Here is a 288358-nt window from a genome sequence, read left to right on the forward strand (position 1 = left end):
CCCATGGATGAGCAGAATACCCCTCCCCCTACCACTACTACTCCTACTACCAACGAGGAGACCTCTGAAGCCCAAACTTCCGAAGACGTAGAAGCCGGGTCCCCAGAGGACATGGAAGCAGAAGAGAACAAAGAGACGATCAGCACCACCACCACCCCGGTAGCCCCGATCCGGACTGAACGAACACGGAAGAGGCCTTTCTTACCCGGGGAGAGGATATGCGAGGTGGATGTGAGCCAGGGACCGGTGGACCTCAGCGCAGGCCAGAAGAAGCACGTCCAAAAGCTGGAAAAGCTCACCGAAGTGGACGGGAAGGAAGTGGAGAGGCCAACCAACTTCAGTGAAGCACCGATGCTCATCACGTTCCTGAGAAAGGAGAAGGGGGCCAGAGTAAAAGCATTATGGAGGATGGTTGCCGAAGCGAAACTGGCTTTTCCGGGGCTGAAGATTGTGGATGAGGAGCACCCGTCCTTAATGCAAATAGCAGTCAAGTGCGAAGGGAGGGTCCCCATTTATGTTCACCCATCCCTTTATAGAGCCTTGAAAATAACCTTTCCCTTAGACGTGGGGGGACTGGTCCGAGGAGGTCAGTTCACAACAGAGTTGCTAACTGGCAGCATCGGTCAGTCTTTCGGCGTTCTAACACCCGAGGACTTTAGACCCTTTTTTGAGGGATACTTCTAGTTAAGGAAATTATGGCAAACTTGAACCTAGCTAGTTTAAATGCGAGGGGCATGAGATCTCGAAGCAAGGCTGCTCGCGTGCTGAGGGATCTCATAGCCCTGGAGGTAGATATAGCTACAATTCAGGAGACCCACTTTGTTGGGCCCGGGGATTGCAGTGTGCTGGTGAACGACTTTGACGTTTATTCAGCATACGGCAATTCCTTTAGCCGTGGGGTTTCTGTGTTAGTGAGTCGCACCCTAGGTGCGGCGGTTACTGTAGTTCACGCGTGCGCTCATGGAAGGCTGGTCGTGGTCGATGTTGCCGTTAAAAGCAGTAAGTTCCGGATTTTGGCAGTTTACGCGCCCAATATCGCTGGGGAGAGGGTTTCCTTTTTTCGGCAGGTGGAGGTGTTCCTTTCGGCGGGTCCGGAGCGAGTAGTTTTAATGGGGGACTGGAATGCCATCCTGGACCCCAAGATAGATAAGGTCGGGGGGAATAGAGGGTCGGATCGGTGTGAAAGCAGCCTGTCTGACCTGATGGCCTCGTGCGATCTTGTCGACAGGTTCCGTCTGGATCACCCAGGGAGGGAGATGTGGACGTGGCAAAGTAGCGTGGCCGCCTGTCCAAGTACCTACTTGGACAGGATGTTAATTAGAAGAGGCGACATAGATTTCTTATCGTGTCCCACGTTCCACTGGTTAGGTCATTCGGACCATAAATTAGTAATGGCCCGTTTGAGATTAGGTAATAGGCCTAGGTTGGCTGGCTACTGGAAGTTGAACGCCTCCTTGTTGGAGATGAACGACTTTCGGGAACAGCTGACAACACTAATTCAGCGGGAGTTAGTGGGGGCGGTTACCGGGAGTAGCTGGTGGGTTAGACTTAAGGCTACCATTAGGCTCTTTTGTGTCCAATACAGCCAACGCCTCGCGTTAACTAGGGCACGGACCAAAAGGCAGCTAGAAGATAGATTGACCCGGGCGGTGGTTGGTGGGGATCCCCTAGAGATAAACATAGTTAAGGGGGACCTTCAGCGCTTGGCTAGCGAGCGTTACGAAGGGCAAGTAGTTAGGGCTAGGTTAAAAAGAGTCTCTAACGAAGCCGTGAACGTTGACGCTGTTGAGCGTAAGGCTGCCTTAAGACGTGGTTCGGACGGGTACATTCGGAAGGTGAAAAACCTGGAAGGACATACCCTCGTATCGACTCGAGAGATTTGCAATGGGTTTCGTCAACATTTGAAGGAACGCTTTACCCAACTACCCAGACTCCGCGGCCAGGAGTTTGGCAGCTATTTAGCCGGCTCGCCCCGCCTTACTGCGGACCGAGCAGCTAGCTGTGATGGGGTGGTTACAGAGCGTGAAGTCATTACTGCGTTGAAGCAGGTTGGCCAGAACAGATCTCCAGGGCTCGATGGTCTGCCCTACGAATTGTATTTGAGGCTGTCGCCCATGTTTGTTCCTCTTCTGACGGGTGTGTTTAACCACTGGTTTTCCCAGGGATCCATCCCTGGGCAGGTAACCAAAGGAGTGGTCACACTACTGAAGAAGAAAGAGCGGCATGGTGGGGAGGACTTAGATGATTACAGGCCCATCACTCTGCTAAACACAGAGTTGAAGATTTTGGCCCGCGTTCTTGCAAACCGACTGCAGGTTGTCATCGGTGATTTGGTCGAACCGGATCAGACTTGTTCTGTGAAGGGGAGAACGATTAAAGACAACTTGCACTTGGTGCGCACGATCATAGAGGGGTCAGAAGACGACACAGGAGCCGCGCTGATCAATTTAGATCAGTCCAAAGCTTTCGATAGGGTCGACCATGGTTTCTTGGAGTCTGTTTTGGAGACCGCCGGTTTTGGTCCGGACTTCCGCAAGTGGATTTCCGTTTTGTATCGTGACCCCACGGTAGCGGTACAAGTAAATGGTAGGTTGTCGGAGTCCTTTGGGGTCTCTCGGTCGGTGCGCCAGGGGTGTCCGCTGTCGCCTCTGCTTTATGTCCTGGCGTTGGAGCCCTTCCTTCGCAAGTTAAGGGACGAGACGACGAGACCAGTCCTACGCGGGATAGCTCTACCTGGCGGCCGATTTGCCAGGGTTTCCGCGTACGCCGATGACGTCACCGTTTATGTAGGGCGAAGGATCGATATTAAAGCGGTGATAGAGGCGGTCGATGAGTATGAACGTGTTACAGGGGCCATAGTCAACCGCAGCAAGTCCGTTGGCCTGCGGTTGGGCACTTGGACCGGGGTAAACTCGCTTCCAGGTGAGTTCGGCTGGACAGATGGCCCGGTAAAGATTCTTGGAATCTGGTTCGGGCCTGGGCTCCAGCTGGACAAAAATTGGTCGGAGGTACAGACAAAGGTCGAATCGTCAGTGGGGACTTGGATTCGCAGGGGTTTGTCCCTGAAGGGTCGTGCGGAGGCGTGCCAAACTTACGTCTTTCCGTTGATCCTTTACCACTTGTCAGTACTTCCCCTGCCTGCGGACCGCTGTAAGGCTTTGGAGCAACTCCTTTTCAGACTCCTCTGGAAAGGGGGAAAGCCGTATGTCCGTAGACAGGTCTGTACACAGAAACTCAGCGATGGAGGCTTGGGAATGCCTGACTTGTTAAGTCATAAGCACGCCGAAAGATTGGCGTTCCTAAGTCGGACACTGCTTGAGGAATTGCACTGGGTACCAGTTGTGGAGCACGCTTTCCCACAGCTCATACCCTCCCCTGCCGCCGAAGGTCGCAGAAGACCGGCGGGGGAACGGCGGTTCCTCTCCGAATGCCGAGCCGCCCTTAGGGCATTGCCGGGGTCCAGTGACCTTGCACGGCCTAGGAGGAGACTGTATCGGGATTTAGTAGTGGGGACCGCAAAAGATCCGCTGGTTGAGCGGCTGCACATGTCGAGGGAGGAGGTCCTCTCTCAGTGGAATTGGGCGCCAGCCAGTAGCTTTCTAAATAATTCAGAGTTTTCAATCACATGGAGGCTAGTCCGGAATGCGCTGCCACTTTTCGGCGTACTAGCCAGAGACTGCAGAGAGGATGAATACGTTCCTTTCTGCCCCCGCTGCGAGGAAGACGAAGATGAAACGAGGGAGCATGCCTTTTTTCTTTGCAGCGGAGTTCGGAGGCTCTGGGAGTACGTCGGAAGGGTAACGGCTCGCATCGACCCCGAGCGGTTGGTGCCACTTGATTTGGCGTACGTCGTCGACAACATGGATCCGCCGTTTACTGGGGAGAGACGATTGGTGTTTCTAGCGATCCTAGCAGTAGCTAGATTAGTAACGTGGATTTCACGTCTTGAAATTGTCCATGAGGAGCAATCTGTTTCGGATCGGGATCTGGTTGGTCGCTTTAAACATCAACTTAAAGTAAAGATCAGATGCGATTGGAAAAGATTGCACCGCATGGACTTTGATAGGAGATGGGTGCACAACACTAGTTTGTGCATCCGACGAGGCGCTAGGTTTAAGTTTGTTTTCCCACCCTAGTGGTATCTGTCAGGCGGTGCTAAGGTTCTACGGAACCCAGCCCCAAACAAAGTAACAGAGTAGGGATAGTTAGGTCCTAACCACCACGAGTGGAAAATTCTTTATTAGATACTAGACTAGGGCAAGTATGAAAGTTGATCCCGTCCCTGAATTTATTTTTATCGGCAATAGGAGAGCTTCCAAAAGATGCCCAGTCCACCCTTTGTTTTGTCCCCGGTCTGTTTGCCCCTATACGTACATTTATCTTGGAAGACGCCGTCCAGTCCTGATGTTACCCATCCCTATCTAATTTATTTTCAAATATCGTCCCTAGGTCCCCCACTCCCCACTAGGGAACGACCTGCTTGCTTTCGACCTTCGGGACCGAAAGACAGTAGGCGCTCCATATTTAGAAATAGGTTGGGGGGATCCATTACTAACCCGACCCCATAGGCATTTTGTTAATTTGTTTTTTCTTTTCTTTTTGGGTGTATCTTAGTTTGCCCCCCTCCCCATCATCTCATCCCTCATTTTTAGAAAAAATTTTATTTCCAAAATCATTTTTTCCTTTTGTTTGTACATATGATTTTGTTTTGTTGAATAAAAACATTTATTTCTTTCAGTTAAAAACGCCAAAGCCATACGCTGGGGAGATTTTAAGTAGATAAACTCCATGGTAAGAATGATAATATAAAAAATAGTGTCTTAGCATAGGGATTTTTAATAAAGTCTTCAAAGACCTAGCATAGTTTAGAATGACCCTCGACCCCCCTTTCCCCCCTACTGGCTTCATGCCTAAGTGTCTCTGGACCCCAAATGAGGGCCTGGCAGTAGATAATGCCAGGTCCGGGGCAGAACACTAAATAAATGGCTTGGTTCTCATGCGAAGCTCCTTTAACTGTTCACGTTTTCTATTCTTTTTTCAGATTGTTCAGTGTCTGGAACCGACTTAAGCAGCCGGCAGGACTAGAGGTTACCCACGTACCCTTTTGTGGTGAAGGCCCTCTAGCTTCCAAATCGGCGGGTCGGGGAAGGGCACTGGGCCAACAAATCAAGAGGCAGGCCTCTGCCTCTAACACCATGGGGGACGCCCCTGGTGTTGCGCCGAGAAGGGGGGGTGTCACATCCGGTGACACCCCAGTGCCGAGAAGGGGGGGTGTCACATCCGGTGACACCCCAGTGCCGAGAAGGGGGGGTGTCACACCCGGTGACACCCCAGTGCCGAGAAGGGGGGGTGTCACACCCGGTGACACCCCAGTGCCGAGAAGGGGGGGTGTCACATCCGGTGACACCCCAGTGCCGAGAAGGGGGGGTGTCACACCCGGTGACACCCCAGTGCCGAGAAGGGGGGGTGTCACACCCGGTGACACCCCAGTGCCGAGAAGGGGGAGCGTCACATTCGGTGACGTTCCAGTGCCGTTGACGGGTAACGTCACAATGCCGTCGAGTGACGTTACAGTGCCGCTGTCGGGGGAGACCACGCCCAGTGGAATCCCAGTGCCGTCGTCGTTGTCAGGGGATGCCACACCCAGTGAAATCCCACTATCACCTGCAGCGTTCATGGTAGAAATAGAGTCTCTAGCCGCGGGGTATTCACCATCACCTCCTGTATACCTAGTAGAGGGAAAAGACTCTAGGCCCGGGGGCGCTGAACCAAGGGAAGACAGCGACACAGATTTTCTCAACCCATGGGCAGTTGTCGGGGGAAAACCACGGACACGGGAAGAGAAAAGAGCAATCAAGACAGGCTGGGCCATACCTCAAAGGCCCATCAGGAAGTCGCGCCCTTCCGCAGAAGGAACAAACAGAGCGGTCAGGTCGGCGGACAACAGCCCGAAGAAGAGGGAACCAGCATTGAGGAGATGGAACTCTCTTGAGTTAGAGAAACCAACTACATGGCAACCTATGACTCACGAGAAGAAGCAGAATCCGGGGAAAAGCCCAGAAGCAAGACCGGAGAAGACGGGTCACGAGGGATCACAGCAGCAGAGCCCAGGAAAAAGTCCAGAAGCTGGAAGCAGCTGGGGACCAAATCAAACAAGTCCAGAGAAGACCTGGGGCCCGAAGGAGCAAAAGAGCCCGGAAGCATACCGAAGACTCTTCCAGGAAAAGTACCGGCACCTCACGGACGGAAATGAAATCAAGCCAGTCCCAGGGAAGCTCGAAAGCCTCAGAAGAAGAATTGTGTCCCTAGTGACTTTCGATGAAAAACAAAAGGGGCTCACCGGATTGAGCAAGGAGAAAATGATAAGCTTGTTGGTGGAAACAAACATCCCAGCAACTTACATAGTGCGTAGAAGTTACGCAATGTGGGATGTCCTGCTACCCACAGAAGAAGACGCCATCAGAACATCAAAAAGCGACACAATATGGAAGGGGATCCGGTGTAAGCCAGAATACCTGGAAAAAAGACGAACAACGGTGACCATTCTGGGAGTCCCATGGTGTTTCGAAGAGGAGCAGGTCGGAGCCATCTTATCACAATATGGGGACGTGGAGGCAGTGACGGCAGCGCGAGGCCCCAAAAATATAATGACCGGAGATTATAAGCTCAAGATGAGGGTCAACAGAGCTGGCTTCAACACAATCCCCGCCCAACTGACATGGGAGAAATGGACAATGTCCATAATCGTCGAAGGCAGAAGGCCACACTGTTGGAGCTGTAGGATGCCGGGCCACATGGCGAAGTTCTGCCCGAAGAGGGATCCAGTGCCCCCACCGACAGCGGTGCCCCCGGTGAAAGTGACGGAGAAAGCAGTCACACCAACAGCGGAGACACCAAGGAGCTGGAGTACTGTGGCCAAGAAGGGAAAGCAGAAGACAGTGGCCCCGGAAAAGCCAAAAGACCAGAAACAAAAGGAAGAGAAGTCGGGAGTGAAACGAAAGTTGGCCCCCGAATCAGAAGAGGAAGAAGAAGAAAAGAAGACGGAAAAAAGAAGCCTGGCAGCCACAAACAAGAAGGTTAAGGAAGACCAGGAAGACGACGACGAAGAAGACCAAGAAAACCCTGCCCAACCGTCAGACCCCATGGATGAGCAGAATACCCCTCCCCCTACCACTACTACTCCTACTACCAACGAGGAGACCTCTGAAGCCCAAACTTCCGAAGACGTAGAAGCCGGGTCCCCAGAGGACATGGAAGCAGAAGAGAACAAAGAGACGATCAGCACCACCACCACCACCCCGGTAGCCCCGATCCGGACTGAACGAACACGGAAGAGGCCTTTCTTACCCGGGGAGAGGATATGCGAGGTGGACGTGAGCCAGGGACCGGTGGACCTCAGCGCAGGCCAGAAGAAGCACGTCCAAAAGCTGGAAAAGCTCACCGAAGTGGACGGGAAGGAAGTGGAGAGGCCAACCAACTTCAGTGAAGCACCGATGCTCATCACGTTCCTAAGAAAGGAGAAGGGGGCCAGAGTAAAAGCATTATGGAGGATGGTTGCCGAAGCGAAACTGGCTTTTCCGGGGCTGAAGATTGTGGATGAGGAGCACCCGTCCTTAATGCAAATAGCAGTCAAGTGCGAAGGGAGGGTCCCCATTTATGTTCACCCATCCCTTTATAGAGCCTTGAAAATAACCTTTCCCTTAGACGTGGGGGGACTGGTCCGAGGAGGTCAGTTCACAACAGAGTTGCTAACTGGCAGCATCGGTCAGTCTTTCGGCGTTCTAACACCCGAGGACTTTAGACCCGTTTTTGAGGGATACTTCTAGTTAAGGAAATTATGGCAAACTTGAACCTAGCTAGTTTAAATGCGAGGGGCATGAGATCTCGAAGCAAGGCTGCTCGCGTGCTGAGGGATCTCATAGCCCTGGAGGTAGATATAGCTACAATTCAGGAGACCCACTTTGTTGGGCCCGGGGATTGCAGTGTGCTGGTGAACGACTTTGACGTTTATTCAGCATACGGCAATTCCTTTAGCCGTGGGGTTTCTGTGTTAGTGAGTCGCACCCTAGGTGCGGCGGTTACTGTAGTTCACGCGTGCGCTCATGGAAGGCTGGTCGTGGTCGATGTTGCCGTTAAAAGCAGTAAGTTCCGGATTTTGGCAGTTTACGCGCCCAATATCGCTGGGGAGAGGGTTTCCTTTTTTCGGCAGGTGGAGGTGTTCCTTTCGGCGGGTCCGGAGCGAGTAGTTTTAATGGGGGACTGGAATGCCATCCTGGACCCCAAGATAGATAAGGTCGGGGGGAATAGAGGGTCGGATCGGTGTGAAAGCAGCCTGTCTGACCTGATGGCCTCGTGCGATCTTGTCGACAGGTTCCGTCTGGATCACCCAGGGAGGGAGATGTGGACGTGGCAAAGTAGCGTGGCCGCCTGTCCAAGTACCTATTTGGACAGGATGTTAATTAGAAGAGGCGACATAGATTTCTTATCGTGTCCCACGTTCCACTGGTTAGGTCATTCGGACCATAAATTAGTAATGGCCCGTTTGAGATTAGGTAATAGGCCTAGGTTGGCTGGCTACTGGAAGTTGAACGCCTCCTTGTTGGAGATGAACGACTTTCGGGAACAGCTGACAACACTAATTCAGCGGGAGTTAGTGGGGGCGGTTACCGGGAGTAGCTGGTGGGTTAGACTTAAGGCTACCATTAGGCTCTTTTGTGTCCAATACAGCCAACGCCTCGCGTTAACTAGGGCACGGACCAAAAGGCAGCTAGAAGATAGATTGACCCGGGCGGTGGCTGGTGGGGATCCCCTAGAGATAAACATAGTTAAGGGGGACCTTCAGCGCTTGGCTAGCGAGCGTTACGAAGGGCAAGTAGTTAGGGCTAGGTTAAAAAGAGTCTCTAACGAAGCCGTGAACGTTGACGCTGTTGAGCGTAAGGCTGCCTTAAGACGTGGTTCGGACGGGTACATTCGGAAGGTGAAAAACCTGGAAGGACATACCCTCGTATCGACTCGAGAGATTTGCAATGGGTTTCGTCAACATTTGAAGGAACGCTTTACCCAACTACCCAGACTCCGCGGCCAGGAGTTTGGCAGCTATTTAGCCGGCTCGCCCCGCCTTACTGCGGACCGAGCAGCTAGCTGTGATGGGGTGGTTACAGAGCGTGAAGTCATTACTGCGTTGAAGCAGGTTGGCCAGAACAGATCTCCAGGGCTCGATGGTCTGCCCTACGAATTGTATTTGAGGCTGTCGCCCATGTTTGTTCCTCTTCTGACGGGTGTGTTTAACCACTGGTTTTCCCAGGGATCCATCCCTGGGCAGGTAACCAAAGGAGTGGTCACACTACTGAAGAAGAAAGAGCGGCATGGTGGGGAGGACTTAGATGATTACAGGCCCATCACTCTGCTAAACACAGAGTTGAAGATTTTGGCCCGCGTTCTTGCAAACCGACTGCAGGTTGTCATCGGTGATTTGGTCGAACCGGATCAGACTTGTTCTGTGAAGGGGAGAACGATTAAAGACAACTTGCACTTGGTGCGCACGATCATAGAGGGGTTAGAAGACGACACAGGAGCCGCGCTGATCAATTTAGATCAGTCCAAAGCTTTCGATAGGGTCGACCATGGTTTCTTGGAGTCTGTTTTGGAGACCGCCGGTTTTGGTCCGGACTTCCGCAAGTGGATTTCCGTTTTGTATCGTGACCCCACGGTAGCGGTACAAGTAAATGGTAGGTTGTCGGAGTCCTTTGGGGTCTCTCGGTCGGTGCGCCAGGGGTGTCCGCTGTCGCCTCTGCTTTATGTCCTGGCGTTGGAGCCCTTCCTTCGCAAGTTAAGGGACGAGACGACGAGACCAGTCCTACGCGGGATAGCTCTACCTGGCGGCCGATTTGCCAGGGTTTCCGCGTACGCCGATGACGTCACCGTTTATGTAGGGCGAAGGATCGATATTAAAGCGGTGATAGAGGCGGTCGATGAGTATGAACGTGTTACAGGGGCCATAGTCAACCGCAGCAAGTCCGTTGGCCTGCGGTTGGGCACTTGGACCGGGGTAAACTCGCTTCCAGGTGAGTTCGGCTGGACAGATGGCCCGGTAAAGATTCTTGGAATCTGGTTCGGGCCTGGGCTCCAGCTGGACAAAAATTGGTCGGAGGTACAGACAAAGGTCGAATCGTCAGTGGGGACTTGGATTCGCAGGGGTTTGTCCCTGAAGGGTCGTGCGGAGGCGTGCCAAACTTACGTCTTTCCGTTGATCCTTTACCACTTGTCAGTACTTCCTCTGCCTGCGGACCGCTGTAAGGCTTTGGAGCGACTCCTTTTCAGACTCCTCTGGAAAGGGGGAAAGCCGTATGTCCGTAGACAGGTCTGTACACAGAAACTCAGCGATGGAGGCTTGGGAATGCCTGACTTGTTAAGTCATAAGCACGCCGAAAGATTGGCGTTCCTAAGTCGGACACTGCTTGAGGAATTGCACTGGGTACCAGTTGTGGAGCACGCTTTCCCACAGCTCATACCCTCCCCTGCCGCCGAAGGTCGCAGAAGACCGGCGGGGGAACGGCGGTTCCTCTCCGAATGCCGAGCCGCCCTTAGGGCATTGCCGGGGTCCAGTGACCTTGCACGGCCTAGGAGGAGACTGTATCGGGATTTAGTAGTGGGGACCGCAAAAGATCCGCTGGTTGAGCGGCTGCACATGTCGAGGGAGGAGGTCCTCTCTCAGTGGAATTGGGCGCCAGCCAGTAGCTTTCTAAATAATTCAGAGTTTTCAATCACATGGAGGCTAGTCCGGAATGCGCTGCCACTTTTCGGCGTACTAGCCAGAGACTGCAGAGAGGATGAATACGTTCCTTTCTGCCCCCGCTGCGAGGAAGACGAAGATGAAACGAGGGAGCATGCCTTTTTTCTTTGCAGCGGAGTTCGGAGGCTCTGGGAGTACGTCGGAAGGGTAACGGCTCGCATCGACCCCGAGCGGTTGGTGCCACTTGATTTGGCGTACGTCGTCGACAACATGGATCCGCCGTTTACTGGGGAGAGACGATTGGTGTTTCTAGCGATCCTAGCAGTAGCTAGATTAGTAACGTGGATTTCACGTCTTGAAATTGTCCATGAGGAGCAATCTGTTTCGGATCGGGATCTGGTTGGTCGCTTTAAACATCAACTTAAAGTAAAGATCAGATGCGATTGGAAAAGATTGCACCGCATGGACTTTGATAGGAGATGGGTGCACAACACTAGTTTGTGCATCCGACGAGGCGCTAGGTTTAAGTTTGTTTTCCCACCCTAGTGGTATCTGTCAGGCGGTGCTAAGGTTCTACGGAACCCAGCCCCAAACAAAGTAACAGAGTAGGGATAGTTAGGTCCTAACCACCACGAGTGGAAAAATTCTTTATTAGATACTAGACTAGGGCAAGTATGAAAGTTGATCCCGTCCCTGAATTTATTTTTATCGGCAATAGGAGAGCTTCCAAAAGATGCCCAGTCCACCCTTTGTTTTGTCCCCGGTCTGTTGCCCCTATACGTACATTTATCTTGGAAGACGCCGTCCAGTCCTTATGTTACCCATCCCTATCTAATTTATTTTCAAATATCGTCCCTAGGTCCCCCACTCCCCACTAGGGAACGACCTGCTTGCTTTCGACCCTCGGGACCGAAAGACAGTAGGCGCTCCATATTTAGAAATAGGTTGGGGGGATCCATTACTAACCCGACCCCATAGGCATTTTGTTAATTTGTTTTTGCTTTTCTTTTTGGGTGTATCTTAGTTTGCCCCCCTCCCCATCATCTCATCCCTCATTTTTAGAAAAAATTTTATTTCCAAAATCATCTTTTCTTTTTGTTTGTACATATGATTTTGTTTTGTTGAATAAAAACATTTATTTCTTTCAGTTAAAAACGCCAACGCCATACGCTGGGGAGATTTTAAGTAGATAAACTCCATGGTAAGAATGATAATATAAAAAATAGTGTCTTAGCATAGGAATTTTAATAAAGTCTTCAAAGACCTAGCATAGTTTAGAATGACCCTCGACCCCCCCTTTCCCCCTACTGGCTTCATGCCTAAGTGTCTCTGGACCCCAAATGAGGGCCTGGCAGTAGATAATGCCAGGTCCGGGGCAGAACACTAAATAAATGGCTTGGTTCTCATGCGAAGCTCCTTTAACTGTTCACGTTTTCTATTCTTTTTTCAGATTGTTCAGTGTCTGGAACCGACTTAAGCAGCCGGCAGGACTAGAGGTTACCCACGTACCCTTTTGTGGTGAAGGCCCTCTAGCTTCCAAATCGGCGGGTCGGGGAAGGGCACTGGGCCAACAAATCAAGAGGCAGGCCTCTGCCTCTAACACCATGGGGGACGCCCCTGGTGTTGTGCCGAGAAGGGGGGGTGTCACATCCGGTGACACCCCAGTGCCGAGAAGGGGGGGTGTCACATCCGGTGACACCCCAGCGCCGAGAAGGGGGGGTGTCACACCCGGTGACACCCCAGTGCCGAGAAGGGGGGGTGTCACACCCGGTGACACCCCAGTGCCGAGAAGGGGGGGTGTCACACCCGGTGACACCCCAGTGCCGAGAAGGGGGGGTGTCACACCCGATGACACCCCAGTGCCGAGAAGGGGGAGCGTCACATTCGGTGACGTTCCAGTGCCGTTGACGGGTAACGTCACAATGCCGTCGAGTGACGTTACAGTGCCGCTGTCGGGGGAGACCACGCCCAATGGAATCCCAGTGCCGTCGAGAGATACCACACCCGGTGGAGTCTCAGTGCCGTCGTCGTTGTCAGGGGATGCCACACCCAGTGAAATCCCACTATCACCTGCAGCGTTCATGGTAGAAATAGAGTCTCTAGCCGCGGGGTATTCACCATCACCTCCTGTATACCTAGTAGAGGGAAAAGACTCTAGGCCCGGGGGCGCTGAACCAAGGGAGGACAGCGACACAGATTTTCTCAACCCATGGGCAGTTGTCGGGGGAAAACCACGGACACGGGAAGAGAAAAGAGCAATCAAGACAGGCTGGGCCATACCTCAAAGGCCCATCAGGAAATCACACCCTTCCGCAGAAGGAACGAACAGAGCGGTCAGGTCGGCGGACAACAGCCCGAAGAAGAGGGAACCAGCATTGAGGAGATGGAACTCTCTTGAGTTGGAGAAACCTACTACATGGCAACCTATGACTCACGAGAAGAAGCAGAATCCGGGGAAAAGCCCAGAAGCAAGACCGGAGAAGACGGGTCACGAGGGATCACAGCAGCAGAGCCCAGGAAAGAGTCCAGAAGCTGGAAGCAGCTGGGGACCAAATCAAACAAGTCCAGAGAAGACCTGGGGCCCGAAGGAGCAAAAGAGCCCGGAAGCATACCGAAGACTCTTCCAGGAAAAGTACCGGCACCTCACGGACGGAAATGAAATCAAGCCAGTCCCCGGGAAGCTCGAAAGCCTCAGAAGAAGAATTGTGTCCCTAGTGACTTTCGATGAAAAACAGAAGGGGCTCACCGGATTGAGCAAGGAGAAAATGATAAGCTTGTTGGTGGAAACAAACATCCCAGCAACTTACATAGTGCGTAGAAGTTACGCAATGTGGGATGTCCTGCTACCCACAGAAGAAGACGCCATCAGAACATCAAAAAGCGACACAATATGGAAGGGGATCCGGTGTAAGCCAGAATACCTGGAAAAAAGACGAACAACGGTGACCATTCTGGGAGTCCCATGGTGTTTCGAAGAGGAGCAGGTCGGAGCCATCTTATCACAATATGGGGACGTGGAGGCAGTGACGGCAGCGCGAGGCCCCAAAAATATAATGACCGGAGATTATAAGCTCAAGATGAGGGTCAACAGAGCTGGCTTCAACACAATCCCCGCCCAACTGACATGGGAGAAATGGACAATGTCCATAATCGTCGAAGGCAGAAGGCCACACTGTTGGAGCTGTAGGATGCCGGGCCACATGGCGAAGTTCTGCCCGAAGAGGGATCCAGTGCCCCCACCGACAGCGGTGCCCCCGGTGAAAGTGACGGAGAAAGCAGTCACACCAACAGCGGAGACACCAAGGAGCTGGAGTACTGTGGCCAAGAAGGGAAAGCAGAAGACAGTGGCCCCGGAAAAGCCAAAAGACCAGAAACAAAAGGAAGAGAAGTCGGGAGTGAAACGAAAGTTGGCCCCCGAATCAGAAGAGGAAGAAGAAGAAAAGAAGACGGAAAAAAGAAGCCTGGCAGCCACAAACAAGAAGGTTAAGGAAGACCAGGAAGACGACGACGAAGAAGACCAAGAAAACCCTGCCCAACCGTCAGACCCCATGGATGAGCAGAATACCCCTCCCCCTACCACTACTACTCCTACTACCAACGAGGAGACCTCTGAAGCCCAAACTTCCGAAGACGTAGAAGCCGGGTCCCCAGAGGACATGGAAGCAGAAGAGAACAAAGAGACGATCAGCACCACCACCACCCCGGTAGCCCCGATCCGGACTGAACGAACACGGAAGAGGCCTTTCTTACCCGGGGAGAGGATATGCGAGGTGGACGTGAGCCAGGGACCGGTGGACCTCAGCGCAGGCCAGAAGAAACACGTCCAAAAGCTGGAAAAGCTCACCGAAGTGGACGGGAAGGAAGTGGAGAGGCCAACCAACTTCAGTGAAGCACCGATGCTCATCACGTTCCTAAGAAAGGAGAAGGGGGCCAGAGTAAAAGCATTATGGAGGATGGTTGCCGAAGCGAAACTGGCTTTTCCGGGGCTGAAGATTGTGGATGAGGAGCACCCGTCCTTAATGCAAATAGCAGTCAAGTGCGAAGGGAGGGTCCCCATTTATGTTCACCCATCCCTTTATAGAGCCTTGAAAATAACCTTTCCCTTAGACGTGGGGGGACTGGTCCGAGGAGGTCAGTTCACAACAGAGTTGCTAACTGGCAGCATCGGTCAGTCTTTCGGCGTTCTAACACCCGAGGACTTTAGACCCGTTTTTGAGGGATACTTCTAGTTAGGGAAATTATGGCAAACTTGAACCTAGCTAGTTTAAATGCGAGGGGCATGAGATCTCGAAGCAAGGCTGCTCGAGTGCTGAGGGATCTCATAGCCCTGGAGGTAGATATAGCTACAATTCAGGAGACCCACTTTGTTGGGCCCGGGGATTGCAGTGTGCTGGTGAACGACTTTGACGTTTATTCAGCATACGGCAATTCCTTTAGCCGTGGGGTTTCTGTGTTAGTGAGTCGCACCCTAGGTGCGGCGGTTACTGTAGTTCACGCGTGCGCTCATGGAAGGCTGGTCGTGGTCGATGTTGCCGTTAAAAGCAGTAAGTTCCGGATTTTGGCAGTTTACGCGCCCAATATCGCTGGGGAGAGGGTTTCCTTTTTTCGGCAGGTGGAGGTGTTCCTTTCGGCGGGTCCGGAGCGAGTATTTTTAATGGGGGACTGGAATGCCATCCTGGACCCCAAGATAGATAAGGTCGGGGGGAATAGAGGGTCGGATCGGTGTGAAAGCAGCCTGTCTGACCTGATGGCCTCGTGCGATCTTGTCGACAGGTTCCGTCTGGATCACCCAGGGAGGGAGATGTGGACGTGGCAAAGTAGCGTGGCCGCCTGTCCAAGTACCTACTTGGACAGGATGTTAATTAGAAGAGGCGACATAGATTTCTTATCGTGTCCCACGTTCCACTGGTTAGGTCATTCGGACCATAAATTAGTAATGGCCCGTTTGAGATTAGGTAATAGGCCTAGGTTGGCTGGCTACTGGAAGTTGAACGCCTCCTTGTTGGAGATGAACGACTTTCGGGAACAGCTGACAACACTAATTCAGCGGGAGTTAGTGGGGGCGGTTACCGGGAGTAGCTGGTGGGTTAGACTTAAGGCTACCATTAGGCTCTTTTGTGTCCAATACAGCCAACGCCTCGCGTTAACTAGGGCACGGACCAAAAGGCAGCTAGAAGATAGATTGACCCGGGCGGTGGCTGGTGGGGATCCCCTAGAGATAAACATAGTTAAGGGGGACCTTCAGCGCTTGGCTAGCGAGCGTTACGAAGGGCAAGTAGTTAGGGCTAGGTTAAAAAGAGTCTCTAACGAAGCCGTGAACGTTGACGCTGTTGAGCGTAGGGCTGCCTTAAGACGTGGTTCGGACGGGTACATTCGGAAGGTGAAAAACCTGGAAGGACATACCCTCGTATCGACTCGAGAGATTTGCAATGGGTTTCGTCAACATTTGAGGGAGCGCTTTACCCAACTACCCGGACTCCGCGGCCAGGAGTTTGGCAGCTATTTAGCCGGCTCGCCCCGCCTTACTGCGGACCGAGCAGCTAGCTGTGATGGGGTGGTTACAGAGCGTGAAGTCATTACTGCGTTGAAGCAGGTTGGCCAGAACAGATCTCCAGGGCTCGATGGTCTGCCCTACGAATTGTATTTGAGGCTGTCGCCCATGTTTGTTCCTCTTCTGACGGGTGTGTTTAACCACTGGTTTTCCCAGGGATCCATCCCTGGGCAGGTAACCAAAGGAGTGGTCACACTACTGAAGAAGAAAGAGCGGCATGGTGGGGAGGACTTAGATGATTACAGGCCCATCACTCTGCTAAACACAGAGTTGAAGATTTTGGCCCGCGTTCTTGCAAACCGACTGCAGGTTGTCATCGGTGATTTGGTCGAACCGGATCAGACTTGTTCTGTGAAGGGGAGAACGATTAAAGACAACTTGCACTTGGTGCGCACGATCATAGAGGGGTTAGAAGACGACACAGGAGCCGCGCTGATCAATTTAGATCAGTCCAAAGCTTTCGATAGGGTCGACCATGGTTTCTTGGAGTCTGTTTTGGAGACCGCCGGTTTTGGTCCGGACTTCCGCAAGTGGATTTCCGTTTTGTATCGTGACCCCACGGTAGCGGTACAAGTAAATGGTAGGTTGTCGGAGTCCTTTGGGGTCTCTCGGTCGGTGCGCCAGGGGTGTCCGCTGTCGCCTCTGCTTTATGTCCTGGCGTTGGAGCCCTTCCTTCGCAAGTTAAGGGACGAGACGACGAGACCAGTCCTACGCGGGATAGCTCTACCTGGCGGCCGATTTGCCAGGGTTTCCGCGTACGCCGATGACGTCACCGTTTATGTAGGGCGAAGGATCGATATTAAAGCGGTGATAGAGGCGGTCGATGAGTATGAACGTGTTACAGGGGCCATAGTCAACCGCAGCAAGTCAGTTGGCCTGCGGTTGGGCACTTGGACCGGGGTAAACTCGCTTCCAGGTGAGTTCGGCTGGACAGATGGCCCGGTAAAGATTCTTGGAATCTGGTTCGGGCCTGGGCTCCAGCTGGACAAAAATTGGTCGGAGGTACAGACAAAGGTCGAATCGTCAGTGGGGACTTGGATTCGCAGGGGTTTGTCCCTGAAGGGTCGTGCGGAGGCGTGCCAAACTTACGTCTTTCCGTTGATCCTTTACCACTTGTCAGTACTTCCTCTGCCTGCGGACCGCTGTAAGGCTTTGGAGCGACTCCTTTTCAGACTCCTCTGGAAAGGGGGAAAGCCGTATGTCCGTAGACAGGTCTGTACACAGAAACTCAACGATGGAGGCTTGGGAATGCCTGACTTGTTAAGTCATAAGCACGCCGAAAGATTGGCGTTCCTAAGTCGGACACTGCTTGAGGAATTGCACTGGGTACCAGTTGTGGAGCACGTTTTCCCACAGCTCGTGCCCTCCCCTGCCGCCGAAGGTCGCAGAAGACCGGCGGGGGAACGGCGGTTCCTCTCCGAATGCCGAGCCGCCCTTAGGGCATTGCCGGGGTCCAGTGACCTTGCACGGCCTAGGAGGAGACTGTATCGGGATTTAGTAGTGGGGACCGCAAAAGATCCGCTGGTTGAGCGGCTGCACATGTCGAGGGAGGAGGTCCTCTCTCAGTGGAATTGGGCGCCAGCCAGTAGCTTTCTAAATAATTCAGAGTTTTCAATCACATGGAGGCTAGTCCGGAATGCGCTGCCACTTTTCGGCGTACTAGCCGGATTCTGCAGAGAGGATGAATACGTTCCTTTCTGCCCCCGCTGCGAGGAAGACGAAGATGAAACGAGGGAGCATGCCTTTTTTCTTTGCAGCGGAGTTCGGAGGCTCTGGGAGTACGTCGGAAGGGTAACGGCTCGCATCGACCCCGAGCGGTTGGTGCCACTTGATTTGGCGTACGTCGTCGACAACATGGATCCGCCGTTTACTGGGGAGAGACGATTGGTGTTTCTAGCGATCCTAGCAGTAGCTAGATTAGTAACGTGGATTTCACGTCTTGAGATTGTCCATGAGGAGCAATCTGTTTCGGATCGGGATCTGGTTGGTCGCTTTAAACATCAACTTAAAGTAAAGATCAGATGCGATTGGAAAAGATTGCACCGCATGGACTTTGATAGGAGATGGGTGCACAACACTAGTTTGTGCATCCGACGAGGCGCTAGGTTTAAGTTTGTTTTCCCACCCTAGTGGTATCTGTCAGGCGGTGCTAAGGTTCTACGGAACCCAGCCCCAAACAAAGTAACAGAGTAGGGATAGTTAGGTCCTAACCACCACGAGTGGAAAATTCTTTATTAGATACTAGACTAGGGCAAGTATGAAAGTTGATCCCGTCCCTGAATTTATTTTTATCGGCAATAGGAGAGCTTCCAAAAGATGCCCAGTCCACCCTTTGTTTGGTCCCCGGTCTGTTTGCCCCTATACGTACATTTATCTTGGAAGACGCCGTCCAGTCCTGATGTTACCCATCCCTATCTAATTTATTTTCAAATATCGTCCCTAGGTCCCCCACTCCCCACTAGGGAACGACCTGCTTGCTTTCGACCTTCGGGACCGAAAGACAGTAGGCGCTCCATATTTAGAAATAGGTTGGGGGGATCCATTACTAACCCGACCCCATAGGCATTTTGTTAATTTGTTTTTTCTTTTCTTTTTGGGTGTATCTTAGTTTGCCCCCCTCCCCATCATCTCATCCCTCATTTTTAGAAAAAATTTTATTTCCAAAATCATCTTTTCTTTTTGTTTGTACATATGATTTTGTTTTGTTGAATAAAAACATTTATTTCTTTCAGTTAAAAACGCCAAAGCCATACGCTGGGGAGATTTTAAGTAGATAAACTCCATGGTAAGAATGATAATATAAAAAATAGTGTCTTAGCATAGGGATTTTAATAAAGTCTTCAAAGACCTAGCATAGTTTAGAATGACCCTCGACCCCCCTTTCCCCCTACTGGCTTCATGCCTAAGTGTCTCTGGACCCCAAATGAGGGCCTGGCAGTAGATAATGCCAGGTCCGGGGCAGAACACTAAATAAATGGCTTGGTTCTCATGCGAAGCTCCTTTAACTGTTCACGTTTTCTATTCTTTTTGCAGATTGTTCAGTGTCTGGAACCGACTTAAGCAGCCGGCAGGACTAGAGGTTACCCACGTACCCTTTTGTGGTGAAGGCCCTCTAGCTTCCAAATCGGCGGGTCGGGGAAGGGCACTGGGCCAACAAATCAAGAGGCAGGCCTCTGCCTCTAACACCATGGGGGACGCCCCTGGTGTTGTGCCGAGAAGGGGGGGTGTCACATCCGGTGACACCCCAGTGCCGAGAAGGGGGGGTGTCACATCCGGTGACACCCCAGCGCCGAGAAGGGGGGGTGTCACACCCGGTGACACCCCAGTGCCGAGAAGGGGGGGTGTCACACCCGGTGACACCCCAGTGCCGAGAAGGGGGGGTGTCACACCCGGTGACACCCCAGTGCCGAGAAGGGGGGGTGTCACACCCGGTGACACCCCAGTGCCGAGAAGGGGGAGCGTCACATTCGGTGACGTTCCAGTGCCGTTGACGGGTAACGTCACAATGCCGTCGAGTGACGTTACAGTGCCGCTGTCGGGGGAGACCACGCCCAATGGAATCCCAGTGCCGTCGAGAGATACCACACCCGGTGGAGTCTCAGTGCCGTCGTCGTTGTCAGGGGATGCCACACCCAGTGAAATCCCACTATCACCTGCAGCGTTCATGGTAGAAATAGAGTCTCTAGCCGCGGGGTATTCACCATCACCTCCTGTATACCTAGTAGAGGGAAAAGACTCTAGGCCCGGGGGCGCTGAACCAAGGGAGGACAGCGACACAGATTTTCTCAACCCATGGGCAGTTGTCGGGGGAAAACCACGGACACGGGAAGAGAAAAGAGCAATCAAGACAGGCTGGGCCATACCTCAAAGGCCCATCAGGAAACCACACCCTTCCGCAGAAGGAACGAACAGAGCGGTCAGGTCGGCGGACAACAGCCCGAAGAAGAGGGAACCAGCATTGAGGAGATGGAACTCTCTTGAGTTGGAGAAACCTACTACATGGCAACCTAGGACTCACGAGAAGAAGCAGAATCCGGGAAAAAGCCCAGAAGCAAGACCGGAGAAGACGGGTCACGAGGGATCACAGCAGCAGAGCCCAGGAAAGAGTCCAGAAGCTGGAAGCAGCTGGGGACCAAATCAAACAAGTCCAGAGAAGACCTGGGGCCCGAAGGAGCAAAAGAGCCCGGAAGCATACCGAAGACTCTTCCAGGAAAAGTACCGGCACCTCACGGACGGAAATGAAATCAAGCCAGTCCCAGGGAAGCTCGAAAGCCTCAGAAGAAGAATTGTGTCCCTAGTGACTTTCGATGAAAAACAAAAGGGGCTCACCGGATTGAGCAAGGAGAAAATGATAAGCTTGTTGGTGGAAACAAACATCCCAGCAACTTACATAGTGCGTAGAAGTTACGCAATGTGGGATGTCCTGCTACCCACAGAAGAAGACGCCATCAGAACATCGAAAAGCGACACAATATGGAAGGGGATCCGGTGTAAGCCTGAATACCTGGAAAAAAGACGAACAACGGTGACCATTCTGGGAGTCCCATGGTGTTTCGAAGAGGAGCAGGTCGGAGCCATCTTATCACAATATGGGGACGTGGAGGCAGTGACGGCAGCGCGAGGCCCCAAAAATATAATGACCGGAGATTATAAGCTCAAGATGAGGGTCAACAGAGCTGGCTTCAACACAATCCCCGCCCAACTGACATGGGAGAAATGGACAATGTCCATAATCGTCGAAGGCAGAAGGCCACACTGTTGGAGCTGTAGGATGCCGGGCCACATGGCGAAGTTCTGCCCGAAGAGGGATCCAGTGCCCCCACCGACAGCGGTGCCCCCGGTGAAAGTGACGGAGAAAGCAGTCACACCAACAGCGGAGACACCAAGGAGCTGGAGTACTGTGGCCAAGAAGGGAAAGCAGAAGACAGTGGCCCCGGAAAAGCCAAAAGACCAGAAACAAAAGGAAGAGAAGTCGGGAGTGAAACGAAAGTTGGCCCCCGAATCAGAAGAGGAAGAAGAAGAAAAGAAGACGGAAAAAAGAAGCCTGGCAGCCACAAACAAGAAGGTTAAGGAAGACCAGGAAGACGACGACGAAGAAGACCAAGAAAACCCTGCCCAACCGTCAGACCCCATGGATGAGCAGAATACCCCTCCCCCTACCACTACTACTCCTACTACCAACGAGGAGACCTCTGAAGCCCAAACTTCCGAAGACGTAGAAGCCGGGTCCCCAGAGGACATGGAAGCAGAAGAGAACAAAGAGACGATCAGCACCACCACCACCCCGGTAGCCCCGATCCGGACTGAACGAACACGGAAGAGGCCTTTCTTACCCGGGGAGAGGATATGCGAGGTGGATGTGAGCCAGGGACCGGTGGACCTCAGCGCAGGCCAGAAGAAGCACGTCCAAAAGCTGGAAAAGCTCACCGAAGTGGACGGGAAGGAAGTGGAGAGGCCAACCAACTTCAGTGAAGCACCGATGCTCATCACGTTCCTGAGAAAGGAGAAGGGGGCCAGAGTAAAAGCATTATGGAGGATGGTTGCCGAAGCGAAACTGGCTTTTCCGGTGCTGAAGATTGTGGATGAGGAGCACCCGTCCTTAATGCAAATAGCAGTCAAGTGCGAAGGGAGGGTCCCCATTTATGTTCACCCATCCCTTTATAGAGCCTTGAAAATAACCTTTCCCTTAGACGTGGGGGGACTGGTCCGAGGAGGTCAGTTCACAACAGAGTTGCTAACTGGCAGCATCGGTCAGTCTTTCGGCGTTCTAACACCCGAGGACTTTAGACCCGTTTTTGAGGGATACTTCTAGTTAAGGAAATTATGGCAAACTTGAACCTAGCTAGTTTAAATGCGAGGGGCATGAGATCTCGAAGCAAGGCTGCTCGCGTGCTGAGGGATCTCATAGCCCTGGAGGTAGATATAGCTACAATTCAGGAGACCCACTTTGTTGGGCCCGGGGATTGCAGTGTGCTGGTGAACGACTTTGACGTTTATTCAGCATACGGCAATTCCTTTAGCCGTGGGGTTTCTGTGTTAGTGAGTCGCACCCTAGGTGCGGCGGTTACTGTAGTTCACGCGTGCGCTCATGGAAGGCTGGTCGTGGTCGATGTTGCCGTTAAAAGCAGTAAGTTCCGGATTTTGGCAGTTTACGCGCCCAATATCGCTGGGGAGAGGGTTTCCTTTTTTCGGCAGGTGGAGGGGTTCCTTTCGGCGGGTCCGGAGCGAGTAGTTTTAATGGGGGACTGGAATGCCATCCTGGACCCCAAGATAGATAAGGTCGGGGGGAATAGAGGGTCGGATCGGTGTGAAAGCAGCCTGTCTGACCTGATGGCCTCGTGCGATCTTGTCGACAGGTTCCGCCTGGATCACCCAGGGAGGGAGATGTGGACGTGGCAAAGTAGCGTGGCCGCCTGTCCAAGTACCTACTTGGACAGGATGTTAATTAGAAGAGGCGACATAGATTTCTTATCGTGTCCCACGTTCCACTGGTTAGGTCATTCGGACCATAAATTAGTAATGGCCCGTTTGAGATTAGATAATAGGCCTAGGTTGGCTGGCTACTGGAAGTTGAACGCCTCCTTGTTGGAGATGAACGACTTTCGGGAACAGCTGACAACACTAATTCAGCGGGAGTTAGTGGGGGCGGTTACCGGGAGTAGCTGGTGGGTTAGACTTAAGGCTACCATTAGGCTCTTTTGTGTCCAATACAGCCAACGCCTCGCGTTAACTAGGGCACGGACCAAAAGGCAGCTAGAAGATAGATTGACCCGGGCGGTGGCTGGTGGGGATCCCCTAGAGATAAACATAGTTAAGGGGGACCTTCAGCGCTTGGCTAGCGAGCGTTACGAAGGGCAAGTAGTTAGGGCTAGGTTAAAAAGAGTCTCTAACGAAGCCGTGAACGTTGACGCTGTTGAGCGTAAGGCTGCCTTAAGACGTGGTTCGGACGGGTACATTCGGAAGGTGAAAAACCTGGAAGGACATACCCTCGTATCGACTCGAGAGATTTGCAATGGGTTTCGTCAACATTTGAAGGAACGCTTTACCCAACTACCCAGACTCCGCGGCCAGGAGTTTGGCAGCTATTTAGCCGGCTCGCCCCGCCTTACTGCGGACCGAGCAGCTAGCTGTGATGGGGTGGTTACAGAGCGTGAAGTCATTACTGCGTTGAAGCAGGTTGGCCAGAACAGATCTCCAGGGCTCGATGGTCTGCCCTACGAATTGTATTTGAGGCTGTCGCCCATGTTTGTTCCTCTTCTGACGGGTGTGTTTAACCACTGGTTTTCCCAGGGATCCATCCCTGGGCAGGTAACCAAGGGAGTGGTCACACTACTGAAGAAGAAAGAGCGGCATGGTGGGGAGGACTTAGATGATTACAGGCCCATCACTCTGCTAAACACAGAGTTGAAGATTTTGGCCCGCGTTCTTGCAAACCGACTGCAGGTTGTCATCGGTGATTTGGTCGAACCGGATCAGACTTGTTCTGTGAAGGGGAGAACGATTAAAGACAACTTGCACTTGGTGCGCACGATCATAGAGGGGTTAGAAGACGACACAGGAGCCGCGCTGATCAATTTAGATCAGTCCAAAGCTTTCGATAGGGTCGACCATGGTTTCTTGGAGTCTGTTTTGGAGACCGCCGGTTTTGGTCCGGACTTCCGCAAGTGGATTTCCGTTTTGTATCGTGACCCCACGGTAGCGGTACAAGTAAATGGTAGGTTGTCGGAGTCCTTTGGGGTCTCTCGGTCGGTGCGCCAGGGGTGTCCGCTGTCGCCTCTGCTTTATGTCCTGGCGTTGGAGCCCTTCCTTCGCAAGTTAAGGGACGAGACGACGAGACCAGTCCTACGCGGGATAGCTCTACCTGGCGGCCGATTTGCCAGGGTTTCCGCGTACGCCGATGACGTCACCGTTTATGTAGGGCGAAGGATCGATATTAAAGCGGTGATAGAGGCGGTCGATGAGTATGAACGTGTTACAGGGGCCATAGTCAACCGCAGCAAGTCCGTTGGCCTGCGGTTGGGCACTTGGACCGGGGTAAACTCGCTTCCAGGTGAGTTCGGCTGGACAGATGGCCCGGTAAAGATTCTTGGAATCTGGTTCGGGCCTGGGCTCCAGCTGGACAAAAATTGGTCGGAGGTACAGACAAAGGTCGAATCGTCAGTGGGGACTTGGATTCGCAGGGGTTTGTCCCTGAAGGGTCGTGCGGAGGCGTGCCAAACTTACGTCTTTCCGTTGATCCTTTACCACTTGTCAGTACTTCCTCTGCCTGCGGACCGCTGTAAGGCTTTGGAGCGACTCCTTTTCAGACTCCTCTGGAAAGGGGGAAAGCCGTATGTCCGTAGACAGGTCTGTACACAGAAACTCAACGATGGAGGCTTGGGAATGCCTGACTTGTTAAGTCATAAGCACGCCGAAAGATTGGCGTTCCTAAGTCGGACACTGCTTGAGGAATTGCACTGGGTACCAGTTGTGGAGCACGCTTTCCCACAGCTCGTGCCCTCCCCTGCCGCCGAAGGTCGCAGAAGACCGGCGGGGGAACGGCGGTTCCTCTCCGAATGCCGAGCCGCCCTTAGGGCATTGCCGGGGTCCAGTGACCTTGCACGGCCTAGGAGGAGACTGTATCGGGATTTAGTAGTGGGGACCGCAAAAGATCCGCTGGTTGAGCGGCTGCACATGTCGAGGGAGGAGGTCCTCTCTCAGTGGAATTGGGCGCCAGCCAGTAGCTTTCTAAATAATTCAGAGTTTTCAATCACATGGAGGCTAGTCCGGAATGCGCTGCCACTTTTCGGCGTACTAGCCGGATTCTGCAGAGAGGATGAATACGTTCCTTTCTGCCCCCGCTGCGAGGAAGACGAAGATGAAACGAGGGAGCATGCCTTTTTTCTTTGCAGCGGAGTTCGGAGGCTCTGGGAGTACGTCGGAAGGGTAACGGCTCGCATCGACCCCGAGCGGTTGGTGCCACTTGATTTGGCGTACGTCGTCGACAACATGGATCCGCCGTTTACTGGGGAGAGACGATTGGTGTTTCTAGCGATCCTAGCAGTAGCTAGATTAGTAACGTGGATTTCACGTCTTGAGATTGTCCATGAGGAGCAATCTGTTTCGGATCGGGATCTGGTTGGTCGCTTTAAACATCAACTTAAAGTAAAGATCAGATGCGATTGGAAAAGATTGCACCGCATGGACTTTGATAGGAGATGGGTGCACAACACTAGTTTGTGCATCCGACGAGGCGCTAGGTTTAAGTTTGTTTTCCCACCCTAGTGGTATCTGTCAGGCGGTGCTAAGGTTCTACGGAACCCAGCCCCAAACAAAGTAACAGAGTAGGGATAGTTAGGTCCTAACCACCACGAGTGGAAAATTCTTTATTAGATACTAGACTAGGGCAAGTATGAAAGTTGATCCCGTCCCTGAATTTATTTTTATCGGCAATAGGAGAGCTTCCAAAAGATGCCCAGTCCACCCTTTGTTTTGTCCCCGGTCTGTTTGCCCCTATACGTACATTTATCTTGGAAGACGCCGTCCAGTCCTGATGTTACCCATCCCTATCTAATTTATTTTCAAATATCGTCCCTAGGTCCCCCACTCCCCACTAGGGAACGACCTGCTTGCTTTCGACCTTCGGGACCGAAAGACAGTAGGCGCTCCATATTTAGAAATAGGTTGGGGGGATCCATTACTAACCCGACCCCATAGGCATTTTGTTAATTTGTTTTTTCTTTTCTTTTTGGGTGTATCTTAGTTTGCCCCCCTCCCCATCATCTCATCCCTCATTTTTAGAAAAAATTTTATTTCCAAAATCATATTTTCTTTTTTGTTTGTACATATGATTTTGTTTTGTTGAATAAAAACATTTATTTCTTTCAGTTAAAAACGCCAAAGCCATACGCTGGGGAGATTTTAAGTAGATAAACTCCATGGTAAGAATGATAATATAAAAAATAGTGTCTTAGCATAGGAATTTTAATAAAGTCTTCAAAGACCTAGCATAGTTTAGAATGACCCTCGACCCCCCTTTCCCCCTACTGGCTTCATGCCTAAGTGTCTCTGGACCCCAAATGAGGGCCTGGCAGTAGATAATGCCAGGTCCGGGGCAGAACACTAAATAAATGGCTTGGTTCTCATGCGAAGCTCCTTTAACTGTTCACGTTTTCTATTCTTTTTTCAGATTGTTCAGTGTCTGGAACCGACTTAAGCAGCCGGCAGGACTAGAGGTTACCCACGTACCCTTTTGTGGTGAAGGCCCTCTAGCTTCCAAATCGGCGGGTCGGGGAAGGGCACTGGGCCAACAAATCAAGAGGCAGGCCTCTGCCTCTAACACCATGGGGGACGCCCCTGGTGTTGTGCCGAGAAGGGGGGGTGTCACACCCGGTGACACCCCAGTGCCGAGAAGGGGGGGTGTCACATCCGGTGACACCCCAGCGCCGAGAAGGGGGGGTGTCACACCCGGTGACACCCCAGTGCCGAGAAGGGGGGGTGTCACACCCGGTGACACCCCAGTGCCGAGAAGGGGGGGTGTCACACCCGGTGACACCCCAGTGCCGAGAAGGGGGGGTGTCACACCCGGTGACACCCCAGTGCCGAGAAGGGGGAGCGTCACATTCGGTGACGTTCCAGTGCCGTTGACGGGTAACGTCACAATGCCGTCGAGTGACGTTACAGTGCCGCTGTCGGGGGAGACCACGCCCAATGGAATCCCAGTGCCGTCGAGAGATACCACACCCGGTGGAGTCTCAGTGCCGTCGTCGTTGTCAGGGGATGCCACACCCAGTGAAATCCCACTATCACCTGCAGCGTTCATGGTAGAAATAGAGTCTCTAGCCGCGGGGTATTCACCATCACCTCCTGTATACCTAGTAGAGGGAAAACACTCTAGGCCCGGGGGCGCTGAACCAAGGGAGGACAGCGACACAGATTTTCTCAACCCATGGGCAGTTGTCGGGGGAAAACCACGGACACGGGAAGAGAAAAGAGCAATCAAGACAGGCTGGGCCATACCTCAAAGGCCCATCAGGAAATCACACCCTTCCACAGAAGGAACGAACAGAGCGGTCAAGTCGGCAAACAACAGCCCGAAGAAGAGGGAACCAGCTTTGAGGAGATGGAACTCTCTTGAGTTTGAGAAACCTACTGCACGGCAACCCATGACTCACGAGAAGAAGCAGAATCCCGGAAAAAGCCCAGAAGCAAGACCGGAGAAGACGGGTCACGAGGGATCACAGCAGCAGAGCCCAGGAAAAAGTCCAGAAGCTGGAAGCAGCTGGGGACCAAATCAAACAAGTCCAGAGAAGACCTGGGGCCCGAAGGAGCAAAAGAGCCCGGAAGCATACCGAAGACTCTTCCAGGAAAAGTACCGGCACCTCACGGACGGAAACGAAATCAAGCCAGTCCCAGGGAAGCTCGAAAGCCTCAGAAGAAGAATTGTGTCCCTAGTGACTTTCGATGAAAAACAAAAGGGGCTCACCGGATTGAGCAAGGAGAAAATGATAAGCTTGTTGGTGGAAACAAACATCCCAGCAACTTACATAGTGCGTAGAAGTTACGCAATGTGGGATGTCCTGCTACCCACAGAAGAAGACGCCATCAGAACATCGAAAAGCGACACAATATGGAAGGGGATCCGGTGTAAGCCAGAATACCTGGAAAAAAGACGAACAACGGTGACCATTCTGGGAGTCCCATGGTGTTTCGAAGAGGAGCAGGTCGGAGCCATCTTATCACAATATGGGGACGTGGAGGCAGTGACGGCAGCGCGAGGCCCCAAAAATATAATGACCGGAGATTATAAGCTCAAGATGAGGGTCAACAGAGCTGGCTTCAACACAATCCCCGCCCAACTGACATGGGAGAAATGGACAATGTCCATAATCGTCGAAGGCAGAAGGCCACACTGTTGGAGCTGTAGGATGCCGGGCCACATGGCGAAGTTCTGCCCGAAGAGGGATCCAGTGCCCCCACCGACAGCGGTGCCCCCGGTGAAAGTGACGGAGAAAGCAGTCACACCAACAGCGGAGACACCAAGGAGCTGGAGTACTGTGGCCAAGAAGGGAAAGCAGAAGACAGTGGCCCCGGAAAAGCCAAAAGACCAGAAACAAAAGGAAGAGAAGTCGGGAGTGAAACGAAAGTTGGCCCCCGAATCAGAAGAGGAAGAAGAAGAAAAGAAGACGGAAAAAAGAAGCCTGGCAGCCACAAACAAGAAGGTTAAGGAAGACCAGGAAGACGACGACGAAGAAGACCAAGAAAACCCTGCCCAACCGTCAGACCCCATGGATGAGCAGAATACCCCTCCCCCTACCACTACTACTCCTACTACCAACGAGGAGACCTCTGAAGCCCAAACTTCCGAAGACGTAGAAGCCGGGTCCCCAGAGGACATGGAAGCAGAAGAGAACAAAGAGACGATCAGCACCACCACCACCCCGGTAGCCCCGATCCGGACTGAACGAACACGGAAGAGGCCTTTCTTACCCGGGGAGAGGATATGCGAGGTGGATGTGAGCCAGGGACCGGTGGACCTCAGCGCAGGCCAGAAGAAGCACGTCCAAAAGCTGGAAAAGCTCACCGAAGTGGACGGGAAGGAAGTGGAGAGGCCAACCAACTTCAGTGAAGCACCGATGCTCATCACGTTCCTGAGAAAGGAGAAGGGGGCCAGAGTAAAAGCATTATGGAGGATGGTTGCCGAAGCGAAACTGGCTTTTCCGGGGCTGAAGATTGTGGATGAGGAGCACCCGTCCTTAATGCAAATAGCAGTCAAGTGCGAAGGGAGGGTCCCCATTTATGTTCACCCATCCCTTTATAGAGCCTTGAAAATAACCTTTCCCTTAGACGTGGGGGGACTGGTCCGAGGAGGTCAGTTCACAACAGAGTTGCTAACTGGCAGCATCGGTCAGTCTTTCGGCGTTCTAACACCCGAGGACTTTAGACCCGTTTTTGAGGGATACTTCTAGTTAAGGAAATTATGGCAAACTTGAACCTAGCTAGTTTAAATGCGAGGGGCATGAGATCTCGAAGCAAGGCTGCTCGCGTGCTGAGGGATCTCATAGCCCTGGAGGTAGATATAGCTACAATTCAGGAGACCCACTTTGTTGGGCCCGGGGATTGCAGTGTGCTGGTGAACGACTTTGACGTTTATTCAGCATACGGCAATTCCTTTAGCCGTGGGGTTTCTGTGTTAGTGAGTCGCACCCTAGGTGCGGCGGTTACTGTAGTTCACGCGTGCGCTCATGGAAGGCTGGTCGTGGTCGATGTTGCCGTTAAAAGCAGTAAGTTCCGGATTTTGGCAGTTTACGCGCCCAATATCGCTGGGGAGAGGGTTTCCTTTTTTCGGCAGGTGGAGGTGTTCCTTTCGGCGGGTCCGGAGCGAGTAGTTTTAATGGGGGACTGGAATGCCATCCTGGACCCCAAGATAGATAAGGTCGGGGGGAATAGAGGGTCGGATCGGTGTGAAAGCAGCCTGTCTGACCTGATGGCCTCGTGCGATCTTGTCGACAGGTTCCGTCTGGATCACCCAGGGAGGGAGATGTGGACGTGGCAAAGTAGCGTGGCCGCCTGTCCAAGTACCTACTTGGACAGGATGTTAATTAGAAGAGGCGACATAGATTTCTTATCGTGTCCCACGTTCCACTGGTTAGGTCATTCGGACCATAAATTAGTAATGGCCCGTTTGAGATTAGGTAATAGGCCTAGGTTGGCTGGCTACTGGAAGTTGAACGCCTCCTTGTTGGAGATGAACGACTTTCGGGAACAGCTGACAACACTAATTCAGCGGGAGTTAGTGGGGGCGGTTACCGGGAGTAGCTGGTGGGTTAGACTTAAGGCTACCATTAGGCTCTTTTGTGTCCAATACAGCCAACGCCTCGCGTTAACTAGGGCACGGACCAAAAGGCAGCTAGAAGATAGATTGACCCGGGCGGTGGTTGGTGGGGATCCCCTAGAGATAAACATAGTTAAGGGGGACCTTCAGCGCTTGGCTAGCGAGCGTTACGAAGGGCAAGTAGTTAGGGCTAGGTTAAAAAGAGTCTCTAACGAAGCCGTGAACGTTGACGCTGTTGAGCGTAAGGCTGCCTTAAGACGTGGTTCGGACGGGTACATTCGGAAGGTGAAAAACCTGGAAGGACATACCCTCGTATCGACTCGAGAGATTTGCAATGGGTTTCGTCAACATTTGAAGGAACGCTTTACCCAACTACCCAGACTCCGCGGCCAGGAGTTTGGCAGCTATTTAGCCGGCTCGCCCCGCCTTACTGCGGACCGAGCAGCTAGCTGTGATGGGGTGGTTACAGAGCGTGAAGTCATTACTGCGTTGAAGCAGGTTGGCCAGAACAGATCTCCAGGGCTCGATGGTCTGCCCTACGAATTGTATTTGAGGCTGTCGCCCATGTTTGTTCCTCTTCTGACGGGTGTGTTTAACCACTGGTTTTCCCAGGGATCCATCCCTGGGCAGGTAACCAAAGGAGTGGTCACACTACTGAAGAAGAAAGAGCGGCATGGTGGGGAGGACTTAGATGATTACAGGCCCATCACTCTGCTAAACACAGAGTTGAAGATTTTGGCCCGCGTTCTTGCAAACCGACTGCAGGTTGTCATCGGTGATTTGGTCGAACCGGATCAGACTTGTTCTGTGAAGGGGAGAACGATTAAAGACAACTTGCACTTGGTGCGCACGATCATAGAGGGGTTAGAAGACGACACAGGAGCCGCGCTGATCAATTTAGATCAGTCCAAAGCTTTCGATAGGGTCGACCATGGTTTCTTGGAGTCTGTTTTGGAGACCGCCGGTTTTGGTCCGGACTTCCGCAAGTGGATTTCCGTTTTGTATCGTGACCCCACGGTAGCGGTACAAGTAAATGGTAGGTTGTCGGAGTCCTTTGGGGTCTCTCGGTCGGTGCGCCAGGGGTGTCCGCTGTCGCCTCTGCTTTATGTCCTGGCGTTGGAGCCCTTCCTTCGCAAGTTAAGGGACGAGACGACGAGACCAGTCCTACGCGGGATAGCTCTACCTGGCGGCCGATTTGCCAGGGTTTCCGCGTACGCCGATGACGTCACCGTTTATGTAGGGCGAAGGATCGATATTAAAGCGGTGATAGAGGCGGTCGATGAGTATGAACGTGTTACAGGGGCCATAGTCAACCGCAGCAAGTCCGTTGGCCTGCGGTTGGGCACTTGGACCGGGGTAAACTCGCTTCCAGGTGAGTTCGGCTGGACAGATGGCCCGGTAAAGATTCTTGGAATCTGGTTCGGGCCTGGGCTCCAGCTGGACAAAAATTGGTCGGAGGTACAGACAAAGGTCGAATCGTCAGTGGGGACTTGGATTCGCAGGGGTTTGTCCCTGAAGGGTCGTGCGGAGGCGTGCCAAACTTACGTCTTTCCGTTGATCCTTTACCACTTGTCAGTACTTCCTCTGCCTGCGGACCGCTGTAAGGCTTTGGAGCGACTCCTTTTCAGACTCCTCTGGAAAGGGGGAAAGCCGTATGTCCGTAGACAGGTCTGTACACAGAAACTCAGCGATGGAGGCTTGGGAATGCCTGACTTGTTAAGTCATAAGCACGCCGAAAGATTGGCGTTCCTAAGTCGGACACTGCTTGAGGAATTGCACTGGGTACCAGTTGTGGAGCACGCTTTCCCACAGCTCGTACCCTCCCCTGCCGCCGAAGGTCGCAGAAGACCGGCGGGGGAACGGCGGTTCCTCTCCGAATGCCGAGCCGCCCTTAGGGCATTGCCGGGGTCCAGTGACCTTGCACGGCCTAGGAGGAGACTGTATCGGGATTTAGTAGTGGGGACCGCAAAAGATCCGCTGGTTGAGCGGCTGCACATGTCGAGGGAGGAGGTCCTCTCTCAGTGGAATTGGGCGCCAGCCAGTAGCTTTCTAAATAATTCAGAGTTTTCAATCACATGGAGGCTAGTCCGGAATGCGCTGCCACTTTTCGGCGTACTAGCCAGAGACTGCAGAGAGGATGAATACGTTCCTTTCTGCCCCCGCTGCGAGGAAGACGAAGATGAAACGAGGGAGCATGCCTTTTTTCTTTGCAGCGGAGTTCGGAGGCTCTGGGAGTACGTCGGAAGGGTAACGGCTCGCATCGACCCCGAGCGGTTGGTGCCACTTGATTTGGCGTACGTCGTCGACAACATGGATCCGCCGTTTACTGGGGAGAGACGATTGGTGTTTCTAGCGATCCTAGCAGTAGCTAGATTAGTAACGTGGATTTCACGTCTTGAAATTGTCCATGAGGAGCAATCTGTTTCGGATCGGGATCTGGTTGGTCGCTTTAAACATCAACTTAAAGTAAAGATCAGATGCGATTGGAAAAGATTGCACCGCATGGACTTTGATAGGAGATGGGTGCACAACACTAGTTTGTGCATCCGACGAGGCGCTAGGTTTAAGTTTGTTTTCCCACCCTAGTGGTATCTGTCAGGCGGTGCTAAGGTTCTACGGAACCCAGCCCCAAACAAAGTAACAGAGTAGGGATAGTTAGGTCCTAACCACCACGAGTGGAAAAATTCTTTATTAGATACTAGACTAGGGCAAGTATGAAAGTTGATCCCGTCCCTGAATTTATTTTTATCGGCAATAGGAGAGCTTCCAAAAGATGCCCAGTCCACCCTTTGTTTTGTCCCCGGTCTGTTGCCCCTATACGTACATTTATCTTGGAAGACGCCGTCCAGTCCTTATGTTACCCATCCCTATCTAATTTATTTTCAAATATCGTCCCTAGGTCCCCCACTCCCCACTAGGGAACGACCTGCTTGCTTTCGACCCTCGGGACCGAAAGACAGTAGGCGCTCCATATTTAGAAATAGGTTGGGGGGATCCATTACTAACCCGACCCCATAGGCATTTTGTTAATTTGTTTTTGCTTTTCTTTTTGGGTGTATCTTAGTTTGCCCCCCTCCCCATCATCTCATCCCTCATTTTTAGAAAAAATTTTATTTCCAAAATCATCTTTTCTTTTTGTTTGTACATATGATTTTGTTTTGTTGAATAAAAACATTTATTTCTTTCAGTTAAAAACGCCAACGCCATACGCTGGGGAGATTTTAAGTAGATAAACTCCATGGTAAGAATGATAATATAAAAAAAAAAAAAAAAAAAAAAAAAAAAAAAAAAAAAAATAGTGTCTTAGCATAGGAATTTTAATAAAGTCTTCAAAGACCTAGCATAGTTTAGAATGACCCTCGACCCCCCCTTTCCCCCTACTGGCTTCATGCCTAAGTGTCTCTGGACCCCAAATGAGGGCCTGGCAGTAGATAATGCCAGGTCCGGGGCAGAACACTAAATAAATGGCTTGGTTCTCATGCGAAGCTCCTTTAACTGTTCACGTTTTCTATTCTTTTTGCAGATTGTTCAGTGTCTGGACCCGACTTAAGCAGCCGGCAGGACTAGAGGTTACCCACGTACCCTTTTGTGGTGAAGGCCCTCTAGCTTCCAAATCGGCGGGTCGGGGAAGGGCACTGGGCCAACAAATCAAGAGGCAGGCCTCTGCCTCTAACACCATGGGGGACGCCCCTGGTGTTGTGCCGAGAAGGGGGGGTGTCACATCCGGTGACACCCCAGTGCCGAGAAGGGGGGGTGTCACATCCGGTGACACCCCAGCGCCGAGAAGGGGGGGTGTCACACCCGGTGACACCCCAGTGCCGAGAAGGGGGGGTGTCACACCCGGTGACACCCCAGTGCCGAGAAGGGGGGGTGTCACACCCGGTGACACCCCAGTGCCGAGAAGGGGGGGTGTCACACCCGGTGACACCCCAGTGCCGAGAAGGGGGAGCGTCACATTCGGTGACGTTCCAGTGCCGTTGACGGGTAACGTCACAATGCCGTCGAGTGACGTTACAGTGCCGCTGTCGGGGGAGACCACGCCCAATGGAATCCCAGTGCCGTCGAGAGATACCACACCCGGTGGAGTCTCAGTGCCGTCGTCGTTGTCAGGGGATGCCACACCCAGTGAAATCCCACTATCACCTGCAGCGTTCATGGTAGAAATAGAGTCTCTAGCCGCGGGGTATTCACCATCACCTCCTGTATACCTAGTAGAGGGAAAACACTCTAGGCCCGGGGGCGCTGAACCAAGGGAGGACAGCGACACAGATTTTCTCAACCCATGGGCAGTTGTCGGGGGAAAACCACGGACACGGGAAGAGAAAAGAGCAATCAAGACAGGCTGGGCCATACCTCAAAGGCCCATCAGGAAATCACACCCTTCCGCAGAAGGAACGAACAGAGCGGTCAGGTCGGCGGACAACAGCCCGAAGAAGAGGGAACCAGCATTGAGGAGATGGAACTCTCTTAAGTTGGAGAAATCTACATGGCAACCTATGACTCACGAGAAGAAGCAGAATCCGGGAAAAAGCCCAGAAGCAAGACCGGAGAAGACGGGTCACGAGGGATCACAGCAGCAGAGCCCAGGAAAAAGTCCAGAAGCTGGAAGCAGCTGGGGACCAAATCAAACAAGTCCAGAGAAGACCTGGGGCCCGAAGGAGCAAAAGAGCCCGGAAGCATACCGAAGACTCTTCCAGGAAAAGTACCGGCACCTCACGGACGGAAATGAAATCAAGCCAGTCCCAGGGAAGCTCGAAAGCCTCAGAAGAAGAATTGTGTCCCTAGTGACTTTCGATGAAAAACAAAAGGGGCTCACCGGATTGAGCAAGGAGAAAATGATAAGCTTGTTGGTGGAAACAAACATCCCAGCAACTTACATAGTGCGTAGAAGTTACGCAATGTGGGATGTCCTGCTACCCACAGAAGAAGACGCCATCAGAACATCAAAAAGCGACACAATATGGAAGGGGATCCGGTGTAAGCCAGAATACCTGGAAAAAAGACGAACAACGGTGACCATTCTGGGAGTCCCATGGTGTTTCGAAGAGGAGCAGGTCGGAGCCATCTTATCACAATATGGGGACGTGGAGGCAGTGACGGCAGCGCGAGGCCCCAAAAATATAATGACCGGAGATTATAAGCTCAAGATGAGGGTCAACAGAGCTGGCTTCAACACAATCCCCGCCCAACTGACATGGGAGAAATGGACAATGTCCATAATCGTCGAAGGCAGAAGGCCACACTGTTGGAGCTGTAGGATGCCGGGCCACATGGCGAAGTTCTGCCCGAAGAGGGATCCAGTGCCCCCACCGACAGCGGTGCCCCCGGTGAAAGTGACGGAGAAAGCAGTCACACCAACAGCGGAGACACCAAGGAGCTGGAGTACTGTGGCCAAGAAGGGAAAGCAGAAGACAGTGGCCCCGGAAAAGCCAAAAGACCAGAAACAAAAGGAAGAGAAGTCGGGAGTGAAACGAAAGTTGGCCCCCGAATCAGAAGAGGAAGAAGAAGAAAAGAAGACGGAAAAAAGAAGCCTGGCAGCCACAAACAAGAAGGTTAAGGAAGACCAGGAAGACGACGACGAAGAAGACCAAGAAAACCCTGCCCAACCGTCAGACCCCATGGATGAGCAGAATACCCCTCCCCCTACCACTACTACTCCTACTACCAACGAGGAGACCTCTGAAGCCCAAACTTCCGAAGACGTAGAAGCCGGGTCCCCAGAGGACATGGAAGCAGAAGAGAACAAAGAGACGATCAGCACCACCACCACCCCGGTAGCCCCGATCCGGACTGAACGAACACGGAAGAGGCCTTTCTTACCCGGGGAGAGGATATGCGAGGTGGACGTGAGCCAGGGACCGGTGGACCTCAGCGCAGGCCAGAAGAAACACGTCCAAAAGCTGGAAAAGCTCACCGAAGTGGACGGGAAGGAAGTGGAGAGGCCAACCAACTTCAGTGAAGCACCGATGCTCATCACGTTCCTAAGAAAGGAGAAGGGGGCCAGAGTAAAAGCATTATGGAGGATGGTTGCCGAAGCGAAACTGGCTTTTCCGGGGCTGAAGATTGTGGATGAGGAGCACCCGTCCTTAATGCAAATAGCAGTCAAGTGCGAAGGGAGGGTCCCCATTTATGTTCACCCATCCCTTTATAGAGCCTTGAAAATAACCTTTCCCTTAGACGTGGGGGGACTGGTCCGAGGAGGTCAGTTCACAACAGAGTTGCTAACTGGCAGCATCGGTCAGTCTTTCGGCGTTCTAACACCCGAGGACTTTAGACCCGTTTTTGAGGGATACTTCTAGTTAGGGAAATTATGGCAAACTTGAACCTAGCTAGTTTAAATGCGAGGGGCATGAGATCTCGAAGCAAGGCTGCTCGCGTGCTGAGGGATCTCATAGCCCTGGAGGTAGATATAGCTACAATTCAGGAGACCCACTTTGTTGGGCCCGGGGATTGCAGTGTGCTGGTGAACGACTTTGACGTTTATTCAGCATACGGCAATTCCTTTAGCCGTGGGGTTTCTGTGTTAGTGAGTCGCACCCTAGGTGCGGCGGTTACTGTAGTTCACGCGTGCGCTCATGGAAGGCTGGTCGTGGTCGATGTTGCCGTTAAAAGCAGTAAGTTCCGGATTTTGGCAGTTTACGCGCCCAATATCGCTGGGGAGAGGGTTTCCTTTTTTCGGCAGGTGGAGGTGTTCCTTTCGGCGGGTCCGGAGCGAGTAGTTTTAATGGGGGACTGGAATGCCATCCTGGACCCCAAGATAGATAAGGTCGGGGGGAATAGAGGGTCGGATCGGTGTGAAAGCAGCCTGTCTGACCTGATGGCCTCGTGCGATCTTGTCGACAGGTTCCGTCTGGATCACCCAGGGAGGGAGATGTGGACGTGGCAAAGTAGCGTGGCCGCCTGTCCAAGTACCTACTTGGACAGGATGTTAATTAGAAGAGGCGACATAGATTTCTTATCGTGTCCCACGTTCCACTGGTTAGGTCATTCGGACCATAAATTAGTAATGGCCCGTTTGAGATTAGGTAATAGGCCTAGGTTGGCTGGCTACTGGAAGTTGAACGCCTCCTTGTTGGAGATGAACGACTTTCGGGAACAGCTGACAACACTAATTCAGCGGGAGTTAGTGGGGGCGGTTACCGGGAGTAGCTGGTGGGTTAGACTTAAGGCTACCATTAGGCTCTTTTGTGTCCAATACAGCCAACGCCTCGCGTTAACTAGGGCACGGACCAAAAGGCAGCTAGAAGATAGATTGACCCGGGCGGTGGTTGGTGGGGATCCCCTAGAGATAAACATAGTTAAGGGGGACCTTCAGCGCTTGGCTAGCGAGCGTTACGAAGGGCAAGTAGTTAGGGCTAGGTTAAAAAGAGTCTCTAACGAAGCCGTGAACGTTGACGCTGTTGAGCGTAAGGCTGCCTTAAGACGTGGTTCGGACGGGTACATTCGGAAGGTGAAAAACCTGGAAGGACATACCCTCGTATCGACTCGAGAGATTTGCAATGGGTTTCGTCAACATTTGAAGGAACGCTTTACCCAACTACCCAGACTCCGCGGCCAGGAGTTTGGCAGCTATTTAGCCGGCTCGCCCCGCCTTACTGCGGACCGAGCAGCTAGCTGTGATGGGGTGGTTACAGAGCGTGAAGTCATTACTGCGTTGAAGCAGGTTGGCCAGAACAGATCTCCAGGGCTCGATGGTCTGCCCTACGAATTGTATTTGAGGCTGTCGCCCATGTTTGTTCCTCTTCTGACGGGTGTGTTTAACCACTGGTTTTCCCAGGGATCCATCCCTGGGCAGGTAACCAAAGGAGTGGTCACACTACTGAAGAAGAAAGAGCGGCATGGTGGGGAGGACTTAGATGATTACAGGCCCATCACTCTGCTAAACACAGAGTTGAAGATTTTGGCCCGCGTTCTTGCAAACCGACTGCAGGTTGTCATCGGTGATTTGGTCGAACCGGATCAGACTTGTTCTGTGAAGGGGAGAACGATTAAAGACAACTTGCACTTGGTGCGCACGATCATAGAGGGGTTAGAAGACGACACAGGAGCCGCGCTGATCAATTTAGATCAGTCCAAAGCTTTCGATAGGGTCGACCATGGTTTCTTGGAGTCTGTTTTGGAGACCGCCGGTTTTGGTCCGGACTTCCGCAAGTGGATTTCCGTTTTGTATCGTGACCCCACGGTAGCGGTACAAGTAAATGGTAGGTTGTCGGAGTCCTTTGGGGTCTCTCGGTCGGTGCGCCAGGGGTGTCCGCTGTCGCCTCTGCTTTATGTCCTGGCGTTGGAGCCCTTCCTTCGCAAGTTAAGGGACGAGACGACGAGACCAGTCCTACGCGGGATAGCTCTACCTGGCGGCCGATTTGCCAGGGTTTCCGCGTACGCCGATGACGTCACCGTTTATGTAGGGCGAAGGATCGATATTAAAGCGGTGATAGAGGCGGTCGATGAGTATGAACGTGTTACAGGGGCCATAGTCAACCGCAGCAAGTCCGTTGGCCTGCGGTTGGGCACTTGGACCGGGGTAAACTCGCTTCCAGGTGAGTTCGGCTGGACAGATGGCCCGGTAAAGATTCTTGGAATCTGGTTCGGGCCTGGGCTCCAGCTGGACAAAAATTGGTCGGAGGTACAGACAAAGGTCGAATCGTCAGTGGGGACTTGGATTCGCAGGGGTTTGTCCCTGAAGGGTCGTGCGGAGGCGTGCCAAACTTACGTCTTTCCGTTGATCCTTTACCACTTGTCAGTACTTCCTCTGCCTGCGGACCGCTGTAAGGCTTTGGAGCGACTCCTTTTCAGACTCCTCTGGAAAGGGGGAAAGCCGTATGTCCGTAGACAGGTCTGTACACAGAAACTCAGCGATGGAGGCTTGGGAATGCCTGACTTGTTAAGTCATAAGCACGCCGAAAGATTGGCGTTCCTAAGTCGGACACTGCTTGAGGAATTGCACTGGGTACCAGTTGTGGAGCACGCTTTCCCACAGCTCATACCCTCCCCTGCCGCCGAAGGTCGCAGAAGACCGGCGGGGGAACGGCGGTTCCTCTCCGAATGCCGAGCCGCCCTTAGGGCATTGCCGGGGTCCAGTGACCTTGCACGGCCTAGGAGGAGACTGTATCGGGATTTAGTAGTGGGGACCGCAAAAGATCCGCTGGTTGAGCGGCTGCACATGTCGAGGGAGGAGGTCCTCTCTCAGTGGAATTGGGCGCCAGCCAGTAGCTTTCTAAATAATTCAGAGTTTTCAATCACATGGAGGCTAGTCCGGAATGCGCTGCCACTTTTCGGCGTACTAGCCGGATTCTGCAGAGAGGATGAATACGTTCCTTTCTGCCCCCGCTGCGAGGAAGACGAAGATGAAACGAGGGAGCATGCCTTTTTTCTTTGCAGCGGAGTTCGGAGGCTCTGGGAGTACGTCGGAAGGGTAACGGCTCGCATCGACCCCGAGCGGTTGGTGCCACTTGATTTGGCGTACGTCGTCGACAACATGGATCCGCCGTTTACTGGGGAGAGACGATTGGTGTTTCTAGCGATCCTAGCAGTAGCTAGATTAGTAACGTGGATTTCACGTCTTGAGATTGTCCATGAGGAGCAATCTGTTTCGGATCGGGATCTGGTTGGTCGCTTTAAACATCAACTTAAAGTAAAGATCAGATGCGATTGGAAAAGATTGCACCGCATGGACTTTGATAGGAGATGGGTGCACAACACTAGTTTGTGCATCCGACGAGGCGCTAGGTTTAAGTTTGTTTTCCCACCCTAGTGGTATCTGTCAGGCGGTGCTAAGGTTCTACGGAACCCAGCCCCAAACAAAGTAACAGAGTAGGGATAGTTAGGTCCTAACCACCACGAGTGGAAAATTCTTTATTAGATACTAGACTAGGGCAAGTATGAAAGTTGATCCCGTCCCTGAATTTATTTTTATCGGCAATAGGAGAGCTTCCAAAAGATGCCCAGTCCACCCTTTGTTTTGTCCCCGGTCTGTTTGCCCCTATACGTACATTTATCTTGGAAGACGCCGTCCAGTCCTTATGTTACCCATCCCTATCTAATTTATTTTCAAATATCGTCCCTAGGTCCCCCACTCCCCACTAGGGAACGACCTGCTTGCTTTCGACCTTCGGGACCGAAAGACAGTAGGCGCTCCATATTTAGAAATAGGTTGGGGGGATCCATTACTAACCCGACCCCATAGGCATTTTGTTAATTTGTTTTTTCTTTTCTTTTTGGGTGTATCTTAGTTTGCCCCCCTCCCCATCATCTCATCCCTCATTTTTAGAAAAAATTTTATTTCCAAAATCATATTTTCTTTTTTGTTTGTACATATGATTTTGTTTTGTTGAATAAAAACATTTATTTCTTTCAGTTAAAAACGCCAAAGCCATACGCTGGGGAGATTTTAAGTAGATAAACTCCATGGTAAGAATGATAATATAAAAAATAGTGTCTTAGCATAGGAATTTTAATAAAGTCTTCAAAGACCTAGCATAGTTTAGAATGACCCTCGACCCCCCCTTTCCCCCTACTGGCTTCATGCCTAAGTGTCTCTGGACCCCAAATGAGGGCCTGGCAGTAGATAATGCCAGGTCCGGGGCAGAACACTAAATAAATGGCTTGGTTCTCATGCGAAGCTCCTTTAACTGTTCACGTTTTCTATTCTTTTTGCAGATTGTTCAGTGTCTGGACCCGACTTAAGCAGCCGGCAGGACTAGAGGTTACCCACGTACCCTTTTGTGGTGAAGGCCCTCTAGCTTCCAAATCGGCGGGTCGGGGAAGGGCACTGGGCCAACAAATCAAGAGGCAGGCCTCTGCCTCTAACACCATGGGGGACGCCCCTGGTGTTGTGCCGAGAAGGGGGGGTGTCACATCCGGTGACACCCCAGTGCCGAGAAGGGGGGGTGTCACATCCGGTGACACCCCAGCGCCGAGAAGGGGGGGTGTCACACCCGGTGACACCCCAGTGCCGAGAAGGGGGGGTGTCACACCCGGTGACACCCCAGTGCCGAGAAGGGGGGGTGTCACACCCGGTGACACCCCAGTGCCGAGAAGGGGGGGTGTCACACCCGGTGACACCCCAGTGCCGAGAAGGGGGAGCGTCACATTCGGTGACGTTCCAGTGCCGTTGACGGGTAACGTCACAATGCCGTCGAGTGACGTTACAGTGCCGCTGTCGGGGGAGACCACGCCCAATGGAATCCCAGTGCCGTCGAGAGATACCACACCCGGTGGAGTCTCAGTGCCGTCGTCGTTGTCAGGGGATGCCACACCCAGTGAAATCCCACTATCACCTGCAGCGTTCATGGTAGAAATAGAGTCTCTAGCCGCGGGGTATTCACCATCACCTCCTGTATACCTAGTAGAGGGAAAAGACTCTAGGCCCGGGGGCGCTGAACCAAGGGAGGACAGCGACACAGATTTTCTCAACCCATGGGCAGTTGTCGGGGGAAAACCACGGACACGGGAAGAGAAAAGAGCAATCAAGACAGGCTGGGCCATACCTCAAAGGCCCATCAGGAAATCACACCCTTCCGCAGAAGGAACGAACAGAGCGGTCAGGTCGGCGGACAACAGCCCGAAGAAGAGGGAACCAGCATTGAGGAGATGGAACTCTCTTGAGTTGGAGAAACCTACTACATGGCAACCCATGACTCACGAGAAGAAGCAGAATCCGGGGAAAAGCCCAGAAGCAAGACCGGAGAAGACGGGTCACGAGGGATCACAGCAGCAGAGCCCAGGAAAAAGTCCAGAAGCTGGAAGCAGCTGGGGACCAAATCAAACAAGTCCAGAGAAGACCTGGGGCCCGAAGGAGCAAAAGAGCCCGGAAGCATACCGAAGACTCTTCCAGGAAAAGTACCGGCACCTCACGGACGGAAACGAAATCAAGCCAGTCCCAGGGAAGCTCGAAAGCCTCAGAAGAAGAATTGTGTCCCTAGTGACTTTCGATGAAAAACAAAAGGGGCTCACCGGATTGAGCAAGGAGAAAATGATAAGCTTGTTGGTGGAAACAAACATCCCAGCAACTTACATAGTGCGTAGAAGTTACGCAATGTGGGATGTCCTGCTACCCACAGAAGAAGACGCCATCAGAACATCGAAAAGCGACACAATATGGAAGGGGATCCGGTGTAAGCCAGAATACCTGGAAAAAAGACGAACAACGGTGACCATTCTGGGAGTCCCATGGTGTTTCGAAGAGGAGCAGGTCGGAGCCATCTTATCACAATATGGGGACGTGGAGGCAGTGACGGCAGCGCGAGGCCCCAAAAATATAATGACCGGAGATTATAAGCTCAAGATGAGGGTCAACAGAGCTGGCTTCAACACAATCCCCGCCCAACTGACATGGGAGAAATGGACAATGTCCATAATCGTCGAAGGCAGAAGGCCACACTGTTGGAGCTGTAGGATGCCGGGCCACATGGCGAAGTTCTGCCCGAAGAGGGATCCAGTGCCCCCACCGACAGCGGTGCCCCCGGTGAAAGTGACGGAGAAAGCAGTCACACCAACAGCGGAGACACCAAGGAGCTGGAGTACTGTGGCCAAGAAGGGAAAGCAGAAGACAGTGGCCCCGGAAAAGCCAAAAGACCAGAAACAAAAGGAAGAGAAGTCGGGAGTGAAACGAAAGTTGGCCCCCGAATCAGAAGAGGAAGAAGAAGAAAAGAAGACGGAAAAAAGAAGCCTGGCAGCCACAAACAAGAAGGTTAAGGAAGACCAGGAAGACGACGACGAAGAAGACCAAGAAAACCCTGCCCAACCGTCAGACCCCATGGATGAGCAGAATACCCCTCCCCCTACCACTACTACTCCTACTACCAACGAGGAGACCTCTGAAGCCCAAACTTCCGAAGACGTAGAAGCCGGGTCCCCAGAGGACATGGAAGCAGAAGAGAACAAAGAGACGATCAGCACCACCACCACCCCGGTAGCCCCGATCCGGACTGAACGAACACGGAAGAGGCCTTTCTTACCCGGGGAGAGGATATGCGAGGTGGATGTGAGCCAGGGACCGGTGGACCTCAGCGCAGGCCAGAAGAAACACGTCCAAAAGCTGGAAAAGCTCACCGAAGTGGACGGGAAGGAAGTGGAGAGGCCAACCAACTTCAGTGAAGCACCGATGCTCATCACGTTCCTGAGAAAGGAGAAGGGGGCCAGAGTAAAAGCATTATGGAGGATGGTTGCCGAAGCGAAACTGGCTTTTCCGGGGCTGAAGATTGTGGACGAGGAGCACCCGTCCTTGATGCAAATAGCAGTCAAATGCGAAGGGAGGGTCCCCATTTACGTTCACCCATCCCTTTATAGAGCCTTGAAAATAACCTTTCCCTTAGACGTGGGGGGACTGGTCCGAGGAGGTCAGTTCACAACAGAGTTGCTAACTGGCAGCATCGGTCAGTCTTTCGGCGTTCTAACACCCGAGGACTTTAGACCCGTTTTTGAGGGATACTTCTAGTTAGGGAAATTATGGCAAACTTGAACCTAGCTAGTTTAAATGCGAGGGGCATGAGATCTCGAAGCAAGGCTGCTCGCGTGCTGAGGGATCTCATAGCCCTGGAGGTAGATATAGCTACAATTCAGGAGACCCACTTTGTTGGGCCCGGGGATTGCAGTGTGCTGGTGAACGACTTTGACGTTTATTCAGCATACGGCAATTCCTTTAGCCGTGGGGTTTCTGTGTTAGTGAGTCGCACCCTAGGTGCGGCGGTTACTGTAGTTCACGCGTGCGCTCATGGAAGGCTGGTCGTGGTCGATGTTGCCGTTAAAAGCAGTAAGTTCCGGATTTTGGCAGTTTACGCGCCCAATATCGCTGGGGAGAGGGTTTCCTTTTTTCGGCAGGTGGAGGTGTTCCTTTCGGCGGGTCCGGAGCGAGTAGTTTTAATGGGGGACTGGAATGCCATCCTGGACCCCAAGATAGATAAGGTCGGGGGGAATAGAGGGTCGGATCGGTGTGAAAGCAGCCTGTCTGACCTGATGGCCTCGTGCGATCTTGTCGACAGGTTCCGTCTGGATCACCCAGGGAGGGAGATGTGGACGTGGCAAAGTAGCGTGGCCGCCTGTCCAAGTACCTACTTGGACAGGATGTTAATTAGAAGAGGCGACATAGATTTCTTATCGTGTCCCACGTTCCACTGGTTAGGTCATTCGGACCATAAATTAGTAATGGCCCGTTTGAGATTAGGTAATAGGCCTAGGTTGGCTGGCTACTGGAAGTTGAACGCCTCCTTGTTGGAGATGAACGACTTTCGGGAACAGCTGACAACACTAATTCAGCGGGAGTTAGTGGGGGCGGTTACCGGGAGTAGCTGGTGGGTTAGACTTAAGGCTACCATTAGGCTCTTTTGTGTCCAATACAGCCAACGCCTCGCGTTAACTAGGGCACGGACCAAAAGGCAGCTAGAAGATAGATTGACCCGGGCGGTGGCTGGTGGGGATCCCCTAGAGATAAACATAGTTAAGGGGGACCTTCAGCGCTTGGCTAGCGAGCGTTACGAAGGGCAAGTAGTTAGGGCTAGGTTAAAAAGAGTCTCTAACGAAGCCGTGAACGTTGACGCTGTTGAGCGTAAGGCTGCCTTAAGACGTGGTTCGGACGGGTACATTCGGAAGGTGAAAAACCTGGAAGGACATACCCTCGTATCGACTCGAGAGATTTGCAATGGGTTTCGTCAACATTTGAAGGAACGCTTTACCCAACTACCCAGACTCCGCGGCCAGGAGTTTGGCAGCTATTTAGCCGGCTCGCCCCGCCTTACTGCGGACCGAGCAGCTAGCTGTGATGGGGTGGTTACAGAGCGTGAAGTCATTACTGCGTTGAAGCAGGTTGGCCAGAACAGATCTCCAGGGCTCGATGGTCTGCCCTACGAATTGTATTTGAGGCTGTCGCCCATGTTTGTTCCTCTTCTGACGGGTGTGTTTAACCACTGGTTTTCCCAGGGATCCATCCCTGGGCAGGTAACCAAAGGAGTGGTCACACTACTGAAGAAGAAAGAGCGGCATGGTGGGGAGGACTTAGATGATTACAGGCCCATCACTCTGCTAAACACAGAGTTGAAGATTTTGGCCCGCGTTCTTGCAAACCGACTGCAGGTTGTCATCGGTGATTTGGTCGAACCGGATCAGACTTGTTCTGTGAAGGGGAGAACGATTAAAGACAACTTGCACTTGGTGCGCACGATCATAGAGGGGTTAGAAGACGACACAGGAGCCGCGCTGATCAATTTAGATCAGTCCAAAGCTTTCGATAGGGTCGACCATGGTTTCTTGGAGTCTGTTTTGGAGACCGCCGGTTTTGGTCCGGACTTCCGCAAGTGGATTTCCGTTTTGTATCGTGACCCCACGGTAGCGGTACAAGTAAATGGTAGGTTGTCGGAGTCCTTTGGGGTCTCTCGGTCGGTGCGCCAGGGGTGTCCGCTGTCGCCTCTGCTTTATGTCCTGGCGTTGGAGCCCTTCCTTCGCAAGTTAAGGGACGAGACGACGAGACCAGTCCTACGCGGGATAGCTCTACCTGGCGGCCGATTTGCCAGGGTTTCCGCGTACGCCGATGACGTCACCGTTTATGTAGGGCGAAGGATCGATATTAAAGCGGTGATAGAGGCGGTCGATGAGTATGAACGTGTTACAGGGGCCATAGTCAACCGCAGCAAGTCCGTTGGCCTGCGGTTGGGCACTTGGACCGGGGTAAACTCGCTTCCAGGTGAGTTCGGCTGGACAGATGGCCCGGTAAAGATTCTTGGAATCTGGTTCGGGCCTGGGCTCCAGCTGGACAAAAATTGGTCGGAGGTACAGACAAAGGTCGAATCGTCAGTGGGGACTTGGATTCGCAGGGGTTTGTCCCTGAAGGGTCGTGCGGAGGCGTGCCAAACTTACGTCTTTCCGTTGATCCTTTACCACTTGTCAGTACTTCCTCTGCCTGCGGACCGCTGTAAGGCTTTGGAGCGACTCCTTTTCAGACTCCTCTGGAAAGGGGGAAAGCCGTATGTCCGTAGACAGGTCTGTACACAGAAACTCAGCGATGGAGGCTTGGGAATGCCTGACTTGTTAAGTCATAAGCACGCCGAAAGATTGGCGTTCCTAAGTCGGACACTGCTTGAGGAATTGCACTGGGTACCAGTTGTGGAGCACGCTTTCCCACAGCTCGTGCCCTCCCCTGCCGCCGAAGGTCGCAGAAGACCGGCGGGGGAACGGCGGTTCCTCTCCGAATGCCGAGCCGCCCTTAGGGCATTGCCGGGGTCCAGTGACCTTGCACGGCCTAGGAGGAGACTGTATCGGGATTTAGTAGTGGGGACCGCAAAAGATCCGCTGGTTGAGCGGCTGCACATGTCGAGGGAGGAGGTCCTCTCTCAGTGGAATTGGGCGCCAGCCAGTAGCTTTCTAAATAATTCAGAGTTTTCAATCACATGGAGGCTAGTCCGGAATGCGCTGCCACTTTTCGGCGTACTAGCCGGATTCTGCAGAGAGGATGAATACGTTCCTTTCTGCCCCCGCTGCGAGGAAGACGAAGATGAAACGAGGGAGCATGCCTTTTTTCTTTGCAGCGGAGTTCGGAGGCTCTGGGAGTACGTCGGAAGGGTAACGGCTCGCATCGACCCCGAGCGGTTGGTGCCACTTGATTTGGCGTACGTCGTCGACAACATGGATCCGCCGTTTACTGGGGAGAGACGATTGGTGTTTCTAGCGATCCTAGCAGTAGCTAGATTAGTAACGTGGATTTCACGTCTTGAGATTGTCCATGAGGAGCAATCTGTTTCGGATCGGGATCTGGTTGGTCGCTTTAAACATCAACTTAAAGTAAAGATCAGATGCGATTGGAAAAGATTGCACCGCATGGACTTTGATAGGAGATGGGTGCACAACACTAGTTTGTGCATCCGACGAGGCGCTAGGTTTAAGTTTGTTTTCCCACCCTAGTGGTATCTGTCAGGCGGTGCTAAGGTTCTACGGAACCCAGCCCCAAACAAAGTAACAGAGTAGGGATAGTTAGGTCCTAACCACCACGAGTGGAAAATTCTTTATTAGATACTAGACTAGGGCAAGTATGAAAGTTGATCCCGTCCCTGAATTTATTTTTATCGGCAATAGGAGAGCTTCCAAAAGATGCCCAGTCCACCCTTTGTTTTGTCCCCGGTCTGTTTGCCCCTATACGTACATTTATCTTGGAAGACGCCGTCCAGTCCTGATGTTACCCATCCCTATCTAATTTATTTTCAAATATCGTCCCTAGGTCCCCCACTCCCCACTAGGGAACGACCTGCTTGCTTTCGACCTTCGGGACCGAAAGACAGTAGGCGCTCCATATTTAGAAATAGGTTGGGGGGATCCATTACTAACCCGACCCCATAGGCATTTTGTTAATTTGTTTTTTCTTTTCTTTTTGGGTGTATCTTAGTTTGCCCCCCTCCCCATCATCTCATCCCTCATTTTTAGAAAAAAATTTTATTTCCAAAATCATATTTTCTTTTTTGTTTGTACATATGATTTTGTTTTGTTGAATAAAAACATTTATTTCTTTCAGTTAAAAACGCCAAAGCCATACGCTGGGGAGATTTTAAGTAGATAAACTCCATGGTAAGAATGATAATATAAAAAAAATAGTGTCTTAGCATAGGAATTTTAATAAAGTCTTCAAAGACCTAGCATAGTTTAGAATGACCCTCGACCCCCCCTTTCCCCCTACTGGCTTCATGCCTAAGTGTCTCTGGACCCCAAATGAGGGCCTGGCAGTAGATAATGCCAGGTCCGGGGCAGAACACTAAATAAATGGCTTGGTTCTCATGCGAAGCTCCTTTAACTGTTCACGTTTTCTATTCTTTTTTCAGATTGTTCAGTGTCTGGAACCGACTTAAGCAGCCGGCAGGACTAGAGGTTACCCACGTACCCTTTTGTGGTGAAGGCCCTCTAGCTTCCAAATCGGCGGGTCGGGGAAGGGCACTGGGCCAACAAATCAAGAGGCAGGCCTCTGCCTCTAACACCATGGGGGACGCCCCTGGTGTTGTGCCGAGAAGGGGGGGTGTCACATCCGGTGACACCCCAGTGCCGAGAAGGGGGGGTGTCACATCCGGTGACACCCCAGCGCCGAGAAGGGGGGGTGTCACACCCGGTGACACCCCAGTGCCGAGAAGGGGGGGTGTCACACCCGGTGACACCCCAGTGCCGAGAAGGGGGGGTGTCACACCCGGTGACACCCCAGTGCCGAGAAGGGGGAGCGTCACATTCGGTGACGTTCCAGTGCCGTTGACGGGTAACGTCACAATGCCGTCGAGTGACGTTACAGTGCCGCTGTCGGGGGAGACCACGCCCAATGGAATCCCAGTGCCGTCGAGAGATACCACACCCGGTGGAGTCTCAGTGCCGTCGTCGTTGTCAGGGGATGCCACACCCAGTGAAATCCCACTATCACCTGCAGCGTTCATGGTAGAAATAGAGTCTCTAGCCGCGGGGTATTCACCATCACCTCCTGTATACCTAGTAGAGGGAAAACACTCTAGGCCCGGGGGCGCTGAACCAAGGGAGGACAGCGACACAGATTTTCTCAACCCATGGGCAGTTGTCGGGGGAAAACCACGGACACGGGAAGAGAAAAGAGCACTCAAGACAGGCTGGGCCATACCTCAAAGGCCCATCAGGAAATCACACCCTTCCACAGAAGGAACGAACAGAGCGGTCAAGTCGGCAAACAACAGCCCGAAGAAGAGGGAACCAGCTTTGAGGAGATGGAACTCTCTGGAGTTTGAGAAACCTACTGCACGGCAACCTATGACTCACGAGAAGAAGCAGAATCCGGGAAAAAGCCCAGAAGCAAGACCGGAGAAGACGGGTCACGAGGGATCACAGCAGCAGAGCCCAGGAAAAAGTCCAGAAGCTGGAAGCAGCTGGGGACCAAATCAAACAAGTCCAGAGAAGACCTGGGGCCCGAAGGAGCAAAAGAGCCCGGAAGCATACCGAAGACTCTTCCAGGAAAAGTACCGGCACCTCACGGACGGAAATGAAATCAAGCCAGTCCCAGGGAAGCTCGAAAGCCTCAGAAGAAGAATTGTGTCCCTAGTGACTTTCGATGAAAAACAAAAGGGGCTCACCGGATTGAGCAAGGAGAAAATGATAAGCTTGTTGGTGGAAACAAACATCCCAGCAACTTACATAGTGCGTAGAAGTTACGCAATGTGGGATGTCCTGCTACCCACAGAAGAAGACGCCATCAGAACATCGAAAAGCGACACAATATGGAAGGGGATCCGGTGTAAGCCAGAATACCTGGAAAAAAGACGAACAACGGTGACCATTCTGGGAGTCCCATGGTGTTTCGAAGAGGAGCAGGTCGGAGCCATCTTATCACAATATGGGGACGTGGAGGCAGTGACGGCAGCGCGGGGCCCCAAAAATATAATGACCGGAGATTATAAGCTCAAGATGAGGGTCAACAGAGCTGGCTTCAACACAATCCCCGCCCAACTGACATGGGAGAAATGGACAATGTCCATAATCGTCGAAGGCAGAAGGCCACACTGTTGGAGCTGTAGGATGCCGGGCCACATGGCGAAGTTCTGCCCGAAGAGGGATCCAGTGCCCCCACCGACAGCGGTGCCCCCGGTGAAAGTGACGGAGAAAGCAGTCACACCAACAGCGGAGACACCAAGGAGCTGGAGTACTGTGGCCAAGAAGGGAAAGCAGAAGACAGTGGCCCCGGAAAAGCCAAAAGACCAGAAACAAAAGGAAGAGAAGTCGGGAGTGAAACGAAAGTTGGCCCCCGAATCAGAAGAGGAAGAAGAAGAAAAGAAGACGGAAAAAAGAAGCCTGGCAGCCACAAACAAGAAGGTTAAGGAAGACCAGGAAGACGACGACGAAGAAGACCAAGAAAACCCTGCCCAACCGTCAGACCCCATGGATGAGCAGAATACCCCTCCCCCTACCACTACTACTCCTACTACCAACGAGGAGACCTCTGAAGCCCAAACTTCCGAAGACGTAGAAGCCGGGTCCCCAGAGGACATGGAAGCAGAAGAGAACAAAGAGACGATCAGCACCACCACCACCCCGGTAGCCCCGATCCGGACTGAACGAACACGGAAGAGGCCTTTCTTACCCGGGGAGAGGATATGCGAGGTGGATGTGAGCCAGGGACCGGTGGACCTCAGCGCAGGCCAGAAGAAGCACGTCCAAAAGCTGGAAAAGCTCACCGAAGTGGACGGGAAGGAAGTGGAGAGGCCAACCAACTTCAGTGAAGCACCGATGCTCATCACGTTCCTGAGAAAGGAGAAGGGGGCCAGAGTAAAAGCATTATGGAGGATGGTTGCCGAAGCGAAACTGGCTTTTCCGGGGCTGAAGATTGTGGATGAGGAGCACCCGTCCTTAATGCAAATAGCAGTCAAGTGCGAAGGGAGGGTCCCCATTTATGTTCACCCATCCCTTTATAGAGCCTTGAAAATAACCTTTCCCTTAGACGTGGGGGGACTGGTCCGAGGAGGTCAGTTCACAACAGAGTTGCTAACTGGCAGCATCGGTCAGTCTTTCGGCGTTCTAACACCCGAGGACTTTAGACCCGTTTTTGAGGGATACTTCTAGTTAAGGAAATTATGGCAAACTTGAACCTAGCTAGTTTAAATGCGAGGGGCATGAGATCTCGAAGCAAGGCTGCTCGCGTGCTGAGGGATCTCATAGCCCTGGAGGTAGATATAGCTACAATTCAGGAGACCCACTTTGTTGGGCCCGGGGATTGCAGTGTGCTGGTGAACGACTTTGACGTTTATTCAGCATACGGCAATTCCTTTAGCCGTGGGGTTTCTGTGTTAGTGAGTCGCACCCTAGGTGCGGCGGTTACTGTAGTTCACGCGTGCGCTCATGGAAGGCTGGTCGTGGTCGATGTTGCCGTTAAAAGCAGTAAGTTCCGGATTTTGGCAGTTTACGCGCCCAATATCGCTGGGGAGAGGGTTTCCTTTTTTCGGCAGGTGGAGGTGTTCCTTTCGGCGGGTCCGGAGCGAGTAGTTTTAATGGGGGACTGGAATGCCATCCTGGACCCCAAGATAGATAAGGTCGGGGGGAATAGAGGGTCGGATCGGTGTGAAAGCAGCCTGTCTGACCTGATGGCCTCGTGCGATCTTGTCGACAGGTTCCGTCTGGATCACCCAGGGAGGGAGATGTGGACGTGGCAAAGTAGCGTGGCCGCCTGTCCAAGTACCTACTTGGACAGGATGTTAATTAGAAGAGGCGACATAGATTTCTTATCGTGTCCCACGTTCCACTGGTTAGGTCATTCGGACCATAAATTAGTAATGGCCCGTTTGAGATTAGGTAATAGGCCTAGGTTGGCTGGCTACTGGAAGTTGAACGCCTCCTTGTTGGAGATGAACGACTTTCGGGAACAGCTGACAACACTAATTCAGCGGGAGTTAGTGGGGGCGGTTACCGGGAGTAGCTGGTGGGTTAGACTTAAGGCTACCATTAGGCTCTTTTGTGTCCAATACAGCCAACGCCTCGCGTTAACTAGGGCACGGACCAAAAGGCAGCTAGAAGATAGATTGACCCGGGCGGTGGTTGGTGGGGATCCCCTAGAGATAAACATAGTTAAGGGGGACCTTCAGCGCTTGGCTAGCGAGCGTTACGAAGGGCAAGTAGTTAGGGCTAGGTTAAAAAGAGTCTCTAACGAAGCCGTGAACGTTGACGCTGTTGAGCGTAAGGCTGCCTTAAGACGTGGTTCGGACGGGTACATTCGGAAGGTGAAAAACCTGGAAGGACATACCCTCGTATCGACTCGAGAGATTTGCAATGGGTTTCGTCAACATTTGAAGGAACGCTTTACCCAACTACCCAGACTCCGCGGCCAGGAGTTTGGCAGCTATTTAGCCGGCTCGCCCCGCCTTACTGCGGACCGAGCAGCTAGCTGTGATGGGGTGGTTACAGAGCGTGAAGTCATTACTGCGTTGAAGCAGGTTGGCCAGAACAGATCTCCAGGGCTCGATGGTCTGCCCTACGAATTGTATTTGAGGCTGTCGCCCATGTTTGTTCCTCTTCTGACGGGTGTGTTTAACCACTGGTTTTCCCAAGGATCCATCCCTGGGCAGGTAACCAAAGGAGTGGTCACACTACTGAAGAAGAAAGAGCGGCATGGTGGGGAGGACTTAGATGATTACAGGCCCATCACTCTGCTAAACACAGAGTTGAAGATTTTGGCCCGCGTTCTTGCAAACCGACTGCAGGTTGTCATCGGTGATTTGGTCGAACCGGATCAGACTTGTTCTGTGAAGGGGAGAACGATTAAAGACAACTTGCACTTGGTGCGCACGATCATAGAGGGGTTAGAAGACGACACAGGAGCCGCGCTGATCAATTTAGATCAGTCCAAAGCTTTCGATAGGGTCGACCATGGTTTCTTGGAGTCTGTTTTGGAGACCGCCGGTTTTGGTCCGGACTTCCGCAAGTGGATTTCCGTTTTGTATCGTGACCCCACGGTAGCGGTACAAGTAAATGGTAGGTTGTCGGAGTCCTTTGGGGTCTCTCGGTCGGTGCGCCAGGGGTGTCCGCTGTCGCCTCTGCTTTATGTCCTGGCGTTGGAGCCCTTCCTTCGCAAGTTAAGGGACGAGACGACGAGACCAGTCCTACGCGGGATAGCTCTACCTGGCGGCCGATTTGCCAGGGTTTCCGCGTACGCCGATGACGTCACCGTTTATGTAGGGCGAAGGATCGATATTAAAGCGGTGATAGAGGCGGTCGATGAGTATGAACGTGTTACAGGGGCCATAGTCAACCGCAGCAAGTCCGTTGGCCTGCGGTTGGGCACTTGGACCGGGGTAAACTCGCTTCCAGGTGAGTTCGGCTGGACAGATGGCCCGGTAAAGATTCTTGGAATCTGGTTCGGGCCTGGGCTCCAGCTGGACAAAAATTGGTCGGAGGTACAGACAAAGGTCGAATCGTCAGTGGGGACTTGGATTCGCAGGGGTTTGTCCCTGAAGGGTCGTGCGGAGGCGTGCCAAACTTACGTCTTTCCGTTGATCCTTTACCACTTGTCAGTACTTCCCCTGCCTGCGGACCGCTGTAAGGCTTTGGAGCGACTCCTTTTCAGACTCCTCTGGAAAGGGGGAAAGCCGTATGTCCGTAGACAGGTCTGTACACAGAAACTCAGCGATGGAGGCTTGGGAATGCCTGACTTGTTAAGTCATAAGCACGCCGAAAGATTGGCGTTCCTAAGTCGGACACTGCTTGAGGAATTGCACTGGGTACCAGTTGTGGAGCACGCTTTCCCACAGCTCATACCCTCCCCTGCCGCCGAAGGTCGCAGAAGACCGGCGGGGGAACGGCGGTTCCTCTCCGAATGCCGAGCCGCCCTTAGGGCATTGCCGGGGTCCAGTGACCTTGCACGGCCTAGGAGGAGACTGTATCGGGATTTAGTAGTGGGGACCGCAAAAGATCCGCTGGTTGAGCGGCTGCACATGTCGAGGGAGGAGGTCCTCTCTCAGTGGAATTGGGCGCCAGCCAGTAGCTTTCTAAATAATTCAGAGTTTTCAATCACATGGAGGCTAGTCCGGAATGCGCTGCCACTTTTCGGCGTACTAGCCAGAGACTGCAGAGAGGATGAATACGTTCCTTTCTGCCCCCGCTGCGAGGAAGACGAAGATGAAACGAGGGAGCATGCCTTTTTTCTTTGCAGCGGAGTTCGGAGGCTCTGGGAGTACGTCGGAAGGGTAACGGCTCGCATCGACCCCGAGCGGTTGGTGCCACTTGATTTGGCGTACGTCGTCGACAACATGGATCCGCCGTTTACTGGGGAGAGACGATTGGTGTTTCTAGCGATCCTAGCAGTAGCTAGATTAGTAACGTGGATTTCACGTCTTGAAATTGTCCATGAGGAGCAATCTGTTTCGGATCGGGATCTGGTTGGTCGCTTTAAACATCAACTTAAAGTAAAGATCAGATGCGATTGGAAAAGATTGCACCGCATGGACTTTGATAGGAGATGGGTGCACAACACTAGTTTGTGCATCCGACGAGGCGCTAGGTTTAAGTTTGTTTTCCCACCCTAGTGGTATCTGTCAGGCGGTGCTAAGGTTCTACGGAACCCAGCCCCAAACAAAGTAACAGAGTAGGGATAGTTAGGTCCTAACCACCACGAGTGGAAAAATTCTTTATTAGATACTAGACTAGGGCAAGTATGAAAGTTGATCCCGTCCCTGAATTTATTTTTATCGGCAATAGGAGAGCTTCCAAAAGATGCCCAGTCCACCCTTTGTTTTGTCCCCGGTCTGTTGCCCCTATACGTACATTTATCTTGGAAGACGCCGTCCAGTCCTTATGTTACCCATCCCTATCTAATTTATTTTCAAATATCGTCCCTAGGTCCCCCACTCCCCACTAGGGAACGACCTGCTTGCTTTCGACCCTCGGGACCGAAAGACAGTAGGCGCTCCATATTTAGAAATAGGTTGGGGGGATCCATTACTAACCCGACCCCATAGGCATTTTGTTAATTTGTTTTTGCTTTTCTTTTTGGGTGTATCTTAGTTTGCCCCCCTCCCCATCATCTCATCCCTCATTTTTAGAAAAAATTTTATTTCCAAAATCATATTTTCTTTTTGTTTGTACATATGATTTTGTTTTGTTGAATAAAAACATTTATTTCTTTCAGTTAAAAACGCCAACGCCATACGCTGGGGAGATTTTAAGTAGATAAACTCCATGGTAAGAATGATAATATAAAAAATAGTGTCTTAGCATAGGAATTTTAATAAAGTCTTCAAAGACCTAGCATAGTTTAGAATGACCCTCGACCCCCCCTTTCCCCCTACTGGCTTCATGCCTAAGTGTCTCTGGACCCCAAATGAGGGCCTGGCAGTAGATAATGCCAGGTCCGGGGCAGAACACTAAATAAATGGCTTGGTTCTCATGCGAAGCTCCTTTAACTGTTCACGTTTTCTATTCTTTTTTCAGATTGTTCAGTGTCTGGAACCGACTTAAGCAGCCGGCAGGACTAGAGGTTACCCACGTACCCTTTTGTGGTGAAGGCCCTCTAGCTTCCAAATCGGCGGGTCGGGGAAGGGCACTGGGCCAACAAATCAAGAGGCAGGCCTCTGCCTCTAACACCATGGGGGACGCCCCTGGTGTTGTGCCGAGAAGGGGGGGTGTCACATCCGGTGACACCCCAGTGCCGAGAAGGGGGGGTGTCACATCCGGTGACACCCCAGCGCCGAGAAGGGGGGGTGTCACATCCGGTGACACCCCAGCGCCGAGAAGGGGGGGTGTCACACCCGGTGACACCCCAGTGCCGAGAAGGGGGGGTGTCACACCCGGTGACACCCCAGTGCCGAGAAGGGGGGGTGTCACACCCGGTGACACCCCAGTGCCGAGAAGAGGGGGTGCCACACCCGGTGACACCCCAGTGCCGAGAAGGGGGAGCGTCACATTCGGTGACGTTCCAGTGCCGTTGACGGGTAACGTCACAATGCCGTCGAGTGACGTTACAGTGCCGCTGTCGGGGGAGACCACGCCCAGTGGAATCCCAGTGCCGTCGAGAGATACCACACCCGGTGGAGTCTCAGTGCCGTCGTCGTTGTCAGGGGATGCCACACCCAGTGAAATCCCACTATCACCTGCAGCGTTCATGGTAGAAATAGAGTCTCTAGCCGCGGGGTATTCACCATCACCTCCTGTATACATAGTAGAGGGAAAAGACTCTAGGCCCGGGGGCGCTGAACCAAGGGAGGACAGCGACACAGATTTTCTCAACCCATGGGCAGTTGTCGGGGGAAAACCACGGACACGGGAAGAGAAAAGAGCAATCAAGACAGGCTGGGCCATACCTCAAAGGCCCATCAGGAAATCACACCCTTCCGCAGAAGGAACGAACAGAGCGGTCAGGTCGGCGGACAACAGCCCGAAGAAGAGGGAACCAGCATTGAGGAGATGGAACTCTCTTGAGTTGGAGAAACCTACTACATGGCAACCCATGACTCACGAGAAGAAGCAGAATCCGGGGAAAAGCCCAGAAGCAAGACCGGAGAAGACGGGTCACGAGGGATCACAGCAGCAGAGCCCAGGAAAAAGTCCAGAAGCTGGAAGCAGCTGGGGACCAAATCAAACAAGTCCAGAGAAGATCTGGGGCCCGAAGGAGCAAAAGAGCCCGGAAGCATACCGAAGACTCTTCCAGGAAAAGTACCGGCACCTCACGAACGGAAACGAAATCAAGCCAGTCCCAGGGAAGCTCGAAAGCCTCAGAAGAAGAATTGTGTCCCTAGTGACTTTCGATGAAAAACAAAAGGGGCTCACCGGATTGAGCAAGGAGAAAATGATAAGCTTGTTGGTGGAAACAAACATCCCAGCAACTTACATAGTGCGTAGAAGTTACGCAATGTGGGATGTCCTGCTACCCACAGAAGAAGACGCCATCAGAACATCGAAAAGCGACACAATATGGAAGGGGATCCGGTGTAAGCCAGAATACCTGGAAAAAAGACGAACAACGGTGACCATTCTGGGAGTCCCATGGTGTTTCGAAGAGGAGCAGGTCGGAGCCATCTTATCACAATATGGGGACGTGGAGGCAGTGACGGCAGCGCGAGGCCCCAAAAATATAATGACCGGAGATTATAAGCTCAAGATGAGGGTCAACAGAGCTGGCTTCAACACAATCCCCGCCCAACTGACATGGGAGAAATGGACAATGTCCATAATCGTCGAAGGCAGAAGGCCACACTGTTGGAGCTGTAGGATGCCGGGCCACATGGCGAAGTTCTGCCCGAAGAGGGATCCAGTGCCCCCACCGACAGCGGTGCCCCCGGTGAAAGTGACGGAGAAAGCAGTCACACCAACAGCGGAGACACCAAGGAGCTGGAGTACTGTGGCCAAGAAGGGAAAGCAGAAGACAGTGGCCCCGGAAAAGCCAAAAGACCAGAAACAAAAGGAAGAGAAGTCGGGAGTGAAACGAAAGTTGGCCCCCGAATCAGAAGAGGAAGAAGAAGAAAAGAAGACGGAAAAAAGAAGCCTGGCAGCCACAAACAAGAAGGTTAAGGAAGACCAGGAAGACGACGACGAAGAAGACCAAGAAAACCCTGCCCAACCGTCAGACCCCATGGATGAGCAGAATACCCCTCCCCCTACCACTACTACTCCTACTACCAACGAGGAGACCTCTGAAGCCCAAACTTCCGAAGACGTAGAAGCCGGGTCCCCAGAGGACATGGAAGCAGAAGAGAACAAAGAGACGATCAGCACCACCACCACCCCGGTAGCCCCGATCCGGACTGAACGAACACGGAAGAGGCCTTTCTTACCCGGGGAGAGGATATGCGAGGTGGATGTGAGCCAGGGACCGGTGGACCTCAGCGCAGGCCAGAAGAAGCACGTCCAAAAGCTGGAAAAGCTCACCGAAGTGGACGGGAAGGAAGTGGAGAGGCCAACCAACTTCAGTGAAGCACCGATGCTCATCACGTTCCTGAGAAAGGAGAAGGGGGCCAGAGTAAAAGCATTATGGAGGATGGTTGCCGAAGCGAAACTGGCTTTTCCGGGGCTGAAGATTGTGGATGAGGAGCACCCGTCCTTAATGCAAATAGCAGTCAAGTGCGAAGGGAGGGTCCCCATTTATGTTCACCCATCCCTTTATAGAGCCTTGAAAATAACCTTTCCCTTAGACGTGGGGGGACTGGTCCGAGGAGGTCAGTTCACAACAGAGTTGCTAACTGGCAGCATCGGTCAGTCTTTCGGCGTTCTAACACCCGAGGACTTTAGACCCGTTTTTGAGGGATACTTCTAGTTAAGGAAATTATGGCAAACTTGAACCTAGCTAGTTTAAATGCGAGGGGCATGAGATCTCGAAGCAAGGCTGCTCGCGTGCTGAGGGATCTCATAGCCCTGGAGGTAGATATAGCTACAATTCAGGAGACCCACTTTGTTGGGCCCGGGGATTGCAGTGTGCTGGTGAACGACTTTGACGTTTATTCAGCATACGGCAATTCCTTTAGCCGTGGGGTTTCTGTGTTAGTGAGTCGCACCCTAGGTGCGGCGGTTACTGTAGTTCACGCGTGCGCTCATGGAAGGCTGGTCGTGGTCGATGTTGCCGTTAAAAGCAGTAAGTTCCGGATTTTGGCAGTTTACGCGCCCAATATCGCTGGGGAGAGGGTTTCCTTTTTTCGGCAGGTGGAGGTGTTCCTTTCGGCGGGTCCGGAGCGAGTAGTTTTAATGGGGGACTGGAATGCCATCCTGGACCCCAAGATAGATAAGGTCGGGGGGAATAGAGGGTCGGATCGGTGTGAAAGCAGCCTGTCTGACCTGATGGCCTCGTGCGATCTTGTCGACAGGTTCCGTCTGGATCACCCAGGGAGGGAGATGTGGACGTGGCAAAGTAGCGTGGCCGCCTGTCCAAGTACCTACTTGGACAGGATGTTAATTAGAAGAGGCGACATAGATTTCTTATCGTGTCCCACGTTCCACTGGTTAGGTCATTCGGACCATAAATTAGTAATGGCCCGTTTGAGATTAGGTAATAGGCCTAGGTTGGCTGGCTACTGGAAGTTGAACGCCTCCTTGTTGGAGATGAACGACTTTCGGGAACAGCTGACAACACTAATTCAGCGGGAGTTAGTGGGGGCGGTTACCGGGAGTAGCTGGTGGGTTAGACTTAAGGCTACCATTAGGCTCTTTTGTGTCCAATACAGCCAACGCCTCGCGTTAACTAGGGCACGGACCAAAAGGCAGCTAGAAGATAGATTGACCCGGGCGGTGGCTGGTGGGGATCCCCTAGAGATAAACATAGTTAAGGGGGACCTTCAGTGCTTGGCTAGCGAGCGTTACGAAGGGCAAGTAGTTAGGGCTAGGTTAAAAAGAGTCTCTAACGAAGCCGTGAACGTTGACGCTGTTGAGCGTAAGGCTGCCTTAAGACGTGGCTCGGACGGGTACATTCGGAAGGTGAAAAACCTGGAAGGACATACCCTCGTATCGACTCGAGAGATTTGCAGTGGGTTTCGTCAACATTTGAAGGAACGCTTTACCCAACTACCCAGACTCCGCGGCCAGGAGTTTGGCAGCTATTTAGCCGGCTCGCCCCGCCTTACTGCGGACCGAGCAGCTAGCTGTGATGGGGTGGTTACAGAGCGTGAAGTCATTACTGCGTTGAAGCAGGTTGGCCAGAACAGATCTCCAGGGCTCGATGGTCTGCCCTACGAATTGTATTTGAGGCTGTCGCCCATGTTTGTTCCTCTTCTGACGGGTGTGTTTAACCACTGGTTTTCCCAGGGATCCATCCCTGGGCAGGTAACCAAAGGAGTGGTCACACTACTGAAGAAGAAAGAGCGGCATGGTGGGGAGGACTTAGATGATTACAGGCCCATCACTCTGCTAAACACAGAGTTGAAGATTTTGGCCCGCGTTCTTGCAAACCGACTGCAGGTTGTCATCGGTGATTTGGTCGAACCGGATCAGACTTGTTCTGTGAAGGGGAGAACGATTAAAGACAACTTGCACTTGGTGCGCACGATCATAGAGGGGTTAGAAGACGACACAGGAGCCGCGCTGATCAATTTAGATCAGTCCAAAGCTTTCGATAGGGTCGACCATGGTTTCTTGGAGTCTGTTTTGGAGACCGCCGGTTTTGGTCCGGACTTCCGCAAGTGGATTTCCGTTTTGTATCGTGACCCCACGGTAGCGGTACAAGTAAATGGTAGGTTGTCGGAGTCCTTTGGGGTCTCTCGGTCGGTGCGCCAGGGGTGTCCGCTGTCGCCTCTGCTTTATGTCCTGGCGTTGGAGCCCTTCCTTCGCAAGTTAAGGGACGAGACGACGAGACCAGTCCTACGCGGGATAGCTCTACCTGGCGGCCGATTTGCCAGGGTTTCCGCGTACGCCGATGACGTCACCGTTTATGTAGGGCGAAGGATCGATATTAAAGCGGTGATAGAGGCGGTCGATGAGTATGAACGTGTTACAGGGGCCATAGTCAACCGCAGCAAGTCCGTTGGCCTGCGGTTGGGCACTTGGACCGGGGTAAACTCGCTTCCAGGTGAGTTCGGCTGGACAGATGGCCCGGTAAAGATTCTTGGAATCTGGTTCGGGCCTGGGCTCCAGCTGGACAAAAATTGGTCGGAGGTACAGACAAAGGTCGAATCGTCAGTGGGGACTTGGATTCGCAGGGGTTTGTCCCTGAAGGGTCGTGCGGAGGCGTGCCAAACTTACGTCTTTCCGTTGATCCTTTACCACTTGTCAGTACTTCCTCTGCCTGCGGACCGCTGTAAGGCTTTGGAGCGACTCCTTTTCAGACTCCTCTGGAAAGGGGGAAAGCCGTATGTCCGTAGACAGGTCTGTACACAGAAACTCAGCGATGGAGGCTTGGGAATGCCTGACTTGTTAAGTCATAAGCACGCCGAAAGATTGGCGTTCCTAAGTCGGACACTGCTTGAGGAATTGCACTGGGTACCAGTTGTGGAGCACGCTTTCCCACAGCTCATACCCTCCCCTGCCGCCGAAGGTCGCAGAAGACCGGCGGGGGAACGGCGGTTCCTCTCCGAATGCCGAGCCGCCCTTAGGGCATTGCCGGGGTCCAGTGACCTTGCACGGCCTAGGAGGAGACTGTATCGGGATTTAGTAGTGGGGACCGCAAAAGATCCGCTGGTTGAGCGGCTGCACATGTCGAGGGAGGAGGTCCTCTCTCAGTGGAATTGGGCGCCAGCCAGTAGCTTTCTAAATAATTCAGAGTTTTCAATCACATGGAGGCTAGTCCGGAATGCGCTGCCACTTTTCGGCGTACTAGCCAGAGACTGCAGAGAGGATGAATACGTTCCTTTCTGCCCCCGCTGCGAGGAAGACGAAGATGAAACGAGGGAGCATGCCTTTTTTCTTTGCAGCGGAGTTCGGAGGCTCTGGGAGTACGTCGGAAGGGTAACGGCTCGCATCGACCCCGAGCGGTTGGTGCCACTTGATTTGGCGTACGTCGTCGACAACATGGATCCGCCGTTTACTGGGGAGAGACGATTGGTGTTTCTAGCGATCCTAGCAGTAGCTAGATTAGTAACGTGGATTTCACGTCTTGAGATTGTCCATGAGGAGCAATCTGTTTCGGATCGGGATCTGGTTGGTCGCTTTAAACATCAACTTAAAGTAAAGATCAGATGCGATTGGAAAAGATTGCACCGCATGGACTTTGATAGGAGATGGGTGCACAACACTAGTTTGTGCATCCGACGAGGCGCTAGGTTTAAGTTTGTTTTCCCACCCTAGTGGTATCTGTCAGGCGGTGCTAAGGTTCTACGGAACCCAGCCCCAAACAAAGTAACAGAGTAGGGATAGTTAGGTCCTAACCACCACGAGTGGAAAAATTCTTTATTAGATACTAGACTAGGGCAAGTATGAAAGTTGATCCCGTCCCTGAATTTATTTTTATCGGCAATAGGAGAGCTTCCAAAAGATGCCCAGTCCACCCTTTGTTTTGTCCCCGGTCTGTTGCCCCTATACGTACATTTATCTTGGAAGACGCCGTCCAGTCCTTATGTTACCCATCCCTATCTAATTTATTTTCAAATATCGTCCCTAGGTCCCCCACTCCCCACTAGGGAACGACCTGCTTGCTCTCGACCCTCGGGACCGAAAGACAGTAGGCGCTCCATATTTAGAAATAGGTTGGGGGGATCCATTACTAACCCGACCCCATAGGCATTTTGTTAATTTGTTTTTGCTTTTCTTTTTGGGTGTATCTTAGTTTGCCCCCCTCCCCATCATCTCATCCCTCATTTTTAGAAAAAAAAAATTTTATTTCCAAAATCATCTTTTCTTTTTGTTTGTACATATGATTTTGTTTTGTTGAATAAAAACATTTATTTCTTTCAGTTAAAAACGCCAAAGCCATACGCTGGGGAGATTTTAAGTAGATAAACTCCATGGTAAGAATGATAATATAAAAAATAGTGTCTTAGCATAGGAATTTTAATAAAGTCTTCAAAGACCTAGCATAGTTTAGAATGACCCTCGACCCCCCTTTCCCCCTACTGGCTTCATGCCTAAGTGTCTCTGGACCCCAAATGAGGGCCTGGCAGTAGATAATGCCAGGTCCGGGGCAGAACACTAAATAAATGGCTTGGTTCTCATGCGAAGCTCCTTTAACTGTTCACGTTTTCTATTCTTTTTTCAGATTGTTCGGTGTCTGGAACCGACTTAAGCAGCCGGCAGGACTAGAGGTTACCCACGTACCCTTTTGTGGTGAAGGCCCTCTAGCTTCCAAATCGGCGGGTCGGGGAAGGGCACTGGGCCAACAAATCAAGAGGCAGGCCTCTGCCTCTAACACCATGGGGGACGCCCCTGGTGTTGTGCCGAGAAGGGGGGGTGTCACATCCGGTGACACCCCAGTGCCGAGAAGGGGGGGGTGTCACACCCGGTGACACCCCAGTGCCGAGAAGGGGGGGTGTCACACCCGGTGACACCCCAGTGCCGAGAAGGGGGGGTGTCACACCCGGTGACACCCCAGTGCCGAGAAGGGGGGGTGTCACACCCGGTGACACCCCAGTGCCGAGAAGGGGGAGCGTCACATTCGGTGACGTTCCAGTGCCGTTGACGGGTAACGTCACAATGCCGTCGAGTGACGTTACAGTGCCGCTGTCGGGGGAGACCACGCCCAGTGGAATCCCAGTGCCGTCGTTGTCGAGAGACACCACACCCGGTGGAGTCTCAGTGCCGTCGTCGTTGTCAGGGGATGCCACACCCAGTGAAATCCCACTATCACCTGCAGCGTTCATGGTAGAAATAGAGTCTCTAGCCGCGGGGTATTCACCATCACCTCCTGTATACCTAGTAGAGGGAAAAGACTCTAGGCCCGGGGGCGCTGAACCAAGGGACGACAGCGACACAGATTTTCTCAACCCATGGGCAGTTGTCGGGGGAAAACCACGGACACGGGAAGAGAAAAGAGCAATCAAGACAGGCTGGGCCATACCTCAAAGGCCCATCAGGAAATCACACCCTTCCACAGAAGGAACGAACAGAGCGGTCAAGTCGGCAAACAACAGCCCGAAGAAGAGGGAACCAGCTTTGAGGAGATGGAACTCTCTTGAGTTTGAGAAACCTACTGCACGGCAACCCATGACTCACGAGAAGAAGCAGAATCCGGGGAAAAGCCCAGAAGCAAGACCGGAGAAGACGGGTCACGAGGGATCACAGCAGCAGAGCCCAGGAAAGAGTCCAGAAGCTGGAAGCAGCTGGGGACCAAATCAAACAAGTCCAGAGAAGACCTGGGGCCCGAAGGAGCAAAAGAGCCCGGAAGCATACCGAAGACTCTTCCAGGAAAAGTACCGGCACCTCACGGACGGAAATGAAATCAAGCCAGTCCCCGGGAAGCTCGAAAGCCTCAGAAGAAGAATTGTGTCCCTAGTGACTTTCGATGAAAAACAGAAGGGGCTCACCGGATTGAGCAAGGAGAAAATGATAAGCTTGTTGGTGGAAACAAACATCCCAGCAACTTACATAGTGCGTAGAAGTTACGCAATGTGGGATGTCCTGCTACCCACAGAAGAAGACGCCATCAGAACATCAAAAAGCGACACAATATGGAAGGGGATCCGGTGTAAGCCAGAATACCTGGAAAAAAGACGAACAACGGTGACCATTCTGGGAGTCCCATGGTGTTTCGAAGAGGAGCAGGTCGGAGCCATCTTATCACAATATGGGGACGTGGAGGCAGTGACGGCAGCGCGAGGCCCCAAAAATATAATGACCGGAGATTATAAGCTCAAGATGAGGGTCAACAGAGCTGGCTTCAACACAATCCCCGCCCAACTGACATGGGAGAAATGGACAATGTCCATAATCGTCGAAGGCAGAAGGCCACACTGTTGGAGCTGTAGGATGCCGGGCCACATGGCGAAGTTCTGCCCGAAGAGGGATCCAGTGCCCCCACCGACAGCGGTGCCCCCGGTGAAAGTGACGGAGAAAGCAGTCACACCAACAGCGGAGACACCAAGGAGCTGGAGTACTGTGGCCAAGAAGGGAAAGCAGAAGACAGTGGCCCCGGAAAAGCCAAAAGACCAGAAACAAAAGGAAGAGAAGTCGGGAGTGAAACGAAAGTTGGCCCCCGAATCAGAAGAGGAAGAAGAAGAAAAGAAGACGGAAAAAAGAAGCCTGGCAGCCACAAACAAGAAGGTTAAGGAAGACCAGGAAGACGACGACGAAGAAGACCAAGAAAACCCTGCCCAACCGTCAGACCCCATGGATGAGCAGAATACCCCTCCCCCTACCACTACTACTCCTACTACCAACGAGGAGACCTCTGAAGCCCAAACTTCCGAAGACGTAGAAGCCGGGTCCCCAGAGGACATGGAAGCAGAAGAGAACAAAGAGACGATCAGCACCACCACCACCCCGGTAGCCCCGATCCGGACTGAACGAACACGGAAGAGGCCTTTCTTACCCGGGGAGAGGATATGCGAGGTGGACGTGAGCCAGGGACCGGTGGACCTCAGCGCAGGCCAGAAGAAACACGTCCAAAAGCTGGAAAAGCTCACCGAAGTGGACGGGAAGGAAGTGGAGAGGCCAACCAACTTCAGTGAAGCACCGATGCTCATCACGTTCCTAAGAAAGGAGAAGGGGGCCAGAGTAAAAGCATTATGGAGGATGGTTGCCGAAGCGAAACTGGCTTTTCCGGGGCTGAAGATTGTGGATGAGGAGCACCCGTCCTTAATGCAAATAGCAGTCAAGTGCGAAGGGAGGGTCCCCATTTATGTTCACCCATCCCTTTATAGAGCCTTGAAAATAACCTTTCCCTTAGACGTGGGGGGACTGGTCCGAGGAGGTCAGTTCACAACAGAGTTGCTAACTGGCAGCATCGGTCAGTCTTTCGGCGTTCTAACACCCGAGGACTTTAGACCCGTTTTTGAGGGATACTTCTAGTTAGGGAAATTATGGCAAACTTGAACCTAGCTAGTTTAAATGCGAGGGGCATGAGATCTCGAAGCAAGGCTGCTCGCGTGCTGAGGGATCTCATAGCCCTGGAGGTAGATATAGCTACAATTCAGGAGACCCACTTTGTTGGGCCCGGGGATTGCAGTGTGCTGGTGAACGACTTTGACGTTTATTCAGCATACGGCAATTCCTTTAGCCGTGGGGTTTCTGTGTTAGTGAGTCGCACCCTAGGTGCGGCGGTTACTGTAGTTCACGCGTGCGCTCATGGAAGGCTGGTCGTGGTCGATGTTGCCGTTAAAAGCAGTAAGTTCCGGATTTTGGCAGTTTACGCGCCCAATATCGCTGGGGAGAGGGTTTCCTTTTTTCGGCAGGTGGAGGTGTTCCTTTCGGCGGGTCCGGAGCGAGTAGTTTTAATGGGGGACTGGAATGCCATCCTGGACCCCAAGATAGATAAGGTCGGGGGGAATAGAGGGTCGGATCGGTGTGAAAGCAGCCTGTCTGACCTGATGGCCTCGTGCGATCTTGTCGACAGGTTCCGTCTGGATCACCCAGGGAGGGAGATGTGGACGTGGCAAAGTAGCGTGGCCGCCTGTCCAAGTACCTACTTGGACAAGATGTTAATTAGAAGAGGCGACATAGATTTCTTATCGTGTCCCACGTTCCACTGGTTAGGTCATTCGGACCATAAATTAGTAATGGCCCGTTTGAGATTAGGTAATAGGCCTAGGTTGGCTGGCTACTGGAAGTTGAACGCCTCCTTGTTGGAGATGAACGACTTTCGGGAACAGCTGACAACACTAATTCAGCGGGAGTTAGTGGGGGCGGTTACCGGGAGTAGCTGGTGGGTGAGACTTAAGGCTACCATTAGGCTCTTTTGTGTCCAATACAGCCAACGCCTCGCGTTAACTAGGGCACGGACCAAAAGGCAGCTAGAAGATAGATTGACCCGGGCGGTGGCTGGTGGGGATCCCCTAGAGATAAACATAGTTAAGGGGGACCTTCAGCGCTTGGCTAGCGAGCGTTACGAAGGGCAAGTAGTTAGGGCTAGGTTAAAAAGAGTCTCTAACGAAGCCGTGAACGTTGACGCTGTTGAGCGTAAGGCTGCCTTAAGACGTGGTTCGGACGGGTACATTCGGAAGATGAAAAACCTGGAAGGACATACCCTCGTATCGACTCGGGAGATTTGCAGTGGGTTTCGTCAACATTTGAAGGAACGCTTTACCCAACTACCCAGACTCCGCGGCCAGGAGTTTGGCAGCTATTTAGCCGGCTCGCCCCGCCTTACTGCGGACCGAGCAGCTAGCTGTGATGGGGTGGTTACAGAGCGTGAAGTCATTACTGCGTTGAAGCAGGTTGGCCAGAACAGATCTCCAGGGCTCGATGGTCTGCCCTACGAATTGTATTTGAGGCTGTCGCCCATGTTTGTTCCTCTTCTGACGGGTGTGTTTAACCACTGGTTTTCCCAGGGATCCATCCCTGGGCAGGTAACCAAAGGAGTGGTCACACTACTGAAGAAGAAAGAGCGGCATGGTGGGGAGGACTTAGATGATTACAGGCCCATCACTCTGCTAAACACAGAGTTGAAGATTTTGGCCCGCGTTCTTGCAAACCGACTGCAGGTTGTCATCGGTGATTTGGTCGAACCGGATCAGACTTGTTCTGTGAAGGGGAGAACGATTAAAGACAACTTGCACTTGGTGCGCACGATCATAGAGGGGTTAGAAGACGACACAGGAGCCGCGCTGATCAATTTAGATCAGTCCAAAGCTTTCGATAGGGTCGACCATGGTTTCTTGGAGTCTGTTTTGGAGACCGCCGGTTTTGGTCCGGACTTCCGCAAGTGGATTTCCGTTTTGTATCGTGACCCCACGGTAGCGGTACAAGTAAATGGTAGGTTGTCGGAGTCCTTTGGGGTCTCTCGGTCGGTGCGCCAGGGGTGTCCGCTGTCGCCTCTGCTTTATGTCCTGGCGTTGGAGCCCTTCCTTCGCAAGTTAAGGGACGAGACGACGAGACCAGTCCTACGCGGGATAGCTCTACCTGGCGGCCGATTTGCCAGGGTTTCCGCGTACGCCGATGACGTCACCGTTTATGTAGGGCGAAGGATCGATATTAAAGCGGTGATAGAGGCGGTCGATGAGTATGAACGTGTTACAGGGGCCATAGTCAACCGCAGCAAGTCCGTTGGCCTGCGGTTGGGCACTTGGACCGGGGTAAACTCGCTTCCAGGTGAGTTCGGCTGGACAGATGGCCCGGTAAAGATTCTTGGAATCTGGTTCGGGCCTGGGCTCCAGCTGGACAAAAATTGGTCGGAGGTACAGACAAAGGTCGAATCGTCAGTGGGGACTTGGATTCGCAGGGGTTTGTCCCTGAAGGGTCGTGCGGAGGCGTGCCAAACTTACGTCTTTCCGTTGATCCTTTACCACTTGTCAGTACTTCCTCTGCCTGCGGACCGCTGTAAGGCTTTGGAGCGACTCCTTTTCAGACTCCTCTGGAAAGGGGGAAAGCCGTATGTCCGTAGACAGGTCTGTACACAGAAACTCAACGATGGAGGCTTGGGAATGCCTGACTTGTTAAGTCATAAGCACGCCGAAAGATTGGCGTTCCTAAGTCGGACACTGCTTGAGGAATTGCACTGGGTACCAGTTGTGGAGCACGCTTTCCCACAGCTCGTGCCCTCCCCTGCCGCCGAAGGTCGCAGAAGACCGGCGGGGGAACGGCGGTTCCTCTCCGAATGCCGAGCCGCCCTTAGGGCATTGCCGGGGTCCAGTGACCTTGCACGGCCTAGGAGGAGACTGTATCGGGATTTAGTAGTGGGGACCGCAAAAGATCCGCTGGTTGAGCGGCTGCACATGTCGAGGGAGGAGGTCCTCTCTCAGTGGAATTGGGCGCCAGCCAGTAGCTTTCTAAATAATTCAGAGTTTTCAATCACATGGAGGCTAGTCTGGAATGCGCTGCCACTTTTCGGCGTACTAGCCGGATTCTGCAGAGAGGATGAATACGTTCCTTTCTGCCCCCGCTGCGAGGAAGACGAAGATGAAACGAGGGAGCATGCCTTTTTTCTTTGCAGCGGAGTTCGGAGGCTCTGGGAGTACGTCGGAAGGGTAACGGCTCGCATCGACCCCGAGCGGTTGGTGCCACTTGATTTGGCGTACGTCGTCGACAACATGGATCCACCGTTTACTGGGGAGAGACGATTGGTGTTTCTAGCGATCCTAGCAGTAGCTAGATTAGTAACGTGGATTTCACGTCTTGAGATTGTCCATGAGGAGCAATCTGTTTCGGATCGGGATCTGGTTGGTCGCTTTAAACATCAACTTAAAGTAAAGATCAGATGCGATTGGAAAAGATTGCACCGCATGGACTTTGATAGGAGATGGGTGCACAACACTAGTTTGTGCATCCGACGAGGCGCTAGGTTTAAGTTTGTTTTCCCACCCTAGTGGTATCTGTCAGGCGGTGCTAAGGTTCTACGGAACCCAGCCCCAAACAAAGTAACAGAGTAGGGATAGTTAGGTCCTAACCACCACGAGTGGAAAATTCTTTATTAGATACTAGACTAGGGCAAGTATGAAAGTTGATCCCGTCCCTGAATTTATTTTTATCGGCAATAGGAGAGCTTCCAAAAGATGCCCAGTCCATCTTTGTTTTGTCCCCGGTCTGTTTGCCCCTATACGTACATTTATCTTGGAAGACGCCGTCCAGTCCTGATGTTACCCATCCCTATCTAATTTATTTTCAAATATCGTCCCTAGGTCCCCCACTCCCCACTAGGGAACGACCTACTTGCTTTCGACCTTCGGGACCGAAAGACAGTAGGCGCTCCATATTTAGAAATAGGTTGGGGGGATCCATTACTAACCCGACCCCATAGGCATTTTGTTAATTTGTTTTTTCTTTTCTTTTTGGGTGTATCTTAGTTTGCCCCCCTCCCCATCATCTCATCCCTCATTTTTAGAAAAAATTTTATTTCCAAAATCATATTTTCTTTTTTGTTTGTACATATGATTTTGTTTTGTTGAATAAAAACATTTATTTCTTTCAGTTAAAAACGCCAAAGCCATACGCTGGGGAGATTTTAAGTAGATAAACTCCACGGTAAGAATGATAATATAAAAAATAGTGTCTTAGCATAGGAATTTTAATAAAGTCTTCAAAGACCTAGCATAGTTTAGAATGACCCTCGACCCCCCTTTCCCCCTACTGGCTTCATGCCTAAGTGTCTCTGGACCCCAAATGAGGGCCTGGCAGTAGATAATGCCAGGTCCGGGGCAGAACACTAAATAAATGGCTTGGTTCTCATGCGAAGCTCCTTTAACTGTTCACGTTTTCTATTCTTTTTGCAGATTGTTCAGTGTCTGGACCCGACTTAAGCAGCCGGCAGGACTAGAGGTTACCCACGTACCCTTTTGTGGTGAAGGCCCTCTAGCTTCCAAATCGGCGGGTCGGGGAAGGGCACTGGGCCAACAAATCAAGAGGCAGGCCTCTGCCTCTAACACCATGGGGGACGCCCCTGGTGTTGTGCCGAGAAGGGGGGGTGTCACATCCGGTGACACCCCAGTGCCGAGAAGGGGGGGTGTCACATCCGGTGACACCCCAGCGCCGAGAAGGGGGGGTGTCACACCCGGTGACACCCCAGTGCCGAGAAGGGGGGGTGTCACACCCGGTGACACCCCAGTGCTGAGAAGGGGGGGTGTCACACCCGGTGACACCCCAGTGCCGAGAAGGGGGGGTGTCACACCCGGTGACACCCCAGTGCCGAGAAGGGGGAGCGTCACATTCGGTGACGTTCCAGTGCCGTTGACGGGTAACGTCACAATGCCGTCGAGTGACGTTACAGTGCCGCTGTCGGGGGAGACCACGCCCAATGGAATCCCAGTGCCGTCGAGAGATACCACACCCGGTGGAGTCTCAGTGCCGTCGTCGTTGTCAGGGGATGCCACACCCAGTGAAATCCCACTATCACCTGCAGCGTTCATGGTAGAAATAGAGTCTCTAGCCGCGGGGTATTCACCATCACCTCCTGTATACCTAGTAGAGGGAAAAGACTCTAGGCCCGGGGGCGCTGAACCAAGGGAGGACAGCGACACAGATTTTCTCAACCCATGGGCAGTTGTCGGGGGAAAACCACGGACACGGGAAGAGAAAAGAGCACTCAAGACAGGCTGGGCCATACCTCAAAGGCCCATCAGGAAATCACACCCTTCCGCAGAAGGAACGAACAGAGCGGTCAGGTCGGCGGACAACAGCCCGAAGAAGAGGGAACCAGCATTGAGGAGATGGAACTCTCTTGAGTTGGAGAAACCTACTACATGGCAACCCATGACTCACGAGAAGAAGCAGAATCCGGGGAAAAGCCCAGAAGCAAGACCGGAGAAGACGGGTCACGAGGGATCACAGCAGCAGAGCCCAGGAAAAAGTCCAGAAGCTGGAAGCAGCTGGGGACCAAATCAAACAAGTCCAGAGAAGACCTGGGGCCCGAAGGAGCAAAAGAGCCCGGAAGCATACCGAAGACTCTTCCAGGAAAAGTACCGGCACCTCACGGACGGAAACGAAATCAAGCCAGTCCCAGGGAAGCTCGAAAGCCTCAGAAGAAGAATTGTGTCCCTAGTGACTTTCGATGAAAAACAAAAGGGGCTCACCGGATTGAGCAAGGAGAAAATGATAAGCTTGTTGGTGGAAACAAACATCCCAGCAACTTACATAGTGCGTAGAAGTTACGCAATGTGGGATGTCCTGCTACCCACAGAAGAAGACGCCATCAGAACATCGAAAAGCGACACAATATGGAAGGGGATCCGGTGTAAGCCAGAATACCTGGAAAAAAGACGAACAACGGTGACCATTCTGGGAGTCCCATGGTGTTTCGAAGAGGAGCAGGTCGGAGCCATCTTATCACAATATGGGGACGTGGAGGCAGTGACGGCAGCGCGAGGCCCCAAAAATATAATGACCGGAGATTATAAGCTCAAGATGAGGGTCAACAGAGCTGGCTTCAACACAATCCCCGCCCAACTGACATGGGAGAAATGGACAATGTCCATAATCGTCGAAGGCAGAAGGCCACACTGTTGGAGCTGTAGGATGCCGGGCCACATGGCGAAGTTCTGCCCGAAGAGGGATCCAGTGCCCCCACCGACAGCGGTGCCCCCGGTGAAAGTGACGGAGAAAGCAGTCACACCAACAGCGGAGACACCAAGGAGCTGGAGTACTGTGGCCAAGAAGGGAAAGCAGAAGACAGTGGCCCCGGAAAAGCCAAAAGACCAGAAACAAAAGGAAGAGAAGTCGGGAGTGAAACGAAAGTTGGCCCCCGAATCAGAAGAGGAAGAAGAAGAAAAGAAGACGGAAAAAAGAAGCCTGGCAGCCACAAACAAGAAGGTTAAGGAAGACCAGGAAGACGACGACGAAGAAGACCAAGAAAACCCTGCCCAACCGTCAGACCCCATGGATGAGCAGAATACCCCTCCCCCTACCACTACTACTCCTACTACCAACGAGGAGACCTCTGAAGCCCAAACTTCCGAAGACGTAGAAGCCGGGTCCCCAGAGGACATGGAAGCAGAAGAGAACAAAGAGACGATCAGCACCACCACCACCCCGGTAGCCCCGATCCGGACTGAACGAACACGGAAGAGGCCTTTCTTACCCGGGGAGAGGATATGCGAGGTGGATGTGAGCCAGGGACCGGTGGACCTCAGCGCAGGCCAGAAGAAGCACGTCCAAAAGCTGAAAAAGCTCACCGAAGTGGACGGGAAGGAAGTGGAGAGGCCAACCAACTTCAGTGAAGCACCGATGCTCATCACGTTCCTGAGAAAGGAGAAGGGGGCCAGAGTAAAAGCATTATGGAGGATGGTTGCCGAAGCGAAACTGGCTTTTCCGGGGCTGAAGATTGTGGATGAGGAGCACCCGTCCTTAATGCAAATAGCAGTCAAGTGCGAAGGGAGGGTCCCCATTTATGTTCACCCATCCCTTTATAGAGCCTTGAAAATAACCTTTCCCTTAGACGTGGGGGGACTGGTCCGAGGAGGTCAGTTCACAACAGAGTTGCTAACTGGCAGCATCGGTCAGTCTTTCGGCGTTCTAACACCCGAGGACTTTAGACCCGTTTTTGAGGGATACTTCTAGTTAAGGAAATTATGGCAAACTTGAACCTAGCTAGTTTAAATGCGAGGGGCATGAGATCTCGAAGCAAGGCTGCTCGCGTGCTGAGGGATCTCATAGCCCTGGAGGTAGATATAGCTACAATTCAGGAGACCCACTTTGTTGGGCCCGGGGATTGCAGTGTGCTGGTGAACGACTTTGACGTTTATTCAGCATACGGCAATTCCTTTAGCCGTGGGGTTTCTGTGTTAGTGAGTCGCACCCTAGGTGCGGCGGTTACTGTAGTTCACGCGTGCGCTCATGGAAGGCTGGTCGTGGTCGATGTTGCCGTTAAAAGCAGTAAGTTCCGGATTTTGGCAGTTTACGCGCCCAATATCGCTGGGGAGAGGGTTTCCTTTTTTCGGCAGGTGGGGGTGTTCCTTTCGGCGGGTCCGGAGCGAGTAGTTTTAATGGGGGACTGGAATGCCATCCTGGACCCCAAGATAGATAAGGTCGGGGGGAATAGAGGGTCGGATCGGTGTGAAAGCAGCCTGTCTGACCTGATGGCCTCGTGCGATCTTGTCGACAGGTTCCGTCTGGATCACCCAGGGAGGGAGATGTGGACGTGGCAAAGTAGCGTGGCCGCCTGTCCAAGTACCTACTTGGACAGGATGTTAATTAGAAGAGGCGACATAGATTTCTTATCGTGTCCCACGTTCCACTGGTTAGGTCATTCGGACCATAAATTAGTAATGGCCCGTTTGAGATTAGGTAATAGGCCTAGGTTGGCTGGCTACTGGAAGTTGAACGCCTCCTTGTTGGAGATGAACGACTTTCGGGAACAGCTGACAACACTAATTCAGCGGGAGTTAGTGGGGGCGGTTACCGGGAGTAGCTGGTGGGTTAGACTTAAGGCTACCATTAGGCTCTTTTGTGTCCAATACAGCCAACGCCTCGCGTTAACTAGGGCACGGACCAAAAGGCAGCTAGAAGATAGATTGACCCGGGCGGTGGTTGGTGGGGATCCCCTAGAGATAAACATAGTTAAGGGGGACCTTCAGCGCTTGGCTAGCGAGCGTTACGAAGGGCAAGTAGTTAGGGCTAGGTTAAAAAGAGTCTCTAACGAAGCCGTGAACGTTGACGCTGTTGAGCGTAAGGCTGCCTTAAGACGTGGTTCGGACGGGTACATTCGGAAGGTGAAAAACCTGGAAGGACATACCCTCGTATCGACTCGAGAGATTTGCAATGGGTTTCGTCAACATTTGAAGGAACGCTTTACCCAACTACCCAGACTCCGCGGCCAGGAGTTTGGCAGCTATTTAGCCGGCTCGCCCCGCCTTACTGCGGACCGAGCAGCTAGCTGTGATGGGGTGGTTACAGAGCGTGAAGTCATTACTGCGTTGAAGCAGGTTGACCAGAACAGATCTCCAGGGCTCGATGGTCTGCCCTACGAATTGTATTTGAGGCTGTCGCCCATGTTTGTTCCTCTTCTGACGGGTGTGTTTAACCACTGGTTTTCCCAGGGATCCATCCCTGGGCAGGTAACCAAAGGAGTGGTCACACTACTGAAGAAGAAAGAGCGGCATGGTGGGGAGGACCTAGATGATTACAGGCCCATCACTCTGCTAAACACAGAGTTGAAGATTTTGGCCCGCGTTCTTGCAAACCGACTGCAGGTTGTCATCGGTGATTTGGTCGAACCGGATCAGACTTGTTCTGTGAAGGGGAGAACGATTAAAGACAACTTGCACTTGGTGCGCACGATCATAGAGGGGTTAGAAGACGACACAGGAGCCGCGCTGATCAATTTAGATCAGTCCAAAGCTTTCGATAGGGTCGACCATGGTTTCTTGGAGTCTGTTTTGGAGACCGCCGGTTTTGGTCCGGACTTCCGCAAGTGGATTTCCGTTTTGTATCGTGACCCCACGGTAGCGGTACAAGTAAATGGTAGGTTGTCGGAGTCCTTTGGGGTCTCTCGGTCGGTGCGCCAGGGGTGTCCGCTGTCGCCTCTGCTTTATGTCCTGGCGTTGGAGCCCTTCCTTCGCAAGTTAAGGGACGGGACGACGAGACCAGTCCTACGCGGGATAGCTCTACCTGGCGGCCGATTTGCCAGGGTTTCCGCGTACGCCGATGACGTCACCGTTTATGTAGGGCGAAGGATCGATATTAAAGCGGTGATAGAGGCGGTCGATGAGTATGAACGTGTTACAGGGGCCATAGTCAACCGCAGCAAGTCCGTTGGCCTGCGGTTGGGCACTTGGACCGGGGTAAACTCGCTTCCAGGTGAGTTCGGCTGGACAGATGGCCCGGTAAAGATTCTTGGAATCTGGTTCGGGCCTGGGCTCCAGCTGGACAAAAATTGGTCGGAGGTACAGACAAAGGTCGAATCGTCAGTGGGGACTTGGATTCGCAGGGGTTTGTCCCTGAAGGGTCGTGCGGAGGCGTGCCAAACTTACGTCTTTCCGTTGATCCTTTACCACTTGTCAGTACTTCCTCTGCCTGCGGACCGCTGTAAGGCTTTGGAGCGACTCCTTTTCAGACTCCTCTGGAAAGGGGGAAAGCCGTATGTCCGTAGACAGGTCTGTACACAGAAACTCAGCGATGGAGGCTTGGGAATGCCTGACTTGTTAAGTCATAAGCACGCCGAAAGATTGGCGTTCCTAAGTCGGACACTGCTTGAGGAATTGCACTGGGTACCAGTTGTGGAGCACGCTTTCCCACAGCTCGTGCCCTCCCCTGCCGCCGAAGGTCGCAGAAGACCGGCGGGGGAACGGCGGTTCCTCTCCGAATGCCGAGCCGCCCTTAGGGCATTGCCGGGGTCCAGTGACCTTGCACGGCCTAGGAGGAGACTGTATCGGGATTTAGTAGTGGGGACCGCAAAAGATCCGCTGGTTGAGCGGCTGCACATGTCGAGGGAGGAGGTCCTCTCTCAGTGGAATTGGGCGCCAGCCAGTAGCTTTCTAAATAATTCAGAGTTTTCAATCACATGGAGGCTAGTCCGGAATGCGCTGCCACTTTTCGGCGTACTAGCCGGATTCTGCAGAGAGGATGAATACGTTCCTTTCTGCCCCCGCTGCGAGGAAGACGAAGATGAAACGAGGGAGCATGCCTTTTTTCTTTGCAGCGGAGTTCGGAGGCTCTGGGAGTACGTCGGAAGGGTAACGGCTCGCATCGACCCCGAGCGGTTGGTGCCACTTGATTTGGCGTACGTCGTCGACAACATGGATCCGCCGTTTACTGGGGAGAGACGATTGGTGTTTCTAGCGATCCTAGCAGTAGCTAGATTAGTAACGTGGATTTCACGTCTTGAGATTGTCCATGAGGAGCAATCTGTTTCGGATCGGGATCTGGTTGGTCGCTTTAAACATCAACTTAAAGTAAAGATCAGATGCGATTGGAAAAGATTGCACCGCATGGACTTTGATAGGAGATGGGTGCACAACACTAGTTTGTGCATCCGACGAGGCGCTAGGTTTAAGTTTGTTTTCCCACCCTAGTGGTATCTGTCAGGCGGTGCTAAGGTTCTACGGAACCCAGCCCCAAACAAAGTAACAGAGTAGGGATAGTTAGGTCCTAACCACCACGAGTGGAAAATTCTTTATTAGATACTAGACTAGGGCAAGTATGAAAGTTGATCCCGTCCCTGAATTTATTTTTATCGGCAATAGGAGAGCTTCCAAAAGATGCCCAGTCCACCCTTTGTTTTGTCCCCGGTCTGTTTGCCCCTATACGTACATTTATCTTGGAAGACGCCGTCCAGTCCTGATGTTACCCATCCCTATCTAATTTATTTTCAAATATCGTCCCTAGGTCCCCCACTCCCCACTAGGGAACGACCTGCTTGCTTTCGACCTTCGGGACCGAAAGACAGTAGGCGCTCCATATTTAGAAATAGGTTGGGGGGATCCATTACTAACCCGACCCCATAGGCATTTTGTTAATTTGTTTTTTCTTTTCTTTTTGGGTGTATCTTAGTTTGCCCCCCTCCCCATCATCTCATCCCTCATTTTTAGAAAAAAATTTATTTCCAAAATCATATTTTCTTTTTTGTTTGTACATATGATTTTGTTTTGTTGAATAAAAACATTTATTTCTTTCAGTTAAAAACGCCAAAGCCATACGCTGGGGAGATTTTAAGTAGATAAACTCCATGGTAAGAATGATAATATAAAAAATAGTGTCTTAGCATAGGAATTTTAATAAAGTCTTCAAAGACCTAGCATAGTTTAGAATGACCCTCGACCCCCCTTTCCCCCTACTGGCTTCATGCCTAAGTGTCTCTGGACCCCAAATGAGGGCCTGGCAGTAGATAATGCCAGGTCCGGGGCAGAACACTAAATAAATGGCTTGGTTCTCATGCGAAGCTCCTTTAACTGTTCACGTTTTCTATTCTTTTTTCAGATTGTTCAGTGTCTGGACCCGACTTAAGCAGCCGGCAGGACTAGAGGTTACCCACGTACCCTTTTGTGGTGAAGGCCCTCTAGCTTCCAAATCGGCGGGTCGGGGAAGGGCACTGGGCCAACAAATCAAGAGGCAGGCCTCTGCCTCTAACACCATGGGGGACGCCCCTGGTGTTGTGCCGAGAAGGGGGGGTGTCACATCCGGTGACACCCCAGTGCCGAGAAGGGGGGGTGTCACATCCGGTGACACCCCAGCGCCGAGAAGGGGGGGTGTCACACCCGGTGACACCCCAGTGCCGAGAAGGGGGGGGTGTCACACCCGGTGACACCCCAGTGCCGAGAAGGGGGGGTGTCACACCCGGTGACACCCCAGTGCCGAGAAGGGGGAGCGTCACATTCGGTGACGTTCCAGTGCCGTTGACGGGTAACGTCACAATGCCGTCGAGTGACGTTACAGTGCCGCTGTCGGGGGAGACCACGCCCAATGGAATCCCAGTGCCGTCGAGAGATACCACACCCGGTGGAGTCTCAGTGCCGTCGTCGTTGTCAGGGGATGCCACACCCAGTGAAATCCCACTATCACCTGCAGCGTTCATGGTAGAAATAGAGTCTCTAGCCGCGGGGTATTCACCATCACCTCCTGTGTACCTAGTAGAGGGAAAAGACTCTAGGCCCGGGGGCGCTGAACCAAGGGAGGACAGCGACACAGATTTTCTCAACCCATGGGCAGTTGTCGGGGGAAAACCACGGACACGGGAAGAGAAAAGAGCAATCAAGACAGGCTGGGCCATACCTCAAAGGCCCATCAGGAAATCACACCCTTCCGCAGAAGGAACGAACAGAGCGGTCAGGTCGGCGGACAACAGCCCGAAGAAGAGGGAACCAGCATTGAGGAGATGGAACTCTCTTGAGTTGGAGAAACCTACTACATGGCAACCTATGACTCACGAGAAGAAGCAGAATCCGGGGAAAAGCCCAGAAGCAAGACCGGAGAAGACGGGTCACGAGGGATCACAGCAGCAGAGCCCAGGAAAGAGTCCAGAAGCTGGAAGCAGCTGGGGACCAAATCAAACAAGTCCAGAGAAGACCTGGGGCCCGAAGGAGCAAAAGAGCCCGGAAGCATACCGAAGACTCTTCCAGGAAAAGTACCGGCACCTCACGGACGGAAATGAAATCAAGCCAGTCCCCGGGAAGCTCGAAAGCCTCAGAAGAAGAATTGTGTCCCTAGTGACTTTCGATGAAAAACAGAAGGGGCTCACCGGATTGAGCAAGGAGAAAATGATAAGCTTGTTGGTGGAAACAAACATCCCAGCAACTTACATAGTGCGTAGAAGTTACGCAATGTGGGATGTCCTGCTACCCACAGAAGAAGACGCCATCAGAACATCAAAAAGCGACACAATATGGAAGGGGATCCGGTGTAAGCCAGAATACCTGGAAAAAAGACGAACAACGGTGACCATTCTGGGAGTCCCATGGTGTTTCGAAGAGGAGCAGGTCGGAGCCATCTTATCACAATATGGGGACGTGGAGGCAGTGACGGCAGCGCGAGGCCCCAAAAATATAATGACCGGAGATTATAAGCTCAAGATGAGGGTCAACAGAGCTGGCTTCAACACAATCCCCGCCCAACTGACATGGGAGAAATGGACAATGTCCATAATCGTCGAAGGCAGAAGGCCACACTGTTGGAGCTGTAGGATGCCGGGCCACATGGCGAAGTTCTGCCCGAAGAGGGATCCAGTGCCCCCACCGACAGCGGTGCCCCCGGTGAAAGTGACGGAGAAAGCAGTCACACCAACAGCGGAGACACCAAGGAGCTGGAGTACTGTGGCCAAGAAGGGAAAGCAGAAGACAGTGGCCCCGGAAAAGCCAAAAGACCAGAAACAAAAGGAAGAGAAGTCGGGAGTGAAACGAAAGTTGGCCCCCGAATCAGAAGAGGAAGAAGAAGAAAAGAAGACGGAAAAAAGAAGCCTGGCAGCCACAAACAAGAAGGTTAAGGAAGACCAGGAAGACGACGACGAAGAAGACCAAGAAAACCCTGCCCAACCGTCAGACCCCATGGATGAGCAGAATACCCCTCCCCCTACCACTACTACTCCTACTACCAACGAGGAGACCTCTGAAGCCCAAACTTCCGAAGACGTAGAAGCCGGGTCCCCAGAGGACATGGAAGCAGAAGAGAACAAAGAGACGATCAGCACCACCACCACCCCGGTAGCCCCGATCCGGACTGAACGAACACGGAAGAGGCCTTTCTTACCCGGGGAGAGGATATGCGAGGTGGACGTGAGCCAGGGACCGGTGGACCTCAGCGCAGGCCAGAAGAAACACGTCCAAAAGCTGGAAAAGCTCACCGAAGTGGACGGGAAGGAAGTGGAGAGGCCAACCAACTTCAGTGAAGCACCGATGCTCATCACGTTCCTAAGAAAGGAGAAGGGGGCCAGAGTAAAAGCATTATGGAGGATGGTTGCCGAAGCGAAACTGGCTTTTCCGGGGCTGAAGATTGTGGATGAGGAGCACCCGTCCTTAATGCAAATAGCAGTCAAGTGCGAAGGGAGGGTCCCCATTTATGTTCACCCATCCCTTTATAGAGCCTTGAAAATAACCTTTCCCTTAGACGTGGGGGGACTGGTCCGAGGAGGTCAGTTCACAACAGAGTTGCTAACTGGCAGCATCGGTCAGTCTTTCGGCGTTCTAACACCCGAGGACTTTAGACCCGTTTTTGAGGGATACTTCTAGTTAGGGAAATTATGGCAAACTTGAACCTAGCTAGTTTAAATGCGAGGGGCATGAGATCTCGAAGCAAGGCTGCTCGCGTGCTGAGGGATCTCATAGCCCTGGAGGTAGATATAGCTACAATTCAGGAGACCCACTTTGTTGGGCCCGGGGATTGCAGTGTGCTGGTGAACGACTTTGACGTTTATTCAGCATACGGCAATTCCTTTAGCCGTGGGGTTTCTGTGTTAGTGAGTCGCACCCTAGGTGCGGCGGTTACTGTAGTTCACGCGTGCGCTCATGGAAGGCTGGTCGTGGTCGATGTTGCCGTTAAAAGCAGTAAGTTCCGGATTTTGGCAGTTTACGCGCCCAATATCGCTGGGGAGAGGGTTTCCTTTTTTCGGCAGGTGGAGGTGTTCCTTTCGGCGGGTCCGGAGCGAGTAGTTTTAATGGGGGACTGGAATGCCATCCTGGACCCCAAGATAGATAAGGTCGGGGGGAATAGAGGGTCGGATCGGTGTGAAAGCAGCCTGTCTGACCTGATGGCCTCGTGCGATCTTGTCGACAGGTTCCGTCTGGATCACCCAGGGAGGGAGATGTGGACGTGGCAAAGTAGCGTGGCCGCCTGTCCAAGTACCTACTTGGACAGGATGTTAATTAGAAGAGGCGACATAGATTTCTTATCGTGTCCCACGTTCCACTGGTTAGGTCATTCGGACCATAAATTAGTAATGGCCCGTTTGAGATTAGGTAATAGGCCTAGGTTGGCTGGCTACTGGAAGTTGAACGCCTCCTTGTTGGAGATGAACGACTTTCGGGAACAGCTGACAACACTAATTCAGCGGGAGTTAGTGGGGGCGGTTACCGGGAGTAGCTGGTGGGTTAGACTTAAGGCTACCATTAGGCTCTTTTGTGTCCAATACAGCCAACGCCTCGCGTTAACTAGGGCACGGACCAAAAGGCAGCTAGAAGATAGATTGACCCGGGCGGTGGTTGGTGGGGATCCCCTAGAGATAAACATAGTTAAGGGGGACCTTCAGCGCTTGGCTAGCGAGCGTTACGAAGGGCAAGTAGTTAGGGCTAGGTTAAAAAGAGTCTCTAACGAAGCCGTGAACGTTGACGCTGTTGAGCGTAAGGCTGCCTTAAGACGTGGTTCGGACGGGTACATTCGGAAGGTGAAAAACCTGGAAGGACATACCCTCGTATCGACTCGGGAGATTTGCAGTGGGTTTCGTCAACATTTGAAGGAACGCTTTACCCAACTACCCAGACTCCGCGGCCAGGAGTTTGGCAGCTATTTAGCCGGCTCGCCCCGCCTTACTGCGGACCGAGCAGCTAGCTGTGATGGGGTGGTTACAGAGCGTGAAGTCATTACTGCGTTGAAGCAGGTTGGCCAGAACAGATCTCCAGGGCTCGATGGTCTGCCCTACGAATTGTATTTGAGGCTGTCGCCCATGTTTGTTCCTCTTCTGACGGGTGTGTTTAACCACTGGTTTTCCCAGGGATCCATCCCTGGGCAGGTAACCAAAGGAGTGGTCACACTACTGAAGAAGAAAGAGCGGCATGGTGGGGAGGACTTAGATGATTACAAGCCCATCACTCTGCTAAACACAGAGTTGAAGATTTTGGCCCGCGTTCTTGCAAACCGACTGCAGGTTGTCATCGGTGATTTGGTCGAACCGGATCAGACTTGTTCTGTGAAGGGGAGAACGATTAAAGACAACTTGCACTTGGTGCGCACGATCATAGAGGGGTTAGAAGACGACACAGGAGCCGCGCTGATCAATTTAGATCAGTCCAAAGCTTTCGATAGGGTCGACCATGGTTTCTTGGAGTCTGTTTTGGAGACCGCCGGTTTTGGTCCGGACTTCCGCAAGTGGATTTCCGTTTTGTATCGTGACCCCACGGTAGCGGTACAAGTAAATGGTAGGTTGTCGGAGTCCTTTGGGGTCTCTCGGTCGGTGCGCCAGGGGTGTCCGCTGTCGCCTCTGCTTTATGTCCTGGCGTTGGAGCCCTTCCTTCGCAAGTTAAGGGACGAGACGACGAGACCAGTCCTACGCGGGATAGCTCTACCTGGCGGCCGATTTGCCAGGGTTTCCGCGTACGCCGATGACGTCACCGTTTATGTAGGGCGAAGGATCGATATTAAAGCGGTGATAGAGGCGGTCGATGAGTATGAACGTGTTACAGGGGCCATAGTCAACCGCAGCAAGTCCGTTGGCCTGCGGTTGGGCACTTGGACCGGGGTAAACTCGCTTCCAGGTGAGTTCGGCTGGACAGATGGCCCGGTAAAGATTCTTGGAATCTGGTTCGGGCCTGGGCTCCAGCTGGACAAAAATTGGTCGGAGGTACAGACAAAGGTCGAATCGTCAGTGGGGACTTGGATTCGCAGGGGTTTGTCCCTGAAGGGTCGTGCGGAGGCGTGCCAAACTTACGTCTTTCCGTTGATCCTTTACCACTTGTCAGTACTTCCTCTGCCTGCGGACCGCTGTAAGGCTTTGGAGCGACTCCTTTTCAGACTCCTCTGGAAAGGGGGAAAGCCGTATGTCCGTAGACAGGTCTGTACACAGAAACTCAGCGATGGAGGCTTGGGAATGCCTGACTTGTTAAGTCATAAGCACGCCGAAAGATTGGCGTTCCTAAGTCGGACACTGCTTGAGGAATTGCACTGGGTACCAGTTGTGGAGCACGCTTTCCCACAGCTCGTGCCCTCCCCTGCCGCCGAAGGTCGCAGAAGACCGGCGGGGGAACGGCGGTTCCTCTCCGAATGCCGAGCCGCCCTTAGGGCATTGCCGGGGTCCAGTGACCTTGCACGGCCTAGGAGGAGACTGTATCGGGATTTAGTAGTGGGGACCGCAAAAGATCCGCTGGTTGAGCGGCTGCACATGTCGAGGGAGGAGGTCCTCTCTCAGTGGAATTGGGCGCCAGCCAGTAGCTTTCTAAATAATTCAGAGTTTTCAATCACATGGAGGCTAGTCCGGAATGCGCTGCCACTTTTCGGCGTACTAGCCGGATTCTGCAGAGAGGATGAATACGTTCCTTTCTGCCCCCGCTGCGAGGAAGACGAAGATGAAACGAGGGAGCATGCCTTTTTTCTTTGCAGCGGAGTTCGGAGGCTCTGGGAGTACGTCGGAAGGGTAACGGCTCGCATCGACCCCGAGCGGTTGGTGCCACTTGATTTGGCGTACGTCGTCGACAACATGGATCCGCCGTTTACTGGGGAGAGACGATTGGTGTTTCTAGCGATCCTAGCAGTAGCTAGATTAGTAACGTGGATTTCACGTCTTGAGATTGTCCATGAGGAGCAATCTGTTTCGGATCGGGATCTGGTTGGTCGCTTTAAACATCAACTTAAAGTAAAGATCAGATGCGATTGGAAAAGATTGCACCGCATGGACTTTGATAGGAGATGGGTGCACAACACTAGTTTGTGCATCCGACGAGGCGCTAGGTTTAAGTTTGTTTTCCCACCCTAGTGGTATCTGTCAGGCGGTGCTAAGGTTCTACGGAACCCAGCCCCAAACAAAGTAACAGAGTAGAGATAGTTAGGTCCTAACCACCACGAGTGGAAAATTCTTTATTAGATACTAGACTAGGGCAAGTATGAAAGTTGATCCCGTCCCTGAATTTATTTTTATCGGCAATAGGAGAGCTTCCAAAAGATGCCCAGTCCACCCTTTGTTTTGTCCCCGGTCTGTTTGCCCCTATACGTACATTTATCTTGGAAGACGCCGTCCAGTCCTGATGTTACCCATCCCTATCTAATTTATTTTCAAATATCGTCCCTAGGTCCCCCACTCCCCACTAGGGAACGACCTGCTTGCTTTCGACCTTCGGGACCGAAAGACAGTAGGCGCTCCATATTTAGAAATAGGTTGGGGGGATCCATTACTAACCCGACCCCATAGGCATTTTGTTAATTTGTTTTTTCTTTTCTTTTTGGGTGTATCTTAGTTTGCCCCCCTCCCCATCATCTCATCCCTCATTTTTAGAAAAAATTTTATTTCCAAAATCATCTTTTCTTTTTGTTTGTACATATGATTTTGTTTTGTTGAATAAAAACATTTATTTCTTTCAGTTAAAAACGCCAAAGCCATACGCTGGGGAGATTTTAAGTAGATAAACTCCATGGTAAGAATGATAATATAAAAAATAGTGTCTTAGCATAGGGATTTTAATAAAGTCTTCAAAGACCTAGCATAGTTTAGAATGACCCTCGACCCCCCTTTCCCCCCTACTGGCTTCATGCCTAAGTGTCTCTGGACCCCAAATGAGGGCCTGGCAGTAGATAATGCCAGGTCCGGGGCAGAACACTAAATAAATGGCTTGGTTCTCATGCGAAGCTCCTTTAACTGTTCACGTTTTCTATTCTTTTTTCAGATTGTTCAGTGTCTGGACCCGACTTAAGCAGCCGGCAGGACTAGAGGTTACCCACGTACCCTTTTGTGGTGAAGGCCCTCTAGCTTCCAAATCGGCGGGTCGGGGAAGGGCACTGGGCCAACAAATCAAGAGGCAGGCCTCTGCCTCTAACACCATGGGGGACGCCCCTGGTGTTGTGCCGAGAAGGGGGGGTGTCACATCCGGTGACACCCCAGTGCCGAGAAGGGGGGGTGTCACATCCGGTGACACCCCAGTGCCGAGAAGGGGGGGTGTCACATCCGGTGACACCCCAGTGCCGAGAAGGGGGGGTGTCACACCCGGTGACACCCCAGTGCCGAGAAGGGGGGGTGTCACACCCGGTGACACCCCAGTGCCGAGAAGGGGGGGTGTCACACCCGGTGACACCCCAGTGCCGAGAAGGGGGAGCGTCACATTCGGTGACGTTCCAGTGCCGTTGACGGGTAACGTCACAATGCCGTCGAGTGACGTTACAGTGCCGCTGTCGGGGGAGACCACGCCCAATGGAATCCCAGTGCCGTCGAGAGATACCACACCCGGTGGAGTCTCAGTGCCGTCGTCGTTGTCAGGGGATGCCACACCCAGTGAAATCCCACTATCACCTGCAGCGTTCATGGTAGAAATAGAGTCTCTAGCCGCGGGGTATTCACCATCACCTCCTGTGTACCTAGTAGAGGGAAAAGACTCTAGGCCCGGGGGCGCTGAACCAAGGGAGGACAGCGACACAGATTTTCTCAACCCATGGGCAGTTGTCGGGGGAAAACCACGGACACGGGAAGAGAAAAGAGCAATCAAGACAGGCTGGGCCATACCTCAAAGGCCCATCAGGAAATCACACCCTTCCACAGAAGGAACGAACAGAGCGGTCAAGTCGGCAAACAACAGCCCGAAGAAGAGGGAACCAGCTTTGAGGAGATGGAACTCTCTGGAGTTTGAGAAACCTACTGCACGGCAACCTATGACTCACGAGAAGAAGCAGAATCCGGGAAAAAGCCCAGAAGCAAGACCGGAGAAGACGGGTCACGAGGGATCACAGCAGCAGAGCCCAGGAAAAAGTCCAGAAGCTGGAAGCAGCTGGGGACCAAATCAAACAAGTCCAGAGAAGACCTGGGGCCCGAAGGAGCAAAAGAGCCCGGAAGCATACCGAAGACTCTTCCAGGAAAAGTACCGGCACCTCACGGACGGAAATGAAATCAAGCCAGTCCCAGGGAAGCTCGAAAGCCTCAGAAGAAGAATTGTGTCCCTAGTGACTTTCGATGAAAAACAAAAGGGGCTCACCGGATTGAGCAAGGAGAAAATGATAAGCTTGTTGGTGGAAACAAACATCCCAGCAACTTACATAGTGCGTAGAAGTTACGCAATGTGGGATGTCCTGCTACCCACAGAAGAAGACGCCATCAGAACATCGAAAAGCGACACAATATGGAAGGGGATCCGGTGTAAGCCAGAATACCTGGAAAAAAGACGAACAACGGTGACCATTCTGGGAGTCCCATGGTGTTTCGAAGAGGAGCAGGTCGGAGCCATCTTATCACAATATGGGGACGTGGAGGCAGTGACGGCAGCGCGAGGCCCCAAAAATATAATGACCGGAGATTATAAGCTCAAGATGAGGGTCAACAGAGCTGGCTTCAACACAATCCCCGCCCAACTGACATGGGAGAAATGGACAATGTCCATAATCGTCGAAGGCAGAAGGCCACACTGTTGGAGCTGTAGGATGCCGGGCCACATGGCGAAGTTCTGCCCGAAGAGGGATCCAGTGCCCCCACCGACAGCGGTGCCCCCGGTGAAAGTGACGGAGAAAGCAGTCACACCAACAGCGGAGACACCAAGGAGCTGGAGTACTGTGGCCAAGAAGGGAAAGCAGAAGACAGTGGCCCCGGAAAAGCCAAAAGACCAGAAACAAAAGGAAGAGAAGTCGGGAGTGAAACGAAAGTTGGCCCCCGAATCAGAAGAGGAAGAAGAAGAAAAGAAGACGGAAAAAAGAAGCCTGGCAGCCACAAACAAGAAGGTTAAGGAAGACCAGGAAGACGACGACGAAGAAGACCAAGAAAACCCTGCCCAACCGTCAGACCCCATGGATGAGCAGAATACCCCTCCCCCTACCACTACTACTCCTACTACCAACGAGGAGACCTCTGAAGCCCAAACTTCCGAAGACGTAGAAGCCGGGTCCCCAGAGGACATGGAAGCAGAAGAGAACAAAGAGACGATCAGCACCACCACCACCCCGGTAGCCCCGATCCGGACTGAACGAACACGGAAGAGGCCTTTCTTACCCGGGGAGAGGATATGCGAGGTGGATGTGAGCCAGGGACCGGTAGACCTCAGCGCAGGCCAGAAGAAGCACGTCCAAAAGCTGGAAAAGCTCACCGAAGTGGACGGGAAGGAAGTGGAGAGGCCAACCAACTTCAGTGAAGCACCGATGCTCATCACGTTCCTGAGAAAGGAGAAGGGGGCCAGAGTAAAAGCATTATGGAGGATGGTTGCCGAAGCGAAACTGGCTTTTCCGGGGCTGAAGATTGTGGATGAGGAGCACCCGTCCTTAATGCAAATAGCAGTCAAGTGCGAAGGGAGGGTCCCCATTTATGTTCACCCATCCCTTTATAGAGCCTTGAAAATAACCTTTCCCTTAGACGTGGGGGGACTGGTCCGAGGAGGTCAGTTCACAACAGAGTTGCTAACTGGCAGCATCGGTCAGTCTTTCGGCGTTCTAACACCCGAGGACTTTAGACCCGTTTTTGAGGGATACTTCTAGTTAAGGAAATTATGGCAAACTTGAACCTAGCTAGTTTAAATGCGAGGGGCATGAGATCTCGAAGCAAGGCTGCTCGCGTGCTGAGGGATCTCATAGCCGTGGAGGTAGATATAGCTACAATTCAGGAGACCCACTTTGTTGGGCCCGGGGATTGCAGTGTGCTGGTGAACGACTTTGACGTTTATTCAGCATACGGCAATTCCTTTAGCCGTGGGGTTTCTGTGTTAGTGAGTCGCACCCTAGGTGCGGCGGTTACTGTAGTTCACGCGTGCGCTCATGGAAGGCTGGTCGTGGTCGATGTTGCCGTTAAAAGCAGTAAGTTCCGGATTTTGGCAGTTTACGCGCCCAATATCGCTGGGGAGAGGGTTTCCTTTTTTCGGCAGGTGGAGGTGTTCCTTTCGGCGGGTCCGGAGCGAGTAGTTTTAATGGGGGACTGGAATGCCATCCTGGACCCCAAGATAGATAAGGTCGGGGGAAATAGAGGGTCGGATCGGTGTGAAAGCAGCCTGTCTGACCTGATGGCCTCGTGCGATCTTGTCGACAGGTTCCGTCTGGATCACCCAGGGAGGGAGATGTGGACGTGGCAAAGTAGCGTGGCCGCCTGTCCAAGTACCTACTTGGACAGGATGTTAATTAGAAGAGGCGACATAGATTTCTTATCGTGTCCCACGTTCCACTGGTTAGGTCATTCGGACCATAAATTAGTAATGGCCCGTTTGAGATTAGGTAATAGGCCTAGGTTGGCTGGCTACTGGAAGTTGAACGCCTCCTTGTTGGAGATGAACGACTTTCGGGAACAGCTGACAACACTAATTCAGCGGGAGTTAGTGGGGGCGGTTACCGGGAGTAGCTGGTGGGTTAGACTTAAGGCTACCATTAGGCTCTTTTGTGTCCAATACAGCCAACGCCTCGCGTTAACTAGGGCAAGGACCAAAAGGCAGCTAGAAGATAGATTGACCCGGGCGGTGGCTGGTGGGGATCCCCTAGAGATAAACATAGTTAAGGGGGACCTTCAGCGCTTGGCTAGCGAGCGTTACGAAGGGCAAGTAGTTAGGGCTAGGTTAAAAAGAGTCTCTAACGAAGCCGTGAACGTTGACGCTGTTGAGCGTAAGGCTGCCTTAAGACGTGGTTCGGACGGGTACATTCGGAAGGTGAAAAACCTCAAGGACATACCCTCGTATCGACTCGGGAGATTTGCAGTGGGTTTCGTCAACATTTGAAGGAACGCTTTACCCAACTACCCAGACTCCGCGGCCAGGAGTTTGGCAGCTATTTAGCCGGCTCGCCCCGCCTTACTGCGGACCGAGCAGCTAGCTGTGATGGGGTGGTTACAGAGCGTGAAGTCATTACTGCGTTGAAGCAGGTTGGCCAGAACAGATCTCCAGGGCTCGATGGTCTGCCCTACGAATTGTATTTGAGGCTGTCGCCCATGTTTGTTCCTCTTCTGACGGGTGTGTTTAACCACTGGTTTTCCCAGGGATCCATCCCTGGGCAGGTAACCAAAGGAGTGGTCACACTACTGAAGAAGAAAGAGCGGCATGGTGGGGAGGACTTAGATGATTACAGGCCCATCACTCTGCTAAACACAGAGTTGAAGATTTTGGCCCGCGTTCTTGCAAACCGACTGCAGGTTGTCATCGGTGATTTGGTCGAACCGGATCAGACTTGTTCTGTGAAGGGGAGAACGATTAAAGACAACTTGCACTTGGTGCGCACGATCATAGAGGGGTTAGAAGACGACACAGGAGCCGCGCTGATCAATTTAGATCAGTCCAAAGCTTTCGATAGGGTCGACCATGGTTTCTTGGAGTCTGTTTTGGAGACCGCCGGTTTTGGTCCGGACTTCCGCAAGTGGATTTCCGTTTTGTATCGTGACCCCACGGTAGCGGTACAAGTAAATGGTAGGTTGTCGGAGTCCTTTGGGGTCTCTCGGTCGGTGCGCCAGGGGTGTCCGCTGTCGCCTCTGCTTTATGTCCTGGCGTTGGAGCCCTTCCTTCGCAAGTTAAGGGACGAGACGACGAGACCAGTCCTACGCGGGATAGCTCTACCTGGCGGCCGATTTGCCAGGGTTTCCGCGTACGCCGATGACGTCACCGTTTATGTAGGGCGAAGGATCGATATTAAAGCGGTGATAGAGGCGGTCGATGAGTATGAACGTGTTACAGGGGCCATAGTCAACCGCAGCAAGTCCGTTGGCCTGCGGTTGGGCACTTGGACCGGGGTAAACTCGCTTCCAGGTGAGTTCGGCTGGACAGATGGCCCGGTAAAGATTCTTGGAATCTGGTTCGGGCCTGGGCTCCAGCTGGACAAAAATTGGTCGGAGGTACAGACAAAGGTCGAATCGTCAGTGGGGACTTGGATTCGCAGGGGTTTGTCCCTGAAGGGTCGTGCGGAGGCGTGCCAAACTTACGTCTTTCCGTTGATCCTTTACCACTTGTCAGTACTTCCTCTGCCTGCGGACCGCTGTAAGGCTTTGGAGCGACTCCTTTTCAGACTCCTCTGGAAAGGGGGAAAGCCGTATGTCCGTAGACAGGTCTGTACACAGAAACTCAACGATGGAGGCTTGGGAATGCCTGACTTGTTAAGTCATAAGCACGCCGAAAGATTGGCGTTCCTAAGTCGGACACTGCTTGAGGAATTGCACTGGGTACCAGTTGTGGAGCACGCTTTCCCACAGCTCGTGCCCTCCCCTGCCGCCGAAGGTCGCAGAAGACCGGCGGGGGAACGGCGGTTCCTCTCCGAATGCCGAGCCGCCCTTAGGGCATTGCCGGGGTCCAGTGACCTTGCACGGCCTAGGAGGAGACTGTATCGGGATTTAGTAGTGGGGACCGCAAAAGATCCGCTGGTTGAGCGGCTGCACATGTCGAGGGAGGAGGTCCTCTCTCAGTGGAATTGGGCGCCAGCCAGTAGCTTTCTAAATAATTCAGAGTTTTCAATCACATGGAGGCTAGTCCGGAATGCGCTGCCACTTTTCGGCGTACTAGCCGGATTCTGCAGAGAGGATGAATACGTTCCTTTCTGCCCCCGCTGCGAGGAAGACGAAGATGAAACGAGGGAGCATGCCTTTTTTCTTTGCAGCGGAGTTCGGAGGCTCTGGGAGTACGTCGGAAGGGTAACGGCTCGCATCGACCCCGAGCGGTTGGTGCCACTTGATTTGGCGTACGTCGTCGACAACATGGATCCGCCGTTTACTGGGGAGAGACGATTGGTGTTTCTAGCGATCCTAGCAGTAGCTAGATTAGTAACGTGGATTTCACGTCTTGAGATTGTCCATGAGGAGCAATCTGTTTCGGATCGGGATCTGGTTGGTCGCTTTAAACATCAACTTAAAGTAAAGATCAGATGCGATTGGAAAAGATTGCACCGCATGGACTTTGATAGGAGATGGGTGCACAACACTAGTTTGTGCATCCGACGAGGCGCTAGGTTTAAGTTTGTTTTCCCACCCTAGTGGTATCTGTCAGGCGGTGCTAAGGTTCTACGGAACCCAGCCCCAAACAAAGTAACAGAGTAGGGATAGTTAGGTCCTAACCACCACGAGTGGAAAATTCTTTATTAGATACTAGACTAGGGCAAGTATGAAAGTTGATCCCGTCCCTGAATTTATTTTTATCGGCAATAGGAGAGCTTCCAAAAGATGCCCAGTCCACCCTTTGTTTTGTCCCCGGTCTGTTTGCCCCTATACGTACATTTATCTTGGAAGACGCCGTCCAGTCCTGATGTTACCCATCCCTATCTAATTTATTTTCAAATATCGTCCCTAGGTCCCCCACTCCCCACTAGGGAACGACCTGCTTGCTTTCGACCTTCGGGACCGAAAGACAGTAGGCGCTCCATATTTAGAAATAGGTTGGGGGGATCCATTACTAACCCGACCCCATAGGCATTTTGTTAATTTGTTTTTTCTTTTCTTTTTGGGTGTATCTTAGTTTGCCCCCCTCCCCATCATCTCATCCCTCATTTTTAGAAAAAATTTTATTTCCAAAATCATATTTTCTTTTTTGTTTGTACATATGATTTTGTTTTGTTGAATAAAAACATTTATTTCTTTCAGTTAAAAACGCCAAAGCCATACGCTGGGGAGATTTTAAGTAGATAAACTCCATGGTAAGAATGATAATATAAAAAATAGTGTCTTAGCATAGGAATTTTAATAAAGTCTTCAAAGACCTAGCATAGTTTAGAATGACCCTCGACCCCCCTTTCCCCCTACTGGCTTCATGCCTAAGTGTCTCTGGACCCCAAATGAGGGCCTGGCAGTAGATAATGCCAGGTCCGGGGCAGAACACTAAATAAATGGCTTGGTTCTCATGCGAAGCTCCTTTAACTGTTCACGTTTTCTATTCTTTTTTCAGATTGTTCAGTGTCTGGACCCGACTTAAGCAGCCGGCAGGACTAGAGGTTACCCACGTACCCTTTTGTGGTGAAGGCCCTCTAGCTTCCAAATCGGCGGGTCGGGGAAGGGCACTGGGCCAACAAATCAAGAGGCAGGCCTCTGCCTCTAACACCATGGGGGACGCCCCTGGTGTTGTGCCGAGAAGGGGGGGTGTCACATCCGGTGACACCCCAGTGCCGAGAAGGGGGGGTGTCACATCCGGTGACACCCCAGTGCCGAGAAGGGGGGGTGTCACATCCGGTGACACCCCAGTGCCGAGAAGGGGGGGTGTCACACCCGGTGACACCCCAGTGCCGAGAAGGGGGGGTGTCACACCCGGTGACACCCCAGTGCCGAGAAGGGGGGGTGTCACACCCGGTGACACCCCAGTGCCGAGAAGGGGGAGCGTCACATTCGGTGACGTTCCAGTGCCGTTGACGGGTAACGTCACAATGCCGTCGAGTGACGTTACAGTGCCGCTGTCGGGGGAGACCACGCCCAATGGAATCCCAGTGCCGTCGAGAGATACCACACCCGGTGGAGTCTCAGTGCCGTCGTCGTTGTCAGGGGATGCCACACCCAGTGAAATCCCACTATCACCTGCAGCGTTCATGGTAGAAATAGAGTCTCTAGCCGCGGGGTATTCACCATCACCTCCTGTGTACCTAGTAGAGGGAAAAGACTCTAGGCCCGGGGGCGCTGAACCAAGGGAGGACAGCGACACAGATTTTCTCAACCCATGGGCAGTTGTCGGGGGAAAACCACGGACACGGGAAGAGAAAAGAGCAATCAAGACAGGCTGGGCCATACCTCAAAGGCCCATCAGGAAATCACACCCTTCCACAGAAGGAACGAACAGAGCGGTCAAGTCGGCAAACAACAGCCCGAAGAAGAGGGAACCAGCTTTGAGGAGATGGAACTCTCTGGAGTTTGAGAAACCTACTGCACGGCAACCTATGACTCACGAGAAGAAGCAGAATCCGGGAAAAAGCCCAGAAGCAAGACCGGAGAAGACGGGTCACGAGGGATCACAGCAGCAGAGCCCAGGAAAAAGTCCAGAAGCTGGAAGCAGCTGGGGACCAAATCAAACAAGTCCAGAGAAGACCTGGGGCCCGAAGGAGCAAAAGAGCCCGGAAGCATACCGAAGACTCTTCCAGGAAAAGTACCGGCACCTCACGGACGGAAATGAAATCAAGCCAGTCCCAGGGAAGCTCGAAAGCCTCAGAAGAAGAATTGTGTCCCTAGTGACTTTCGATGAAAAACAAAAGGGGCTCACCGGATTGAGCAAGGAGAAAATGATAAGCTTGTTGGTGGAAACAAACATCCCAGCAACTTACATAGTGCGTAGAAGTTACGCAATGTGGGATGTCCTGCTACCCACAGAAGAAGACGCCATCAGAACATCGAAAAGCGACACAATATGGAAGGGGATCCGGTGTAAGCCAGAATACCTGGAAAAAAGACGAACAACGGTGACCATTCTGGGAGTCCCATGGTGTTTCGAAGAGGAGCAGGTCGGAGCCATCTTATCACAATATGGGGACGTGGAGGCAGTGACGGCAGCGCGAGGCCCCAAAAATATAATGACCGGAGATTATAAGCTCAAGATGAGGGTCAACAGAGCTGGCTTCAACACAATCCCCGCCCAACTGACATGGGAGAAATGGACAATGTCCATAATCGTCGAAGGCAGAAGGCCACACTGTTGGAGCTGTAGGATGCCGGGCCACATGGCGAAGTTCTGCCCGAAGAGGGATCCAGTGCCCCCACCGACAGCGGTGCCCCCGGTGAAAGTGACGGAGAAAGCAGTCACACCAACAGCGGAGACACCAAGGAGCTGGAGTACTGTGGCCAAGAAGGGAAAGCAGAAGACAGTGGCCCCGGAAAAGCCAAAAGACCAGAAACAAAAGGAAGAGAAGTCGGGAGTGAAACGAAAGTTGGCCCCCGAATCAGAAGAGGAAGAAGAAGAAAAGAAGACGGAAAAAAGAAGCCTGGCAGCCACAAACAAGAAGGTTAAGGAAGACCAGGAAGACGACGACGAAGAAGACCAAGAAAACCCTGCCCAACCGTCAGACCCCATGGATGAGCAGAATACCCCTCCCCCTACCACTACTACTCCTACTACCAACGAGGAGACCTCTGAAGCCCAAACTTCCGAAGACGTAGAAGCCGGGTCCCCAGAGGACATGGAAGCAGAAGAGAACAAAGAGACGATCAGCACCACCACCACCCCGGTAGCCCCGATCCGGACTGAACGAACACGGAAGAGGCCTTTCTTACCCGGGGAGAGGATATGCGAGGTGGATGTGAGCCAGGGACCGGTAGACCTCAGCGCAGGCCAGAAGAAGCACGTCCAAAAGCTGGAAAAGCTCACCGAAGTGGACGGGAAGGAAGTGGAGAGGCCAACCAACTTCAGTGAAGCACCGATGCTCATCACGTTCCTGAGAAAGGAGAAGGGGGCCAGAGTAAAAGCATTATGGAGGATGGTTGCCGAAGCGAAACTGGCTTTTCCGGGGCTGAAGATTGTGGATGAGGAGCACCCGTCCTTAATGCAAATAGCAGTCAAGTGCGAAGGGAGGGTCCCCATTTATGTTCACCCATCCCTTTATAGAGCCTTGAAAATAACCTTTCCCTTAGACGTGGGGGGACTGGTCCGAGGAGGTCAGTTCACAACAGAGTTGCTAACTGGCAGCATCGGTCAGTCTTTCGGCGTTCTAACACCCGAGGACTTTAGACCCGTTTTTGAGGGATACTTCTAGTTAAGGAAATTATGGCAAACTTGAACCTAGCTAGTTTAAATGCGAGGGGCATGAGATCTCGAAGCAAGGCTGCTCGCGTGCTGAGGGATCTCATAGCCGTGGAGGTAGATATAGCTACAATTCAGGAGACCCACTTTGTTGGGCCCGGGGATTGCAGTGTGCTGGTGAACGACTTTGACGTTTATTCAGCATACGGCAATTCCTTTAGCCGTGGGGTTTCTGTGTTAGTGAGTCGCACCCTAGGTGCGGCGGTTACTGTAGTTCACGCGTGCGCTCATGGAAGGCTGGTCGTGGTCGATGTTGCCGTTAAAAGCAGTAAGTTCCGGATTTTGGCAGTTTACGCGCCCAATATCGCTGGGGAGAGGGTTTCCTTTTTTCGGCAGGTGGAGGTGTTCCTTTCGGCGGGTCCGGAGCGAGTAGTTTTAATGGGGGACTGGAATGCCATCCTGGACCCCAAGATAGATAAGGTCAGGGGAAATAGAGGGTCGGATCGGTGTGAAAGCAGCCTGTCTGACCTGATGGCCTCGTGCGATCTTGTCGACAGGTTCCGTCTGGATCACCCAGGGAGGGAGATGTGGACGTGGCAAAGTAGCGTGGCCGCCTGTCCAAGTACCTACTTGGACAGGATGTTAATTAGAAGAGGCGACATAGATTTCTTATCGTGTCCCACGTTCCACTGGTTAGGTCATTCGGACCATAAATTAGTAATGGCCCGTTTGAGATTAGGTAATAGGCCTAGGTTGGCTGGCTACTGGAAGTTGAACGCCTCCTTGTTGGAGATGAACGACTTTCGGGAACAGCTGACAACACTAATTCAGCGGGAGTTAGTGGGGGCGGTTACCGGGAGTAGCTGGTGGGTTAGACTTAAGGCTACCATTAGGCTCTTTTGTGTCCAATACAGCCAACGCCTCGCGTTAACTAGGGCAAGGACCAAAAGGCAGCTAGAAGATAGATTGACCCGGGCGGTGGCTGGTGGGGATCCCCTAGAGATAAACATAGTTAAGGGGGACCTTCAGCGCTTGGCTAGCGAGCGTTACGAAGGGCAAGTAGTTAGGGCTAGGTTAAAAAGAGTCTCTAACGAAGCCGTGAACGTTGACGCTGTTGAGCGTAAGGCTGCCTTAAGACGTGGTTCGGACGGGTACATTCGGAAGGTGAAAAACCTCAAGGACATACCCTCGTATCGACTCGGGAGATTTGCAGTGGGTTTCGTCAACATTTGAAGGAACGCTTTACCCAACTACCCAGACTCCGCGGCCAGGAGTTTGGCAGCTATTTAGCCGGCTCGCCCCGCCTTACTGCGGACCGAGCAACTAGCTGTGATGGGGTGGTTACAGAGCGTGAAGTCATTACTGCGTTGAAGCAGGTTGGCCAGAACAGATCTCCAGGGCTCGATGGTCTGCCCTACGAATTGTATTTGAGGCTGTCGCCCATGTTTGTTCCTCTTCTGACGGGTGTGTTTAACCACTGGTTTTCCCAGGGATCCATCCCTGGGCAGGTAACCAAAGGAGTGGTCACACTACTGAAGAAGAAAGAGCGGCATGGTGGGGAGGACTTAGATGATTACAGGCCCATCACTCTGCTAAACACAGAGTTGAAGATTTTGGCCCGCGTTCTTGCAAACCGACTGCAGGTTGTCATCGGTGATTTGGTCGAACCGGATCAGACTTGTTCTGTGAAGGGGAGAACGATTAAAGACAACTTGCACTTGGTGCGCACGATCATAGAGGGGTTAGAAGACGACACAGGAGCCGCGCTGATCAATTTAGATCAGTCCAAAGCTTTCGATAGGGTCGACCATGGTTTCTTGGAGTCTGTTTTGGAGACCGCCGGTTTTGGTCCGGACTTCCGCAAGTGGATTTCCGTTTTGTATCGTGACCCCACGGTAGCGGTACAAGTAAATGGTAGGTTGTCGGAGTCCTTTGGGGTCTCTCGGTCGGTGCGCCAGGGGTGTCCGCTGTCGCCTCTGCTTTATGTCCTGGCGTTGGAGCCCTTCCTTCGCAAGTTAAGGGACGAGACGACGAGACCAGTCCTACGCGGGATAGCTCTACCTGGCGGCCGATTTGCCAGGGTTTCCGCGTACGCCGATGACGTCACCGTTTATGTAGGGCGAAGGATCGATATTAAAGCGGTGATAGAGGCGGTCGATGAGTATGAACGTGTTACAGGGGCCATAGTCAACCGCAGCAAGTCCGTTGGCCTGCGGTTGGGCACTTGGACCGGGGTAAACTCGCTTCCAGGTGAGTTCGGCTGGACAGATGGCCCGGTAAAGATTCTTGGAATCTGGTTCGGGCCTGGGCTCCAGCTGGACAAAAATTGGTCGGAGGTACAGACAAAGGTCGAATCGTCAGTGGGGACTTGGATTCGCAGGGGTTTGTCCCTGAAGGGTCGTGCGGAGGCGTGCCAAACTTACGTCTTTCCGTTGATCCTTTACCACTTGTCAGTACTTCCTCTGCCTGCGGACCGCTGTAAGGCTTTGGAGCGACTCCTTTTCAGACTCCTCTGGAAAGGGGGAAAGCCGTATGTCCGTAGACAGGTCTGTACACAGAAACTCAACGATGGAGGCTTGGGAATGCCTGACTTGTTAAGTCATAAGCACGCCGAAAGATTGGCGTTCCTAAGTCGGACACTGCTTGAGGAATTGCACTGGGTACCAGTTGTGGAGCACGCTTTCCCACAGCTCGTGCCCTCCCCTGCCGCCGAAGGTCGCAGAAGACCGGCGGGGGAACGGCGGTTCCTCTCCGAATGCCGAGCCGCCCTTAGGGCATTGCCGGGGTCCAGTGACCTTGCACGGCCTAGGAGGAGACTGTATCGGGATTTAGTAGTGGGGACCGCAAAAGATCCGCTGGTTGAGCGGCTGCACATGTCGAGGGAGGAGGTCCTCTCTCAGTGGAATTGGGCGCCAGCCAGTAGCTTTCTAAATAATTCAGAGTTTTCAATCACATGGAGGCTAGTCCGGAATGCGCTGCCACTTTTCGGCGTACTAGCCGGATTCTGCAGAGAGGATGAATACGTTCCTTTCTGCCCCCGCTGCGAGGAAGACGAAGATGAAACGAGGGAGCATGCCTTTTTTCTTTGCAGCGGAGTTCGGAGGCTCTGGGAGTACGTCGGAAGGGTAACGGCTCGCATCGACCCCGAGCGGTTGGTGCCACTTGATTTGGCGTACGTCGTCGACAACATGGATCCGCCGTTTACTGGGGAGAGACGATTGGTGTTTCTAGCGATCCTAGCAGTAGCTAGATTAGTAACGTGGATTTCACGTCTTGAGATTGTCCATGAGGAGCAATCTGTTTCGGATCGGGATCTGGTTGGTCGCTTTAAACATCAACTTAAAGTAAAGATCAGATGCGATTGGAAAAGATTGCACCGCATGGACTTTGATAGGAGATGGGTGCACAACACTAGTTTGTGCATCCGACGAGGCGCTAGGTTTAAGTTTGTTTTCCCACCCTAGTGGTATCTGTCAGGCGGTGCTAAGGTTCTACGGAACCCAGCCCCAAACAAAGTAACAGAGTAGGGATAGTTAGGTCCTAACCACCACGAGTGGAAAATTCTTTATTAGATACTAGACTAGGGCAAGTATGAAAGTTGATCCCGTCCCTGAATTTATTTTTATCGGCAATAGGAGAGCTTCCAAAAGATGCCCAGTCCACCCTTTGTTTTGTCCCCGGTCTGTTTGCCCCTATACGTACATTTATCTTGGAAGACGCCGTCCAGTCCTGATGTTACCCATCCCTATCTAATTTATTTTCAAATATCGTCCCTAGGTCCCCCACTCCCCACTAGGGAACGACCTGCTTGCTTTCGACCTTCGGGACCGAAAGACAGTAGGCGCTCCATATTTAGAAATAGGTTGGGGGGATCCATTACTAACCCGACCCCATAGGCATTTTGTTAATTTGTTTTTTCTTTTCTTTTTGGGTGTATCTTAGTTTGCCCCCCTCCCCATCATCTCATCCCTCATTTTTAGAAAAAATTTTATTTCCAAAATCATATTTTCTTTTTTGTTTGTACATATGATTTTGTTTTGTTGAATAAAAACATTTATTTCTTTCAGTTAAAAACGCCAAAGCCATACGCTGGGGAGATTTTAAGTAGATAAACTCCATGGTAAGAATGATAATATAAAAAATAGTGTCTTAGCATAGGAATTTTAATAAAGTCTTCAAAGACCTAGCATAGTTTAGAATGACCCTCGACCCCCCTTTCCCCCTACTGGCTTCATGCCTAAGTGTCTCTGGACCCCAAATGAGGGCCTGGCAGTAGATAATGCCAGGTCCGGGGCAGAACACTAAATAAATGGCTTGGTTCTCATGCGAAGCTCCTTTAACTGTTCACGTTTTCTATTCTTTTTTCAGATTGTTCAGTGTCTGGACCCGACTTAAGCAGCCGGCAGGACTAGAGGTTACCCACGTACCCTTTTGTGGTGAAGGCCCTCTAGCTTCCAAATCGGCGGGTCGGGGAAGGGCACTGGGCCAACAAATCAAGAGGCAGGCCTCTGCCTCTAACACCATGGGGGACGCCCCTGGTGTTGTGCCGAGAAGGGGGGGTGTCACATCCGGTGACACCCCAGTGCCGAGAAGGGGGGGTGTCACATCCGGTGACACCCCAGTGCCGAGAAGGGGGGGTGTCACATCCGGTGACACCCCAGTGCCGAGAAGGGGGGGTGTCACACCCGGTGACACCCCAGTGCCGAGAAGGGGGGGTGTCACACCCGGTGACACCCCAGTGCCGAGAAGGGGGGGTGTCACACCCGGTGACACCCCAGTGCCGAGAAGGGGGGGTGTCACACCCGGTGACACCCCAGTGCCGAGAAGGGGGAGCGTCACATTCGGTGACGTTCCAGTGCCGTTGACGGGTAACGTCACAATGCCGTCGAGTGACGTTACAGTGCCGCTGTCGGGGGAGACCACGCCCAATGGAATCCCAGTGCCGTCGAGAGATACCACACCCGGTGGAGTCTCAGTGCCGTCGTCGTTGTCAGGGGATGCCACACCCAGTGAAATCCCACTATCACCTGCAGCGTTCATGGTAGAAATAGAGTCTCTAGCCGCGGGGTATTCACCATCACCTCCTGTGTACCTAGTAGAGGGAAAAGACTCTAGGCCCGGGGGCGCTGAACCAAGGGAGGACAGCGACACAGATTTTCTCAACCCATGGGCAGTTGTCGGGGGAAAACCACGGACACGGGAAGAGAAAAGAGCAATCAAGACAGGCTGGGCCATACCTCAAAGGCCCATCAGGAAATCACACCCTTCCACAGAAGGAACGAACAGAGCGGTCAAGTCGGCAAACAACAGCCCGAAGAAGAGGGAACCAGCTTTGAGGAGATGGAACTCTCTGGAGTTTGAGAAACCTACTGCACGGCAACCTATGACTCACGAGAAGAAGCAGAATCCGGGAAAAAGCCCAGAAGCAAGACCGGAGAAGACGGGTCACGAGGGATCACAGCAGCAGAGCCCAGGAAAAAGTCCAGAAGCTGGAAGCAGCTGGGGACCAAATCAAACAAGTCCAGAGAAGACCTGGGGCCCGAAGGAGCAAAAGAGCCCGGAAGCATACCGAAGACTCTTCCAGGAAAAGTACCGGCACCTCACGGACGGAAATGAAATCAAGCCAGTCCCAGGGAAGCTCGAAAGCCTCAGAAGAAGAATTGTGTCCCTAGTGACTTTCGATGAAAAACAAAAGGGGCTCACCGGATTGAGCAAGGAGAAAATGATAAGCTTGTTGGTGGAAACAAACATCCCAGCAACTTACATAGTGCGTAGAAGTTACGCAATGTGGGATGTCCTGCTACCCACAGAAGAAGACGCCATCAGAACATCGAAAAGCGACACAATATGGAAGGGGATCCGGTGTAAGCCAGAATACCTGGAAAAAAGACGAACAACGGTGACCATTCTGGGAGTCCCATGGTGTTTCGAAGAGGAGCAGGTCGGAGCCATCTTATCACAATATGGGGACGTGGAGGCAGTGACGGCAGCGCGAGGCCCCAAAAATATAATGACCGGAGATTATAAGCTCAAGATGAGGGTCAACAGAGCTGGCTTCAACACAATCCCCGCCCAACTGACATGGGAGAAATGGACAATGTCCATAATCGTCGAAGGCAGAAGGCCACACTGTTGGAGCTGTAGGATGCCGGGCCACATGGCGAAGTTCTGCCCGAAGAGGGATCCAGTGCCCCCACCGACAGCGGTGCCCCCGGTGAAAGTGACGGAGAAAGCAGTCACACCAACAGCGGAGACACCAAGGAGCTGGAGTACTGTGGCCAAGAAGGGAAAGCAGAAGACAGTGGCCCCGGAAAAGCCAAAAGACCAAAAACAAAAGGAAGAGAAGTCGGGAGTGAAACGAAAGTTGGCCCCCGAATCAGAAGAGGAAGAAGAAGAAAAGAAGACGGAAAAAAGAAGCCTGGCAGCCACAAACAAGAAGGTTAAGGAAGACCAGGAAGACGACGACGAAGAAGACCAAGAAAACCCTGCCCAACCGTCAGACCCCATGGATGAGCAGAATACCCCTCCCCCTACCACTACTACTCCTACTACCAACGAGGAGACCTCTGAAGCCCAAACTTCCGAAGACGTAGAAGCCGGGTCCCCAGAGGACATGGAAGCAGAAGAGAACAAAGAGACGATCAGCACCACCACCACCCCGGTAGCCCCGATCCGGACTGAACGAACACGGAAGAGGCCTTTCTTACCCGGGGAGAGGATATGCGAGGTGGATGTGAGCCAGGGACCGGTAGACCTCAGCGCAGGCCAGAAGAAGCACGTCCAAAAGCTGGAAAAGCTCACCGAAGTGGACGGGAAGGAAGTGGAGAGGCCAACCAACTTCAGTGAAGCACCGATGCTCATCACGTTCCTGAGAAAGGAGAAGGGGGCCAGAGTAAAAGCATTATGGAGGATGGTTGCCGAAGCGAAACTGGCTTTTCCGGGGCTGAAGATTGTGGATGAGGAGCACCCGTCCTTAATGCAAATAGCAGTCAAGTGCGAAGGGAGGGTCCCCATTTATGTTCACCCATCCCTTTATAGAGCCTTGAAAATAACCTTTCCCTTAGACGTGGGGGGACTGGTCCGAGGAGGTCAGTTCACAACAGAGTTGCTAACTGGCAGCATCGGTCAGTCTTTCGGCGTTCTAACACCCGAGGACTTTAGACCCGTTTTTGAGGGATACTTCTAGTTAAGGAAATTATGGCAAACTTGAACCTAGCTAGTTTAAATGCGAGGGGCATGAGATCTCGAAGCAAGGCTGCTCGCGTGCTGAGGGATCTCATAGCCCTGGAGGTAGATATAGCTACAATTCAGGAGACCCACTTTGTTGGGCCCGGGGATTGCAGTGTGCTGGTGAACGACTTTGACGTTTATTCAGCATACGGCAATTCCTTTAGCCGTGGGGTTTCTGTGTTAGTGAGTCGCACCCTAGGTGCGGCGGTTACTGTAGTTCACGCGTGCGCTCATGGAAGGCTGGTCGTGGTCGATGTTGCCGTTAAAAGCAGTAAGTTCCGGATTTTGGCAGTTTACGCGCCCAATATCGCTGGGGAGAGGGTTTCCTTTTTTCGGCAGGTGGAGGTGTTCCTTTCGGCGGGTCCGGAGCGAGTAGTTTTAATGGGGGACTGGAATGCCATCCTGGACCCCAAGATAGATAAGGTCGGGGGAAATAGAGGGTCGGATCGGTGTGAAAGCAGCCTGTCTGACCTGATGGCCTCGTGCGATCTTGTCGACAGGTTCCGTCTGGATCACCCAGGGAGGGAGATGTGGACGTGGCAAAGTAGCGTGGCCGCCTGTCCAAGTACCTACTTGGACAGGATGTTAATTAGAAGAGGCGACATAGATTTCTTATCGTGTCCCACGTTCCACTGGTTAGGTCATTCGGACCATAAATTAGTAATGGCCCGTTTGAGATTAGGTAATAGGCCTAGGTTGGCTGGCTACTGGAAGTTGAACGCCTCCTTGTTGGAGATGAACGACTTTCGGGAACAGCTGACAACACTAATTCAGCGGGAGTTAGTGGGGGCGGTTACCGGGAGTAGCTGGTGGGTTAGACTTAAGGCTACCATTAGGCTCTTTTGTGTCCAATACAGCCAACGCCTCGCGTTAACTAGGGCACGGACCAAAAGGCAGCTAGAAGATAGATTGACCCGGGCGGTGGCTGGTGGGGATCCCCTAGAGATAAACATAGTTAAGGGGGACCTTCAGCGCTTGGCTAGCGAGCGTTACGAAGGGCAAGTAGTTAGGGCTAGGTTAAAAAGAGTCTCTAACGAAGCCGTGAACGTTGACGCTGTTGAGCGTAAGGCTGCCTTAAGACGTGGTTCGGACGGGTACATTCGGAAGGTGAAAAACCTGGAAGGACATACCCTCGTATCGACTCGGGAGATTTGCAGTGGGTTTCGTCAACATTTGAAGGAACGCTTTACCCAACTACCCAGACTCCGCGGCCAGGAGTTTGGCAGCTATTTAGCCGGCTCGCCCCGCCTTACTGCGGACCGAGCAGCTAGCTGTGATGGGGTGGTTACAGAGCGTGAAGTCATTACTGCGTTGAAGCAGGTTGGCCAGAACAGATCTCCAGGGCTCGATGGTCTGCCCTACGAATTGTATTTGAGGCTGTCGCCCATGTTTGTTCCTCTTCTGACGGGTGTGTTTAACCACTGGTTTTCCCAGGGATCCATCCCTGGGCAGGTAACCAAAGGAGTGGTCACACTACTGAAGAAGAAAGAGCGGCATGGTGGGGAGGACTTAGATGATTACAGGCCCATCACTCTGCTAAACACAGAGTTGAAGATTTTGGCCCGCGTTCTTGCAAACCGACTGCAGGTTGTCATCGGTGATTTGGTCGAACCGGATCAGACTTGTTCTGTGAAGGGGAGAACGATTAAAGACAACTTGCACTTGGTGCGCACGATCATAGAGGGGTTAGAAGACGACACAGGAGCCGCGCTGATCAATTTAGATCAGTCCAAAGCTTTCGATAGGGTCGACCATGGTTTCTTGGAGTCTGTTTTGGAGACCGCCGGTTTTGGTCCGGACTTCCGCAAGTGGATTTCCGTTTTGTATCGTGACCCCACGGTAGCGGTACAAGTAAATGGTAGGTTGTCGGAGTCCTTTGGGGTCTCTCGGTCGGTGCGCCAGGGGTGTCCGCTGTCGCCTCTGCTTTATGTCCTGGCGTTGGAGCCCTTCCTTCGCAAGTTAAGGGACGAGACGACGAGACCAGTCCTACGCGGGATAGCTCTACCTGGCGGCCGATTTGCCAGGGTTTCCGCGTACGCCGATGACGTCACCGTTTATGTAGGGCGAAGGATCGATATTAAAGCGGTGATAGAGGCGGTCGATGAGTATGAACGTGTTACAGGGGCCATAGTCAACCGCAGCAAGTCCGTTGGCCTGCGGTTGGGCACTTGGACCGGGGTAAACTCGCTTCCAGGTGAGTCCGGCTGGACAGATGGCCCGGTAAAGATTCTTGGAATCTGGTTCGGGCCTGGGCTCCAGCTGGACAAAAATTGGTCGGAGGTACAGACAAAGGTCGAATCGTCAGTGGGGACTTGGATTCGCAGGGGTTTGTCCCTGAAGGGTCGTGCGGAGGCGTGCCAAACTTACGTCTTTCCGTTGATCCTTTACCACTTGTCAGTACTTCCTCTGCCTGCGGACCGCTGTAAGGCTTTGGAGCGACTCCTTTTCAGACTCCTCTGGAAAGGGGGAAAGCCGTATGTCCGTAGACAGGTCTGTACACAGAAACTCAACGATGGAGGCTTGGGAATGCCTGACTTGTTAAGTCATAAGCACGCCGAAAGATTGGCGTTCCTAAGTCGGACACTGCTTGAGGAATTGCACTGGGTACCAGTTGTGGAGCACGCTTTCCCACAGCTCGTGCCCTCCCCTGCCGCCGAAGGTCGCAGAAGACCGGCGGGGGAACGGCGGTTCCTCTCCGAATGCCGAGCCGCCCTTAGGGCATTGCCGGGGTCCAGTGACCTTGCACGGCCTAGGAGGAGACTGTATCGGGATTTAGTAGTGGGGACCGCAAAAGATCCGCTGGTTGAGCGGCTGCACATGTCGAGGGAGGAGGTCCTCTCTCAGTGGAATTGGGCGCCAGCCAGTAGCTTTCTAAATAATTCAGAGTTTTCAATCACATGGAGGCTAGTCCGGAATGCGCTGCCACTTTTCGGCGTACTAGCCGGATTCTGCAGAGAGGATGAATACGTTCCTTTCTGCCCCCGCTGCGAGGAAGACGAAGATGAAACGAGGGAGCATGCCTTTTTTCTTTGCAGCGGAGTTCGGAGGCTCTGGGAGTACGTCGGAAGGGTAACGGCTCGCATCGACCCCGAGCGGTTGGTGCCACTTGATTTGGCGTACGTCGTCGACAACATGGATCCGCCGTTTACTGGGGAGAGACGATTGGTGTTTCTAGCGATCCTAGCAGTAGCTAGATTAGTAACGTGGATTTCACGTCTTGAGATTGTCCATGAGGAGCAATCTGTTTCGGATCGGGATCTGGTTGGTCGCTTTAAACATCAACTTAAAGTAAAGATCAGATGCGATTGGAAAAGATTGCACCGCATGGACTTTGATAGGAGATGGGTGCACAACACTAGTTTGTGCATCCGACGAGGCGCTAGGTTTAAGTTTGTTTTCCCACCCTAGTGGTATCTGTCAGGCGGTGCTAAGGTTCTACGGAACCCAGCCCCAAACAAAGTAACAGAGTAGGGATAGTTAGGTCCTAACCACCACGAGTGGAAAATTCTTTATTAGATACTAGACTAGGGCAAGTATGAAAGTTGATCCCGTCCCTGAATTTATTTTTATCGGCAATAGGAGAGCTTCCAAAAGATGCCCAGTCCACCCTTTGTTTTGTCCCCGGTCTGTTTGCCCCTATACGTACATTTATCTTGGAAGACGCCGTCCAGTCCTGATGTTACCCATCCCTATCTAATTTATTTTCAAATATCGTCCCTAGGTCCCCCACTCCCCACTAGGGAACGACCTGCTTGCTTTCGACCTTCGGGACCGAAAGACAGTAGGCGCTCCATATTTAGAAATAGGTTGGGGGGATCCATTACTAACCCGACCCCATAGGCATTTTGTTAATTTGTTTTTTCTTTTCTTTTTGGGTGTATCTTAGTTTGCCCCCCTCCCCATCATCTCATCCCTCATTTTTAGAAAAAATTTTATTTCCAAAATCATATTTTCTTTTTTGTTTGTACATATGATTTTGTTTTGTTGAATAAAAACATTTATTTCTTTCAGTTAAAAACGCCAAAGCCATACGCTGGGGAGATTTTAAGTAGATAAACTCCATGGTAAGAATGATAATATAAAAAATAGTGTCTTAGCATAGGAATTTTAATAAAGTCTTCAAAGACCTAGCATAGTTTAGAATGACCCTCGACCCCCCTTTCCCCCTACTGGCTTCATGCCTAAGTGTCTCTGGACCCCAAATGAGGGCCTGGCAGTAGATAATGCCAGGTCCGGGGCAGAACACTAAATAAATGGCTTGGTTCTCATGCGAAGCTCCTTTAACTGTTCACGTTTTCTATTCTTTTTTCAGATTGTTCAGTGTCTGGACCCGACTTAAGCAGCCGGCAGGACTAGAGGTTACCCACGTACCCTTTTGTGGTGAAGGCCCTCTAGCTTCCAAATCGGCGGGTCGGGGAAGGGCACTGGGCCAACAAATCAAGAGGCAGGCCTCTGCCTCTAACACCATGGGGGACGCCCCTGGTGTTGTGCCGAGAAGGGGGGGTGTCACATCCGGTGACACCCCAGTGCCGAGAAGGGGGGGTGTCACATCCGGTGACACCCCAGTGCCGAGAAGGGGGGGTGTCACATCCGGTGACACCCCAGTGCCGAGAAGGGGGGGTGTCACACCCGGTGACACCCCAGTGCCGAGAAGGGGGGGTGTCACACCCGGTGACACCCCAGTGCCGAGAAGGGGGGGTGTCACACCCGGTGACACCCCAGTGCCGAGAAGGGGGAGCGTCACATTCGGTGACGTTCCAGTGCCGTTGACGGGTAACGTCACAATGCCGTCGAGTGACGTTACAGTGCCGCTGTCGGGGGAGACCACGCCCAATGGAATCCCAGTGCCGTCGAGAGATACCACACCCGGTGGAGTCTCAGTGCCGTCGTCGTTGTCAGGGGATGCCACACCCAGTGAAATCCCACTATCACCTGCAGCGTTCATGGTAGAAATAGAGTCTCTAGCCGCGGGGTATTCACCATCACCTCCTGTATACCTAGTAGAGGGAAAAGACTCTAGGCCCGGGGGCGCTGAACCAAGGGAAGACAGCGACACAGATTTTCTCAACCCATGGGCAGTTGTCGGGGGAAAACCACGGACACGGGAAGAGAAAAGAGCAATCAAGACAGGCTGGGCCATACCTCAAAGGCCCATCAGGAAGTCGCGCCCTTCCGCAGAAGGAACGAACAGAGCGGTCAGGTCGGCGGACAACAGCCCGAAGAAGAGGGAACCAGCATTGAGGAGATGGAACTCTCTTGAGTTAGAGAAACCAACTACATGGCAACCTATGACTCACGAGAAGAAGCAGAATCCGGGGAAAAGCCCAGAAGCAAGACCGGAGAAGACGGGCCCAGGAAAAAGTCCGGAAGAAGGAAGCAGCTGGGGACCAAATCAAACAAGTCCAGAGAAGACCTGGGGCCCGAAGGAGCAAAAGAGCCCGGAAGCATACAGAAGACTCTTCCAGGAAAAGTACCGGCACCTCACGGACGGAAACGAAATCAAGCCAGTCCCAGGGAAGCTCGAAAGCCTCAGAAGAAGAATTGTGTCCCTGGTGACTTTCGATGAAAAACAGAAGGGGCTCACCGGATTGAGCAAGGAAAAAATGATAAGCTTGTTGGTGGAAACAAACATCCCAGCAACTTATATAGTGCGTAGAAGTTACGCAATGTGGGATGTCCTGCTACCCACAGAAGAAGACGCCATCAGAACATCGAAGAGCGACACAATATGGAAGGGGATCCGGTGTAAGCCAGAATACCTGGAAAAAAGACGAACAACGGTGACCATTCTGGGAGTCCCATGGTGTTTCGAAGAGGAGCAGGTCGGAGCCATCTTATCACAATATGGGGACGTGGAGGCAGTGACGGCAGCGCGAGGCCCCAAAAATATAATGACCGGAGATTATAAGCTCAAGATGAGGATCAACAGAGCTGGCTTCAACGCAATCCCCGCCCAACTGACATGGGAGAAATGGACAATGTCCATAATCGTCGAAGGCAGAAGGCCACACTGTTGGAGCTGTAGGATGCCGGGCCACATGGCAAAGTTCTGCCCGAAGAGGGATCCTGTGCCCCCACCGACAGCGGTGCCCCCGGTGAAAGTGACGGAAAAAGCAGTCACTCCAACAGCAGAGACACCAAGCAGCTGGAGTACTGTGGCCAAGAAGGGAAAGCAGAAGACAGTGGCCCCGGAAAAGCCAAAAGACCAGAAGCAGAAGGAAGAGAAGTCGGGAGTGAAACGAAAGTTGGCCCCCGAATCAGAAGAGGAAGAAGAAGAAAAGAAGACGGAAAATAGAAGCCTGGCAGCCACAAACAAGAAGGTTAAGGAAGACCAGGAAGACGACGACGAAGAAGACCAAGAAAACCCTGCCCAACCGTCAGACCCCATGGATGAGCAGAATACCCCTCCCCCTACCACTACTACTCCTACTACCAACGAGGAGACCTCTGAAGCCCAAACTTCCGAAGACGTAGAAGCCGGGTCCTCAGAGGACATGGAAGCAGAAGAGAACAAAGAGACGATCAGCACCACCACCACCCCGGTAGCCCCGATCCGGACTGAACGAACACGGAAGAGGCCCTTCCTACCCGGGGAGAGGATATGCGAGGTGGATGTGAGCCAGGGACCGGTGGACCTCAGCGCAGGCCAGAAGAAGCACGTCAAAAAGCTGGAAAAGCTCACCGAAGTGGACGGGAAGGAAGTGGAGAGGCCAACCAACTTCAGTGAAGCACCGATGCTCATCACGTTCCTGAGAAAGGAGAAGGGGGCCAGAGTAAAGGCATTATGGAGGATGGTTGCCGAAGCGAAACTGGCTTTTCCGGGGCTGAAGATTGTGGACGAGGAGCACCCGTCCTTGATGCAAATAGCAGTCAAGTGCGAAGGGAGGGTCCCCATTTATGTTCACCCATCCCTTTATAGAGCCTTGAAAATAACCTTTCCCTTAGACGTGGGGGGACTGGTCCGAGGAGGTCAGTTCACAACAGAGTTGCTAACTGGCAGCATCGGTCAGTCTTTCGGCGTTCTAACACCCGAGGACTTTAGACCCGCTTTTGAGGGATACTTCTAGTTAGGGAAATTATGGCAAACTTGAACCTAGCTAGTTTAAATGCGAGGGGCATGAGATCTCGAAGCAAGGCTGCTCGCGTGCTGAGGGATCTCATAGCCCTGGAGGTAGATATAGCTACAATTCAGGAGACCCACTTTGTTGGGCCCGGGGATTGCAGTGTGCTGGTGAACGACTTTGACGTTTATTCAGCATACGGCAATTCCTTTAGCCGTGGGGTTTCTGTGTTAGTGAGTCGCACCCTAGGTGCGGCGGTTACTGTAGTTCACGCGTGCGCTCATGGAAGGCTGGTCGTGGTCGATGTTGCCGTTAAAAGCAGTAAGTTCCGGATTTTGGCAGTTTACGCGCCCAATATCGCTGGGGAGAGGGTTTCCTTTTTTCGGCAGGTGGAGGTGTTCCTTTCGGCGGGTCCGGAGCGAGTAGTTTTAATGGGGGACTGGAATGCCATCCTGGACCCCAAGATAGATAAGGTCGGGGGGAATAGAGGGTCGGATCGGTGTGAAAGCAGCCTGTCTGACCTGATGGTCTCGTGCGATCTTGTCGACAGGTTCCGTCTGGATCACCCAGGGAGGGAGATGTGGACGTGGCAAAGTAGCGTGGCCGCCTGTCCAAGTACCTACTTGGACAGGATGTTAATTAGAAGAGGCGACATAGATTTCTTATCGTGTCCCACGTTCCACTGGCTAGGTCATTCGGACCATAAATTAGTAATGGCCCGTTTGAGATTAGGTAATAGGCCTAGGTTGGCTGGCTACTGGAAGTTGAACGCCTCCTTGTTGGAGATGAACGACTTTCGGGAACAGCTGACAATACTAATTCAGCGGGAGTTAGTGGGGGCGGTTACCGGGAGTAGCTGGTGGGTTAGACTTAAGGCTACCATTAGGCTCTTTTGTGTCCAATACAGCCAACGCCTCGCGTTAACTAGGGCACGGACCAAAAGGCAGCTAGAAGATAGATTGACCCGGGCGGTGGCTGGTGGGGATCCCCTAGAGATAAACATAGTTAAGGGGGACCTTCAGCGCTTGGCTAGCGAGCGTTACGAAGGGCAAGTAGTTAGGGCTAGGTTAAAAAGAGTCTCTAACGAAGCCGTGAACGTTGACGCTGTTGAGCGTAAGGCTGCCTTAAGACGTGGTTCAGACGGGTACATTCGGAAGGTGAAAAACCTGGAAGGACATACCCTCGTATCGACTCGAGAGATTTGCAATGGGTTTCGTCAACATTTGAAGGAACGCTTTACCCAACTACCCAGACTCCGCGGCCAGGAGTTTGGCAGCTATTTAGCCGGCTCGCCCCGCCTTACTGCGGACCGAGCAGCTAGCTGTGATGGGGTGGTTACAGAGCGTGAAGTCATTACTGCGTTGAAGCAGGTTGGCCAGAACAGATCTCCAGGGCTCGATGGTCTGCCCTACGAATTGTATTTGAGGCTGTCGCCCATGTTTGTTCCTCTTCTGACGGGTGTGTTTAACCACTGGTTTTCCCAGGGATCCATCCCTGGGCAGGTAACCAAAGGAATGGTCACACTACTGAAGAAGAAAGAGCGGCATGGTGGGGAGGACTTAGATGATTACAGGCCCATCACTCTGCTAAACACAGAGTTGAAGATTTTGGCCCGCGTTCTTGCAAACCGACTGCAGGTTGTCATCGGTGATTTGGTCGAACCGGATCAGACTTGTTCTGTGAAGGGGAGAACGATTAAAGACAACTTGCACTTGGTGCGCACGATCATAGAGGGGGTAGAAGACGACACAGGAGCCGCGCTGATCAATTTAGATCAGTCCAAAGCTTTCGATAGGGTCGACCATGGTTTCTTGGAGTCTGTTTTGGAGACCGCCGGTTTTGGTCCGGACTTCCGCAAGTGGATTTCCGTTTTGTATCGTGACCCCACGGTAGCGGTACAAGTAAATGGTAGGTTGTCGGAGTCCTTTGGGGTCTCTCGGTCGGTGCGCCAGGGGTGTCCGCTGTCGCCTCTGCTTTATGTCCTGGCGTTGGAGCCCTTCCTTCGCAAGTTAAGGGACGAGACGACGAGACCAGTCCTACGCGGGATAGCTCTACCTGGCGGCCGATTTGCCAGGGTTTCCGCGTACGCCGATGACGTCACCGTTTATGTAGGGCGAAGGATCGATATTAAAGCGGTGATAGAGGCGGTCGATGAGTATGAACGTGTTACAGGGGCCATAGTCAACCGCAGCAAGTCCGTTGGCCTGCGGTTGGGCACTTGGACCGGGGTAAACTCGCTTCCAGGTGAGTTCGGCTGGACAGATGGCCCGGTAAAGATTCTTGGAATCTGGTTCGGGCCTGGGCTCCAGCTGGACAAAAATTGGTCGGAGGTACAGACAAAGGTCGAATCGTCAGTGGGGACTTGGATTCGCAGGGGTTTGTCCCTGAAGGGTCGTGCGGAGGCGTGCCAAACTTACGTCTTTCCGTTGATCCTTTACCACTTGTCAGTACTTCCTCTGCCTGCGGACCGCTGTAAGGCTTTGGAGCGACTCCTTTTCAGACTCCTCTGGAAAGGGGGAAAGCCGTATGTCCGTAGACAGGTCTGTACACAGAAACTCAGCGATGGAGGCTTGGGAATGCCTGACTTGTTAAGTCATAAGCACGCCGAAAGATTGGCGTTCCTAAGTCGGACACTGCTTGAGGAATTGCACTGGGTACCAGTTGTGGAGCACGCTTTCCCACAGCTCGTGCCCTCCCCTGCCGCCGAAGGTCGCAGAAGACCGGCGGGGGAACGGCGGTTCCTCTCCGAATGCCGAGCCGCCCTTAGGGCATTGCCGGGGTCCAGTGACCTTGCACGGCCTAGGAGGAGACTGTATCGGGATTTAGTAGTGGGGACCGCAAAAGATCCGCTGGTTGAGCGGCTGCACATGTCGAGGGAGGAGGTCCTCTCTCAGTGGAATTGGGCGCCAGCCAGTAGCTTTCTAAATAATTCAGAGTTTTCAATCACATGGAGGCTAGTCCGGAATGCGCTGCCACTTTTCGGCGTACTAGCCGGATTCTGCAGAGAGGATGAATACGTTCCTTTCTGCCCCCGCTGCGAGGAAGACGAAGATGAAACGAGGGAGCATGCCTTTTTTCTTTGCAGCGGAGTTCGGAGGCTCTGGGAGTACGTCGGAAGGGTAACGGCTCGCATCGACCCCGAGCGGTTGGTGCCACTTGATTTGGCGTACGTCGTCGACAACATGGATCCGCCGTTTACTGGGGAGAGACGATTGGTGTTTCTAGCGATCCTAGCAGTAGCTAGATTAGTAACGTGGATTTCACGTCTTGAGATTGTCCATGAGGAGCAATCTGTTTCGGATCGGGATCTGGTTGGTCGCTTTAAACATCAACTTAAAGTAAAGATCAGATGCGATTGGAAAAGATTGCACCGCATGGACTTTGATAGGAGATGGGTGCACAACACTAGTTTGTGCATCCGACGAGGCGCTAGGTTTAAGTTTGTTTTCCCACCCTAGTGGTATCTGTCAGGCGGTGCTAAGGTTCTACGGAACCCAGCCCCAAACAAAGTAACAGAGTAGGGATAGTTAGGTCCTAACCACCACGAGTGGAAAATTCTTTATTAGATACTAGACTAGGGCAAGTATGAAAGTTGATCCCGTCCCTGAATTTATTTTTATCGGCAATAGGAGAGCTTCCAAAAGATGCCCAGTCCACCCTTTGTTTTGTCCCCGGTCTGTTTGCCCCTATACGTACATTTATCTTGGAAGACGCCGTCCAGTCCTGATGTTACCCATCCCTATCTAATTTATTTTCAAATATCGTCCCTAGGTCCCCCACTCCCCACTAGGGAACGACCTGCTTGCTTTCGACCTTCGGGACCGAAAGACAGTAGGCGCTCCATATTTAGAAATAGGTTGGGGGGATCCATTACTAACCCGACCCCATAGGCATTTTGTTAATTTGTTTTTTCTTTTCTTTTTGGGTGTATCTTAGTTTGCCCCCCTCCCCATCATCTCATCCCTCATTTTTAGAAAAAATTTTATTTCCAAAATCATCTTTTCTTTTTGTTTGTACATATGATTTTGTTTTGTTGAATAAAAACATTTATTTCTTTCAGTTAAAAACGCCAAAGCCATACGCTGGGGAGATTTTAAGTAGATAAACTCCATGGTAAGAATGATAATATAAAAAATAGTGTCTTAGCATAGGGATTTTAATAAAGTCTTCAAAGACCTAGCATAGTTTAGAATGACCCTCGACCCCCCTTTCCCCCTACTGGCTTCATGCCTAAGTGTCTCTGGACCCCAAATGAGGGCCTGGCAGTAGATAATGCCAGGTCCGGGGCAGAACACTAAATAAATGGCTTGGTTCTCATGCGAAGCTCCTTTAACTGTTCACGTTTTCTATTCTTTTTTCAGATTGTTCAGTGTCTGGAACCGACTTAAGCAGCCGGCAGGACTAGAGGTTACCCACGTACCCTTTTGTGGTGAAGGCCCTCTAGCTTCCAAATCGGCGGGTCGGGGAAGGGCACTGGGCCAACAAATCAAGAGGCAGGCCTCTGCCTCTAACACCATGGGGGACGCCCCTGGTGTTGTGCCGAGAAGGGGGGGTGTCACATCCGGTGACACCCCAGTGCCGAGAAGGGGGGGTGTCACACCCGGTGACACCCCAGTGCCGAGAAGGGGGGGTGTCACACCCGGTGACACCCCAGTGCCGAGAAGGGGGGGTGTCACACCCGGTGACACCCCAGTGCCGAGAAGGGGGGGTGTCACACCCGGTGACACCCCAGTGCCGAGAAGGGGGAGCGTCACATTCGGTGACGTTCCAGTGCCGTTGACGGGTAACGTCACAATGCCGTCGAGTGACGTTACAGTGCCGCTGTCGGGGGAGACCACGCCCAGTGGAATCCCAGTGCCGTCGAGAGATACCACACCCGGTGGAGTCTCAGTGCCGTCGTCGTTGTCAGGGGATGCCACACCCAGTGAAATCCCACTATCACCTGCAGCGTTCATGGTAGAAATAGAGTCTCTAGCCGCGGGGTATTCACCATCACCTCCTGTATACCTAGTAGAGGGAAAACACTCTAGGCCCGGGGGCGCTGAACCAAGGGACGACAGCGATACAGATTTTCTCAACCCATGGGCAGTTGTCGGGGGAAAACCACGGACACGGGAAGAGAAAAGAGCAATCAAGACAGGCTGGGCCATACCTCAAAGGCCCATCAGGAAATCACACCCTTCCACAGAAGGAACGAACAGAGCGGTCAAGTCGGCAAACAACAGCCCGAAGAAGAGGGAACCAGCTTTGAGGAGATGGAACTCTCTGGAGTTTGAGAAACCTACTGCACGGCAACCTATGACTCACGAGAAGAAGCAGAATCCGGGAAAAAGCCCAGAAGCAAGACCGGAGAAGACGGGCCCAGGAAAAAGTCCGGAAGAAGGAAGCAGCTGGGGACCAAATCAAACAAGTCCAGAGAAGACCTGGGGCCCGAAGGAGCAAAAGAGCCCGGAAGCATACAGAAGACTCTTCCAGGAAAAGTACCGGCACCTCACGGACGGAAACGAAATCAAGCCAGTCCCAGGGAAGCTCGAAAGCCTCAGAAGAAGAATTGTGTCCCTGGTGACTTTCGATGAAAAACAGAAGGGGCTCACCGGATTGAGCAAGGAAAAAATGATAAGCTTGTTGGTGGAAACAAACATCCCAGCAACTTATATAGTGCGTAGAAGTTACGCAATGTGGGATGTCCTGCTACCCACAGAAGAGGACGCCATCAGAACATCGAAGAGCGACACAATATGGAAGGGGATCCGGTGTAAGCCAGAATACCTGGAAAAAAGACGAACAACGGTGACCATTCTGGGAGTCCCATGGTGTTTCGAAGAGGAGCAGGTCGGAGCCATCTTATCACAATATGGGGACGTGGAGGCAGTGACGGCAGCGCGAGGCCCCAAAAATATAATGACCGGAGATTATAAGCTCAAGATGAGGATCAACAGAGCTGGCTTCAACGCAATCCCCGCCCAACTGACATGGGAGAAATGGACAATGTCCATAATCGTCGAAGGCAGAAGGCCACACTGTTGGAGCTGTAGGATGCCGGGCCACATGGCAAAGTTCTGCCCGAAGAGGGATCCTGTGCCCCCACCGACAGCGGTGCCCCCGGTGAAAGTGACGGAAAAAGCAGTCACTCCAACAGCAGAGACACCAAGCAGCTGGAGTACTGTGGCCAAGAAGGGAAAGCAGAAGACAGTGGCCCCGGAAAAGCCAAAAGACCAGAAGTAGAAGGAAGAGAAGTCGGGAGTGAAACGAAAGTTGGCCCCCGAATCAGAAGAGGAAGAAGAAGAAAAGAAGACGGAAAATAGAAGCCTGGCAGCCACAAACAAGAAGGTTAAGGAAGACCAGGAAGACGACGACGAAGAAGACCAAGAAAACCCTGCCCAACCGTCAGACCCCATGGATGAGCAGAATACCCCTCCCCCTACCACTACTACTCCTACTACCAACGAGGAGACCTCTGAAGCCCAAACTTCCGAAGACGTAGAAGCCGGGTCCTCAGAGGACATGGAAGCAGAAGAGAACAAAGAGACGATCAGCACCACCACCACCCCGGTAGCCCCGATCCGGACTGAACGAACACGGAAGAGGCCCTTCCTACCCGGGGAGAGGATATGCGAGGTGGATGTGAGCCAGGGACCGGTGGACCTCAGCGCAGGCCAGAAGAAGCACGTCAAAAAGCTGGAAAAGCTCACCGAAGTGGACGGGAAGGAAGTGGAGAGGCCAACCAACTTCAGTGAAGCACCGATGCTCATCACGTTCCTGAGAAAGGAGAAGGGGGCCAGAGTAAAGGCATTATGGAGGATGGTTGCCGAAGCGAAACTGGCTTTTCCGGGGCTGAAGATTGTGGACGAGGAGCACCCGTCCTTGATGCAAATAGCAGTCAAGTGCGAAGGGAGGGTCCCCATTTATGTTCACCCATCCCTTTATAGAGCCTTGAAAATAACCTTTCCCTTAGACGTGGGGGGACTGGTCCGAGGAGGTCAGTTCACAACAGAGTTGCTAACTGGCAGCATCGGTCAGTCTTTCGGCGTTCTAACACCCGAGGACTTTAGACCCGCTTTTGAGGGATACTTCTAGTTAGGGAAATTATGGCAAGCTTGAACCTAGCTAGTTTAAATGCGAGGGGCATGAGATCTCGAAGCAAGGCTGCTCGCGTGCTGAGGGATCTCATAGCCCTGGAGGTAGATATAGCTACAATTCAGGAGACCCACTTTGTTGGGCCCGGGGATTGCAGTGTGCTGGTGAACGACTTTGACGTTTATTCAGCATACGGCAATTCCTTTAGCCGTGGGGTTTCTGTGTTAGTGAGTCGCACCCTAGGTGCGGCGGTTACTGTAGTTCACGCGTGCGCTCATGGAAGGCTGGTCGTGGTCGATGTTGCCGTTAAAAGCAGTAAGTTCCGGATTTTGGCAGTTTACGCGCCCAATATCGCTGGGGAGAGGGTTTCCTTTTTTCGGCAGGTGGAGGTGTTCCTTTCGGCGGGTCCGGAGCGAGTAGTTTTAATGGGGGACTGGAATGCCATCCTGGACCCCAAGATAGATAAGGTCGGGGGGAATAGAGGGTCGGATCGGTGTGAAAGCAGCCTGTCTGACCTGATGGTCTCGTGCGATCTTGTCGACAGGTTCCGTCTGGATCACCCAGGGAGGGAGATGTGGACGTGGCAAAGTAGCGTGGCCGCCTGTCCAAGTACCTACTTGGACAGGATGTTAATTAGAAGAGGCGACATAGATTTCTTATCGTGTCCCACGTTCCACTGGCTAGGTCATTCGGACCATAAATTAGTAATGGCCCGTTTGAGATTAGGTAATAGGCCTAGGTTGGCTGGCTACTGGAAGTTGAACGCCTCCTTGTTGGAGATGAACGACTTTCGGGAACAGCTGACAATACTAATTCAGCGGGAGTTAGTGGGGGCGGTTACCGGGAGTAGCTGGTGGGTTAGACTTAAGGCTACCATTAGGCTCTTTTGTGTCCAATACAGCCAACGCCTCGCGTTAACTAGGGCACGGACCAAAAGGCAGCTAGAAGATAGATTGACCCGGGCGGTGGCTGGTGGGGATCCCCTAGAGATAAACATAGTTAAGGGGGACCTTCAGCGCTTGGCTAGCGAGCGTTACGAAGGGCAAGTAGTTAGGGCTAGGTTAAAAAGAGTCTCTAACGAAGCCGTGAACGTTGACGCTGTTGAGCGTAAGGCTGCCTTAAGACGTGGTTCAGACGGGTACATTCGGAAGGTGAAAAACCTGGAAGGACATACCCTCGTATCGACTCGAGAGATTTGCAATGGGTTTCGTCAACATTTGAAGGAACGCTTTACCCAACTACCCAGACTCCGCGGCCAGGAGTTTGGCAGCTATTTAGCCGGCTCGCCCCGCCTTACTGCGGACCGAGCAGCTAGCTGTGATGGGGTGGTTACAGAGCGTGAAGTCATTACTGCGTTGAAGCAGGTTGGCCAGAACAGATCTCCAGGGCTCGATGGTCTGCCCTACGAATTGTATTTGAGGCTGTCGCCCATGTTTGTTCCTCTTCTGACGGGTGTGTTTAACCACTGGTTTTCCCAGGGATCCATCCCTGGGCAGGTAACCAAAGGAGTGGTCGCACTACTGAAGAAGAAAGAGCGGCATGGTGGGGAGGACTTAGATGATTACAGGCCCATCACTCTGCTAAACACAGAGTTGAAGATTTTGGCCCGCGTTCTTGCAAACCGACTGCAGGTTGTCATCGGTGATTTGGTCGAACCGGATCAGACTTGTTCTGTGAAGGGGAGAACGATTAAAGACAACTTGCACTTGGTGCGCACGATCATAGAGGGGGTAGAAGACGACACAGGAGCCGCGCTGATCAATTTAGATCAGTCCAAAGCTTTCGATAGGGTCGACCATGGTTTCTTGGAGTCTGTTTTGGAGACCGCCGGTTTTGGTCCGGACTTCCGCAAGTGGATTTCCGTTTTGTATCGTGACCCCACGGTAGCGGTACAAGTAAATGGTAGGTTGTCGGAGTCCTTTGGGGTCTCTCGGTCGGTGCGCCAGGGGTGTCCGCTGTCGCCTCTGCTTTATGTCCTGGCGTTGGAGCCCTTCCTTCGCAAGTTAAGGGACGAGACGACGAGACCAGTCCTGCGCGGGATAGCTCTACCTGGCGGCCGATTTGCCAGGGTTTCCGCGTACGCCGATGACGTCACCGTTTATGTAGGGCGAAGGATCGATATTAAAGCGGTGATAGAGGCGGTCGATGAGTATGAACGTGTTACAGGGGCCATAGTCAACCGCAGCAAGTCCGTTGGCCTGCGGTTGGGCACTTGGACCGGGGTAAACTCGCTTCCAGGTGAGTTCGGCTGGACAGATGGCCCGGTAAAGATTCTTGGAATCTGGTTCGGGCCTGGGCTCCAGCTGGACAAAAATTGGTCGGAGGTGCAGACAAAGGTCGAATCGTCAGTGGGGACTTGGATTCGCAGGGGTTTGTCCCTGAAGGGTCGTGCGGAGGCGTGCCAAACTTACGTCTTTCCGTTGATCCTTTACCACTTGTCAGTACTTCCTCTGCCTGCGGACCGCTGTAAGGCTTTGGAGCGACTCCTTTTCAGACTCCTCTGGAAAGGGGGAAAGCCGTATGTCCGTAGACAGGTCTGTACACAGAAACTCAGCGATGGAGGCTTGGGAATGCCTGACTTGTTAAGTCATAAGCACGCCGAAAGATTGGCGTTCCTAAGTCGGACACTGCTTGAGGAATTGCACTGGGTACCAGTTGTGGAGCACGCTTTCCCACAGCTCATACCCTCCCCTGCCGCCGAAGGTCGCAGAAGACCGGCGGGGGAACGGCGGTTCCTCTCCGAATGCCGAGCCGCCCTTAGGGCATTGCCGGGGTCCAGTGACCTTGCACGGCCTAGGAGGAGACTGTATCGGGATTTAGTAGTGGGGACCGCAAAAGATCCGCTGGTTGAGCGGCTGCACATGTCGAGGGAGGAGGTCCTCTCTCAGTGGAATTGGGCGCCAGCCAGTAGCTTTCTAAATAATTCAGAGTTTTAAATCACATGGAGGCTAGTCCGGAATGCGCTGCCACTTTTTGGCGTACTAGCCAGAGACTGCAGAGAGGATGAATACGTTCCTTTCTGCCCCCGCTGCGAGGAAGACGAAGATGAAACGAGGGAGCATGCCTTTTTTCTTTGCAGCGGAGTTCGGAGGCTCTGGGAGTACGTCGGAAGGGTAACGGCTCGCATCGACCCCGAGCGGTTGGTGCCACTTGATTTGGCGTACGTCGTCGACAACATGGATCCGCCGTTTACTGGGGAGAGACGATTGGTGTTTCTAGCGATCCTAGCAGTAGCTAGATTAGTAACGTGGATTTCACGTCTTGAAATTGTCCATGAGGAGCAATCTGTTTCGGATCGGGATCTGGTTGGTCGCTTTAAACATCAACTTAAAGTAAAGATCAGATGCGATTGGAAAAGATTGCACCGCATGGACTTTGATAGGAGATGGGTGCACAACACTAGTTTGTGCATCCGACGAGGCGCTAGGTTTAAGTTTGTTTTCCCACCCTAGTGGTATCTGTCAGGCGGTGCTAAGGTTCTACGGAACCCAGCCCCAAACAAAGTAACAGAGTAGGGATAGTTAGGTCCTAACCACCACGAGTGGAAAATTCTTTATTAGATACTAGACTAGGGCAAGTATGAAAGTTGATCCCGTCCCTGAATTTATTTTTATCGGCAATAGGAGAGCTTCCAAAAGATGCCCAGTCCACCCTTTGTTTTGTCCCCGGTCTGTTTGCCCCTATACGTACATTTATCTTGGAAGACGCCGTCCAGTCCTGATGTTACCCATCCCTATCTAATTTATTTTCAAATATCGTCCCTAGGTCCCCCACTCCCCACTAGGGAACGACCTGCTTGCTTTCGACCTTCGGGACCGAAAGACAGTAGGCGCTCCATATTTAGAAATAGGTTGGGGGGATCCATTACTAACCCGACCCCATAGGCATTTTGTTAATTTGTTTTTTCTTTTCTTTTTGGGTGTATCTTAGTTTGCCCCCCTCCCCATCATCTCATCCCTCATTTTTAGAAAAAATTTTATTTCCAAAATCATCTTTTCCTTTTGTTTGTACATATGATTTTGTTTTGTTGAATAAAAACATTTATTTCTTTCAGTTAAAAACGCCAAAGCCATACGCTGGGGAGATTTTAAGTAGATAAACTCCATGGTAAGAATGATAATATAAAAAATAGTGTCTTAGCATAGGGATTTTAATAAAGTCTTCAAAGACCTAGCATAGTTTAGAATGACCCTCGACCCCCCTTTCCCCCTACTGGCTTCATGCCTAAGTGTCTCTGGACCCCAAATGAGGGCCTGGCAGTAGATAATGCCAGGTCCGGGGCAGAACACTAAATAAATGGCTTGGTTCTCATGCGAAGCTCCTTTAACTGTTCACGTTTTCTATTCTTTTTTCAGATTGTTCGGTGTCTGGAACCGACTTAAGCAGCCGGCAGGACTAGAGGTTACCCACGTACCCTTTTGTGGTGAAGGCCCTCTAGCTTCCAAATCGGCGGGTCGGGGAAGGGCACTGGGCCAACAAATCAAGAGGCAGGCCTCTGCCTCTAACACCATGGGGGACGCCCCTGGTGTTGTGCCGAGAAGGGGGGGTGTCACATCCGGTGACACCCCAGTGCCGAGAAGGGGGGGGTGTCACACCCGGTGACACCCCAGTGCCGAGAAGGGGGGGTGTCACACCCGGTGACACCCCAGTGCCGAGAAGGGGGGGTGTCACACCCGGTGACACCCCAGTGCCGAGAAGGGGGGGTGTCACACCCGGTGACACCCCAGTGCCGAGAAGGGGGAGCGTCACATTCGGTGACGTTCCAGTGCCGTTGACGGGTAACGTCACAATGCCGTCGAGTGACGTTACAGTGCCGCTGTCGGGGGAGACCACGCCCAGTGGAATCCCAGTGCCGTCGTTGTCGAGAGACACCACACCCGGTGGAGTCTCAGTGCCGTCGTCGTTGTCAGGGGATGCCACACCCAGTGAAATCCCACTATCACCTGCAGCGTTCATGGTAGAAATAGAGTCTCTAGCCGCGGGGTATTCACCATCACCTCCTGTATACCTAGTAGAGGGAAAAGACTCTAGGCCCGGGGGCGCTGAACCAAGGGACGACAGCGACACAGATTTTCTCAACCCATGGGCAGTTGTCGGGGGAAAACCACGGACACGGGAAGAGAAAAGAGCAATCAAGACAGGCTGGGCCATACCTCAAAGGCCCATCAGGAAATCACACCCTTCCACAGAAGGAACGAACAGAGCGGTCAAGTCGGCAAACAACAGCCCGAAGAAGAGGGAACCAGCTTTGAGGAGATGGAACTCTCTTGAGTTTGAGAAACCTACTGCACGGCAACCCATGACTCACGAGAAGAAGCAGAATCCGGGGAAAAGCCCAGAAGCAAGACCGGAGAAGACGGGTCACGAGGGATCACAGCAGCAGAGCCCAGGAAAGAGTCCAGAAGCTGGAAGCAGCTGGGGACCAAATCAAACAAGTCCAGAGAAGACCTGGGGCCCGAAGGAGCAAAAGAGCCCGGAAGCATACCGAAGACTCTTCCAGGAAAAGTACCGGCACCTCACGGACGGAAATGAAATCAAGCCAGTCCCCGGGAAGCTCGAAAGCCTCAGAAGAAGAATTGTGTCCCTAGTGACTTTCGATGAAAAACAGAAGGGGCTCACCGGATTGAGCAAGGAGAAAATGATAAGCTTGTTGGTGGAAACAAACATCCCAGCAACTTACATAGTGCGTAGAAGTTACGCAATGTGGGATGTCCTGCTACCCACAGAAGAAGACGCCATCAGAACATCAAAAAGCGACACAATATGGAAGGGGATCCGGTGTAAGCCAGAATACCTGGAAAAAAGACGAACAACGGTGACCATTCTGGGAGTCCCATGGTGTTTCGAAGAGGAGCAGGTCGGAGCCATCTTATCACAATATGGGGACGTGGAGGCAGTGACGGCAGCGCGAGGCCCCAAAAATATAATGACCGGAGATTATAAGCTCAAGATGAGGGTCAACAGAGCTGGCTTCAACACAATCCCCGCCCAACTGACATGGGAGAAATGGACAATGTCCATAATCGTCGAAGGCAGAAGGCCACACTGTTGGAGCTGTAGGATGCCGGGCCACATGGCGAAGTTCTGCCCGAAGAGGGATCCAGTGCCCCCACCGACAGCGGTGCCCCCGGTGAAAGTGACGGAGAAAGCAGTCACACCAACAGCGGAGACACCAAGGAGCTGGAGTACTGTGGCCAAGAAGGGAAAGCAGAAGACAGTGGCCCCGGAAAAGCCAAAAGACCAGAAACAAAAGGAAGAGAAGTCGGGAGTGAAACGAAAGTTGGCCCCCGAATCAGAAGAGGAAGAAGAAGAAAAGAAGACGGAAAAAAGAAGCCTGGCAGCCACAAACAAGAAGGTTAAGGAAGACCAGGAAGACGACGACGAAGAAGACCAAGAAAACCCTGCCCAACCGTCAGACCCCATGGATGAGCAGAATACCCCTCCCCCTACCACTACTACTCCTACTACCAACGAGGAGACCTCTGAAGCCCAAACTTCCGAAGACGTAGAAGCCGGGTCCCCAGAGGACATGGAAGCAGAAGAGAACAAAGAGACGATCAGCACCACCACCACCCCGGTAGCCCCGATCCGGACTGAACGAACACGGAAGAGGCCTTTCTTACCCGGGGAGAGGATATGCGAGGTGGACGTGAGCCAGGGACCGGTGGACCTCAGCGCAGGCCAGAAGAAACACGTCCAAAAGCTGGAAAAGCTCACCGAAGTGGACGGGAAGGAAGTGGAGAGGCCAACCAACTTCAGTGAAGCACCGATGCTCATCACGTTCCTAAGAAAGGAGAAGGGGGCCAGAGTAAAAGCATTATGGAGGATGGTTGCCGAAGCGAAACTGGCTTTTCCGGGGCTGAAGATTGTGGATGAGGAGCACCCGTCCTTAATGCAAATAGCAGTCAAGTGCGAAGGGAGGGTCCCCATTTATGTTCACCCATCCCTTTATAGAGCCTTGAAAATAACCTTTCCCTTAGACGTGGGGGGACTGGTCCGAGGAGGTCAGTTCACAACAGAGTTGCTAACTGGCAGCATCGGTCAGTCTTTCGGCGTTCTAACACCCGAGGACTTTAGACCCGTTTTTGAGGGATACTTCTAGTTAGGGAAATTATGGCAAACTTGAACCTAGCTAGTTTAAATGCGAGGGGCATGAGATCTCGAAGCAAGGCTGCTCGCGTGCTGAGGGATCTCATAGCCCTGGAGGTAGATATAGCTACAATTCAGGAGACCCACTTTGTTGGGCCCGGGGATTGCAGTGTGCTGGTGAACGACTTTGACGTTTATTCAGCATACGGCAATTCCTTTAGCCGTGGGGTTTCTGTGTTAGTGAGTCGCACCCTAGGTGCGGCGGTTACTGTAGTTCACGCGTGCGCTCATGGAAGGCTGGTCGTGGTCGATGTTGCCGTTAAAAGCAGTAAGTTCCGGATTTTGGCAGTTTACGCGCCCAATATCGCTGGGGAGAGGGTTTCCTTTTTTCGGCAGGTGGAGGTGTTCCTTTCGGCGGGTCCGGAGCGAGTAGTTTTAATGGGGGACTGGAATGCCATCCTGGACCCCAAGATAGATAAGGTCGGGGGGAATAGAGGGTCGGATCGGTGTGAAAGCAGCCTGTCTGACCTGATGGCCTCGTGCGATCTTGTCGACAGGTTCCGTCTGGATCACCCAGGGAGGGAGATGTGGACGTGGCAAAGTAGCGTGGCCGCCTGTCCAAGTACCTACTTGGACAAGATGTTAATTAGAAGAGGCGACATAGATTTCTTATCGTGTCCCACGTTCCACTGGTTAGGTCATTCGGACCATAAATTAGTAATGGCCCGTTTGAGATTAGGTAATAGGCCTAGGTTGGCTGGCTACTGGAAGTTGAACGCCTCCTTGTTGGAGATGAACGACTTTCGGGAACAGCTGACAACACTAATTCAGCGGGAGTTAGTGGGGGCGGTTACCGGGAGTAGCTGGTGGGTGAGACTTAAGGCTACCATTAGGCTCTTTTGTGTCCAATACAGCCAACGCCTCGCGTTAACTAGGGCACGGACCAAAAGGCAGCTAGAAGATAGATTGACCCGGGCGGTGGCTGGTGGGGATCCCCTAGAGATAAACATAGTTAAGGGGGACCTTCAGCGCTTGGCTAGCGAGCGTTACGAAGGGCAAGTAGTTAGGGCTAGGTTAAAAAGAGTCTCTAACGAAGCCGTGAACGTTGACGCTGTTGAGCGTAAGGCTGCCTTAAGACGTGGTTCGGACGGGTACATTCGGAAGATGAAAAACCTGGAAGGACATACCCTCGTATCGACTCGGGAGATTTGCAGTGGGTTTCGTCAACATTTGAAGGAACGCTTTACCCAACTACCCAGACTCCGCGGCCAGGAGTTTGGCAGCTATTTAGCCGGCTCGCCCCGCCTTACTGCGGACCGAGCAGCTAGCTGTGATGGGGTGGTTACAGAGCGTGAAGTCATTACTGCGTTGAAGCAGGTTGGCCAGAACAGATCTCCAGGGCTCGATGGTCTGCCCTACGAATTGTATTTGAGGCTGTCGCCCATGTTTGTTCCTCTTCTGACGGGTGTGTTTAACCACTGGTTTTCCCAGGGATCCATCCCTGGGCAGGTAACCAAAGGAGTGGTCACACTACTGAAGAAGAAAGAGCGGCATGGTGGGGAGGACTTAGATGATTACAGGCCCATCACTCTGCTAAACACAGAGTTGAAGATTTTGGCCCGCGTTCTTGCAAACCGACTGCAGGTTGTCATCGGTGATTTGGTCGAACCGGATCAGACTTGTTCTGTGAAGGGGAGAACGATTAAAGACAACTTGCACTTGGTGCGCACGATCATAGAGGGGTTAGAAGACGACACAGGAGCCGCGCTGATCAATTTAGATCAGTCCAAAGCTTTCGATAGGGTCGACCATGGTTTCTTGGAGTCTGTTTTGGAGACCGCCGGTTTTGGTCCGGACTTCCGCAAGTGGATTTCCGTTTTGTATCGTGACCCCACGGTAGCGGTACAAGTAAATGGTAGGTTGTCGGAGTCCTTTGGGGTCTCTCGGTCGGTGCGCCAGGGGTGTCCGCTGTCGCCTCTGCTTTATGTCCTGGCGTTGGAGCCCTTCCTTCGCAAGTTAAGGGACGAGACGACGAGACCAGTCCTACGCGGGATAGCTCTACCTGGCGGCCGATTTGCCAGGGTTTCCGCGTACGCCGATGACGTCACCGTTTATGTAGGGCGAAGGATCGATATTAAAGCGGTGATAGAGGCGGTCGATGAGTATGAACGTGTTACAGGGGCCATAGTCAACCGCAGCAAGTCCGTTGGCCTGCGGTTGGGCACTTGGACCGGGGTAAACTCGCTTCCAGGTGAGTTCGGCTGGACAGATGGCCCGGTAAAGATTCTTGGAATCTGGTTCGGGCCTGGGCTCCAGCTGGACAAAAATTGGTCGGAGGTACAGACAAAGGTCGAATCGTCAGTGGGGACTTGGATTCGCAGGGGTTTGTCCCTGAAGGGTCGTGCGGAGGCGTGCCAAACTTACGTCTTTCCGTTGATCCTTTACCACTTGTCAGTACTTCCTCTGCCTGCGGACCGCTGTAAGGCTTTGGAGCGACTCCTTTTCAGACTCCTCTGGAAAGGGGGAAAGCCGTATGTCCGTAGACAGGTCTGTACACAGAAACTCAACGATGGAGGCTTGGGAATGCCTGACTTGTTAAGTCATAAGCACGCCGAAAGATTGGCGTTCCTAAGTCGGACACTGCTTGAGGAATTGCACTGGGTACCAGTTGTGGAGCACGCTTTCCCACAGCTCGTGCCCTCCCCTGCCGCCGAAGGTCGCAGAAGACCGGCGGGGGAACGGCGGTTCCTCTCCGAATGCCGAGCCGCCCTTAGGGCATTGCCGGGGTCCAGTGACCTTGCACGGCCTAGGAGGAGACTGTATCGGGATTTAGTAGTGGGGACCGCAAAAGATCCGCTGGTTGAGCGGCTGCACATGTCGAGGGAGGAGGTCCTCTCTCAGTGGAATTGGGCGCCAGCCAGTAGCTTTCTAAATAATTCAGAGTTTTCAATCACATGGAGGCTAGTCTGGAATGCGCTGCCACTTTTCGGCGTACTAGCCGGATTCTGCAGAGAGGATGAATACGTTCCTTTCTGCCCCCGCTGCGAGGAAGACGAAGATGAAACGAGGGAGCATGCCTTTTTTCTTTGCAGCGGAGTTCGGAGGCTCTGGGAGTACGTCGGAAGGGTAACGGCTCGCATCGACCCCGAGCGGTTGGTGCCACTTGATTTGGCGTACGTCGTCGACAACATGGATCCACCGTTTACTGGGGAGAGACGATTGGTGTTTCTAGCGATCCTAGCAGTAGCTAGATTAGTAACGTGGATTTCACGTCTTGAGATTGTCCATGAGGAGCAATCTGTTTCGGATCGGGATCTGGTTGGTCGCTTTAAACATCAACTTAAAGTAAAGATCAGATGCGATTGGAAAAGATTGCACCGCATGGACTTTGATAGGAGATGGGTGCACAACACTAGTTTGTGCATCCGACGAGGCGCTAGGTTTAAGTTTGTTTTCCCACCCTAGTGGTATCTGTCAGGCGGTGCTAAGGTTCTACGGAACCCAGCCCCAAACAAAGTAACAGAGTAGGGATAGTTAGGTCCTAACCACCACGAGTGGAAAATTCTTTATTAGATACTAGACTAGGGCAAGTATGAAAGTTGATCCCGTCCCTGAATTTATTTTTATCGGCAATAGGAGAGCTTCCAAAAGATGCCCAGTCCATCTTTGTTTTGTCCCCGGTCTGTTTGCCCCTATACGTACATTTATCTTGGAAGACGCCGTCCAGTCCTGATGTTACCCATCCCTATCTAATTTATTTTCAAATATCGTCCCTAGGTCCCCCACTCCCCACTAGGGAACGACCTACTTGCTTTCGACCTTCGGGACCGAAAGACAGTAGGCGCTCCATATTTAGAAATAGGTTGGGGGGATCCATTACTAACCCGACCCCATAGGCATTTTGTTAATTTGTTTTTTCTTTTCTTTTTGGGTGTATCTTAGTTTGCCCCCCTCCCCATCATCTCATCCCTCATTTTTAGAAAAAATTTTATTTCCAAAATCATATTTTCTTTTTTGTTTGTACATATGATTTTGTTTTGTTGAATAAAAACATTTATTTCTTTCAGTTAAAAACGCCAAAGCCATACGCTGGGGAGATTTTAAGTAGATAAACTCCACGGTAAGAATGATAATATAAAAAATAGTGTCTTAGCATAGGAATTTTAATAAAGTCTTCAAAGACCTAGCATAGTTTAGAATGACCCTCGACCCCCCTTTCCCCCTACTGGCTTCATGCCTAAGTGTCTCTGGACCCCAAATGAGGGCCTGGCAGTAGATAATGCCAGGTCCGGGGCAGAACACTAAATAAATGGCTTGGTTCTCATGCGAAGCTCCTTTAACTGTTCACGTTTTCTATTCTTTTTGCAGATTGTTCAGTGTCTGGACCCGACTTAAGCAGCCGGCAGGACTAGAGGTTACCCACGTACCCTTTTGTGGTGAAGGCCCTCTAGCTTCCAAATCGGCGGGTCGGGGAAGGGCACTGGGCCAACAAATCAAGAGGCAGGCCTCTGCCTCTAACACCATGGGGGACGCCCCTGGTGTTGTGCCGAGAAGGGGGGGTGTCACATCCGGTGACACCCCAGTGCCGAGAAGGGGGGGTGTCACATCCGGTGACACCCCAGCGCCGAGAAGGGGGGGTGTCACACCCGGTGACACCCCAGTGCCGAGAAGGGGGGGTGTCACACCCGGTGACACCCCAGTGCTGAGAAGGGGGGGTGTCACACCCGGTGACACCCCAGTGCCGAGAAGGGGGGGTGTCACACCCGGTGACACCCCAGTGCCGAGAAGGGGGAGCGTCACATTCGGTGACGTTCCAGTGCCGTTGACGGGTAACGTCACAATGCCGTCGAGTGACGTTACAGTGCCGCTGTCGGGGGAGACCACGCCCAATGGAATCCCAGTGCCGTCGAGAGATACCACACCCGGTGGAGTCTCAGTGCCGTCGTCGTTGTCAGGGGATGCCACACCCAGTGAAATCCCACTATCACCTGCAGCGTTCATGGTAGAAATAGAGTCTCTAGCCGCGGGGTATTCACCATCACCTCCTGTATACCTAGTAGAGGGAAAAGACTCTAGGCCCGGGGGCGCTGAACCAAGGGAGGACAGCGACACAGATTTTCTCAACCCATGGGCAGTTGTCGGGGGAAAACCACGGACACGGGAAGAGAAAAGAGCACTCAAGACAGGCTGGGCCATACCTCAAAGGCCCATCAGGAAATCACACCCTTCCGCAGAAGGAACGAACAGAGCGGTCAGGTCGGCGGACAACAGCCCGAAGAAGAGGGAACCAGCATTGAGGAGATGGAACTCTCTTGAGTTGGAGAAACCTACTACATGGCAACCCATGACTCACGAGAAGAAGCAGAATCCGGGGAAAAGCCCAGAAGCAAGACCGGAGAAGACGGGTCACGAGGGATCACAGCAGCAGAGCCCAGGAAAAAGTCCAGAAGCTGGAAGCAGCTGGGGACCAAATCAAACAAGTCCAGAGAAGACCTGGGGCCCGAAGGAGCAAAAGAGCCCGGAAGCATACCGAAGACTCTTCCAGGAAAAGTACCGGCACCTCACGGACGGAAACGAAATCAAGCCAGTCCCAGGGAAGCTCGAAAGCCTCAGAAGAAGAATTGTGTCCCTAGTGACTTTCGATGAAAAACAAAAGGGGCTCACCGGATTGAGCAAGGAGAAAATGATAAGCTTGTTGGTGGAAACAAACATCCCAGCAACTTACATAGTGCGTAGAAGTTACGCAATGTGGGATGTCCTGCTACCCACAGAAGAAGACGCCATCAGAACATCGAAAAGCGACACAATATGGAAGGGGATCCGGTGTAAGCCAGAATACCTGGAAAAAAGACGAACAACGGTGACCATTCTGGGAGTCCCATGGTGTTTCGAAGAGGAGCAGGTCGGAGCCATCTTATCACAATATGGGGACGTGGAGGCAGTGACGGCAGCGCGAGGCCCCAAAAATATAATGACCGGAGATTATAAGCTCAAGATGAGGGTCAACAGAGCTGGCTTCAACACAATCCCCGCCCAACTGACATGGGAGAAATGGACAATGTCCATAATCGTCGAAGGCAGAAGGCCACACTGTTGGAGCTGTAGGATGCCGGGCCACATGGCGAAGTTCTGCCCGAAGAGGGATCCAGTGCCCCCACCGACAGCGGTGCCCCCGGTGAAAGTGACGGAGAAAGCAGTCACACCAACAGCGGAGACACCAAGGAGCTGGAGTACTGTGGCCAAGAAGGGAAAGCAGAAGACAGTGGCCCCGGAAAAGCCAAAAGACCAGAAACAAAAGGAAGAGAAGTCGGGAGTGAAACGAAAGTTGGCCCCCGAATCAGAAGAGGAAGAAGAAGAAAAGAAGACGGAAAAAAGAAGCCTGGCAGCCACAAACAAGAAGGTTAAGGAAGACCAGGAAGACGACGACGAAGAAGACCAAGAAAACCCTGCCCAACCGTCAGACCCCATGGATGAGCAGAATACCCCTCCCCCTACCACTACTACTCCTACTACCAACGAGGAGACCTCTGAAGCCCAAACTTCCGAAGACGTAGAAGCCGGGTCCCCAGAGGACATGGAAGCAGAAGAGAACAAAGAGACGATCAGCACCACCACCACCCCGGTAGCCCCGATCCGGACTGAACGAACACGGAAGAGGCCTTTCTTACCCGGGGAGAGGATATGCGAGGTGGATGTGAGCCAGGGACCGGTGGACCTCAGCGCAGGCCAGAAGAAGCACGTCCAAAAGCTGAAAAAGCTCACCGAAGTGGACGGGAAGGAAGTGGAGAGGCCAACCAACTTCAGTGAAGCACCGATGCTCATCACGTTCCTGAGAAAGGAGAAGGGGGCCAGAGTAAAAGCATTATGGAGGATGGTTGCCGAAGCGAAACTGGCTTTTCCGGGGCTGAAGATTGTGGATGAGGAGCACCCGTCCTTAATGCAAATAGCAGTCAAGTGCGAAGGGAGGGTCCCCATTTATGTTCACCCATCCCTTTATAGAGCCTTGAAAATAACCTTTCCCTTAGACGTGGGGGGACTGGTCCGAGGAGGTCAGTTCACAACAGAGTTGCTAACTGGCAGCATCGGTCAGTCTTTCGGCGTTCTAACACCCGAGGACTTTAGACCCGTTTTTGAGGGATACTTCTAGTTAAGGAAATTATGGCAAACTTGAACCTAGCTAGTTTAAATGCGAGGGGCATGAGATCTCGAAGCAAGGCTGCTCGCGTGCTGAGGGATCTCATAGCCCTGGAGGTAGATATAGCTACAATTCAGGAGACCCACTTTGTTGGGCCCGGGGATTGCAGTGTGCTGGTGAACGACTTTGACGTTTATTCAGCATACGGCAATTCCTTTAGCCGTGGGGTTTCTGTGTTAGTGAGTCGCACCCTAGGTGCGGCGGTTACTGTAGTTCACGCGTGCGCTCATGGAAGGCTGGTCGTGGTCGATGTTGCCGTTAAAAGCAGTAAGTTCCGGATTTTGGCAGTTTACGCGCCCAATATCGCTGGGGAGAGGGTTTCCTTTTTTCGGCAGGTGGGGGTGTTCCTTTCGGCGGGTCCGGAGCGAGTAGTTTTAATGGGGGACTGGAATGCCATCCTGGACCCCAAGATAGATAAGGTCGGGGGGAATAGAGGGTCGGATCGGTGTGAAAGCAGCCTGTCTGACCTGATGGCCTCGTGCGATCTTGTCGACAGGTTCCGTCTGGATCACCCAGGGAGGGAGATGTGGACGTGGCAAAGTAGCGTGGCCGCCTGTCCAAGTACCTACTTGGACAGGATGTTAATTAGAAGAGGCGACATAGATTTCTTATCGTGTCCCACGTTCCACTGGTTAGGTCATTCGGACCATAAATTAGTAATGGCCCGTTTGAGATTAGGTAATAGGCCTAGGTTGGCTGGCTACTGGAAGTTGAACGCCTCCTTGTTGGAGATGAACGACTTTCGGGAACAGCTGACAACACTAATTCAGCGGGAGTTAGTGGGGGCGGTTACCGGGAGTAGCTGGTGGGTTAGACTTAAGGCTACCATTAGGCTCTTTTGTGTCCAATACAGCCAACGCCTCGCGTTAACTAGGGCACGGACCAAAAGGCAGCTAGAAGATAGATTGACCCGGGCGGTGGTTGGTGGGGATCCCCTAGAGATAAACATAGTTAAGGGGGACCTTCAGCGCTTGGCTAGCGAGCGTTACGAAGGGCAAGTAGTTAGGGCTAGGTTAAAAAGAGTCTCTAACGAAGCCGTGAACGTTGACGCTGTTGAGCGTAAGGCTGCCTTAAGACGTGGTTCGGACGGGTACATTCGGAAGGTGAAAAACCTGGAAGGACATACCCTCGTATCGACTCGAGAGATTTGCAATGGGTTTCGTCAACATTTGAAGGAACGCTTTACCCAACTACCCAGACTCCGCGGCCAGGAGTTTGGCAGCTATTTAGCCGGCTCGCCCCGCCTTACTGCGGACCGAGCAGCTAGCTGTGATGGGGTGGTTACAGAGCGTGAAGTCATTACTGCGTTGAAGCAGGTTGACCAGAACAGATCTCCAGGGCTCGATGGTCTGCCCTACGAATTGTATTTGAGGCTGTCGCCCATGTTTGTTCCTCTTCTGACGGGTGTGTTTAACCACTGGTTTTCCCAGGGATCCATCCCTGGGCAGGTAACCAAAGGAGTGGTCACACTACTGAAGAAGAAAGAGCGGCATGGTGGGGAGGACCTAGATGATTACAGGCCCATCACTCTGCTAAACACAGAGTTGAAGATTTTGGCCCGCGTTCTTGCAAACCGACTGCAGGTTGTCATCGGTGATTTGGTCGAACCGGATCAGACTTGTTCTGTGAAGGGGAGAACGATTAAAGACAACTTGCACTTGGTGCGCACGATCATAGAGGGGTTAGAAGACGACACAGGAGCCGCGCTGATCAATTTAGATCAGTCCAAAGCTTTCGATAGGGTCGACCATGGTTTCTTGGAGTCTGTTTTGGAGACCGCCGGTTTTGGTCCGGACTTCCGCAAGTGGATTTCCGTTTTGTATCGTGACCCCACGGTAGCGGTACAAGTAAATGGTAGGTTGTCGGAGTCCTTTGGGGTCTCTCGGTCGGTGCGCCAGGGGTGTCCGCTGTCGCCTCTGCTTTATGTCCTGGCGTTGGAGCCCTTCCTTCGCAAGTTAAGGGACGGGACGACGAGACCAGTCCTACGCGGGATAGCTCTACCTGGCGGCCGATTTGCCAGGGTTTCCGCGTACGCCGATGACGTCACCGTTTATGTAGGGCGAAGGATCGATATTAAAGCGGTGATAGAGGCGGTCGATGAGTATGAACGTGTTACAGGGGCCATAGTCAACCGCAGCAAGTCCGTTGGCCTGCGGTTGGGCACTTGGACCGGGGTAAACTCGCTTCCAGGTGAGTTCGGCTGGACAGATGGCCCGGTAAAGATTCTTGGAATCTGGTTCGGGCCTGGGCTCCAGCTGGACAAAAATTGGTCGGAGGTACAGACAAAGGTCGAATCGTCAGTGGGGACTTGGATTCGCAGGGGTTTGTCCCTGAAGGGTCGTGCGGAGGCGTGCCAAACTTACGTCTTTCCGTTGATCCTTTACCACTTGTCAGTACTTCCTCTGCCTGCGGACCGCTGTAAGGCTTTGGAGCGACTCCTTTTCAGACTCCTCTGGAAAGGGGGAAAGCCGTATGTCCGTAGACAGGTCTGTACACAGAAACTCAGCGATGGAGGCTTGGGAATGCCTGACTTGTTAAGTCATAAGCACGCCGAAAGATTGGCGTTCCTAAGTCGGACACTGCTTGAGGAATTGCACTGGGTACCAGTTGTGGAGCACGCTTTCCCACAGCTCGTGCCCTCCCCTGCCGCCGAAGGTCGCAGAAGACCGGCGGGGGAACGGCGGTTCCTCTCCGAATGCCGAGCCGCCCTTAGGGCATTGCCGGGGTCCAGTGACCTTGCACGGCCTAGGAGGAGACTGTATCGGGATTTAGTAGTGGGGACCGCAAAAGATCCGCTGGTTGAGCGGCTGCACATGTCGAGGGAGGAGGTCCTCTCTCAGTGGAATTGGGCGCCAGCCAGTAGCTTTCTAAATAATTCAGAGTTTTCAATCACATGGAGGCTAGTCCGGAATGCGCTGCCACTTTTCGGCGTACTAGCCGGATTCTGCAGAGAGGATGAATACGTTCCTTTCTGCCCCCGCTGCGAGGAAGACGAAGATGAAACGAGGGAGCATGCCTTTTTTCTTTGCAGCGGAGTTCGGAGGCTCTGGGAGTACGTCGGAAGGGTAACGGCTCGCATCGACCCCGAGCGGTTGGTGCCACTTGATTTGGCGTACGTCGTCGACAACATGGATCCGCCGTTTACTGGGGAGAGACGATTGGTGTTTCTAGCGATCCTAGCAGTAGCTAGATTAGTAACGTGGATTTCACGTCTTGAGATTGTCCATGAGGAGCAATCTGTTTCGGATCGGGATCTGGTTGGTCGCTTTAAACATCAACTTAAAGTAAAGATCAGATGCGATTGGAAAAGATTGCACCGCATGGACTTTGATAGGAGATGGGTGCACAACACTAGTTTGTGCATCCGACGAGGCGCTAGGTTTAAGTTTGTTTTCCCACCCTAGTGGTATCTGTCAGGCGGTGCTAAGGTTCTACGGAACCCAGCCCCAAACAAAGTAACAGAGTAGGGATAGTTAGGTCCTAACCACCACGAGTGGAAAATTCTTTATTAGATACTAGACTAGGGCAAGTATGAAAGTTGATCCCGTCCCTGAATTTATTTTTATCGGCAATAGGAGAGCTTCCAAAAGATGCCCAGTCCACCCTTTGTTTTGTCCCCGGTCTGTTTGCCCCTATACGTACATTTATCTTGGAAGACGCCGTCCAGTCCTGATGTTACCCATCCCTATCTAATTTATTTTCAAATATCGTCCCTAGGTCCCCCACTCCCCACTAGGGAACGACCTGCTTGCTTTCGACCTTCGGGACCGAAAGACAGTAGGCGCTCCATATTTAGAAATAGGTTGGGGGGATCCATTACTAACCCGACCCCATAGGCATTTTGTTAATTTGTTTTTTCTTTTCTTTTTGGGTGTATCTTAGTTTGCCCCCCTCCCCATCATCTCATCCCTCATTTTTAGAAAAAAATTTATTTCCAAAATCATATTTTCTTTTTTGTTTGTACATATGATTTTGTTTTGTTGAATAAAAACATTTATTTCTTTCAGTTAAAAACGCCAAAGCCATACGCTGGGGAGATTTTAAGTAGATAAACTCCATGGTAAGAATGATAATATAAAAAATAGTGTCTTAGCATAGGAATTTTAATAAAGTCTTCAAAGACCTAGCATAGTTTAGAATGACCCTCGACCCCCCTTTCCCCCTACTGGCTTCATGCCTAAGTGTCTCTGGACCCCAAATGAGGGCCTGGCAGTAGATAATGCCAGGTCCGGGGCAGAACACTAAATAAATGGCTTGGTTCTCATGCGAAGCTCCTTTAACTGTTCACGTTTTCTATTCTTTTTTCAGATTGTTCAGTGTCTGGACCCGACTTAAGCAGCCGGCAGGACTAGAGGTTACCCACGTACCCTTTTGTGGTGAAGGCCCTCTAGCTTCCAAATCGGCGGGTCGGGGAAGGGCACTGGGCCAACAAATCAAGAGGCAGGCCTCTGCCTCTAACACCATGGGGGACGCCCCTGGTGTTGTGCCGAGAAGGGGGGGTGTCACATCCGGTGACACCCCAGTGCCGAGAAGGGGGGGTGTCACATCCGGTGACACCCCAGCGCCGAGAAGGGGGGGTGTCACACCCGGTGACACCCCAGTGCCGAGAAGGGGGGGGTGTCACACCCGGTGACACCCCAGTGCCGAGAAGGGGGGGTGTCACACCCGGTGACACCCCAGTGCCGAGAAGGGGGAGCGTCACATTCGGTGACGTTCCAGTGCCGTTGACGGGTAACGTCACAATGCCGTCGAGTGACGTTACAGTGCCGCTGTCGGGGGAGACCACGCCCAATGGAATCCCAGTGCCGTCGAGAGATACCACACCCGGTGGAGTCTCAGTGCCGTCGTCGTTGTCAGGGGATGCCACACCCAGTGAAATCCCACTATCACCTGCAGCGTTCATGGTAGAAATAGAGTCTCTAGCCGCGGGGTATTCACCATCACCTCCTGTGTACCTAGTAGAGGGAAAAGACTCTAGGCCCGGGGGCGCTGAACCAAGGGAGGACAGCGACACAGATTTTCTCAACCCATGGGCAGTTGTCGGGGGAAAACCACGGACACGGGAAGAGAAAAGAGCAATCAAGACAGGCTGGGCCATACCTCAAAGGCCCATCAGGAAATCACACCCTTCCGCAGAAGGAACGAACAGAGCGGTCAGGTCGGCGGACAACAGCCCGAAGAAGAGGGAACCAGCATTGAGGAGATGGAACTCTCTTGAGTTGGAGAAACCTACTACATGGCAACCTATGACTCACGAGAAGAAGCAGAATCCGGGGAAAAGCCCAGAAGCAAGACCGGAGAAGACGGGTCACGAGGGATCACAGCAGCAGAGCCCAGGAAAGAGTCCAGAAGCTGGAAGCAGCTGGGGACCAAATCAAACAAGTCCAGAGAAGACCTGGGGCCCGAAGGAGCAAAAGAGCCCGGAAGCATACCGAAGACTCTTCCAGGAAAAGTACCGGCACCTCACGGACGGAAATGAAATCAAGCCAGTCCCCGGGAAGCTCGAAAGCCTCAGAAGAAGAATTGTGTCCCTAGTGACTTTCGATGAAAAACAGAAGGGGCTCACCGGATTGAGCAAGGAGAAAATGATAAGCTTGTTGGTGGAAACAAACATCCCAGCAACTTACATAGTGCGTAGAAGTTACGCAATGTGGGATGTCCTGCTACCCACAGAAGAAGACGCCATCAGAACATCAAAAAGCGACACAATATGGAAGGGGATCCGGTGTAAGCCAGAATACCTGGAAAAAAGACGAACAACGGTGACCATTCTGGGAGTCCCATGGTGTTTCGAAGAGGAGCAGGTCGGAGCCATCTTATCACAATATGGGGACGTGGAGGCAGTGACGGCAGCGCGAGGCCCCAAAAATATAATGACCGGAGATTATAAGCTCAAGATGAGGGTCAACAGAGCTGGCTTCAACACAATCCCCGCCCAACTGACATGGGAGAAATGGACAATGTCCATAATCGTCGAAGGCAGAAGGCCACACTGTTGGAGCTGTAGGATGCCGGGCCACATGGCGAAGTTCTGCCCGAAGAGGGATCCAGTGCCCCCACCGACAGCGGTGCCCCCGGTGAAAGTGACGGAGAAAGCAGTCACACCAACAGCGGAGACACCAAGGAGCTGGAGTACTGTGGCCAAGAAGGGAAAGCAGAAGACAGTGGCCCCGGAAAAGCCAAAAGACCAGAAACAAAAGGAAGAGAAGTCGGGAGTGAAACGAAAGTTGGCCCCCGAATCAGAAGAGGAAGAAGAAGAAAAGAAGACGGAAAAAAGAAGCCTGGCAGCCACAAACAAGAAGGTTAAGGAAGACCAGGAAGACGACGACGAAGAAGACCAAGAAAACCCTGCCCAACCGTCAGACCCCATGGATGAGCAGAATACCCCTCCCCCTACCACTACTACTCCTACTACCAACGAGGAGACCTCTGAAGCCCAAACTTCCGAAGACGTAGAAGCCGGGTCCCCAGAGGACATGGAAGCAGAAGAGAACAAAGAGACGATCAGCACCACCACCACCCCGGTAGCCCCGATCCGGACTGAACGAACACGGAAGAGGCCTTTCTTACCCGGGGAGAGGATATGCGAGGTGGACGTGAGCCAGGGACCGGTGGACCTCAGCGCAGGCCAGAAGAAACACGTCCAAAAGCTGGAAAAGCTCACCGAAGTGGACGGGAAGGAAGTGGAGAGGCCAACCAACTTCAGTGAAGCACCGATGCTCATCACGTTCCTAAGAAAGGAGAAGGGGGCCAGAGTAAAAGCATTATGGAGGATGGTTGCCGAAGCGAAACTGGCTTTTCCGGGGCTGAAGATTGTGGATGAGGAGCACCCGTCCTTAATGCAAATAGCAGTCAAGTGCGAAGGGAGGGTCCCCATTTATGTTCACCCATCCCTTTATAGAGCCTTGAAAATAACCTTTCCCTTAGACGTGGGGGGACTGGTCCGAGGAGGTCAGTTCACAACAGAGTTGCTAACTGGCAGCATCGGTCAGTCTTTCGGCGTTCTAACACCCGAGGACTTTAGACCCGTTTTTGAGGGATACTTCTAGTTAGGGAAATTATGGCAAACTTGAACCTAGCTAGTTTAAATGCGAGGGGCATGAGATCTCGAAGCAAGGCTGCTCGCGTGCTGAGGGATCTCATAGCCCTGGAGGTAGATATAGCTACAATTCAGGAGACCCACTTTGTTGGGCCCGGGGATTGCAGTGTGCTGGTGAACGACTTTGACGTTTATTCAGCATACGGCAATTCCTTTAGCCGTGGGGTTTCTGTGTTAGTGAGTCGCACCCTAGGTGCGGCGGTTACTGTAGTTCACGCGTGCGCTCATGGAAGGCTGGTCGTGGTCGATGTTGCCGTTAAAAGCAGTAAGTTCCGGATTTTGGCAGTTTACGCGCCCAATATCGCTGGGGAGAGGGTTTCCTTTTTTCGGCAGGTGGAGGTGTTCCTTTCGGCGGGTCCGGAGCGAGTAGTTTTAATGGGGGACTGGAATGCCATCCTGGACCCCAAGATAGATAAGGTCGGGGGGAATAGAGGGTCGGATCGGTGTGAAAGCAGCCTGTCTGACCTGATGGCCTCGTGCGATCTTGTCGACAGGTTCCGTCTGGATCACCCAGGGAGGGAGATGTGGACGTGGCAAAGTAGCGTGGCCGCCTGTCCAAGTACCTACTTGGACAGGATGTTAATTAGAAGAGGCGACATAGATTTCTTATCGTGTCCCACGTTCCACTGGTTAGGTCATTCGGACCATAAATTAGTAATGGCCCGTTTGAGATTAGGTAATAGGCCTAGGTTGGCTGGCTACTGGAAGTTGAACGCCTCCTTGTTGGAGATGAACGACTTTCGGGAACAGCTGACAACACTAATTCAGCGGGAGTTAGTGGGGGCGGTTACCGGGAGTAGCTGGTGGGTTAGACTTAAGGCTACCATTAGGCTCTTTTGTGTCCAATACAGCCAACGCCTCGCGTTAACTAGGGCACGGACCAAAAGGCAGCTAGAAGATAGATTGACCCGGGCGGTGGTTGGTGGGGATCCCCTAGAGATAAACATAGTTAAGGGGGACCTTCAGCGCTTGGCTAGCGAGCGTTACGAAGGGCAAGTAGTTAGGGCTAGGTTAAAAAGAGTCTCTAACGAAGCCGTGAACGTTGACGCTGTTGAGCGTAAGGCTGCCTTAAGACGTGGTTCGGACGGGTACATTCGGAAGGTGAAAAACCTGGAAGGACATACCCTCGTATCGACTCGGGAGATTTGCAGTGGGTTTCGTCAACATTTGAAGGAACGCTTTACCCAACTACCCAGACTCCGCGGCCAGGAGTTTGGCAGCTATTTAGCCGGCTCGCCCCGCCTTACTGCGGACCGAGCAGCTAGCTGTGATGGGGTGGTTACAGAGCGTGAAGTCATTACTGCGTTGAAGCAGGTTGGCCAGAACAGATCTCCAGGGCTCGATGGTCTGCCCTACGAATTGTATTTGAGGCTGTCGCCCATGTTTGTTCCTCTTCTGACGGGTGTGTTTAACCACTGGTTTTCCCAGGGATCCATCCCTGGGCAGGTAACCAAAGGAGTGGTCACACTACTGAAGAAGAAAGAGCGGCATGGTGGGGAGGACTTAGATGATTACAAGCCCATCACTCTGCTAAACACAGAGTTGAAGATTTTGGCCCGCGTTCTTGCAAACCGACTGCAGGTTGTCATCGGTGATTTGGTCGAACCGGATCAGACTTGTTCTGTGAAGGGGAGAACGATTAAAGACAACTTGCACTTGGTGCGCACGATCATAGAGGGGTTAGAAGACGACACAGGAGCCGCGCTGATCAATTTAGATCAGTCCAAAGCTTTCGATAGGGTCGACCATGGTTTCTTGGAGTCTGTTTTGGAGACCGCCGGTTTTGGTCCGGACTTCCGCAAGTGGATTTCCGTTTTGTATCGTGACCCCACGGTAGCGGTACAAGTAAATGGTAGGTTGTCGGAGTCCTTTGGGGTCTCTCGGTCGGTGCGCCAGGGGTGTCCGCTGTCGCCTCTGCTTTATGTCCTGGCGTTGGAGCCCTTCCTTCGCAAGTTAAGGGACGAGACGACGAGACCAGTCCTACGCGGGATAGCTCTACCTGGCGGCCGATTTGCCAGGGTTTCCGCGTACGCCGATGACGTCACCGTTTATGTAGGGCGAAGGATCGATATTAAAGCGGTGATAGAGGCGGTCGATGAGTATGAACGTGTTACAGGGGCCATAGTCAACCGCAGCAAGTCCGTTGGCCTGCGGTTGGGCACTTGGACCGGGGTAAACTCGCTTCCAGGTGAGTTCGGCTGGACAGATGGCCCGGTAAAGATTCTTGGAATCTGGTTCGGGCCTGGGCTCCAGCTGGACAAAAATTGGTCGGAGGTACAGACAAAGGTCGAATCGTCAGTGGGGACTTGGATTCGCAGGGGTTTGTCCCTGAAGGGTCGTGCGGAGGCGTGCCAAACTTACGTCTTTCCGTTGATCCTTTACCACTTGTCAGTACTTCCTCTGCCTGCGGACCGCTGTAAGGCTTTGGAGCGACTCCTTTTCAGACTCCTCTGGAAAGGGGGAAAGCCGTATGTCCGTAGACAGGTCTGTACACAGAAACTCAGCGATGGAGGCTTGGGAATGCCTGACTTGTTAAGTCATAAGCACGCCGAAAGATTGGCGTTCCTAAGTCGGACACTGCTTGAGGAATTGCACTGGGTACCAGTTGTGGAGCACGCTTTCCCACAGCTCGTGCCCTCCCCTGCCGCCGAAGGTCGCAGAAGACCGGCGGGGGAACGGCGGTTCCTCTCCGAATGCCGAGCCGCCCTTAGGGCATTGCCGGGGTCCAGTGACCTTGCACGGCCTAGGAGGAGACTGTATCGGGATTTAGTAGTGGGGACCGCAAAAGATCCGCTGGTTGAGCGGCTGCACATGTCGAGGGAGGAGGTCCTCTCTCAGTGGAATTGGGCGCCAGCCAGTAGCTTTCTAAATAATTCAGAGTTTTCAATCACATGGAGGCTAGTCCGGAATGCGCTGCCACTTTTCGGCGTACTAGCCGGATTCTGCAGAGAGGATGAATACGTTCCTTTCTGCCCCCGCTGCGAGGAAGACGAAGATGAAACGAGGGAGCATGCCTTTTTTCTTTGCAGCGGAGTTCGGAGGCTCTGGGAGTACGTCGGAAGGGTAACGGCTCGCATCGACCCCGAGCGGTTGGTGCCACTTGATTTGGCGTACGTCGTCGACAACATGGATCCGCCGTTTACTGGGGAGAGACGATTGGTGTTTCTAGCGATCCTAGCAGTAGCTAGATTAGTAACGTGGATTTCACGTCTTGAGATTGTCCATGAGGAGCAATCTGTTTCGGATCGGGATCTGGTTGGTCGCTTTAAACATCAACTTAAAGTAAAGATCAGATGCGATTGGAAAAGATTGCACCGCATGGACTTTGATAGGAGATGGGTGCACAACACTAGTTTGTGCATCCGACGAGGCGCTAGGTTTAAGTTTGTTTTCCCACCCTAGTGGTATCTGTCAGGCGGTGCTAAGGTTCTACGGAACCCAGCCCCAAACAAAGTAACAGAGTAGAGATAGTTAGGTCCTAACCACCACGAGTGGAAAATTCTTTATTAGATACTAGACTAGGGCAAGTATGAAAGTTGATCCCGTCCCTGAATTTATTTTTATCGGCAATAGGAGAGCTTCCAAAAGATGCCCAGTCCACCCTTTGTTTTGTCCCCGGTCTGTTTGCCCCTATACGTACATTTATCTTGGAAGACGCCGTCCAGTCCTGATGTTACCCATCCCTATCTAATTTATTTTCAAATATCGTCCCTAGGTCCCCCACTCCCCACTAGGGAACGACCTGCTTGCTTTCGACCTTCGGGACCGAAAGACAGTAGGCGCTCCATATTTAGAAATAGGTTGGGGGGATCCATTACTAACCCGACCCCATAGGCATTTTGTTAATTTGTTTTTTCTTTTCTTTTTGGGTGTATCTTAGTTTGCCCCCCTCCCCATCATCTCATCCCTCATTTTTAGAAAAAATTTTATTTCCAAAATCATCTTTTCTTTTTGTTTGTACATATGATTTTGTTTTGTTGAATAAAAACATTTATTTCTTTCAGTTAAAAACGCCAAAGCCATACGCTGGGGAGATTTTAAGTAGATAAACTCCATGGTAAGAATGATAATATAAAAAATAGTGTCTTAGCATAGGGATTTTAATAAAGTCTTCAAAGACCTAGCATAGTTTAGAATGACCCTCGACCCCCCTTTCCCCCCTACTGGCTTCATGCCTAAGTGTCTCTGGACCCCAAATGAGGGCCTGGCAGTAGATAATGCCAGGTCCGGGGCAGAACACTAAATAAATGGCTTGGTTCTCATGCGAAGCTCCTTTAACTGTTCACGTTTTCTATTCTTTTTTCAGATTGTTCAGTGTCTGGACCCGACTTAAGCAGCCGGCAGGACTAGAGGTTACCCACGTACCCTTTTGTGGTGAAGGCCCTCTAGCTTCCAAATCGGCGGGTCGGGGAAGGGCACTGGGCCAACAAATCAAGAGGCAGGCCTCTGCCTCTAACACCATGGGGGACGCCCCTGGTGTTGTGCCGAGAAGGGGGGGTGTCACATCCGGTGACACCCCAGTGCCGAGAAGGGGGGGTGTCACATCCGGTGACACCCCAGTGCCGAGAAGGGGGGGTGTCACATCCGGTGACACCCCAGTGCCGAGAAGGGGGGGTGTCACACCCGGTGACACCCCAGTGCCGAGAAGGGGGGGTGTCACACCCGGTGACACCCCAGTGCCGAGAAGGGGGGGTGTCACACCCGGTGACACCCCAGTGCCGAGAAGGGGGAGCGTCACATTCGGTGACGTTCCAGTGCCGTTGACGGGTAACGTCACAATGCCGTCGAGTGACGTTACAGTGCCGCTGTCGGGGGAGACCACGCCCAATGGAATCCCAGTGCCGTCGAGAGATACCACACCCGGTGGAGTCTCAGTGCCGTCGTCGTTGTCAGGGGATGCCACACCCAGTGAAATCCCACTATCACCTGCAGCGTTCATGGTAGAAATAGAGTCTCTAGCCGCGGGGTATTCACCATCACCTCCTGTGTACCTAGTAGAGGGAAAAGACTCTAGGCCCGGGGGCGCTGAACCAAGGGAGGACAGCGACACAGATTTTCTCAACCCATGGGCAGTTGTCGGGGGAAAACCACGGACACGGGAAGAGAAAAGAGCAATCAAGACAGGCTGGGCCATACCTCAAAGGCCCATCAGGAAATCACACCCTTCCACAGAAGGAACGAACAGAGCGGTCAAGTCGGCAAACAACAGCCCGAAGAAGAGGGAACCAGCTTTGAGGAGATGGAACTCTCTGGAGTTTGAGAAACCTACTGCACGGCAACCTATGACTCACGAGAAGAAGCAGAATCCGGGAAAAAGCCCAGAAGCAAGACCGGAGAAGACGGGTCACGAGGGATCACAGCAGCAGAGCCCAGGAAAAAGTCCAGAAGCTGGAAGCAGCTGGGGACCAAATCAAACAAGTCCAGAGAAGACCTGGGGCCCGAAGGAGCAAAAGAGCCCGGAAGCATACCGAAGACTCTTCCAGGAAAAGTACCGGCACCTCACGGACGGAAATGAAATCAAGCCAGTCCCAGGGAAGCTCGAAAGCCTCAGAAGAAGAATTGTGTCCCTAGTGACTTTCGATGAAAAACAAAAGGGGCTCACCGGATTGAGCAAGGAGAAAATGATAAGCTTGTTGGTGGAAACAAACATCCCAGCAACTTACATAGTGCGTAGAAGTTACGCAATGTGGGATGTCCTGCTACCCACAGAAGAAGACGCCATCAGAACATCGAAAAGCGACACAATATGGAAGGGGATCCGGTGTAAGCCAGAATACCTGGAAAAAAGACGAACAACGGTGACCATTCTGGGAGTCCCATGGTGTTTCGAAGAGGAGCAGGTCGGAGCCATCTTATCACAATATGGGGACGTGGAGGCAGTGACGGCAGCGCGAGGCCCCAAAAATATAATGACCGGAGATTATAAGCTCAAGATGAGGGTCAACAGAGCTGGCTTCAACACAATCCCCGCCCAACTGACATGGGAGAAATGGACAATGTCCATAATCGTCGAAGGCAGAAGGCCACACTGTTGGAGCTGTAGGATGCCGGGCCACATGGCGAAGTTCTGCCCGAAGAGGGATCCAGTGCCCCCACCGACAGCGGTGCCCCCGGTGAAAGTGACGGAGAAAGCAGTCACACCAACAGCGGAGACACCAAGGAGCTGGAGTACTGTGGCCAAGAAGGGAAAGCAGAAGACAGTGGCCCCGGAAAAGCCAAAAGACCAGAAACAAAAGGAAGAGAAGTCGGGAGTGAAACGAAAGTTGGCCCCCGAATCAGAAGAGGAAGAAGAAGAAAAGAAGACGGAAAAAAGAAGCCTGGCAGCCACAAACAAGAAGGTTAAGGAAGACCAGGAAGACGACGACGAAGAAGACCAAGAAAACCCTGCCCAACCGTCAGACCCCATGGATGAGCAGAATACCCCTCCCCCTACCACTACTACTCCTACTACCAACGAGGAGACCTCTGAAGCCCAAACTTCCGAAGACGTAGAAGCCGGGTCCCCAGAGGACATGGAAGCAGAAGAGAACAAAGAGACGATCAGCACCACCACCACCCCGGTAGCCCCGATCCGGACTGAACGAACACGGAAGAGGCCTTTCTTACCCGGGGAGAGGATATGCGAGGTGGATGTGAGCCAGGGACCGGTAGACCTCAGCGCAGGCCAGAAGAAGCACGTCCAAAAGCTGGAAAAGCTCACCGAAGTGGACGGGAAGGAAGTGGAGAGGCCAACCAACTTCAGTGAAGCACCGATGCTCATCACGTTCCTGAGAAAGGAGAAGGGGGCCAGAGTAAAAGCATTATGGAGGATGGTTGCCGAAGCGAAACTGGCTTTTCCGGGGCTGAAGATTGTGGATGAGGAGCACCCGTCCTTAATGCAAATAGCAGTCAAGTGCGAAGGGAGGGTCCCCATTTATGTTCACCCATCCCTTTATAGAGCCTTGAAAATAACCTTTCCCTTAGACGTGGGGGGACTGGTCCGAGGAGGTCAGTTCACAACAGAGTTGCTAACTGGCAGCATCGGTCAGTCTTTCGGCGTTCTAACACCCGAGGACTTTAGACCCGTTTTTGAGGGATACTTCTAGTTAAGGAAATTATGGCAAACTTGAACCTAGCTAGTTTAAATGCGAGGGGCATGAGATCTCGAAGCAAGGCTGCTCGCGTGCTGAGGGATCTCATAGCCGTGGAGGTAGATATAGCTACAATTCAGGAGACCCACTTTGTTGGGCCCGGGGATTGCAGTGTGCTGGTGAACGACTTTGACGTTTATTCAGCATACGGCAATTCCTTTAGCCGTGGGGTTTCTGTGTTAGTGAGTCGCACCCTAGGTGCGGCGGTTACTGTAGTTCACGCGTGCGCTCATGGAAGGCTGGTCGTGGTCGATGTTGCCGTTAAAAGCAGTAAGTTCCGGATTTTGGCAGTTTACGCGCCCAATATCGCTGGGGAGAGGGTTTCCTTTTTTCGGCAGGTGGAGGTGTTCCTTTCGGCGGGTCCGGAGCGAGTAGTTTTAATGGGGGACTGGAATGCCATCCTGGACCCCAAGATAGATAAGGTCGGGGGAAATAGAGGGTCGGATCGGTGTGAAAGCAGCCTGTCTGACCTGATGGCCTCGTGCGATCTTGTCGACAGGTTCCGTCTGGATCACCCAGGGAGGGAGATGTGGACGTGGCAAAGTAGCGTGGCCGCCTGTCCAAGTACCTACTTGGACAGGATGTTAATTAGAAGAGGCGACATAGATTTCTTATCGTGTCCCACGTTCCACTGGTTAGGTCATTCGGACCATAAATTAGTAATGGCCCGTTTGAGATTAGGTAATAGGCCTAGGTTGGCTGGCTACTGGAAGTTGAACGCCTCCTTGTTGGAGATGAACGACTTTCGGGAACAGCTGACAACACTAATTCAGCGGGAGTTAGTGGGGGCGGTTACCGGGAGTAGCTGGTGGGTTAGACTTAAGGCTACCATTAGGCTCTTTTGTGTCCAATACAGCCAACGCCTCGCGTTAACTAGGGCAAGGACCAAAAGGCAGCTAGAAGATAGATTGACCCGGGCGGTGGCTGGTGGGGATCCCCTAGAGATAAACATAGTTAAGGGGGACCTTCAGCGCTTGGCTAGCGAGCGTTACGAAGGGCAAGTAGTTAGGGCTAGGTTAAAAAGAGTCTCTAACGAAGCCGTGAACGTTGACGCTGTTGAGCGTAAGGCTGCCTTAAGACGTGGTTCGGACGGGTACATTCGGAAGGTGAAAAACCTCAAGGACATACCCTCGTATCGACTCGGGAGATTTGCAGTGGGTTTCGTCAACATTTGAAGGAACGCTTTACCCAACTACCCAGACTCCGCGGCCAGGAGTTTGGCAGCTATTTAGCCGGCTCGCCCCGCCTTACTGCGGACCGAGCAGCTAGCTGTGATGGGGTGGTTACAGAGCGTGAAGTCATTACTGCGTTGAAGCAGGTTGGCCAGAACAGATCTCCAGGGCTCGATGGTCTGCCCTACGAATTGTATTTGAGGCTGTCGCCCATGTTTGTTCCTCTTCTGACGGGTGTGTTTAACCACTGGTTTTCCCAGGGATCCATCCCTGGGCAGGTAACCAAAGGAGTGGTCACACTACTGAAGAAGAAAGAGCGGCATGGTGGGGAGGACTTAGATGATTACAGGCCCATCACTCTGCTAAACACAGAGTTGAAGATTTTGGCCCGCGTTCTTGCAAACCGACTGCAGGTTGTCATCGGTGATTTGGTCGAACCGGATCAGACTTGTTCTGTGAAGGGGAGAACGATTAAAGACAACTTGCACTTGGTGCGCACGATCATAGAGGGGTTAGAAGACGACACAGGAGCCGCGCTGATCAATTTAGATCAGTCCAAAGCTTTCGATAGGGTCGACCATGGTTTCTTGGAGTCTGTTTTGGAGACCGCCGGTTTTGGTCCGGACTTCCGCAAGTGGATTTCCGTTTTGTATCGTGACCCCACGGTAGCGGTACAAGTAAATGGTAGGTTGTCGGAGTCCTTTGGGGTCTCTCGGTCGGTGCGCCAGGGGTGTCCGCTGTCGCCTCTGCTTTATGTCCTGGCGTTGGAGCCCTTCCTTCGCAAGTTAAGGGACGAGACGACGAGACCAGTCCTACGCGGGATAGCTCTACCTGGCGGCCGATTTGCCAGGGTTTCCGCGTACGCCGATGACGTCACCGTTTATGTAGGGCGAAGGATCGATATTAAAGCGGTGATAGAGGCGGTCGATGAGTATGAACGTGTTACAGGGGCCATAGTCAACCGCAGCAAGTCCGTTGGCCTGCGGTTGGGCACTTGGACCGGGGTAAACTCGCTTCCAGGTGAGTTCGGCTGGACAGATGGCCCGGTAAAGATTCTTGGAATCTGGTTCGGGCCTGGGCTCCAGCTGGACAAAAATTGGTCGGAGGTACAGACAAAGGTCGAATCGTCAGTGGGGACTTGGATTCGCAGGGGTTTGTCCCTGAAGGGTCGTGCGGAGGCGTGCCAAACTTACGTCTTTCCGTTGATCCTTTACCACTTGTCAGTACTTCCTCTGCCTGCGGACCGCTGTAAGGCTTTGGAGCGACTCCTTTTCAGACTCCTCTGGAAAGGGGGAAAGCCGTATGTCCGTAGACAGGTCTGTACACAGAAACTCAACGATGGAGGCTTGGGAATGCCTGACTTGTTAAGTCATAAGCACGCCGAAAGATTGGCGTTCCTAAGTCGGACACTGCTTGAGGAATTGCACTGGGTACCAGTTGTGGAGCACGCTTTCCCACAGCTCGTGCCCTCCCCTGCCGCCGAAGGTCGCAGAAGACCGGCGGGGGAACGGCGGTTCCTCTCCGAATGCCGAGCCGCCCTTAGGGCATTGCCGGGGTCCAGTGACCTTGCACGGCCTAGGAGGAGACTGTATCGGGATTTAGTAGTGGGGACCGCAAAAGATCCGCTGGTTGAGCGGCTGCACATGTCGAGGGAGGAGGTCCTCTCTCAGTGGAATTGGGCGCCAGCCAGTAGCTTTCTAAATAATTCAGAGTTTTCAATCACATGGAGGCTAGTCCGGAATGCGCTGCCACTTTTCGGCGTACTAGCCGGATTCTGCAGAGAGGATGAATACGTTCCTTTCTGCCCCCGCTGCGAGGAAGACGAAGATGAAACGAGGGAGCATGCCTTTTTTCTTTGCAGCGGAGTTCGGAGGCTCTGGGAGTACGTCGGAAGGGTAACGGCTCGCATCGACCCCGAGCGGTTGGTGCCACTTGATTTGGCGTACGTCGTCGACAACATGGATCCGCCGTTTACTGGGGAGAGACGATTGGTGTTTCTAGCGATCCTAGCAGTAGCTAGATTAGTAACGTGGATTTCACGTCTTGAGATTGTCCATGAGGAGCAATCTGTTTCGGATCGGGATCTGGTTGGTCGCTTTAAACATCAACTTAAAGTAAAGATCAGATGCGATTGGAAAAGATTGCACCGCATGGACTTTGATAGGAGATGGGTGCACAACACTAGTTTGTGCATCCGACGAGGCGCTAGGTTTAAGTTTGTTTTCCCACCCTAGTGGTATCTGTCAGGCGGTGCTAAGGTTCTACGGAACCCAGCCCCAAACAAAGTAACAGAGTAGGGATAGTTAGGTCCTAACCACCACGAGTGGAAAATTCTTTATTAGATACTAGACTAGGGCAAGTATGAAAGTTGATCCCGTCCCTGAATTTATTTTTATCGGCAATAGGAGAGCTTCCAAAAGATGCCCAGTCCACCCTTTGTTTTGTCCCCGGTCTGTTTGCCCCTATACGTACATTTATCTTGGAAGACGCCGTCCAGTCCTGATGTTACCCATCCCTATCTAATTTATTTTCAAATATCGTCCCTAGGTCCCCCACTCCCCACTAGGGAACGACCTGCTTGCTTTCGACCTTCGGGACCGAAAGACAGTAGGCGCTCCATATTTAGAAATAGGTTGGGGGGATCCATTACTAACCCGACCCCATAGGCATTTTGTTAATTTGTTTTTTCTTTTCTTTTTGGGTGTATCTTAGTTTGCCCCCCTCCCCATCATCTCATCCCTCATTTTTAGAAAAAATTTTATTTCCAAAATCATATTTTCTTTTTTGTTTGTACATATGATTTTGTTTTGTTGAATAAAAACATTTATTTCTTTCAGTTAAAAACGCCAAAGCCATACGCTGGGGAGATTTTAAGTAGATAAACTCCATGGTAAGAATGATAATATAAAAAATAGTGTCTTAGCATAGGAATTTTAATAAAGTCTTCAAAGACCTAGCATAGTTTAGAATGACCCTCGACCCCCCTTTCCCCCTACTGGCTTCATGCCTAAGTGTCTCTGGACCCCAAATGAGGGCCTGGCAGTAGATAATGCCAGGTCCGGGGCAGAACACTAAATAAATGGCTTGGTTCTCATGCGAAGCTCCTTTAACTGTTCACGTTTTCTATTCTTTTTTCAGATTGTTCAGTGTCTGGACCCGACTTAAGCAGCCGGCAGGACTAGAGGTTACCCACGTACCCTTTTGTGGTGAAGGCCCTCTAGCTTCCAAATCGGCGGGTCGGGGAAGGGCACTGGGCCAACAAATCAAGAGGCAGGCCTCTGCCTCTAACACCATGGGGGACGCCCCTGGTGTTGTGCCGAGAAGGGGGGGTGTCACATCCGGTGACACCCCAGTGCCGAGAAGGGGGGGTGTCACATCCGGTGACACCCCAGTGCCGAGAAGGGGGGGTGTCACATCCGGTGACACCCCAGTGCCGAGAAGGGGGGGTGTCACACCCGGTGACACCCCAGTGCCGAGAAGGGGGGGTGTCACACCCGGTGACACCCCAGTGCCGAGAAGGGGGGGTGTCACACCCGGTGACACCCCAGTGCCGAGAAGGGGGAGCGTCACATTCGGTGACGTTCCAGTGCCGTTGACGGGTAACGTCACAATGCCGTCGAGTGACGTTACAGTGCCGCTGTCGGGGGAGACCACGCCCAATGGAATCCCAGTGCCGTCGAGAGATACCACACCCGGTGGAGTCTCAGTGCCGTCGTCGTTGTCAGGGGATGCCACACCCAGTGAAATCCCACTATCACCTGCAGCGTTCATGGTAGAAATAGAGTCTCTAGCCGCGGGGTATTCACCATCACCTCCTGTGTACCTAGTAGAGGGAAAAGACTCTAGGCCCGGGGGCGCTGAACCAAGGGAGGACAGCGACACAGATTTTCTCAACCCATGGGCAGTTGTCGGGGGAAAACCACGGACACGGGAAGAGAAAAGAGCAATCAAGACAGGCTGGGCCATACCTCAAAGGCCCATCAGGAAATCACACCCTTCCACAGAAGGAACGAACAGAGCGGTCAAGTCGGCAAACAACAGCCCGAAGAAGAGGGAACCAGCTTTGAGGAGATGGAACTCTCTGGAGTTTGAGAAACCTACTGCACGGCAACCTATGACTCACGAGAAGAAGCAGAATCCGGGAAAAAGCCCAGAAGCAAGACCGGAGAAGACGGGTCACGAGGGATCACAGCAGCAGAGCCCAGGAAAAAGTCCAGAAGCTGGAAGCAGCTGGGGACCAAATCAAACAAGTCCAGAGAAGACCTGGGGCCCGAAGGAGCAAAAGAGCCCGGAAGCATACCGAAGACTCTTCCAGGAAAAGTACCGGCACCTCACGGACGGAAATGAAATCAAGCCAGTCCCAGGGAAGCTCGAAAGCCTCAGAAGAAGAATTGTGTCCCTAGTGACTTTCGATGAAAAACAAAAGGGGCTCACCGGATTGAGCAAGGAGAAAATGATAAGCTTGTTGGTGGAAACAAACATCCCAGCAACTTACATAGTGCGTAGAAGTTACGCAATGTGGGATGTCCTGCTACCCACAGAAGAAGACGCCATCAGAACATCGAAAAGCGACACAATATGGAAGGGGATCCGGTGTAAGCCAGAATACCTGGAAAAAAGACGAACAACGGTGACCATTCTGGGAGTCCCATGGTGTTTCGAAGAGGAGCAGGTCGGAGCCATCTTATCACAATATGGGGACGTGGAGGCAGTGACGGCAGCGCGAGGCCCCAAAAATATAATGACCGGAGATTATAAGCTCAAGATGAGGGTCAACAGAGCTGGCTTCAACACAATCCCCGCCCAACTGACATGGGAGAAATGGACAATGTCCATAATCGTCGAAGGCAGAAGGCCACACTGTTGGAGCTGTAGGATGCCGGGCCACATGGCGAAGTTCTGCCCGAAGAGGGATCCAGTGCCCCCACCGACAGCGGTGCCCCCGGTGAAAGTGACGGAGAAAGCAGTCACACCAACAGCGGAGACACCAAGGAGCTGGAGTACTGTGGCCAAGAAGGGAAAGCAGAAGACAGTGGCCCCGGAAAAGCCAAAAGACCAGAAACAAAAGGAAGAGAAGTCGGGAGTGAAACGAAAGTTGGCCCCCGAATCAGAAGAGGAAGAAGAAGAAAAGAAGACGGAAAAAAGAAGCCTGGCAGCCACAAACAAGAAGGTTAAGGAAGACCAGGAAGACGACGACGAAGAAGACCAAGAAAACCCTGCCCAACCGTCAGACCCCATGGATGAGCAGAATACCCCTCCCCCTACCACTACTACTCCTACTACCAACGAGGAGACCTCTGAAGCCCAAACTTCCGAAGACGTAGAAGCCGGGTCCCCAGAGGACATGGAAGCAGAAGAGAACAAAGAGACGATCAGCACCACCACCACCCCGGTAGCCCCGATCCGGACTGAACGAACACGGAAGAGGCCTTTCTTACCCGGGGAGAGGATATGCGAGGTGGATGTGAGCCAGGGACCGGTAGACCTCAGCGCAGGCCAGAAGAAGCACGTCCAAAAGCTGGAAAAGCTCACCGAAGTGGACGGGAAGGAAGTGGAGAGGCCAACCAACTTCAGTGAAGCACCGATGCTCATCACGTTCCTGAGAAAGGAGAAGGGGGCCAGAGTAAAAGCATTATGGAGGATGGTTGCCGAAGCGAAACTGGCTTTTCCGGGGCTGAAGATTGTGGATGAGGAGCACCCGTCCTTAATGCAAATAGCAGTCAAGTGCGAAGGGAGGGTCCCCATTTATGTTCACCCATCCCTTTATAGAGCCTTGAAAATAACCTTTCCCTTAGACGTGGGGGGACTGGTCCGAGGAGGTCAGTTCACAACAGAGTTGCTAACTGGCAGCATCGGTCAGTCTTTCGGCGTTCTAACACCCGAGGACTTTAGACCCGTTTTTGAGGGATACTTCTAGTTAAGGAAATTATGGCAAACTTGAACCTAGCTAGTTTAAATGCGAGGGGCATGAGATCTCGAAGCAAGGCTGCTCGCGTGCTGAGGGATCTCATAGCCGTGGAGGTAGATATAGCTACAATTCAGGAGACCCACTTTGTTGGGCCCGGGGATTGCAGTGTGCTGGTGAACGACTTTGACGTTTATTCAGCATACGGCAATTCCTTTAGCCGTGGGGTTTCTGTGTTAGTGAGTCGCACCCTAGGTGCGGCGGTTACTGTAGTTCACGCGTGCGCTCATGGAAGGCTGGTCGTGGTCGATGTTGCCGTTAAAAGCAGTAAGTTCCGGATTTTGGCAGTTTACGCGCCCAATATCGCTGGGGAGAGGGTTTCCTTTTTTCGGCAGGTGGAGGTGTTCCTTTCGGCGGGTCCGGAGCGAGTAGTTTTAATGGGGGACTGGAATGCCATCCTGGACCCCAAGATAGATAAGGTCAGGGGAAATAGAGGGTCGGATCGGTGTGAAAGCAGCCTGTCTGACCTGATGGCCTCGTGCGATCTTGTCGACAGGTTCCGTCTGGATCACCCAGGGAGGGAGATGTGGACGTGGCAAAGTAGCGTGGCCGCCTGTCCAAGTACCTACTTGGACAGGATGTTAATTAGAAGAGGCGACATAGATTTCTTATCGTGTCCCACGTTCCACTGGTTAGGTCATTCGGACCATAAATTAGTAATGGCCCGTTTGAGATTAGGTAATAGGCCTAGGTTGGCTGGCTACTGGAAGTTGAACGCCTCCTTGTTGGAGATGAACGACTTTCGGGAACAGCTGACAACACTAATTCAGCGGGAGTTAGTGGGGGCGGTTACCGGGAGTAGCTGGTGGGTTAGACTTAAGGCTACCATTAGGCTCTTTTGTGTCCAATACAGCCAACGCCTCGCGTTAACTAGGGCAAGGACCAAAAGGCAGCTAGAAGATAGATTGACCCGGGCGGTGGCTGGTGGGGATCCCCTAGAGATAAACATAGTTAAGGGGGACCTTCAGCGCTTGGCTAGCGAGCGTTACGAAGGGCAAGTAGTTAGGGCTAGGTTAAAAAGAGTCTCTAACGAAGCCGTGAACGTTGACGCTGTTGAGCGTAAGGCTGCCTTAAGACGTGGTTCGGACGGGTACATTCGGAAGGTGAAAAACCTCAAGGACATACCCTCGTATCGACTCGGGAGATTTGCAGTGGGTTTCGTCAACATTTGAAGGAACGCTTTACCCAACTACCCAGACTCCGCGGCCAGGAGTTTGGCAGCTATTTAGCCGGCTCGCCCCGCCTTACTGCGGACCGAGCAACTAGCTGTGATGGGGTGGTTACAGAGCGTGAAGTCATTACTGCGTTGAAGCAGGTTGGCCAGAACAGATCTCCAGGGCTCGATGGTCTGCCCTACGAATTGTATTTGAGGCTGTCGCCCATGTTTGTTCCTCTTCTGACGGGTGTGTTTAACCACTGGTTTTCCCAGGGATCCATCCCTGGGCAGGTAACCAAAGGAGTGGTCACACTACTGAAGAAGAAAGAGCGGCATGGTGGGGAGGACTTAGATGATTACAGGCCCATCACTCTGCTAAACACAGAGTTGAAGATTTTGGCCCGCGTTCTTGCAAACCGACTGCAGGTTGTCATCGGTGATTTGGTCGAACCGGATCAGACTTGTTCTGTGAAGGGGAGAACGATTAAAGACAACTTGCACTTGGTGCGCACGATCATAGAGGGGTTAGAAGACGACACAGGAGCCGCGCTGATCAATTTAGATCAGTCCAAAGCTTTCGATAGGGTCGACCATGGTTTCTTGGAGTCTGTTTTGGAGACCGCCGGTTTTGGTCCGGACTTCCGCAAGTGGATTTCCGTTTTGTATCGTGACCCCACGGTAGCGGTACAAGTAAATGGTAGGTTGTCGGAGTCCTTTGGGGTCTCTCGGTCGGTGCGCCAGGGGTGTCCGCTGTCGCCTCTGCTTTATGTCCTGGCGTTGGAGCCCTTCCTTCGCAAGTTAAGGGACGAGACGACGAGACCAGTCCTACGCGGGATAGCTCTACCTGGCGGCCGATTTGCCAGGGTTTCCGCGTACGCCGATGACGTCACCGTTTATGTAGGGCGAAGGATCGATATTAAAGCGGTGATAGAGGCGGTCGATGAGTATGAACGTGTTACAGGGGCCATAGTCAACCGCAGCAAGTCCGTTGGCCTGCGGTTGGGCACTTGGACCGGGGTAAACTCGCTTCCAGGTGAGTTCGGCTGGACAGATGGCCCGGTAAAGATTCTTGGAATCTGGTTCGGGCCTGGGCTCCAGCTGGACAAAAATTGGTCGGAGGTACAGACAAAGGTCGAATCGTCAGTGGGGACTTGGATTCGCAGGGGTTTGTCCCTGAAGGGTCGTGCGGAGGCGTGCCAAACTTACGTCTTTCCGTTGATCCTTTACCACTTGTCAGTACTTCCTCTGCCTGCGGACCGCTGTAAGGCTTTGGAGCGACTCCTTTTCAGACTCCTCTGGAAAGGGGGAAAGCCGTATGTCCGTAGACAGGTCTGTACACAGAAACTCAACGATGGAGGCTTGGGAATGCCTGACTTGTTAAGTCATAAGCACGCCGAAAGATTGGCGTTCCTAAGTCGGACACTGCTTGAGGAATTGCACTGGGTACCAGTTGTGGAGCACGCTTTCCCACAGCTCGTGCCCTCCCCTGCCGCCGAAGGTCGCAGAAGACCGGCGGGGGAACGGCGGTTCCTCTCCGAATGCCGAGCCGCCCTTAGGGCATTGCCGGGGTCCAGTGACCTTGCACGGCCTAGGAGGAGACTGTATCGGGATTTAGTAGTGGGGACCGCAAAAGATCCGCTGGTTGAGCGGCTGCACATGTCGAGGGAGGAGGTCCTCTCTCAGTGGAATTGGGCGCCAGCCAGTAGCTTTCTAAATAATTCAGAGTTTTCAATCACATGGAGGCTAGTCCGGAATGCGCTGCCACTTTTCGGCGTACTAGCCGGATTCTGCAGAGAGGATGAATACGTTCCTTTCTGCCCCCGCTGCGAGGAAGACGAAGATGAAACGAGGGAGCATGCCTTTTTTCTTTGCAGCGGAGTTCGGAGGCTCTGGGAGTACGTCGGAAGGGTAACGGCTCGCATCGACCCCGAGCGGTTGGTGCCACTTGATTTGGCGTACGTCGTCGACAACATGGATCCGCCGTTTACTGGGGAGAGACGATTGGTGTTTCTAGCGATCCTAGCAGTAGCTAGATTAGTAACGTGGATTTCACGTCTTGAGATTGTCCATGAGGAGCAATCTGTTTCGGATCGGGATCTGGTTGGTCGCTTTAAACATCAACTTAAAGTAAAGATCAGATGCGATTGGAAAAGATTGCACCGCATGGACTTTGATAGGAGATGGGTGCACAACACTAGTTTGTGCATCCGACGAGGCGCTAGGTTTAAGTTTGTTTTCCCACCCTAGTGGTATCTGTCAGGCGGTGCTAAGGTTCTACGGAACCCAGCCCCAAACAAAGTAACAGAGTAGGGATAGTTAGGTCCTAACCACCACGAGTGGAAAATTCTTTATTAGATACTAGACTAGGGCAAGTATGAAAGTTGATCCCGTCCCTGAATTTATTTTTATCGGCAATAGGAGAGCTTCCAAAAGATGCCCAGTCCACCCTTTGTTTTGTCCCCGGTCTGTTTGCCCCTATACGTACATTTATCTTGGAAGACGCCGTCCAGTCCTGATGTTACCCATCCCTATCTAATTTATTTTCAAATATCGTCCCTAGGTCCCCCACTCCCCACTAGGGAACGACCTGCTTGCTTTCGACCTTCGGGACCGAAAGACAGTAGGCGCTCCATATTTAGAAATAGGTTGGGGGGATCCATTACTAACCCGACCCCATAGGCATTTTGTTAATTTGTTTTTTCTTTTCTTTTTGGGTGTATCTTAGTTTGCCCCCCTCCCCATCATCTCATCCCTCATTTTTAGAAAAAATTTTATTTCCAAAATCATATTTTCTTTTTTGTTTGTACATATGATTTTGTTTTGTTGAATAAAAACATTTATTTCTTTCAGTTAAAAACGCCAAAGCCATACGCTGGGGAGATTTTAAGTAGATAAACTCCATGGTAAGAATGATAATATAAAAAATAGTGTCTTAGCATAGGAATTTTAATAAAGTCTTCAAAGACCTAGCATAGTTTAGAATGACCCTCGACCCCCCTTTCCCCCTACTGGCTTCATGCCTAAGTGTCTCTGGACCCCAAATGAGGGCCTGGCAGTAGATAATGCCAGGTCCGGGGCAGAACACTAAATAAATGGCTTGGTTCTCATGCGAAGCTCCTTTAACTGTTCACGTTTTCTATTCTTTTTTCAGATTGTTCAGTGTCTGGACCCGACTTAAGCAGCCGGCAGGACTAGAGGTTACCCACGTACCCTTTTGTGGTGAAGGCCCTCTAGCTTCCAAATCGGCGGGTCGGGGAAGGGCACTGGGCCAACAAATCAAGAGGCAGGCCTCTGCCTCTAACACCATGGGGGACGCCCCTGGTGTTGTGCCGAGAAGGGGGGGTGTCACATCCGGTGACACCCCAGTGCCGAGAAGGGGGGGTGTCACATCCGGTGACACCCCAGTGCCGAGAAGGGGGGGTGTCACATCCGGTGACACCCCAGTGCCGAGAAGGGGGGGTGTCACACCCGGTGACACCCCAGTGCCGAGAAGGGGGGGTGTCACACCCGGTGACACCCCAGTGCCGAGAAGGGGGGGTGTCACACCCGGTGACACCCCAGTGCCGAGAAGGGGGGGTGTCACACCCGGTGACACCCCAGTGCCGAGAAGGGGGAGCGTCACATTCGGTGACGTTCCAGTGCCGTTGACGGGTAACGTCACAATGCCGTCGAGTGACGTTACAGTGCCGCTGTCGGGGGAGACCACGCCCAATGGAATCCCAGTGCCGTCGAGAGATACCACACCCGGTGGAGTCTCAGTGCCGTCGTCGTTGTCAGGGGATGCCACACCCAGTGAAATCCCACTATCACCTGCAGCGTTCATGGTAGAAATAGAGTCTCTAGCCGCGGGGTATTCACCATCACCTCCTGTGTACCTAGTAGAGGGAAAAGACTCTAGGCCCGGGGGCGCTGAACCAAGGGAGGACAGCGACACAGATTTTCTCAACCCATGGGCAGTTGTCGGGGGAAAACCACGGACACGGGAAGAGAAAAGAGCAATCAAGACAGGCTGGGCCATACCTCAAAGGCCCATCAGGAAATCACACCCTTCCACAGAAGGAACGAACAGAGCGGTCAAGTCGGCAAACAACAGCCCGAAGAAGAGGGAACCAGCTTTGAGGAGATGGAACTCTCTGGAGTTTGAGAAACCTACTGCACGGCAACCTATGACTCACGAGAAGAAGCAGAATCCGGGAAAAAGCCCAGAAGCAAGACCGGAGAAGACGGGTCACGAGGGATCACAGCAGCAGAGCCCAGGAAAAAGTCCAGAAGCTGGAAGCAGCTGGGGACCAAATCAAACAAGTCCAGAGAAGACCTGGGGCCCGAAGGAGCAAAAGAGCCCGGAAGCATACCGAAGACTCTTCCAGGAAAAGTACCGGCACCTCACGGACGGAAATGAAATCAAGCCAGTCCCAGGGAAGCTCGAAAGCCTCAGAAGAAGAATTGTGTCCCTAGTGACTTTCGATGAAAAACAAAAGGGGCTCACCGGATTGAGCAAGGAGAAAATGATAAGCTTGTTGGTGGAAACAAACATCCCAGCAACTTACATAGTGCGTAGAAGTTACGCAATGTGGGATGTCCTGCTACCCACAGAAGAAGACGCCATCAGAACATCGAAAAGCGACACAATATGGAAGGGGATCCGGTGTAAGCCAGAATACCTGGAAAAAAGACGAACAACGGTGACCATTCTGGGAGTCCCATGGTGTTTCGAAGAGGAGCAGGTCGGAGCCATCTTATCACAATATGGGGACGTGGAGGCAGTGACGGCAGCGCGAGGCCCCAAAAATATAATGACCGGAGATTATAAGCTCAAGATGAGGGTCAACAGAGCTGGCTTCAACACAATCCCCGCCCAACTGACATGGGAGAAATGGACAATGTCCATAATCGTCGAAGGCAGAAGGCCACACTGTTGGAGCTGTAGGATGCCGGGCCACATGGCGAAGTTCTGCCCGAAGAGGGATCCAGTGCCCCCACCGACAGCGGTGCCCCCGGTGAAAGTGACGGAGAAAGCAGTCACACCAACAGCGGAGACACCAAGGAGCTGGAGTACTGTGGCCAAGAAGGGAAAGCAGAAGACAGTGGCCCCGGAAAAGCCAAAAGACCAAAAACAAAAGGAAGAGAAGTCGGGAGTGAAACGAAAGTTGGCCCCCGAATCAGAAGAGGAAGAAGAAGAAAAGAAGACGGAAAAAAGAAGCCTGGCAGCCACAAACAAGAAGGTTAAGGAAGACCAGGAAGACGACGACGAAGAAGACCAAGAAAACCCTGCCCAACCGTCAGACCCCATGGATGAGCAGAATACCCCTCCCCCTACCACTACTACTCCTACTACCAACGAGGAGACCTCTGAAGCCCAAACTTCCGAAGACGTAGAAGCCGGGTCCCCAGAGGACATGGAAGCAGAAGAGAACAAAGAGACGATCAGCACCACCACCACCCCGGTAGCCCCGATCCGGACTGAACGAACACGGAAGAGGCCTTTCTTACCCGGGGAGAGGATATGCGAGGTGGATGTGAGCCAGGGACCGGTAGACCTCAGCGCAGGCCAGAAGAAGCACGTCCAAAAGCTGGAAAAGCTCACCGAAGTGGACGGGAAGGAAGTGGAGAGGCCAACCAACTTCAGTGAAGCACCGATGCTCATCACGTTCCTGAGAAAGGAGAAGGGGGCCAGAGTAAAAGCATTATGGAGGATGGTTGCCGAAGCGAAACTGGCTTTTCCGGGGCTGAAGATTGTGGATGAGGAGCACCCGTCCTTAATGCAAATAGCAGTCAAGTGCGAAGGGAGGGTCCCCATTTATGTTCACCCATCCCTTTATAGAGCCTTGAAAATAACCTTTCCCTTAGACGTGGGGGGACTGGTCCGAGGAGGTCAGTTCACAACAGAGTTGCTAACTGGCAGCATCGGTCAGTCTTTCGGCGTTCTAACACCCGAGGACTTTAGACCCGTTTTTGAGGGATACTTCTAGTTAAGGAAATTATGGCAAACTTGAACCTAGCTAGTTTAAATGCGAGGGGCATGAGATCTCGAAGCAAGGCTGCTCGCGTGCTGAGGGATCTCATAGCCCTGGAGGTAGATATAGCTACAATTCAGGAGACCCACTTTGTTGGGCCCGGGGATTGCAGTGTGCTGGTGAACGACTTTGACGTTTATTCAGCATACGGCAATTCCTTTAGCCGTGGGGTTTCTGTGTTAGTGAGTCGCACCCTAGGTGCGGCGGTTACTGTAGTTCACGCGTGCGCTCATGGAAGGCTGGTCGTGGTCGATGTTGCCGTTAAAAGCAGTAAGTTCCGGATTTTGGCAGTTTACGCGCCCAATATCGCTGGGGAGAGGGTTTCCTTTTTTCGGCAGGTGGAGGTGTTCCTTTCGGCGGGTCCGGAGCGAGTAGTTTTAATGGGGGACTGGAATGCCATCCTGGACCCCAAGATAGATAAGGTCGGGGGAAATAGAGGGTCGGATCGGTGTGAAAGCAGCCTGTCTGACCTGATGGCCTCGTGCGATCTTGTCGACAGGTTCCGTCTGGATCACCCAGGGAGGGAGATGTGGACGTGGCAAAGTAGCGTGGCCGCCTGTCCAAGTACCTACTTGGACAGGATGTTAATTAGAAGAGGCGACATAGATTTCTTATCGTGTCCCACGTTCCACTGGTTAGGTCATTCGGACCATAAATTAGTAATGGCCCGTTTGAGATTAGGTAATAGGCCTAGGTTGGCTGGCTACTGGAAGTTGAACGCCTCCTTGTTGGAGATGAACGACTTTCGGGAACAGCTGACAACACTAATTCAGCGGGAGTTAGTGGGGGCGGTTACCGGGAGTAGCTGGTGGGTTAGACTTAAGGCTACCATTAGGCTCTTTTGTGTCCAATACAGCCAACGCCTCGCGTTAACTAGGGCACGGACCAAAAGGCAGCTAGAAGATAGATTGACCCGGGCGGTGGCTGGTGGGGATCCCCTAGAGATAAACATAGTTAAGGGGGACCTTCAGCGCTTGGCTAGCGAGCGTTACGAAGGGCAAGTAGTTAGGGCTAGGTTAAAAAGAGTCTCTAACGAAGCCGTGAACGTTGACGCTGTTGAGCGTAAGGCTGCCTTAAGACGTGGTTCGGACGGGTACATTCGGAAGGTGAAAAACCTGGAAGGACATACCCTCGTATCGACTCGGGAGATTTGCAGTGGGTTTCGTCAACATTTGAAGGAACGCTTTACCCAACTACCCAGACTCCGCGGCCAGGAGTTTGGCAGCTATTTAGCCGGCTCGCCCCGCCTTACTGCGGACCGAGCAGCTAGCTGTGATGGGGTGGTTACAGAGCGTGAAGTCATTACTGCGTTGAAGCAGGTTGGCCAGAACAGATCTCCAGGGCTCGATGGTCTGCCCTACGAATTGTATTTGAGGCTGTCGCCCATGTTTGTTCCTCTTCTGACGGGTGTGTTTAACCACTGGTTTTCCCAGGGATCCATCCCTGGGCAGGTAACCAAAGGAGTGGTCACACTACTGAAGAAGAAAGAGCGGCATGGTGGGGAGGACTTAGATGATTACAGGCCCATCACTCTGCTAAACACAGAGTTGAAGATTTTGGCCCGCGTTCTTGCAAACCGACTGCAGGTTGTCATCGGTGATTTGGTCGAACCGGATCAGACTTGTTCTGTGAAGGGGAGAACGATTAAAGACAACTTGCACTTGGTGCGCACGATCATAGAGGGGTTAGAAGACGACACAGGAGCCGCGCTGATCAATTTAGATCAGTCCAAAGCTTTCGATAGGGTCGACCATGGTTTCTTGGAGTCTGTTTTGGAGACCGCCGGTTTTGGTCCGGACTTCCGCAAGTGGATTTCCGTTTTGTATCGTGACCCCACGGTAGCGGTACAAGTAAATGGTAGGTTGTCGGAGTCCTTTGGGGTCTCTCGGTCGGTGCGCCAGGGGTGTCCGCTGTCGCCTCTGCTTTATGTCCTGGCGTTGGAGCCCTTCCTTCGCAAGTTAAGGGACGAGACGACGAGACCAGTCCTACGCGGGATAGCTCTACCTGGCGGCCGATTTGCCAGGGTTTCCGCGTACGCCGATGACGTCACCGTTTATGTAGGGCGAAGGATCGATATTAAAGCGGTGATAGAGGCGGTCGATGAGTATGAACGTGTTACAGGGGCCATAGTCAACCGCAGCAAGTCCGTTGGCCTGCGGTTGGGCACTTGGACCGGGGTAAACTCGCTTCCAGGTGAGTCCGGCTGGACAGATGGCCCGGTAAAGATTCTTGGAATCTGGTTCGGGCCTGGGCTCCAGCTGGACAAAAATTGGTCGGAGGTACAGACAAAGGTCGAATCGTCAGTGGGGACTTGGATTCGCAGGGGTTTGTCCCTGAAGGGTCGTGCGGAGGCGTGCCAAACTTACGTCTTTCCGTTGATCCTTTACCACTTGTCAGTACTTCCTCTGCCTGCGGACCGCTGTAAGGCTTTGGAGCGACTCCTTTTCAGACTCCTCTGGAAAGGGGGAAAGCCGTATGTCCGTAGACAGGTCTGTACACAGAAACTCAACGATGGAGGCTTGGGAATGCCTGACTTGTTAAGTCATAAGCACGCCGAAAGATTGGCGTTCCTAAGTCGGACACTGCTTGAGGAATTGCACTGGGTACCAGTTGTGGAGCACGCTTTCCCACAGCTCGTGCCCTCCCCTGCCGCCGAAGGTCGCAGAAGACCGGCGGGGGAACGGCGGTTCCTCTCCGAATGCCGAGCCGCCCTTAGGGCATTGCCGGGGTCCAGTGACCTTGCACGGCCTAGGAGGAGACTGTATCGGGATTTAGTAGTGGGGACCGCAAAAGATCCGCTGGTTGAGCGGCTGCACATGTCGAGGGAGGAGGTCCTCTCTCAGTGGAATTGGGCGCCAGCCAGTAGCTTTCTAAATAATTCAGAGTTTTCAATCACATGGAGGCTAGTCCGGAATGCGCTGCCACTTTTCGGCGTACTAGCCGGATTCTGCAGAGAGGATGAATACGTTCCTTTCTGCCCCCGCTGCGAGGAAGACGAAGATGAAACGAGGGAGCATGCCTTTTTTCTTTGCAGCGGAGTTCGGAGGCTCTGGGAGTACGTCGGAAGGGTAACGGCTCGCATCGACCCCGAGCGGTTGGTGCCACTTGATTTGGCGTACGTCGTCGACAACATGGATCCGCCGTTTACTGGGGAGAGACGATTGGTGTTTCTAGCGATCCTAGCAGTAGCTAGATTAGTAACGTGGATTTCACGTCTTGAGATTGTCCATGAGGAGCAATCTGTTTCGGATCGGGATCTGGTTGGTCGCTTTAAACATCAACTTAAAGTAAAGATCAGATGCGATTGGAAAAGATTGCACCGCATGGACTTTGATAGGAGATGGGTGCACAACACTAGTTTGTGCATCCGACGAGGCGCTAGGTTTAAGTTTGTTTTCCCACCCTAGTGGTATCTGTCAGGCGGTGCTAAGGTTCTACGGAACCCAGCCCCAAACAAAGTAACAGAGTAGGGATAGTTAGGTCCTAACCACCACGAGTGGAAAATTCTTTATTAGATACTAGACTAGGGCAAGTATGAAAGTTGATCCCGTCCCTGAATTTATTTTTATCGGCAATAGGAGAGCTTCCAAAAGATGCCCAGTCCACCCTTTGTTTTGTCCCCGGTCTGTTTGCCCCTATACGTACATTTATCTTGGAAGACGCCGTCCAGTCCTGATGTTACCCATCCCTATCTAATTTATTTTCAAATATCGTCCCTAGGTCCCCCACTCCCCACTAGGGAACGACCTGCTTGCTTTCGACCTTCGGGACCGAAAGACAGTAGGCGCTCCATATTTAGAAATAGGTTGGGGGGATCCATTACTAACCCGACCCCATAGGCATTTTGTTAATTTGTTTTTTCTTTTCTTTTTGGGTGTATCTTAGTTTGCCCCCCTCCCCATCATCTCATCCCTCATTTTTAGAAAAAATTTTATTTCCAAAATCATATTTTCTTTTTTGTTTGTACATATGATTTTGTTTTGTTGAATAAAAACATTTATTTCTTTCAGTTAAAAACGCCAAAGCCATACGCTGGGGAGATTTTAAGTAGATAAACTCCATGGTAAGAATGATAATATAAAAAATAGTGTCTTAGCATAGGAATTTTAATAAAGTCTTCAAAGACCTAGCATAGTTTAGAATGACCCTCGACCCCCCTTTCCCCCTACTGGCTTCATGCCTAAGTGTCTCTGGACCCCAAATGAGGGCCTGGCAGTAGATAATGCCAGGTCCGGGGCAGAACACTAAATAAATGGCTTGGTTCTCATGCGAAGCTCCTTTAACTGTTCACGTTTTCTATTCTTTTTTCAGATTGTTCAGTGTCTGGACCCGACTTAAGCAGCCGGCAGGACTAGAGGTTACCCACGTACCCTTTTGTGGTGAAGGCCCTCTAGCTTCCAAATCGGCGGGTCGGGGAAGGGCACTGGGCCAACAAATCAAGAGGCAGGCCTCTGCCTCTAACACCATGGGGGACGCCCCTGGTGTTGTGCCGAGAAGGGGGGGTGTCACATCCGGTGACACCCCAGTGCCGAGAAGGGGGGGTGTCACATCCGGTGACACCCCAGTGCCGAGAAGGGGGGGTGTCACATCCGGTGACACCCCAGTGCCGAGAAGGGGGGGTGTCACACCCGGTGACACCCCAGTGCCGAGAAGGGGGGGTGTCACACCCGGTGACACCCCAGTGCCGAGAAGGGGGGGTGTCACACCCGGTGACACCCCAGTGCCGAGAAGGGGGAGCGTCACATTCGGTGACGTTCCAGTGCCGTTGACGGGTAACGTCACAATGCCGTCGAGTGACGTTACAGTGCCGCTGTCGGGGGAGACCACGCCCAATGGAATCCCAGTGCCGTCGAGAGATACCACACCCGGTGGAGTCTCAGTGCCGTCGTCGTTGTCAGGGGATGCCACACCCAGTGAAATCCCACTATCACCTGCAGCGTTCATGGTAGAAATAGAGTCTCTAGCCGCGGGGTATTCACCATCACCTCCTGTATACCTAGTAGAGGGAAAAGACTCTAGGCCCGGGGGCGCTGAACCAAGGGAAGACAGCGACACAGATTTTCTCAACCCATGGGCAGTTGTCGGGGGAAAACCACGGACACGGGAAGAGAAAAGAGCAATCAAGACAGGCTGGGCCATACCTCAAAGGCCCATCAGGAAGTCGCGCCCTTCCGCAGAAGGAACGAACAGAGCGGTCAGGTCGGCGGACAACAGCCCGAAGAAGAGGGAACCAGCATTGAGGAGATGGAACTCTCTTGAGTTAGAGAAACCAACTACATGGCAACCTATGACTCACGAGAAGAAGCAGAATCCGGGGAAAAGCCCAGAAGCAAGACCGGAGAAGACGGGCCCAGGAAAAAGTCCGGAAGAAGGAAGCAGCTGGGGACCAAATCAAACAAGTCCAGAGAAGACCTGGGGCCCGAAGGAGCAAAAGAGCCCGGAAGCATACAGAAGACTCTTCCAGGAAAAGTACCGGCACCTCACGGACGGAAACGAAATCAAGCCAGTCCCAGGGAAGCTCGAAAGCCTCAGAAGAAGAATTGTGTCCCTGGTGACTTTCGATGAAAAACAGAAGGGGCTCACCGGATTGAGCAAGGAAAAAATGATAAGCTTGTTGGTGGAAACAAACATCCCAGCAACTTATATAGTGCGTAGAAGTTACGCAATGTGGGATGTCCTGCTACCCACAGAAGAAGACGCCATCAGAACATCGAAGAGCGACACAATATGGAAGGGGATCCGGTGTAAGCCAGAATACCTGGAAAAAAGACGAACAACGGTGACCATTCTGGGAGTCCCATGGTGTTTCGAAGAGGAGCAGGTCGGAGCCATCTTATCACAATATGGGGACGTGGAGGCAGTGACGGCAGCGCGAGGCCCCAAAAATATAATGACCGGAGATTATAAGCTCAAGATGAGGATCAACAGAGCTGGCTTCAACGCAATCCCCGCCCAACTGACATGGGAGAAATGGACAATGTCCATAATCGTCGAAGGCAGAAGGCCACACTGTTGGAGCTGTAGGATGCCGGGCCACATGGCAAAGTTCTGCCCGAAGAGGGATCCTGTGCCCCCACCGACAGCGGTGCCCCCGGTGAAAGTGACGGAAAAAGCAGTCACTCCAACAGCAGAGACACCAAGCAGCTGGAGTACTGTGGCCAAGAAGGGAAAGCAGAAGACAGTGGCCCCGGAAAAGCCAAAAGACCAGAAGCAGAAGGAAGAGAAGTCGGGAGTGAAACGAAAGTTGGCCCCCGAATCAGAAGAGGAAGAAGAAGAAAAGAAGACGGAAAATAGAAGCCTGGCAGCCACAAACAAGAAGGTTAAGGAAGACCAGGAAGACGACGACGAAGAAGACCAAGAAAACCCTGCCCAACCGTCAGACCCCATGGATGAGCAGAATACCCCTCCCCCTACCACTACTACTCCTACTACCAACGAGGAGACCTCTGAAGCCCAAACTTCCGAAGACGTAGAAGCCGGGTCCTCAGAGGACATGGAAGCAGAAGAGAACAAAGAGACGATCAGCACCACCACCACCCCGGTAGCCCCGATCCGGACTGAACGAACACGGAAGAGGCCCTTCCTACCCGGGGAGAGGATATGCGAGGTGGATGTGAGCCAGGGACCGGTGGACCTCAGCGCAGGCCAGAAGAAGCACGTCAAAAAGCTGGAAAAGCTCACCGAAGTGGACGGGAAGGAAGTGGAGAGGCCAACCAACTTCAGTGAAGCACCGATGCTCATCACGTTCCTGAGAAAGGAGAAGGGGGCCAGAGTAAAGGCATTATGGAGGATGGTTGCCGAAGCGAAACTGGCTTTTCCGGGGCTGAAGATTGTGGACGAGGAGCACCCGTCCTTGATGCAAATAGCAGTCAAGTGCGAAGGGAGGGTCCCCATTTATGTTCACCCATCCCTTTATAGAGCCTTGAAAATAACCTTTCCCTTAGACGTGGGGGGACTGGTCCGAGGAGGTCAGTTCACAACAGAGTTGCTAACTGGCAGCATCGGTCAGTCTTTCGGCGTTCTAACACCCGAGGACTTTAGACCCGCTTTTGAGGGATACTTCTAGTTAGGGAAATTATGGCAAACTTGAACCTAGCTAGTTTAAATGCGAGGGGCATGAGATCTCGAAGCAAGGCTGCTCGCGTGCTGAGGGATCTCATAGCCCTGGAGGTAGATATAGCTACAATTCAGGAGACCCACTTTGTTGGGCCCGGGGATTGCAGTGTGCTGGTGAACGACTTTGACGTTTATTCAGCATACGGCAATTCCTTTAGCCGTGGGGTTTCTGTGTTAGTGAGTCGCACCCTAGGTGCGGCGGTTACTGTAGTTCACGCGTGCGCTCATGGAAGGCTGGTCGTGGTCGATGTTGCCGTTAAAAGCAGTAAGTTCCGGATTTTGGCAGTTTACGCGCCCAATATCGCTGGGGAGAGGGTTTCCTTTTTTCGGCAGGTGGAGGTGTTCCTTTCGGCGGGTCCGGAGCGAGTAGTTTTAATGGGGGACTGGAATGCCATCCTGGACCCCAAGATAGATAAGGTCGGGGGGAATAGAGGGTCGGATCGGTGTGAAAGCAGCCTGTCTGACCTGATGGTCTCGTGCGATCTTGTCGACAGGTTCCGTCTGGATCACCCAGGGAGGGAGATGTGGACGTGGCAAAGTAGCGTGGCCGCCTGTCCAAGTACCTACTTGGACAGGATGTTAATTAGAAGAGGCGACATAGATTTCTTATCGTGTCCCACGTTCCACTGGCTAGGTCATTCGGACCATAAATTAGTAATGGCCCGTTTGAGATTAGGTAATAGGCCTAGGTTGGCTGGCTACTGGAAGTTGAACGCCTCCTTGTTGGAGATGAACGACTTTCGGGAACAGCTGACAATACTAATTCAGCGGGAGTTAGTGGGGGCGGTTACCGGGAGTAGCTGGTGGGTTAGACTTAAGGCTACCATTAGGCTCTTTTGTGTCCAATACAGCCAACGCCTCGCGTTAACTAGGGCACGGACCAAAAGGCAGCTAGAAGATAGATTGACCCGGGCGGTGGCTGGTGGGGATCCCCTAGAGATAAACATAGTTAAGGGGGACCTTCAGCGCTTGGCTAGCGAGCGTTACGAAGGGCAAGTAGTTAGGGCTAGGTTAAAAAGAGTCTCTAACGAAGCCGTGAACGTTGACGCTGTTGAGCGTAAGGCTGCCTTAAGACGTGGTTCAGACGGGTACATTCGGAAGGTGAAAAACCTGGAAGGACATACCCTCGTATCGACTCGAGAGATTTGCAATGGGTTTCGTCAACATTTGAAGGAACGCTTTACCCAACTACCCAGACTCCGCGGCCAGGAGTTTGGCAGCTATTTAGCCGGCTCGCCCCGCCTTACTGCGGACCGAGCAGCTAGCTGTGATGGGGTGGTTACAGAGCGTGAAGTCATTACTGCGTTGAAGCAGGTTGGCCAGAACAGATCTCCAGGGCTCGATGGTCTGCCCTACGAATTGTATTTGAGGCTGTCGCCCATGTTTGTTCCTCTTCTGACGGGTGTGTTTAACCACTGGTTTTCCCAGGGATCCATCCCTGGGCAGGTAACCAAAGGAATGGTCACACTACTGAAGAAGAAAGAGCGGCATGGTGGGGAGGACTTAGATGATTACAGGCCCATCACTCTGCTAAACACAGAGTTGAAGATTTTGGCCCGCGTTCTTGCAAACCGACTGCAGGTTGTCATCGGTGATTTGGTCGAACCGGATCAGACTTGTTCTGTGAAGGGGAGAACGATTAAAGACAACTTGCACTTGGTGCGCACGATCATAGAGGGGGTAGAAGACGACACAGGAGCCGCGCTGATCAATTTAGATCAGTCCAAAGCTTTCGATAGGGTCGACCATGGTTTCTTGGAGTCTGTTTTGGAGACCGCCGGTTTTGGTCCGGACTTCCGCAAGTGGATTTCCGTTTTGTATCGTGACCCCACGGTAGCGGTACAAGTAAATGGTAGGTTGTCGGAGTCCTTTGGGGTCTCTCGGTCGGTGCGCCAGGGGTGTCCGCTGTCGCCTCTGCTTTATGTCCTGGCGTTGGAGCCCTTCCTTCGCAAGTTAAGGGACGAGACGACGAGACCAGTCCTACGCGGGATAGCTCTACCTGGCGGCCGATTTGCCAGGGTTTCCGCGTACGCCGATGACGTCACCGTTTATGTAGGGCGAAGGATCGATATTAAAGCGGTGATAGAGGCGGTCGATGAGTATGAACGTGTTACAGGGGCCATAGTCAACCGCAGCAAGTCCGTTGGCCTGCGGTTGGGCACTTGGACCGGGGTAAACTCGCTTCCAGGTGAGTTCGGCTGGACAGATGGCCCGGTAAAGATTCTTGGAATCTGGTTCGGGCCTGGGCTCCAGCTGGACAAAAATTGGTCGGAGGTACAGACAAAGGTCGAATCGTCAGTGGGGACTTGGATTCGCAGGGGTTTGTCCCTGAAGGGTCGTGCGGAGGCGTGCCAAACTTACGTCTTTCCGTTGATCCTTTACCACTTGTCAGTACTTCCTCTGCCTGCGGACCGCTGTAAGGCTTTGGAGCGACTCCTTTTCAGACTCCTCTGGAAAGGGGGAAAGCCGTATGTCCGTAGACAGGTCTGTACACAGAAACTCAGCGATGGAGGCTTGGGAATGCCTGACTTGTTAAGTCATAAGCACGCCGAAAGATTGGCGTTCCTAAGTCGGACACTGCTTGAGGAATTGCACTGGGTACCAGTTGTGGAGCACGCTTTCCCACAGCTCGTGCCCTCCCCTGCCGCCGAAGGTCGCAGAAGACCGGCGGGGGAACGGCGGTTCCTCTCCGAATGCCGAGCCGCCCTTAGGGCATTGCCGGGGTCCAGTGACCTTGCACGGCCTAGGAGGAGACTGTATCGGGATTTAGTAGTGGGGACCGCAAAAGATCCGCTGGTTGAGCGGCTGCACATGTCGAGGGAGGAGGTCCTCTCTCAGTGGAATTGGGCGCCAGCCAGTAGCTTTCTAAATAATTCAGAGTTTTCAATCACATGGAGGCTAGTCCGGAATGCGCTGCCACTTTTCGGCGTACTAGCCGGATTCTGCAGAGAGGATGAATACGTTCCTTTCTGCCCCCGCTGCGAGGAAGACGAAGATGAAACGAGGGAGCATGCCTTTTTTCTTTGCAGCGGAGTTCGGAGGCTCTGGGAGTACGTCGGAAGGGTAACGGCTCGCATCGACCCCGAGCGGTTGGTGCCACTTGATTTGGCGTACGTCGTCGACAACATGGATCCGCCGTTTACTGGGGAGAGACGATTGGTGTTTCTAGCGATCCTAGCAGTAGCTAGATTAGTAACGTGGATTTCACGTCTTGAGATTGTCCATGAGGAGCAATCTGTTTCGGATCGGGATCTGGTTGGTCGCTTTAAACATCAACTTAAAGTAAAGATCAGATGCGATTGGAAAAGATTGCACCGCATGGACTTTGATAGGAGATGGGTGCACAACACTAGTTTGTGCATCCGACGAGGCGCTAGGTTTAAGTTTGTTTTCCCACCCTAGTGGTATCTGTCAGGCGGTGCTAAGGTTCTACGGAACCCAGCCCCAAACAAAGTAACAGAGTAGGGATAGTTAGGTCCTAACCACCACGAGTGGAAAATTCTTTATTAGATACTAGACTAGGGCAAGTATGAAAGTTGATCCCGTCCCTGAATTTATTTTTATCGGCAATAGGAGAGCTTCCAAAAGATGCCCAGTCCACCCTTTGTTTTGTCCCCGGTCTGTTTGCCCCTATACGTACATTTATCTTGGAAGACGCCGTCCAGTCCTGATGTTACCCATCCCTATCTAATTTATTTTCAAATATCGTCCCTAGGTCCCCCACTCCCCACTAGGGAACGACCTGCTTGCTTTCGACCTTCGGGACCGAAAGACAGTAGGCGCTCCATATTTAGAAATAGGTTGGGGGGATCCATTACTAACCCGACCCCATAGGCATTTTGTTAATTTGTTTTTTCTTTTCTTTTTGGGTGTATCTTAGTTTGCCCCCCTCCCCATCATCTCATCCCTCATTTTTAGAAAAAATTTTATTTCCAAAATCATCTTTTCTTTTTGTTTGTACATATGATTTTGTTTTGTTGAATAAAAACATTTATTTCTTTCAGTTAAAAACGCCAAAGCCATACGCTGGGGAGATTTTAAGTAGATAAACTCCATGGTAAGAATGATAATATAAAAAATAGTGTCTTAGCATAGGGATTTTAATAAAGTCTTCAAAGACCTAGCATAGTTTAGAATGACCCTCGACCCCCCTTTCCCCCTACTGGCTTCATGCCTAAGTGTCTCTGGACCCCAAATGAGGGCCTGGCAGTAGATAATGCCAGGTCCGGGGCAGAACACTAAATAAATGGCTTGGTTCTCATGCGAAGCTCCTTTAACTGTTCACGTTTTCTATTCTTTTTTCAGATTGTTCAGTGTCTGGAACCGACTTAAGCAGCCGGCAGGACTAGAGGTTACCCACGTACCCTTTTGTGGTGAAGGCCCTCTAGCTTCCAAATCGGCGGGTCGGGGAAGGGCACTGGGCCAACAAATCAAGAGGCAGGCCTCTGCCTCTAACACCATGGGGGACGCCCCTGGTGTTGTGCCGAGAAGGGGGGGTGTCACATCCGGTGACACCCCAGTGCCGAGAAGGGGGGGTGTCACACCCGGTGACACCCCAGTGCCGAGAAGGGGGGGTGTCACACCCGGTGACACCCCAGTGCCGAGAAGGGGGGGTGTCACACCCGGTGACACCCCAGTGCCGAGAAGGGGGGGTGTCACACCCGGTGACACCCCAGTGCCGAGAAGGGGGAGCGTCACATTCGGTGACGTTCCAGTGCCGTTGACGGGTAACGTCACAATGCCGTCGAGTGACGTTACAGTGCCGCTGTCGGGGGAGACCACGCCCAGTGGAATCCCAGTGCCGTCGAGAGATACCACACCCGGTGGAGTCTCAGTGCCGTCGTCGTTGTCAGGGGATGCCACACCCAGTGAAATCCCACTATCACCTGCAGCGTTCATGGTAGAAATAGAGTCTCTAGCCGCGGGGTATTCACCATCACCTCCTGTATACCTAGTAGAGGGAAAACACTCTAGGCCCGGGGGCGCTGAACCAAGGGACGACAGCGATACAGATTTTCTCAACCCATGGGCAGTTGTCGGGGGAAAACCACGGACACGGGAAGAGAAAAGAGCAATCAAGACAGGCTGGGCCATACCTCAAAGGCCCATCAGGAAATCACACCCTTCCACAGAAGGAACGAACAGAGCGGTCAAGTCGGCAAACAACAGCCCGAAGAAGAGGGAACCAGCTTTGAGGAGATGGAACTCTCTGGAGTTTGAGAAACCTACTGCACGGCAACCTATGACTCACGAGAAGAAGCAGAATCCGGGAAAAAGCCCAGAAGCAAGACCGGAGAAGACGGGCCCAGGAAAAAGTCCGGAAGAAGGAAGCAGCTGGGGACCAAATCAAACAAGTCCAGAGAAGACCTGGGGCCCGAAGGAGCAAAAGAGCCCGGAAGCATACAGAAGACTCTTCCAGGAAAAGTACCGGCACCTCACGGACGGAAACGAAATCAAGCCAGTCCCAGGGAAGCTCGAAAGCCTCAGAAGAAGAATTGTGTCCCTGGTGACTTTCGATGAAAAACAGAAGGGGCTCACCGGATTGAGCAAGGAAAAAATGATAAGCTTGTTGGTGGAAACAAACATCCCAGCAACTTATATAGTGCGTAGAAGTTACGCAATGTGGGATGTCCTGCTACCCACAGAAGAGGACGCCATCAGAACATCGAAGAGCGACACAATATGGAAGGGGATCCGGTGTAAGCCAGAATACCTGGAAAAAAGACGAACAACGGTGACCATTCTGGGAGTCCCATGGTGTTTCGAAGAGGAGCAGGTCGGAGCCATCTTATCACAATATGGGGACGTGGAGGCAGTGACGGCAGCGCGAGGCCCCAAAAATATAATGACCGGAGATTATAAGCTCAAGATGAGGATCAACAGAGCTGGCTTCAACGCAATCCCCGCCCAACTGACATGGGAGAAATGGACAATGTCCATAATCGTCGAAGGCAGAAGGCCACACTGTTGGAGCTGTAGGATGCCGGGCCACATGGCAAAGTTCTGCCCGAAGAGGGATCCTGTGCCCCCACCGACAGCGGTGCCCCCGGTGAAAGTGACGGAAAAAGCAGTCACTCCAACAGCAGAGACACCAAGCAGCTGGAGTACTGTGGCCAAGAAGGGAAAGCAGAAGACAGTGGCCCCGGAAAAGCCAAAAGACCAGAAGTAGAAGGAAGAGAAGTCGGGAGTGAAACGAAAGTTGGCCCCCGAATCAGAAGAGGAAGAAGAAGAAAAGAAGACGGAAAATAGAAGCCTGGCAGCCACAAACAAGAAGGTTAAGGAAGACCAGGAAGACGACGACGAAGAAGACCAAGAAAACCCTGCCCAACCGTCAGACCCCATGGATGAGCAGAATACCCCTCCCCCTACCACTACTACTCCTACTACCAACGAGGAGACCTCTGAAGCCCAAACTTCCGAAGACGTAGAAGCCGGGTCCTCAGAGGACATGGAAGCAGAAGAGAACAAAGAGACGATCAGCACCACCACCACCCCGGTAGCCCCGATCCGGACTGAACGAACACGGAAGAGGCCCTTCCTACCCGGGGAGAGGATATGCGAGGTGGATGTGAGCCAGGGACCGGTGGACCTCAGCGCAGGCCAGAAGAAGCACGTCAAAAAGCTGGAAAAGCTCACCGAAGTGGACGGGAAGGAAGTGGAGAGGCCAACCAACTTCAGTGAAGCACCGATGCTCATCACGTTCCTGAGAAAGGAGAAGGGGGCCAGAGTAAAGGCATTATGGAGGATGGTTGCCGAAGCGAAACTGGCTTTTCCGGGGCTGAAGATTGTGGACGAGGAGCACCCGTCCTTGATGCAAATAGCAGTCAAGTGCGAAGGGAGGGTCCCCATTTATGTTCACCCATCCCTTTATAGAGCCTTGAAAATAACCTTTCCCTTAGACGTGGGGGGACTGGTCCGAGGAGGTCAGTTCACAACAGAGTTGCTAACTGGCAGCATCGGTCAGTCTTTCGGCGTTCTAACACCCGAGGACTTTAGACCCGCTTTTGAGGGATACTTCTAGTTAGGGAAATTATGGCAAGCTTGAACCTAGCTAGTTTAAATGCGAGGGGCATGAGATCTCGAAGCAAGGCTGCTCGCGTGCTGAGGGATCTCATAGCCCTGGAGGTAGATATAGCTACAATTCAGGAGACCCACTTTGTTGGGCCCGGGGATTGCAGTGTGCTGGTGAACGACTTTGACGTTTATTCAGCATACGGCAATTCCTTTAGCCGTGGGGTTTCTGTGTTAGTGAGTCGCACCCTAGGTGCGGCGGTTACTGTAGTTCACGCGTGCGCTCATGGAAGGCTGGTCGTGGTCGATGTTGCCGTTAAAAGCAGTAAGTTCCGGATTTTGGCAGTTTACGCGCCCAATATCGCTGGGGAGAGGGTTTCCTTTTTTCGGCAGGTGGAGGTGTTCCTTTCGGCGGGTCCGGAGCGAGTAGTTTTAATGGGGGACTGGAATGCCATCCTGGACCCCAAGATAGATAAGGTCGGGGGGAATAGAGGGTCGGATCGGTGTGAAAGCAGCCTGTCTGACCTGATGGTCTCGTGCGATCTTGTCGACAGGTTCCGTCTGGATCACCCAGGGAGGGAGATGTGGACGTGGCAAAGTAGCGTGGCCGCCTGTCCAAGTACCTACTTGGACAGGATGTTAATTAGAAGAGGCGACATAGATTTCTTATCGTGTCCCACGTTCCACTGGCTAGGTCATTCGGACCATAAATTAGTAATGGCCCGTTTGAGATTAGGTAATAGGCCTAGGTTGGCTGGCTACTGGAAGTTGAACGCCTCCTTGTTGGAGATGAACGACTTTCGGGAACAGCTGACAATACTAATTCAGCGGGAGTTAGTGGGGGCGGTTACCGGGAGTAGCTGGTGGGTTAGACTTAAGGCTACCATTAGGCTCTTTTGTGTCCAATACAGCCAACGCCTCGCGTTAACTAGGGCACGGACCAAAAGGCAGCTAGAAGATAGATTGACCCGGGCGGTGGCTGGTGGGGATCCCCTAGAGATAAACATAGTTAAGGGGGACCTTCAGCGCTTGGCTAGCGAGCGTTACGAAGGGCAAGTAGTTAGGGCTAGGTTAAAAAGAGTCTCTAACGAAGCCGTGAACGTTGACGCTGTTGAGCGTAAGGCTGCCTTAAGACGTGGTTCAGACGGGTACATTCGGAAGGTGAAAAACCTGGAAGGACATACCCTCGTATCGACTCGAGAGATTTGCAATGGGTTTCGTCAACATTTGAAGGAACGCTTTACCCAACTACCCAGACTCCGCGGCCAGGAGTTTGGCAGCTATTTAGCCGGCTCGCCCCGCCTTACTGCGGACCGAGCAGCTAGCTGTGATGGGGTGGTTACAGAGCGTGAAGTCATTACTGCGTTGAAGCAGGTTGGCCAGAACAGATCTCCAGGGCTCGATGGTCTGCCCTACGAATTGTATTTGAGGCTGTCGCCCATGTTTGTTCCTCTTCTGACGGGTGTGTTTAACCACTGGTTTTCCCAGGGATCCATCCCTGGGCAGGTAACCAAAGGAGTGGTCGCACTACTGAAGAAGAAAGAGCGGCATGGTGGGGAGGACTTAGATGATTACAGGCCCATCACTCTGCTAAACACAGAGTTGAAGATTTTGGCCCGCGTTCTTGCAAACCGACTGCAGGTTGTCATCGGTGATTTGGTCGAACCGGATCAGACTTGTTCTGTGAAGGGGAGAACGATTAAAGACAACTTGCACTTGGTGCGCACGATCATAGAGGGGGTAGAAGACGACACAGGAGCCGCGCTGATCAATTTAGATCAGTCCAAAGCTTTCGATAGGGTCGACCATGGTTTCTTGGAGTCTGTTTTGGAGACCGCCGGTTTTGGTCCGGACTTCCGCAAGTGGATTTCCGTTTTGTATCGTGACCCCACGGTAGCGGTACAAGTAAATGGTAGGTTGTCGGAGTCCTTTGGGGTCTCTCGGTCGGTGCGCCAGGGGTGTCCGCTGTCGCCTCTGCTTTATGTCCTGGCGTTGGAGCCCTTCCTTCGCAAGTTAAGGGACGAGACGACGAGACCAGTCCTGCGCGGGATAGCTCTACCTGGCGGCCGATTTGCCAGGGTTTCCGCGTACGCCGATGACGTCACCGTTTATGTAGGGCGAAGGATCGATATTAAAGCGGTGATAGAGGCGGTCGATGAGTATGAACGTGTTACAGGGGCCATAGTCAACCGCAGCAAGTCCGTTGGCCTGCGGTTGGGCACTTGGACCGGGGTAAACTCGCTTCCAGGTGAGTTCGGCTGGACAGATGGCCCGGTAAAGATTCTTGGAATCTGGTTCGGGCCTGGGCTCCAGCTGGACAAAAATTGGTCGGAGGTGCAGACAAAGGTCGAATCGTCAGTGGGGACTTGGATTCGCAGGGGTTTGTCCCTGAAGGGTCGTGCGGAGGCGTGCCAAACTTACGTCTTTCCGTTGATCCTTTACCACTTGTCAGTACTTCCTCTGCCTGCGGACCGCTGTAAGGCTTTGGAGCGACTCCTTTTCAGACTCCTCTGGAAAGGGGGAAAGCCGTATGTCCGTAGACAGGTCTGTACACAGAAACTCAGCGATGGAGGCTTGGGAATGCCTGACTTGTTAAGTCATAAGCACGCCGAAAGATTGGCGTTCCTAAGTCGGACACTGCTTGAGGAATTGCACTGGGTACCAGTTGTGGAGCACGCTTTCCCACAGCTCATACCCTCCCCTGCCGCCGAAGGTCGCAGAAGACCGGCGGGGGAACGGCGGTTCCTCTCCGAATGCCGAGCCGCCCTTAGGGCATTGCCGGGGTCCAGTGACCTTGCACGGCCTAGGAGGAGACTGTATCGGGATTTAGTAGTGGGGACCGCAAAAGATCCGCTGGTTGAGCGGCTGCACATGTCGAGGGAGGAGGTCCTCTCTCAGTGGAATTGGGCGCCAGCCAGTAGCTTTCTAAATAATTCAGAGTTTTAAATCACATGGAGGCTAGTCCGGAATGCGCTGCCACTTTTTGGCGTACTAGCCAGAGACTGCAGAGAGGATGAATACGTTCCTTTCTGCCCCCGCTGCGAGGAAGACGAAGATGAAACGAGGGAGCATGCCTTTTTTCTTTGCAGCGGAGTTCGGAGGCTCTGGGAGTACGTCGGAAGGGTAACGGCTCGCATCGACCCCGAGCGGTTGGTGCCACTTGATTTGGCGTACGTCGTCGACAACATGGATCCGCCGTTTACTGGGGAGAGACGATTGGTGTTTCTAGCGATCCTAGCAGTAGCTAGATTAGTAACGTGGATTTCACGTCTTGAAATTGTCCATGAGGAGCAATCTGTTTCGGATCGGGATCTGGTTGGTCGCTTTAAACATCAACTTAAAGTAAAGATCAGATGCGATTGGAAAAGATTGCACCGCATGGACTTTGATAGGAGATGGGTGCACAACACTAGTTTGTGCATCCGACGAGGCGCTAGGTTTAAGTTTGTTTTCCCACCCTAGTGGTATCTGTCAGGCGGTGCTAAGGTTCTACGGAACCCAGCCCCAAACAAAGTAACAGAGTAGGGATAGTTAGGTCCTAACCACCACGAGTGGAAAATTCTTTATTAGATACTAGACTAGGGCAAGTATGAAAGTTGATCCCGTCCCTGAATTTATTTTTATCGGCAATAGGAGAGCTTCCAAAAGATGCCCAGTCCACCCTTTGTTTTGTCCCCGGTCTGTTTGCCCCTATACGTACATTTATCTTGGAAGACGCCGTCCAGTCCTGATGTTACCCATCCCTATCTAATTTATTTTCAAATATCGTCCCTAGGTCCCCCACTCCCCACTAGGGAACGACCTGCTTGCTTTCGACCTTCGGGACCGAAAGACAGTAGGCGCTCCATATTTAGAAATAGGTTGGGGGGATCCATTACTAACCCGACCCCATAGGCATTTTGTTAATTTGTTTTTTCTTTTCTTTTTGGGTGTATCTTAGTTTGCCCCCCTCCCCATCATCTCATCCCTCATTTTTAGAAAAAATTTTATTTCCAAAATCATCTTTTCCTTTTGTTTGTACATATGATTTTGTTTTGTTGAATAAAAACATTTATTTCTTTCAGTTAAAAACGCCAAAGCCATACGCTGGGGAGATTTTAAGTAGATAAACTCCATGGTAAGAATGATAATATAAAAAATAGTGTCTTAGCATAGGGATTTTAATAAAGTCTTCAAAGACCTAGCATAGTTTAGAATGACCCTCGACCCCCCTTTCCCCCTACTGGCTTCATGCCTAAGTGTCTCTGGACCCCAAATGAGGGCCTGGCAGTAGATAATGCCAGGTCCGGGGCAGAACACTAAATAAATGGCTTGGTTCTCATGCGAAGCTCCTTTAACTGTTCACGTTTTCTATTCTTTTTGCAGATTGTTCAGTGTCTGGAACCGACTTAAGCAGCCGGCAGGACTAGAGGTTACCCACGTACCCTTTTGTGGTGAAGGCCCTCTAGCTTCCAAATCGGCGGGTCGGGGAAGGGCACTGGGCCAACAAATCAAGAGGCAGGCCTCTGCCTCTAACACCATGGGGGACGCCCCTGGTGTTGTGCCGAGAAGGGGGGGTGTCACATCCGGTGACACCCCAGTGCCGAGAAGGGGGGGTGTCACATCCGGTGACACCCCAGCGCCGAGAAGAGGGGGTTTCACACCCGGTGACACCCCAGTGCCGAGAAGGGGGGGTGTCACACCCGGTGACACCCCAGTGCCGAGAAGGGGGGGTGTCACACCCGGTGACACCCCAGTGCCGAGAAGGGGGAGCGTCACATTCGGTGACGTTCCAGTGCCGTTGACGGGTAACGTCACAATGCCGTCGAGTGACGTTACAGTGCCGCTGTCGGGGGAGACCACGCCCAGTGGAATCCCAGTGCTGTCGAGAGATACCACACCCGGTGGAGTCTCAGTGCCGTCGTCGTTGTCAGGGGATGCCACACCCAGTGAAATCCCACTATCACCTGCAGCGTTCATGGTAGAAATAGAGTCTCTAGCCGCGGGGTATTCACCATCACCTCCTGTATACCTAGTAGAGGGAAAAGACTCTAGGCCCGGGGGCGCTGAACCAAGGGAGGACAGCGACACAGATTTTCTCAACCCATGGGCAGTTGTCGGGGGAAAACCACGGACACGGGAAGAGAAAAGAGCAATCAAGACAGGCTGGGCCATACCTCAAAGGCCCATCAGGAAATCACACCCTTCCACAGAAGGAACGAACAGAGCGGTCAAGTCGGCAAACAGCAGCCCGAAGAAGAGGGAACCAGCTTTGAGGAGATGGAACTCTCTTGAGTTTGAGAAACCTACTGCACGGCAACCCATGACTCACGAGAAGAAGCAGAATCCGGGAAAAAGCCCAGAAGCAAGACCGGAGAAGACGGGTCACGAGGGATCACAGCAGCAGAGCCCAGGAAAAAGTCCAGAAGCTGGAAGCAGCTGGGGACCAAATCAAACAAGTCCAGAGAAGACCTGGGGCCCGAAGGAGCAAAAGAGCCCGGAAGCATACCGAAGACTCTTCCAGGAAAAGTACCGGCACCTCACGGACGGAAATGAAATCAAGCCAGTCCCAGGGAAGCTCGAAAGCCTCAGAAGAAGAATTGTGTCCCTAGTGACTTTCGATGAAAAACAAAAGGGGCTCACCGGATTGAGCAAGGAGAAAATGATAAGCTTGTTGGTGGAAACAAACATCCCAGCAACTTACATAGTGCGTAGAAGTTACGCAATGTGGGATGTCCTGCTACCCACAGAAGAAGACGCCATCAGAACATCGAAAAGCGACACAATATGGAAGGGGATCCGGTGTAAGCCAGAATACCTGGAAAAAAGACGAACAACGGTGACCATTCTGGGAGTCCCATGGTGTTTCGAAGAGGAGCAGGTCGGAGCCATCTTATCACAATATGGGGACGTGGAGGCAGTGACGGCAGCGCGAGGCCCCAAAAATATAATGACCGGAGATTATAAGCTCAAGATGAGGGTCAACAGAGCTGGCTTCAACACAATCCCCGCCCAACTGACATGGGAGAAATGGACAATGTCCATAATCGTCGAAGGCAGAAGGCCACACTGTTGGAGCTGTAGGATGCCGGGCCACATGGCGAAGTTCTGCCCGAAGAGGGATCCAGTGCCCCCACCGACAGCGGTGCCCCCGGTGAAAGTGACGGAGAAAGCAGTCACACCAACAGCGGAGACACCAAGGAGCTGGAGTACTGTGGCCAAGAAGGGAAAGCAGAAGACAGTGGCCCCGGAAAAGCCAAAAGACCAGAAACAAAAGGAAGAGAAGTCGGGAGTGAAACGAAAGTTGGCCCCCGAATCAGAAGAGGAAGAAGAAGAAAAGAAGACGGAAAAAAGAAGCCTGGCAGCCACAAACAAGAAGGTTAAGGAAGACCAGGAAGACGACGACGAAGAAGACCAAGAAAACCCTGCCCAACCGTCAGACCCCATGGATGAGCAGAATACCCCTCCCCCTACCACTACTACTCCTACTACCAACGAGGAGACCTCTGAAGCCCAAACTTCCGAAGACGTAGAAGCCGGGTCCCCAGAGGACATGGAAGCAGAAGAGAACAAAGAGACGATCAGCACCACCACCACCCCGGTAGCCCCGATCCGGACTGAACGAACACGGAAGAGGCCTTTCTTACCCGGGGAGAGGATATGCGAGGTGGACGTGAGCCAGGGACCGATGGACCTCAGCGCAGGCCAGAAGAAACACGTCCAAAAGCTGGAAAAGCTCACCGAAGTGGACGGGAAGGAAGTGGAGAGGCCAACCAACTTCAGTGAAGCACCGATGCTCATCACGTTCCTGAGAAAGGAGAAGGGGGCCAGAGTAAAAGCATTATGGAGGATGGTTGCCGAAGCGAAACTGGCTTTTCCGGGGCTGAAGATTGTGGATGAGGAGCACCCGTCCTTAATGCAAATAGCAGTCAAGTGCGAAGGGAGGGTCCCCATTTATGTTCACCCATCCCTTTATAGAGCCTTGAAAATAACCTTTCCCTTAGACGTGGGGGGACTGGTCCGAGGAGGTCAGTTCACAACAGAGTTGCTAACTGGCAGCATCGGTCAGTCTTTCGGCGTTCTAACACCCGAGGACTTTAGACCCGTTTTTGAGGGATACTTCTAGTTAGGGAAATTATGGCAAACTTGAACCTAGCTAGTTTAAATGCGAGGGGCATGAGATCTCGAAGCAAGGCTGCTCGCGTGCTGAGGGATCTCATAGCCCTGGAGGTAGATATAGCTACAATTCAGGAGACCCACTTTGTTGGGCCCGGGGATTGCAGTGTGCTGGTGAACGACTTTGACGTTTATTCAGCATACGGCAATTCCTTTAGCCGTGGGGTTTCTGTGTTAGTGAGTCGCACCCTAGGTGCGGCGGTTACTGTAGTTCACGCGTGCGCTCATGGAAGGCTGGTCGTGGTCGATGTTGCCGTTAAAAGCAGTAAGTTCCGGATTTTGGCAGTTTACGCGCCCAATATCGCTGGGGAGAGGGTTTCCTTTTTTCGGCAGGTGGAGGTGTTCCTTTCGGCGGGTCCGGAGCGAGTAGTTTTAATGGGGGACTGGAATGCCATCCTGGACCCCAAGATAGATAAGGTCGGGGGGAATAGAGGGTCGGATCGGTGTGAAAGCAGCCTGTCTGACCTGATGGCCTCGTGCGATCTTGTCGACAGGTTCCGTCTGGATCACCCAGGGAGGGAGATGTGGACGTGGCAAAGTAGCGTGGCCGCCTGTCCAAGTACCTACTTGGACAGGATGTTAATTAGAAGAGGCGACATAGATTTCTTATCGTGTCCCACGTTCCACTGGTTAGGTCATTCGGACCATAAATTAGTAATGGCCCGTTTGAGATTAGGTAATAGGCCTAGGTTGGCTGGCTACTGGAAGTTGAACGCCTCCTTGTTGGAGATGAACGACTTTCGGGAACAGCTGACAACACTAATTCAGCGGGAGTTAGTGGGGGCGGTTACCGGGAGTAGCTGGTGGGTTAGACTTAAGGCTACCATTAGGCTCTTTTGTGTCCAATACAGCCAACGCCTCGCGTTAACTAGGGCACGGACCAAAAGGCAGCTAGAAGATAGATTGACCCGGGCGGTGGCTGGTGGGGATCCCCTAGAGATAAACATAGTTAAGGGGGACCTTCAGCGCTTGGCTAGCGAGCGTTACGAAGGGCAAGTAGTTAGGGCTAGGTTAAAAAGAGTCTCTAACGAAGCCGTGAACGTTGACGCTGTTGAGCGTAAGGCTGCCTTAAGACGTGGTTCGGACGGGTACATTCGGAAGGTGAAAAACCTGGAAGGACATACCCTCGTATCGACTCGAGAGATTTGCAATGGGTTTCGTCAACATTTGAAGGAACGCTTTACCCAACTACCCAGACTCCGCGGCCAGGAGTTTGGCAGCTATTTAGCCGGCTCGCCCCGCCTTACTGCGGACCGAGCAGCTAGCTGTGATGGGGTGGTTACAGAGCGTGAAGTCATTACTGCGTTGAAGCAGGTTGGCCAGAACAGATCTCCAGGGCTCGATGGTCTGCCCTACGAATTGTATTTGAGGCTGTCGCCCATGTTTGTTCCTCTTCTGACGGGTGTGTTTAACCACTGGTTTTCCCAGGGATCCATCCCTGGGCAGGTAACCAAAGGAGTGGTCACACTACTGAAGAAGAAAGAGCGGCATGGTGGGGAGGACTTAGATGATTACAGGCCCATCACTCTGCTAAACACAGAGTTGAAGATTTTGGCCCGCGTTCTTGCAAACCGACTGCAGGTTGTCATCGGTGATTTGGTCGAACCGGATCAGACTTGTTCTGTGAAGGGGAGAACGATTAAAGACAACTTGCACTTGGTGCGCACGATCATAGAGGGGTTAGAAGACGACACAGGAGCCGCGCTGATCAATTTAGATCAGTCCAAAGCTTTCGATAGGGTCGACCATGGTTTCTTGGAGTCTGTTTTGGAGACCGCCGGTTTTGGTCCGGACTTCCGCAAGTGGATTTCCGTTTTGTATCGTGACCCCACGGTAGCGGTACAAGTAAATGGTAGGTTGTCGGAGTCCTTTGGGGTCTCTCGGTCGGTGCGCCAGGGGTGTCCGCTGTCGCCTCTGCTTTATGTCCTGGCGTTGGAGCCCTTCCTTCGCAAGTTAAGGGACGAGACGACGAGACCAGTCCTACGCGGGATAGCTCTACCTGGCGGCCGATTTGCCAGGGTTTCCGCGTACGCCGATGACGTCACCGTTTATGTAGGGCGAAGGATCGATATTAAAGCGGTGATAGAGGCGGTCGATGAGTATGAACGTGTTACAGGGGCCATAGTCAACCGCAGCAAGTCCGTTGGCCTGCGGTTGGGCACTTGGACCGGGGTAAACTCGCTTCCAGGTGAGTTCGGCTGGACAGATGGCCCGGTAAAGATTCTTGGAATCTGGTTCGGGCCTGGGCTCCAGCTGGACAAAAATTGGTCGGAGGTACAGACAAAGGTCGAATCGTCAGTGGGGACTTGGATTCGCAGGGGTTTGTCCCTGAAGGGTCGTGCGGAGGCGTGCCAAACTTACGTCTTTCCGTTGATCCTTTACCACTTGTCAGTACTTCCTCTGCCTGCGGACCGCTGTAAGGCTTTGGAGCGACTCCTTTTCAGACTCCTCTGGAAAGGGGGAAAGCCGTATGTCCGTAGACAGGTCTGTACACAGAAACTCAGCGATGGAGGCTTGGGAATGCCTGACTTGTTAAGTCATAAGCACGCCGAAAGATTGGCGTTCCTAAGTCGGACACTGCTTGAGGAATTGCACTGGGTACCAGTTGTGGAGCACGCTTTCCCACAGCTCGTGCCCTCCCCTGCCGCCGAAGGTCGCAGAAGACCGGCGGGGGAACGGCGGTTCCTCTCCGAATGCCGAGCCGCCCTTGGGGCATTGCCGGGGTCCAGTGACCTTGCACGGCCTAGGAGGAGACTGTATCGGGATTTAGTAGTGGGGACCGCAAAAGATCCGCTGGTTGAGCGGCTGCACATGTCGAGGGAGGAGGTCCTCTCTCAGTGGAATTGGGCGCCAGCCAGTAGCTTTCTAAATAATTCAGAGTTTTCAATCACATGGAGGCTAGTCCGGAATGCGCTGCCACTTTTCGGCGTACTAGCCGGATTCTGCAGAGAGGATGAATACGTTCCTTTCTGCCCCCGCTGCGAGGAAGACGAAGATGAAACGAGGGAGCATGCCTTTTTTCTTTGCAGCGGAGTTCGGAGGCTCTGGGAGTACGTCGGAAGGGTAACGGCTCGCATCGACCCCGAGCGGTTGGTGCCACTTGATTTGGCGTACGTCGTCGACAACATGGATCCGCCGTTTACTGGGGAGAGACGATTGGTGTTTCTAGCGATCCTAGCAGTAGCTAGATTAGTAACGTGGATTTCACGTCTTGAGATTGTCCATGAGGAGCAATCTGTTTCGGATCGGGATCTGGTTGGTCGCTTTAAACATCAACTTAAAGTAAAGATCAGATGCGATTGGAAAAGATTGCACCGCATGGACTTTGATAGGAGATGGGTGCACAACACTAGTTTGTGCATCCGACGAGGCGCTAGGTTTAAGTTTGTTTTCCCACCCTAGTGGTATCTGTCAGGCGGTGCTAAGGTTCTACGGAACCCAGCCCCAAACAAAGTAACAGAGTAGGGATAGTTAGGTCCTAACCACCACGAGTGGAAAATTCTTTATTAGATACTAGACTAGGGCAAGTATGAAAGTTGATCCCGTCCCTGAATTTATTTTTATCGGCAATAGGAGAGCTTCCAAAAGATGCCCAGTCCACCCTTTGTTTTGTCCCCGGTCTGTTTGCCCCTATACGTACATTTATCTTGGAAGACGCCGTCCAGTCCTGATGTTACCCATCCCTATCTAATTTATTTTCAAATATCGTCCCTAGGTCCCCCACTCCCCACTAGGGAACGACCTGCTTGCTTTCGACCTTCGGGACCGAAAGACAGTAGGCGCTCCATATTTAGAAATAGGTTGGGGGGATCCATTACTAACCCGACCCCATAGGCATTTTGTTAATTTGTTTTTTCTTTTCTTTTTGGGTGTATCTTAGTTTGCCCCCCTCCCCATCATCTCATCCCTCATTTTTAGAAAAAATTTTATTTCCAAAATCATATTTTCTTTTTTGTTTGTACATATGATTTTGTTTTGTTGAATAAAAACATTTATTTCTTTCAGTTAAAAACGCCAAAGCCATACGCTGGGGAGATTTTAAGTAGATAAACTCCATGGTAAGAATGATAATATCAAAAAAATAGTGTCTTAGCATAGGAATTTTAATAAAGTCTTCAAAGACCTAGCATAGTTTAGAATGACCCTCGACCCCCCTTTCCCCCTACTGGCTTCATGCCTAAGTGTCTCTGGACCCCAAATGAGGGCCTGGCAGTAGATAATGCCAGGTCCGGGGCAGAACACTAAATAAATGGCTTGGTTCTCATGCGAAGCTCCTTTAACTGTTCACGTTTTCTATTCTTTTTGCAGATTGTTCAGTGTCTGGAACCGACTTAAGCAGCCGGCAGGACTAGAGGTTACCCACGTACCCTTTTGTGGTGAAGGCCCTCTAGCTTCCAAATCGGCGGGTCGGGGAAGGGCACTGGGCCAACAAATCAAGAGGCAGGCCTCTGCCTCTAACACCATGGGGGACGCCCCTGGTGTTGTGCCGAGAAGGGGGGGGGGTGTCACATCCGGTGACACCCCAGTGCCGAGAAGGGGGGGTGTCACATCCGGTGACACCCCAGCGCCGAGAAGGGGGGGTGTCACACCCGGTGACACCCCAGTGCCGAGAAGGGGGGGTGTCACACCCGGTGACACCCCAGTGCCGAGAAGGGGGGGTGTCACACCCGGTGACACCCCAGTGCCGAGAAGGGGGGGTGTCACACCCGGTGACACCCCAGTGCCGAGAAGGGGGAGCGTCACATTCGGTGACGTTCCAGTGCCGTTGACGGGTAACGTCACAATGCCGTCGAGTGACGTTACAGTGCCGCTGTCGGGGGAGACCACGCCCAGTGGAATCCCAGTGCTGTCGAGAGATACCACACCCGGTGGAGTCTCAGTGCCGTCGTCGTTGTCAGGGGATGCCACACCCAGTGAAATCCCACTATCACCTGCAGCGTTCATGGTAGAAATAGAGTCTCTAGCCGCGGGGTATTCACCATCACCTCCTGTATACCTAGTAGAGGGAAAAGACTCTAGGCCCGGGGGCGCTGAACCAAGGGAGGACAGCGACACAGATTTTCTCAACCCATGGGCAGTTGTCGGGGGAAAACCACGGACACGGGAAGAGAAAAGAGCAATCAAGACAGGCTGGGCCATACCTCAAAGGCCCATCAGGAAATCACACCCTTCCACAGAAGGAACGAACAGAGCGGTCAAGTCGGCAAACAACAGCCCGAAGAAGAGGGAACCAGCTTTGAGGAGATGGAACTCTCTTGAGTTTGAGAAACCTACTGCACGGCAACCCATGACTCACGAGAAGAAGCAGAATCCGGGAAAAAGCCCAGAAGCAAGACCGGAGAAGACGGGTCACGAGGGATCACAGCAGCAGAGCCCAGGAAAAAGTCCAGAAGCTGGAAGCAGCTGGGGACCAAATCAAACAAGTCCAGAGAAGACCTGGGGCCCGAAGGAGCAAAAGAGCCCGGAAGCATACCGAAGACTCTTCCAGGAAAAGTACCGGCACCTCACGGACGGAAATGAAATCAAGCCAGTCCCAGGGAAGCTCGAAAGCCTCAGAAGAAGAATTGTGTCCCTAGTGACTTTCGATGAAAAACAAAAGGGGCTCACCGGATTGAGCAAGGAGAAAATGATAAGCTTGTTGGTGGAAACAAACATCCCAGCAACTTACATAGTGCGTAGAAGTTACGCAATGTGGGATGTCCTGCTACCCACAGAAGAAGACGCCATCAGAACATCGAAAAGCGACACAATATGGAAGGGGATCCGGTGTAAGCCAGAATACCTGGAAAAAAGACGAACAACGGTGACCATTCTGGGAGTCCCATGGTGTTTCGAAGAGGAGCAGGTCGGAGCCATCTTATCACAATATGGGGACGTGGAGGCAGTGACGGCAGCGCGAGGCCCCAAAAATATAATGACCGGAGATTATAAGCTCAAGATGAGGGTCAACAGAGCTGGCTTCAACACAATCCCCGCCCAACTGAAATGGGAGAAATGGACAATGTCCATAATCGTCGAAGGCAGAAGGCCACACTGTTGGAGCTGTAGGATGCCGGGCCACATGGCGAAGTTCTGCCCGAAGAGGGATCCAGTGCCCCCACCGACAGCGGTGCCCCCGGTGAAAGTGACGGAGAAAGCAGTCACACCAACAGCGGAGACACCAAGGAGCTGGAGTACTGTGGCCAAGAAGGGAAAGCAGAAGACAGTGGCCCCAGAAAAGCCAAAAGACCAGAAACAAAAGGAAGAGAAGTCGGGAGTGAAACGAAAGTTGGCCCCCGAATCAGAAGAGGAAGAAGAAGAAAAGAAGACGGAAAAAAGAAGCCTGGCAGCCACAAACAAGAAGGTTAAGGAAGACCAGGAAGACGACGACGAAGAAGACCAAGAAAACCCTGCCCAACCGTCAGACCCCATGGATGAGCAGAATACCCCTCCCCCTACCACTACTACTCCTACTACCAACGAGGAGACCTCTGAAGCCCAAACTTCCGAAGACGTAGAAGCCGGGTCCCCAGAGGACATGGAAGCAGAAGAGAACAAAGAGACGATCAGCACCACCACCACCCCGGTAGCCCCGATCCGGACTGAACGAACACGGAAGAGGCCTTTCTTACCCGGGGAGAGGATATGCGAGGTGGACGTGAGCCAGGGACCGATGGACCTCAGCGCAGGCCAGAAGAAACACGTCCAAAAGCTGGAAAAGCTCACCGAAGTGGACGGGAAGGAAGTGGAGAGGCCAACCAACTTCAGTGAAGCACCGATGCTCATCACGTTCCTGAGAAAGGAGAAGGGGGCCAGAGTAAAAGCATTATGGAGGATGGTTGCCGAAGCGAAACTGGCTTTTCCGGGGCTGAAGATTGTGGATGAGGAGCACCCGTCCTTAATGCAAATAGCAGTCAAGTGCGAAGGGAGGGTCCCCATTTATGTTCACCCATCCCTTTATAGAGCCTTGAAAATAACCTTTCCCTTAGACGTGGGGGGACTGGTCCGAGGAGGTCAGTTCACAACAGAGTTGCTAACTGGCAGCATCGGTCAGTCTTTCGGCGTTCTAACACCCGAGGACTTTAGACCCGTTTTTGAGGGATACTTCTAGTTAGGGAAATTATGGCAAACTTGAACCTAGCTAGTTTAAATGCGAGGGGCATGAGATCTCGAAGCAAGGCTGCTCGCGTGCTGAGGGATCTCATAGCCCTGGAGGTAGATATAGCTACAATTCAGGAGACCCACTTTGTTGGGCCCGGGGATTGCAGTGTGCTGGTGAACGACTTTGACGTTTATTCAGCATACGGCAATTCCTTTAGCCGTGGGGTTTCTGTGTTAGTGAGTCGCACCCTAGGTGCGGCGGTTACTGTAGTTCACGCGTGCGCTCATGGAAGGCTGGTCGTGGTCGATGTTGCCGTTAAAAGCAGTAAGTTCCGGATTTTGGCAGTTTACGCGCCCAATATCGCTGGGGAGAGGGTTTCCTTTTTTCGGCAGGTGGAGGTGTTCCTTTCGGCGGGTCCGGAGCGAGTAGTTTTAATGGGGGACTGGAATGCCATCCTGGACCCCAAGATAGATAAGGTCGGGGGGAATAGAGGGTCGGATCGGTGTGAAAGCAGCCTGTCTGACCTGATGGCCTCGTGCGATCTTGTCGACAGGTTCCGTCTGGATCACCCAGGGAGGGAGATGTGGACGTGGCAAAGTAGCGTGGCCGCCTGTCCAAGTACCTACTTGGACAGGATGTTAATTAGAAGAGGCGACATAGATTTCTTATCGTGTCCCACGTTCCACTGGTTAGGTCATTCGGACCATAAATTAGTAATGGCCCGTTTGAGATTAGGTAATAGGCCTAGGTTGGCTGGCTACTGGAAGTTGAACGCCTCCTTGTTGGAGATGAACGACTTTCGGGAACAGCTGACAACACTAATTCAGCGGGAGTTAGTGGGGGCGGTTACCGGGAGTAGCTGGTGGGTTAGACTTAAGGCTACCATTAGGCTCTTTTGTGTCCAATACAGCCAACGCCTCGCGTTAACTAGGGCACGGACCAAAAGGCAGCTAGAAGATAGATTGACCCGGGCGGTGGCTGGTGGGGATCCCCTAGAGATAAACATAGTTAAGGGGGACCTTCAGCGCTTGGCTAGCGAGCGTTACGAAGGGCAAGTAGTTAGGGCTAGGTTAAAAAGAGTCTCTAACGAAGCCGTGAACGTTGACGCTGTTGAGCGTAAGGCTGCCTTAAGACGTGGTTCGGACGGGTACATTCGGAAGGTGAAAAACCTGGAAGGACATACCCTCGTATCGACTCGAGAGATTTGCAATGGGTTTCGTCAACATTTGAAGGAACGCTTTACCCAACTACCCAGACTCCGCGGCCAGGAGTTTGGCAGCTATTTAGCCGGCTCGCCCCGCCTTACTGCGGACCGAGCAGCTAGCTGTGATGGGGTGGTTACAGAGCGTGAAGTCATTACTGCGTTGAAGCAGGTTGGCCAGAACAGATCTCCAGGGCTCGATGGTCTGCCCTACGAATTGTATTTGAGGCTGTCGCCCATGTTTGTTCCTCTTCTGACGGGTGTGTTTAACCACTGGTTTTCCCAGGGATCCATCCCTGGGCAGGTAACCAAAGGAGTGGTCACACTACTGAAGAAGAAAGAGCGGCATGGTGGGGAGGACTTAGATGATTACAGGCCCATCACTCTGCTAAACACAGAGTTGAAGATTTTGGCCCGCGTTCTTGCAAACCGACTGCAGGTTGTCATCGGTGATTTGGTCGAACCGGATCAGACTTGTTCTGTGAAGGGGAGAACGATTAAAGACAACTTGCACTTGGTGCGCACGATCATAGAGGGGTTAGAAGACGACACAGGAGCCGCGCTGATCAATTTAGATCAGTCCAAAGCTTTCGATAGGGTCGACCATGGTTTCTTGGAGTCTGTTTTGGAGACCGCCGGTTTTGGTCCGGACTTCCGCAAGTGGATTTCCGTTTTGTATCGTGACCCCACGGTAGCGGTACAAGTAAATGGTAGGTTGTCGGAGTCCTTTGGGGTCTCTCGGTCGGTGCGCCAGGGGTGTCCGCTGTCGCCTCTGCTTTATGTCCTGGCGTTGGAGCCCTTCCTTCGCAAGTTAAGGGACGAGACGACGAGACCAGTCCTACGCGGGATAGCTCTACCTGGCGGCCGATTTGCCAGGGTTTCCGCGTACGCCGATGACGTCACCGTTTATGTAGGGCGAAGGATCGATATTAAAGCGGTGATAGAGGCGGTCGATGAGTATGAACGTGTTACAGGGGCCATAGTCAACCGCAGCAAGTCCGTTGGCCTGCGGTTGGGCACTTGGACCGGGGTAAACTCGCTTCCAGGTGAGTTCGGCTGGACAGATGGCCCGGTAAAGATTCTTGGAATCTGGTTCGGGCCTGGGCTCCAGCTGGACAAAAATTGGTCGGAGGTACAGACAAAGGTCGAATCGTCAGTGGGGACTTGGATTCGCAGGGGTTTGTCCCTGAAGGGTCGTGCGGAGGCGTGCCAAACTTACGTCTTTCCGTTGATCCTTTACCACTTGTCAGTACTTCCTCTGCCTGCGGACCGCTGTAAGGCTTTGGAGCGACTCCTTTTCAGACTCCTCTGGAAAGGGGGAAAGCCGTATGTCCGTAGACAGGTCTGTACACAGAAACTCAACGATGGAGGCTTGGGAATGCCTGACTTGTTAAGTCATAAGCACGCCGAAAGATTGGCGTTCCTAAGTCGGACACTGCTTGAGGAATTGCACTGGGTACCAGTTGTGGAGCACGCTTTCCCACAGCTCGTGCCCTCCCCTGCCGCCGAAGGTCGCAGAAGACCGGCGGGGGAACGGCGGTTCCTCTCCGAATGCCGAGCCGCCCTTGGGGCATTGCCGGGGTCCAGTGACCTTGCACGGCCTAGGAGGAGACTGTATCGGGATTTAGTAGTGGGGACCGCAAAAGATCCGCTGGTTGAGCGGCTGCACATGTCGAGGGAGGAGGTCCTCTCTCAGTGGAATTGGGCGCCAGCCAGTAGCTTTCTAAATAATTCAGAGTTTTCAATCACATGGAGGCTAGTCCGGAATGCGCTGCCACTTTTCGGCGTACTAGCCGGATTCTGCAGAGAGGATGAATACGTTCCTTTCTGCCCCCGCTGCGAGGAAGACGAAGATGAAACGAGGGAGCATGCCTTTTTTCTTTGCAGCGGAGTTCGGAGGCTCTGGGAGTACGTCGGAAGGGTAACGGCTCGCATCGACCCCGAGCGGTTGGTGCCACTTGATTTGGCGTACGTCGTCGACAACATGGATCCGCCGTTTACTGGGGAGAGACGATTGGTGTTTCTAGCGATCCTAGCAGTAGCTAGATTAGTAACGTGGATTTCACGTCTTGAGATTGTCCATGAGGAGCAATCTGTTTCGGATCGGGATCTGGTTGGTCGCTTTAAACATCAACTTAAAGTAAAGATCAGATGCGATTGGAAAAGATTGCACCGCATGGACTTTGATAGGAGATGGGTGCACAACACTAGTTTGTGCATCCGACGAGGCGCTAGGTTTAAGTTTGTTTTCCCACCCTAGTGGTATCTGTCAGGCGGTGCTAAGGTTCTACGGAACCCAGCCCCAAACAAAGTAACAGAGTAGGGATAGTTAGGTCCTAACCACCACGAGTGGAAAATTCTTTATTAGATACTAGACTAGGGCAAGTATGAAAGTTGATCCCGTCCCTGAATTTATTTTTATCGGCAATAGGAGAGCTTCCAAAAGATGCCCAGTCCACCCTTTGTTTTGTCCCCGGTCTGTTTGCCCCTATACGTACATTTATCTTGGAAGACGCCGTCCAGTCCTGATGTTACCCATCCCTATCTAATTTATTTTCAAATATCGTCCCTAGGTCCCCCACTCCCCACTAGGGAACGACCTGCTTGCTTTCGACCTTCGGGACCGAAAGACAGTAGGCGCTCCATATTTAGAAATAGGTTGGGGGGATCCATTACTAACCCGACCCCATAGGCATTTTGTTAATTTGTTTTTTCTTTTCTTTTTGGGTGTATCTTAGTTTGCCCCCCTCCCCATCATCTCATCCCTCATTTTTAGAAAAAATTTTATTTCCAAAATCATATTTTCTTTTTTGTTTGTACATATGATTTTGTTTTGTTGAATAAAAACATTTATTTCTTTCAGTTAAAAACGCCAAAGCCATACGCTGGGGAGATTTTAAGTAGATAAACTCCATGGTAAGAATGATAATATCAAAAAAATAGTGTCTTAGCATAGGAATTTTAATAAAGTCTTCAAAGACCTAGCATAGTTTAGAATGACCCTCGACCCCCCTTTCCCCCTACTGGCTTCATGCCTAAGTGTCTCTGGACCCCAAATGAGGGCCTGGCAGTAGATAATGCCAGGTCCGGGGCAGAACACTAAATAAATGGCTTGGTTCTCATGCGAAGCTCCTTTAACTGTTCACGTTTTCTATTCTTTTTTCAGATTGTTCAGTGTCTGGAACCGACTTAAGCAGCCGGCAGGACTAGAGGTTACCCACGTACCCTTTTGTGGTGAAGGCCCTCTAGCTTCCAAATCGGCGGGTCGGGGAAGGGCACTGGGCCAACAAATCAAGAGGCAGGCCTCTGCCTCTAACACCATGGGGGACGCCCCTGGTGTTGTGCCGAGAAGGGGGGGTGTCACATCCGGTGACACCCCAGTGCCGAGAAGGGGGGGTGTCACATCCGGTGACACCCCAGCGCCGAGAAGGGGGGGTGTCACACCCGGTGACACCCCAGTGCCGAGAAGGGGGGTGTCACACCCGGTGACACCCCAGTGCCGAGAAGGGGGGGTGTCACACCCGGTGACACCCCAGTGCCGAGAAGGGGGGGTGTCACACCCGGTGACACCCCAGTGCCGAGAAGGGGGAGCGTCACATTCGGTGACGTTCCAGTGCCGTTGACGGGTAACGTCACAATGCCGTCGAGTGACGTTACAGTGCCGCTGTCGGGGGAGACCACGCCCAGTGGAATCCCAGTGCTGTCGAGAGATACCACACCCGGTGGAGTCTCAGTGCCGTCGTCGTTGTCAGGGGATGCCACACCCAGTGAAATCCCACTATCACCTGCAGCGTTCATGGTAGAAATAGAGTCTCTAGCCGCGGGGTATTCACCATCACCTCCTGTATACCTAGTAGAGGGAAAAGACTCTAGGCCCGGGGGCGCTGAACCAAGGGAGGACAGCGACACAGATTTTCTCAACCCATGGGCAGTTGTCGGGGGAAAACCACGGACACGGGAAGAGAAAAGAGCAATCAAGACAGGCTGGGCCATACCTCAAAGGCCCATCAGGAAATCACACCCTTCCACAGAAGGAACGAACAGAGCGGTCAAGTCGGCAAACAACAGCCCGAAGAAGAGGGAACCAGCTTTGAGGAGATGTAACTCTCTTGAGTTTGAGAAACCTACTGCACGGCAACCCATGACTCACGAGAAGAAGCAGAATCCGGGAAAAAGCCCAGAAGCAAGACCGGAGAAGACGGGTCACGAGGGATCACAGCAGCAGAGCCCAGGAAAAAGTCCAGAAGCTGGAAGCAGCTGGGGACCAAATCAAACAAGTCCAGAGAAGACCTGGGGCCCGAAGGAGCAAAAGAGCCCGGAAGCATACCGAAGACTCTTCCAGGAAAAGTACCGGCACCTCACGGACGGAAATGAAATCAAGCCAGTCCCAGGGAAGCTCGAAAGCCTCAGAAGAAGAATTGTGTCCCTAGTGACTTTCGATGAAAAACAAAAGGGGCTCACCGGATTGAGCAAGGAGAAAATGATAAGCTTGTTGGTGGAAACAAACATCCCAGCAACTTACATAGTGCGTAGAAGTTACGCAATGTGGGATGTCCTGCTACCCACAGAAGAAGACGCCATCAGAACATCGAAAAGCGACACAATATGGAAGGGGATCCGGTGTAAGCCAGAATACCTGGAAAAAAGACGAACAACGGTGACCATTCTGGGAGTCCCATGGTGTTTCGAAGAGGAGCAGGTCGGAGCCATCTTATCACAATATGGGGACGTGGAGGCAGTGACGGCAGCGCGAGGCCCCAAAAATATAATGACCGGAGATTATAAGCTCAAGATGAGGGTCAACAGAGCTGGCTTCAACACAATCCCCGCCCAACTGACATGGGAGAAATGGACAATGTCCATAATCGTCGAAGGCAGAAGGCCACACTGTTGGAGCTGTAGGATGCCGGGCCACATGGCGAAGTTCTGCCCGAAGAGGGATCCAGTGCCCCCACCGACAGCGGTGCCCCCGGTGAAAGTGACGGAGAAAGCAGTCACACCAACAGCGGAGACACCAAGGAGCTGGAGTACTGTGGCCAAGAAGGGAAAGCAGAAGACAGTGGCCCCGGAAAAGCCAAAAGACCAGAAACAAAAGGAAGAGAAGTCGGGAGTGAAACGAAAGTTGGCCCCCGAATCAGAAGAGGAAGAAGAAGAAAAGAAGACGGAAAAAAGAAGCCTGGCAGCCACAAACAAGAAGGTTAAGGAAGACCAGGAAGACGACGACGAAGAAGACCAAGAAAACCCTGCCCAACCGTCAGACCCCATGGATGAGCAGAATACCCCTCCCCCTACCACTACTACTCCTACTACCAACGAGGAGACCTCTGAAGCCCAAACTTCCGAAGACGTAGAAGCCGGGTCCCCAGAGGACATGGAAGCAGAAGAGAACAAAGAGACGATCAGCACCACCACCACCCCGGTAGCCCCGATCCGGACTGAACGAACACGGAAGAGGCCTTTCTTACCCGGGGAGAGGATATGCGAGGTGGACGTGAGCCAGGGACCGATGGACCTCAGCGCAGGCCAGAAGAAACACGTCCAAAAGCTGGAAAAGCTCACCGAAGTGGACGGGAAGGAAGTGGAGAGGCCAACCAACTTCAGTGAAGCACCGATGCTCATCACGTTCCTGAGAAAGGAGAAGGGGGCCAGAGTAAAAGCATTATGGAGGATGGTTGCCGAAGCGAAACTGGCTTTTCCGGGGCTGAAGATTGTGGATGAGGAGCACCCGTCCTTAATGCAAATAGCAGTCAAGTGCGAAGGGAGGGTCCCCATTTATGTTCACCCATCCCTTTATAGAGCCTTGAAAATAACCTTTCCCTTAGACGTGGGGGGACTGGTCCGAGGAGGTCAGTTCACAACAGAGTTGCTAACTGGCAGCATCGGTCAGTCTTTCGGCGTTCTAACACCCGAGGACTTTAGACCCGTTTTTGAGGGATACTTCTAGTTAGGGAAATTATGGCAAACTTGAACCTAGCTAGTTTAAATGCGAGGGGCATGAGATCTCGAAGCAAGGCTGCTCGCGTGCTGAGGGATCTCATAGCCCTGGAGGTAGATATAGCTACAATTCAGGAGACCCACTTTGTTGGGCCCGGGGATTGCAGTGTGCTGGTGAACGACTTTGACGTTTATTCAGCATACGGCAATTCCTTTAGCCGTGGGGTTTCTGTGTTAGTGAGTCGCACCCTAGGTGCGGCGGTTACTGTAGTTCACGCGTGCGCTCATGGAAGGCTGGTCGTGGTCGATGTTGCCGTTAAAAGCAGTAAGTTCCGGATTTTGGCAGTTTACGCGCCCAATATCGCTGGGGAGAGGGTTTCCTTTTTTCGGCAGGTGGAGGTGTTCCTTTCGGCGGGTCCGGAGCGAGTAGTTTTAATGGGGGACTGGAATGCCATCCTGGACCCCAAGATAGATAAGGTCGGGGGGAATAGAGGGTCGGATCGGTGTGAAAGCAGCCTGTCTGACCTGATGGCCTCGTGCGATCTTGTCGACAGGTTCCGTCTGGATCACCCAGGGAGGGAGATGTGGACGTGGCAAAGTAGCGTGGCCGCCTGTCCAAGTACCTACTTGGACAGGATGTTAATTAGAAGAGGCGACATAGATTTCTTATCGTGTCCCACGTTCCACTGGTTAGGTCATTCGGACCATAAATTAGTAATGGCCCGTTTGAGATTAGGTAATAGGCCTAGGTTGGCTGGCTACTGGAAGTTGAACGCCTCCTTGTTGGAGATGAACGACTTTCGGGAACAGCTGACAACACTAATTCAGCGGGAGTTAGTGGGGGCGGTTACCGGGAGTAGCTGGTGGGTTAGACTTAAGGCTACCATTAGGCTCTTTTGTGTCCAATACAGCCAACGCCTCGCGTTAACTAGGGCACGGACCAAAAGGCAGCTAGAAGATAGATTGACCCGGGCGGTGGCTGGTGGGGATCCCCTAGAGATAAACATAGTTAAGGGGGACCTTCAGCGCTTGGCTAGCGAGCGTTACGAAGGGCAAGTAGTTAGGGCTAGGTTAAAAAGAGTCTCTAACGAAGCCGTGAACGTTGACGCTGTTGAGCGTAAGGCTGCCTTAAGACGTGGTTCGGACGGGTACATTCGGAAGGTGAAAAACCTGGAAGGACATACCCTCGTATCGACTCGAGAGATTTGCAATGGGTTTCGTCAACATTTGAAGGAACGCTTTACCCAACTACCCAGACTCCGCGGCCAGGAGTTTGGCAGCTATTTAGCCGGCTCGCCCCGCCTTACTGCGGACCGAGCAGCTAGCTGTGATGGGGTGGTTACAGAGCGTGAAGTCATTACTGCGTTGAAGCAGGTTGGCCAGAACAGATCTCCAGGGCTCGATGGTCTGCCCTACGAATTGTATTTGAGGCTGTCGCCCATGTTTGTTCCTCTTCTGACGGGTGTGTTTAACCACTGGTTTTCCCAGGGATCCATCCCTGGGCAGGTAACCAAAGGAGTGGTCACACTACTGAAGAAGAAAGAGCGGCATGGTGGGGAGGACTTAGATGATTACAGGCCCATCACTCTGCTAAACACAGAGTTGAAGATTTTGGCCCGCGTTCTTGCAAACCGACTGCAGGTTGTCATCGGTGATTTGGTCGAACCGGATCAGACTTGTTCTGTGAAGGGGAGAACGATTAAAGACAACTTGCACTTGGTGCGCACGATCATAGAGGGGTTAGAAGACGACACAGGAGCCGCGCTGATCAATTTAGATCAGTCCAAAGCTTTCGATAGGGTCGACCATGGTTTCTTGGAGTCTGTTTTGGAGACCGCCGGTTTTGGTCCGGACTTCCGCAAGTGGATTTCCGTTTTGTATCGTGACCCCACGGTAGCGGTACAAGTAAATGGTAGGTTGTCGGAGTCCTTTGGGGTCTCTCGGTCGGTGCGCCAGGGGTGTCCGCTGTCGCCTCTGCTTTATGTCCTGGCGTTGGAGCCCTTCCTTCGCAAGTTAAGGGACGAGACGACGAGACCAGTCCTACGCGGGATAGCTCTACCTGGCGGCCGATTTGCCAGGGTTTCCGCGTACGCCGATGACGTCACCGTTTATGTAGGGCGAAGGATCGATATTAAAGCGGTGATAGAGGCGGTCGATGAGTATGAACGTGTTACAGGGGCCATAGTCAACCGCAGCAAGTCCGTTGGCCTGCGGTTGGGCACTTGGACCGAGGTAAACTCGCTTCCAGGTGAGTTCGGCTGGACAGATGGCCCGGTAAAGATTCTTGGAATCTGGTTCGGGCCTGGGCTCCAGCTGGACAAAAATTGGTCGGAGGTACAGACAAAGGTCGAATCGTCAGTGGGGACTTGGATTCGCAGGGGTTTGTCCCTGAAGGGTCGTGCGGAGGCGTGCCAAACTTACGTCTTTCCGTTGATCCTTTACCACTTGTCAGTACTTCCTCTGCCTGCGGACCGCTGTAAGGCTTTGGAGCGACTCCTTTTCAGACTCCTCTGGAAAGGGGGAAAGCCGTATGTCCGTAGACAGGTCTGTACACAGAAACTCAGCGATGGAGGCTTGGGAATGCCTGACTTGTTAAGTCATAAGCACGCCGAAAGATTGGCGTTCCTAAGTCGGACACTGCTTGAGGAATTGCACTGGGTGCCAGTTGTGGAGCACGCTTTCCCACAGCTCGTACCCTCCCCTGCCGCCGAAGGTCGCAGAAGACCGGCGGGGGAACGGCGGTTCCTCTCCGAATGCCGAGCCGCCCTTAGGGCATTGCCGGGGTCCAGTGACCTTGCACGGCCTAGGAGGAGACTGTATCGGGATTTAGTAGTGGGGACCGCAAAAGATCCGCTGGTTGAGCGGCTGCACATGTCGAGGGAGGAGGTCCTCTCTCAGTGGAATTGGGCGCCAGCCAGTAGCTTTCTAAATAATTCAGAGTTTTCAATCACATGGAGGCTAGTCCGGAATGCGCTGCCACTTTTCGGCGTACTAGCCGGATTCTGCAGAGAGGATGAATACGTTCCTTTCTGCCCCCGCTGCGAGGAAGACGAAGATGAAACGAGGGAGCATGCCTTTTTTCTTTGCAGCGGAGTTCGGAGGCTCTGGGAGTACGTCGGAAGGGTAACGGCTCGCATCGACCCCGAGCGGTTGGTGCCACTTGATTTGGCGTACGTCGTCGACAACATGGATCCGCCGTTTACTGGGGAGAGACGATTGGTGTTTCTAGCGATCCTAGCAGTAGCTAGATTAGTAACGTGGATTTCACGTCTTGAGATTGTCCATGAGGAGCAATCTGTTTCGGATCGGGATCTGGTTGGTCGCTTTAAACATCAACTTAAAGTAAAGATCAGATGCGATTGGAAAAGATTGCACCGCATGGACTTTGATAGGAGATGGGTGCACAACACTAGTTTGTGCATCCGACGAGGCGCTAGGTTTAAGTTTGTTTTCCCACCCTAGTGGTATCTGTCAGGCGGTGCTAAGGTTCTACGGAACCCAGCCCCAAACAAAGTAACAGAGTAGGGATAGTTAGGTCCTAACCACCACGAGTGGAAAATTCTTTATTAGATACTAGACTAGGGCAAGTATGAAAGTTGATCCCGTCCCTGAATTTATTTTTATCGGCAATAGGAGAGCTTCCAAAAGATGCCCAGTCCACCCTTTGTTTTGTCCCCGGTCTGTTTGCCCCTATACGTACATTTATCTTGGAAGACGCCGTCCAGTCCTGATGTTACCCATCCCTATCTAATTTATTTTCAAATATCGTCCCTAGGTCCCCCACTCCCCACTAGGGAACGACCTGCTTGCTTTCGACCTTCGGGACCGAAAGACAGTAGGCGCTCCATATTTAGAAATAGGTTGGGGGGATCCATTACTAACCCGACCCCATAGGCATTTTGTTAATTTGTTTTTTCTTTTCTTTTTGGGTGTATCTTAGTTTGCCCCCCTCCCCATCATCTCATCCCTCATTTTTAGAAAAAATTTTATTTCCAAAATCATCTTTTCTTTTTGTTTGTACATATGATTTTGTTTTGTTGAATAAAAACATTTATTTATTTCAGTTAAAAACGCCAAAGCCATACGCTGGGGAGATTTTAAGTAGATAAACTCCATGGTAAGAATGATAATATAAAAAATAGTGTCTTAGCATAGGGATTTTAATAAAGTCTTCAAAGACCTAGCATAGTTTAGAATGACCCTCGACCCCCCCCTTTCCCCTTACTGGCTTCATGCCTAAGTGTCTCTGGACCCCAAATGAGGGCCTGGCAGTAGATAATGCCAGGTCCGGGGCAGAACACTAAATAAATGGCTTGGTTCTCATGCAAAGCTCGTACTAATTTTGACGTTTTCTATTCTTTTCAGATTGTTCAGTGTCTGGAACCGACTTAAGCAGCCGGCAGGACTAGAGGTTACCCACGTACCCTTTTGTGGTGAAGGCCCTCTAGCTTCCAAATCGGCGGGTCGGGGAAGGGCACTGGGCCAACAAAGTAGATGGAGCAGGCCTCTGCTCCTGCCACCTTGGGGGACGCCCCAGGTGTAGGTGCCGTGAAGGGTTTGGGGGGTGCCGTCCCGAAAGGCACCCCCTTGTCGAGGTCGAGAAGGGTCTCGGGGGTCGCCACCCCCAGTTCGTAAGGGTCGAGTGCCGGTGCGGTTCCGGGGGTCGCCACCCCCAACTCAGAAGGGTCGTTTTCGGGTGCGTCGCGGTCGCTTTCCACCCCAATAGCGTCTGGCAGGGTTGCAGACGCCGTGCAGGGCACCCCCAGTGCAGGTGCGCCCGGTTGGGTGTCGGGCACGGGGATGACCTCCCAGGAGGACATCCCTAGATCAGTAAATTCAGGATGGCCGTGGATCATGCCTGATACGGAAACAGCAACGTCCAGGGAGGAGGAGATCGAGGCCTGGAAAAGATTTGTTGAAACCCGAGGTGCATCGTGGAAAGGAAAGAGAAGGAGGCGTCCCGCAAGGCGTTGGGGCAAGGAAACGCCAATGGTTTCGCAGTCGGCTAGGAGTAGCCCCAGAAAGTCGTCAGAAGATAGCCTGAGGAGAACGAGGTCCATGGACGTGTTTGTAGTGGATGGGTGCTCCCCGGGTGTGGGGGGATCGAGGATGGTGGAGTCGGAAAAGAAAGAGGAGTGGCCAGCTCTCTCATTTACGGATTCCCCGATACCAGCAGCACAGAAAACCCCAGCACAGAGGACCCCAGCAGCAGCGGTAACAGTGGAGGCAACAGCCAGTGAGACCAAAGAGAGTTGGGGGCCGAAGCAATCAGCACCAGCGAAGTCCCCAGAGTACTATAGAAGGCTTTTTGAGGACAAATATAAGAACCTGACAAAAGGGAACCAGATAGAGGTGGTTCCAGAGACACTGATGAAGATAAGGGAGAGATCAGTGTCCCTGCTGACTCTGAATGCCACCGGAAAGGGCCTTCTGGGAGTACCGAAAGACCGCATGATGGAGCTGCTGGGGGAACTGAGGATCCCCGCTCAGTACGCCGTTAGACGCTTTAACGCCATGTGGGAGGTCCTCTTGCCAACAAAGGACGATGCAGAGAAGCTGGCAAGAGGGGATCTCACATGGAAAAACATCAAGGTACGGCCAGAGTACCTTTCAAAGAGGAGGACGCTGGTCACAATTACAGGGGTGCCGTGCTTTCTGGAGGAGGAGCAGCTGGGGGCAATCATGTCCCAATATGGAGAAGTCGAAGGCATCGAGGCGGTAAAGGGCCCCCGGAATATAATGTCGGGAGACTATAAGATCAAAATGAGGCTGTCCCGCAAGGAATTCCACGGGATCCCGGCCCAATTCACCTGCGAAGGCTGGTCACTCGCCGTCATTGTGGAGGGCAGAAGACCCCAGTGTTGGCAATGCCAAAAAACAGGCCACGTAGCGAGGTTCTGTCCTCAAAGACAAGCCGGAATAGCCGAGACGGGCAAATCGGCGGAGAAAAACCCCCCAACAGAGTCAAGGAAGGAGGAAGCAGCCCCAGCAAAAGAAAAGTGGAGCACAGTGGCGGCCAAAAAGGGGACAAAGAAACAAGAGCCGGCTCCACAAACTACAAGAACAGTGGCAACAGCTACAAAAAGAAAGGCGAGAGGAAGCTCCTCGGGCTCAGACAGCGAAGGGGCCGAGGACAAACAGAGGGAGAAGAGAGAGAAGAAAGACGACAAGCAAGACCAGATTACTGAGCTTCAGCCGCAAAGCCCCCAGGAAGAAGATCAGCAAACCCCTCCCCTATTCACCACTCCTAACGAGGAAACGGAGCAAATGGAAGCTCCAGTAGAAGAAGTTGTCCTAGAAGCCCAAGAGAAAGAAGCAAAGGAGAAAAGGCTGGAACAAAAGTCGGCAGCCCCGAGGGAGGGGAAAACCAGGAAGCACCCTTTCCTTCCCGGGGAACAATTATGCAACGCCGACTTAAGTAACGCGGTCTCGGATTTAAATGGGAGACAGAGGCGATACTTAACGGAACTGGAAAGTCTCCGGAAAGTGGACGGAAAAGAGGTGACAGACCCTAGGAACTTCCAGGATGCTCCGTCTATTATCACTTTCGTCCGGGTGAATAGGGGAGGAAGAGCGAAGGCGCTATGGCGCATGATAGAAGCAGCCAAGTCGGCCTTCGGGGGCCTCAAAATCGTGGACGGGGAGCACCCATCACTTGGAAAAATAACAACACAATGTGAAGGGAGGGTCCCGCTTTATGTTCACCCCTCCCTTTATAGGGCTCTGAAAATGACGTTCCCCTTGGACGTGGGGGGCCTGGCTCGAGACGGACGGCTTACGTCCGACCTGCTCACGGGCAGTCTTGGTCAGGCCTTCGACGTCCTCACTCCCGAGGACTTTAGACCCTTAGTTGAGGAATACTTCTAGTTAGGGAATCATGGCCTTGAACCTGGCTAGCTTAAATGCGAGGGGCATGAGGTCTCGAAGCAAGGCTGCTCGCGTGCTGAGGGACCTCATGGCCCTTGAGGTAGACATAGCTGCAATACAGGAGACCCACTTTGTTGGGGCTGGGGACTGCGATGTGCTGGTGAACGATTTTGATGTTTACTCAGCATATGGCAGTTTCCATAGCCGGGGGGTTTCTGTGTTAGTAAGTCGCACCCTATCTGCGACGGTTACACTTGTTCATGCGGACGCTCATGGGAGGCTGGTCGTGGTTGATGTTGCCGTTAGCAGCAGCGCATTCCGGATCATGGCAGTTTATGCGCCCAACATCCAAAGTGAGAGGGTTTCCTTTTTTCGGCGGGTGGAGGGGTTTCTCTCTTCGGGTCCGGAGCGAGTAGTTTTAATGGGGGACTGGAATGCCATCCTGGACCCCAAGTTAGATAAGGTCGGGGGGCCTAGTGGGACGGGTAGGTGTGAAAGCAGCCTGTCTGACCTGATGGCCTCGTGCGATCTGGTCGACAGGTTCCGTCTGGATCACCCCGGGAGGGAGATGTGGACGTGGCATACTAGTGCGGCCGCCAGTCCAAGTACATACTTGGACAGGATGTTAATTAGAAGGGGCGACGTAGATTTTCTATCTTGTCCCACGTTCCACTGGTTAGGTCATTCGGACCACAAACTTGTGTTGGCCCGTTTGAAGTTAGGTAATAGGCCTAGGTTGGCTGGCTACTGGAAGATGAACGCCTCCTTGTTGGAGTCGGTCGACTTCCGGGAGCAGCTGACGACACTAATTCAGAGGGAGTTAGTGGGGGCGGTTACCGGGAGTAGGTGGTGGGTTAATCTTAAGGTCACCATTAGGCATTTTTGTGTCCAATATAGCCAAAGCCTCGCTTTAACTAGGGCTCGGACCAAAAAGCACCTAGAGGATAGATTGACCCGGGCGGTGGCAGGGGGGGATTCCCTAGATCTAGCACTAATTAAGGGGGACCTCAGTCGCTTGGCTAGCGAGCGATATGAAGGTCAAGTAGTTAGGGCTAGGTTAAATAGAGTCTCCAACGAAGCCGTGAACGTTGACGCTGTTGAGCGTGGGGCCGCTTTAAGACGCGGCTCGGATGGGTACATTCGGGAGGTGAAAAACCTGGAAGGACGTTCTCTCGTGTCGACGCGGGAGATCTGCAATGGGTTTCGGCAACATTTGGAGGAGCGCTTCACCAAACTACCCAGACTCCGCGGCCAGGAGTTTGGCAGCTATTTAGCTGGCTCGCCCCGCCTTAATGCGGCCCGAGCGGCTAGTTGCGAGGGGGTGGTTACGGAGCGTGAGGTCATTACTGCGTTGAAGCAGGTTGGCCACAACAAATCTCCGGGGCTCGATGGTTTGCCCTACGAATTGTACTTGAGGCTGTCGCCCATGTTTGTGCCCCTTTTGACGGGCGTGTTTAACCACTGGTTTGCCCAGGACTCGATCCCGAGGCAGGTAACCAAAGGAGTGGTCACGCTTCTGAAGAAGGGAAACCAACATGGAGGGGGGAACTTAGAAGACTATAGGCCCATAACTCTGCTTAACGCAGATTTTAAGATTTTGGCCCGTATTCTTGCCAACCGACTGCAGGTTGTTATCGACGAGTTGGTCGAACCGGATCAGAATTACGCTGTGAAGGGTCGAACAATTCAAAACAATCTGCACTTGGTGCGCACGATAATAGAGGGTTTAGAAGACGACACAGAAGCCGCGCTGATCAATTTAGATCAGTCCAAGGCGTTCGATAGGGTGGACCATGGGTTCCTGAGGGCTGTTGTGGAGGCCGCCGGCTTTGGTCCGGACTTCCGCAAGTGGATCTCCGCCCTGTATCGTGACCCCGCGGTGGTGGTGCAAGTCAATGGTAGGTTGTCGGAGTCCTTTGGGGTCTCCCGGTCGGTGCGGCAGGGCTGTCCGCTGTCGCCTCTGCTCTATGTCCTGGCGTTGGAGCCCTTCCTTCGCAAATTAAGGGACGAGGCGGCGAGACCAGTCCTACGCGGCATTGCTCTACCTGGCCGCCGATTTGCCAGGGTGTCCGCGTACGCCGATGACGTCACCGTTTTCGCAGCCAGTCGTAACGACATCGAAGCGGTGATAGAGGCGATCGCTGAGTACGAAGTTGTCACAGGGGCCGTGATCAATCGCAGCAAGTCCGTCGGCCTGCGGTTGAGCGCCTGGACCGGGGTAAACTCGCTTCCAGGTGCGTTCGGCTGGACTGATGGCCCGGTTATGATCCTCGGTGTGTGGTTCGGGCCGGATCTCCAGCTGGACAAGAATTGGTCGGAGGTACAGACTAAGGTCGAATCGTCTGTCGTGACTTGGATTCGGAGGAGATTGTCCTTGAAGGGTCGTGCGGAGGCATGCGCCACTTACGTGTTTTCGTTGATCCTTTACCGTTTATCTGTTCTTCCCCTGCCTGCGGACCGCTGTAAGGCTTTAGAGCGACTCCTTTTCAAACTGCTCTGGAAGGGAGGAAAGCCGTATGTCCGTAGACAGGTCTGTACGCAGAAGCTTAGCGAGGGAGGCTTGGGGATGCCTGATCTGCGCAGCCATCAACACGCAGAAAGACTGGCGTTCCTGAGTCGGACACTGATAGAGGAGGCACCCTGGGTTCCGGCCGTGCAGCGCGCTTTCCCACGGCTATTAACCAACCCCGCCGCCGAAGGTCGCCGTCGACCAGCGGGGGAAGGGCGCTTCCTGACCGAATGCCGAGCCGCCCTTAGGGCATTGCCGGGGTCCAATGACCTTGCACGGCCTAGGTGGAGGCTATATGAGGAGTTAGTGGAGGGTACCGCGAACGACCCGCTGGTGGAGCGGCTACATCTGTCGAGGGGGGAGGTTCTCTCGCTTTGGAGTTGGGCGCCCGCCAGTAGCTACATTAATAATTCAGAATTTTCGGTAACGTGGAGGCTAGTCCGGGATGCGTTGCCTCTCTTCGACCGACTTGCCAGGGATTTCCGGGATCCCGATTATTATTTTCCCCCGTGCCCACGCTGCAACGATGAGAACGAGGACGAAACGCGTGAACACGCGTTCTTTCTTTGCAGCGGGGTGCGGAGTCTCTGGAGGTATGTCGAAGGGGTAACGGCTCGCATCGACCCCGAGCGGTCGGTGCCACTTGATTTGGCGTACGTGGTTGACAATGTGGACCCGCCGTTTATCAGGGAGAAACGGGTGGTGTTTCTGGCGATACTGGCTGTAGCTAGGTTAGTGACGTGGGTTACACGTCTGAGCATTGTCTATGAGGGGCAATCTGCTTCCGATCAGGATCTGGTCCTTTATTTTAAGCATCAACTTAAAATAAAAATCAGATGTGATTGGAAAGGATTGCCCCGCATCGACTTTGATAGGAGATGGGTGCACAACACTAGTTTGTGCATCCGACGAGGAGCCAGGTTCGAGTTCGTGTTTCCACCCTAGTGGTATTGTTCCTAAGGTGCTGAGGTTTGGTTTTCTCGGAACCCAGCCCCTTATGTAAAGTAATATAAGGTCAACCTTATACGATGGGTAGGAGTAGGCTAGGTAGGTGTTTAACCACCAAGAGTGGATAGCTTATGCTTTATTAGGGCCTAGACTAGGGTAGTATGCATGTTATCCTGTTCCCGTAGTCTTTTTATTTTTTCGTTAGATTGGCACTAAGAGAGCTTCCAAAGATGCCCAGTCCACTTGTTTATTTTGTCCCCGGCCTATTTTTGCCCATTACGCACTTTTATCTTGGAAGACGCCATCCACCCCGGTTTACCCCAACCCCAAGTTATTTTTCACACATACCCTTAGGTCCTCCACTCCCCTCTAGGGAACGACCTGCTTGCTTTCACCTCTTCCCCCCGGGGGAGAGGAGCGGAAGACAGTGGGCGTTTCACACGACAGACCAGCTATTAGGTAGGGAGGGTCCCTTACTAACCTGCCCCCATAGGCATTTTGTTTATTTGCTTTCTTTTTTCTTTCTTTTTGGGTGTTTTCTAGTTTGCCCCCCTCCCCATCATTTCACCCCCATTTTTATATATATATAAAAAAAAAAAAAAAAAAAAAAAAAAAAAAAATATACTTTATTTTGTATATAAACAAGTTTTGTTTTGTTCCTGTACATAATTGTTTTAACATTTTTCAGCGTGAATGTCGCCCGCCATCCGTGTAAGCTGGGGAGCTGTTATTTTAAGTAGGTCCTGGTAAGAATGTAAGGCGGTTATGCAAATAGTGCGTGAGAGAAACTCTAGTATAGGTTTTTACTTAATAAAGTACTTGCTATCAAACGCAAGTCTAGCCTAGGACTAGCAAAGACCCCTATTTTTTCCCACTTCCCCCCCCCCTACTGGCCCTGGTGCCTAAGTTGTTACGGACCCCAAATAAGGCCTTGGCAGTAGATAATGCCAAGGTCGGGGCCGTAACGACTAAATAATGGCTTGGTTCTCATGCAAAGCTCCGCACTTGCTCACGGTTCCCTAACCGTTCGACGCTCGCGCAATCACTGTGACTCCAGTCTCACCACTGTAGCAGTCCAGTCCACTACCACTACAGTGGCTCCGGTCTCCACACCGTAGAAGTCCACTACCACTACAGTGGCTCCGGTCTCCACGCCGTAGAAGTCCACTACCACTACAGTGGCTCCGGTCTCCACGCCGTAGAAGTCCACTACCACTACAGTGGCTCCGGTCTCCACGCCGTAGAAGTCCACATCATCACCACGACTCTGGCCTCCATGTCGTCTGTACCTTTCATACACTGACTTCTTCCTTCAGTGTCAGTCCGATCCGAGCGTCTGTCCGTACTTGATGAACACTGAACCCTCAGTGTTGCCAATTCGCCGTCCGTACCTCTCATACACTGACACCGTACTCAGTGTCCGTCCGATCTGAGCGCCTGTCCGTACCTGAATGAACACTGAACCCTCAGTGTTGCCAATTCGCCGTCCGTACCTCTCATACACTGACTTCTTCCTTCAGTGTCAGTCCGATCCGAGCGTCCGTCCGTACTTGATGAACACTGAACCCTCAGTGTTGCTAATTCGTTCGTCTGTACCTCTCATACACTGACTTCTTCCTTCAGTGTCAGTCCGATCCGAGCGTCCGTCCGTACTTGATGAACACTGAACCCTCAGTGTTTGCTAATTCGTTCGTCTGTACCTCTCATACACTGACTTCTTCCTTCAGTGTCAGTCCGATCCGAGCGCCCGTCCGTACCTAGTGGATGCTGAAAACTCAGTGTTGCCAATTGTCCGTCCGTTCCTCTCATAGCCTGAGGCTAACGTATCAGTAATATCTCAGTCGGACCCAAGTCAAACAATCACCCGCATCAGTTACCACGCCGATTCCTCCGACGTCATTCCAGCTTACGGCGAACCGACAAGCATCCCCCTTACCGAATACACCGGCGACGGATCCCGGACCAGCATCGCCCAGTGAACAAATTTGCATTTGCCACCCTTTCGTTTGTTTAAATAAAAGGCGAATCTTCGTCTTTAAACTAAACCACCAGAGTTTGTCATTTCTTCTTTGTCCTGTTGTTTCATTCCTTGTCCTTGTGTCTGATATATATTTAGTTGCACGGTCAGTTGGCTAACCACCTTCAGGCCTCCCCGCAACAAGTGGTGACCCCGACGTGATACTACAGACACAGGCTTGGAAAAATAGACAGGCAGAGAAGATGGCAGAAAGCACAGAGCCGGAGATTAACTTTTCTGCCCCGCTGGTCCAGTTACCGCCTTACAATCCAGTGAACCCCAGGAGTTGGTTCATCCAGCTCGAAGCAATTTTTGCAGCCCGGAGGGTCGTTCGCCAGGACTCGAAATACGCCTCAGTGGTGCAGGCACTACCTCCATCTATGGTAGAAGAAGTAGAGGACATCCTCCTCAACACTCCAGAGCAACTCCCATATACCTGCCTTAAGGAAGCAATCCTCAAGCGAACCGGCCGTTCAGACGAGGATCTCATCAGAGACCTATTTTCGAATGTGACTCTCGGGGACAGAACCCCATCCCAGCTCCTGCGACTGATGAAGAGCCGACTCGGCAACAACAGCATGGCAGAGCCCATTCTCCGCGGTCTTTGGTTGGATCGGCTTCCGCAAAACATTACCCAGGTCCTGGCACTAGTACCCGTAGAGACGCCCCTGGAAATAGTGGCAGACTCGGCCGACAAAGTATACTCACAGGCACACCAACGGATACATCATGTCGAGAGTGACCCCGGGCACCGCTCACGACGATTGGAAGACGAACTTACTCGACTGCGAGCAGAGCTGAGAGAGCTCAAACTCTCCCTACGCCAGAGACAACGTAGCCCAATACCCCACACCCGGAACCGAAGCCGTACCCGCTCCCCAAGCCGAGGACAAAGGAACCTCCCAGGCACATGTTGGTACCACCAATCCTTCGGTGACCGGGCCCAAAAATGCCAACCTCCTTGCAATTACAATAAGGCCCAGGGAAACGAATAAACCGACAGACAGCGACGACTACTCCTGTCGGGACACATCCACACAGTCGTCTTTTCTATGTGTGGGACCGTAATAACAGTCTCAAATTCTTAGTGGACACCGGCGCCGCTATCAGTGTTATACCACCCACCAACAGACCCACCCTGAAACCCACCTCCTTTCAACTTCGAGCGGCAAATGGATCAACCATATAAACCTTCGGCAACAAGGAACTAACCCTCAACCTCAACCTCAGGCGGGATTTCAAATGGTCATTTACATTGGCCGATGTGAAAACACCATTACTCGGTGCCGATTTCCTGGCCTATTACAACCTGTCCGTCCACATGAGGACAAGGACCCTGTCTGACGGCGTGACCTCGATAAAAATCATAGGAACCCCTTCAAGCCTCAACACGACGGGAATCAGCGTGGCAACACAACACGATCCACGGTACGCAACCATCCTGCACCGGTACAAGGACCTAACTCAGCCCATTAAATCTACCGATGCAGGGGAACACCAGACGCAACACCACATTAAGACGACCGGACAACCAGCATTTTCCCGACCCAGAAGACTACCTCCACACAAACTAGCTTACGCCAAGAAAGCATTTGAAGAGATGTTGGCGGACAACACCATCCGCCCATCGGACAGCCCATATGCTTCACCACTGCACCTGGTACCCAAACCGAACGGCGAGTTCCGTATATGCGTGGACTATCGGAAACTAAATTCATCCACGGTCCCCGACCGGTACCCCGTTCCTCACATCCATGACTTCGCCGCCGGCCTACAGGGAGCCAGAATTTTTTCGAAAATAGACCTGACTAAGGCCTACTATCAGGTCCCAGTGGCCTCAGAGGACATCCCAAAGACAGCAGTGACAACTCCCTTTGGACTCTTTGAGTTTACCAAAATGCCTTTCGGATTACGCAACGCAGCCCAAACATTTCAGAGACTCATAGACGAAGTCTTGCGTGGACTACCTTACGTCTATGCTTACATTGACGACATCCTGGTGGCTAGCAGAGATGCTGACCTACACGAGAAACATCTGGATGAAGTGTTCCGCCGCCTAGCACATTACGACCTCCGGATCAACCCAGACAAATGCGAATTCGGAGCACAACACATTGACTTTTTAGGCCATCACACCGACGCTCGTGGAATCACCCCTCTGCCAGAGAAAGTAGAAGCTATCCAGAATTTTCCGGTACCCACATCAATCAAGCAGCTGCGACGTTTCCTGGGAATGATAAATTTTTACCGAAGATTCATCCCAGGATGCTCAAGTCTCCTCACCCCTCTGACGAATATCATACAGAGAAAAAACAAACCCATCTCTCTGGAAGGCGACCAGCTGAAGTCCTTCCACACAGCAAAAGCATCACTGGCTAACTTCACGAAATTAGCACACCTTGACCAGGACGTCCGAACGCGGATATTCCTCACGACAGACGCTTCAGACACTGGAGTCGGGGCCGTGGTAGAACAAGAAATCGATAATCAGCGAAGTCCAATCGCATTCTTCTCAGCTAAATTATCGTCGGCACAGTCGAGGTACAGCACCTTCTCAAAAGAACTCCTGGCAATATACCTTGCCATCAAGCACTTCCGGCACCTATTGGAAGGAAGACATTTCACGGTTCTTACAGATCACAAACCGTTAACAACCTCCCTGTCAAACAACTCTGACAAGTATTCGACACGCGAAATCAGGCATTTGGACTACATTTCGCAGTTCACGTCCGACATCCAATACGTGAAAGGAAGAGACAATGCTGTTGCCGACGCCCTGTCCCGCTCTGACGTCAACTCTATTGAAGACGGCCCACTCAGCCAAGAGATGATAGCGACAGCTCAGGAATCCGACACAACCCTCCCTGAGGCCTTAGAAAACACATCTCTGCAACTAAAGGAATTTCCGGCACCGTTCAGCAGTAAGACCTTGTACTGCGACACAAAGTTGAGCAATCCCAGGCCCTACGTACCACCGGCACTAAGGAAACAAATCTTCAACCACTTTCATGGATTATCACACCCCAGCAAACGGGCAACCGTTAAACTTATCGCTGACCGTTTCGTCTGGCCTAACATGAACTTCGATGTCCGGAACTGGGTAGCGACTTGCCTTGAGTGTCAGAAATGCAAAGTCCAACGACACACGAAATCTCCACCAGGCACATTCAACAACCCTGACGCACGATTTAGCCATATTCATGTCGACATCGTCGGACCCCTCCCGATGTGCCAGGACTTTCAATACCTCCTCACCATAGTCGACCGATTCTCCAGGTGGCCAGTAGCAGTACCCATCAGTGACACCTCTGCTAACACTGTAGCAAAGACAGTACTGCGAGAATGGATAGCCATCTTCGGCGTACCCGGTATCATTACCACAGACCGAGGTGCGCAGTTCCAATCCTCACTTTTCCAAGGATTTACGCAGATGCTCGGCGTTAAACATATAAAAACCACCGCCTATCACCCATGCGCCAACGGTCTCGTCGAACGATTTCATCGAACACTCAAAGTTTCTCTATCTACGAAACACCCCACTAACAACTGGGTGGATGAACTCCCCCTAATACTCCTATCTATCCGGAACTCTCTCAAAGAGGTTTTGGAATGTTCACCAGCGGAAATAGTACTTGGCACACCACTCTCCTTGCCCGGTCAATTTTTCGATGATACGAAGCTTGACCTCACTGCTACAAACTCTTTCACCCAAGAACTACGCCATAAAATGGCCCAGTTAAAGTACTCACAGCCAAGGCAACCCACACCAAACACCCACGTTCCACAACAGCTCCGGGATTGCGAATTTATTTTCATCCGTAATGACGCGGTCAAGAAGCCCCTGACACCGACATACCAGGGTCCCTTTAGAGTCCAGAAACGCTCGGACAAGCACCTCACCATCGAGCGAGGAAATCGAACAGACACCGTCTCGATCGATAGAGTAAAACCTGCTCGACTAGAGAAATCCATACACGAGCCTGAACGCAGCTCAATCGATAGAGATCCCCCATCTGCACCAGAAAGCATCCGGGTACAACCTGCTCCACCAGAGCCAGCAGCGGATCATGAAGCACACACCATCCCACCAAGAAAAACCCGTGTAGGAAGGAAAGTCACCTTCCCAGAAAAATACAAATCGTACATTTACTTTAATTGATAACGATCAATTATCCAGGGAGGGGGCCTTGTCGCGGCTTGGCCGCTAACAAACAACAACAACAACAACGACGGCATTACAAACGACCAGCAATTAATAGACTCTACCAAAAATCAGCAGTAGCAAGTAAACAACAACAACAACAACAACGGCATTACAAACGACCAGCAATTAATAGACTCTACCAAAATCAGCAGTAGCAAGTAAACAACAACAACAACAACGACGGCATTACAAACGACCAGCAATTAATAGACTCTACCAAAATCAGCAGTAGCAAGTAAACAACAACAACAACAACGACAGCATTACAAACGAACAGCAATTAATAGACTCTACCAAAATCATCAGCAGCAGCAATGTCGGTGGCTGTCACGTGATTTCAGGGCCCCGTTGTAGAAAAGAAATTTAAAAAAAACATCTTTTCTACAACAATAACAAAAACAACAAACTTTAATTTCCTGGAAAAAACTTTGAAATACAAACAACGAAATCCTTCAGCATCGACTGCTCGTAAAGAACACATCCGGGAATTAATATTAACTGTTGTTTATAAATAGAAACAATTTCCTGCCCGTCCCCGGTATCTAGCAGCCCTCTGAATATTTTCGGCGATATTTTCGCCGCTCGTTGGCTTGGTTCTCATGCGAAGCTCCTTTAACTGTTCACGTTTTCTATTCTTTTTGCAGATTGTTCAGTGTCTGGAACCGACTTAAGCAGCCGGCAGGACTAGAGGTTACCCACGTACCCTTTTGTGGTGAAGGCCCTCTAGCTTCCAAATCGGCGGGTCGGGGAAGGGCACTGGGCCAACAAATCAAGAGGCAGGCCTCTGCCTCTAACACCATGGGGGACGCCCCTGGTGTTGTGCCGAGAAGGGGGGGTGTCACATCCGGTGACACCCCAGTGCCGAGAAGGGGGGGTGTCACACCCGGTGACACCCCAGTGCCGAGAAGGGGGGGTGTCACACCCGGTGACACCCCAGTGCCGAGAAGGGGGGGTGTCACACCCGGTGACACCCCAGTGCCGAGAAGGGGGAGCGTCACATTCGGTGACGTTCCAGTGCCGTTGACGGGTAACGTCACAATGCCGTCGAGTGACGTTACAGTGCCGCTGTCGGGGGAGACCACGCCCAATGGAATCCCAGTGCCGTCGAGAGATACCACACCCGGTGGAGTCTCAGTGCCGTCGTCGTTGTCAGGGGATGCCACACCCAGTGAAATCCCACTATCACCTGCAGCGTTCATGGTAGAAATAGAGTCTCTAGCCGCGGGGTATTCACCATCACCTCCTGTATACCTAGCAGAGGGAAAAGACTCTAGGCCCGGGGGCGCTGAACCAAGGGACGACAGCGACACAGATTTTCTCAACCCATGGGCAGTTGTCGGGGGAAAACCACGGACACGGGAAGAGAAAAGAGCAATCAAGACAGGCTGGGCCATACCTCAAAGGCCCATCAGGAAATCACACCCTTCCGCAGAAGGAACGAACAGAGCGGTCAGGTCGGCGGACAACAGCCCGAAGAAGAGGGAACCAGCATTGAGGAGATGGAACTCTCTTGAGTTGGAGAAACCTACTACATGGCAACCCATGACTCACGAGAAGAAGCAGAATCCGGGGAAAAGCCCAGAAGCAAGACCGGAGAAGACGGGTCACGAGGGATCACAGCAGCAGAGCCCAGGAAAAAGTCCAGAAGCTGGAAGCAGCTGGGGACCAAATCAAACAAGTCCAGAGAAGACCTGGGGCCCGAAGGAGCAAAAGAGCCCGGAAGCATACCGAAGACTCTTCCAGGAAAAGTACCGGCACCTCACGGACGGAAACGAAATCAAGCCAGTCCCAGGGAAGCTCGAAAGCCTCAGAAGAAGAATTGTGTCCCTAGTGACTTTCGATGAAAAACAAAAGGGGCTCACCGGATTGAGCAAGGAGAAAATGATAAGCTTGTTGGTGGAAACAAACATCCCAGCAACTTACATAGTGCGTAGAAGTTACGCAATGTGGGATGTCCTGCTACCCACAGAAGAAGACGCCATCAGAACATCGAAAAGCGACACAATATGGAAGGGGATCCGGTGTAAGCCAGAATACCTGGAAAAAAGACGAACAACGGTGACCATTCTGGGAGTCCCATGGTGTTTCGAAGAGGAGCAGGTCGGAGCCATCTTATCACAATATGGGGACGTGGAGGCAGTGACGGCAGCGCGAGGCCCCAAAAATATAATGACCGGAGATTATAAGCTCAAGATGAGGGTCAACAGAGCTGGCTTCAACACAATCCCCGCCCAACTGACATGGGAGAAATGGACAATGTCCATAATCGTCGAAGGCAGAAGGCCACACTGTTGGAGCTGTAGGATGCCGGGCCACATGGCGAAGTTCTGCCCGAAGAGGGATCCAGTGCCCCCACCGACAGCGGTGCCCCCGGTGAAAGTGACGGAGAAAGCAGTCACACCAACAGCGGAGACACCAAGGAGCTGGAGTACTGTGGCCAAGAAGGGAAAGCAGAAGACAGTGGCCCCGGAAAAGCCAAAAGACCAGAAACAAAAGGAAGAGAAGTCGGGAGTGAAACGAAAGTTGGCCCCCGAATCAGAAGAGGAAGAAGAAGAAAAGAAGACGGAAAAAAGAAGCCTGGCAGCCACAAACAAGAAGGTTAAGGAAGACCAGGAAGACGACGACGAAGAAGACCAAGAAAACCCTGCCCAACCGTCAGACCCCATGGATGAGCAGAATACCCCTCCCCCTACCACTACTACTCCTACTACCAACGAGGAGACCTCTGAAGCCCAAACTTCCGAAGACGTAGAAGCCGGGTCCCCAGAGGACATGGAAGCAGAAGAGAACAAAGAGACGATCAGCACCACCACCACCCCGGTAGCCCCGATCCGGACTGAACGAACACGGAAGAGGCCTTTCTTACCCGGGGAGAGGATATGCGAGGTGGATGTGAGCCAGGGACCGGTGGACCTCAGCGCAGGCCAGAAGAAGCACGTCCAAAAGCTGGAAAAGCTCACCGAAGTGGACGGGAAGGAAGTGGAGAGGCCAACCAACTTCAGTGAAGCACCGATGCTCATCACGTTCCTGAGAAAGGAGAAGGGGGCCAGAGTAAAAGCATTATGGAGGATGGTTGCCGAAGCGAAACTGGCTTTTCCGGGGCTGAAGATTGTGGATGAGGAGCACCCGTCCTTAATGCAAATAGCAGTCAAGTGCGAAGGGAGGGTCCCCATTTATGTTCACCCATCCCTTTATAGAGCCTTGAAAATAACCTTTCCCTTAGACGTGGGGGGACTGGTCCGAGGAGGTCAGTTCACAACAGAGTTGCTAACTGGCAGCATCGGTCAGTCTTTCGGCGTTCTAACACCCGAGGACTTTAGACCCGTTTTTGAGGGATACTTCTAGTTAAGGAAATTATGGCAAACTTGAACCTAGCTAGTTTAAATGCGAGGGGCATGAGATCTCGAAGCAAGGCTGCTCGCGTGCTGAGGGATCTCATAGCCCTGGAGGTAGATATAGCTACAATTCAGGAGACCCACTTTGTTGGGCCCGGGGATTGCAGTGTGCTGGTGAACGACTTTGACGTTTATTCAGCATACGGCAATTCCTTTAGCCGTGGGGTTTCTGTGTTAGTGAGTCGCACCCTAGGTGCGGCGGTTACTGTAGTTCACGCGTGCGCTCATGGAAGGCTGGTCGTGGTCGATGTTGCCGTTAAAAGCAGTAAGTTCCGGATTTTGGCAGTTTACGCGCCCAATATCGCTGGGGAGAGGGTTTCCTTTTTTCGGCAGGTGGAGGTGTTCCTTTCGGCGGGTCCGGAGCGAGTAGTTTTAATGGGGGACTGGAATGCCATCCTGGACCCCAAGATAGATAAGGTCGGGGGGAATAGAGGGTCGGATCGGTGTGAAAGCAGCCTGTCTGACCTGATGGCCTCGTGCGATCTTGTCGACAGGTTCCGTCTGGATCACCCAGGGAGGGAGATGTGGACGTGGCAAAGTAGCGTGGCCGCCTGTCCAAGTACCTACTTGGACAGGATGTTAATTAGAAGAGGCGACATAGATTTCTTATCGTGTCCCACGTTCCACTGGTTAGGTCATTCGGACCATAAATTAGTAATGGCCCGTTTGAGATTAGGTAATAGGCCTAGGTTGGCTGGCTACTGGAAGTTGAACGCCTCCTTGTTGGAGATGAACGACTTTCGGGAACAGCTGACAACACTAATTCAGCGGGAGTTAGTGGGGGCGGTTACCGGGAGTAGCTGGTGGGTTAGACTTAAGGCTACCATTAGGCTCTTTTGTGTCCAATACAGCCAACGCCTCGCGTTAACTAGGGCACGGACCAAAAGGCAGCTAGAAGATAGATTGACCCGGGCGGTGGCTGGTGGGGATCCCCTAGAGATAAACATAGTTAAGGGGGACCTTCAGCGCTTGGCTAGCGAGCGTTACGAAGGGCAAGTAGTTAGGGCTAGGTTAAAAAGAGTCTCTAACGAAGCCGTGAACGTTGACGCTGTTGAGCGTAAGGCTGCCTTAAGACGTGGTTCGGACGGGTACATTCGGAAGGTGAAAAACCTGGAAGGACATACCCTCGTATCGACTCGAGAGATTTGCAATGGGTTTCGTCAACATTTGAAGGAACGCTTTACCCAACTACCCAGACTCCGCGGCCAGGAGTTTGGCAGCTATTTAGCCGGCTCGCCCCGCCTTACTGCGGACCGAGCGGCTAGCTGTGATGGGGTGGTTACAGAGCGTGAAGTCATTACTGCGTTGAAGCAGGTTGGCCAGAACAGATCTCCAGGGCTCGATGGTCTGCCCTACGAATTGTATTTGAGGCTGTCGCCCATGTTTGTTCCTCTTCTGACGGGTGTGTTTAACCACTGGTTTTCCCAGGGATCCATCCCTGGGCAGGTAACCAAAGGAGTGGTCACACTACTGAAGAAGAAAGAGCGACATGGTGGGGAGGACTTAGATGATTACAGGCCCATCACTCTGCTAAACACAGAGTTGAAGATTTTGGCCCGCGTTCTTGCAAACCGACTGCAGGTTGTCATCGGTGATTTGGTCGAACCGGATCAGACTTGTTCTGTGAAGGGGAGAACGATTAAAGACAACTTGCACTTGGTGCGCACGATCATAGAGGGGTTAGAAGACGACACAGGAGCCGCGCTGATCAATTTAGATCAGTCCAAAGCTTTCGATAGGGTCGACCATGGTTTCTTGGAGTCTGTTTTGGAGACCGCCGGTTTTGGTCCGGACTTCCGCAAGTGGATTTCCGTTTTGTATCGTGACCCCACGGTAGCGGTACAAGTAAATGGTAGGTTGTCGGAGTCCTTTGGGGTCTCTCGGTCGGTGCGCCAGGGGTGTCCGCTGTCGCCTCTGCTTTATGTCCTGGCGTTGGAGCCCTTCCTTCGCAAGTTAAGGGACGAGACGACGAGACCAGTCCTACGCGGGATAGCTCTACCTGGCGGCCGATTTGCCAGGGTTTCCGCGTACGCCGATGACGTCACCGTTTATGTAGGGCGAAGGATCGATATTAAAGCGGTGATAGAGGCGGTCGATGAGTATGAACGTGTTACAGGGGCCATAGTCAACCGCAGCAAGTCCGTTGGCCTGCGGTTGGGCACTTGGACCGGGGTAAACTCGCTTCCAGGTGAGTTCGGCTGGACAGATGGCCCGGTAAAGATTCTTGGAATCTGGTTCGGGCCTGGGCTCCAGCTGGACAAAAATTGGTCGGAGGTACAGACAAAGGTCGAATCGTCAGTGGGGACTTGGATTCGCAGGGGTTTGTCCCTGAAGGGTCGTGCGGAGGCGTGCCAAACTTACGTCTTTCCGTTGATCCTTTACCACTTGTCAGTACTTCCTCTGCCTGCGGACCGCTGTAAGGCTTTGGAGCGACTCCTTTTCAGACTCCTCTGGAAAGGGGGAAAGCCGTATGTCCGTAGACAGGTCTGTACACAGAAACTCAACGATGGAGGCTTGGGAATGCCTGACTTGTTAAGTCATAAGCACGCCGAAAGATTGGCGTTCCTAAGTCGGACACTGCTTGAGGAATTGCACTGGGTACCAGTTGTGGAGCACGCTTTCCCACAGCTCGTGCCCTCCCCTGCCGCCGAAGGTCGCAGAAGACCGGCGGGGGAACGGCGGTTCCTCTCCGAATGCCGAGCCGCCCTTAGGGCATTGCCGGGGTCCAGTGACCTTGCACGGCCTAGGAGGAGACTGTATCGGGATTTAGTAGTGGGGACCGCAAAAGATCCGCTGGTTGAGCGGCTGCACATGTCGAGGGAGGAGGTCCTCTCTCAGTGGAATTGGGCGCCAGCCAGTAGCTTTCTAAATAATTCAGAGTTTTCAATCACATGGAGGCTAGTCCGGAATGCGCTGCCACTTTTCGGCGTACTAGCCGGATTCTGCAGAGAGGATGAATACGTTCCTTTCTGCCCCCGCTGCGAGGAAGACGAAGATGAAACGAGGGAGCATGCCTTTTTTCTTTGCAGCGGAGTTCGGAGGCTCTGGGAGTACGTCGGAAGGGTAACGGCTCGCATCGACCCCGAGCGGTTGGTGCCACTTGATTTGGCGTACGTCGTCGACAACATGGATCCGCCGTTTACTGGGGAGAGACGATTGGTGTTTCTAGCGATCCTAGCAGTAGCTAGATTAGTAACGTGGATTTCACGTCTTGAGATTGTCCATGAGGAGCAATCTGTTTCGGATCGGGATCTGGTTGGTCGCTTTAAACATCAACTTAAAGTAAAGATCAGATGCGATTGGAAAAGATTGCACCGCATGGACTTTGATAGGAGATGGGTGCACAACACTAGTTTGTGCATCCGACGAGGCGCTAGGTTTAAGTTTGTTTTCCCACCCTAGTGGTATCTGTCAGGCGGTGCTAAGGTTCTACGGAACCCAGCCCCAAACAAAGTAACAGAGTAGGGATAGTTAGGTCCTAACCACCACGAGTGGAAAATTCTTTATTAGATACTAGACTAGGGCAAGTATGAAAGTTGATCCCGTCCCTGAATTTATTTTTATCGGCAATAGGAGAGCTTCCAAAAGATGCCCAGTCCACCCTTTGTTTTGTCCCCGGTCTGTTTGCCCCTATACGTACATTTATCTTGGAAGACGCCGTCCAGTCCTGATGTTACCCATCCCTATCTAATTTATTTTCAAATATCGTCCCTAGGTCCCCCACTCCCCACTAGGGAACGACCTGCTTGCTTTCGACCTTCGGGACCGAAAGACAGTAGGCGCTCCATATTTAGAAATAGGTTGGGGGGATCCATTACTAACCCGACCCCATAGGCATTTTGTTAATTTGTTTTTTTCTTTTCTTTTTGGGTGTATCTTAGTTTGCCCCCCTCCCCATCATCTCATCCCTCATTTTTAGAAAAAATTTTATTTCCAAAATCATATTTTCTTTTTTGTTTGTACATATGATTTTGTTTTGTTGAATAAAAACATTTATTTCTTTCAGTTAAAAACGCCAAAGCCATACGCTGGGGAGATTTTAAGTAGATAAACTCCATGGTAAGAATGATAATATAAAAAATAGTGTCTTAGCATAGGAATTTTAATAAAGTCTTCAAAGACCTAGCATAGTTTAGAATGACCCTCGACCCCCCTTTCCCCCTACTGGCTTCATGCCTAAGTGTCTCTGGACCCCAAATGAGGGCCTGGCAGTAGATAATGCCAGGTCCGGGGCAGAACACTAAATAAATGGCTTGGTTCTCATGCGAAGCTCCTTTAACTGTTCACGTTTTCTATTCTTTTTGCAGATTGTTCAGTGTCTGGAACCGACTTAAGCAGCCGGCAGGACTAGAGGTTACCCACGTACCCTTTTGTGGTGAAGGCCCTCTAGCTTCCAAATCGGCGGGTCGGGGAAGGGCACTGGGCCAACAAATCAAGAGGCAGGCCTCTGCCTCTAACACCATGGGGGACGCCCCTGGTGTTGTGCCGAGAAGGGGGGGTGTCACACCCGGTGACACCCCAGTGCCGAGAAGGGGGGGTGTCACATCCGGTGACACCCCAGCGCCGAGAAGGGGGGGTGTCACATCCGGTGACACCCCAGCGCCGAGAAGGGGGGGTGTCACACCCGGTGACACCCCAGTGCCGAGAAGGGGGGGTGTCACATCCGGTGACACCCCAGTGCCGAGAAGGGGGGGTGTCACACCCGGTGACACCCCAGTGCCGAGAAGGGGGAGCGTCACATTCGGTGACGTTCCAGTGCCGTTGACGGGTAACGTCACAATGCCGTCGAGTGACGTTACAGTGCCGCTGTCGGGGGAGACCACGCCCAATGGAATCCCAGTGCCGTCGAGAGATACCACACCCGGTGGAGTCTCAGTGCCGTCGTCGTTGTCAGGGGATGCCACACCCAGTGAAATCCCACTATCACCTGCAGCGTTCATGGTAGAAATAGAGTCTCTAGCCGCGGGGTATTCACCATCACCTCCTGTATACCTAGTAGAGGGAAAACACTCTAGGCCCGGGGGCGCTGAACCAAGGGACGACAGCGACACAGATTTTCTCAACCCATGGGCGTTTGTCGGGGGAAAACCACGGACACGGGAAGAGAAAAGAGCAATCAAGACAGGCTGGGCCATACCTCAAAGGCCCATCAGGAAATCACACCCTTCCACAGAAGGAACGAACAGAGCGGTCAAGTCGGCAAACAACAGCCCGAAGAAGAGGGAACCAGCTTTGAGGAGATGGAACTCTCTTGAGTTTGAGAAACCTACTGCACGGCAACCCATGACTCACGAGAAGAAGCAGAATCCGGGAAAAAGCCCAGAAGCAAGACCGGAGAAGACGGGTCACGAGGGATCACAGCAGCAGAGCCCAGGAAAAAGTCCAGAAGCTGGAAGCAGCTGGGGACCAAATCAAACAAGTCCAGAGAAGACCTGGGGCCCGAAGGAGCAAAAGAGCCCGGAAGCATACCGAAGACTCTTCCAGGAAAAGTACCGGCACCTCACGGACGGAAACGAAATCAAGCCAGTCCCAGGGAAGCTCGAAAGCCTCAGAAGAAGAATTGTGTCCCTAGTGACTTTCGATGAAAAACAAAAGGGGCTCACCGGATTGAGCAAGGAGAAAATGATAAGCTTGTTGGTGGAAACAAACATCCCAGCAACTTACATAGTGCGTAGAAGTTACGCAATGTGGGATGTCCTGCTACCCACAGAAGAAGACGCCATCAGAACATCGAAAAGCGACACAATATGGAAGGGGATCCGGTGTAAGCCAGAATACCTGGAAAAAAGACGAACAACGGTGACCATTCTGGGAGTCCCATGGTGTTTCGAAGAGGAGCAGGTCGGAGCCATCTTATCACAATATGGGGACGTGGAGGCAGTGACGGCAGCGCGAGGCCCCAAAAATATAATGACCGGAGATTATAAGCTCAAGATGAGGGTCAACAGAGCTGGCTTCAACACAATCCCCGCCCAACTGACATGGGAGAAATGGACAATGTCCATAATCGTCGAAGGCAGAAGGCCACACTGTTGGAGCTGTAGGATGCCGGGCCACATGGCGAAGTTCTGCCCGAAGAGGGATCCAGTGCCCCCACCGACAGCGGTGCCCCCGGTGAAAGTGACGGAGAAAGCAGTCACACCAACAGCGGAGACACCAAGGAGCTGGAGTACTGTGGCCAAGAAGGGAAAGCAGAAGACAGTGGCCCCGGAAAAGCCAAAAGACCAGAAACAAAAGGAAGAGAAGTCGGGAGTGAAACGAAAGTTGGCCCCCGAATCAGAAGAGGAAGAAGAAGAAAAGAAGACGGAAAAAAGAAGCCTGGCAGCCACAAACAAGAAGGTTAAGGAAGACCAGGAAGACGACGACGAAGAAGACCAAGAAAACCCTGCCCAACCGTCAGACCCCATGGATGAGCAGAATACCCCTCCCCCTACCACTACTACTCCTACTACCAACGAGGAGACCTCTGAAGCCCAAACTTCCGAAGACGTAGAAGCCGGGTCCCCAGAGGACATGGAAGCAGAAGAGAACAAAGAGACGATCAGCACCACCACCACCCCGGTAGCCCCGATCCGGACTGAACGAACACGGAAGAGGCCTTTCTTACCCGGGGAGAGGATATGCGAGGTGGATGTGAGCCAGGGACCGGTGGACCTCAGCGCAGGCCAGAAGAAGCACGTCCAAAAGCTGGAAAAGCTCACCGAAGTGGACGGGAAGGAAGTGGAGAGGCCAACCAACTTCAGTGAAGCACCGATGCTCATCACGTTCCTGAGAAAGGAGAAGGGGGCCAGAGTAAAAGCATTATGGAGGATGGTTGCCGAAGCGAAACTGGCTTTTCCGGGGCTGAAGATTGTGGATGAGGAGCACCCGTCCTTAATGCAAATAGCAGTCAAGTGCGAAGGGAGGGTCCCCATTTATGTTCACCCATCCCTTTATAGAGCCTTGAAAATAACCTTTCCCTTAGACGTGGGGGGACTGGTCCGAGGAGGTCAGTTCACAACAGAGTTGCTAACTGGCAGCATCGGTCAGTCTTTCGGCGTTCTAACACCCGAGGACTTTAGACCCGTTTTTGAGGGATACTTCTAGTTAAGGAAATTATGGCAAACTTGAACCTAGCTAGTTTAAATGCGAGGGGCATGAGATCTCGAAGCAAGGCTGCTCGCGTGCTGAGGGATCTCATAGCCCTGGAGGTAGATATAGCTACAATTCAGGAGACCCACTTTGTTGGGCCCGGGGATTGCAGTGTGCTGGTGAACGACTTTGACGTTTATTCAGCATACGGCAATTCCTTTAGCCGTGGGGTTTCTGTGTTAGTGAGTCGCACCCTAGGTGCGGCGGTTACTGTAGTTCACGCGTGCGCTCATGGAAGGCTGGTCGTGGTCGATGTTGCCGTTAAAAGCAGTAAGTTCCGGATTTTGGCAGTTTACGCGCCCAATATCGCTGGGGAGAGGGTTTCCTTTTTTCGGCAGGTGGAGGTGTTCCTTTCGGCGGGTCCGGAGAGAGTAGTTTTAATGGGGGACTGGAATGCCATCCTGGACCCCAAGATAGATAAGGTCGGGGGGAATAGAGGGTCGGATCGGTGTGAAAGCAGCCTGTCTGACCTGATGGCCTCGTGCGATCTTGTCGACAGGTTCCGTCTGGATCACCCAGGGAGGGAGATGTGGACGTGGCAAAGTAGCGTGGCCGCCTGTCCAAGTACCTACTTGGACAGGATGTTAATTAGAAGAGGCGACATAGATTTCTTATCGTGTCCCACGTTCCACTGGTTAGGTCATTCGGACCATAAATTAGTAATGGCCCGTTTGAGATTAGGTAATAGGCCTAGGTTGGCTGGCTACTGGAAGTTGAACGCCTCCTTGTTGGAGATGAACGACTTTCGGGAACAGCTGACAACACTAATTCAGCGGGAGTTAGTGGGGGCGGTTACCGGGAGTAGCTGGTGGGTTAGACTTAAGGCTACCATTAGGCTCTTTTGTGTCCAATACAGCCAACGCCTCGCGTTAACTAGGGCACGGACCAAAAGGCAGCTAGAAGATAGATTGACCCGGGCGGTGGCTGGTGGGGATCCCCTAGAGATAAACATAGTTAAGGGGGACCTTCAGCGCTTGGCTAGCGAGCGTTACGAAGGGCAAGTAGTTAGGGCTAGGTTAAAAAGAGTCTCTAACGAAGCCGTGAACGTTGACGCTGTTGAGCGTAAGGCTGCCTTAAGACGTGGTTCGGACGGGTACATTCGGAAGGTGAAAAACCTGGAAGGACATACCCTCGTATCGACTCGAGAGATTTGCAATGGGTTTCGTCAACATTTGAAGGAACGCTTTACCCAACTACCCAGACTCCGCGGCCAGGAGTTTGGCAGCTATTTAGCCGGCTCGCCCCGCCTTACTGCGGACCGAGCAGCTAGCTGTGATGGGGTGGTTACAGAGCGTGAAGTCATTACTGCGTTGAAGCAGGTTGGCCAGAACAGATCTCCAGGGCTCGATGGTCTGCCCTACGAATTGTATTTGAGGCTGTCGCCCATGTTTGTTCCTCTTCTGACGGGTGTGTTTAACCACTGGTTTTCCCAGGGATCCATCCCTGGGCAGGTAACCAAAGGAGTGGTCACACTACTGAAGAAGAAAGAGCGGCATGGTGGGGAGGACTTAGATGATTACAGGCCCATCACTCTGCTAAACACAGAGTTGAAGATTTTGGCCCGCGTTCTTGCAAACCGACTGCAGGTTGTCATCGGTGATTTGGTCGAACCGGATCAGACTTGTTCTGTGAAGGGGAGAACGATTAAAGACAACTTGCACTTGGTGCGCACGATCATAGAGGGGGTAGAAGACGACACAGGAGCCGCGCTGATCAATTTAGATCAGTCCAAAGCTTTCGATAGGGTCGACCATGGTTTCTTGGAGTCTGTTTTGGAGACCGCCGGTTTTGGTCCGGACTTCCGCAAGTGGATTTCCGTTTTGTATCGTGACCCCACGGTAGCGGTACAAGTAAATGGTAGGTTGTCGGAGTCCTTTGGGGTCTCTCGGTCGGTGCGCCAGGGGTGTCCGCTGTCGCCTCTGCTTTATGTCCTGGCGTTGGAGCCCTTCCTTCGCAAGTTAAGGGACGAGACGACGAGACCAGTCCTGCGCGGGATAGCTCTACCTGGCGGCCGATTTGCCAGGGTTTCCGCGTACGCCGATGACGTCACCGTTTATGTAGGGCGAAGGATCGATATTAAAGCGGTGATAGAGGCGGTCGATGAGTATGAACGTGTTACAGGGGCCATAGTCAACCGCAGCAAGTCCGTTGGCCTGCGGTTGGGCACTTGGACCGGGGTAAACTCGCTTCCAGGTGAGTTCGGCTGGACAGATGGCCCGGTAAAGATTCTTGGAATCTGGTTCGGGCCTGGGCTCCAGCTGGACAAAAATTGGTCGGAGGTACAGACAAAGGTCGAATCGTCAGTGGGGACTTGGATTCGCAGGGGTTTGTCCCTGAAGGGTCGTGCGGAGGCGTGCCAAACTTACGTCTTTCCGTTGATCCTTTACCACTTGTCAGTACTTCCTCTGCCTGCGGACCGCTGTAAGGCTTTGGAGCGACTCCTTTTCAGACTCCTCTGGAAAGGGGGAAAGCCGTATGTCCGTAGACAGGTCTGTACACAGAAACTCAGCGATGGAGGCTTGGGAATGCCTGACTTGTTAAGTCATAAGCACGCCGAAAGATTGGCGTTCCTAAGTCGGACACTGCTTGAGGAATTGCACTGGGTACCAGTTGTGGAGCACGCTTTCCCACAGCTCATACCCTCCCCTGCCGCCGAAGGTCGCAGAAGACCGGCGGGGGAACGGCGGTTCCTCTCCGAATGCCGAGCCGCCCTTAGGGCATTGCCGGGGTCCAGTGACCTTGCACGGCCTAGGAGGAGACTGTATCGGGATTTAGTAGTGGGGACCGCAAAAGATCCGCTGGTTGAGCGGCTGCACATGTCGAGGGAGGAGGTCCTCTCTCAGTGGAATTGGGCGCCAGCCAGTAGCTTTCTAAATAATTCAGAGTTTTCAATCACATGGAGGCTAGTCCGGAATGCGCTGCCACTTTTCGGCGTACTAGCCAGAGACTGCAGAGAGGATGAATACGTTCCTTTCTGCCCCCGCTGCGAGGAAGACGAAGATGAAACGAGGGAGCATGCCTTTTTTCTTTGCAGCGGAGTTCGGAGGCTCTGGGAGTACGTCGGAAGGGTAACGGCTCGCATCGACCCCGAGCGGTTGGTGCCACTTGATTTGGCGTACGTCGTCGACAACATGGATCCGCCGTTTACTGGGGAGAGACGATTGGTGTTTCTAGCGATCCTAGCAGTAGCTAGATTAGTAACGTGGATTTCACGTCTTGAAATTGTCCATGAGGAGCAATCTGTTTCGGATCGGGATCTGGTTGGTCGCTTTAAACATCAACTTAAAGTAAAGATCAGATGCGATTGGAAAAGATTGCACCGCATGGACTTTGATAGGAGATGGGTGCACAACACTAGTTTGTGCATCCGACGAGGCGCTAGGTTTAAGTTTGTTTTCCCACCCTAGTGGTATCTGTCAGGCGGTGCTAAGGTTCTACGGAACCCAGCCCCAAACAAAGTAACAGAGTAGGGATAGTTAGGTCCTAACCACCACGAGTGGAAAAAATTCTTTATTAGATACTAGACTAGGGCAAGTATGAAAGTTGATCCCGTCCCTGAATTTATTTTTATCGGCAATAGGAGAGCTTCCAAAAGATGCCCAGTCCACCCTTTGTTTTGTCCCCGGTCTGTTGCCCCTATACGTACATTTATCTTGGAAGACGCCGTCCAGTCCTTATGTTACCCATCCCTATCTAATTTATTTTCAAATATCGTCCCTAGGTCCCCCACTCCCCACTAGGGAACGACCTGCTTGCTTTCGACCCTCGGGACCGAAAGACAGTAGGCGCTCCATATTTAGAAATAGGTTGGGGGGATCCATTACTAACCCGACCCCATAGGCATTTTGTTAATTTGTTTTTGCTTTTCTTTTTGGGTGTATCTTAGTTTGCCCCCCTCCCCATCATCTCATCCCTCATTTTTAGAAAAAATTTTATTTCCAAAATCATCTTTTCTTTTTGTTTGTACATATGATTTTGTTTTGTTGAATAAAAACATTTATTTCTTTCAGTTAAAAACGCCAAAGCCATACGCTGGGGAGATTTTAAGTAGATAAACTCCATGGTAAGAATGATAATATAAAAAATAGTGTCTTAGCATAGGGATTTTAATAAAGTCTTCAAAGACCTAGCATAGTTTAGAATGACCCTCGACCCCCCTTTCCCCCTACTGGCTTCATGCCTAAGTGTCTCTGGACCCCAAATGAGGGCCTGGCAGTAGATAATGCCAGGTCCGGGGCAGAACACTAAATAAATGGCTTGGTTCTCATGCGAAGCTCCTTTAACTGTTCACGTTTTCTATTCTTTTTTCAGATTGTTCAGTGTCTGGACCCGACTTAAGCAGCCGGCAGGACTAGAGGTTACCCACGTACCCTTTTGTGGTGAAGGCCCTCTAGCTTCCAAATCGGCGGGTCGGGGAAGGGCACTGGGCCAACAAATCAAGAGGCAGGCCTCTGCCTCTAACACCATGGGGGACGCCCCTGGTGTTGTGCCGAGAAGGGGGGGTGTCACATCCGGTGACACCCCAGTGCCGAGAAGGGGGGGTGTCACATCCGGTGACACCCCAGCGCCGAGAAGGGGGGGTGTCACACCCGGTGACACCCCAGTGCCGAGAAGGGGGGGTGTCACACCCGGTGACACCCCAGTGCCGAGAAGGGGGGGTGTCACACCCGGTGACACCCCAGTGCCGAGAAGGGGGGGTGTCACACCCGGTGACACCCCAGTGCCGAGAAGGGGGAGCGTCACATTCGGTGACGTTCCAGTGCCGTTGACGGGTAACGTCACAATGCCGTCGAGTGACGTTACAGTGCCGCTGTCGGGGGAGACCACGCCCAATGGAATCCCAGTGCCGTCCACACCCGGTGGAGTCTCAGTGCCGTCGTCGTTGTCAGGGGATGCCACACCCAGTGAAATCCCACTATCACCTGCAGCGTTCATGGTAGAAATAGAGTCTCTAGCCGCGGGGTATTCACCATCACCTCCTGTATACCTAGTAGAGGGAAAAGACTCTAGGCCCGGGGGCGCTGAACCAAGGGAGGACAGCGACACAGATTTTCTCAACCCATGGGCAGTTGTCGGGGGAAAACCACGGACACGGGAAGAGAAAAGAGCAATCAAGACAGGCTGGGCCATACCTCAAAGGCCCATCAGGAAATCACACCCTTCCGCAGAAGGAACGAACAGAGCGGTCAGGTCGGCGGACAACAGCCCGAAGAAGAGGGAACCAGCATTGAGGAGATGGAACTCTCTTAAGTTGGAGAAATCTACATGGCAACCTATGACTCACGAGAAGAAGCAGAATCCGGGAAAAAGCCCAGAAGCAAGACCGGAGAAGACGGGTCACGAGGGATCACAGCAGCAGAGCCCAGGAAAAAGTCCAGAAGCTGGAAGCAGCTGGGGACCAAATCAAACAAGTCCAGAGAAGACCTGGGGCCCGAAGGAGCAAAAGAGCCCGGAAGCATACCGAAGACTCTTCCAGGAAAAGTACCGGCACCTCACGGACGGAAATGAAATCAAGCCAGTCCCAGGGAAGCTCGAAAGCCTCAGAAGAAGAATTGTGTCCCTAGTGACTTTCGATGAAAAACAAAAGGGGCTCACCGGATTGAGCAAGGAGAAAATGATAAGCTTGTTGGTGGAAACAAACATCCCAGCAACTTACATAGTGCGTAGAAGTTACGCAATGTGGGATGTCCTGCTACCCACAGAAGAAGACGCCATCAGAACATCAAAAAGCGACACAATATGGAAGGGGATCCGGTGTAAGCCAGAATACCTGGAAAAAAGACGAACAACGGTGACCATTCTGGGAGTCCCATGGTGTTTCGAAGAGGAGCAGGTCGGAGCCATCTTATCACAATATGGGGACGTGGAGGCAGTGACGGCAGCGCGAGGCCCCAAAAATATAATGACCGGAGATTATAAGCTCAAGATGAGGGTCAACAGAGCTGGCTTCAACACAATCCCCGCCCAACTGACATGGGAGAAATGGACAATGTCCATAATCGTCGAAGGCAGAAGGCCACACTGTTGGAGCTGTAGGATGCCGGGCCACATGGCGAAGTTCTGCCCGAAGAGGGATCCAGTGCCCCCACCGACAGCGGTGCCCCCGGTGAAAGTGACGGAGAAAGCAGTCACACCAACAGCGGAGACACCAAGGAGCTGGAGTACTGTGGCCAAGAAGGGAAAGCAGAAGACAGTGGCCCCGGAAAAGCCAAAAGACCAGAAACAAAAGGAAGAGAAGTCGGGAGTGAAACGAAAGTTGGCCCCCGAATCAGAAGAGGAAGAAGAAGAAAAGAAGACGGAAAAAAGAAGCCTGGCAGCCACAAACAAGAAGGTTAAGGAAGACCAGGAAGACGACGACGAAGAAGACCAAGAAAACCCTGCCCAACCGTCAGACCCCATGGATGAGCAGAATACCCCTCCCCCTACCACTACTACTCCTACTACCAACGAGGAGACCTCTGAAGCCCAAACTTCCGAAGACGTAGAAGCCGGGTCCCCAGAGGACATGGAAGCAGAAGAGAACAAAGAGACGATCAGCACCACCACCACCCCGGTAGCCCCGATCCGGACTGAACGAACACGGAAGAGGCCTTTCTTACCCGGGGAGAGGATATGCGAGGTGGACGTGAGCCAGGGACCGGTGGACCTCAGCGCAGGCCAGAAGAAACACGTCCAAAAGCTGGAAAAGCTCACCGAAGTGGACGGGAAGGAAGTGGAGAGGCCAACCAACTTCAGTGAAGCACCGATGCTCATCACGTTCCTAAGAAAGGAGAAGGGGGCCAGAGTAAAAGCATTATGGAGGATGGTTGCCGAAGCGAAACTGGCTTTTCCGGGGCTGAAGATTGTGGATGAGGAGCACCCGTCCTTAATGCAAATAGCAGTCAAGTGCGAAGGGAGGGTCCCCATTTATGTTCACCCATCCCTTTATAGAGCCTTGAAAATAACCTTTCCCTTAGACGTGGGGGGACTGGTCCGAGGAGGTCAGTTCACAACAGAGTTGCTAACTGGCAACATCGGTCAGTCTTTCGGCGTTCTAACACCCGAGGACTTTAGACCCGTTTTTGAGGGATACTTCTAGTTAGGGAAATTATGGCAAACTTGAACCTAGCTAGTTTAAATGCGAGGGGCATGAGATCTCGAAGCAAGGCTGCTCGCGTGCTGAGGGATCTCATAGCCCTGGAGGTAGATATAGCTACAATTCAGGAGACCCACTTTGTTGGGCCCGGGGATTGCAGTGTGCTGGTGAACGACTTTGACGTTTATTCAGCATACGGCAATTCCTTTAGCCGTGGGGTTTCTGTGTTAGTGAGTCGCACCCTAGGTGCGGCGGTTACTGTAGTTCACGCGTGCGCTCATGGAAGGCTGGTCGTGGTCGATGTTGCCGTTAAAAGCAGTAAGTTCCGGATTTTGGCAGTTTACGCGCCCAATATCGCTGGGGAGAGGGTTTCCTTTTTTCGGCAGGTGGAGGTGTTCCTTTCGGCGGGTCCGGAGCGAGTAGTTTTAATGGGGGACTGGAATGCCATCCTGGACCCCAAGATAGATAAGGTCGGGGGGAATAGAGGGTCGGATCGGTGTGAAAGCAGCCTGTCTGACCTGATGGCCTCGTGCGATCTTGTCGACAGGTTCCGTCTGGATCACCCAGGGAGGGAGATGTGGACGTGGCAAAGTAGCGTGGCCGCCTGTCCAAGTACCTACTTGGACAGGATGTTAATTAGAAGAGGCGACATAGATTTCTTATCGTGTCCCACGTTCCACTGGTTAGGTCATTCGGACCATAAATTAGTAATGGCCCGTTTGAGATTAGGTAATAGGCCTAGGTTGGCTGGCTACTGGAAGTTGAACGCCTCCTTGTTGGAGATGAACGACTTTCGGGAACAGCTGACAACACTAATTCAGCGGGAGTTAGTGGGGGCGGTTACCGGGAGTAGCTGGTGGTTTAGACTTAAGGCTACCATTAGGCTCTTTTGTGTCCAATACAGCCAACGCCTCGCGTTAACTAGGGCACGGACCAAAAGGCAGCTAGAAGATAGATTGACCCGGGCGGTGGCTGGTGGGGATCCCCTAGAGATAAACATAGTTAAGGGGGACCTTCAGCGCTTGGCTAGCGAGCGTTACGAAGGGCAAGTAGTTAGGGCTAGGTTAAAAAGAGTCTCTAACGAAGCCGTGAACGTTGACGCTGTTGAGCGTAAGGCTGCCTTAAGACGTGGTTCGGACGGGTACATTCGGAAGGTGAAAAACCTGGAAGGACATACCCTCGTATCGACTCGAGAGATTTGCAATGGGTTTCGTCAGCATTTGAAGGAACGCTTTACCCAACTACCCAGACTCCGCGGCCAGGAGTTTGGCAGCTATTTAGCCGGCTCGCCCCGCCTTACTGCGGACCGAGCAGCTAGCTGTGATGGGGTGGTTACAGAGCGTGAAGTCATTACTGCGTTGAAGCAGGTTGGCCAGAACAGATCTCCAGGGCTCGATGGTCTGCCCTACGAATTGTATTTGAGGCTGTCGCCCATGTTTGTTCCTCTTCTGACGGGTGTGTTTAACCACTGGTTTTCCCAGGGATCCATCCCTGGGCAGGTAACCAAAGGAGTGGTCACACTACTGAAGAAGAAAGAGCGGCATGGTGGGGAGGACTTAGATGATTACAGGCCCATCACTCTGCTAAACACAGAGTTGAAGATTTTGGCCCGCGTTCTTGCAAACCGACTGCAGGTTGTCATCGGTGATTTGGTCGAACCGGATCAGACTTGTTCTGTGAAGGGGAGAACGATTAAAGACAACTTGCACTTGGTGCGCACGATCATAGAGGGGGTAGAAGACGACACAGGAGCCGCGCTGATCAATTTAGATCAGTCCAAAGCTTTCGATAGGGTCGACCATGGTTTCTTGGAGTCTGTTTTGGAGACCGCCGGTTTTGGTCCGGACTTCCGCAAGTGGATTTCCGTTTTGTATCGTGACCCCACGGTAGCGGTACAAGTAAATGGTAGGTTGTCGGAGTCCTTTGGGGTCTCTCGGTCGGTGCGCCAGGGGTGTCCGCTGTCGCCTCTGCTTTATGTCCTGGCGTTGGAGCCCTTCCTTCGCAAGTTAAGGGACGAGACGACGAGACCAGTCCTGCGCGGGATAGCTCTACCTGGCGGCCGATTTGCCAGGGTTTCCGCGTACGCCGATGACGTCACCGTTTATGTAGGGCGAAGGATCGATATTAAAGCGGTGATAGAGGCGGTCGATGAGTATGAACGTGTTACAGGGGCCATAGTCAACCGCAGCAAGTCCGTTGGCCTGCGGTTGGGCACTTGGACCGGGGTAAACTCGCTTCCAGGTGAGTTCGGCTGGACAGATGGCCCGGTAAAGATTCTTGGAATCTGGTTCGGGCCTGGGCTCCAGCTGGACAAAAATTGGTCGGAGGTGCAGACAAAGGTCGAATCGTCAGTGGGGACTTGGATTCGCAGGGGTTTGTCCCTGAAGGGTCGTGCGGAGGCGTGCCAAACTTACGTCTTTCCGTTGATCCTTTACCACTTGTCAGTACTTCCTCTGCCTGCGGACCGCTGTAAGGCTTTGGAGCGACTCCTTTTCAGACTCCTCTGGAAAGGGGGAAAGCCGTATGTCCGTAGACAGGTCTGTACACAGAAACTCAGCGATGGAGGCTTGGGAATGCCTGACTTGTTAAGTCATAAGCACGCCGAAAGATTGGCGTTCCTAAGTCGGACACTGCTTGAGGAATTGCACTGGGTACCAGTTGTGGAGCACGCTTTCCCACAGCTCATACCCTCCCCTGCCGCCGAAGGTCGCAGAAGACCGGCGGGGGAACGGCGGTTCCTCTCCGAATGCCGAGCCGCCCTTAGGGCATTGCCGGGGTCCAGTGACCTTGCACGGCCTAGGAGGAGACTGTATCGGGATTTAGTAGTGGGGACCGCAAAAGATCCGCTGGTTGAGCGGCTGCACATGTCGAGGGAGGAGGTCCTCTCTCAGTGGAATTGGGCGCCAGCCAGTAGCTTTCTAAATAATTCAGAGTTTTCAATCACATGGAGGCTAGTCCGGAATGCGCTGCCACTTTTCGGCGTACTAGCCAGAGACTGCAGAGAGGATGAATACGTTCCTTTCTGCCCCCGCTGCGAGGAAGACGAAGATGAAACGAGGGAGCATGCCTTTTTTCTTTGCAGCGGAGTTCGGAGGCTCTGGGAGTACGTCGGAAGGGTAACGGCTCGCATCGACCCCGAGCGGTTGGTGCCACTTGATTTGGCGTACGTCGTCGACAACATGGATCCGCCGTTTACTGGGGAGAGACGATTGGTGTTTCTAGCGATCCTAGCAGTAGCTAGATTAGTAACGTGGATTTCACGTCTTGAAATTGTCCATGAGGAGCAATCTGTTTCGGATCGGGATCTGGTTGGTCGCTTTAAACATCAACTTAAAGTAAAGATCAGATGCGATTGGAAAAGATTGCACCGCATGGACTTTGATAGGAGATGGGTGCACAACACTAGTTTGTGCATCCGACGAGGCGCTAGGTTTAAGTTTGTTTTCCCACCCTAGTGGTATCTGTCAGGCGGTGCTAAGGTTCTACGGAACCCAGCCCCAAACAAAGTAACAGAGTAGGGATAGTTAGGTCCTAACCACCACGAGTGGAAAATTCTTTATTAGATACTAGACTAGGGCAAGTATGAAAGTTGATCCCGTCCCTGAATTTATTTTTATCGGCAATAGGAGAGCTTCCAAAAGATGCCCAGTCCACCCTTTGTTTTGTCCCCGGTCTGTTTGCCCCTATACGTACATTTATCTTGGAAGACGCCGTCCAGTCCTGATGTTACCCATCCCTATCTAATTTATTTTCAAATATCGTCCCTAGGTCCCCCACTCCCCACTAGGGAACGACCTGCTTGCTTTCGACCTTCGGGACCGAAAGACAGTAGGCGCTCCATATTTAGAAATAGGTTGGGGGGATCCATTACTAACCCGACCCCATAGGCATTTTGTTAATTTGTTTTTTCTTTTCTTTTTGGGTGTATCTTAGTTTGCCCCCCTCCCCATCATCTCATCCCTCATTTTTAGAAAAAATTTTATTTCCAAAATCATCTTTTCCTTTTGTTTGTACATATGATTTTGTTTTGTTGAATAAAAACATTTATTTCTTTCAGTTAAAAACGCCAAAGCCATACGCTGGGGAGATTTTAAGTAGATAAACTCCATGGTAAGAATGATAATATAAAAAATAGTGTCTTAGCATAGGGATTTTAATAAAGTCTTCAAAGACCTAGCATAGTTTAGAATGACCCTCGACCCCCCTTTCCCCCTACTGGCTTCATGCCTAAGTGTCTCTGGACCCCAAATGAGGGCCTGGCAGTAGATAATGCCAGGTCCGGGGCAGAACACTAAATAAATGGCTTGGTTCTCATGCGAAGCTCCTTTAACTGTTCACGTTTTCTATTCTTTTTTCAGATTGTTCAGTGTCTGGAACCGACTTAAGCAGCCGGCAGGACTAGAGGTTACCCACGTACCCTTTTGTGGTGAAGGCCCTCTAGCTTCCAAATCGGCGGGTCGGGGAAGGGCACTGGGCCAACAAATCAAGAGGCAGGCCTCTGCCTCTAACACCATGGGGGACGCCCCTGGTGTTGTGCCGAGAAGGGGGGGTGTCACATCCGGTGACACCCCAGCGCCGAGAAGGGGGGGTGTCACACCCGGTGACACCCCAGTGCCGAGAAGGGGGGGTGTCACATCCGGTGACACCCCAGTGCCGAGAAGGGGGGGTGTCACACCCGGTGACACCCCAGTGCCGAGAAGGGGGGGTGTCACACCCGGTGACACCCCAGTGCCGAGAAGGGGGAGCGTCACATTCGGTGACGTTCCAGTGCCGTTGACGGGTAACGTCACAATGCCGTCGAGTGACGTTACAGTGCCGCTGTCGGGGGAGACCACGCCCAATGGAATCCCAGTGCCGTCGAGAGATACCACACCCGGTGGAGTCTCAGTGCCGTCGTCGTTGTCAGGGGATGCCACACCCAGTGAAATCCCACTATCACCTGCAGCGTTCATGGTAGAAATAGAGTCTCTAGCCGCGGGGTATTCACCATCACCTCCTGTATACATAGTAGAGGGAAAAGACTCTAGGCCCGGGGGCGCTGAACCAAGGGAGGACAGCGACACAGATTTTCTCAACCCATGGGCAGTTGTCGGGGGAAAACCACGGACACGGGAAGAGAAAAGAGCAATCAAGACAGGCTGGGCCATACCTCAAAGGCCCATCAGGAAATCACACCCTTCCACAGAAGGAACGAACAGAGCGGTCAAGTCGGCAAACAACAGCCCGAAGAAGAGGGAACCAGCTTTGAGGAGATGGAACTCTCTGGAGTTTGAGAAACCTACTGCACGGCAACCTATGACTCACGAGAAGAAGCAGAATCCGGGAAAAAGCCCAGAAGCAAGACCGGAGAAGACGGGTCACGAGGGATCACAGCAGCAGAGCCCAGGAAAAAGTCCAGAAGCTGGAAGCAGCTGGGGACCAAATCAAACAAGTCCAGAGAAGACCTGGGGCCCGAAGGAGCAAAAGAGCCCGGAAGCATACCGAAGACTCTTCCAGGAAAAGTACCGGCACCTCACGGACGGAAATGAAATCAAGCCAGTCCCAGGGAAGCTCGAAAGCCTCAGAAGAAGAATTGTGTCCCTAGTGACTTTCGATGAAAAACAAAAGGGGCTCACCGGATTGAGCAAGGAGAAAATGATAAGCTTGTTGGTGGAAACAAACATCCCAGCAACTTACATAGTGCGTAGAAGTTACGCAATGTGGGATGTCCTGCTACCCACAGAAGAAGACGCCATCAGAACATCGAAAAGCGACACAATATGGAAGGGGATCCGGTGTAAGCCAGAATACCTGGAAAAAAGACGAACAACGGTGACCATTCTGGGAGTCCCATGGTGTTTCGAAGAGGAGCAGGTCGGAGCCATCTTATCACAATATGGGGACGTGGAGGCAGTGACGGCAGCGCGAGGCCCCAAAAATATAATGACCGGAGATTATAAGCTCAAGATGAGGGTCAACAGAGCTGGCTTCAACACAATCCCCGCCCAACTGACATGGGAGAAATGGACAATGTCCATAATCGTCGAAGGCAGAAGGCCACACTGTTGGAGCTGTAGGATGCCGGGCCACATGGCGAAGTTCTGCCCGAAGAGGGATCCAGTGCCCCCACCGACAGCGGTGCCCCCGGTGAAAGTGACGGAGAAAGCAGTCACACCAACAGCGGAGACACCAAGGAGCTGGAGTACTGTGGCCAAGAAGGGAAAGCAGAAGACAGTGGCCCCGGAAAAGCCAAAAGACCAGAAACAAAAGGAAGAGAAGTCGGGAGTGAAACGAAAGTTGGCCCCCGAATCAGAAGAGGAAGAAGAAGAAAAGAAGACGGAAAAAAGAAGCCTGGCAGCCACAAACAAGAAGGTTAAGGAAGACCAGGAAGACGACGACGAAGAAGACCAAGAAAACCCTGCCCAACCGTCAGACCCCATGGATGAGCAGAATACCCCTCCCCCTACCACTACTACTCCTACTACCAACGAGGAGACCTCTGAAGCCCAAACTTCCGAAGACGTAGAAGCCGGGTCCCCAGAGGACATGGAAGCAGAAGAGAACAAAGAGACGATCAGCACCACCACCACCCCGGTAGCCCCGATCCGGACTGAACGAACACGGAAGAGGCCTTTCTTACCCGGGGAGAGGATATGCGAGGTGGATGTGAGCCAGGGACCGGTGGACCTCAGCGCAGGCCAGAAGAAGCACGTCCAAAAGCTGGAAAAGCTCACCGAAGTGGACGGGAAGGAAGTGGAGAGGCCAACCAACTTCAGTGAAGCACCGATGCTCATCACGTTCCTGAGAAAGGAGAAGGGGGCCAGAGTAAAAGCATTATGGAGGATGGTTGCCGAAGCGAAACTGGCTTTTCCGGGGCTGAAGATTGTGGATGAGGAGCACCCGTCCTTAATGCAAATAGCAGTCAAGTGCGAAGGGAGGGTCCCCATTTATGTTCACCCATCCCTTTATAGAGCCTTGAAAATAACCTTTCCCTTAGACGTGGGGGGACTGGTCCGAGGAGGTCAGTTCACAACAGAGTTGCTAACTGGCAGCATCGGTCAGTCTTTCGGCGTTCTAACACCCGAGGACTTTAGACCCGTTTTTGAGGGATACTTCTAGTTAAGGAAATTATGGCAAACTTGAACCTAGCTAGTTTAAATGCGAGGGGCATGAGATCTCGAAGCAAGGCTGCTCGCGTGCTGAGGGATCTCATAGCCCTGGAGGTAGATATAGCTACAATTCAGGAGACCCACTTTGTTGGGCCCGGGGATTGCAGTGTGCTGGTGAACGACTTTGACGTTTATTCAGCATACGGCAATTCCTTTAGCCGTGGGGTTTCTGTGTTAGTGAGTCGCACCCTAGGTGCGGCGGTTACTGTAGTTCACGCGTGCGCTCATGGAAGGCTGGTCGTGGTCGATGTTGCCGTTAAAAGCAGTAAGTTCCGGATTTTGGCAGTTTACGCGCCCAATATCGCTGGGGAGAGGGTTTCCTTTTTTCGGCAGGTGGAGGTGTTCCTTTCGGCGGGTCCGGAGCGAGTAGTTTTAATGGGGGACTGGAATGCCATCCTGGACCCCAAGATAGATAAGGTCGGGGGGAATAGAGGGTCGGATCGGTGTGAAAGCAGCCTGTCTGACCTGATGGCCTCGTGCGATCTTGTCGACAGGTTCCGTCTGGATCACCCAGGGAGGGAGATGTGGACGTGGCAAAGTAGCGTGGCCGCCTGTCCAAGTACCTACTTGGACAGGATGTTAATTAGAAGAGGCGACATAGATTTCTTATCGTGTCCCACGTTCCACTGGTTAGGTCATTCGGACCATAAATTAGTAATGGCCCGTTTGAGATTAGGTAATAGGCCTAGGTTGGCTGGCTACTGGAAGTTGAACGCCTCCTTGTTGGAGATGAACGACTTTCGGTAACAGCTGACAACACTAATTCAGCGGGAGTTAGTGGGGGCGGTTACCGGGAGTAGCTGGTGGTTTAGACTTAAGGCTACCATTAGGCTCTTTTGTGTCCAATACAGCCAACGCCTCGCGTTAACTAGGGCACGGACCAAAAGGCAGCTAGAAGATAGATTGACCCGGGCGGTGGTTGGTGGGGATCCCCTAGAGATAAACATAGTTAAGGGGGACCTTCAGCGCTTGGCTAGCGAGCGTTACGAAGGGCAAGTAGTTAGGGCTAGGTTAAAAAGAGTCTCTAACGAAGCCGTGAACGTTGACGCTGTTGAGCGTAAGGCTGCCTTAAGACGTGGTTCGGACGGGTACATTCGGAAGGTGAAAAACCTGGAAGGACATACCCTCGTATCGACTCGAGAGATTTGCAATGGGTTTCGTCAACATTTGAAGGAACGCTTTACCCAACTACCCAGACTCCGCGGCCAGGAGTTTGGCAGCTATTTAGCCGGCTCGCCCCGCCTTACTGCGGACCGAGCAGCTAGCTGTGATGGGGTGGTTACAGAGCGTGAAGTCATTACTGCGTTGAAGCAGGTTGGCCAGAACAGATCTCCAGGGCTCGATGGTCTGCCCTACGAATTGTATTTGAGGCTGTCGCCCATGTTTGTTCCTCTTCTGACGGGTGTGTTTAACCACTGGTTTTCCCAGGGATCCATCCCTGGGCAGGTAACCAAAGGAGTGGTCACACTACTGAAGAAGAAAGAGCGGCATGGTGGGGAGGACTTAGATGATTACAGGCCCATCACTCTGCTAAACACAGAGTTGAAGATTTTGGCCCGCGTTCTTGCAAACCGACTGCAGGTTGTCATCGGTGATTTGGTCGAACCGGATCAGACTTGTTCTGTGAAGGGGAGAACGATTAAAGACAACTTGCACTTGGTGCGCACGATCATAGAGGGGTTAGAAGACGACACAGGAGCCGCGCTGATCAATTTAGATCAGTCCAAAGCTTTCGATAGGGTCGACCATGGTTTCTTGGAGTCTGTTTTGGAGACCGCCGGTTTTGGTCCGGACTTCCGCAAGTGGATTTCCGTTTTGTATCGTGACCCCACGGTAGCGGTACAAGTAAATGGTAGGTTGTCGGAGTCCTTTGGGGTCTCTCGGTCGGTGCGCCAGGGGTGTCCGCTGTCGCCTCTGCTTTATGTCCTGGCGTTGGAGCCCTTCCTTCGCAAGTTAAGGGACGAGACGACGAGACCAGTCCTACGCGGGATAGCTCTACCTGGCGGCCGATTTGCCAGGGTTTCCGCGTACGCCGATGACGTCACCGTTTATGTAGGGCGAAGGATCGATATTAAAGCGGTGATAGAGGCGGTCGATGAGTATGAACGTGTTACAGGGGCCATAGTCAACCGCAGCAAGTCCGTTGGCCTGCGGTTGGGCACTTGGACCGGGGTAAACTCGCTTCCAGGTGAGTTCGGCTGGACAGATGGCCCGGTAAAGATTCTTGGAATCTGGTTCGGGCCTGGGCTCCAGCTGGACAAAAATTGGTCGGAGGTACAGACAAAGGTCGAATCGTCAGTGGGGACTTGGATTCGCAGGGGTTTGTCCCTGAAGGGTCGTGCGGAGGCGTGCCAAACTTACGTCTTTCCGTTGATCCTTTACCACTTGTCAGTACTTCCTCTGTCTGCGGACCGCTGTAAGGCTTTGGAGCGACTCCTTTTCAGACTCCTCTGGAAAGGGGGAAAGCCGTATGTCCGTAGACAGGTCTGTACACAGAAACTCAACGATGGAGGCTTGGGAATGCCTGACTTGTTAAGTCATAAGCACGCCGAAAGATTGGCGTTCCTAAGTCGGACACTGCTTGAGGAATTGCACTGGGTACCAGTTGTGGAGCACGCTTTCCCACAGCTCGTGCCCTCCCCTGCCGCCGAAGGTCGCAGAAGACCGGCGGGGGAACGGCGGTTCCTCTCCGAATGCCGAGCCGCCCTTAGGGCATTGCCGGGGTCCAGTGACCTTGCACGGCCTAGGAGGAGACTGTATCGGGATTTAGTAGTGGGGACCGCAAAAGATCCGCTGGTTGAGCGGCTGCACATGTCGAGGGAGGAGGTCCTCTCTCAGTGGAATTGGGCGCCAGCCAGTAGCTTTCTAAATAATTCAGAGTTTTCAATCACATGGAGGCTAGTCCGGAATGCGCTGCCACTTTTCGGCGTACTAGCCGGATTCTGCAGAGAGGATGAATACGTTCCTTTCTGCCCCCGCTGCGAGGAAGACGAAGATGAAACGAGGGAGCATGCCTTTTTTCTTTGCAGCGGAGTTCGGAGGCTCTGGGAGTACGTCGGAAGGGTAACGGCTCGCATCGACCCCGAGCGGTTGGTGCCACTTGATTTGGCGTACGTCGTCGACAACATGGATCCGCCGTTTACTGGGGAGAGACGATTGGTGTTTCTAGCGATCCTAGCAGTAGCTAGATTAGTAACGTGGATTTCACGTCTTGAGATTGTCCATGAGGAGCAATCTGTTTCGGATCGGGATCTGGTTGGTCGCTTTAAACATCAACTTAAAGTAAAGATCAGATGCGATTGGAAAAGATTGCACCGCATGGACTTTGATAGGAGATGGGTGCACAACACTAGTTTGTGCATCCGACGAGGCGCTAGGTTTAAGTTTGTTTTCCCACCCTAGTGGTATCTGTCAGGCGGTGCTAAGGTTCTACGGAACCCAGCCCCAAACAAAGTAACAGAGTAGGGATAGTTAGGTCCTAACCACCACGAGTGGAAAATTCTTTATTAGATACTAGACTAGGGCAAGTATGAAAGTTGATCCCGTCCCTGAATTTATTTTTATCGGCAATAGGAGAGCTTCCAAAAGATGCCCAGTCCACCCTTTGTTTTGTCCCCGGTCTGTTTGCCCCTATACGTACATTTATCTTGGAAGACGCCGTCCAGTCCTGATGTTACCCATCCCTATCTAATTTATTTTCAAATATCGTCCCTAGGTCCCCCACTCCCCACTAGGGAACGACCTGCTTGCTTTCGACCTTCGGGACCGAAAGACAGTAGGCGCTCCATATTTAGAAATAGGTTGGGGGGATCCATTACTAACCCGACCCCATAGGCATTTTGTTAATTTGTTTTTTCTTTTCTTTTTGGGTGTATCTTAGTTTGCCCCCCTCCCCATCATCTCATCCCTCATTTTTAGAAAAAATTTTATTTCCAAAATCATATTTTCTTTTTTGTTTGTACATATGATTTTGTTTTGTTGAATAAAAACATTTATTTCTTTCAGTTAAAAACGCCAAAGCCATACGCTGGGGAGATTTTAAGTAGATAAACTCCATGGTAAGAATGATAATATAAAAAATAGTGTCTTAGCATAGGAATTTTAATAAAGTCTTCAAAGACCTAGCATAGTTTAGAATGACCCTCGACCCCCCTTTCCCCCTACTGGCTTCATGCCTAAGTGTCTCTGGACCCCAAATGAGGGCCTGGCAGTAGATAATGCCAGGTCCGGGGCAGAACACTAAATAAATGGCTTGGTTCTCATGCAAAGCTCGTACTAATTTTGACGTTTTCTATTCTTTTTCAGATTGTTCAGTGTCTGGAACCGACTTAAGCAGCCGGCAGGACTAGAGGTTACCCACGTACCCTTTTGTGGTGAAGGCCCTCTAGCTTCCAAATCGGCGGGTCGGGGAAGGGCACTGGGCCAACAAATCAAGAGGCAGGCCTCTGCCTCTAACACCATGGGGGACGCCCCTGGTGTTGTGCCGAGAAGGGGGGGTGTCACATCCGGTGACACCCCAGTGCCGAGAAGGGGGGGTGTCACATCCGGTGACACCCCAGCGCCGAGAAGGGGGGGTGTCACACCCGGTGACACCCCAGTGCCGAGAAGGGGGGGTGTCACACCCGGTGACACCCCAGTGCCGAGAAGGGGGGGTGTCACACCCGGTGACACCCCAGTGCCGAGAAGGGGGGGTGTCACACCCGGTGACACCCCAGTGCCGAGAAGGGGGAGCGTCACATTCGGTGACGTTCCAGTGCCGTTGACGGGTAACGTCACAATGCCGTCGAGTGACGTTACAGTGCCGCTGTCGGGGGAGACCACGCCCAATGGAATCCCAGTGCCGTCGAGAGATACCACACCCGGTGGAGTCTCAGTGCCGTCGTCGTTGTCAGGGGATGCCACACCCAGTGAAATCCCACTATCACCTGCAGCGTTCATGGTAGAAATAGAGTCTCTAGCCGCGGGGTATTCACCATCACCTCCTGTATACCTAGTAGAGGGAAAAGACTCTAGGCCCGGGGGCGCTGAACCAAGGGAGGACAGCGACACAGATTTTCTCAACCCATGGGCATTTGTCGGGGGAAAACCACGGACACGGGAAGAGAAAAGAGCAATCAAGACAGGCTGGGCCATACCTCAAAGGCCCATCAGGAAATCACACCCTTCCGCAGAAGGAACGAACAGAGCGGTCAGGTCGGCGGACAACAGCCCGAAGAAGAGGGAACCAGCATTGAGGAGATGGAACTCTCTTGAGTTGGAGAAACCTACTACATGGCAACCTATGACTCACGAGAAGAAGCAGAATCCGGGGAAAAGCCCAGAAGCAAGACCGGAGAAGACGGGTCACGAGGGATCACAGCAGCAGAGCCCAGGAAAGAGTCCAGAAGCTGGAAGCAGCTGGGGACCAAATCAAACAAGTCCAGAGAAGACCTGGGGCCCGAAGGAGCAAAAGAGCCCGGAAGCATACCGAAGACTCTTCCAGGAAAAGTACCGGCACCTCACGGACGGAAATGAAATCAAGCCAGTCCCCGGGAAGCTCGAAAGCCTCAGAAGAAGAATTGTGTCCCTAGTGACTTTCGATGAAAAACAGAAGGGGCTCACCGGATTGAGCAAGGAGAAAATGATAAGCTTGTTGGTGGAAACAAACATCCCAGCAACTTACATAGTGCGTAGAAGTTACGCAATGTGGGATGTCCTGCTACCCACAGAAGAAGACGCCATCAGAACATCAAAAAGCGACACAATATGGAAGGGGATCCGGTGTAAGCCAGAATACCTGGAAAAAAGACGAACAACGGTGACCATTCTAGGAGTCCCATGGTGTTTCGAAGAGGAGCAGGTCGGAGCCATCTTATCACAATATGGGGACGTGGAGGCAGTGACGGCAGCGCGAGGCCCCAAAAATATAATGACCGGAGATTATAAGCTCAAGATGAGGGTCAACAGAGCTGGCTTCAACACAATCCCCGCCCAACTGACATGGGAGAAATGGACAATGTCCATAATCGTCGAAGGCAGAAGGCCACACTGTTGGAGCTGTAGGATGCCGGGCCACATGGCGAAGTTCTGCCCGAAGAGGGATCCAGTGCCCCCACCGACAGCGGTGCCCCCGGTGAAAGTGACGGAGAAAGCAGTCACACCAACAGCGGAGACACCAAGGAGCTGGAGTACTGTGGCCAAGAAGGGAAAGCAGAAGACAGTGGCCCCGGAAAAGCCAAAAGACCAGAAACAAAAGGAAGAGAAGTCGGGAGTGAAACGAAAGTTGGCCCCCGAATCAGAAGAGGAAGAAGAAGAAAAGAAGACGGAAAAAAGAAGCCTGGCAGCCACAAACAAGAAGGTTAAGGAAGACCAGGAAGACGACGACGAAGAAGACCAAGAAAACCCTGCCCAACCGTCAGACCCCATGGATGAGCAGAATACCCCTCCCCCTACCACTACTACTCCTACTACCAACGAGGAGACCTCTGAAGCCCAAACTTCCGAAGACGTAGAAGCCGGGTCCCCAGAGGACATGGAAGCAGAAGAGAACAAAGAGACGATCAGCACCACCACCACCCCGGTAGCCCCGATCCGGACTGAACGAACACGGAAGAGGCCTTTCTTACCCGGGGAGAGGATATGCGAGGTGGATGTGAGCCAGGGACCGGTGGACCTCAGCGCAGGCCAGAAGAAGCACGTCCAAAAGCTGGAAAAGCTCACCGAAGTGGACGGGAAGGAAGTGGAGAGGCCAACCAACTTCAGTGAAGCACCGATGCTCATCACGTTCCTGAGAAAGGAGAAGGGGGCCAGAGTAAAAGCATTATGGAGGATGGTTGCCGAAGCGAAACTGGCTTTTCCGGGGCTGAAGATTGTGGATGAGGAGCACCCGTCCTTAATGCAAATAGCAGTCAAGTGCGAAGGGAGGGTCCCCATTTATGTTCACCCATCCCTTTATAGAGCCTTGAAAATAACCTTTCCCTTAGACGTGGGGGGACTGGTCCGAGGAGGTCAGTTCACAACAGAGTTGCTAACTGGCAGCATCGGTCAGTCTTTCGGCGTTCTAACACCCGAGGACTTTAGACCCGTTTTTGAGGGATACTTCTAGTTAAGGAAATTATGGCAAACTTGAACCTAGCTAGTTTAAATGCGAGGGGCATGAGATCTCGAAGCAAGGCTGCTCGCGTGCTGAGGGATCTCATAGCCCTGGAGGTAGATATAGCTACAATTCAGGAGACCCACTTTGTTGGGCCCGGGGATTGCAGTGTGCTGGTGAACGACTTTGACGTTTATTCAGCATACGGCAATTCCTTTAGCCGTGGGGTTTCTGTGTTAGTGAGTCGCACCCTAGGTGCGGCGGTTACTGTAGTTCACGCGTGCGCTCATGGAAGGCTGGTCGTGGTCGATGTTGCCGTTAAAAGCAGTAAGTTCCGGATTTTGGCAGTTTACGCGCCCAATATCGCTGGGGAGAGGGTTTCCTTTTTTCGGCAGGTGGAGGTGTTCCTTTCGGCGGGTCCGGAGCGAGTAGTTTTAATGGGGGACTGGAATGCCATCCTGGACCCCAAGATAGATAAGGTCGGGGGGAATAGAGGGTCGGATCGGTGTGAAAGCAGCCTGTCTGACCTGATGGCCTCGTGCGATCTTGTCGACAGGTTCCGTCTGGATCACCCAGGGAGGGAGATGTGGACGTGGCAAAGTAGCGTGGCCGCCTGTCCAAGTACCTACTTGGACAGGATGTTAATTAGAAGAGGCGACATAGATTTCTTATCGTGTCCCACGTTCCACTGGTTAGGTCATTCGGACCATAAATTAGTAATGGCCCGTTTGAGATTAGGTAATAGGCCTAGGTTGGCTGGCTACTGGAAGTTGAACGCCTCCTTGTTGGAGATGAACGACTTTCGGGAACAGCTGACAACACTAATTCAGCGGGAGTTAGTGGGGGCGGTTACCGGGAGTAGCTGGTGGGTTAGACTTAAGGCTACCATTAGGCTCTTTTGTGTCCAATACAGCCAACGCCTCGCGTTAACTAGGGCACGGACCAAAAGGCAGCTAGAAGATAGATTGACCCGGGCGGTGGCTGGTGGGGATCCCCTAGAGATAAACATAGTTAAGGGGGACCTTCAGCGCTTGGCTAGCGAGCGTTACGAAGGGCAAGTAGTTAGGGCTAGGTTAAAAAGAGTCTCTAACGAAGCCGTGAACGTTGACGCTGTTGAGCGTAAGGCTGCCTTAAGACGTGGTTCGGACGGGTACATTCGGAAGGTGAAAAACCTGGAAGGACATACCCTCGTATCGACTCGAGAGATTTGCAATGGGTTTCGTCAACATTTGAAGGAACGCTTTACCCAACTACCCAGACTCCGCGGCCAGGAGTTTGGCAGCTATTTAGCCGGCTCGCCCCGCCTTACTGCGGACCGAGCAGCTAGCTGTGATGGGGTGGTTACAGAGCGTGAAGTCATTACTGCGTTGAAGCAGGTTGGCCAGAACAGATCTCCAGGGCTCGATGGTCTGCCCTACGAATTGTATTTGAGGCTGTCGCCCATGTTTGTTCCTCTTCTGACGGGTGTGTTTAACCACTGGTTTTCCCAGGGATCCATCCCTGGGCAGGTAACCAAAGGAGTGGTCACACTACTGAAGAAGAAAGAGCGGCATGGTGGGGAAGACTTAGATGATTACAGGCCCATCACTCTGCTAAACACAGAGTTGAAGATTTTGGCCCGCGTTCTTGCAAACCGACTGCAGGTTGTCATCGGTGATTTGGTCGAACCGGATCAGACTTGTTCTGTGAAGGGGAGAACGATTAAAGACAACTTGCACTTGGTGCGCACGATCATAGAGGGGTTAGAAGACGACACAGGAGCCGCGCTGATCAATTTAGATCAGTCCAAAGCTTTCGATAGGGTCGACCATGGTTTCTTGGAGTCTGTTTTGGAGACCGCCGGTTTTGGTCCGGACTTCCGCAAGTGGATTTCCGTTTTGTATCGTGACCCCACGGTAGCGGTACAAGTAAATGGTAGGTTGTCGGAGTCCTTTGGGGTCTCTCGGTCGGTGCGCCAGGGGTGTCCGCTGTCGCCTCTGCTTTATGTCCTGGCGTTGGAGCCCTTCCTTCGCAAGTTAAGGGACGAGACGACGAGACCAGTCCTACGCGGGATAGCTCTACCTGGCGGCCGATTTGCCAGGGTTTCCGCGTACGCCGATGACGTCACCGTTTATGTAGGGCGAAGGATCGATATTAAAGCGGTGATAGAGGCGGTCGATGAGTATGAACGTGTTACAGGGGCCATAGTCAACCGCAGCAAGTCCGTTGGCCTGCGGTTGGGCACTTGGACCGGGGTAAACTCGCTTCCAGGTGAGTTCGGCTGGACAGATGGCCCGGTAAAGATTCTTGGAATCTGGTTCGGGCCTGGGCTCCAGCTGGACAAAAATTGGTCGGAGGTACAGACAAAGGTCGAATCGTCAGTGGGGACTTGGATTCGCAGGGGTTTGTCCCTGAAGGGTCGTGCGGAGGCGTGCCAAACTTACGTCTTTCCGTTGATCCTTTACCACTTGTCAGTACTTCCTCTGCCTGCGGACCGCTGTAAGGCTTTGGAGCGACTCCTTTTCAGACTCCTCTGGAAAGGGGGAAAGCCGTATGTCCGTAGACAGGTCTGTACACAGAAACTCAGCGATGGAGGCTTGGGAATGCCTGACTTGTTAAGTCATAAGCACGCCGAAAGATTGGCGTTCCTAAGTCGGACACTGCTTGAGGAATTGCACTGGGTACCAGTTGTGGAGCACGCTTTCCCACAGCTCGTGCCCTCCCCTGCCGCCGAAGGTCGCAGAAGACCGGCGGGGGAACGGCGGTTCCTCTCCGAATGCCGAGCCGCCCTTAGGGCATTGCCGGGGTCCAGTGACCTTGCACGGCCTAGGAGGAGACTGTATCGGGATTTAGTAGTGGGGACCGCAAAAGATCCGCTGGTTGAGCGGCTGCACATGTCGAGGGAGGAGGTCCTCTCTCAGTGGAATTGGGCGCCAGCCAGTAGCTTTCTAAATAATTCAGAGTTTTCAATCACATGGAGGCTAGTCCGGAATGCGCTGCCACTTTTCGGCGTACTAGCCGGATTCTGCAGAGAGGATGAATACGTTCCTTTCTGCCCCCGCTGCGAGGAAGACGAAGATGAAACGAGGGAGCATGCCTTTTTTCTTTGCAGCGGAGTTCGGAGGCTCTGGGAGTACGTCGGAAGGGTAACGGCTCGCATCGACCCCGAGCGGTTGGTGCCACTTGATTTGGCGTACGTCGTCGACAACATGGATCCGCCGTTTACTGGGGAGAGACGATTGGTGTTTCTAGCGATCCTAGCAGTAGCTAGATTAGTAACGTGGATTTCACGTCTTGAGATTGTCCATGAGGAGCAATCTGTTTCGGATCGGGATCTGGTTGGTCGCTTTAAACATCAACTTAAAGTAAAGATCAGATGCGATTGGAAAAGATTGCACCGCATGGACTTTGATAGGAGATGGGTGCACAACACTAGTTTGTGCATCCGACGAGGCGCTAGGTTTAAGTTTGTTTTCCCACCCTAGTGGTATCTGTCAGGCGGTGCTAAGGTTCTACGGAACCCAGCCCCAAACAAAGTAACAGAGTAGGGATAGTTAGGTCCTAACCACCACGAGTGGAAAATTCTTTATTAGATACTAGACTAGGGCAAGTATGAAAGTTGATCCCGTCCCTGAATTTATTTTTATCGGCAATAGGAGAGCTTCCAAAAGATGCCCAGTCCACCCTTTGTTTTGTCCCCGGTCTGTTTGCCCCTATACGTACATTTATCTTGGAAGACGCCGTCCAGTCCTGATGTTACCCATCCCTATCTAATTTATTTTCAAATATCGTCCCTAGGTCCCCCACTCCCCACTAGGGAACGACCTGCTTGCTTTCGACCTTCGGGACCGAAAGACAGTAGGCGCTCCATATTTAGAAATAGGTTGGGGGGATCCATTACTAACCCGACCCCATAGGCATTTTGTTAATTTGTTTTCTTTTCTTTTTGGGTGTATTTTAGTTTGCCCCCCTCCCCATCATCTCATCCCTCATTTTTAGAAAAAAAAAAAATTTTATTTCCAAAAATCATATTTTCTTTTTGTTTGTACATATGATTTTGTTTTGTTGAATAAAAACATTTATTTCTTTCAGTTAAAAACGCCAACGCCATACGCTGGGGAGATTTTAAGTAGATAAACTCCATGGTAAGAATGATAATATAAAAAATAGTGTCTTAGCATAGGAATTTTAATAAAGTCTTCAAAGACCTAGCATAGTTTAGAATGACCCTCGACCCCCCCTTTTTCCCCCTACTGGCTTCATGCCTAAGTGTCTCTGGACCCCAAATGAGGGCCTGGCAGTAGATAATGCCAGGTCCGGGGCAGAACACTAAATAAATGGCTTGGTTCTCATGCGAAGCTCCTTTAACTGTTCACGTTTTCTATTCTTTTTGCAGATTGTTCAGTGTCTGGAACCGACTTAAGCAGCCGGCAGGACTAGAGGTTACCCACGTACCCTTTTGTGGTGAAGGCCCTCTAGCTTCCAAATCGGCGGGTCGGGGAAGGGCACTGGGCCAACAAATCAAGAGGCAGGCCTCTGCCTCTAACACCATGGGGGACGCCCCTGGTGTTGTGCCGAGAAGGGGGGGTGTCACATCCGGTGACACCCCAGTGCCGAGAAGGGGGGGTGTCACATCCGGTGACACCCCAGCGCCGAGAAGGGGGGGTGTCACACCCGGTAACACCCCAGTGCCGAGAAGGGGGGGTGTCACACCCGGTGACACCCCAGTGCCGAGAAGGGGGGGTGTCACACCCGGTGACACCCCAGTGCCGAGAAGGGGGAGCGTCACATTCGGTGACGTTCCAGTGCCGTTGACGGGTAACGTCACAATGCCGTCGAGTGACGTTACAGTGCCGCTGTCGGGGGAGACCACGCCCAATGGAATCCCAGTGCCGTCGAGAGATACCACACCCGGTGGAGTCTCAGTGCCGTCGTCGTTGTCAGGGGATGCCACACCCAGTGAAATCCCACTATCACCTGCAGCGTTCATGGTAGAAATAGAGTCTCTAGCCGCGGGGTATTCACCATCACCTCCTGTATACCTAGTAGAGGGAAAAGACTCTAGGCCCGGGGGCGCTGAACCAAGGGAGGACAGCGACACAGATTTTCTCAACCCATGGGCAGTTGTCGGAGGAAAACCACGGACACGGGAAGAGAAAAGAGCAATCAAGACAGGCTGGGCCATACCTCAAAGGCCCATCAGGAAATCACACCCTTCCGCAGAAGGAACGAACAGAGCGGTCAGGTCGGCGGACAACAGCCCGAAGAAGAGGGAACCAGCATTGAGGAGATGGAACTCTCTTGAGTTGGAGAAACCTACTACATGGCAACCTAGGACTCACGAGAAGAAGCAGAATCCGGGGAAAAGCCCAGAAGCAAGACCGGAGAAGACGGGTCACGAGGGATCACAGCAGCAGAGCCCAGGAAAGAGTCCAGAAGCTGGAAGCAGCTGGGGACCAAATCAAACAAGTCCAGAGAAGACCTGGGGCCCGAAGGAGCAAAAGAGCCCGGAAGCATACCGAAGACTCTTCCAGGAAAAGTACCGGCACCTCACGGACGGAAATGAAATCAAGCCAGTCCCCGGGAAGCTCGAAAGCCTCAGAAGAAGAATTGTGTCCCTAGTGACTTTCGATGAAAAACAGAAGGGGCTCACCGGATTGAGCAAGGAGAAAATGATAAGCTTGTTGGTGGAAACAAACATCCCAGCAACTTACATAGTGCGTAGAAGTTACGCAATGTGGGATGTCCTGCTACCCACAGAAGAAGACGCCATCAGAACATCAAAAAGCGACACAATATGGAAGGGGATCCGGTGTAAGCCAGAATACCTGGAAAAAAGACGAACAACGGTGACCATTCTGGGAGTCCCATGGTGTTTCGAAGAGGAGCAGGTCGGAGCCATCTTATCACAATATGGGGACGTGGAGGCAGTGACGGCAGCGCGAGGCCCCAAAAATATAATGACCGGAGATTATAAGCTCAAGATGAGGGTCAACAGAGCTGGCTTCAACACAATCCCCGCCCAACTGACATGGGAGAAATGGACAATGTCCATAATCGTCGAAGGCAGAAGGCCACACTGTTGGAGCTGTAGGATGCCGGGCCACATGGCGAAGTTCTGCCCGAAGAGGGATCCAGTGCCCCCACCGACAGCGGTGCCCCCGGTGAAAGTGACGGAGAAAGCAGTCACACCAACAGCGGAGACACCAAGGAGCTGGAGTACTGTGGCCAAGAAGGGAAAGCAGAAGACAGTGGCCCCGGAAAAGCCAAAAGACCAGAAACAAAAGGAAGAGAAGTCGGGAGTGAAACGAAAGTTGGCCCCCGAATCAGAAGAGGAAGAAGAAGAAAAGAAGACGGAAAAAAGAAGCCTGGCAGCCACAAACAAGAAGGTTAAGGAAGACCAGGAAGACGACGACGAAGAAGACCAAGAAAACCCTGCCCAACCGTCAGACCCCATGGATGAGCAGAATACCCCTCCCCCTACCACTACTACTCCTACTACCAACGAGGAGACCTCTGAAGCCCAAACTTCCGAAGACGTAGAAGCCGGGTCCCCAGAGGACATGGAAGCAGAAGAGAACAAAGAGACGATCAGCACCACCACCACCCCGGTAGCCCCGATCCGGACTGAACGAACACGGAAGAGGCCTTTCTTACCCGGGGAGAGGATATGCGAGGTGGATGTGAGCCAGGGACCGGTGGACCTCAGCGCAGGCCAGAAGAAACACGTCCAAAAGCTGGAAAAGCTCACCGAAGTGGACGGGAAGGAAGTGGAGAGGCCAACCAACTTCAGTGAAGCACCGATGCTCATCACGTTCCTGAGAAAGGAGAAGGGGGCCAGAGTAAAAGCATTATGGAGGATGGTTGCCGAAGCGAAACTGGCTTTTCCGGGGCTGAAAATTGTGGATGAGGAGCACCCGTCCTTAATGCAAATAGCAGTCAAGTGCGAAGGGAGGGTCCCCATTTATGTTCACCCAGCCCTTTATAGAGCCTTGAAAATAACCTTTCCCTTAGACGTGGGGGGACTGGTCCGAGGAGGTCAGTTCACAACAGAGTTGCTAACTGGCAGCATCGGTCAGTCTTTCGGCGTTCTAACACCCGAGGACTTTAGACCCGTTTTTGAGGGATACTTCTAGTTAGGGAAATTATGGCAAACTTGAACCTAGCTAGTTTAAATGCGAGGGGCATGAGATCTCGAAGCAAGGCTGCTCGCGTGCTGAGGGATCTCATAGCCCTGGAGGTAGATATAGCTACAATTCAGGAGACCCACTTTGTTGGGCCCGGGGATTGCAGTGTGCTGGTGAACGACTTTGACGTTTATTCAGCATACGGCAATTCCTTTAGCCGGGGGGTTTCTGTGTTAGTGAGTCGCACCCTAGGTGCGGCGGTTACTGTAGTTCACGCGTGCGCTCATGGAAGGCTGGTCGTGGTCGATGTTGCCGTTAAAAGCAGTAAGTTCCGGATTTTGGCAGTTTACGCGCCCAATATCGCTGGGGAGAGGGTTTCCTTTTTTCGGCAGGTGGAGGTGTTCCTTTCGGCGGGTCCGGAGCGAGTAGTTTTAATGGGGGACTGGAATGCCATCCTGGACCCCAAGATAGATAAGGTCGGGGGGAATAGAGGGTCGGATCGGTGTGAAAGCAGCCTGTCTGACCTGATGGCCTCGTGCGATCTTGTCGACAGGTTCCGTCTGGATCACCCAGGGAGGGAGATGTGGACGTGGCAAAGTAGCGTGGCCGCCTGTCCAAGTACCTACTTGGACAGGATGTTAATTAGAAGAGGCGACATAGATTTCTTATCGTGTCCCACGTTCCACTGGTTAGGTCATTCGGACCATAAATTAGTAATGGCCCGTTTGAGATTAGGTAATAGGCCTAGGTTGGCTGGCTACTGGAAGTTGAACGCCTCCTTGTTGGAGATGAACGACTTTCGGGAACAGCTGACAACACTAATTCAGCGGGAGTTAGTGGGGGCGGTTACCGGGAGTAGCTGGTGGGTTAGACTTAAGGCTACCATTAGGCTCTTTTGTGTCCAATACAGCCAACGCCTCGCGTTAACTAGGGCACGGACCAAAAGGCAGCTAGAAGATAGATTGACCCGGGCGGTGGCTGGTGGGGATCCCCTAGAGATAAACATAGTTAAGGGGGACCTTCAGCGCTTGGCTAGCGAGCGTTACGAAGGGCAAGTAGTTAGGGCTAGGTTAAAAAGAGTCTCTAACGAAGCCGTGAACGTTGACGCTGTTGAGCGTAAGGCTGCCTTAAGACGTGGTTCGGACGGGTACATTCGGAAGGTGAAAAACCTGGAAGGACATACCCTCGTATCGACTCGAGAGATTTGCAATGGGTTTCGTCAACATTTGAAGGAACGCTTTACCCAACTACCCAGACTCCGCGGCCAGGAGTTTGGCAGCTATTTAGCCGGCTCGCCCCGCCTTACTGCGGACCGAGCAGCTAGCTGTGATGGGGTGGTTACAGAGCGTGAAGTCATTACTGCGTTGAAGCAGGTTGGCCAGAACAGATCTCCAGGGCTCGATGGTCTGCCCTACGAATTGTATTTGAGGCTGTCGCCCATGTTTGTTCCTCTTCTGACGGGTGTGTTTAACCACTGGTTTTCCCAGGGATCCATCCCTGGGCAGGTAACCAAAGGAGTGGTCACACTACTGAAGAAGAAAGAGCGGCATGGTGGGGAGGACTTAGATGATTACAGGCCCATCACTCTGCTAAACACAGAGTTGAAGATTTTGGCCCGCGTTCTTGCAAACCGACTGCAGGTTGTCATCGGTGATTTGGTCGAACCGGATCAGACTTGTTCTGTGAAGGGGAGAACGATTAAAGACAACTTGCACTTGGTGCGCACGATCATAGAGGGGTTAGAAGACGACACAGGAGCCGCGTTGATCAATTTAGATCAGTCCAAAGCTTTCGATAGGGTCGACCATGGTTTCTTGGAGTCTGTTTTGGAGACCGCCGGTTTTGGTCCGGACTTCCGCAAGTGGATTTCCGTTTTGTATCGTGACCCCACGGTAGCGGTACAAGTAAATGGTAGGTTGTCGGAGTCCTTTGGGGTCTCTCGGTCGGTGCGCCAGGGGTGTCCGCTGTCGCCTCTGCTTTATGTCCTGGCGTTGGAGCCCTTCCTTCGCAAGTTAAGGGACGAGACGACGAGACCAGTCCTACGCGGGATAGCTCTACCTGGCGGCCGATTTGCCAGGGTTTCCGCGTACGCCGATGACGTCACCGTTTATGTAGGGCGAAGGATCGATATTAAAGCGGTGATAGAGGCGGTCGATGAGTATGAACGTGTTACAGGGGCCATAGTCAACCGCAGCAAGTCCGTTGGCCTGCGGTTGGGCACTTGGACCGGGGTAAACTCGCTTCCAGGTGAGTTCGGCTGGACAGATGGCCCGGTAAAGATTCTTGGAATCTGGTTCGGGCCTGGGCTCCAGCTGGACAAAAATTGGTCGGAGGTACAGACAAAGGTCGAATCGTCAGTGGGGACTTGGATTCGCAGGGGTTTGTCCCTGAAGGGTCGTGCGGAGGCGTGCCAAACTTACGTCTTTCCGTTGATCCTTTACCACTTGTCAGTACTTCCTCTGCCTGCGGACCGCTGTAAGGCTTTGGAGCGACTCCTTTTCAGACTCCTCTGGAAAGGGGGAAAGCCGTATGTCCGTAGACAGGTCTGTACACAGAAACTCAACGATGGAGGCTTGGGAATGCCTGACTTGTTAAGTCATAAGCACGCCGAAAGATTGGCGTTCCTAAGTCGGACACTGCTTGAGGAATTGCACTGGGTACCAGTTGTGGAGCACGCTTTCCCACAGCTCGTGCCCTCCCCTGCCGCCGAAGGTCGCAGAAGACCGGCGGGGGAACGGCGGTTCCTCTCCGAATGCCGAGCCGCCCTTAGGGCATTGCCGGGGTCCAGTGACCTTGCACGGCCTAGGAGGAGACTGTATCGGGATTTAGTAGTGGGGACCGCAAAAGATCCGCTGGTTGAGCGGCTGCACATGTCGAGGGAGGAGGTCCTCTCTCAGTGGAATTGGGCGCCAGCCAGTAGCTTTCTAAATAATTCAGAGTTTTCAATCACATGGAGGCTAGTCCGGAATGCGCTGCCACTTTTCGGCGTACTAGCCGGATTCTGCAGAGAGGATGAATACGTTCCTTTCTGCCCCCGCTGCGAGGAAGACGAAGATGAAACGAGGGAGCATGCCTTTTTTCTTTGCAGCGGAGTTCGGAGGCTCTGGGAGTACGTCGGAAGGGTAACGGCTCGCATCGACCCCGAGCGGTTGGTGCCACTTGATTTGGCGTACGTCGTCGACAACATGGATCCGCCGTTTACTGGGGAGAGACGATTGGTGTTTCTAGCGATCCTAGCAGTAGCTAGATTAGTAACGTGGATTTCACGTCTTGAGATTGTCCATGAGGAGCAATCTGTTTCGGATCGGGATCTGGTTGGTCGCTTTAAACATCAACTTAAAGTAAAGATCAGATGCGATTGGAAAAGATTGCACCGCATGGACTTTGATAGGAGATGGGTGCACAACACTAGTTTGTGCATCCGACGAGGCGCTAGGTTTAAGTTTGTTTTCCCACCCTAGTGGTATCTGTCAGGCGGTGCTAAGGTTCTACGGAACCCAGCCCCAAACAAAGTAACAGAGTAGGGATAGTTAGGTCCTAACCACCACGAGTGGAAAATTCTTTATTAGATACTAGACTAGGGCAAGTATGAAAGTTGATCCCGTCCCGGAATTTATTTTTATCGGCAATAGGAGAGCTTCCAAAAGATGCCCAGTCCACCCTTTGTTTTGTCCCCGGTCTGTTTGCCCCTATACGTACATTTATCTTGGAAGACGCCGTCCAGTCCTGATGTTACCCATCCCTATCTAATTTATTTTCAAATATCGTCCCTAGGTCCCCCACTCCCCACTAGGGAACGACCTGCTTGCTTTCGACCTTCGGGACCGAAAGACAGTAGGCGCTCCATATTTAGAAATAGGTTGGGGGGATCCATTACTAACCCGACCCCATAGGCATTTTGTTAATTTGTTTTTTCTTTTCTTTTTGGGTGTATCTTAGTTTGCCCCCCTCCCCATCATCTCATCCCTCATTTTTAGAAAAAATTTTATTTCCAAAATCATATTTTCTTTTTTGTTTGTACATATGATTTTGTTTTGTTGAATAAAAACATTTATTTCTTTCAGTTAAAAACGCCAAAGCCATACGCTGGGGAGATTTTAAGTAGATAAACTCCATGGTAAGAATGATAATATAAAAAATAGTGTCTTAGCATAGGAATTTTAATAAAGTCTTCAAAGACCTAGCATAGTTTAGAATGACCCTCGACCCCCCTTTCCCCCTACTGGCTTCATGCCTAAGTGTCTCTGGACCCCAAATGAGGGCCTGGCAGTAGATAATGCCAGGTCCGGGGCAGAACACTAAATAAATGGCTTGGTTCTCATGCAAAGCTCGTACTAATTTTGACGTTTTTCTATTCTTTTTCAGATTGTTCAGTGTCTGGAACCGACTTAAGCAGCCGGCAGGACTAGAGGTTACCCACGTACCCTTTTGTGGTGAAGGCCCTCTAGCTTCCAAATCGGCGGGTCGGGGAAGGGCACTGGGCCAACAAAGTAGATGGAGCAGGCCTCTGCTCCTGCCACCTTGGGGGACGCCCCAGGTGTAGGTGCCGTGAAGGGTTTGGGGGGTGCCGTCCCGAAAGGCACCCCCTTGTCGAGGTCGAGAAGGGTCTCGGGGGTCGCCACCCCCAGTTCGGAAGGGTCGAGTGCCGGTGCGGTTCTGGGGGTCGCCACCCCCAACTCAGAAGGGTCGTTTTCGGGTGCGTCGCGGTCGCTTTCCACCCCAATAGCGTCTGGCAGGGTTGCAGACGCCATGCAGGGCACCCCCAGTGCAGGTGCGCCCGGTTGGGTATCGGGCACGGGGATGACCTCCCAGGAGGACATCCCTAGATCAGTAAATTCAGGATGGCCGTGGATCATGCCTGATACGGAAACAGCAACGTCCAGGGAGGAGGAGATCGAGGCCTGGAAAAGATTTGTTGAAACCCGAGGTGCATCGTGGAAAGGAAAGAGAAGGAGGCGTCCCGCAAGGCGTTGGGGCAAGGAAACGCCAATGGTTTCGCAGTCGGCTAGGAGTAGCCCCAGAAAGTCGTCAGAAGATAGCCTGAGGAGAACGAGGTCCATGGACGTGTTTGTAGTGGATGGGTGCTCCCCGGGTGTGGGGGGATCGAAGATGGTGGAGTCGGAAAAGAAAGAGGAGTGGCCAGCTCTCTCATTTACGGATTCCCCGATACCAGCAGCACAGAAAACCCCAGCACAGAGGACCCCAGCAGCAGCGGTAACAGTGGAGGCAACAGCCAGTGAGACCAAAGAGAGTTGGGGGCCGAAGCAATCAGCACCAGCGAAGTCCCCAGAGTACTATAGAAGGCTTTTTGAGGACAAATATAAGAACCTGACAAAAGGGAACCAGATAGAGGTGGTTCCAGAGACACTGATGAAGATAAGGGAGAGATCAGTGTCCCTGCTGACTCTGAATGCCACCGGAAAGGGCCTTCTGGGAGTACCGAATAACCGCATGATGGAGCTGCTGGGGGAACTGAGGATCCCCGCTCAGTACGCCGTTAGACGCTTTAACGCCATGTGGGAGGTCCTCTTGCCAACAAAGGACGATGCAGAGAAGCTGGCAAGAGGGGATCTCACATGGAAAAACATCAAGGTACGGCCAGAGTACCTTTCAAAGAGGAGGACGCTGGTCACAATTACAGGGGTGCCGTGCTTTCTGGAGGAGGAGCAGCTGGGGGCAATCATGTCCCAATATGGAGAAGTCGAAGGCATCGAGGCGGTAAAGGGCCCCCGGAATATAATGTCGGGAGACTATAAGATCAAAATGAGGCTGTCCCGCAAGGAATTCCACGGGATCCCGGCCCAATTCACCTGCGAAGGCTGGTCACTCGCCGTCATTGTGGAGGGCAGAAGACCCCAGTGTTGGCAATGCCAAAAAACAGGCCACGTAGCGAGGTTCTGTCCTCAAAGACAAGCCGGAATAGCCGAGACGGGCAAATCGGCGGAGAAAAACCCCCCAACAGAGTCAAGGAAGGAGGAAGCAGCCCCAGCAAAAGAAAAGTGGAGCACAGTGGCGGCCAAAAAGGGGGCAAAGAAACAAGAGCCGGCTCCACAAACTACAAGAACAGTGGCAACAGCTACAAAAAGAAAGGCGAGAGGAAGCTCCTCGGGCTCAGACAGCGAAGGGGCCGAGGACAAACAGAGGGAGAAGAGAGAGAAGAAAGACGACAAGCAAGACCAGATTACTGAGCTTCAGCCGCAAAGCCCCCAGGAAGAAGATCAGCAAACCCCTCCCCTATTCACCACTCCTAACGAGGAAACGGAGCAAATGGAAGCTCCAGTAGAAGAAGTTGTCCAAGAAGCCCAAGAGGAAGAAGCAAAGGAGAAAAGGCTGGAACAAAAGTCGGCAGCCCCGAGGGAGGGGAAAACCAGGAAGCACCCTTTCCTTCCCGGGGAACAATTATGCAACGCCGACTTAAGTAACGCGGTCTCGGATTTAAATGGGAGACAGAGGCGATACTTAACGGAACTGGAAAGTCTCCGGAAAGTGGACGGAAAAGAGGTGACAGACCCTAGGAACTTCCAGGATGCTCCGTCTATTATCACTTTCGTCCGGGTGAATAGGGGAGGAAGAGCGAAGGCGCTATGGCGCATGATAGAAGCAGCCAAGTCGGCCTTCGGGGGCCTCAAAATCGTGGACGGGGAGCACCCATCACTTGGAAAAATAACAACACAATGTGAAGGGAGGGTCCCGCTTTATGTTCACCCCTCCCTTTATAGGGCTCTGAAAATGACGTTCCCCTTGGACGTGGGGGGCCTGGCTCGAGACGGACGGCTTACGTCCGACCTGCTCACGGGCAGTCTTGGTCAGGCCTTCGACGTCCTCACTCCCGAGGACTTTAGACCCTTAGTTGAGGAATACTTCTAGTTAGGGAATCATGGCCTTGAACCTGGCTAGCTTAAATGCGAGGGGCATGAGGTCTCGAAGCAAGGCTGCTCGCGTGCTGAGGGACCTCATGGCCCTTGAGGTAGACATAGCTGCAATACAGGAGACCCACTTTGTTGGGGCTGGGGACTGCGATGTGCTGGTGAACGATTTTGATGTTTACTCAGCATATGGCAGTTTCCATAGCCGGGGGGTTTCTGTGTTAGTAAGTCGCACCCTATCTGCGACGGTTACACTTGTTCATGCGGACGCTCATGGGAGGCTGGTCGTGGTTGATGTTGCCGTTAGCAGCAGCGCATTCCGGATCATGGCAGTTTATGCGCCCAACATCCAAAGTGAGAGGGTTTCCTTTTTTCGGCGGGTGGAGGGGTTTCTCTCTTCGGGTCCGGAGCGAGTAGTTTTAATGGGGGACTGGAATGCCATCCTGGACCCCAAGTTAGATAAGGTCGGGGGGCCTAGTGGGACGGGTAGGTGTGAAAGCAGCCTGTCTGACCTGATGGCCTCGTGCGATCTGGTCGACAGGTTCCGTCTGGATCACCCCGGGAGGGAGATGTGGACGTGGCATACTAGTGCGGCCGCCAGTCCAAGTACATACTTGGACAGGATGTTAATTAGAAGGGGCGACGTAGATTTTCTATCTTGTCCCACGTTCCACTGGTTAGGTCATTCGGACCACAAACTTGTGTTGGCCCGTTTGAAGTTAGGTAATAGGCCTAGGTTGGCTGGCTACTGGAAGATGAACGCCTCCTTGTTGGAGTCGGTCGACTTCCGGGAGCAGCTGACGACACTAATTCAGAGGGAGTTAGTGGGGGCGGTTACCGGGAGTAGGTGGTGGGTTAATCTTAAGGTCACCATTAGGCATTTTTGTGTCCAATATAGCCAAAGCCTCGCTTTAACTAGGGCTCGGACCAAAAAGCACCTAGAGGATAGATTGACCCGGGCGGTGGCAGGGGGGGATTCCCTAGATCTAGCACTAATTAAGGGGGACCTCAGTCGCTTGGCTAGCGAGCGATATGAAGGTCAAGTAGTTAGGGCTAGGTTAAATAGAGTCTCCAACGAAGCCGTGAACGTTGACGCTGTTGAGCGTGGGGCCGCTTTAAGACGCGGCTCGGATGGGTACATTCGGGAGGTGAAAAACCTGGAAGGACGTTCTCTCGTGTCGACGCGGGAGATCTGCAATGGGTTTCGGCAACATTTGGAGGAGCGCTTCACCAAACTACCCAGACTCCGCGGCCAGGAGTTTGGCAGCTATTTAGCTGGCTCGCCCCGCCTTACTGCGGCCCGAGCGGCTAGTTGCGAGGGGGTGGTTACGGAGCGTGAGGTCATTACTGCGTTGAAGCAGGTTGGCCACAACAAATCTCCGGGGCTCGATGGTTTGCCCTACGAATTGTACTTGAGGCTGTCGCCCATGTTTGTGCCCCTTTTGACGGGCGTGTTTAACCACTGGTTTGCCCAGGACTCGATCCCGAGGCAGGTAACCAAAGGAGTGGTCACGCTTCTGAAGAAGGGAAACCAACATGGAGGGGGGAACTTAGAAGACTATAGGCCCATAACTCTGCTTAACGCAGATTTTAAGATTTTGGCCCGTATTCTTGCCAACCGACTGCAGGTTGTTATCGACGAGTTGGTCGAACCGGATCAGAATTACGCTGTGAAGGGTCGAACAATTCAAAACAATCTGCACTTGGTGCGCACGATAATAGAGGGTTTAGAAGACGACACAGAAGCCGCGCTGATCAATTTAGATCAGTCCAAGGCGTTCGATAGGGTGGACCATGGGTTCCTGAGGGCTGTTGTGGAGGCCGCCGGCTTTGGTCCGGACTTCCGCAAGTGGATCTCCGCCCTGTATCGTGACCCCGCGGTGGTGGTGCAAGTCAATGGTAGGTTGTCGGAGTCCTTTGGGGTCTCCCGGTCGGTGCGGCAGGGCTGTCCGCTGTCGCCTCTGCTCTATGTCCTGGCGTTGGAGCCCTTCCTTCGCAAATTAAGGGACGAGGCGGCGAGACCAGTCCTACGCGGCATTGCTCTACCTGGCCGCCGATTTGCCAGGGTGTCCGCGTACGCCGATGACGTCACCGTTTTCGCAGCCAGTCGTAACGACATCGAAGCGGTGATAGAGGCGATCGCTGAGTACGAAGTTGTCACAGGGGCCGTGATCAATCGCAGCAAGTCCGTCGGCCTGCGGTTGAGCGCCTGGACCGGGGTAAACTCGCTTCCAGGTGCGTTCGGCTGGACTGATGGCCCGGTTAAGATCCTCGGTGTGTGGTTCGGGCCGGATCTCCAGCTGGACAAGAATTGGTCGGAGGTACAGACTAAGGTCGAATCGTCTGTCGTGACTTGGATTCGGAGGAGATTGTCCTTGAAGGGTCGTGCGGAGGCATGCGCCACTTACGTGTTTCCGTTGATCCTTTACCGTTTATCTGTTCTTCCCCTGCCTGCGGACCGCTGTAAGGCTTTAGAGCGACTCCTTTTCAAACTGCTCTGGAAGGGAGGAAAGCCGTATGTCCGTAGACAGGTCTGTACGCAGAAGCTTAGCGAGGGAGGCTTGGGGATGCCTGATCTGCGCAGCCATCAACACGCAGAAAGACTGGCGTTCCTGAGTCGGACACTGATAGAGGAGGCACCCTGGGTTCCGGCCGTGCAGCGCGCTTTCCCACGGCTATTAACCAACCCCGCCGCCGAAGGTCGCCGTCGACCAGCGGGGGAAGGGCGCTTCCTGACCGAATGCCGAGCCGCCCTTAGGGCATTGCCGGGGTCCAATGACCTTGCACGGCCTAGGTGGAGGCTATATGAGGAGTTAGTGGAGGGTACCGCGAACGACCCGCTGGTGGAGCGGCTACATCTGTCGAGGGGGGAGGTTCTCTCGCTTTGGAGTTGGGCGCCCGCCAGTAGCTACATTAATAATTCAGAATTTTCGGTAACGTGGAGGCTAGTCCGGGATGCGTTGCCTCTCTTCGACCGACTTGCCAGGGATTTCCGGGATCCCGATTATTATTTTCCCCCGTGCCCACGCTGCAACGATGAGAACGAGGACGAAACGCGTGAACACGCGTTCTTTCTTTGCAGCGGGGTGCGGAGTCTCTGGAGGTATGTCGAAGGGGTAACGGCTCGCATCGACCCCGAGCGGTCGGTGCCACTTGATTTGGCGTACGTGGTTGACAATGTGGACCCGCCGTTTATCAGGGAGAAACGGGTGGTGTTTCTGGCGATACTGGCTGTAGCTAGGTTAGTGACGTGGGTTACACGTCTGAGCATTGTCTATGAGGGGCAATCTGCTTCCGATCAGGATCTGGTCCTTTATTTTAAGCATCAACTTAAAATAAAAATCAGATGTGATTGGAAAGGATTGCCCCGCATCGACTTTGATAGGAGATGGGTGCACAACACTAGTTTGTGCATCCGACGAGGAGCCAGGTTCGAGTTCGTGTTTCCACCCTAGTGGTATTGTTCCTAAGGTGCTGAGGTTTGGTTTTCTCGGAACCCAGCCCCTTATGTAAAGTAATATAAGGTCAACCTTATATGATGGGTAGGAGTAGGCTAGGTAGGTGTTTAACCACCAAGAGTGGATAGCTTATGCTTTATTAGGGCCTAGACTAGGGTAGTATGCATGTTATCCTGTTCCCGTAGTCTTTTTATTTTTTCGTTAGATTGGCACTAAGAGAGCTTCCAAAGATGCCCAGTCCACTTGTTTATTTTGTCCCCGGCCTATTTTTGCCCATTACGCACTTTTATCTTGGAAGACGCCATCCACCCCGGTTTACCCCAACCCCAAGTTATTTTTCACACATACCCTTAGGTCCTCCACTCCCCTCTAGGGAACGACCTGCTTGCTTTCACCTCTTCCCCCCGGGGGAGAGGAGCGGAAGACAGTGGGCGTTTCACACGACAGACCAGCTATTAGGTAGGGAGGGTCCCTTACTAACCTGCCCCCATAGGCATTTTGTTTATTTGCTTTCTTTTTTCTTTCTTTTTGGGTGTTTTCTAGTTTGCCCCCCTCCCCATCATTTCACCCCCATTTTTTATATATATAAAAAAAAAAAAAAAAAAAAAAAAAAAAAAAAATATACTTTATTTTGTATATAAACAAGTTTTGTTTTGTTCCTGTACATAATTGTTTTAAAATTTTTCAGCGTGAATGTCGCCCGCCATCCGTGTAAGCTGGGGAGCTGTTATTTTAAGTAGGTCCTGGTAAGAATGTAAGGCGGTTATGCAAATAGTGCGTGATAGAAACTCTAGTATAGGTTTTTACTTAATAAAGTACTTGCTATCAAACGCAAGTCTAGCCTAGGACTAGCAAAGACCCCTATTTTTTCCCACTTCCCCCCCCCCCCCTACTGGCCCTGGTGCCTAAGTTGTTACGGACCCCAAATAAGGCCTTGGCAGTAGATAATGCCAAGGTCGGGGCCGTAACGACTAAATAATGGCTTGGTTCTCATGCAAAGCTCCGCACTTGCTCACGGTTCCCTAACCGTTCGACGCTCGCGCAATCACTGTGACTCCAGTCTCACCACTGTAGCAGTCCAGTCCACTACCACTACAGTGGCTCCGGTCTCCACACCGTAGAAGTCCACTACCACTACAGTGGCTCCGGTCTCCACGCCGTAGAAGTCCACTACCACTACAGTGGCTCCGGTCTCCACGCCGTAGAAGTCCACTACCACTACAGTGGCTCCGGTCTCCACGCCGTAGAAGTCCACATCATCACCACGACTCTGGCCTCCATGTCGTCTGTACCTTTCATACACTGACTTCTTCCTTCAGTGTCAGTCCGATCCGAGCGTCTGTCCGTACTTGATGAACACTGAACCCTCAGTGTTGCCAATTCGCCGTCCGTACCTCTCATACACTGACACCGTACTCAGTGTCCGTCCGATCTGAGCGCCTGTCCGTACCTGAATGAACACTGAACCCTCAGTGTTGCCAATTCGCCGTCCGTACCTCTCATACACTGACTTCTTCCTTCAGTGTCAGTCCGATCCGAGCGTCCGTCCGTACTTGATGAACACTGAACCCTCAGTGTTGCTAATTCGTTCGTCTGTACCTCTCATACACTGACTTCTTCCTTCAGTGTCAGTCCGATCCGAGCGTCCGTCCGTACTTGATGAACACTGAACCCTCAGTGTTTGCTAATTCGTTCGTCTGTACCTCTCATACACTGACTTCTTCCTTCAGTGTCAGTCCGATCCGAGCGCCCGTCCGTACCTAGTGGATGCTGAAAACTCAGTGTTGCCAATTGTCCGTCCGTTCCTCTCATAGCCTGAGGCTAACGTATCAGTAACATCTCAGTCGGACCCAAGTCAAACAATCACCCGCATCAGTTACCACGCCGATTCCTCCGACGTCATTCCAGCTTACGGCGAACCGACAAGCATCCCCCTTACCGAATACACCGGCGACGGATCCCGGACCAGCATCGCCCAGTGAACAAATTTGCATTTGCCACCCTTTCGTTTGTTTAAATAAAAGGCGAATCTTCGTCTTTAAACTAAACCACCAGAGTTTGTCATTTCTTCTTTGTCCTGTTGTTTCATTCCTTGTCCTTGTGTCTGATATATATTTAGTTGCACGGTCAGTTGGCTAACCACCTTCAGGCCTCCCCGCAACAAACTCAAGGTGATTCCCATTGAATTTGGAACGATTTAGACCATGGCAAAAAGCTATTATAAATTGTTAATCAGATTCACAAGTTAATTTCTCTTCCAATTTTACAATAAGCTGGAATGTCTAAACCAAAACTGGAAAAAACATCAAAAGCTGAGACATAGAACAATAATAATAACAACACAATGACTGCTATGAAACAATAATAATAACAAAATGACTACTATTAAACAATAATAATAACACAATGAAACAATAATAATAACATAATGGCTGCCATGAAAAACTAATAAGAAGAAATTGACTACTATTAAACAATAATATAAACTAAATGACTGGTATGAAACAATAATAATAGGAAAATGACTCCTATTAAACAATAATTATGAAAAAATGGCTGCTTGAAAAAATAATAATAACACAATGACTGCTATGAAACAATAACAGTAACATAATGACTGCTATGAAATAATAATTATAACAGAATGACTGCTATGAAACAATAATTATAACACAATGACTGCTATGAAACAATAATAATAACACAATGACTGCTATGACGCAATAACATTAACAAAATGACTGCTATGAAACAATAATAACACAATGACTGCTATGAAACAATAATAATAAAATAATGACAGCTTTGAAATTAAAATATTAACACAATGACTGCAATGAAACAGTAATAATAACATATTGACTGCTATGAAACAATAATAATAACACAGTGACTGCTATGAAACACTAATAATAAAAACATAATGACAGCTTTGAAATTATAATAATAACAAAATGACTGCTATACACAATAATAACAACACAATGACTGCTATGAAACAATAATAAATACACAATGACAGCTTTGAAACAATAATAATAATAACATAATGACTACTATGGAGCAATAATAATAACAGAATCGCTGCTATGAAGCAATAATAATAACACATTGACTGGTATGAAACAATAATAATACAACAATGACAGCTATGAAACAATAATAATAACAAAATGGATGCAAATGAAACAATAATAATAATAATACAATGATTGCTATGAAGTTATAATAATTACTGCTATGAAACACTAATGATAACACAATAACTGATATGAAACAATAATTATAACAACACAATGGCTGCTATTAAACAGTAAGAATAACAGAGAGACTGATATGAAATTAGTGCTATGAAACAATAATAATAACAAAATGACAGCTATGAAACAATAATCATAAAATGACAGCGATTAAACAATAATAATAACAAAATGACAGCTATTAAACAATAATAATAACAAAATGACTGCTATGAAACGATAATATTAACAAAATGACAGCTATGAAACAATAACAATAACAAAATGACAGCTATGAAACAATAATAATAACAAAATGACTGCTATTAAACAATAATAATAACACAATGACTAGTATAAACCAATAATATAAACCTAATGACTGTTATGAAGCAATAATAATAACAAAATAACAGCTATTAAACAATAATAATAACCTAATGACAGATATGAAACAATCATAATAACACAATGACTGTTATCAAACAATAATAATAACAAAATGACAGCTATGAAACAATTATAATAACACAATGACAGCTATTAAACAATAATAATAACAAAATGACTGCGATGAAACAATAATAATAACAAAATGACTGCTATTAAACAATAATAATAACAAAATGACTGCTATGAAACAATAATAATAACAAAATGACAGCTATAAAACAATAATAATAACAAAATGACTGCTATGAAACAATAATAATAACAAAATGACAGCTATGAAACAATAATAATAACAAAATGACAGATATTAAACAATAATAATAACAAAATGACAGCTATTAAACAATAATAATAACAAAATGACAGCTATGAAACAATAATAATAACAAAATGACTGCTATGAAACAATAATAATAACAAAATGAGTGCTATTAAACAATAATAATAACAAAATGACAGCTATTAAACAATAATAATAACAAAATGACTGCTATGAAACAATAATAATAACAAAATGACAGCTATTAAACAACAATAAAAACCTTATGATTGTTATGAAACAATAATAACAAAATGACAGCGATGAACAATAATAATAACACAATGACTACTATTAAACAATAATGATAACAAAAAGACAGCTATGAAAAAATAATAATAACAAAATTACAGCTATGAAACAATAATCATAACAAAATGACTGCTATTAAACAATAATAATAACAAAATGACTGCTATTAAACAATAATAATAACAAAATGACAGCTATTAAACAATAATAATAACACAATGACAGCTATTAAACAATAATAATAAAAAATGACTGCTATGAAACAATAATAATAACAAAATGACAGCTATTAAACAATAATAATAACACAATGACAGCTATTAAACAATAATAATAAAAAATGACTGCTATGAAACAATAATAATAACAAAATGACAGCTATAAAACAATAATAATAACAAAATGAATGCTATGAAACAATAATAATAACAAAATGACAGCTATGAAACAATAATAATAACAAAATGACAGCTATTAAACAATAATAATAACAAAATGACAGCTATTAAACAATAATAATAACAAAATGACAGCTATGAAACAATAATAATAACAAAATGACTGCTATTAAACAATAATAATAACAAAATGACAGCTATTAAACAACAATAAAAACCTTATGATTGTTATGAAACAATAATAACAAAATGACAGCGATGAACAATAATAATAACACAATGACTACTATTAAACAATAATGATAACAAAAAGACAGCTATGAAAAAATAATAATAACAAAATTACAGCTATGAAACAATAATCATAACAAAATGACTGCTATTAAACAATAATAATAACACAATGACGACTATTAAACAATAATAATAACACAATGATTGTTATGAAACAATAATAATAACAAAATGACTGCTATTAAATAATAATAATAACAAAATTACCGCTATTAAACAATAATAATAACACATTGACTACTATTAAAAAATAATAATAACCAAATGATTGTTATGAAACAATAATAATAACACAGTGACAGCTATGAAACAATAATAATAATCTAATGACAGCTATTCAACAATAATAATAACACAATGTATATTATTAAACAATAATAATAACCTAATGATTGTTATGAAACAATAATAATAACAAAATGACTGCTATTAAACAATAGTAATAACAAAATGACAGCTATGAAACAATAATCATAACAAAATGACAGCTATAAAACAATAATAATAATCTTATGACTGCTATGAAACAATAATAATAACAAAATGACAGCTATGAAACAATAATATTAACAAAATGACAGCTATTAAACAATAATAATAACAAAATGACAACTATGAAACAATAATCATAAAAAAATGACTGCTATTACACAATAATAATAACACAATAACTACTATATAACAATAATAATAACCTAATGACTGTTATGAAGCAATAATAATAAAAAAATGACAGCTATTAAACAATAATAATAACCTAATGACAGCTATGAAACAATAATAAGTACACAATGACTACTATTAAACAATAATAATAACAAAATGACAGCTATGAAAAAATAATAATAACACAACGACAGCTATTAAACAATAATAATAACAAAATGACAGCTATTAAGCAATAATCATAACCTAATGACTGCTATTAAATAATAATAATAACAAAATGACAGCTATGAAACAATAATAATAACAAAATGACAGCTATGAAACAATAATAATAACACAATGACTGCTATTAAACAATAATAATAACAAAATGACAGCTATGAAACAATAATAATAAACTAATGACAGCTATGAAACAATAGTAATAACACAATGACTACTATGAAACAATAATAATAACAAAATGACAGCTATGAAAAAAAAAAAATAAAAAATGACTGCTATTAAACAATAATAATAACAAAATGTGATATTAAACAATAATAATAACCTTATGATTGTTATGAAACAATAATAATAACAAAATGACAGCTATGAAACAATAATATTAACAAAATGACTGCTATTAAACAATAATAATAACAAAATGACGGCTATTAAACAATAATAATAACAAAATGACGGCTATTAAACAATAATAATAACCTAATGATTGTTATGAAACAATAATAATAACAAAATGACAGCTATGAAACAATAATAATAACACAATGACTACTTTTAAACAATAATGATAACAAAATGACAGCTATGAAACAATAATAATAATAACAAAATGACTGCTACTACACAACAATAATAACAAATTACTGCTATTAAACAATAATAATAACACAATGACTACTATGAAACAATAATAATAACAAAATAACAACTCTGAAACAATAATAATAACAAAATGACTGCTATTAAACAATAATAATAACAAAATGACTGCTATTAACCAATAATAATAGTCTAATGATTGTTATGAAACAATAATAATAACAAAATGACAGCTATGAAACAATAATAATAAAAAATGACTGCTATTACACAATAATAATAACAAAATTGCAGCTATTAAACAATAATAATAATCGTATGACTGCTATGAAACAATAATAATAACAAAATGTCAGCTATGAAACAATAATATTAACAAAATGACAGCTATGAAACAATAATAATAACAAAATGACAGCTATTAAACAATAATCATAACAAAAGTACTGCTATGAAACAATAATAATAACAAAATGACAGCTATGAAACAATAATAATAACAAAATGACAGCTATGAAACAATGATCATAACAAAATGACTGCTATTTAACAATAATAATATCAAATGACTACTATAAAACAATAATATTAACCTAATGACTGTTATGAAGCAATAATAATAACTAAATGACAGCTATTAAACAATAATAATAACCTAATGACAGCTAGTAAACAATAATAATAACACAATGACTACTATTAAACAATAATAATAACAAAATGACAGCGATTAAACAATAATAATAACAAAATGACTGCTATTAAACAATAATAATAACAAAATGACAGCTATGAAACAATAATAATAACAAAATGACTACTATTGAACAATAATAATAACCTAATGACAGCGATGAAACAATAATAATAACAAAATGAGTTCTATTAAACAATAATAATAACAGAATGACAGCTATGAAACAATAGTAATAACAAAATGACTGCTATTAAACAATAATAATAACAAAATGACTGGTATGAAACAATAGTAATAACAAAATGACAGCTATTAAACAATAATAATAACAAAATGACAGCTATTAAACAATAATAATAACAAAATGACAGCTATGAAACAATAATAATAACAAAATGACTACTATTGAACAATAATAATAACCTAATGACAGCTATGAAACAATAATAATAACCTAAGGACAGCTATTTTACAATAATATTAACAAAATGACAGCTATGAAACAATAATAATAACAAAATGAGTTCTATTAAACAATAATAATAACAGAATGACAGCTATGAAACAATAATAATAACCTAAGGACAGCTATTTTACAATAATATTAACAAAATGACAGCGATGAAACAATAATAATAACAAAATGAGTTCTATTAAACAATAATAATAACAGAATGACAGCTATGAAACAATAATAATAACAAAATGACTGGTATGAAACAATAGTAATAACAAAATGACAGCTATTAAACGATAATAATAACACAATGACTACTATGAAACAATAATAATAACAAAATGACTACTATTGAACAATAATAATAACCTAATGACAGCTATGAAACAATAATAATAACAAAATGACAGCTATGAAACAATAATAATAACAAAATGACTGGTATGAAACAATAGTAATAACAAAATGACAGCTATTAAACAATAATAATAACAAAATGACAGCTATTAAACAATAATAATAACAAAATGACAGCTATTAAACGATAATAATAACACAATGACTACTATGAAACAATAATAATAACAAAATGACAACTATGAAACAATAATAATAACAAAATGACTGCGATGAAACAATAATAATAACAAAATGACTGCTATTAAACAATAGTAATAACAAAATGACTGCTATTAAACAATAGTAATAACCTAATGATTGTTATGAAACAATAATAATAACAAAATGACTGCTATTAAACTATAATAATAACAAAATGACTGCTATTAAACAATAATAATAACCTAATGATTGTTAAAAAACAATAATAATAACAAAATTACAGCTATGAAACAATAATAATAACAAAATGACAGCTATGAAACAATAATAATAACAAAATGACTGCTATTAAACAATAATAATAACCTAATGATTGTTATGAAACAATAATAATAACAAAATGACAGCTATGAAACAATAATAATAACAAAATGACTGCTATTAAACAATAGTAATAACAAAATGACTGCTATTAAACAATAATAATAACAAAATGACTGCTATTAAACAATAGTAATAACCTAATGATTGTTATGAAACAATAATAATAACAAAATGACTGCTATTAAACTATAATAATAACAAAATGACTGCTATTAAACAATAATAATAACCTAATGATTGTTAAAAAACAATAATAATAACAAAATTACAGCTATGAAACAATAATAATAACAAAATGACAGCTATGAAACAATAATAATAACAAAATGACTGCTATTAAACAATAATAATAACCTAATGATTGTTATGAAACAATAATAATAACAAAATGACAGCTATGAAACAATAATAATAACAAAATGACTGCTATTAAACAATAATAATAACAAAATGACTGCTATTAAACAATAATAATAACCTAATGATTGTTATGAAACAATAATAATAACAAAATGACAGCTATGAAACAATAATAATAACACAATGACTACTATTAAACAATAATAATAACAAAATGACAGCTATGAAACAATAATAATAGCAAAATGACTGCTATTAAACAATAATAACAACAAAATAACTGCTATTAAACAATAATAATAACCTTATGATTGCTATGAAACAATAATAATAACAAAATGACAGCGATGAAACAATAATAATAACATAATGACTACTATTAAACAATAATGATAACAAAATGACAGCTATGAAACAATAATAATAACAAAATGACAGCTATTAAACAATAATCATAACAAATTGACAGCTATTAAACAATAATAATAACAAAATGACTGCTATTAAACAATAATAATAACAAAATGACTACTATTAAACAATAATAATAACACAATGACTACTATTAAACAATAATAATAACCTAATGATTGTTATGAAACAATAATAATAACAAAATGACTGCTATTAAACAATAATAATAACAAAATGACTGCTATTAACCAATAATAATAACACAATGACTACTATTAAACAATAATAATAACCTAATGATTGTTATGAAACAATAATAATAACAAAATGACAGCTGTGAAACAATAATAATAACCTAATGACAGCTATGAAACAATAATAACAACAAAATGACTACTATTGAACAATAATAATAACCTAATGACAGCTATGAAACAATAATAATAACCTAAGGACAGCTATTTTACAATAATAATAACAAAATGACAGTTATGAAACAATAATAATAACAAAATGACTGATATGAAACAATAATAATAACAAAGTGACAGCTATGAAACAATAATAATAACACAACGACTGTTATGAAACGATAATAATAACACAATGACTGCTCTCAAACAATAATAATAAACAATGACTGTTATGAAACAATAATAATAACACAATGCCTACTATTAAACAACAATAATAACACAATGACTGATATGAAACAATAATAATAACAAAGTGACAGCTATGAAACAATAATGATAACAAAGCGACAGCTATGTAACAATAATAATAACACAATGAATGTTATGAAACAATAATAATAACACAATGACTGTTATCAAACAATAATAATAACACAATGACTGCTATGAAACAATAATAATAACACAATGACTGCTATGAAACAATTATAATAACACAAGGACTGCTATGAAACAATAATATCAACACAATGCCTGTATGAAACAATAATAATAATAACAGAATGCCAACACTTCAAACTGTAAGAAAGTCAAAGTGATCCCCATTGTAATTGAAAAGCTGGGGACCATAACAAAAAGTCACCATAAATGGCTAAATTAGACTATTTTTTTTCAATTTTGCAAAAGGCTTGTCTACTTATAACAGCGATTGTGTTAATACAGCTTAAATGCCTAAAGTTAAAATAATTTACCTGATGTTCAAGAAAAAAATCCAACTAAAATTATCCAAAAGATGGAGACTACTATATAATAATAATAATAATAATAATAATAATAATAATAATAATAATACAAATAATAATAATAATAATAATAATAATAATAATAATAATAATAATAAAGTAAGAGTATTTTTTGCTTCGAGGGTAGTAAGAAGTAGTAAGTAGTAGTAAGAAGTACAGAATCCTGGCCGATAACATTTCTACAGTTTATGTCTCGATAAAAAATATTGGTTAATGCAAACCATAGAATATAACATTCATGGTAGCGAAATACTGGTTTGACGTCCGGCGGGTTAAATAGGTTTAACGGGCAGGTGAAGTATTCTGTAACCTTAATTAGGAGTCACCCAGATATAGTGTCTCGAAAACATATCGGGTAAATAACTTCTACAAATACACCCATTCTCATGATGAATACAAACACAAATAAAGTGAATCTGAGGTAGATTGTATATTTATGTAGGACTCCGAGCCCTTAAGGTCAAAACGTTCTACTGGGAAGCACTCCAAACAGTAAAGCATCGAGTTTGCGCAAATCAACTAAGTTCAATTATTATACTGGTAAAAAGAAAGAGGATTCACAAGTGGATTGTAATTGTAAAGGTGACACTGAGAGACTGGAAAAAGGAGGTATGTTTTAATGATGGAAAAATGAATCAGATAAGACCAACACTTGGAATAGGATGGCTTTAATGGAAGTATAAATATAATCGATCAAAATGTAAATAGTAAACAACTAATCACAAAATGCATTAGTAGGTGGCATGGACTTAACTAGAATCTTACTAAAATCTTGCTAAAATCTTATTCCGTGCAAACACTCTCAGAAGTGTCTTAAATGGACTAAAAGATAGAAGAAGAAAGTGCAAGTGACACTGTAGGAATAATAAGTTATGATGGTGATAGTCTATTTAATAACAGTACAACTTCCAGCGCAGAAATGACACGTGATGAATTAAATTTTCTGAATAAACTGCAAAATTTAATGAGAAATAGTGAAAAAGAAAATATTTTTAATCGCAAGAATGTTGGCCAGACAAATTAAAGAATGCGACAAACAAAGTGAACAGGGTAATGGATAAGGTGTCACTTCAGATAATAACAGGTGGCAGAGACATTTTGCAGGCGATAGCTGTATTGGTTGGTGAGATGCTGGAGAGTAAAGTACCAAAAATGAAACAGAAACAAGAACTATACTTGTAAAAGAGAATTGAAGATACTCTGGAGAAAATAAGTATAGATTCAGGTTGAATCTACGTGGAAAATATGCAAAAGAGGAGAAAAATAAATACTCGCTAGACGATAAAAACTGAACGCCAAGGCGTTTGATACCACTATGGAAAAGATAAAGCAGAAGATCATGACAAAATATTCAAAGATTAAAAGGTATATTAACAAAATTCAGCAGTTTAATAACGTCATTCAAAACAAACGTATCAGGGTTCTTGAGAAATCTAGAAGGAAGTGTAGCTACAACAACGACACCTAATCGTCATGAAGCAACAAAGTTTTGCTCAAGTACATAGTCAGGGGAGACTTCCCACAAAGTTGATGCTGAATGGTTCAATACATAAGTAAAAAACTGGAAGCATATAAACAAAAGGATATTCCCATTTATGCTGAATATTTAAGGAAACAAATGAAGTTAAACCTTAATAAAAAAGAGGCCTTGGCCTGACGAAATTAATGTGTACTCTTTGCGGTCTTTCAGAGAAATCCGCGAGAGACATGCTCTTTCTCTGGATGATTGTGTCAGATTGTACGAGATACCAGAATGCTTTGTAGTGGGAACGGCTAGTTTAATCATTAAAGATCTTGCCAAATGATCATGTATTAGAAATCATAGACTAATTACTTGCTTGAATTTGCTTTGGAAGACATTGATAGGACTCTTCAGTACAAAATACTATGAATATCTTGAAATAAATGGTTCAGTTGAGCATAAATGAGGGAGGGAACGGTGTTTAGGAATAAAATATCACGCATTGGTTATTAAATAATTTGTAAATGACTGCAAAATAAAACTTAAATGTAGGATAAATTATAAAGATGTCTATGATATGGTGTTTCATTCGTGTGTACTCAAGACATTGAACATGATAGGGATGACTTAAACTATAATTTGGTCTCATAGGGAAAGTATGAGCAGTTGAAACACTAACCTTTTCAGATGGGAAACAATAAAAGACAGTTAATATAAAACGCGAACTCTTCCAATGAGTTTCCGTTAAATCATTTCTATTCGTGATAGCACCCAACCCATTGTCACATGCACTAAAACATGATATAGTAACCGAGAAAGAATGGGGAATCAGCTACATGCTATTCATGGACGATCCGAATCTGTTTGGCAAAACAGATAATGGAATTGACTCTTTGGTTGAAACTGTACAACGACGATGGAGTGAAAGTATGAATATGGAGTTTGAAACTTTTAAATGTGCAGCTGTTGATCTTAAACGAGGGAAGAGAGCAATCATGATTGATAGTATGATGCCAAATGGTAAAAAAAATACTAATGATGCACAAGTTTGCAGTGAAGTGTAAACTGAGAGCAGATTAGGATGGAAATACAAGCGGAATTGGAAAGTTGACACTGAGATACTGAAAAAAAAGGACGTATGTTTCTAATGATGGAAAATAAGCTGATGAATCAGATAAGACGAACACTTGGAAAAGAAGGCTTGCGATGAAGAAAGCTAAAAGTTGTTGAAATTGACACGATACATATGTACCTAATGTGCATAATGACAATGTAAAAGGGCTGTACTCATAAGTGCGGGTTGTGTAGTGTGATTCTAGATGATTGTGTTAGATTGTGCCAGATATTGTTTGTGCGTGCACTACACCTGCTCAAAAAGTGTACAAACGAGGCCATGGCAAAGTATATGCAAAACGTTTGCAATCTAAGTCAAAGAAAGTGGTTCCAACATCACCCAGAGGCGGAAGTGTAAAGTGAGAAAGTTAAGATTATCTGAAAGGTCGGCGTGCAGTGTGATGAAGAGACAAATCACAGGAAACTGTATATTGTATTCTATATATATAATAACATGGGAATATTTTCGGCTATACAAGACGACATTATAGCCTCAAAAATTCAGATGCTATATAAAAAATTCATCATGGTTCCACTACGTCAGCTACTACGAACGATTCTTTGGTATTTATAATTTCTTTTTTGTCAACTTATGGTACGGAACAGAAAGTAGATTTGACGCCTTCGATGTGTTGCGTCAAAAGTAACTTGTGTTTGAAAGAAAAATATTCCAGCTATTTTATATTTCCATTGATAACATTCTGAGACAATTCATCTGTCCAACTTCTCCATTCTTAATGGGCTATATTTTTAGTAGTAATAGTATACATATTAATACTAATCTTTTTATTCCATTATTATTATTATTATTATTATTATTATTATTATTATTATTATTATTATTATTAGTAGTAGTAGTAGTAGTAGTAGTAATAGTAGTAGTATTATTATTATTAGTAGTAGTATATTATCATCCTAAATATATCGGTTATGCTCATTCTAAGGATTGTTATTTATTTTACAGTTTTCAATATTGTTGTTTGCATTTCATTTAATAAGCGAGGGAAAAATTATTTACTTTCTGGCCCGGCTCATAAGAAAAACGCTTGCATCTTGAAGGATTTCTCAATCACTACAACACATAAGAAACAATGTTTTTTATGATTCATTAATATGTCTTTTGTGCTTTTCCTGCTTTTTTTCATTACGTCACAGGCATAATGAATTAACTAAACGACCAATTCATAAATAACATAACAAAAATAACTCAGTCTAGAATGATTGTATCATTAAATTATACTAGATAGTTGGAAATTTACATTTAACTTTTACTTAGTTTTAAAACTTGTTACACAAATAATTTTAACATGAGATTTTTTCAGTATGTTTTTTAATTGTAAATGTATTTCATAGTAAATTGTGTATATAAGTTATCAAAACAGGAGTCAATAAACTTATCGTCACTCGTGACTTTACAATAAAAGTTTAAACTTGTTCATTTGTCTATTTATGACATTCCTTAAATCATTTTTTTTTGTGTACGAACATGTGTGTATAAAATGCTCTTACTACTATTTTTGCCAAGCTATTTTGCATAATAATTATTACTCGTTTTTACAAATTTCCATCGTTCGATTTCAGTTTGAAAAATATTTATCCTTCGATTTAATTTTTTAAAACTTATTCATTATTTTATTTCATTTAAAATATTCATGGTTCGATTTCATTTTTTAAAAACTTTTTTATCGTTAGCTTTCATTTAAAAAATATTCAGTGTTCGATTGTATTTAAACATAATTATCGTGTGGTGTTAATTTGTTTGTTTATTCTCTAATTTCATATTCATGTTTTGTAGTATTTTTGTCTAATGAATTAAACATACGTAAATCTACATACATAATGATCTTTTTTAATAAATACTAGCAGTTAAGTCCGGCTTTGCTCGGACTCTACGTACCGTTCACAGCTTTATGTGCATATGTATATATATTTAAAAGTTTGACTCATATCCAGGTAACCAATCTTTCACGAAAAACACCCGTCTAGCTGAATCCACTGTGAAAAATTTCCCCCACTCTTTATCTGTGCCTAAATCAAAACGTGGATTCCATGAACAAAGATTCTTTCTTAGAACTGCACGCCTGTGGAACTCTGGTCCGTCTGCCTGCTTCCCACCTGAATACAATTTGGATGTATTCAAGTCCAACGTTAACAAATTCCTAATGAACCTCTCCCTTAAGTAAACACTTTATCAAATGTCCACACTAACGTACTGTACTTGCAAGTGGTCACCACTTATCAAGGCCCGTGACCACCGTGTAAAAAAAAACCTACATCTAAGATTTCAACTGTTTAGACCAAAATTGGCGGAGGAATTTGGTAGAGTCTGCAAAAATCTACTTTTTTAACTTTGACCTCTTAGCAGCCAAATTCTCGCCCAAAGAAAAATTAAATTCATGCCTGAATACCCTTTATGTAAAATTTCAAATGTTTAGACCCCAAATTTGCTGATTAGTTGCTAGAGAACACAAAGGTAGAATCTTTTGAACTTTGACCCCTTGGCAGCCAATTATCGGCCAAATACCGATTAAAAAGCTTGCTCTATGCCTGAATACACTTTATGAAAAATTTCAAATGTTTAGACCAGCAATTTGCTGAGTAATTTGGTAGAGACCGCAGAGGACAAGTTTTTAAAACTCTGACCCTAATTCTGACCTTTAACATTTATTGTTTTAGGATCAAATCAAATTAAAACGTTCGATCCATGACCAAGTGACATACATCTCAAATCTCAAGTGTTTAAACCCAAAATTTGCTGAGGAGTTTGGCAGAGTTTTCAAAGGTTAAATCGGTGAACGTTCACCCCTTGACAGCCAGATTTCTGTCCGAAAACCGATTAAAAACATTTTCCCAAATCTCAATGCTCCTTATGTCAAATCTCGAGTCTGTAGACTGAAAATTGATGGAGTAGTTTAGTAGGGAAATGTACACACACAACACACACAGAAAGTTTCACTTTGATAGATATATAGATTGAATAAAATTCACTTTCGGTATGAATAAAATTTTATTCATTTGTCATTTTAATGTAATTTTTAAATTAAATAAACCAATTTTTGTCTTTAATATTCATGAAACAGCAAAATGTTTTTTTCATATATTTAATACAAACAACGCACATTTTTTTCATGTGATACTAATTTTACTTTTTTTTATTGAATAATAGCAGGCCGCACGGCACTACCCGGCAATCAGTTATGCAACAATATTATATTTTAATTCACAGTAACAAAGACATGTCCATGCGAGTATTATGTTTTTCTACACAGTTCACTTTTTGTAATTAAAAATATACTCAAGCTGAGATCGAAACCAAAACCCAAAAATAGTGAGCCAAGTACGATAACCATTAGACGACCATGACACAATCTTTACAATGTATTTTTACACCTACTTATTTTCAACATAAATAAGCTGCCATGTTTCACGTGCATTCGTGAAATAGTTGACAAACAGATAAAAATCTGATGGACTTGACCTTTACTCATGATCTGAAATGGAACACATACATCAAATCCGTTGCTAAGGTAGCTGGAAAAATGGTGGGATCCTTCTATCGATCCAGTAGAAATCTTACTGCTGATGCAGTTCTCTATCTATATAAAAGGAAAATAGTCCAATGATTGAGTACTGCTGCCACATCTTGGCAGGAGCTGCTAGAAAGGACTTATCCTGCCTTGATAGAGTTCAAAATAGACTTCGGAGTCTCGTAGAGGATGCCCTTTTCTTTTCTCTACAACGTCTTTCTCACAGAAGAGATGCTGCGAGTTTGTCTTTGTTTTATCGTTATTTTCATGGCAGGTGCTCAACTGAGCTCCAATCTCTGGTCCCTCTCTCCAAATTTTCGCAAGTCACACTCGTCTAGCTGGAAACACTATAAATAGATATCCCCACTCTTTATCTGTGCCTAAACCTAAACGTAGATTCCATGAACAAAGCTTCTTTCTTAGAACTTCACACCTATGGAATTGTCTTCCGTTTTCCTGCTTTCCAGCTGACTACCATATGGTTGTCTTCAAATCCAACATAAACAAGTTCTTGATGAGCAGTTCCACTTAAGTTAAGAAATTTACCGAATTTCCATTACTAATGATTACTATATTGTCCAATTGACTACTGTATACTCTTTGACCCTTATCCTCGAGTGACAAGTGGTGATGTCTATGTAAAAAAAAAGATCAATGCAAAATAGAATTTAAGACATTGCACATTCTTAAAAAGACACAAATGCATTTTCCCGGCAAATGATATGTTTACTGAGTTTGACATATTGTCAGATAATTAATTAACGATATTGAATGGAATAAATAATGTTTGATTACTAATAAAGACTTTATATACGTGTTGGATTTTAAGACGACCATTTTGTTACGTCATTAAGAAAATTCCGTATCTTATAGTATCGGTATTCCGTATCTTATAGTATCGGTATAACGTGTTGCACAAACAGGAAAGCATTTAAAAATAAACTTTTCTCATGGAAATTATTTGATATGAGTCAAAACGAAGAAGAAAGGAATTCTTTGCAGTTCAAGTAGTAAAGAGAATTCTTTTTTTGAATGTCATATAATGTTCAACAAGAGAGTGTCTCTGTGCCCTTTCTGGGATGTTTACATCACCTATCATAACAGTAAACATCGTACTGAAAACGAACAATGTCGTCTAATAATGCACAAACACGAACGAAATATAACTACTTGATATATATATATATATATATATATATATATATATATATATATGATTGATGATTGCAACGTCTTGTCAGACGAGTGTCACTCCCTCAGACACTTAAAGTCCATGAGCCCCAAAATACTTCCATCGCCACAGAACTATTTTAATAGACAAATGCCTGAGGGAGTATCTATACGCAGATGATGTTACAGAGTGCTAGCTTTGTACGACAGCTAAGTCTCTCTCTCGGTTCAAAATGTTGAGATCCAGCAACAAGCAAGAGCAAGATAGCCAGCAACAAGTTAAACTGCAGACCAGCTTAATGCGGGTACTGGTCTCCCCCTTATGTTTTTTTTAATCAGAGATTTTCTTCTCCTAGAAAGTTTGCCTTCACCACGGCTTACGGGAGCCCTCTCAACTCCAACACACACAAACACACACGGTGATAGTTGGCCGTTGACCCCGAAAATGGGTTTATTCGCCCTTTGGAAGGTCTTGTTTTTAATCCTTCTCCTCACCAAACAAGTCTGACGGGGGAACCAGTTTTGTCGCCGGTGACCCGACCATGAGGGAGGTTGTACTGGGTTACATGATTATATAATTTTCTCATTAAAAAAGGGAAAACTCCAAATAAAGGAAAACAATAAAACTGTATTATCCGTAGAAGTTGTGATTACTTAGATAAGATGAATACAAATAACTGAGTGTTCGAGCTTAAATGTTGGAAGTCATGTTAAAAATAGTAACTGACACCGAAATAAACAAGTGGATAAAACTGAACTATATCAAAACGAAAATAGAAAACAACACAGACTAATTTAATTTATACTCTCAATGAACACTCTCTAAATAATAGTATAAGTAAATGCAGACTGTCCGTCAGCAATGACCAGATAGACGTCTTAAATAATTCTTAATTGTATTTTAGTATCGTCGGTACTGAGTACTGAATATTGGTCCACCAGACGACGATTACTTATGGCACGATAGAAATATGCCGGGTTCTATAAATACAAAGATAGCAGCATTAATTAAAAATCACCAAAGGACAGCTTTAATACAAGCCAACTTAAAACTAAGATTCCTATCAGATGTGAGGAAAACCATAACTCAACAAATTAGCGACTCGTTTGTGGAACTGCTAAGCGGGTTTTCCGATTTAAATATACTTTCGATACCACGTAGTCTTTTTAACGAATAGAAAGCACGGAATCTCTAAGGGACGTGTTGTAAGACGTTGTTCAATCCGTGGTAATGTCTAATTTCAAATGGGAAAGTGGGTCCTAGTGGCGAATATCGCTACACAGAAACTTTTGGTATTAAAAATAAAATTCTATCATTCAGTATATTTGAACCATGCAGTGCTCTACTAAGGCGAATTCACATCATTTTTAGTTGCATTTCTGTGTTGGCATTGTCCCACGCAGATAATAGATTACAAAGTTTACAAGTGCTAAGTATTATCTTTTTCATGTACTTGAACCAACAACCAAGCGATTGCGTCAAGAATAAGACTTCTCAGTAATCCTCAGCCTGAACAAGTAGAGAGGAGACTTTAGCTCTGGACCAGCTGGATAGAAAACGCATTCCTTTGTATAGTCATGTAAATCCGCCAGTGAAACTCTCTCTCTCTCTGTCTCTCTCTCTCTTGGCGTAGAATCATTACAGATGTATTGGAAGATAACCGCCTGAACACGGGAGATAGGCGATCAGAAACAACTGTGGTCAAATGGGGGTTTTAAATCCACCTAACATTTTGCGTGAGACGATATGCAAAATGTAAAGGCTCTTATTATCAACAGTAGACTTGTTCGATGTATCCTACTTGATTGTACCTTAGTCAGTAGGTTATTTTAAGTGGCGACGACTGTAAAAGGATTCGATAAAGACGACCTTAAGAAAAATAAGAAACTGGAATCGCGTGGTTGTGTGTCCTTTATTATTTTATTCGGGGGAGCTTAAAAAATCGTGGAGAGCTCACTGTGTAAACAGTTCGGAAACTATATTATATCCACATGAGAAAATAAGGTTTTCGCTTTAGAATAGTTGGAAGAAAATAAACTTTTATATCTATATTTTTATGAAAAAGAAATTTTATATAATCGATTCGGCTGCACAGATTAAAATCTCGCGGAAAGACTCAACCTGTAAATGTGTAAATAACATTATATAAATATTTATTTAAAATGAGACTTGGGTGTGTAAAAAGTTTTTCTTTTCAAGAAATATATGAATTTATTAATTTATCTCTTAGCGAACAATGTGACAAATGTCTAACATTTAAATTAATAAAAGACACCTGCTCCCATTTTTATTAAATCGCATCTCAATAAAATGCCGTCAGCTTGAGCATAAAGCGCCAATTATTTTGTCTATAATTACAAAAATATATTTTATTATATTTCGTAAATATATTTCAAGTTCTCATTCCCATCTCTGCAGCTAAAACATTAAAATGTAGACACATTGAAAAAGTAAAGTCACATAAATTTTAATGTAAATAGAACTAGGGATTATAGACGTAAGGTTTAGGATCATTAAGCCCTGGTTTTGATATTATTGGGGAAACAAAATTATGCAAAACGTTTATTTTTAATTATATATATATATATATATATATATATATATATATATATATATATATATATATAATTTGAGGTCATTGTTTTCAAGAGGTTATGTAACCTATGAAGTTTTACTAGGTTTATAGAAGAGCGCTCAATATCGAAGTAAAGAATGGTGTACTCTTTATTTGTTTTCACACAAGCAGTAATACGTTGCTACAAATTTATAAACATGTTTCGGCCATCTATTTGCGAGTAACTAGAGAACTCTTCAGACCATACAGCTTATAAGAAGGCAAAGAGTTCAAACCTTGCTTTCGTATAAGATGTATCGCCTGAAGAGGTCTCTAGTCACTGGTAATTAGCTGACTGAAACATGTTCATGAATGCGTAGCAACATATTACTGCTTAAATAAAAAACAAATAAATTTATATATATATATATATATCATGATTTGGAGGTATACAATTTTTATAAAGCAATTAATAAGGGAAGATTAATTTCATTGATATTTATGGTTAAGAAAAATAGGGGCTAACTTAAACTTGTTTTCACCCTCACTATTCTTGAGCTGAACCAGGAATTGTTTTATTCATTAATAAAGCAAGATAATCCCACGAGGGAATTTATAAATTGAAAATAAACTTCGCAATTAAATTCAAAAAATGAAACGAATATTGTAGACTAGTTAAAATAATGCTCTACTGCCGATTATAGAATATTCACGATCCGTTTTGCAACCTCCTGTTAGTGGACCTTTGAGAGATAAGTTTGTGTATGCCATATAAGCTTCGTCGGATAGAGCCTTAGGGTACATCACGAGCTATATTCGAAAACACTAGTCAGCTCAGTCGAACTTTCATTTAACGTTCTAGGAGACCATTCACATTCGTATATAAATCGGAAAAATTACATATAATAATAAGTTTTTTACAGTGTGTTACACGGTAATAACTCTGTATCGTAACAAAACGGGTGTATCATGACGTTTTTTTTCTTTTAAGATCTCCTTACTTTGGATGCTCACATTAATTTTACTATCAGTTCACATTATGATTGACAATTACAGTTTTCACTAGAATGTCACTTAAATGACTTTGCATGAACTACTTATAAAGCTTGGTCTTTTACTAAACTTTTCTATCTATACATTTTTACTTATCATACACATACTTTGGTTTATCATATGTATCTTCGTCTTCCTCGTCACCATTTTCCTCTATCCCTATTCTTGTTATCTATATTTCCTTCTTTCTTCTATCTTTTTCCTTTTTCTTTTTTTAATTTTAATGATATCTATTATTTTTCCTATTAATATACACTTGCATACTTAGTTTTAATTTTTCATTACTATCCTTATTTACGTCTGCTTATATGAATTTTCTTTATGGATATTTTTACTTTTTTATATTTTTATATACACACTACTAATTTCTTAACGTTCTTTAGTGCGCTTTTCTTTTTTTATAATATTGACTTTTCCTCTCTTCTGAGTGGAAGGATTTAGTTTCGAAATAACATAACCTGAAGAGGTTTGGTCTTACTATTTTCCTCCTCCTTCCTTATTGATCTGATAATATAATAAATTTTTATAGAACTTTTATTCCACGTCTCTCATTTAATATATGAACTGTCCCTATAATGGTGTCTGGTTTTTATTATTTGATAGGTTTGCTTTCTTAATTAATTTTACTCATACACGCATATATATATATATATATATATATATATATATATATATATATATATTTGAAAATGAATGACGTCATAAAAAATAAAAGATAGCTTTTTGCAACTTCAAAAATACATGAACGAATACTGGGAAAACATTTCACAGACGTTAGGCTATTATGTATGCGTGTTTAATCCTACGGAATATCCGTTGTATTCATTTTGTGCTACTTGTCCTATGATCAGTTTTAATGGGCACATTAATATTTGAGAATAAGACTTACTGCAGATACATATGATGCCGATATTCTCGCGTTATATATTTGTGAAAATAACTCAGCATCCGCCTCGAGATGGAATTTTGTTTTCTTTTTTAATGCTGTTGCATATTTGTTTCGTATCAGTTACAAAAGAAACTCATTCTAGCGATTTGCCTCGGCTTCGTGAGAAGAGATGTAAACATTTTCACTAGAAATTTTCTTAAAGCAAATTAAAGACAAAAACACAGCGTGTGTTTAGATGAGGTAGAATTCGTAGATATAGAAGTTTATAGAATCGTATTTAATCACAGAAAAGATTAAATACCACAACATATTTTAAGACGAATGAAAAATCAATAATTTATCATCACGATTTTTGTGATATGTGTGTTTAGTAAAATATTAAGACACATAGCAAAATAATTATGCTATATATCGGGTACCCAATAGATGTAATTAGGTCAGTTATTCAAAGGAAATTGGCTGAACTCTCTCGAATTAAAGGGAATATAGTAACCAAATATCCAATTTATCTTCGTCTGCCTTGGTTGGGTACAGTAAGTGAGTAATTGGCCAAACGTAGCTGGAAATCTTGTGAAGAAGGCCCTTATGCCATACCTTATCGAAGGCCTTCGTTATGTCAAGAGCAATTGCTCTGGAAAGGAAATCTTTGTCAAGAGATTCACTAATCCTATATGATATAACCCTTAGCACATCTGCTGTAGATCTAATTTAGATGTAAAAAGGTTGTTTCTGTTAAGGTGGTTGACTACTTCTTTATTTAATATGGATTCCAACAACTTACTCATGACACACAGGAGACTTATTAGTCTGTACTGAGAGGGATATGACTTTTCACCTGAATTCTTAAATACAGGGCATACTGATGATGTTTTCCAGGGTGTTGGAAAGTACTTCTCCTTAAGGCAACGCTTAAACAGTTTTGTAAGTATGGGGGCAAGTTCTGGTTGGAGCGATTTCAGCACTATAACTGGAAGTCCATCAGGGCAAGTTGCTTTACTGGAATCAAGGTTCTTGATTAGCTTGGCGACCTCACACACAGATATTTGTATGTTGCATAGCGTGTTGTCTGTTATAGGAGGAAATACAGTGAGTTGATGATCATTGTCGCATAGGGTAGAATTAGCTGCAATGTTCTTGGCAAATAGTCTGGCCTTGTCTGATGCTGACAAGATGACCTCAGGTCCATTGATGATAGTTGGGATAGAACGCACGCTTCTGTTCAAGATCCTGTTTGCTATTTGTCAGAACTGGTGGGAACCAAGCCGTTGCTCAGCTACTTTGGATTTAACAGACTGAGCATATAGCTCTCTTACATGTTTTATTACTCTTTTACAGTGGTTGCTGGCAGTCCTGAAAGCAGCTTTATTTTCAGTAGATCTATTACGATGGTGGCTATGGAAAAAGTGATTTCTGTGCACGATGGCAGCAGCACGTCTAGGGGAGAACCATGGCTGGCTGTTAGGTTTTTGCTGGAATTTTTTGGATGGTATCAATCGGTCTATGCCTACAATTAACCATTCGGTTAGGTCTGATACTATAGAGGACACATCTTTTTTAAACATGGAATGCAGATGTAGGTCAGATATGGATGTACGGAAGCTATCCCAGTCAGCCATAGAGTATCGATATACAGTACGGTGGAGAGGTACGTCTGAAGACTTATTACATTTCATTTTTATCTTTATTGCTACAACAGAGTGGTCAGAGGATCCCAGAGGAGATAGAACGGAACATGAATACAGCTCAGGGGAAGTTGTGAGGAAAAGGTCTAGAAGGCTTGCATATTGACCGGGTGTATCTTGAACACGGGTGGGTTCGTGAACAATCTGAGTGAGGTTATTGGAAATGGCAAAATCATGACAAAACCTCCCATCGTCATCGGTTTTATTTGAGTGGGTCAGCCATTTCACATTATGGACATTGAAGTCACCGCAAATGTGAATGTTAGCCGAAGGATGAGCAGACAGGATGTGGTCAATTTTCTCAGATATGCTCTTAAAGATAGTAACCCCACTGTTGTGGGAGCGATAGAGGGCAAATATAAATGCATTCATGCAAGCTAGTGCAACCCGGAAGCACATATAAGGTAAATTAAGGTCTTCTCTGGAGATATCCCTACCACATAGAAAGCCATCTTTGATGTAGGCACATATTCCATGCCCATGACGATCTTGGGGGTCAGATTTAGATGTTAAGTTGGAGTATCCTTTAATTATGAATTCGTCTAGAGAAGTGGATGGCCCTATGCCAGTTTCACTTAGAAAGAATATGTCCGGTTTTGTCTCCTGTAATTGTGTTGCAACCTGTGGAAGGTTGGAACGTAGACCCCTGATGTTGGAGAAGGAGACCTGGTAGTAGGGGTCTACGTTGGTGGATGGGGTTCTAGGTTTATTCGTGTTTCTTTTTTGAGATTTGTCATGATTGAGGTTTTGGGGTTTGTGAAGCAGGTCGGTAGACTTGGTTGGAACAGCACAGAAAGGGAAAATAAGAGAGAAAAAGACAAGAATGTTTTTTTTTGTGGCACATGATAAGTAAAGCAGTAGCAATTACCCACTAGTATGGCATCGAGAGGCCCTACCAGAAACTACTGTATGGTCCAGAATCCATTCACCAAATGGCAATACAGCAGCCCCGGTACTTTGCACCTGCTGATAGGACAGCCTCCTTATTGGTTAATCCAAGGTTCGGGTCCCTGACTATCAGCCGGATAACGTCAGCCCAGATGAAACGTTTACCTCCAGCACCCTTACTAGTGACATGACCACAAGGATAGACATAGAAACATAGAAATGTGTATATGTGTGTGTATGTGTAACTATATAGCTCTATCTTTATTTACTATTATATAAAAGTTACTTTGTGTGTGTGTGTTCCTTCCTCAGAGGTTTCGAAACGGCTGAACCTAACATTAGCAATTACATTTACATTAAACAATAGCATAGCAGTGGTTCACATAACGGGGGGGGGGCGGATAAAAGACGACATATAACGGAGTCCACAGCAACAACGACCCGATTACTTGGGAAGGTCACATTTATAATAGGACGCTGATATAGGCGAAATGACAGTTCTTTTTAACTCGAAAGGGACATACATTCTTAGTGAGGGGGATACAGTCAACACTTTGGAAAGGGTTTCATATAACGTTCATTATACAAGACGATGAGGACAAAAACACATTACTTTGCGGTTGATGAAAAACAAAGTCAAAGACTTACATAATAATATGAAGGCATTTATTTCTAGCTGACGACGAATATGATGAGAATCCGATGCCTGGCACAATGACTACCGTAAATATGAACAGTGTTTTTAAAAGAACATTTTTTCTCTTACATGTAAAATTTTATTTTGTTGCAAGAATTCGATACTGATATTTAAATAGATAGTAAATTAAAACGAATAAAAAAAACTTTGTTTTTGAAGTTTTTTTTATTCATTTTAATTTATTATCTATTTAAATATCAGCATCAAGCAGGTTATGAAAATTTTAAACGAGGTTTTTAGACGAATGGTTTGTCTAGAAATAATTGTAATTAAAGGGGGGGGGCAAGAGTAAAATTTACGTAGACGAGGATTTATGTGAGGTTTTCGGAAAGTGATAAGCCAAAAAGTAAAGTTATTTTTGTTCATAGTTCTTCTACAAGAAAAGTCACTTGCCAGGTTCCAGCACAGTATTGGTTTCACATGTTAAGAAAATAAATGAACCCCGCGATATTGTGTGCTTAGTGAGAACAGGCTGCAAATACCGGCTTCAAGTCGTTAGTAATTCTCGACACAATGAATTAAAAATGCGGACGTATGGGTGACACGAGATATCTTTATGTACATATGACAAGGACGTCAGTACTATGGCAAATCACAGAGATTAATTAAAGAGAAACGTAAAGTATTCTGTACATATGTAACAAGAATAGTGAGGTAATAAGATATCTTACAATATTTTGAAAAAGGTATGTGTGGGTGGCCTGTTTTGAGGTCTTGGACGCTCTGATGGAGAGAAAAAAATCGCACAAAGTTACCGTCATAGTTAGCAGTTCAGTACGCGTCAATTCCTCTGTTGAGTTGTAAGAATCCAAGCAAGGAAATGCTAGTATATCAGGATGATAGAAGGGGTCTTGCATAATAAGAAGCCAAACATTAAAACTTAAGTAAATGAGCTTTGCTGTATGTCAAAACAGAAGTAAAATGTGTAAAAATAGGACAACGGTCTGATTAGTAGAAGCCCAAGGAAGAGAAAACGCCAGGAGCCATCGGATGAGGAGTCGTTGAGTTAGTGAAGAGGCAAAGAAGACCTCTATTATTGCGGTATAACGGTGGCTGAATTAAACAGCTAATAGTTATCATAGGAGGTTGTACCCTATACCCAAAAGGAAATATGCCAGGATGGTCGGATAAAGATTCTGGTCTAAAAATAATTAGGCGAGTGTATTATATAAATCGCACATGTCTGTTTAAATGTATATATATATATATATATATATATATATATATATATATATATATAATGTGATTTATAATTTAAAAATTAAAAAAATTTTAAAATTTAAAAATCAAAATTTAATTAAATTTTTTGGTGTCTTTTCAATTCAATCGAAATCCTCCTAAATTTGCTGATGAGGAGACCGTGCTTACCAAAAAAACTATGCATAATTGTTCTACGTGACTTCATGTATACCACAAATAAAAAACACGGATTTCCGAAACGATCGTACAGATAATTGACTTTGTTGTTGTTCCTTCTTATGAAACTGATTTTTAATTTAATTAAATTTTGATTTTTAAATTTAAAAATTTTTTAAAATTTTTAAATTATAAATCACATTACTTAATATTGAATTAGCTCTAGGACATTTAACTATCGAGCTTATTATATATCTAAATTACAACGAGCATTTCCTGTATTTTAATTAAACTAGTAATTTCACTATTACATTAAAATACACTTAGCTCTTTTGACTATTATTCTAATCTCCTTTAAATTATATATATATATATATATATATATATATATATATATATATATATATATATATATATATATATATATATATATCATATAATTTTAATGAGAACAGTTTACGGGAAATCGCACAATGATGGTATATAATATTATTCACACAACGTTTCGGTCATTGTAACCGCAATCTTCTTCAGGTGTATCTTATTCAACTTAGAAATCTTTCAAAATTCTCTGCAGATTCCTGAGTTTGACAAGATACACCTGAAAAAGATCGGAGGTTACGTCAACCAAAACGTTGTGTGAAAAATACTCAAGACGAGAAGAACAGTAGTCTAAATAATCAAAATCTTTTTTATCTTTGAAATATTTATGTTGAACTTTAAAATCGAATTTCAAAACTGAACCTTTATTTAATCCTTGTTCTCAGTATAAAGGACTAGCCTGGGTGCCCGGCGTTGCTCGGGTGTTTGGAGGTGTGCGCTTACGTGCATATTCGATTCCAATAACAGGCGAAAAAACTTTTTTCAAACATTGTTGAAAGTGCATCCGTTCAAATAACAATAAGCAAACATTGTTAAAAGTATATTTTGAAAAGTTGCCACTGTTACGAATTTGATTGACAGCAAACTCAAAAAACAATCTCGACATTTTCATACAATTTTTTAAAAATATAATGAATGACACCGATTTCCTTTTTTTTATTTTGTGTGTGTTTTAGCTTGTTTTCCGTTTGTTTTATTTGTTCAGTTTTAACATGTGAATTATGTGTCTTTTTTTCATTGTCAGTGTTAAAAATACATTCTTTATTTTTTCAACTGCTTGCACACACGGCATATCGACGTTTTTCCTAAACACATATTCTCATCTTGTGCATGCGTATATAATTTCCCTGTTTTTTTTCTTTGTTCTATATCGTTAACATATACTTTTTTTTTTTTACGGCATATCGTCTTTTTCTTCAGTTTTTTGTGCGTGGGTGAATGTTCTTTACTCGCCTAGCATTTTTTGTGTACTTAGGACCCTTATTATGTTGCTTGATTTTTCTGTCACCAAATGCTATATACAATTTATATAACGATTTATATAACGGAAACGGGACGATGGAAATTCGATACCTGGCAGAATTGCTGCATCGTCTTATCTTCCTCTCTGCCTTGCTTCCGAACTGAAATCTGGCTCCTGCTCTTTTCCTCTCCTCCCTACTCTAGTCTACCTTATATATTGATTCTTTATTTACTTGTGAAGTTTTTTTATAATTTTCTTCCTTTGAAAATTGTAATGCTGGGTATGGGACAGGCAAACCAGCTGCCAACATTGCCCTGCTTTTTATTGAAACCAACCGAGCGCTCTTTTTAGTATCCTCGTTATATCAACGCAGTTAAACGCGCCTAGTTTACACGTGGATACTGCATATGCTTCTAACACGTGTTCAAAGAATATTCCTTAATTTCCATTGCCCGATTCTACTTGATCTGACCTAACGTTGTTGTATAGTTATTTTAACTATAATGGACAATTCTATATTCCTAGAATCTCATCTAAATAGCCATATGTATTCATTTTTACTTTGATCATTACGTTCGATTCCAGCATTCTCATTAAATATTATTTTAGATCCTAATTACTTCATTTCTCTAAATATAGGGATATATCCCCTTTAATATAGAACGCAGACACACACACATACACATACACACACACACACACTCATATACATATATATATATATATATACATGGAATTGGCTGTGTGTGTCTGTCTGTGTGTTTACATTTCTCTTCCAAATTACTGTGTCAATTTTCATTCCACAGACAAGATATTTGACATGAGGGGTATTGAGATTTGGGTAAATCTTCTGCATCGGTGTTCGGCCAGAAATTTCGCTGTCATAGGGTTAAAAGCCAACGATTTTACATTTGAAAACGCTACCAAACTCCTCCGCCAATTTTGGGTCAAAATACTGGAAATTTTAGATGAAGTTACTTGGCCTGGGATCAAACTATTTAATTTTATTTGAGCCCATAACAATAAATGTAAATGGGTAAGAATTGGGGTCAAATTAAAAGAAAAATTACTTATGCGGTCTCTATTAAATTACTAAACCAATTTCTGGTCTCAACATTGTAAATTTTACATAAAGGGTATGCAAGTTTTTTACTCAGTTTTTTTTTTTTTTTTGCGAAACTTTGCCTGCCAAGAGGTGAA

The sequence above is a fragment of the Euprymna scolopes genome, chromosome 15 (genome assembly GCF_053919585.1).
Source record: "Euprymna scolopes isolate OS-2025 chromosome 15, ASM5391958v1, whole genome shotgun sequence".
In the NCBI taxonomy this organism is placed as follows: Eukaryota; Metazoa; Mollusca; class Cephalopoda; order Sepiida; family Sepiolidae; genus Euprymna; species Euprymna scolopes.